This window comes from Pinus tabuliformis, chromosome 9 (assembly GCF_031772625.1).
Source record: "Pinus tabuliformis cultivar Carrire ecotype Pingquan chromosome 9, CPIR1, whole genome shotgun sequence".
In the NCBI taxonomy this organism is placed as follows: domain Eukaryota; kingdom Viridiplantae; phylum Streptophyta; class Pinopsida; order Pinales; family Pinaceae; genus Pinus; species Pinus tabuliformis.
Window position 1 is genome coordinate 1746304870 of NC_142307.1, and position 288358 is coordinate 1746593227.

The following is a 288358-nucleotide window of genomic DNA, read 5'->3' on the forward strand; positions in this document are numbered from 1 at the left end:
CTTCGCATGTCAACAGTTTCTTCCAACACTTCAAAAGTAGGCTCTGGCATGTATGATTTCTTAATACATTCAATTAGTGATGGCAAGCTTCCAACTTCTTTCCTCCTCAATGTGACTGAAAAACGACTGAACATCTGATCAATATGGTCATGAGTGTGCCCAACAAGAAGGAAACCAACCTTTACCTTTTGAAAAATTCTCAATCCAACAAGCATGTTCAGATACCCAAAAACAACCTGATTTTTGTTTTCACGGCAAGTGTTGTCCAATTGTAGATACAAAACTTCAGGAAGATTACCAGACCAATGAGAAATCACATCATGAATTATGGTTATGGTCAAATTTGCATCATTATGAATATTTGGAGCTGTGAAGTACACCCTTGGCAACATTTTCCCATTGAAGACCATACAACCGACCAAGTGAAACTGAATAAAATTTTCCTCTTGTAGATTTTTGGGTGTGCGAACAAAATGTGGTAAAAGTGTTTTCTTCTGGTCCATACCATCAATTATCAAACCCAAATATTTATTTGGATTATCATAACACTTCTTTCGATGCTTGTACAACTTCTTCCTTTCACTTGTTTGTTGTTCGCGATGCTCCTGAAGTTCTTTGGCAATTAAATCTACACAACATAAAAGAAATTCATTAAGAAATATGTTTTCATAGTTGATGACTATACAATTTTTAAAGTAAAAGTTATGAACACTTACCTCTTTCTGAGCCTTCACATTTGTCCCTTTTTGATTTAAGAGAAGCACATGTACTGCAAATCCCCATCCTTGTCTTCTTAGGAATACAAACATTATTGAATTCTTTCTTCCATATCTTCACAAAATATTGATATGTAATAAATTGGCCCTGTCCCTCAGCACTTTCTTCATATTCTTTGTATAAGTTGTAGATTTCTCATCTTGAAAAATTATCTGGAATATGTATTGTCTCTCTATTTGGCATACACTCTCCATGCTTTGAAAAGAAATCTTTCATCCATGACATTGCAGTATTTGATAATGGCCCAAACTGTCTTTTATAATGTACTTCTGAATAAAATGTGGGATCCTTTTCCAAATTTTCTTGAATTCTCGAGAGACAAAAATTCCCAATTGAATGAAACATTTTGAAAGCTTTTCTACACAATAATAAATTCCTAATATGATAATCATAACTTGACAATGTAGACTGCATGCAACCAACTAAATATGAGTTTTGCATGCTTTTATTCATTGACAAATATCTCTTCCTGCTTTCTAATGCAAATGTGAAATCCATACGTTTCAAGCAATTTTTTTGGCAACATTCACTTGAAATGAGAGCGCTGATAGAACTTCTTCTCGTCAGATATTCTGCTCTACCCCTTGTATAACTAGAATAGTTTGCATTGATATGAAAAGGTCTGCTCCTACTCCTCGATACAATATTTCTTGGCAACATCTCCATCATTGGATCATCACTGCTGCTCTCATAGTCCTTAGAATCAGGACTAAGAGGACATTGTGATACTCCAATCTTTTGAAAATCATCATCCCGTGCTTCATCACTGCTGCTCTCATAGTCCTTAGAATCAGGACTAAGAGGACATTGTGATACTCCAATCTTTTGAAAATCATCATCCCGTGCTTCATCACTGCTGCTCTCATAGTCCTTAGAATCAGGACTAAGAGGACATTGTGATACTCCAATCTTTTGAAAATCATCATCCCGCGCTTCATCATTACTGCTCTCATAGTCCTTAGAATCAGGACTAAGAGGACATTGTGATACTCCAATCTTTTGAAAATCATCATCCCGCGCTTCATCACCGCTGCTCTCATAGTCCTTAGAATTAGGACTAATTGGACACTTTGACACTCCATTCTTTTGAAATTCATTATCACACTCATCATCACTGCTGCTCTCATAGTCCTTAGAATTAGGACTAAGTGGACACTTTGACACTCCATTTTTTTGAAATTCATTATCACACTTTTCATCACTACTTCTCTCATAGTCCTTAGAATTAGGACTAAGTGGACACCGTGACACTCCATTATTTTGAAATTCGCCATCATGCACGTCAAAACTGCTGCTCTCATAGTCTTCAGAATTAGGACTGAGTGGACACCGTGACCCTCCATTCTTTTGAACTTCACCATCACACTCTTCAAAACTGCTACTCTCATAGTCCTCAGAATTAGGACTAAGTGGACATCGTGACACTCCATTCTTTTGAACTTCACCATCATGCTCTTCATCACTGCTGCTTTCATAGTCCTTAGAATCGGGACTAAGTGGAAGAATTGACTTTTTATTCATAGTGGAAGAATTCCCGCTAGATTCATCAATATGAATAGAGTTGTTACGCGATGAAGATGTTGATGGTGTATAAATCGAAACCTCACCATCAGAATAGTCCATCCCTTTCAAATAGAAGATGTTGAATGATACAAATGGAGTCTCCTAAGAATATTATATAGCTTAAAGAATGAAATATTCCCTCCAAAATTATTCCCTCCAAAAATTTTCGCGAAAATATTTCCCTCCAAAAGTTCGTTAGATTTATTTACCTTTATTATTTTATTCTACAATTCATTGAAAAACATAACCTAAATTTTTTTATGAAATCAATCACTGAAATTCAAATTGTGAACTACAACTTCTATATTAATTATTCTAATAGTTAAAGTATATAATATTTACAAACAACTAATTTTTTTTTTAATTTTTATAATATATTCTAAAATAAATTAATCCCACATTCAATCCATTGTAAAATAACTCTACAATATTCGCTCTATAATAATTTAAAACAAATTATCCCACATTAATCGTACAGAAAAACATCTTCGTATTTTCACTTATATATTAAATTTCGTTATCACTATTACTTACCTCACATCCAAGTTTTTTGAAGTTTGTTGAAAGACGTGAATTTGTGGAGCAGCTATATTGCTATCAACAACATATTCAACAAAGAATTATCGCAATTGAAAGGTAAGTTCAATTTTTTTTTCAAAATTTTCATATTAAATTAATTTAACGTCGAAGAAGATTTTTTTTTTTAAATTAATAATTTTTCCAAGCCAAAATAACAATTATGTCAATCGTGAGCATGGTGGGCCCAATCAAACTCAATCACCCAATAATCGTGGTAGGCCGTCGTCGTGCTCCCTTCCCCCAACCCATTACCGATCTTTCCCATTCACCCATGCCCTCTTCCCACTTCTACCCTACCCATGTGCCAGCCCTTGCCACCCCCAACTCACCCACCCATGCACCCTTTCCCCAACTCTTCCTTCCCTACCCCACAACTCTCCTCCCCATAAACCCACCCCCTAACTCCCATTCCTCTCCAATCTCAACTCCTCCCCCCCTTCCTTAACGCCGGCCCCATGGGCCCCACCCCCTAACTCCTTCCTCATGCCCCCTCTCCCTCCACCCCCTTCTGCCTCTATCCCCACCCCCCACCTACCCCCCAACCCCTACCCTTACCCGCCCCACCCTAACCCCCCTACCCCCTCCTACCCTACCCCCCCGCCCCCTACCCCCCCGCACCCCCGCCCCCTACCCCTACCCCACTCTACCCTACCCCTACCCCCCCCGCCCCCTACCCTACCCCGTCGGCCCTACCCTACCCTAACCCCCCTACCCTACTCCCCCTGCCCCCTACCCTACCCACCCCACCCACCCCTCCCCGGCCGGCCCCTCCCCTACCTCGGCCCCTCCCCCGCCCACCCGGCACACCCGGCCCACCCCGCCGGCACCCGGCCCACCCCGCCCACCCGGCACCCACCCGACCCACCCACCCTACCCGGCCCACCCGGCCCTGCCCCTACCCGGCCCACCCCGCTGCCCCTCCCCCTCCGCCTCCCCCTCCCCCGGCCCACCCCGCCGCCCCTCCCCCTCCGCCTCCCCCTCCCCCGCCCCTCCGCCACCCCTCCCCCTCTGCCTCCCCCTCCCCGCCCCTCCCCCTCCCCCTCCCCTGCCCCTCCCTGGCCCCCTCCGCCTCCCCCTCCGCCCATGCAGGGCCACCCCCGGCCCGCCCCGCCCCGCCCGACCGGCGGCGGGTCGATTCCCAGAATCGACCCGCCGCCGGTCGGGCGGGGCGGGGTGGCTCGAGGGTGGCCCTGCGCAGGCGGAGGGGGAGGCGGAGGGGTGGGCGGAGGGGGCTGGGGAGGGGCGGGGGAGGGGGAGGGGGAGGGGCGAGGGAGGGGGAGGGGCGGCGGGGTGGGCCGGGTAGGGGCGGGGCGAGGTGGGTCGGGTGGCCGGGTGGGTGGGGTGGCCCGGGTGGCCCGGGTGGGCGGGGTGGGCCGGGGGGGCCGGGTCGGGCAGGTGGGTGGGGTGGGCCGGGGGGTCGGGTGGGCCGGGTCGGGCGGGGTGGGGCCGGTGGGCTAGTGGGCCGAGTGGGCCGGGTGGGCGGGGTAGGGCGGGTGGGGCGGGTGGGCTAGGTAGGGCGGGTGTGCGGGGTGGGACGGGTGGGCCGGGTGGGGATGGGGTAGGATAGGGGGCCGCGTGGGGGGGGGGGGAATGGGGTAGGATAGGGGCGGGGGGGGGGGGGGGAGGGGGGCGGGGGAATGGGGTAGGGCAGGAGGGGGTAGGGTAGGGGGCGTGGGGGGGAATGGGGGGGTTAGGGGTAGGGTAGGGGTAGGGTGGGGGGATGGGGGCGGTAGGATAGGGGGCATGGGGGGGGGGAATGGGGGGATAAGGATAGGGGTTTAGGGTGGGGGGAATGGGGGGGGTAGGGTGGGGGGCGGCGGGGGGTAGGGGAAGGGCAGGAGGGGTGGGGTAGGGTAGGGCAGGAGGGGTGGGGGGGAATGGGGTAGGGCGCGGGTAGGGTGTACGGTGGGGGGGGAGGGGGTAAGGGGTAGGGCGCAGAGGTGGAGGGGGGGGGGAGGGGGAGGGCGCGGGGATGGTGGGGGGGGGATGGGGTAGCGGGAGGGGGCGCGTGGTGTGGGGAGTGGTGGGCGCAGTGGGGAGGGGCAGCCGTGGGGAGGTGTTGGGGTGTGTAGGGGGTTTGGGGGCGGGGGATGGGGGGGGAGGGGGTTTTGGGGGTGGGGGTGTGGGGGGATGGTAGGGGGTAGGGTGAGGGAAGGGGAGGGGGGGTAGGGAGGGGGGGAAGCTTAGGGGGTTGTGGGGGGCGCGTGGGTAGGGGCTCGCCCATACTTGCCTAAATGTCTACTTAGCCTCATTATCCCTCACCTGACCTCCCGCTCGCCCATCGACCTACTTGCCCGTTAGAGGTGGCTGGGCAATTCTAATTATACAAATAAAAAATTTATGGTATATTTTTGTTATTAATTTAAGTTAATATGTTTCCTTATTTACTAATTTTTTTTTTTTTTTAGGAAAATGGCATCAAGGAAAATTTTTGTGAATCTTTCTGGACCAAAGAGTCTTAAAGGTGTATCTTCAAAAAACATTGGTGAACAAACTCCACCTGAGCTCATGCCTACAAATATTTCAAGTGCTTCAAGTGATAAGAAGCTAATCTCAGATTGGAAAAGTTCAAAAGAGGTGAAATTTCCATCAAGAGTCTGGTATGTGAAAGAAAGAGAGAGCAGAACTGTGAATATATATCTATACATTGATATACCCCAAAATAATGAAAATTTGGAGGTGATGGGAAGAGTCATAGATATGTGTTCGGTACCAAACACTGAAGTTGTTTACGTACTTACAAAAGCTCCCAAGTCACATGAAAGGATTAAATACCGACTATCATATTCATTATATGACACGAGAGAGGTATCTACAAAGTTGTGTAAACAAATCGTAAATGAGATGACACAAAACATCGTAAGTATTGTTATTTTTATTTTTATTTTGCGTTTTGAAAGTGTCTCGCTATATTTTTTTAACTTTGTTTATATTAACATATGATATTTTGTTTGGCAGAATTTTGTTGAAAGTTGTTCAATTAGGTTGGGAGAGCATGATATCATGAATGTTGTCAGCCATTTTTACTCAGTGTCAGAAGAAGATATGGAAAACATGGAAAATGTAGTAATTGATGATGCTACAAAACTACATCCAAAGGATCAGAAAAAAAGGCCTCTGGTGGATAAATCTAGCAAGGGTAAACAAGTTATTTTTAAGGACGATGAAGTTGAAATTGACAATGAAGCATATGTTGCCATTACTGAAGATGACATTGGAACTGAAGAAGGTCATAAAAGACCAAAAGTAACAATGCCCAAGAATAGATCTCTTGAGAATGTTATGACGAAAAAAAGTAGAGTTGAAGATCTTGAAGTAGTCATTACCAACAGTCAAGAACCTAGTGAAACTTCAAAAGAAAGCGGAGAAATCATTACACCAGGATCTGATTTAGATGATGGCATAATCAAAACAAAACAAAATGCCATTCGACAGAATTTTACAAAGAGAAACTTAATTGATGGTGGTCGTACATTTCAGTTAAATGTCAGACAAACCTATAAGGCAAGTGAAGGACAATGCCAATATCAAATCAGAAAGCCACATCATCTGCATGTTCACAACTTGAAGACATTGATGAGGTACAATCCATATGCTCATGTGGTTAGTTATGTGCTTCTTGTTGATCCACTTCAAGTTCCCAACAAAGAAGCATTTGATAAGTCAAAATGTTTTGAATACAATTATTATGTGCTTGGGGGGAACCATTCTCTTGAAGCTCAAAGACAATTGATGGAGGAATATCCTAATAACCCACGTTTTGAAACAATGAAATGTATCATTTATGCTGGTTTAAATGAAACAGAAGCAAAGTTAGTGGCATTGGATCATAATTCAGATAATGAATATAGGATGTCTATGACTTTGATCCAAAAGGTTAGATTTATTCATAGTGAATTCCTAGAAAAATGTGGTGGGGATAAGATAAATATTACTGCAGATTTCCGAAAGGAATGTTGTATGGAAATAGGCTATCAAATTGAAGAGAAAACCAATTCAAAAGGTGGAAAAGACAGCAGATATAGCGATTTATTCAGAGGTATTGATAACATTTTCCAATTGGCATTTAGAACTGGAGATATTTGGAATTTGATTGATGACAGTTTTAGCATGTGGGAAGACATTGGCATTAAAAAACAGAGGGTCAAAAAGTCTAAGCCATTGATATGTAGCAACAATAAATCAGCTCCTGAACTGAAGCAACTTCCAGACGATATGACCATCACGCCTTGGAGGGTGATGCAAGGAGTGAAAGATGAAAAAATTGTCAAAACAATATTATCTCGTGTGAAGTCAGGGGAATTATTGTTGCAAGAAATGTCTGAAGAATTTCAAAAGTAAGTTTGCTGGAATATTTTTACTTATTTCCAGGATTATAGTTATCTTTTAAATAAAACATGTTGTTATTGGTAGTATTTGTTATACATATCATTATATTAACTTTTTCTTACTTTATCTATGCAGTCACAAAGTTTACATGAAAATTCAGGAACAAATGGTTAAACTGTTGAATGAAGATAGTTGGGATGATGTTGTACGCAACTATCCATATTCAAGTTCTACATCAACATTAAAAGCCTTTTATCTTGCATTTAAAAAGGTAACTTGATTTATACATTCAGTTTTAATCATCTGTGTACTATTTTTAATTTAAAACTTACATATACATTTGTTTGTTTGGTAAAAGATGAAGAAAGAAGATAATGGAGCACCAGACAGTTTCAAGACTTTTATTGAAAAATAAAGATTGAAAGACTGAGAAAGCAACGTATTAAGAATGTTGTACTTGATCCAACTCTTAATCATTTCATTTGGAATGGGCTAGACACTATTCAATATCAAGTAATAGAAGGCGACTATGAAGACATTGCTAAACTCGTACCAAAAAGGGATTATGCCCTGGTTATTGTAGATATTCCCCATGGTTTCAATATTCCAAACATTTACTATGATAGTGACCCTTATACTTATCAGGCTTTTAATAAAGTGGTGGCAGGATTTATGGAAGTGACGTCATCACCATTATGGAGATTTGTGACATTTCATTCAGACACACAATTGGCAATGGTATTGTCAAGCTTCAAGGGGAAAAAAATTCAAGGATGCAGCTTACATGGTAAGATGTTTAAAGGTATATTTGATTAATGTTGAAAAATTCATTTATGTACAAGTTAATTGAACTTTTACTATTTTATGTTACAAGAAAAAGTCAAATCTTCTTAACAATGAAGATCAGCAATTTATAAATGACTGTGAGTTCATTCATATTGATAGTTGGGCAAAAGATGATAGCCATATGTCTATGATTTTTAATTGGGTGGAGAGAAAGAGTCATAGCAAAATACTGACTTATGATGCTGTTGTGAGAAAACTAACATATGAAGGCAAAGAAATGAAAGGAGAGATAGTTAACATTTATCAGAAACCACAATTATTGATTAACTATCTTATAGACATATGTTCAAATGAAGGAGATTGGGTTCTGGATTTATTTTCTAGCTCAGGTAGGTTTTGCCACATGGAATTGAATTTCAATATGTTCTTTTTTTTTAATTAATATGTCATTGTACTAATTTACTTCATTATTTTTTTGTGCTTGATAATTAAGTACAACACTAGCATGCTGCCTTCAAAAAGGAAGAAATTGCATTGCAATTGAGAAAGATCAATTACAATGCAATTTCATTCAGCAAAGAATTAATGCTCTTCAATTTCTTCTAGATGAAATGCAAGAAATTGGGTTGAGGAAAGGGGACTTTAGTGAATCACGTGTGGCAAAAAAGGCAAAGAAACCCCAACCACCATTACATGGAATGTTTGGAAAGACATATATTGGGAGATTTGTAGACATCAAAGACCCATTAGAAGAGGAAATTGCGCAAAAGGAAGCAAAAAATATTGTGGAAGATGACAATGATGAAACTCTAGAGGACGAAGAGTTTGGATTACGTGACATTGTTGATTAAATTTAAGTTATACCTGGAAATCGAACTTTGCAATGTTTTGACTCTAACATTTCATGAAAAGAATAATCAATGAATTAAAGTTGTTATGTGTTCAATATTTGTAATTTGTGATTTTCGCATTGATTTTTAAGTTAATTATTATTTTTTGAAAAAAAAGTTGTTATTATTATTTTTTTGACATGAAATTCATAAAAAAAACTATTATTTGACCATTTTTAGTTAATATTTTTGTATAAAAATTGTGATTTTGACATGTTAATTCTAGCAAAAAATTATCAAAACGTTTAGTTTTTTTGTTATATTTATGTTAAAAATGGTTATTTTTATGTCCATTGTTAAAAAATGTTGTTTTTTAGAAACAATTATTTCATGTGGATTGAAAAATTAATTAAGGATGTATAAATATGTAGATTATCTAAAATTCAAACTATCGACTTTCTAATTTAAAAACGCAAAACAATAAAAACCCCCCTAAAAAAAAAAAAAAAAATTAAGATAGAGAACAAGAAAATATGAATAAAATGACGACTTCAAAAACTATCAAATTTAGAAAATAATTTTTTACATTTCACACACTAGAAAATTAAAAGTTAAAAAATAGGTCTTTTAAAAAAAGGGTGTGATGCAGAATACTCACTTTTTAAAATCAGCATGAAAATCACTACCATTCTAAAACTTGATTTCATCCTTGAACATGAAAAAAAATTAAAGTTCCAAAAACCATGTTCTAAAAAAAACATGTGTATTCTGCATCACCACTTTTGAAAATCGGGTCATTTTTTTGCTATCTCTACGAAACGGGTAACAGTGTCAGTTCCCGTTTCAAAGTTTACATTGTTTAAAATTCATGTGGCAAGTTGCTCCTGAATCAAGCAACCAATCATTTTTCCAAGAAGAAAGTGAAGCATTAAACAAGTCTTCATTTACTCCAATATTATAATGTGCCACAACATAGTGAGTGGATTTAGGTGCTTTACATTTCTCTTTGTCATTGGTTTTACCGTTGGCTTGATTTCTTTCCTGCGCAATTTTGTTCCAAGGAAACTTGCATGTGGATGCTTCATGTGATCCATCTCTATTGCAATGTATGCAATGAAGATCATAATTTTTTCCTTGAAAGTGTATGCCCCCCACCTCTAAAATTTCTTCTTCCTCTTCCTCTTTGACCACCTCTTCCTCTGGAAAAATCTTGAGCATGATTCTTCTCTCTATGTTCAACACACAACTTATTCAGAAGACCGAGGAGCTATATTTGTCCCAAAATATTTCTCTCTCTCAACAAATTTCTTCACAGGGGAGTCAAATGTAATCTCTTTGAGGTTTCTATTTACTTGCAATGACTCAATGTCATTTGAATAAGTGGGATAAAGTGCCTTGACAAAAGCTATCAGAGGAATGTATAGTTCAACATTAGTGACTTTCATATCATGCATAATAGATCTTACCTCTAATGCTAGAGTAAAAGGATCATCATATTGTAATTCAAGGTTGAACAATTTATTCATCAATTGGACATCTTCAAGTTGAGAGTGTGAGTCATAGAGTTCCTTCAACTTTGGTAAGGCTTCAAAAGAATTTGAAAATGGTGAAATATGGCGACTCACCCTTTCATTTACAGATGATGAATCAAGGAATAGGCATCGTTGTTCCTTTTTTCCCAAATGGCAAATTCCATGTCTGAGGTAGGCTTTGTAGGTTCATTATCTCCTTCTCCTACACAAACTCCTTTACATAACTCATTTAAAATGAGAGTGTGTTTGATCTTCCGAAACCATTTAGGATAGTTCTCCTTCTCGGTGAGAACCACTCCCATTATATATATCAATGAATGTATTTTAGAATCAGTATACTTAAAAAAAAAAAACCTCTATTGCCAATAGATTGTAAGAAATTGCACCTCTGTTGGTAATATACTGTGAAACTTTTTCACTTCTATTCTGGTGTTTTCTTTTTTGGACAAAAGTATTATGTGGGGGAGGGTTATATGGGGAAGGGAATATATGAGAAGGTATTATTAGGGAAGAGAGTTTATGCAAGACGGTGTATATGGGGAAGGGTTGTATATGGAGGTATTAATGGCTGTTATTAACGCATTCAATGTATGCTAACTAGGAGCGGATAACATTCAACAACATATGGAGGTAGCATGAATAGAGTGTTTCACTGCACAGCAAGGGTGTCGTAACATTGGATGATAGTATAATAGTGGAGCACGGTGGTATTACAATCGGAGCGCGATGTGTAGTGGAGCCTGGTGGTATTGCAGTGGACTGGAGGTGTTGAAGTGGGTTAAACTCGCAGTGGTATTATCGTGGAGTATTGACTGATGATATGAGGGAGGGGCTCCACAGTAGGCAAGATATTGAGTGGTGATATGAGGAAGGGGCTCCACAGTAGGTGGCGTGTTGACTGGCGATATGAGGGAGGGGCTCCATGGTAGGCGGGGTATTGACTAGCGATATGAGACGAAAAGACGAACTAGAGATGAAAAGGCTGACTGCGTTAATGGGTAGTTTTACAAGTATTACTGAACACAGTAATAAACAGTAAAACTAGATTGTGGTATGTGGACCTGCAATTAAAAAAATCGTATGCATGGTGGCATCGATGCTACGAGCATTGGTGGTGTGTAGCGAAGCGTATGGAGGTTGTGTATGGAAGCCATGTATGGAGGCCGAGGCATGGAGGTATCGCACCGTATGGAGGATTAATGCATATTGAGGTCATAAATGTCATGTCTACATATGGGGAGAGTCGAAAACAATTATGGCACTCACAGTGACTGTGCAAGGGGAGAGGTCGAGGGTGATGTGGCCATTTCACGAGCAGTGCATACACATCGCTGTATATCGTGGCATAAACACCTGCGTTGAACTGGAGTACAGTGTGCACGATGGGCTGATGGAATACCACTGCAACGCTAAACAAAAGATAGAGCGAAACAATCAATGGGTCTACCACAATGCAGGTATAACGTATGGAAAGGCAGGATATGAGAAACCACCAGGGAATTGCAGGTGTACAAGATGCAAAGAAGGTGACAGTTCTGTAAAATAGGGGAAACAAGAGGAACTCACAAACATAGGAAAGATAAAAAGATGGAGTAGGCTCTGATAGCATGTTAGGCCAGGTGGTAACTCCTCAAATGAATTTTGTTTATTCATTAAGATTACTTAGGATTATATATATAGTAGGGAGTGACTCTTCGGCTTCACCTCCCAATAAGTCTTCATCTTCCATTATTTACAAATTTTCACCCAATCCCAATGATTAGGTGTCAAAAGAAATAATGCCACACTGTTTACATTGTATTTATTTAAAGTTCATGTGTTCAATCTATTCACATAATACAAGTCTAGATGCTTGATGGCCCATTAAAAAAAAATTAAGAGATTTTCTGCAATTAACAGTTTATAAGAAAAACATGATGTTACAGATTGGTTTGAAGAAAATATCAGTATTGGGCAATTCCAAACTTGTCATAGGCTAGTCCTAACAACAAAGTGAAGGTAGAAAAATTTAGGTTACAGTTTATCCTTTATCAAATTATTAAATGAGTAAATGCATTTCAAAATTTATATGGACATCCTTATCACATATCTACTAAAAAAAAATGTCACAAAAGACAAATTATCTAAAATGATTATGTCCATTCATGTTGGATCTTTCTTCACACGTGAATCTTATGAGAAATGGTTTTGTCCATTTAGGTTGAATCTTTCTTCGCACATGAATTCTATGAGAATCCTATTCAAGACTTCTCCTTTCCTTTGCGACTTATAATCATGCATCAATTCTATAATGTGATGTTTTCAGTGTGGAATTTATTAGTGAACATTTGACAACAACATCGTGTTTTGGGAACTCTATTCAGTTCTAGAAGAAGTATTAGAGAAAAAAAAATAGAGTATCAAGTTGTATATAAGAAAATTGTATCAAGTTGGAGGAACATTTCTTTTCCTTGCACTAGTAGGCATTTCCTGAGAAGCATCCTTGTAATCTAGTTCTGAGTAGCTGGATTATTTGTTTACATAGTTGAACAGAGCCTCCCCGTTGCACATAATTAAGCAAATTATAAATATTTATGAAAGGAGGGGGCATTTATTTCACAATTTTGTTGTCATCAGCAGGTAAAGCACATGTACATCAAAGAAAATAGGATGCAAAACATAGGTTAGGTTATGTTGTTTTATTCACATTTGTCACCCTTATGAACGCCAACATGCTTCCATCCACATATATAGTTGTCATGGATAATTAGTACAAGACAGAGGAGAAATTAGATGAACATTGCTTTTCCCCATGCATATATATAGTTGTCAGGGAGACTTAGTACAATACATAGTGGAGAAATTGGACGAACGTTGCTTTTTCTTGCACTAGCAGGCATTTCCTGAGTATCATCCTTGTAATCTAATTTCTGAAAAGCAGGATTCTCAATTTACATAGTTGAGCAGAGAATCCCCAACAAGAGTACCTAATTTCCATGTCGTCAATAAATACATGGATCTGATAATAAAGACATTTTCTGTCCAGATTCATTTTGAGTCCTAATTGTCACCGTCTTTAAGACAAAATGAAACTACTTCAAGTGCATGTTTCCCACTGCTTCAAAATTGCACATATTGTCTGGGTAAGGACTTCTATCATGAAATTTAGATGCCTTCACTTTATGTACAGATACAAAATTTAGTTATGTATAGACGACTATAGCACTGATAATGCTTTAACAAGAGTTGTGGGTCAACTACTTTCCCACTCAAAACACGGACTTAGTGCCCCACACAACCCCTTATTTGTATTTATTTCCCTCCACCACAATCTTATTACCAGTATTCTTTATACCCACAAAATATACAATATTTCATCGCCCAGCACACGAATCTAATGAAACGAGAACTGAACAGATATAAAGCATTCGATACCGAGTAGATACCTGGAGTTCTGAAAGTAAAAACAAACCACGACGCATTGTACATTTGGCCTAGGGCTCTCAGCGCAAAAAAACAAATAAAGCAAATTATAAGGCATTGTAGATTTGGCCTAGAGCTCCCAGCGCAAAGAAGCAAGGCAAATAATAATACCGAAACAATGGTTGCCGTTTATTCATTTAGCACATTATTTAAATTCATTCCCCTTTCGGCCGGGACTTTCGCCAGTGGCACTGGTTTAATTAAGTTGGATGCTACTTAAAAAAATTATTACTATCTTTAGTTGTGAAGTTCATCATACGTGTTTATGTTTTTTTTAAAAGGGCAAGTAGGGTTTGTCTTGTAAGACATAATTGATAGGTACGTGGGTTTAGTATTATGTAATTCGAACCTAAATTTTATAATTTGCGTGTACTTGGTTTAGATTTAGAGTGTACTATTTTTAATGATTATGAAAATTAATAAATACTATTATTAGATTTGGACTTTGTTATAAAATATTTATTCTAAAAAATTCATAATGAAAAGCCTTAAAATTTTTAAATCCTAATTTTTATACTATAAAGAAAAATGAAAGTTTGGAGTATTTTTATATAATGTCAAATTTCTAAGGTCAAATTCAAAATTGTAGGAAATAATGTAATGTAGTAAATAATGTAATGATTAAATATAAATTTTTAAGATGAATTATTGAATTAAGTAATGTAATAAAGATTAGATAGGAATTTTAGTAGCCATATTTGCTAAAATCATAGTCAAAGGCCAACTTAATATATATGTAACTAATAAAAACAAATCATTTAACACTTTTGGTTATGGTAGATTATGAAATACCAATAAGCTTCTAGAAAACAACTTGGACTCGATGAACCCTTATATGCATTTTATATAAACCCAACTTTTACATAGTGAACTCGATTTTTAACGACAACATGCACTTTTGACTTTCTAGATTATATATAAATGTTTAAAACGAAAGAATAAAGGATACTATATGTCATCAAGTGTATATGATTCCATAAAATATATTTCATGTTGATCATAGGGCTTGATGAATGCTCTTGCATGTATTTTATTGAGACAAATCATTTAGATTTTTACCAAGCTTTTAAAATTTAAAATTATGATGAACTTGGTTTTTAAATGGTAACATGCATTTGATATTTTTTTAGGTTACACATAAATGTTTAGAATGAATGAATAAAGGGTATTATATGTCATCAAGTTTAGGTTACACATAAATGTTTAGAATGAATGAATAAAGGGTATTATATGTCATCAAGTTTATAAGATTCCATAAATTAATATCTTGTAGAAATTATGTATTGTTTCATGTACTTAAATGGCATAAGGAAAATTCTTTTTAATTAGTATTAGTGAGGATTTTATAAAATTTATTGTTAATTTAATTAATTTACAATTTTTTACTATCATAATGTTTTGGGTTATTTTTTCATCTTATGCATATACATATTTGAGTGATAGTTGATGAGTAAGGCTAGTTATTGAGAGAGATTAAATTCTAGATGATCTAGAGGATTATAAGGTCGTCACTTTTAGCATAGTAAAAAATTAGGGAATCCTTAAGTGATATTTCCATGCTTCATATTTCTTTTAGTAGGCATAAAGTTGTGTAAAAGTGTGGAAAAAAAGAGTAAATTAACATCTTTGCAAACCCAATTTAATCAGTGTGTAGGCTTAATACTATACAATTATGTCTAAGAAATTGTCTTTGAGTACAATTGGTTTGGCCTTGGGGTGAATTTTCGTCTTGATTATGAAAAGTTTAAAATCATATCAATTGTTATTTGGTAGACTTAGGTTTCACTACAGAAGATTGACTTTCGTTAGATAAGTAAGGAAGGTTGTATTGAAGGTTGGTAGGTTAGCTTGGAATATACTTTGGTTGTTGTTAACTAGAGGTTGTTGCATGCATTTGGTTAAGGTGCTCCAACTTGAATTTTACACTATAAGAAAAATATAAAATTTGATTATTTTGTACATATAATAATGTTTTAGGTGGGAAATAAAAAATAAAGAATTGAAGGAAGGAATATAGTGGCTAAAAAAATACTTTCCAAATTAAGTCACTCACTTTGGCATTGTAATATGTTTAAACAAGAACTTGCAAGATTATTGTTGCAAACAAGAAAAATGGTTCAATATTTTTGGTTATGTTATCTTATCATATATCAATAAGGCTCAAGTAACATTTCATTTTGATCATACAACCTCATAGACTTTTGTGATGTGCCTTTTATTTGGGGAAATTTCTTTCTTCTTATGCTTTTTTTTTAACAAATAATCATTTTTTTAAGTGAAACACACATTTCATATGGGTGAACCTTATTTAAATGTTTAGAATGAGGGAAAAATGGATTCAGAATGTCATCATGTGTGTTCATTTGCATAGTATTCCATTTTAGTGAATTTTTGTGTTGTTTCATTTAGTTAAACTCCATAAAACAATTTCTACATTAGAGTGACATTCTAACATTCTAAACAATGGATGTGTTACATAATCGTGAATGTGAATTATTAATGGTAGGTTTTATAATCTATTCATCAAAACCATTCTAACATGCTTTTACAATATAGGCATGCATTTTCTTAATTCATTTTTTATAAACAAAGTTATGAAAATTTAAGTACAATTTTTTATTAACAAACTTTAATATACCTTAAATACCAATTTCAATTATCTTACTACTTTGCAAGTAACTCATCATTTGATCATTTGAACAATTTATCTAAATAAAATATTCTTTGAAATAGAGGTTGACATAATCCGAATGATTAGACCTTTTCTAATGATATATCACAATTGCGGATTAGAGTCAATATGAAGGATTTATGAACAAAATAGTATGAAGAAAAAAATGGAGTAAATTGGAACTTTAAAAGGGCACAACTCAACAACCATGACTCAGATTGGGGCATGTAAGTAGTCGATAGAAAGCTATGGGACTATAAAACTCTGTCATGGAGTCAAATTTAAAATTTTAATGCTTGACTGATGAGAGAATTGACAATAGTGTGTTGTGGTAGAATGGGAAAGTTGGAGTAAATAAACCAAAACTTCCCGAAGCCATAAATTTCAGACCAAATATTAGAATTTAAAAAATAGGCAGTCAATATAAATCTATTGGAAAATATAACACGTTGGTGGACCCATAATTCTAAAATTGGGTGAGAACTAGGATAAAGTTCCTCTATAAACTTACATGCCTAAAACGAAGAAAAATCAAAATGAGAACTAGAGGTGCAGAAGACGTTGAAGGACCTTATAGTGAGGAAGAAGAGGTCATGTTTGTGAATGTCATCTTCGGAAATGTTAAGACAAAGACAAATAGGAATGCAATGGATAGGCCAGGGAAAATATATTTAGAAGAGACCATGAGAAGTCTCAAAACAGAGTTACTTAGCTTCAAGGATGACAATGAGAGGCTAGTGAAGAAGAAAAAACAATGAAGAACCCAATTTTGTAGAGTTTGAACAAAATTTAGAAAGAATTAGACTAGTAGAATGAGTCTAGCAAAGCACATGGGTATGATGCTAGAATTAGGGAACGAGATGCTAGAAGCTCAAGGAATTCTAAGAGTGCTTCCGAGCAATATTATCACTCAACAATAAGGTCAAGAAAGAGGGATTACACTACCTCAAAATTAGGTAGCATCCCAAGTGTATCACTAGTGGAAAAGTTAAAGAGAAGATCATACAAGGATAATTTATAGGGGTGTTACAAAAATTAAACCTCCCAGATTGAATGGGGAGCATAAGAAAGGAGAATAAGATGAGGCCTAGCTATTGGAGATGAGGAATTACATATAGATTCACAATTATTCGTCAAATTCGGACGCCAAAATTTTGATTTACCACTTGAAGGGAAAGGACAATTTATGGTGGGAATAGTGCAAGCACGTGAGGCACTTGGATTAAAGGAAGGTTACATTGAGAAAATTTAAGGAATATTTCCAAAGGGAATATTTATCAGAGTGCTATTATGATAAAAAGATGCAAGAATTTTTTGAGCTTAAGCTAGGAAACATGACCACGGAGGAGTATGGTCCAAATTTTACTGAGTTATTGAGGTATGTGAATTCCACCAAATATGGAAAATGCAATATATAGAGATAAGCTAGTGAGTTTCCATCTCTTTATGGTGACATACACAAATTTGATGAGCTCAAAACTCTAGATGCAGTGATGAGAAAGGAGAGAAGTTGTATGAATAGAGCAAGAACAAACTAGCCCTTCAACAGGGTTTGGACAACAAGAAGAGGAATTTGATGGAATAGAGTAAGAAAAGGTTTAAGCCCTCACATTTGAAGAATAGTTCATAGGTAAGTCATCGGACATCACCAACCATTAATGAGTTATGAGGGGGTGATTTTTCAAACAAAAAAGCTAATTTCCAATCCATTAAATGTTAAGGTTGTGAAGGAGACCATAGATATAGGGATTATCCTCACAAAATTGAGAAGATGAAGTTAGTATGAAATATACAGGAAGAAGATATAGTGGAAGATGTGGGAAGGAGCATGCCCCAAATTTAGACAGTGATGGATAACAAACAGGCTAAGCACTAGGTGCACAAGATTGAAATTGAAGGTGGAGCCTAAGGGAGACTTCCAAGTTGATCTAGTGTGGATTTTGGGCAGGAATATCAAAGTGCGTTGAAATTGAGCCATTGGTATGGTAAAGGTGCAGTGCATCATGCTTGGTCCTGGGGATGCTAACTCGGAGCTAGAAGACGTAATGAGGGAGGAATACACACATATTTTTATTGAACATAATGGATATAAGTGTATATATATGATACACTGAGGAAATTCCATAAATAAAGGGGGCATGAATGTAATAACCCTTCCTGACCCAGTTAATGTAACTATATGTACGAATGATATTTAGGATGGTGAGATGGATACACATTGTTATACCCCTACCTAGCCTATCTAATGTATATATATGTGCAAATTCTATTTAGGCTGGTGAGCTAGATACATTGAATCTAACACCCCTACTTGATTTAGTTAATGGAAATATATGTATAAATGATATTTATGTTGGTGAGCCAAATACATAGAATGTAATACATCCTCCTAACCCGGTTAATGTAAATACATGTAAAAATGATGTTTAGGCTAGTGAGTCAGATACATATTATTAACAGGTTGGTGAGTCGATGTTTCCTTTTGGGGCATGTGTGCGCATGTATATATGTTTATATATTTTTTCAGACCAATGTGCCTGAGGATATGTGCCTTTAATGGTTATAAAGTCGAAGAGTTTGGAATGGTAATCATGATGTCATTATTATACATATCTTGATAAAATAAATGGTTGGCTTCAATCCAACTCCACAGAAAAGAGTATGGCACAAGGATACTCCATGGAAAATGACAATGAGGTTGGTGTGATGTTTTTAATGCAAATGAACTAAGGTCGACATTGCTTTGGAGAGTGCCACATGGAAAGATAGAGTCATGCACATATAAAGTGAGAGTTTTTCCTATGAAGCCATTCTTTGTGTGAGTGAATTATTCATTGATAAGTTATGAATGTTTATTCTGGTGAAAGCCTTAATGTCTCTATTTGATGGCTCTGGAAACCATGGAGTTCTATTGAACTTGGGTTTGGTGATCAGTAAGTGAGGCATGTGCTTGAGCTTTATAACTGACTAGGAGTTATTTTGGTTTGGCTTGGAAGGGTACCTAAAATCATCGAAGAGCGATAAGGGCTCATGGAAGCCACTGGGCTAAGATAATCCCTAGCTAACTATAAGGAATCGTGGAAGGTGGGTGGTTGTTGAGGGACTATTGGGCACAAAGAAGACCTGCTCCACATGGGTGCATCTCGGAGGGAGCATGAGCCTATGGTTAGAAACTAAGTTTGCTAGGGTTGGTACCTTAGCAAGAGTATACCTAATGCACAAACTATTTCCCATGGAGTTAAAGCCCTAACATGAGGGTGACCCGTGGTTGACAGTTTATGAATCACACAACCTATTGTTTTATTACTGTTATTTATGACATTGCGAGTCATCTCTTTCCTCACTAGTGTTTCTTTCACTGGAATTAATATATAGCTTCATCATTAAGTCTATCAAATTATTTATTCAAAGAATATCACAATAGACTGTCCATAATCATAGTATCATACATCATTACAATGATGTAATTCCAGTATGATCATTGCAGTGGATGTGTCAAATATGATTAGATAGGAGTGTCATATTGGCAACCGGTGTGCAGTGTGTGATAGCATGCATTAATATTCAAGCCTTACCATCATACCATGAGTTACGAGGCATGGATCTATAAGATGTTCAAAATTACAACCAATAACATTACAAATAAATGGTAATGAAAAAATTGCATTAAATAAATAAAATCAATTATAAAGTTTTACTTTATGAAATTGAAAATTATTTAATAGGTTTGACCAAAGTAATACATGGTCAACCATAAACCAATGTGTAATACCTGCGGCAGAGGTATAATAAAAAATAAAACACATAAATATATTTAAAAAATAAACATCTATATTAAAGTGTATATATGTTAATATAAACTAATAATATTTCTTAACTTTTGGTAATAGCATTCAACAAAAGAACATTTTATTAGTTGTTTTATTTTGTGATTAAATCATTATTTTTATTATTTTTTAGTTTAATTAAGTTATATTTAAGCTAAGAGGAAGATACTAGCTACTATGTAGCCTTTGTTTAGTTATAGGTATGGTGTTAAAAGATGAGAAATAATTGATAAAATCAATTTTCAGTTGAAAAAAATATCACTTTAAACTAGGAGAGGAAAGGGAGTGATGGAAACTAGCAGTTTTTCTCCATGCATTTCCTGCTTAGCGATTGCCATAATCCTCGAGCTGGTTTTTCACTATGAGGTTTCACCATGGTGCATTAATGTAACTTCATACTTTCTCTTAGGATTCAACTATTGGATGCAAAGTTTCTTGTATGAGGCGAAGGGGTTGATCCACTGATGTTGCCAATTTATGATCTCCTTGAGTAATAAGAACCATAATTTAACAAGTATTTTTCATGTTTATCTATGTTTTCTATTTAAAAACCAGAGTCTGGCATTTAACCCATTCACTTTCTGTTGGGTTTGGTGTATTTTATGCATGAGGTAATTGCATCGAGTGTTCTAAACAGGGGTTCTTTTCAAATGCCCTTCCCCCCCTTTTCGTGCATCTCGTGTTTGCCATGTCTCATGGATTTTGGGCTCAGTGGAATTTATTTTTGCAGAGAACATATGATTTCCTTCTCCTTGGAGAGTGCATCTCTATTCTTTTGGATCTAAGTTGAATGTTCCTTAGGTTGAGAGTGAACACAACAAATTTTATATTTTGATCAAACATATAAATGAGAAGACTTCTATCCTTTGGTAAAGGAGTTTAGACTCTGTTAACTCTCTAAAACAAAGAATAGATTTCACTTGGGGGATTTATGCAAAATTACAATGTTTACTATATCAGGGCCAGGACACTTCACAAATCAAAGACTATAACATCCAAAGAAAGTCATTCGTAGTCTCGAACCTAAGGCTGCATGCAGGAGCTCCAGAACCTACGATACCTAATAAAACATCTACCTCTTTCAAAGATGCAGTGAAAGGGTGGTCTTTTACCCTAGTAGATCATATTCAAGGAAATATAGGACCTTACATCGTAGATCAAATGGAGCAACCACCAACCATGGAATTTAATCTTCTAGAGGTAAATTCTCTCTTCATGGCCCTTCAATTCAAGGTCGTTATTTGTAGGTTTAATGTTTTCTGGCCTAAATCAAAAGCATTACACTAGTGCCTTTTTTCCTCTTGGACACCGAACTATGACATTTATTTATGTTGTAAAGGTTTCTTTGTTGTTCAATTTGATACAAAGAAAGATTTGAAGTATGTTCTAAATAAAGGGCCACAATTTTGGGGTAGAGATGGGCTCTTTATTTCTCCATGGCTTCCAGATTTTGATTCAAAAAATATGGTAAAATCAGTAATATCATTATGGGTGAGACTTCCAAACCTCCCTCTTCCTTTTTGGCACCATCAGGTCCTAGACTAATCAAGTGGCTCTAGATAACATCAAAATCCAGTCCCCAAATCATTAAAAACCTAAGACCAGATTAAAGAGCTCATCACAAGATTTCCAACGGCGTGAACGTTCCCTCAATCTGACTCTGTATGGTGAATTTATCACGAGTAAATTTTTTGGTAAAACCTAACTAAAGGACAAGATTTAGTAAGAAGCTAGTTAAATTTGAAGCTTTGACAACTTTGGATGTCTAGACAAATTTGGTGGACTTCGGCTAAAATTAGTGGGACCTCCAGATAAAAGTAGCATCATTGTTAAAGTTAGCAATGTCACCAACTATAGAAACACCTTCCTAAAGATGGTCGCAAGGCAAGTCGTTAATAAGGTGGGGCCATGTGGGCCAACCAAATGGCACCACATGACACCCTTATGATGGCCAATGAGGTCTGGTCAACTGAAAGATCAGAGGCAAGTTGGTGGCTAAGCTTAAAATATATTAGTAGTTTACTATTTTGTGTAAACGTGGTAATCGTCAAGTTGTCCAACACATATGGCGGTGATGTTTAAAAGAAATATGTAGTAGATTCTTTAAACATGGAAATAGTTATATATTCATTGGTAGGTAATTGTTAACGTTGGGGGACCACCAAGTTGGCGACCACACCAACCCACCACTAATCAAATGCATTGATATATTTGAATTAAAGATGTAATAGCTTGGTAGTTGGTGGAACCAAGGTGATTTAAATATGGTATCAGTTCCAAACAACACAACAATGGTATAACCATTTATGCTTCCAATGGTCTTGATTAGCGAACAATTAAGAAAAAATAGTTTTGGTGTCAAACCAATGTAAACCAACAACACATATTATATGTTATAGTAACCATTTCAATTGTAGCGGATGATCAGATGTGTGTTACGGTAACCACTTATCTTCCCTTTCTTTCCTTTATTTTTCTAGACCAAATCTAGGGAATGACAGCAGGTCTAGAACAATAAAGGAAAGAAAGGGAAGCTAAATGATTTCTACACTTCTTGATATTACCCATTGTATTGTATTTTTATTTTATTTTTGGTTTTTGTGTCTCTTAAAATCCATTTAGCTGGCCCTTTTTGAATGGTTATAAGCATATGGAAAATGAAATTTTCTTTCCTTTTCGAAATAAAGTTACAATTTTTTTCCTTGGAAAAAAATATTATTTAGTTATAGGTTCAAAATTTCAAGGAGTGGTTCCCCGATGGGGGTGAGTACCGAGATAAACATGGCTGTTGGGCATCATGAGGAGTGAGAAATGGGCCACTAGGGAGGGTCATACCTCCTGGTCACCTCTCCATATACGGCAGGGGGGGATTGCGTGTAGGGACTTTAGATCTTGGGGGTGTGAGTATTCATGGTGCCTTGGTAATGGGAAGTGTTAATGAGTTGATAGGAAGGATGAAGGAGGAGCCTAGAATTCATTTTAGTGTTCAAGTATGGTGGTGGAGCTACACCTGGTTTCCTACTCGATAATGAAAGAGGCGTCGGAGGCATGACATAATTGGTGATTTCTGGATTTTCTTTGAGGAATTGTGGTTTGCTGAGAACAATGGAGTCCAACTCCTTTTTTTTCTCGGGCCTTGCAGGGTGGGACTGGGTTATAAATCGATAAGGGCATGCAAATGTTATTTTTGGTTTATTTGTGCCAAAAAGAATCCCTACAAGAATTAGTAATGTCATGGTGAGGGTAGTAATTAGAAAGCACTAATATTCTTGAGAACTGTTGTCCTCCTAGTAGTCGGCTATGTATAGTGGAGTGACTGGTGTGGTGGGGATAGTGAATCTAGTACTATCGATGATGGTAGAGCTAACTCCCTAGGCTTCAAGTGCACGACCCTATCTCACAAGTGCACTGACTAGTGGAGTGAAGATGCTTCTGTCACACCTCAAAGTAGGTGAAGCACTGGGAGGCTGGTCTCGTGGACAAGAGGGTAGCAACTCAAGTCCGATGACATACCACTCTCGGTCATTGTGGGAGTAGTTGGACGGTGGAATATGCACCCCATTCCTCGATGTGGGCAGGTTATCCTCCAGATGAAGCCAAGGATAGGGAGGAAGGAGGCCCTTACATTGGCAACCATGGAGGATGGAAGTAGGAGTAACCCAGTGGGAAGGGCTCGAGGTGCAGGTTTTGGAGCATGTCAAGGGTGAGGTAGTGGAATTCGTGGAGGCCAGTGTCTGACCACTCAAAGAGGAGGTAGGGGTCAGGGGCAAGGGAATCAACACGGCAGTCATGGAGACACGAAGACATCTTGCACTGCCAACAACTCTCAAAGGCTTGGTTCTGAGAACGGTGGTGGATGTAGGAGAGTTACATCTTCTCAAAGCGGAGACCATGATGACCCCCCTAACCCAAAACGATTACAAAATTTCTACTTGGAAAATTGTTGTGGCCTAATTTAATCCTTGATGGACCAGGTAGATGTCGCAGAGTGAATTAATCAGAAAACGTATGAGGAGCTAATGGCAAAAATGTATCACATGCATTACTTCCAGTGATAGGTCAGGGACAGAGTGGTGTTAGTCGGGTGGAAACAACACCATCTAGCAACGAAAGTGGAAAAAATGGAGACCTAGATGGCACACCTCAAAGGGCACGTTCAGTGCAACTTCCACCCCCTACCTCCTCGATGAAATGCTCCAAACAAACCATCTTTTGTCACCTTAGACAACTAGTATGTCCTCGATTTTTCTTTGTGTTTTATTTGTTTATTGGAGCCTTTGGACCTCTTGTTTGTGGACACTAATATTAGATATCATTTTTGGGATTCAACTGCGTTAAGTAAGTCATTCAAACGTATGACCATTTCCATGAGAGGTAGTCGTAACTGACTAATTTCTCATGATTTTTGAATAGTTCACTTAGCACTCATTGCATCGGGTGATGCTCACAGGGGTGAAGAAGTGGGATTGAAACTAGTGAAATGTGGAGAACGAATCACATAGCATCAATCATCACTTCCGGGGCTTGCACCCGGTAACCAGGACTTCCCAGGAGGTCACCCATCCCAGAACTCCTCTGGCTCAAGCGCGCTTAACTGTGGAGTTTTCCCCACAATCAAGCCCACTTAGCTTGCTACCCCATTTGCAAAACCTTAGCAAGTATTGTGCCTCATGAACCATTCAAGTAGAGATCCCTTGACTCTTTTTGAATTTAAGTATGGGGGATTTATGCAGTGCATTATATTAGATATCATTTTTGGGATTCAACTGCGTTAAGTAAGTCATTCAAACGTATGACCATTTCCATGAGAGGTAGTCGTAACTGACTAATTTCTCATGATTTTTGAATAGTTCACTTAGCACTCATTGCATCGGGTGATGCTCACAGGGGTGAAGAAGTGGGATTGAAACTAGTGAAATGTGGAGAACGAATCACATAGCATCAATCATCACTTCCGGGGCTTGCACCCGGTAACCAGGACTTCCCAGGAGGTCACCCATCCCAGAACTCCTCTGGCTCAAGCGCGCTTAACTGTGGAGTTTTCCCCACAATCAAGCCCACTTAGCTTGCTACCCCATTTGCAAAACCTTAGCAAGTATTGTGCCTCATGAACCATTCAAGTAGAGATCCCTTGACTCTTTTTGAATTTAAGTATGGGGGATTTACGCAGTATATTATATTTTTTTTGTATTTTTACCATATTTTGCCGATTTTGGTGAACATACCTGGTCAACGTGAGACCACATGTTTTTTGAAGTATCAGATGTATATCTTTTTCTTTGAATTGATAGAATGTTGTCTTACAAAAAAAAATTAAGGGAGGGGTTAAGAATGGGTTCCACTTATGAGGAACAAATTGTCTCAAGAGACATGGAGGTTCAATTATCACAATTCTAGTAATAACATCCCACCATTGGATTTAACATCTCCTAGTTAAAAGTTTATGTAATAAAGTTAAAGGAAAAAATTAGACCAAGGTCATGGGATACTTATTCCAAGCTAAATTTTGGGAAAAACATCCTAGTGGGTGTTCATTTCATTTATTATGGCTAAGGAAATTTGCAAAGGAAATGGCAAAGGCATTGAAAAAGCAAAGAAGAATTAATTTGCATTTTATTTATGAAAATAAAGGAAAATGGGAGAAAAGGAAAGTGAAAGGTCACAGTTTGCATGTGAGGAGGAAATTGAAGGAAAAATAATGGAAATTTAAAGAAAATAGAGGCCCCGACGATAAAAAAGTATTATGATGATTAGTTCATAGATCTTTTCATTTCCGCCTTTTGCCAGTTTAGTTTTGGAGCTCTCTCTATTCTCTCTCTCTCATATACTCTTGCACACTTAGAGCATTCTTGGATCACTTTAGAATTGCATAAAGGAAGGCAAAGGAAGGAAAGGAAACCAAAGGGAAACAAAATATCAATCAAGGAAGAGTTGGATCAAGTGGCTACAATAGGATTACTTGCAGGTATCGAGTTGCATGTATGATTTCCTTGCTATTTTGGGAATGCATGGTATATGCATATGTGTGTTTGGTTCTCTTGTTGTCATTGGCATGGGATTTGCTAGGTGTGACAATGGCTTGAGATTCTCCTTTCCATTTCTGGATAGCCATAGTGTGATGGGATTCTTTCATTTGGTTGAGCGGGATTTCCAGATTACTTTGGAACCAGGTGAGTTGGTCTCAAGAAAATTCCCAAGGACTTTGGAATCCCTTTATCGGTGATTATAGGATACACGGTAAAGCCTAAGGGTGGAGACGATAAAATTCCTCAAGGTATTGGTGAACAAATATGAAGGCATCCAAGCTTGTTTAGGGTCTAATGATCCCTTGACCAGTTTGGGCAGGATTACAGTAAATCGTGGTACTGTATGTTTCTTTCTCTAGGCCTAGGAATCCCTTGACCGGTAATGGCGGGATTGCAATAAATCCTGGTTGTGTAGGTTAGGGTTTTGGGCCTAGAAATCCCTAGACTAGTAATGGCACCATATGTGGTAAATCCTGAGGAAGCCCTGGTTGTTTTGTTGTGAGTCCCACATTCATGCTTGGAATATGGTACGAGGGTGATTGGCTGATTTTTTTTTTGGTTCAACCCAATCTATGGTTGGGTGGTACATCAAAGTCCCTGACTTGGTTGGATTTTTCATATGTTAATAAGATCATCATAATTTATACTTGTTATTATGTGGCTTTGATGGTTGTTCTATTACTGTTATTATTTTTGTTATATGGTGGTTATAAGCATGGTTTTATGACATATTTTAGCTATGTTTCTCATCATGTTTTGATTAGTAAATGAATATATTATGAGTTCATGACTTAATAAATGTTATTGCAACTATTGTGAGAAGGAATCAGACCTTCTTGATGATTTTAAAATAAGAATGATATCCCTATGTTCAAATATGCATTTATAGCCTGTAGATCACATGTTCACAATGTGTTTGAGGAAATGTTTGTCATGGTTAGGCCTTGTTAGGTCAAGTTCTTGTCTAATTTTTTGCATTAATGTCTTTTTGCTTGTGTCATTCACCATTTAGGAAAGTTCTACTAGGTTCTGGGTAGACGTCTAGACCTTAGCCCTAAAAAAGTGGTTCATATCTCGGGGTCACATGCACATAACTGAGTAAATTAGACTGTAGTCACTAAGATACAGGGTTATACATGTGACTCAAGGCTTACAATCACTTGCTTGCCTTATTATGCATGCAACTAGCAACCTAGGTCAATGGAAACGAACGTTAACTCAGGGTTATTGCACGTGGACTGATTGTTTAGCTCTTGGGGGTTTTGTAGCTCCTCAAGAAGTTTAGTAAATTTTTTATTGGATGATTCCACTTCCTTAATTGTACCTAGGAGGTTGAGTCATATCACAATAACTCTTCGTCGCATATTTACTCTGGTGGACCGGTGAACTTGGGTAAGCGTGGGAGGAGGGTGTTATAAGGGACAATTCATCCCTCCATTCAATCTAAAACTAAATCCCTCCATTAAAATTAATCCTTCCATATTTAAAGGCAATGTCTAATTATTATAAGTTTTTTTTTTTGGTAAAACAAATGAAACATTTTTTCATCAAATCTTGATATTTTGTTGTTTAAAACACATTTTTGACTTCATACATGGATTTCACACCCTAAGAAACCTATGGGGCACTTGAATTATGGATAGTTCACAACTGAAACTTGTCATTCCAAGAAATTCATGTTGAATTTTGGACAAATATGACCACCTGAAAAACCCCAAAACATGTCACAAGTAGACCAAAATTATTAAAATTAAAACATAACACTTGATGACCATGATGATGAGAACATTTTCAAATCACTTCAAATTTCCAAATACAACAAATCAAATTAAAGAAAATCTTGATAATAATAATAACAACAATAATAAAATTTTCAAAAACCTCGGATGTGGGTGGTTGAAGACAAGTTAAGGCGGATGCAACGCCGGTCTGGTAGGTATCCAGGCCACATGGTCTTCTGCACTGTCACTTGTGGGAATTTAAGGCAGGCCTCTGTCTCTCAGCCGACACCATTAATCCACTGCATGGATCGAGACCTCCCCTGTAAGCTTAATATCATGCTCCAAGCCCTCAACGGACCTCTATTCTACCTCTGAACTACTCTTCCCACCGTGCTACAGTAGAGCCAAGCTCACGCACCGCAACAGGGCAGCGTTGCAGGCTTCTCAGTTGTGTCGACCTGGGAAATGGTATTCACTTCTCCCACTCTATTTACTACACCTTGCATTTTGATGCCTCGGCCCCTGACTCTGTCCCTGATTTGAATCCCCCTGTCATTTACATTGTTGACTCTGCTGCCCTTGTCTCTAGTCTGTAACTTGACCATTTCGACTCACTACCTGCTGCAGAACCCCACTCAGAGCAATATGACACGACGTCATCACTGCATGCGAAGCAGGCACAGAGGTAGCCGCAGAAGAGCCATCCACCCCACTTCGTCACTTCCCTCTACATCGACTTCCCCTTCGCCCTCCCTACCCCGAGGCCATCCACTTCCCATTTCCATGGCAGTCATCCAGTAACCCATAGAGGATGAGGACGAGCTCATCCCATTGTGACTCGTTGGGCTGATGGGGCCACCTAGATGCCCAATCTAAGTGCTGCCACCCAGTCCACTCAATTTCGTTTCCTTTGCTCCATGGACAGACCTGTTGTTATAGCCACCATTTCGATGGATTTTAGGGAGGAAGCGGGTACACACAATGATCCAGAACACAGCCTCGCGAAGAACATGGTTCATCCACCCCTCGACCATGTACAGAAGATGTCGATCATCGGCAATCAATAGGAGGCCAAGGATCATCTGACCACCAACAAACCGAAAGCTTCAAGTGGCAAGGCCACCAACGCAGCCAAAGGAGGTTAGATGAAGCCAAAGAGACTGACGACAATATGGGTGGCAAGTAGGCAGAGGATACTGATTCAGGCGAGTATGGGTGTCCAATTGTGGAGGAGAAGCCACCGTCATAAGACACCTAACACTTGCATGTAGATAGGTCACGTGTCTAGCTCGGTCTTTTTAGTAGTTTGTCTTTTACTGCTGTTAATTTTGACAGTTAATTTTGAAATTCACCATGACAATTAATTTTGAGTTTTGGAGATGTAGCCCCTGCGCGGGCAAATGAATTTTTCTTTCTCTCGTCTTCGGACTGGTTTCCCCTCCCGGGGCAGTCTCGTTTTAGTTTTGATGTTTAAACTGGTCATATGGCTATTCTAGACCCACAGCCTCACTGTAAATTATGTTTCCATTAATAGATTTAGTCTTACTTAGAAAAAAAAAACATTTTCAAAAAGCATTACTTTTTAAAATATTATTACCCTCTAGAATGACATATTACTTCACTTTACTTTTCTAAATATGTTTTCCCACACAAATATGCTACAACAATAAAACTACAGTCTTGTTTATTTTAGAACAGGGCTAGAAAAATTTTAATTTTAATTACCCTTATAGGAATGGTTTATTTCAAAATAGGGCTTTTGTAATTTCCATTTTTTAAAAAATAAAATTGTATGGATGGTTTAGATTTAATAATCTAAGAATAATTTTTTGTAATATACAAAATCTAATATATGAAATGAGGGATTTCCAAATTCTTTTTTCCATTTCAAAATTGATGTTATTTGTTTGGTAAATTTACTTTCTCTCTTAGTGTTACAAATGTGTTACATAAATTAAATTATTGATAAATTAAGTAACACATAAGTATTTTGATGGTTGTGGTAGTTTATGAGCCATTTAATTTATATAGATATGCTAGTTTAATTATCAATATTTATTAAGTGGATAGTAGGGCTTTAATATCCATAGAATAGCCATGAAATTTTTTAGTAGTAGTTAAGGATAGAAGATTGAGATTTATGTCAAAAGTAATTTTCAATTTAATGAAAAAAATGGTATGTGGAATAGTGTAATACTATTAAACTCTTATTCTTTATTGTTGTTTTAATATGTTTTTCTTCTTATGTATATATGTTTACCTACATAGTGACATAGCCATATAAATTAAATAAATGATAAACATTTGTATGTATCAAAATAGTTATCTTATAATACATCTGACATTTGCAGCATTAAAAAAACCATAAAAGATAAATAAATTATAACTTTATTTTTAATTATTATCTTTACTAATATTAATTACAAAATAATAACTATGCCAATAGAATTTAGTAATTATAATAATAATAATAATAATTCAAAATAAAGTGTTGATTTAGTTAATTATTATGATTTTTAATGAGATAAGCATCTTTATGTTCATTATAAATTGATACTTATTGACATTAACATGAATTAATGTCTATTAACATTAATTAGACATTTAATTATTATAACTTTACTAATTAAATTATTAAAACCTTAAATATTATTAATAATAATAGAAAGAGAAAATATTAACTATTTAATTATATTTATTAATTAAAAAATACTTTTAAATTTTTATTTTTTATTTTTAATACAGATTTTAATTTTAATTTCTTTTTAATTATGTTTTATTCTCCATTATATTATAGATTTTCCTCAAATTTAAATTTATAAGTTCTTATAAAAAAAACAATTATGATTTATTCTTGTCTCAACATTTCGGTCACCTTTGTTGTAATTTGAAGTTATTAGTCCCTGCGCAAGTAGGGACTAAACACTAAATTACTTTAACAAACCATGTATTCACTATTTTAACCAATGTTTGAATAGAAATAATTCGATCAAACAACTTTTTATGCAAAGTTTTAGTTTTAGCCTCTTATTGCAGAGAAACTCTATGATTTTGTTTGTTAAAACTTACGATAATTTCAAATTTCACTCACTTCAATCCTAGTTTAATGCTACGTTGTAGTTAACATTATTTGCGAAACATTTAATGTTTTACATTCTCCACTGCAATACATATCCAATGTAATGCATATCCAAAGCCACTTACATATGCAATGTAGTCACAACTTCGTGGCAAAATGTAGTCCACAACTTCGTGGCAAGTGGAAAGTTGCATTCTCTTTCTTCGTGAGTGGAAATCTGCATGCTCCTTCTTCATTTGAAGGAGGTAAGTGAATTTTCTTCCGAACAAATTCGGGCCTGCTCTCTGATTTGGATTTGGTTATATAGCTCCCGAGAAATGAAACTGCTTCCGAAGATGTTTAGGCCTGCACTCTGATTTGGTTATATATTTCACAGTAAATTCTTATTTCTATTGAGCATCATCTGTTTCAGCATGGTGATTGCTATAGCCGTTGTTTGGTCAGTGTGAATAACTTCTTCATATCAATTATTTTTTCATTCTAACCAATGTTGAATGAATTAGACTTGATTGACATATTCTCTATAATAACCAAGATGGTGATTTTTGAGTTTTTAGGTTGCATCTGCATCAAATGAAGTTTTCATAGCTTTCATCTGCCAATTCGTATTTCTGTCTACATAATGTTACTACCCAAATAAACTTAAGTTTTCATATCTTTCATTTTCCAATTCGTACTTCTGTCTAAATAATGTTACTGCCCAAACTAAATTAATCGTGTTTAGTTGGCAACTTACAATAGGGTTGTCTATAGTTCTACACCTGAGCTTGTCAATTGGATTTAAATTTCTTCCTACTTCTTTTGCTGGTCTTAGAAGTTGGTCTTGAACATTGTTCTAAGAATTCTAGATAGATGAAATAAAAGAACTGCAGAGAAACAGAAGCTTGAGAAAAAAAATTCCAGTTACAGTCAATGCTCCCCATTTACCAACTAGAATTCTTTAATTGAAAAAACGGGAGGAATACAATGCATATGTGTATCCATCAAATTCCAGAGAAAGCGGTCATTTGGATTTTGAATACAAGACATCATACAGGTTAATGAGTTATATTGACAAATTTTGAAATCGTAGAAGCATAGGTTTGTTCATGGAGCCTTCACGCTTTATAATTACACACATACTTTTATAGCTTCTACAATTAGGAAAGTTGTAGAAACAACAAATTAGTGATTACCAGCCTTAAACATAAAGTTTTAATGAATGTCCCTTTTACAATGAATATGCAATTTTTCATAAGAATCCCTGCTTTTTATGCTTTGTACTGCCCATAGTCGCTTTAAAGTTTTCTTAAAATGAAGGAAAGACTTAGAATCTATGCAAATTACCATTGTCACTTAAAAATTCGAAGGCATACAAAAAGGAATAAGAAAACTTACTCGTCAAGGTAGAGGACATAGTCAAAGATAAGAGTGGAACAATTGTGATCTGTGAAGCAGGCATGGCATTTACAGAAGAGCCACTTAAAACTGGCTAAAATATTACCAACATAGTAACCATGTCCGGAGCATGTGGCCTAACCTCCTCCAGTAGAAACTATAATATTATGCCTTAGATCATGCCGTAGAAACTATAATATTATGCCTTGGATCATCCACTGCACATACTGTGTTTTCTATTCTAGTGGATTCATACACGAGTTATTAACCAATAATTTTTCTTTCCTCCACAAGCTTCTGGGTATTGTACTGGTATGGTAGTTTATAGTGAGGAAAGATATTCATTTCCATGGAAATCAAGTATTTGAGATTCATAATGCCTCGCATTGGCATTAAAGAGAAGGGAAAGTAACCCTTTTTTTTTCCTGATATGGCCACTGCTATTGGTTTCTTTGTTTCGATAAATGATTGATGTCGAGCTTCTATCTACTGATGAGTTTTGTGGGTTTCAGGCTTCCTGAATACGAGAGCCGAGCTATTGTCTCATAACCTAAAAATACCTACCAATAAGTTAGTCCAGGGTGACAATAGTGAAAGAAACACAATACCCAAATAAAAATTAACAAGAAAAAGAGGCTTCGACTTTTGTGTATCCCTTAAAATTTTGGTGTAGGTCTCATTAGCAACCAACAGAAACCATAGAAAGACACTAATTGTATGAAGTTAACGCTTCTAGCCACAGAATGAAGATCTGAGAGAAAAAAACTTATTCAGAGTCAGAAACGTTGCCATGCTTAAACCAGAGGAAGTAGAGAGTGTTCTTTGGAAGGTAAAACTCACTCTCCAAGTTAACAAGAATGCACAATAGGATCTGCAATTTCAGGCTCGCTTGCTAGCATTTCAAGATTACAGAATGATTAACTTATTACTCTCCTCCACACTGAAAGTTGAGACACTTGCTGTAATGATGAGGGATTTTAGCAGATCTATTTTCAATGATTTACTATAAAATTGGCTAGTTTATTGATTTCATATTATTGTTAAATAAGTTTAGATAATATAATTCTATGATTTTAATGTTTTTAAATAAGTTTAGATAATATAATTCTATGATTTTAATTTTTTAAAATAAGTTTAGATAATATAATTATATGATTTTAATTTTTTTAAATAAGTTTAATAGTATCTAGATTTATATGGATTTATTTAATGTTTAAGAGATAAATTTTCAAGTACTTAGAAAATATTTGAAACTTATTTTTGATATGAAAATTTTATTTTTATATTAAATAATAGTTTTCAAATTTTATCACTAACATTATTATATTTTATTTTCCTATTTTTATCTATTATGTGATATTAATAAATTTGATATATTTTGTTGCTCATTATTTTTAGATAATTTATACTATTTTAGAGATGAGAGATGATATATATTTTTTTCAATAATTTTTAAATTTTCAAAATAATAAGGTTAAATAAATGTAAGATGTATACTACTGAAATTTTTTACTGTATCTAATTTTAAAGAGTATTTTTTCTTTATCTAATTTTAAAGAGTATTTTTTCTATATCGAATCCAATTAGAACTTATTAGAACTTGGTAACTATGGTGGTAGGTTTTTTCAGTTACTAATATGTATCCGGGCGAAACACTAAAGAATCCAGCATTGACTAACCGATCGTAGGTGGGAGAGGAATCGGTCATAGCATGGGAAGGGAATATGATTTTGTTGGCATGGGAAGGGAATATGATTTTGTTGGATGGTGTGATTTGCAGGGTGCGGTTATCGTAAGTCGATTTCTTGATGTCTCCGACCACTCTCCAACCGCCTTTCAATCGCAGATTAGTGATCGGCTGATTGTCAAGGCACTCCACAGATAAAACGCCACAGCTTCTAAAGGGAAATTGGATGATGGAATTGACACAACGGGAATGGTTGCAGTCTTTGTAAGAAGGATTGAACCACATGTCTGCGATAATGAGGAAGTACACGATTGCAGCAATATAAGCAACGAGAAGCTAAGTAGTAATAACAGGGGTGATGATGGAGGATGCCATTCTCCCTGCACCCAACGCATCAAACAGTGAGGCATACGAAGGTAACCGTGCAAGGAGTTTTCCCCACACACCAAATACAAATCGCAGAGAAAAAGTGTGACCGACGCAAATACACATAGATGAGCCCGTCCATTCTTATTTTAATTCAACGAAATGTTATTAAAAGCATCATTATTACATTTTATATGCTTAAAATAAATTAAATTGTATGAAATGTTATTAAAAGCATCATGATTACCATTTATAAGCTTAAAATAAATTAAATTGCATGTCATTCTAGATGTTGCAGTTCATACATTTATACTGAATATCTTATTCCATGTAGTGCAGTTCATGCACGGACAGCGTGGTAGGTTCACAAACATTCAAAATCTTTCCCTTTTTTATTTAATTTGTTTAACTGACGACCTAATAAATTAATAGTCAATGGGTAGTTACACTGAGTGGGTTCATTTTTTTTTATGGGCTGTCTATTATTAATTTTAGCAAGAAAAAGACTGTTTCAATGTTTGTATAGTTTTGTCCCAAAGAAAAGGCATATCAAAAAATCATAAAATAAGCCTTTTAAATATTATAAGAGAGTTATAATAAACCAAAAAAACCTAAAAAGAACATCAATGCATAAAACCTATTAAATGATGAAAGGTCGAAAGTAAACAAAACATAACTTCATAAAACCTGTTAAATGATGAAAATTCAAAACAAAACCAAAAATAATATATATATATATATATATATATATATATATATAATATATATATATATAGAGGGTAAAATGAATAATAAAATAAGAGCAAAGGATATGATCATATATAAAAACACATAAATTCGGTAAAAGAGTTATAAGAAACAAAAACTCAAAAGGAAAATTAATAAAACAATATCAATATTTAATTAAATAAATATTTATTAGTATAAATATTGTTAATTAAATAAATAAATAATTAATTATTAATAATTAATTAATTCACAATTCATTAATGAATAATAATAATAATTAACTAGTTATTATTATTATTAATTAAGATTATTTTATTAATATAAATATTGTTTTTATTTATTTATTAATATAAATATTTTTTTTATGAATTAAATTCGAAGATTTATTGCAGAGAGAGGGAGGTAAGAAGAAAGAAATAGAGAGAAAAGTGGAGAGAGGGAGAGAGTGAAACACTAGGGAAGAGGGAGAGAAGTGAGGGAGAGGGAGAGAAGGGGAAGAGAGAGAGGTGGGAGAGGAGGGGGGAGAGATAGATAGATAGATTAGAGAAAGAGAGTGTATGTTTTAGGGGTGATATAGAGAGACAAAGAGAGATAGAGATATAGGTGGAAAGTGAAGAGATAGAAGAAGAGAGAGATGGAGAGAGGGAGGGAGGGAGTGACAGAGAGATTGATAGATATGAAGTGAGAGATCATGTGTGTTTGGAGGGACGAGATAAAGACACAAATAATGAGAGATGGAGGGAGATGTAGATGTGGGGGTTGAGAGGGAAGAAGATCTCTTTCAATGCATGCATTGATTTCATTGTACATCATGGTTTCTAATATTATTTGATTGCTTGCATTAGATGAATTAATTTTAGTGCAGATGTTGATTTTTAAGGATATTTGATTGTTTGCACTAGATGCATTGATTTCAACGTAGATGATTTCTAATCTTATTTGATTTCTTGAACTAAATGCATTGATGGAGTTGGAGGGGAAGAGAGGGAGGGAAGAAGAAAGACATAGAGAGTGAAAAGTGGCAAAAGAGAGGGAGTAACAAGGGAGAGTTGGAGAGAGACAATGTATGTTTAGGGGTAAGATAAAGAGACAAAGAAGGAGAGATAGAGAGAACGCCGGAGAGAAGGAGGGATATAGTAACATACATGGAGAGAGAGAGGGGAAGATAGGGAAGATAGAGGATTGGAGGGAAAAGAGAGAAAGAAAGAAAATTGGAGGGCAAAGAGAGAGAGAGAGAATGATGGGAGAAGAGAGAAGGAGGTAGGAGAGAAAGAGAGAGAGTGTAAAAATGAGACTTGAGAGAAAGGAAGAAAGTAATGGGGAAGAGAGATAATTGACGGGAAAAGAGAAAAAAAACAAAAAAGAAAAGAAAGGAGGTTAAAATGTTATCTAATAATATTATAACTGTTATAAAAAGACTTAGTACATTTAATGTAATAATATATAATTGTCGACATAACTACCAAATTCGGCCCAATCAGTCAAAAAAAAATTAAAAAAATCAGTTTTTTCAGTTCAACACGTTCTTTAATACGATAATTTTTTATACGGTGTGGCACGGCAATATTAGGTTAACCAAAGCTTCCTTAAAAACAATGGCTAAAACGTAAAACTCATTTACTATTCATCGGATTTTTTTGGGAGCAAACTTACGCCAACGTCAAAAAAAAATTGTATGATGGGTAAAGAGAAATCCAAATTCCAACCCTGCTCCAATATCACTTATATATCATGGAGATTAAGAGATTGAATCATCCTGGCCGTTAAGGTCTGTGTGAAATTCGCCACCGCCATCGCAGTTATTTTCACCTACAAAGAACCTATCAGAAAATACCTCCGGACCAAACAGATCCTGTCATAGGCTTGACAAAAGTGCAGATCAACAGAGACGAAAACGGGCTGGAGCGTGACGGTGGCAGCCAAAATCCTCCATACGAAAACCCTATCCATCGCCAAACCAAACAGAAAATACCTCCGGACCAAACAGAAGATCAAATTATTTTGAAGCTTGCTCACCGCCGCGGTGACTTGTATTATATGCCGTCATCGACCACAACTCTACTTTGCACAGAAGCTGTTTGTTATCTCCAAAGATCGCGGAGATAATAACTCTAATATCACTTCTATATCTCGTGATTACCAGATTGAGTTTCGATTCGATTCCATAATGTGGTCTGTCGAGAGACCTCGAGGTTTCTCTGAATCATCGCACAACTACCACGAGTATCATAACCTGCTCAAGTTGTCTTCTGCAGTGGAGCCCAATTGACGGAAACAGAATTGAAACAACCAAAGGGTTTAGGGTTTAAGATGCGATCATACGAAGAATTACAAAACCTGGGTTATTCAGAATTGCTGTTCAAAAACTAGTTTTATAAAAATTCTGTGTTGGGTCTGCGCTATGATTTTTTCAAATACTTTTCCAATTTTTGCGATGATTTTTCCAAATACTTTTCCAATTTTTGGGGTTAAACTTTTCATCTTTCTAGATCCAATATGGTCTTTGGATTGCGGTTCATTTGTGCACATGCAATCGGTCTAATTTGTTGATATCATGTGCACACATTTCTTCTCTTTTTCTAATACATATCTGCCCATATATTTTCAAGTATGAATAATTCACCGCAGCTACCAAATATTATCAAAGGTAGACCTAGAATAGTGACTCTACATGTGTGATTGGTCTGATTTGTTGATATCAAGTGCACACATTCCTTATATTTTTCTAATACATATCTACTCATATATTTTCAAGTATGAATAATTTACCACAACTACCAAAGATTACCAAAAGTAGACCTAGCACAGTTACTCTACAGAGCCTTTATGAGTATATAGAATCTTTAGAGAAAAGTAGAGAAGAAAGAGAAGTCAAGTTACAAACAGAGTTAGAATCCATGCTAGAAAATAAATTCACATCTCTTGAAGACAAGATCCAAAAACAAATAAAAAATAAAATAGAACTATTGGAGAATAAAATGCAGGCAATGTAAACTAGGTTGCAGGTTATAAAAAAACAAAAACATTATACAAACCAAACATCCCTGCAAGGAGATGATCATACATTAAAAAGTCTTAAAATGAAGGACATGATTAAAGAATTAGAAGAAAAAGTTAATAGTCGTCTCACCCTAAATAGTGAGGCAGGTAAATTAGATATCAAACCAATTAAAGATGAAGTGAAAAAATTGATAGAATTAGACCATGAGCATAACAAAAGGGCCTCAAACCTTATAATCTTCGGTTTTAAAGAGGAGGTAGACAACGATACTTTAGCCATAGCCCAGATAGAATTACATAATAGATTACATAATAGCCAACAAGGTTGGGAAAATTAACTGAGAATAAAGGAAGATTGATCCGAATAAAGAGGAGCTCTACTGACCGTAAGTATGATAGACTTAGTAAAACCTCAAGTCTTAAAGGAAAGAGAATATTTATAAATGAAAATCTCATTCCAAAAGATCAAGCAGAATTAAGAAAGGAGGTACAAAAGGTAAAAGAAGCTTGGAAGAAAGGAAAATGGGAAATAATAAAAAATAGAAAGCCGTTATTTGAGATATAAACCAAAAAGATAGTAATAAATAGCAATTCAAGATGCTCTAGATTCTTTTTTGGAATTTTCGGGGCTTTCCATGGAACAAAGGCCCTAAGCTAATTTGGATCTTGGATGATGTCGATATTATATTGCTTGTTCAAACACGGGAGCACGAAGAACCTAATGTCCCTAACATAAATGGCTTTGCACTATGGTCTACCTAGAACAAGCGATCCTCCCATAGACGCATTGGGGGTATAACTTGTTACATTAAGAAGAACATCTCCCCCCATGGTAGGATTTATAAAAGTGACCCTTACAATCAATATAGTTGGATAGAGATTACTCACATTAATGATAAAAAGACCTACATAACAATATTTTATTTACCCCCCATCAATTCTAACTTCTATAAGAAAAAGAATCTAGATAAAAATACTCCTTACAATGGTTTGGAGGACGATATTTCTAGCCCAAGGAATGAAGGTAATATCCTTTTAATGGGCGACTTTAATGCTCGAACTTCAAGCAAGAAAGTTATTCTTCTAAGAAATCATTCCAACCCTAATCCTCTTTGGTTAGACGAAGACCTTACTCTCGCTAGCTGGTAGAAAAGGAGCTCTGAAGACCTTGGGGAGAATTTGTTTGGGTCGTAGTTAGTCAAGCTCTGTAGTGCTCAGGATCTCATAATTTGCAACGGTCTAAAGAAGTGGCCCAATTCTACCAAATGACCTGCATCCATGGGCTTGGTAGTAGTGTGGTAGACTATGTTATTTCCGATCTCCCTTTATACAATGAAATAATAAATTTTGACATCTTAAATGACCACGAGCCTGACTCTGATCATAGGCCTTTACTTATAACTCTCAATTTTGTCATGCATAGAGATCCCATAGAAGATAATCCTTATAGCCAAAAGAACTTAATATTTGATAGAAATAAAAATGATATCTTTCTAAATGAATTAAAAACTAATTTGCTTCCTTTATCTAGTATAGACAACATAGAAGACCTCTATCATAGTTTTACTACAACCCTCTCATATTCTATTAACAAGTTCTGAATTGAAGTTTCAAGTAATAAAAGAAATAGAAAACCAACCCATGGTATGACAAAGATTGTAAAAGTGTGAAGAGAGAAATTAAGGAAGTTGTTGATGAATATCTTAAAATTGGCAAGATAAAAATATACAAAGCCCTAACTAAAAAGAAAAAAAGGTAGTATATTCGTAAAAGGTAAAAGAATCTCTTACACCTCTCTAAGGTAGCTCCTAAGAAATTTTGGAGGCAGATTCTAACTGGGAAAAATAAATATAATAATAAAATTGTTTTACACAACTGAAATTCCTATCTTAAAAAGCTTTATGAATCTCCAAATGTCATGGATAATTTTGAAACCTTGCTCACAACGAAAGAAGTTTTCTCATTAGAAGACATTTATGTTGGGGTTTAAACGCTTGGCAAATGGGAAAGCTAAGGATATTGAAGGTTACTAGGCGGAAATCTTAAAAATTGGAGGTCGTGTCCTCATCCCGCACATTCAAAAACTTTTCAATCAAGTAGTCAAGCAAGGGTTCCCTGAACCATGGACTCAGAACCTCATTTTCACTATTTTTAGAAGTGGGGATACAAATTACCCCTCTAATTATCGAATAATTATGATTAGCTCTGTCTTAACCATGTTATATGGTATTATTTTGGAAAATAAGTTGAGTATATGTCTTGAAAGTCAAGGTAAGCGGGCTAAAGGCCAAGTGGGTTTAGAAGGCAGCACTCAACAACGGACCACCTCATTACGCTTAGGATCATTGTGGAGAAATGTTGCAATGATAAATCCAATCTCTTTTATTTCTTTGTGGTTTTTAGAAAGGCGTCTGATACCGTTATGAGAAACAACTTATGGAATAGATTAGAAGAGCTAAAGGTTCATTTCGAGTTGAGAACTGTCGCTATAAGGTCATACGAGAATGTAATTGCCAAGATAAAGAACAATGAGGGGTGGCCGGAAGATATTAACTATAATATCAGAGTTAAACAAGGTTTCCCCCTCTCCCCTACCATATATGGTATTGACATCGACAAGCTAGAAGGTTGTTTAGAGGAAGCAGGTTCTGTTGGCATGATCTTATCTGGGATAGTCATCATCCTTCTTTTCTATGCTGATGATATTTTCCTGCTCGCAAGGTGCCCATCTGATATTGATAAGAAACGTAGACTTCTTAAAGATTTATGCTCTACCATGGGTATGACTGTTAACATTGACAAATCAAAAGTTATGATTATCAAATCCAAGAAAGACACTTACAGTAATTTTATGTATGACAATAGTAACTTTGAGGAAGTGTCTTCTTCCAAGTACATAGGAATTGATATTCATCACAAGCTCAACTCGAACTATGCCATTGAGAAAATGATTAATGGGGGGTGGAAAGCTTATTTTGGTCATGAAAATAGTTGTAAAATGACAAACGTCATAATGTGGGATAGAAAGATGTTTCTCTTTGAAACCTTAGTCACTCCTGTTATCTTATATGGATGTGAGGTTTGGGGTTGTAGCATCTCTAGAGAATACTGGAGAAAGATTGAGCAAACCGAGAAGCGTTTTATAACGTATAACCTCAAAATTAAAAGCATTATACCATATCCTATTCTCCTTATAGAAGTGGGTCTTTTCCCTATCGAGAGCCTAGCTATGACTAGGCTTCTGTTGTACAAGCACAAGCTCAATAACATATGATACCATAGACTTCCTAAGCTAGCTTTAAATTCCAACCAAAACCTCCTGAGGCTCAAACGGGGTTGGTATAAAGACACCAGGGCCTGGTTAAACCATTGGGAGATCGACGAGAATGTTGCATTGCAAAACATTAATAACATTAAAAATATTGTTACTTCTAAGTTCAAAGAAAAAATGTGGTGTGAAAAAGATTTAGCAGCTAAAAGAAAACTAAAATATTATAAGGAAGTCTTCAACCCCACCCTAGAAGATCAAAAGTATCTTTCTGTTTTAACTAGCTCAAAGAAAAAAATTAATATAGCCAAGATTAGAACGAACTCGCATGAGCTCCATAGTGAAACAGGTCATTGGGCAGTTCCTCAAACTCCATGGATGGAAAGGATCTGTCATCTCTATGAGAATATGAACATCGAGGATGAAAATCACTTCCTCTTAGAGCGCCCCGCGTACAACCACATTAGATCTCATTTTAATAATCTTTGTTGCAATACTAACCTTCCTAGCCTTTTACGTTGTCAAAATTATAGTGGGAGGCTTCTCTCAAAGCTTTTTGAGCATAGGAATAAAATCTTAAATCAAACTAAATAATTCGTTTCTTTAGGTCCGATAGACCAAAGTTTGGTCTGAGTAAACGTTAACTATCATCATTATCATCATTTTATTTTCTCATTTTTATCTATTATGTAATATTAATAATTTTGATATATTTTGTTTCTCATTATTTCTAAATCATTTTAAATTTTCAAAAATAATAAAGTTAAACACATATAAGATGTATACTACTGAAATATTCCTATCAAATTTTAAAGGATTTTTTTTCTTTATTTAATAGAATTTGGTAACTTTGGTGGTAGGTTTTTTCACTTGCTAATATGTATCCCGGCTAAACACTAAAGAATCCAGCATTGAGTAACCGATCGTAGTAGGTGGGAGAGGAATCGGTCATAGCATAGGAAGGGAACATGATTTTGTTGGACGGTGTGATTTGCAGGGTGTGGTTATCGTAAGTCGATTTCTTGATGTCTCCAACCGGCATACTTGTAAACGCCTTTCAATCGCAGATTACTGATCGTCTGATTGTCAAGGAACTCCACAGATAAAACGCGACAGCTTCCAAAGGGAAATTGGATAATGGAATTCCCACAACGGGAAGGATTGTAGTCTTTGTAAGAAGGATTGAACCACGTGTGTGGTAATGATGAAGTAGACGACTGTAGCAATATAAGCAACGAGAAGCAAAGTAGTAATAACAGGGGCGATGATGGAGGATGGCATTCTCCCGACACCCAACCCAACAGACACTGAGGCATACGACGATAAACGTGCAAGGAGTTTTCCAGAGACACCAAATACAAATCGCAGAGAAAAGGAGCCAAAAACGCAAATACACATAGATGAGCCCCTTCCTTCATATTTTAGGGCAACGAAATGTTATTAAAAGCATAATTATTAATACACATAGATGAGCCCCTTCATTCATATTTTAATGCAACGAAATGTTATTAAAAGCATAATTATTACCCTTTGAAATGTTATTAAAAGCATCATTACTAAATTGCATGTCATTCTCGATGGTGCAGTTGACAGCGTGAGAGGTTCACAAACATTCAAAATCTTTCCTCTTTTTTTTTTAATTTGTTTAACTGACGACATAATAAATTAATAATCAATGGGTAGTTATAATGAGTGCGTTCATAATTCTTTTTTATGGGCGGCCTATTATTAATTTTAGCAAGAAAAAGATCTTTTCAATGTTTGTATAGGTTTCTCACATAGAAAATGCATATCCAAAAATTATAAAATAAGCCTTTTAAATATTATAAGAGAGTTATAACAAAGCAACAAACCTATAAAGAACATGAATCCATAAAACCTATTGAATCATGAAAAGTCAAAACAAAACAAAGCATAACCGCATAAAACCTATTAAATGATGAAAACCAAATATAATATATATATATATATATATATATATATATATATGAGAGAGGTAAACGGAATAATGAAAAAAAACAAAGGATATGATCATATATAAAAAACAAAAAAAACAAAAATTCGTTAGGAAAGATATAAGAAACAAAAATGTAAAACGAAAATTAATATTTTTTTATTGATATTCTTTTATTAATATAACTTATTAGTATAAATATTGTTAATTAAAAAAATATATTGTTAAAGTTATTAAATAAATATTATTAAAAGTTTTGTATATTAATATAAATATTCTTAATTAAGTAAATAATTTATTAAATAAATAATTAATTAATTCATAATTGATATATAAATAATAATAATAATTAACTAAATATTATTAGTATTTATTAATATTATTTTATTAATATAAGTATTTATTAATATTACTTTATTAATATAAACATAGTTTTTATTTATTTATTAATATAAATTTTGGACTTTTTATTAACCATTATTATTAATTAAACTCAAGGATTTATTATGCGATATAGCGCAATATGGGGTACATCTCACATAAAAACGTAAATGTAAATATAAATGTAAATGTAAATGTAAATGTAAACATGTAATGTTTAATATTGGACATTTAACTTTTTTAATTTAATCTATCAATCTAATTATTATTATGTATAAACACAATATAAATTTAAAATATAAAGATCCTTATGAACACTCAAAAAATAGCTATGGTACATAAATAAACCCTCTTTTTATATTTACTCCATAAACTTTTTTATATTTAAGAAAACTCAAAAATAGATTTTATTTAGGTGAACCCGGATGGGCCAAATACCATGGGCCAAATAATTATTAATAACATGGCCCAAATACCATATTTATAAAAGAGCTATGGTACATAAATAAATAAATAAGAGCTATAAAGAGGTATGGTAAATAAATAACAATATATCCAATAGGATTAAAAATCAATATATAATTATATACCAAGCTTATGGGCCAATACCATGGCAAATAAAAGAGATATAATAAACAAAAATATAAATAAACTAGAGGTATGGTAAATAAATAAGACCTCCTTTTTTATATTTAATCCATAAACAAGTTTATACTTACTAACACTCCAAAAAAAAGGTTTTATTTAGGTGAAGCCTGTGGGTAAAATACCATGGGACGGATTGTTATTAATACCATGCAAAAAAATATTATTAACCGTAATATTAAAACTAATAGATTATTATTATTCTTCTTATTAAATCTAATATTCATATTAATATTATTAAATTTAATAACTTTTCATTAATACAATATTAAATTCGTTATATTAAAATATATATTAACATATCATGATATATATTAACTCTAGATATATGTGGGAGGGAAGAACAAAGACATAGACTCAGAGAGGTGGAGAGATAAGGGAAGTGATAAGGGAGAGACGAGATAAATTTAAGGAGAGGGGAGAGGAGGAATGAAGAGAGGGAGAGGGAGAGGGAGACAGAAAGATATATGGGGAGAGAGATAAGGAGAGAGGGAGGGAGATAGTGAGATGATTGGAAGGCTGAGAGAGAGAGATAGAGAGAGATGGGGGAAGAGAGAGGGAGGTAGGAGAGAAAGGGAGAGAAAGGAAGGATGAGAGAGTGGACTTGAGATAGAGGAGGAGAGATGGAGTTGGAGGTAAAGAAATGGAGGGAAGAAGAAAGACATAAAGAGTGAGAAGTGGAGAGAGAGAGGGAGTTGCAAGGGAGAGATGGATAGAGACAATGACTGTGTATGTTTAGGGGTGAGATAAAGAGACACATAAGGAGATATAGAGAGAAGGAGAGGGAAGGAGAGAGGGAGGGATATAGTAACATACTTGGAGAGAGAGAGAGATGGGGGAAGAGAGAAGGTTGGAGGGAGGAACAAGAGACACGACTTGAGAGAGAGGAGGGGAGTGATGGGGGAAGGTAGAGGATTAGAGCGAAACGAGAGAGAGAGAGAGAGAGAGAGAGAGAGAGAGAGAGAGAGAGAGAGAGAGAGATAAGGGAAGAGAGAGGGAGGAAGGAGAGAAAGGGAGAGAGAGGAATTAAAAGAGAGAAAACTTAAGAGAGAGGAGAGGGGGAGGGAAAGGGAGATGGAGTTAGAGTGGGAGAGAGGGGAAAAGAAGAAATTCTTAGAGAGTGAGAAGTAGAGAAAGAGAGGGAGTGAAGGGAGAGATGAAGATAGAGTGTGTATGTTTGGGGGTGAGATAAAGAGACAAATAAAGAGAGATGGATAGAATGGGATAGAGAAGGAGAGAGGAGAGAGGGACAGATAAAATAATATAGTTGGAGAGAGAGAGCGAGCGAGAGAGAGGTGGGAGGGAAAGGGAGAGAGAGAGGAAGGAAAAGAGAGAGGCTGTGAGAGAGTGGAGAGAGGGAAGGAAAGAGAGATGGGGTTGGAGTGGGAGAGAGAGGGCAGTAAGAAGAAAGAAATACAGAGAGAAAGGCTGAGAGAGAGAGGGATTGATAAGGAAGATGGAGAGAGAGGGAGAGAGAATAGCAGGAGGGAAGAGAGATATGAGCAGGGTAGAGAGAGAGAGAGAGAGAGAGTATGCTTTGAGGGTGATATAGAGAGACAAAGGGAGATAGAGATATAGGTGGAAACTGAAGAGAGGTAAGAATAGAGAGATGGAGAGAGGTAGGGAGGGACAAAGGGATTGATAGATATGGAGTGAGAGATTGTGTGTGTTTGGGGGGGTGAGATAGAGAGACAAATAAGGAGAAATGGAGGGGGATATAGATATATATGGAGGGGGGAAAGAGGGAAGAATATTTCTTGCACTAGATGTTGGGTTTGGAACCTGGTTATCTTCTTTATTCATAGCTATCACTGCATCAGACCACATTTCGTAATGTGATGGCAATGTCGCCCATCTTTACATGATGTTAGGGGGGTGATGACGATTCTTTAGAGCCCCCCTAGTGGGGAATTAGGGGCAACGCACTTGAAGCTAAAAATAGATGTAAAATTGCCTTGTAAAATGTTGTAATTTCATAGTCAATGTGGGTCATTCATTAGGCGAAAATATGACGGAATAAGTTATGTCTAATTTAGGGTTTTTTGCCCTAGAAGGTAACCCCTCACTATATATGAGGGAATTGTATTGCAGCTATGGGGATCTGTATTCTAAGCGAGAAAGAGAGAGGCTATTATGTGAGAGCGAAGAGCGAATTACAATGGATATGTTTTAGGTTGTAGCTCTTCATTTTGCTGGATAATATAAAAATAAGGACTCATTGTTTCTCCGTGGATGTAGCCCAAATTGGGTGAACCACATATAGTTATGTCTCTTTTTTATGTTTTTTTTGTGTTTATATTTCTGCAATATTTTATGTGTTCCATTACACTGTAATATATAATTTTCTAACAACTGGTATCAGGGACGAAGGTATATTTGGCTCATAAACTCGCATGAGAGAAGGGTTCTTGGTTCAAGTGGGAGAAATGGCAGAAGATGGTAGGTTTAGGGTCAAAAAAATTAGCAACCAAAATTACTAGCTGTGGAAGATGTAGATGGAAGATTACTTGTATCAGAAAGATTTGTACCTAGCATTGAGCGGAAAGTCAAAGAAGTCGACGAGTATGAAAGACAAAGAATGGGATATTCTCGACAGAAAGGCACTTGGAACAATAGGTTGTGCCTAGCAGCATCCATAGCCTTTAATATTTCAAAGGAAACGAAAACAGACGGTTTAATGTCGACATTAGAAAAACTATATGAAAAGCCCTCAGCCTCAAATAAGGTATTTATTATGAAGGATTTATTTAATATGAAGATGTTAGAATGTGGATATGTTGTTGATCATTTAAATGAATTTAATACAGCTACCAGTTAGTTAAGTTCTATAGGGGTAACTTTTAATGATGAAGTTAGGGCTCTGTTATTTCTGTGCTCATTTCTAGAAAGTTGGAATGGTTTAGCTATGGCCATTAGTAACTCTATCTCTAGATCTAGTAATTTAATGTTTGATGATGTTTTCGGTGCAATCCTTAGTGAGGAAATGCGATGGAAAAGCTTCGGTGAGACATCAGGTAATGCTTTCACTCCAGAAACTAGGGGAAGAAAAATGGAAAGAGGGAAGATCCCATGAAATTGCAGTAAGTCAAGGAAAGGCAGATCCACGTCCAGATCGAGGATAGTGTGCTGGAAATGTAGGAAGAAAGGACAACTAAAGAAAGACTGCAAGTCTCGGAAGGGAAAAGAAGCAGACGCGCAGTAAGAAAACAATCATGAAGCGAATGTGACATGTGATATGTTGCAATATTGTTTGATTCTTTCATTAGAAAATATTATTGATGCCTAGGTGGTAGATTCATGGGACTCATTCCATGCCACACCTAATAGGAAACATTTTCATGATTATGTTTAAGGATATTTTTGAGAGGTTCGATTGGGTGATGATAAACCATGTAAAATCATTGGAATGGGTACAGTTTTCATAAAACAACAGAATGGAAATCAATGGTTGTTAAAGGACGTAAGCATGTCCCAGATCTGCAGAAAATTCTAATTTCAATAGAGCAGTTGGGAGGGGAATTTTGTGTAACTAATTTTACACATAAAATCCAGAAGTCATTAAAGGAGCCTTGGAAATAGAAAATGGAGAAAAGGTTGGTACATTGTATGTATGAAATGGTATTCCTAATTCTCTTAGTGTTTTAACCACTACATGAGAAGATACCACCTTATGGCATTATAGGCTTAGGCACATGAGTGAGAAGGGGATGCAGATTCTTCACTCAAGAAATTTATTGCCAGGTTTGAAGCATGTAGATTTGGAATTCTATGAGAATTGTGATTATGGAAAATAGAAGAGAGTCAGATTCCTCAGAGTTGGGAAAAAAAAGAAGAGCAAAAAATTAGAGCTTGTGCAGACAGATGTATGGGGAACTTCTCAGGTATCATCTCTCGGCATCTCTCGTTATTATGTTACTTTTATTGATGATGCAACCAGAAAAAACTAGATTTATTGTATTCGAAATAAATCTGATGTATTTGATACTTTCAATAAATGGAAAGCTTTGGTTGAAAATGAGACCAGAAAAAGGTTGAAGTATCTCAGATCAGAAAATGGAGGTGAATATTACAAAAAAGAGTTGGATAGGTATTGTTAAGAGAATGGAATTCATAGAGGGAAGATAGGCCCAGAACACCACAAGAAAATGGTGTGTCAGAAAGGATGAACATGACAATCATGGAGCGTGCAAGGTGCATAAGATTGCATATAGGATTGCCTTCACAATTTTTGGTAGATGTTGTAGATACTGTTGTTTATCTAATAAACATAAGGGCTTCAAGTTCCTTTTATGGTAATATTCCAGAGAAGGCATGGGCAGGTAAAAATAAAACTACTCATTTTTAAAGACTTTTGGTTATGAAGCCTTTGTCCACATTAATAAAGAAAATAGAACAAGGCTTGAGGAGAAATCAAAGAAATGTACCTTTATTGGATATGGTGTTAATTATTTTGGTTATTGCTTTTATGATTATGAAAACACAAAATCATTAGAAGCATAGATTTCATATTCAATGAAAAGGTTTTTCACAAGGATCAGATGCAGGAAAAGAAACAGGAAAAAGAAAATAGAGAATACACAGTGCTTGATGAGATCAAAGAAAAAGTGAAGGTTCCTGAAAATCATAATGATGAACAACTAGAACAACGACAAAAACCACAATAGAAATGTGCACCTGAAACACCTGCAAGTAGTGTTAGAATATCTACAAGGATAATTAGACACCTTGAACGATACTCTCCTTCATTATATTATGTATTATTGACACATTCTAGTGAAACAGAATGTTATGAAGAAGCAGTGTAGGTAGAAACTAAGAAGAAGTGTGAGCAAGCCAAGAAAGAAAAGATGGACTCCTTAGTACATAATAAGACTTGGAATTTAGTTAGGTTTCCTACAGGTAAAACAACACTGCAGAATAAATGGGTTTACAGGTTGAAGGAAGAAGATGGGGATAGAAGAAGGTATAAATCTAGACTTGTGGTGAAGGGTTTTGCACAAAAGAAGGGTATAGAATTTGATGATATATTTCCTCATGTTGTTAAAATGACTTCAATTAGAACTATTTTAAGTCTAGTAGTAGCTGAAGGTTTCCATCTTGAGAAGTTAGATGTAAAGAAAACCTTTTTCCATTGGGATTTGGAGGAAGCGATATATATGCAGCGACCACAAGGATATGATGTCAAAGGCAAGGGGAAACTAGTGTGTAGGTTGAAGAAGAACATGTCTGGATTAAAAAAGGCTCCAAGGAAGTGGTATCTAAAATTTGACAGGTTTATGTCTCAACAAGGTTATACTAGATGTCACTCTGATCATTGTGTTTATCTCAAAGGGAAAAAATATGGAAGCTATATTATATTGTCATTGTATGTAGATGACATGCTTGTTGAAGGTTCTAACATGCAGGAAATAAATGTGCTCAAAAGAAAATTGGTAAACTCATTTGCAATGAAGGATTTCGATGCTGCAAAACAAATCCTTAGTATGAGAATAACTAGAGACAGGAAGAATCACAAATTAACATTGTCTCAGAGTGAGTACATACAAAAGGTGTTAAAAATATTTAATATGTAGAATGCAAAACCAGTTAGTATACCTTTGGCTAGCCATTTCAAACTAAGTAAGGAGGTGTGTCCTAAGACTCAGGAAGAAATGGTGTATATGTATAAATTTCCATATGCATCAGTAGTTGGAAGCTTAATGTATGCAATGGTCTGCACAAGGCCTAATATTGCACATGCAGTGGGAGTTGTAAGCAGGTACATGAAAAATCCTAGAAAACGACATTGGATGGGGGTGAAGTGGATTCTCAAGTATTTGAGAGGTACCACAAATCAAGCATTATGCTTTGGTGGTTGAAACATTTCTCTATAGGGATATGTTGATGTAGATATGGTGGGTGATAGAGATAACAGGAGGAGCAGCACAGGGTATGTGTTTAATGTGGTTGAACAACTGCCATTTGGGTTTCAAAACTAGAAGGTTTTGTTGCACTGTCAACGACGGAAGTAGAGTATGTTGTTGCTACAGAGGCTAGTAAAGAAACGATTTGGTTACAAAAAGTTTCTAGATGAATTGGGTAATAAGAAAGAGTTGGGCAGGTTATATAGTGACATACATATTGTAAAGAACTCTACATCTCATTCCAAGACCAAACATATACAACTCAAGTACCATTTCATACAGTCAATGTTGGAAGATGGAGAATTGAAGATCGAAAAGATACACACTAGCTAGAATCCTACAAATATGTTAACAAAGTTGTAACCAGGGAGAAACTGATATTTTGTTTGGTTTGAATTAGACTTCAAGTATGATGATGAAGATGAGAAACAACCACGTCCAAAGTGGAGTCATTTTCCAATAAATGAAGCAGCGGTGGAGTTTGTATAATCAGTCTCCAAGTGGGAGATTGTTGAGTGTAGAGTGTGATCATCTTCTTTATTTAGACGTATCGCCGCATTGGACCCCATTTTGTAATGTGGAGGCAACACTACCCATCTTTGCATGCCACTAGGGAGGCGACGACGATTCTTTAGAGCCCCCCTTGTGGTGAAGTAAAATTATGAGTGCGGACACAAATAATTCCTCTAACCTGATAATGGGTCTAGCCATAACCAATACATTCTATGGAATATTTCCTTAGGTTAGAACCAATTAAGAGGGCCTACCTCTTAGTACGCTTATCTCGTTTGGTGATGACCTTGCTTGTTCACTCTAGCTATTTCCCGTTTCCTTCTTCGAACACTTGAAACATGTAAAAAACAGCAAATAACAACCGTGATAATAGAAAAATTGTAATTCAACCTACTTAACAAGTCAAGAAACATTAAGCCATAAAGATGTGATATGATACATTATCTAGGAAATCAATCAATATGTGCATATATAATGAATCAAGAGATTACAACCATTGTCTTGTCGGCATTGTTCTCCTCTGACAAAACCAGGTTCCCACACACTTTTGTTAGCATTCCATGATGGCCTCAACAATGATAGTTTTAAGGCTCTTCCCTTTAGGCTTCACACTAAAACAAATTCACACTTGTCCCTCATAGAAACTAGAGAGCTACAACTATCAATAGCTTGTTGTCTACTCCAAACTTAATTAGCACTAGCACACCAACATTAACACTAGCTTGTGCCTGGGAAAAATGGAGGTTTGTATAGCATGAACGGATGGGAGATTGTTCCTCTTCTTATGGGAGAAGGTCTTATCTCTTGAGGTAATTCCATCCTTATAGGGGAAAGGAGCCCAAAATGACATCCTCGACTCCATCCGACTCAACCATCTATTGGACTTCTGTTATGAAGCTTCTAGAAGTGGAAGCTTTTGCTCCTTATTTAAAAAACTTTCCAAAAGAGAATCAGCAAGACTGAAACAAAACTTAGCCACTCCATTTAGTGCTAGGGATAGTGTTAATCCCTTCATATCGGTGCAAGGAGGATAAGGATCATTAGTGTCGGTCTTGTAAACTCGGAAAAACAGAAGATTTTCGGGAAATGGTGCAAAAGGGAATTGTTCTAGTCATGAAGAGGGATACAATGGGAGTTTCTTCATGAAGGGAAAGCATGTAGGGTTCACTATAGAGGTCCTCCAAGATCAAGGAATAGTGAGTAGAGGGACAGTGAAGATATGTTGTGTAACAGATGCCCCCTAAAGCCTGAAGGCCAAACTTAGAGTGAGGAATGAAATGGTTTATGAATCAGTGCGCAGAACCAGAGTCTATGGTCAGAAAAACTACAAGAAACTAAAGATACATATACATGACCGAAAACTCTATTAAATGATACATGAATCGTGGTATGGATGCAGTGATCAAGAGAGTCATCATGTAAATGGATCTAGGCATGGGCGCAACCATCCGATAAAGAGGGTCATATCAAAACCAAGGTATGGTTGTAGCCATCCAAGAATGAGAAGGATCACATATGATAACTCATGGTATGGTCGCAGCCATCCATCTGAGAGAGACATGCATATCAACATAATCATGTCATATTGCCTTGCAACCTGGACTTTTGTGATCTAAGCTGAGGGTCGTGTGCTTTAGCACGACCCAATCAAATTACAGATTCTAACATGTGAATAGATGCATTGATGTCAAACATGCTACAAAATCGCTTGGTTACCAGCCAACGATGTGAACCATTAACAAGCATGAGAGAAACCACCAATAATGACAATGGTCTTGAAGGTACTAGCAGCACAATCCATGGAATGTGAATAGAGGAACTAAAGTCAAATGCATGTGAAATCACTAGATCAAAAGCCAATGATGTGAACTTTTTGTCGAGTGTGAACAACTTGCCGTTAGGCCATGCAAGCTCTAAGGTACCGGAAGGGAATCTTTTGGTCAACTTCCGAGATAATGAGATGAAGTCGACAGGAAGCGACCCTATCGTAGGAGGGCCATAATGTATCCTACATCATCGACACGAGACAAAGGGATGAAAAATGATTTTGGATGATACAGAGAATCAGGGGTAAGTGTAACTATAGAAGGACAACTCTTGAACATATCGGCGACACGACTACAAGTTTGGCAGCTTTGGGATCTATAGGATCGGTGGTCATGATGACGTGTTAGAGATCAAATGGAAGGACAATGATAAAGAGGAGTGTTGGGTCCCTATAATACTAGTGATTACCCCATTACTATTGTATTTATACCCTTTATTTATATTGTTGTGCCCCTATTACCCCCATATTGTTATTTCTGTGCCCCATAGAATCCCTGTATTGTTATTTTTGTGGCTTTATATTATTATTGTTAGGTCGGCTCGATTATATTGTGACTCCTTAGACTCCTATATATAGAAAGGAGGTTTTGTCATTTGAATCATCCAAGAATTGTTCATTTATGTAATGTAAAGGAGGTTTCCCCCTCGAAGAGGTTGAATTCTAAGGCGTTGATCTATCTTTTCTATCTTTTCTTGAGCTCGTTTCTTAACATTTGGTATCAAAGCTTTGGATTCTAGGGTTTCGCTGCTCCAAATAGGTCATCGTGGCATTTTCGCTATAACTTTTTTTCTGTGACATTTCAGAAGTCACAAAAAAAACCCATTTGAGAAGAAATCACGCTGAACCTTGGGTCCGTATTTCAGAGCTTTTCACGCGATATTTTTGGAGATATGATCTGAGGAAGTTGGCCTTTTTGCAGACTCCTGAATTACATTCAAAACAGGTAACCTGGGGAAAATCGTCATAACTTTCTCTCTGAGGATCGGATTGAAATTTTGTAAGAAGGTACAGAAAGAGGACAGGCTGTAGTTTCGTGTATGCATTCTTCAGATCCATAGGGCGAAACAATGACTCGTGACACGTCGTACAAGTTTGCTATACTGAACTAGTCTATAAGCAAGTCACTATGGGAGATTTCGCATAACTCTTCCTTGGAGAAACCAATTTGGGTCAAACATTTGGCATTGGAAAGAGGAATCAGAAGGCTACTACAGGTAAAAATTTCAGAACTGAATGATCTGAAATTACAGAGATACATCAGATTCAATATCAGGCTTCTACAAATTGAAAAAGGGTGTGTAGTTTTTTTTTTAAATTTTTGCATAAGCATGGTTTGAAGGAATTAAAAGGGCATAGTAAAGCATTATTATCAGTAACTGATGCCCCGAGGAAAGAAAATGCAAGCACCTAGTAAGGAACCTGAAAGCTCTAGCATGACTCATGAAGAAGAGGAAGAAATGCTACATGATATATCAAAATTACAAGAACAAGTGCAAGAAATGTCACGCTCACAAAAGCTAACAGAAGCTAAGAAAAATGGCGTGGAATCTAAGATAAAGGGCATGGAAGATAAGATGTATGATTCGAACACAGATTTGAAGAGAGACATGGCAGATTTGGAAACAGATTTGAAGACAGACATGGACGAATTGAAGATAAATATGAATAACTTGCTACAAGAAATGGGCACTAAGGATGAAAGGGTACTAAAGGAAACTCATGATGAGAATAAAAGAAATGTTAATCATGATTCCATAGATGCTAATGTTGGATCGAAGACTCACCATATTCCAAAAATCGATATGAGGAAGTTTGATGGCAAGGATCCTGCCACATGGATATTACAGATGGAGCAATTCTTCGATCTCAATAATGTGCAAAACACACAAAAGGTACGTATGTCAACTGTATATTTGGAACCAAATCAGTTTGTATGGTATCAATGGCTTTGCTCTCGTAAAAAATTTATCACTTGGGCAATTTTTACGGAAGAATTGATAGCACATTACGAGGATACTAAAAGCAACACATTTTTTAGCCAATTGATAAGTCTCAAACAAAAGGGTTCAGTAATGGAGCACATTGAGGAGTTCCAAAAATTGAACATAAGGGTAAAAGATATTCCATAGGAGCATAGGGTTGATGTGTTCATAGGGTCTTTAAAGGATAATATCCAACATGATGTTCGCTTTTGGGAACCTGATTCATTAGAGAAGGCATTCAGGTTAGCAAGAAAAATGGAAAGCAAAATTATGGCAACCAGGAAGCATATCACTTGTTAGCGCTTGAAATTTCACCTCAGGCTGAAAAAGGTAAACTCCAAGGCAACATCAAACCACTTAGCCTCGTAGCTAGCCCTACGGGGCAGGAGAGGGCTCTCTCCGGTATATCTCGGTAAAGATCTTCAATGGGTGAGACAACCAAAAAGGGAACACTAATTGTAGGCTAGTAAACTGATAAAAGGTTTGAATTGGGAAATTTTAGGATTTTGGTGGAAAATCGGGGAAAGGCAATTTTGGGTGCGGGGATTGGACACAGTTTTTGCAGGGGGTTCGTTGGGGCAAGGTAGGAGACTGTATTGATGCCTTTGAGTTAAGTGAATGGATAGGAATGACTGGTGAGGAGCTAAAGAGAGCAAGAAACCTTCAAGAGTTCTCTTTAGACAGATGAAAACATAGATATTAAGCAAACTTAAAAGCAGAGCATGATAATCATGAATTCTACTTTAACACTTCATTCGCCTAATTTGCAGAAGGAAAAGTAAGATGATGAATCACATAACAAACTTACAAGTACAAAGAGAAACATACCATCAATACATGTAACCACAGGAATCCCAAAAAGGACTGCAAAACCCTGGTCTTTCTTCCTTTGCCAAAACTGCAGAGATATAATGAGTAATACAATAGAGCTTCTCCCTCAAGAGTCCAACCCTCCAGCCCCTGAAAATGATTAAGAAAGTAGATAATATAGGCAATCTAACATCTTTCCTTGCCTCTAGGGGTCGAGCTCATCCTTCTAGGAGCTGTTTCAACCAATTCTAAACTGAGCACTAAAATCTAGGTAGTCAAAACAACTTGCCTCTATAAGCTAGGAAACCAATTCATTCATTAAATGTTTGCTATTTCATGAATGAATCTTCTAGAATAGGTAGATAAGTGTCATGTCATCATGAAAATACATTAATTACATCAAAGAGGGTGAAAAAATCCCATCACAAGTCAAAACTGGTCAAATCTGGGCGAATTCCTGAGCTGTAGATGAATTCCTGTGAAAACTACCCAACAGGTCGCGCCCTCTTCCTGAACGGGTTGTGCTACGTTGGAACTGATTTTGAGGTACTTCCAGGTGTCCAAATGAGGCAAAAGTGGGCTTGTTGGAAAGGTCTAGATGTCTACTTGCCAACCCAAGTAGAATTTCGGAATTTGGTGGTCATTTGCCCCTCCAAACTTGCAATCTCCCAAGACTGCTTCTTATGTGTCAAAAAGGTGGCAGAAAGTCATTTTGTTCTTGTTTTTTGACTTTCTGGAGGCCCAAAACTTGGTGAAATTTCTTGGCAATGGCTGAGAAAGTGTGTCTTTGCATGAAAATCCAAAAATGCTGAGTTTTCCCAAAAAGGAGTTGCCCAATGAAAGGGTCGCGCGCGGCGCGCGACCCATTGGTGGAGAAAACCTATTTTTTGCACAAAAAATCACAAATGACCCAAAATGCTCAATTTTTTTTGAAATTTGTGCTGGAGTTGAGTTATTTAGCATCATGCTCCTTCAAGGAAGCCTCAGCCAAGATATGGAGGGGATCGGACCTTTTCCTTCGTTTTTGTGCTTTGGCCAGCCGTCTTTGGAGCACCTTCATTTTTTCCTTGCATACGTGCATTCATGCCCAATAGTGATTTTTCATGTTCCTGAGAAAGTCCTTATCTTGGTTGGCCTTGGCCAGCAACCTCTCCAAATGAGCATTGACCTGTAGAAGCATAGCCTCATGCTCAACGGGTACCAAGTCACCGGGTCTCTTTCGAGCCAAGTTGCGGTCCTCATGGATCCTCCGCAACTCATCAAGAGTGTGCTCCTCCTCAAGTTGCTTGTTGCGCTGCTCTAAGTAGGTGATTGTCCAATTTTCCCTTTCCAATCTTTGCTGCAATGAATCATTTTCAGCTCTTAGGTGCTGAATGATCTCCTTTGACTCTAGGCTAGGAGAACTGATGTCAAGATCAACAATCTCTATGCCTGGAACACTTGATGGCCCCTCATCAAATCTTGGGCTGTTTGCCTCTCTCTGGTATCTCTGCTGCTGAAGAAGGCGAGGCCCCTTCCACCTGATGTGGAGATAACACTCACCTAACTACTGCAAATAAGGCCCTGTGGCCTCTCTGATATGTGACCAATGGAGGAGAGCTGACATGTCTGGTCTCAGGAATATCATGCTGCTGTGAAGGCCCTCCCTCCTCATGAACAACCTTAGGGGGTGATGATGCTGATGCTGTGAAAAAATCCCGAGAGATAAAATCCTCCCATGGGATACCTTGCTGAGCCAACTGATGTATGACCACAAGCTGGATCAAACCATAATGATAAATGCTCCTGTGCTGCTGTGCTGGACTCCTTCTCTGCACCAAGGCCACCATCCTCTCAATATTCTGGCACAGGAAAATAGGGATGTTCATCATCCGTACCCGTGTGAAATGCATCAACAAACGAATATGGTATGAATACACACGTGAAAATCTGCCCTCACAGGTGAAATAGCGCATGATAAGACTCATCAAGGGAACATACTCATCCCTCAAAAATCTAAAAGGAACTACACCAGTCATGTGTCTCATAAAGGCAGGTTTAATGTAGGACTCATACTGAAATCTATCCAACAGTTTCCGCTTGTTCCACACTTCTCCAACATTAGGTATCCCCGTTGCTTGGGCAATCATCTTAGGCGTCAATGTAAAATCCACCCCTGCCAGGTTCACATGCCCATCATGCAAATGCAAAACAAACAAGTTGGCCAATTCCCTGTGATGCTGGATTTGAGATATCCTTTCACAAAATTCATAACATGACAGATAGCGGAAACATGTGACTGCAATTGGACAAGCCTGCAAATCGGTCAAAGAGGTGGGCTCCTCTCTCTTATGGTGACCACTCTTACCACCCCTGTGAGGCCTCCTTTGTACCTCAACATCCAGAGTTGACTCACGGTCATCACTTTGCTCATAGTCGGTCTCGGTTTCTGACATGGTTCTGAGAGCAAAGTGGCTGGAATGTACTGCTGCTTTTGCTCAAAAATATGCTAGCTTAATTGTTGAAATGCTATTTCAAGGGGACAAATAGCACAAGGGAAATGTTAGGGAAGGGAAACTTTTAAGGGAAATTGGGAAAATTATATGAAATAGGGAGTTTAAGGGAAGGAATCATGATACACCCCATCACACAATTATCATTTGCAAAGTTTTTATGAGAAACAGGGTTTAGGATTAGATTCTTGATTTTTAGGAATAGGGGTAGGGTTTTAGGGCTTTTGGTATTTTTGGTAGAGAGATTGAGTAAAAATGATGAGGGAGATGGAAATGGGATGTAGGGAAAAAGTGGGGGTGAAGAGGATGACCTTGAAAACAGCAAGACAAACCCTAGCCTTACTAACACTTTGAGTTTCTTAAGAAAATATACATTGGACTCATTATTTCAAAATGATGACTTTAAAATACATCGTCATGCTTTTCAAGCTTTTGCAAACAATGTATTTTAATGATGGGAGGCCTACCTGCAACCTTGAAGCAATCCGGGGTTATTTAGCAGCTTACTGGCGAAATTTGGCAGAGGAATTCCCAACAGGTCGCGCGCACTGCCGAACGGGTCGCGCGCCCTCAACGGGTCGCGTGCCCTCGACGGGTCGTGCCTGTGTAATTTTTGAGCTGGAATGAGCAGCCGGATGGGTCGCACTCGCCCAACGGGTCGCGCGCCAGTCGCAATGGGTCGCGCGCAGGCAGACTAGACAAACTCGCCCAAATTTTCTTCAAAACGATTCTCTCTATTGCTTTGAGGCACAATGAAGACTAAATGGAGGGAGAAAGGGGCTTTATAGTCTTGTTTTAAATTAATTTCATTTCAAACCCTCTTTCTAATGTTTATCATGACACTTTTTCAAACTTTGAATGCTGCTGACTTTATGGTTTCCTTTTGTCCTGAAATTGGTTGAATTGATGTTTTTCTTGAAAATTTTTGCAGGGATAGCTTCTGAGGAATCTTGGCAAAGGGGACCAGGGCTGCATGCTGACTTTCAAAGAATTTTGAATTTTTACAACTTTTTACAAAACTTTGAGAAAATTACCTTGGGCTTTAAAAACAAGGTTTTTAAATCGAAGGTAAAAATTAGCTGTACAAGATGAAATCTTTTGAAGAAACACTTCGATAGTCATCCCTCTGGCCTGCTGGGAATTTATTGACTTTTAAAGACCTGACCTTAAAGACAAATTGGACCCAAACCCTAGACCTAGGACTTTTGACCTCAAGACAAGACAAGCAACCTTAAAAGAGTTTATTGGCTGAAACAACTTGATCCAGCAGTGCCAAGAGGGGAATAAAGACACCAGCTCCTCCATCAGGGTTATGGCATGCCTAATGGAATGCAATGAGATGACACTGATGAGACACCTACTTATGCAAATGCAAAGAGCTTTGATCGTTGATGGAGGGCTATTAGACCGACTCTAACATTGGCTCCAATAGGGATGGTAGCTCTTTGGAGGTACCAAGAACCTTAGACCTCTGGGAGAGCAGACCAGTGCTTTATAATCATTGGGCAATGGAGTCATTATTTACACATGCGACCCAAATTGGGAGAGCTTTATTGACTTTGACAACTGACTGAAAATTGGACTAACTCTGACCCAAACTAACTCAACTTTTGGACAGAAAATAGACTGATAAAAAAAATATAAAAACCCACATCAACTAATCTCCATCTTCAGAATTATAGCCTTCACCGCGGGCCCCAGACTAAGGATGAAAGATCAGTTCACACTTGCAGTGAAACAAAAGTAAAATGGTAATTACAATGATAATGGCTAGAGCAGAAAATGCTCAGACATGATACCTTTTGAGCAGTCGGCCATTAACCGACCCTCCAAGACAATCATCACCCTTCATTTCTTTGAGAAGAAAGACATTTGGACCACGGTATGCTGCAATTTTGTAAGGACCTTTCCATAAATTATCAAACTTTCCATGTTTCCCTTTGTCTTCATTTCGGGCATCCCACCTCAAAACAACATCATCTATTTGGAAATCATCCGGCTTTGCTTTTCTGTCATAGATTTTCTTTATGCGCTCTTGCAACTTAAGAGTATTTTGAAGAACCTCCTCTCGAGTCTGCTGTAAATGAATCATTTGACTGATCCGCCTTTGCATGGAATCCTCGTCACCACCAGTTTCTTGAAGAAACTTTGCTACCAGAATACTAAGTGAAGTAGGAAACACTGCATCTGTCCCATAAACTAGTTCAAAGGGTGACATACCAATTGACTTTTTCTGACATACGCGATCAGCCCATAATGCATTTACTAAATTTTTGTGCCAGCTCTTCTTATTGTTTTCCAGCAACTTCTTTATGATGTTTACCAATGATTTATTCGAAGATTCAGCCAGCCCATTTCCTTGCGGATGATAGGCGATTGAATGCCCCAAGCTGATGTTATATTTGTAGCAAAAGTCAACCATCTTCTTTGATTTAAACGCTGCTGCCTTATCTATGATCAACTTATGTGGACAGCTAAAACGTGACAATATGTTATTTTCAAGGAAGGAAATAATTACCAAGTCCGTGGCCTGCCGGGTGGGAATGGCTTCAATCCATTTCGTGAAGTAATTGGTGGCTGTCAATATCCATCGATGCTGCTCGAAAGATGCTGGATGAATTTCACCGATGAAATCTAAGCCCCACTACTGAATCGGTGCACTGACTTCAATGGGCTTGAGGGGCAAGGGCTGTAATTTCTGTTTTCCTTGGAAAATTTGACATTCATGGCAACTCTTGACTGCTTTATATACATCTGAAAACAATGAAGGCCAATAGAAACCAGCCCTTAAGATCTTGTTTTCCGTGGTCTTCCAAAACAAGTGACCCCCGTAGTCACCTCTGTGAAAATCCTCTACAGCTCTCTTAGCTTCCTCCTCGACCAAACAATTCAGCAATATGCCACCGAGGTCTTTCCAATATAGTGCAGATTTGAGGATGCAAAATTTGGCAGCCTTTAATTTCAATGTCCTAGCTTTATTTCGAGGCATCCCGGGAGGTGAAGACAAATTTTGAAGCACATATACAATATCAGCATACCAAGGAGAAGAAATAAAGATATCAGATACCTGTAGTGCTGAATTTTCTTCATCTTCGTCAGACAATGCAGCAATCAAATTAATGTCTAGGACATGGAGATTTGTTTCAGCCATCAATTTAGCGAGACCTTGGCCCTTGATCAGCTTGGTAGGCTTGATTTCCACATCATACTCCAACAGTGCAGCAATCCACTTACCCCGCTTTCCTTCCGGTTCTGCTTGTACCAAAACATCTTTAACAGCCACATTAGGAACATATGCCAAAATGTGAGAATTCAGTATGTACACACGGAAATCTTTCAAAGCTTTTACCAATGCCAATGCTTGTTTTTCAATGATATTATACTTCAGTGCTCCGTCCCTTATAATACGACTGAGAAAAGCGATGGGCTTCTCAACTCCATCTCTCTTTTGCATCAGCACAGCTGCCAATGTATGCTCAGAAGCAAATGAAAATAAAATAAAATCTTGTGTATAATCCGAGCTGATTAGAGTTGGGGCTGAAGATAAAATTAACTTTACCAAATTGAAAGACTTTACCGCCTCTTCGGTCCACTTGAGCTGGCTGTCCTTTTTAAGCATGTTAGTGATTTCTCTAAGGTGCTCGGCAAGATTCGGAATAAAGCGGCGCAGAAAATTCAACTTGCCATTGAAAGACTGAATCTCTTTCTTGTTTCGGGGCTGCTCTAATTGCTGAATAGCTTCCACACGTGCAGGATCTATACGAATGCCATCTTTGGAAATGATGTGGCCCAACAACTTGCCTTCACTCATGGCGAAAAGACTCTTCTTTGGATTCAATGAGATACCATATTTTCTGCACTTTTGAAACACCATTGTCAAATGATACAAATGTTCTTCATTAGATTTAGAAAACATAGTTAAATCATCAAGATAAACGACCAAAAAGACATCCTTCTCATTAGCAAAGGCCATGTCCATCGCCCGCTGAAAGGTGGCACCTGCATTTTTCAATCCAAATGGCATCTTGGCATAATGAAATGTTCCCCATGGAGTAGTGAATGCAGTCTTGTCGCGGTCATCCTCATGCACCAAAATCTGATTGTAGCCGGAATAACCATCAAGTAGTGACATCCTTGATGCCCCAACTACCCGCTGCAATATATGGTCCATCTTGGGCAGCGGATAATTGTCCTTTAACGACACCTTGTTCAGATTTCTGAAGTCTATACACAAGCGGATCTCACCGGTCTTCTTTCTCACGGGCACCAAGTTGGAAATCCAATCAGAAAATCTGATTGGCACTATAATTCCTGACTTGTACAACCTGTTAACTTCCTTCTCGATCAATGGCAGCAACTTAGGATTAATTCTTCTCAACTTTTGTCGGAAAGGCTTTTGATTTGGCTTTATGGGGATGGTATGCTGAATGATACTTGTGTCATAAGTTTTCAAATCTGAATAATCCCGTGCAAAAACATTAGAAAATGAAGACAACAATCTGATATACTCTTTCTTTACCTTTGGCGACAATGCTTTCGATAGTTTCACCATATTTGGATTTTCAGCTATTCCAAGATTCACTTCTTCGACACCTTCTTCTGTTGGCCTCAAGGTTGGTTTGCGAGCCACATCATCTTGATCGAATAGCTCTTCCAAAGGAATTAATCCTTTAGGAATTAAATTATCTTTAAGCTGCAATACATCCATTTGATTTACTCCCTCAAGTTCGGTATCTATGGAAATATCTTCGAACTTACCTTCAACTTGCAGAAAATCCTTGATTTCTTCATCATCTTGGAAAACTTGCCAACATCTTTGATTGTCTGGGACTGTAGGACGGTGCTTCACATAAATCTCAAACTTATTGCTGGAATTCATGGGAATTTTTAGATTACTTGCTGCCTTAGCCAATGGATCCGCAACATCATTTTGGATACGGGGCACACATGTCAAAGTATGTTCAGAAAACAGCTTTAAGATATCTAAGACAACATTTCGATATGCTCGCATACGAGGATGCTTGGCCTGAAATTCACCTTTCACTTGCTTTATAACCAACTCGGAGTCGCCATATACTGCTATCTTCTTTGCCTTCAACTTCCGGAGGATTTTCAGACCAACAATGAGAGCCTCATATTCCGCCTCATTATTTGAACAATCAAATGCCAATTTGTTTGAGCATACTCGTACCTTTCTTGGGACTTTGTTTCGGATAGAAAACGGGCTTCGAATCCACACACCTATACCAGCACCATCACTGCCCACAGCGCCATCAAAATCCATGGTCCAAAGACCATCCTCATCATCTTCTAAATGCTGAAATTGTGATGTCTCTGCACTTTCTGGCTGCTGCCTGTTCATTTCAGCTGTTGGCTCCATGACAGCGGTTCTTTCTTCACTTTCTTTTCTCAAAATTTCTCTAAAATTTTCTGTAATATCTGGTATATCTTCTGCTTGAACCAACTGGCTATCTATCTCATTAAAATTATCAGCAAACAAAACAAACGATTCCAAATCTGTATGTACATAATTTACAGGATGATTCACTGGCTTGTCCTTACTAGTGATCATGTATTTCATATTTTTCTCCCTATATAACTTCCTCATCTGACCAAAGACCGGGATTGTAGCATAAGAAAAATCAAGCTGAAGTGTACCTTTGAGCTTGGCTCCCCAAGATCTCGAAAGCAACATGCCAAACCGCGGAGGAATATCCGCCACCACCACATCCATCAAAACATTCTTTGCTGGGATTTGATCTAGGCTCACCACCAAGTCCTTGATCAAACCAATACATTTTACCCGGCTGGAATCAAATGAATACAAATCATGATACTTCCTTGTGATGTCTAGCCCCAGCTTTTCCATAATTGCTTTCGGCATCAAATTATGCGAAGCTCCCGAGTCAAACATAGCATTATGTAAAACATACTCATGCAATCGAAACCTGATATAGAATGGAGGAACATCACTTTCGGGAGACTCACCATTTAAAGCAGGCCCAAAAATCAATTCCGGCTGATCGTCTTCTACATTCACCGTGTCTAGCATTGGATCAAAATTCAACATCTTGGAGATTTGGCCTCGGTAAGTGTTGTTCTTCATGATTTCCGTCAAAGGAATGGACACTTTCAACTTTGAAATTTCATTCTCCAAACTGAAAGCTGAAACCTTCTCACCTTCTTTAACCGGAACTTCTCTTCTTTCAACTTTATCTCTCGATGTGCTTGATGGCTGATCCATCCTGTTTGCTGATGATGATTGACTTGCTGAAGGATCAATTATGTCTTTTCCTTTTGTCTGTGGGGAAGCTGAATCATTCTTTGCTGAAGTATCTTTCTTTTTCTGAATGGGATTTATGGGAACAGCTCGGTTTCTTAATTGCCTCTGCTGAGCGGACAAAGCATTGAGATATCCCCTTTGGTATTCCTCCGATTCTTCCTCAAGTACTGCCTCATTTGATAAGATATAATGCTCATCTTGATGTATAACTGAATTTCTCACAAATTCTTCTTCTTCTGTAATATAGGTAGGCAGATCATCAGGAGTGAAAAAGTGATTTTCCTCTCCCACTGTATCACCTTCATCCTCTGATTCTTGACTAACAAAATTCTGCTGAAAAGGAGGTTTAATTTGCTGCTGAACTGCTGCCTCTTGTGCTCTTGTTTCATGTTGTTTGATCCTATATTACGGCTGCTGCGGACCTCGGAAATTAGGATTACGGATCTCCAGTTCTGGCTTGCTGAGATGAGTATGTTCAAGTGCCCTTTCAATCTTTTCAACCTTACGGAGGAGTTGATCTGATGTAGAAGCTTCTTCTTTGATTGTGACTCACTTTTCCGCCTTCATCCTCGCTCTTTTATCATTCAGATTCGCTTCAACACTAACAGCAATTTTCTGCATATCCTCCAACATAGGCGGATCTCTATCTTGCAATGAATAAGCCATCTCCGGATCAAAGCCATCCGGGAATTTAAGAAGTGTTGATTTTCGCGACGGTCTCAAATCATCGGGAATAGCATTGTACACTGTATTAAATCTGATTATGTAATCTTGAACGGACTCACCATGATTACGCTTGAGGTTGTTGTATTCGACATTAATCTGAAGCGGATCCTTTCTGATTTCCCATCGATCTAAAAACTGCCTTTGAAGTGCTTCTAAAGTAGCGATGCTCCAGGCTGTCAAACCTCTAAACCACTTTCTTACTTCGCCATCAAATGTTTGTACAAACAAACGCATAGTTACATCCTCTTCATCTATCTCATATAGATCAAAGAAAGTCATCATTTTATCTATATGTTTCTGAGCAGAAATACTCTGTGGAGTGCCATCAAACATGGGAATTTTACTTTGATAATCGGCTGGCATATCATGCAGATTTTGGGGAAGAGCAAGAGGAGCAAATCGGGTAGCCATTGCTTTAGGTGGATTGGGTCTAGGAGTAGCAGGTGGAGTAAGTGTAACTGTAGTATGAGGAGTGTGAGGAGGAGAAGTGGTATGGGATGTAGAGGGCGAACCAACTATAGATTCCGGATAACTGATTATAGGAGAAACATAAATAAAAGGAGGATTAGACTGCTCATGCACCGTGATAGTGGATCCGATATGAACAGATATAGTTTCAACGAACTCAGCAAGATTTGTAGCATGAATATCTGACTGAAGAGATCTTAGGATGAAATTGTCAACCAATCTATTGTGTCTCTCAATTTCAAGGGCGGCTGCAAAATCAGGATTGGGAACTAGGGAATCAAGTGCACTTTCAGATTTAGTTTTGAACAAGGACAACTCGAAACTCTCGTCAAAATCAATGTCTTCAAGATACTCAAAAACAGCTGGACATGAATGAGACTTGAAAATGTGACCAGAATCTGAAGCCAGTTTGGATATCAAGGAACAAATAGCCAATCAGCCTGTGAAAACTCTTAACCAATCATCCAAAAGTTTAGAGTTTACAAATATACTGGGGTGAAATACAATCGAGGTGGCTGTATTCACAAGCTCACGGAGATTGACTGAAACAACGTTTATCTACTTCCGCTAATGCAAAGAAAAAGCGTTTCGAAGGCTACCCGGCATAACTTCAGGCTCCGTCTAAGACTTATGAAACAAACACATCAATCCACAAACAAGTTTGTTCGTTCCTCAGTATGGTCGCCAATATGTTAGCGCTTGAAATTTCACCTCAGGCTGAAAAAGGTAAACTCCAAGGCAACATCAAACCACTTAGCCTCGTAGCTAGCCCTACGGGGCAGGAGAGGGCTCTCTCCGGTATATCTCGGTAAAGATCTTCAATGGGCGAGACAACCAAAAAGGGAACACTGATTTTAGGCTAGTAAACTGATAAAAGGTTTGAATTGGGAAATTTTAGGATTTTGGTGGAAAATCGGGGAAAGGCAATTTTGGGTGCGGGGATTGGACACAGTTTTTGCAGGGGGTTCTTTGGGGCAAGGTAGGAGACTGTATTGATGCCTTTGAATTAAGTGAATGGATAGGAATGACTGGTGAGGAGCTAAAGAGAGCAAGAAACCTTCAAGAGTTCTCTTTAGACAGATGAAAACATAGATATTAAGCAAACTTAAAAGCAGAGCATGACAATCATGAATTCTACTTTAACACTTCATTTGCCTAATTTGCAGAAGGAAAAGTAAGATGATGAATCACATAAAAAACTTACAAGTACAAAGAGAAACACACCATCAATACATGTAACCAAAGGAATCCCAAAAAGGACTGCAAAACCCTGGTCTTTCTTCCTTTACCAAAACTGCAGAGATACAATGAGTAATACAATAGAGGTTCTCCCTCAAGAGTCCAACCCTCCAACCCCTGAAAATGATTAAGAAAGTACATAATATAGGAAATCTAATATCTTTCCTTGCCTCTAGGGGTCGAGCTCATCCTTCTAGGAGCTGTTTCAACCAATTCTAAACTGAGCACCAAAATCTAGGCAGTCAAAACAACTTGCCTCTATAAGCTAGGAAACCAATTCATTCATTAAATTAGAGAAAGATTTCGGCGAAAATCACATGGAATCTCATTTGTCGACGCGTTTCGAACCAACTAGTGTGGTTCATCGTCAGGACAAGATGAAGAAACAGATCTAGCTCCTCATGTTAAATAGTCTGAGCAGAGCCTCCAATAGCTAGCAAATCTAACGGCTAGTTTGACTTAAGGACAATGGTCAAACTAGCCGTTAGATTTGCTAGCTGTTGGAGGCTCTGCTCAGACTATTTAGCATGAGGAGCTAGATCTGTTTCTTCATCTTGTCCTGACGATGAACCACACTAGTTGGTTTGAAACACGTCGACAAATTAGATTCCATGTGATTTTCGCCGAAATCTTTCTCTAACTTAATATGGATCACAGAAGCCTAAACTCGATCATTCATTAAATGTTTGCTATTTCATGAATGAATCTTCTAGAATAGGTAAATAAGTGTCATGTCATCATGAAAATACATTAATTACATCAAAGAGGGTGAAAAAATCCCATCACAAGTCAAAACTGGTCAAATCTGGGGGAATTCCTGAGCTGTAGATGAATTCCTATGAAAACTGCCCAACGGGTCGCGCCCTCTTCCTGAACGGGTCGCGCTACTTTGGAGCTGATTTTGAGGTACTTCCAGGTGTCCAAATGAGACAAAAGTGGGCTTGTTGGAACGGTCTGTATGTCTGCTTTCCAACCCAAGTCGAATTTCTGAATTTGGTGGTTATTTGCCCCTCCAAAATTGCAATCTCCCAAGACTGCTTCATGTATGTCAAAAAGGTGGCAGAAAGTCATTTTTTGCTTGTTTTTTGACTTTCTGGAGGCCCAAAACTTGGTGAAATTTATTGGCAATGGCTGAGCAAGTGTATCTTTGCATGAAAAATCCAAAAATGTTGAGTTTTCCCAAAAAGGAGTTGCCCAATGAAAGGGTCGCACGCGACGCACGACCCATTGGTGGAGAAAACCTGTTTTTTGCCCAAAAAATCACAAATGACCCAAAATGCTCAAAATTTTTTGAAATTTGTGCTGGAGTTGAGTTATTTAGCATCATGCTCCTTCAAGGAAGCCTCAACCAAGATATGGAGGGGATCGGACCTTTTCCTTCGTTTTTGTGCTTTGGCCAACCGTCTTTGGAGCACCTTCATTTTTGCCTTGCATACGTGCATTCGTGCCCAATAGTGATTTTTCATGTTCCTGAGCAAGTCCTTATCTTGGTTGGCCTTGGCCAGCAACCTCTCCAAATGAGCATTGACCTGTAGAAGCATAGCCTCACGCTCAACGGGTACCAAGTCACTGGGTCTCTTTTGAGCCAAGTTGCGGTCCTCATGGATCCTCCGCAACTCATCAAGAGTGTGCTCCTCCTCAAGTTGCTTGTTGCGCTGCTCTAAGTAGGTGATTGTCCAATTTTCCCTTTCCAATCTTTGCTGCAATGAATCATTTTCAGCTCTTAGGTGCTGAATGATCTCCTTTGACTCTAGGCTAGGAGAACTGATGTCAAGATCAACAACCTCTATGCCTGGAACACCTGATGGCCCCTCATCAATCTTGGGTTGTTTGCCTCTCTCTGGTATCTCTGCTGCTAAAGAAGGCGAGGCCCCTTCCACCTGATGCGGAGATAACACTCGCCTAGCTGCTGCAAATAAGTCCCTATGGCCTCTCTAATATGTGACCAATGGAGGAGAGCTGACATGTCTGGTCTCAGGAATATCATGCTGCTGTGAAGGCCCTCCCTCCTCATGAACACCCTCAGGGGGTGATGATGCTGATGCTGTGAAAAAATCCCGAGAGATAAAATCCTCCCATGGGATACCCTGCTGAGCCAACTGATGTATGACCACAAGCTGGATCAAACCATAATGATAGATGCTCCTGTGCTGCTGTGTTGGACTCCTTCTCTGCACCAAGGGCACCATCCTCTAAATATTCTGGCACAGGAAAACAGGGATGTTCATCATCCGTACCCATGTGAAATGCATCAAAAAACGAATATGGTATGAATACACACGTGAAAATCTGCCCTCACAGGTGAAATAACGCATGATAAGCCTCATCAAGGGAACATACGCATCCCTCAAAAATCTAAAAGGAACTACACCAGTCATGTGTCTCATAAAGGCAGGTTTAATGTAGGACTCATACTGAAATCTATCCAACAGTTTGCGCTTGTTCCACACTTCTCCAACATTAGGTATCCCCGTTGCTTGGGCAATCATCTCAGGTGTCAATGTAAAATCCACCCCTGCCAGGTTCACATGCCCATCATGCAAATGCAAAACAAACAAGTGGGCCAATTCCCTGTGATGCTGGATTTGAGAGATCCTTTCACAAAATTCATAACATGACAGATAGCGGAAACATGTGACTGCAATTGGACAAGCCTGCAAATCGGTCAAAGAGGTGGGCTCCTCTCTCTTATGGTGACCACTCTTACCACCCCTGTGAGGCCTTCTTTGTACCTCAACATCAGGAGTTGACTCACGGTCATCACTTTGCTCATAGTCGGTCTCGGTTTCTGACATGGTTCTGAGAGCAAAGTGGCTGGAATGTACTGCTGCTTCTGCTCAAAAATCTGCTAGCTTAATTGTTGAAATGTTGTTTCAAGGGGACAAATAGCACAAGGGAAATGTTAGGGAAGGGAAACTTTTAAGGGAAATTGGGAAAAATATATGAAATAGGGAGTTTAAGGGAAGGAATCATGATACACCCCATCACACAATTATCATTTGCAAAGTTTTTATGAGAAACAAGGTTTAGGATTAGATTCTTGACTTTTAGGAATAGGGGTAGGGTTTTAGGGCTTTTGGTATTTTTGGTAGAGAGATTGAGTAAAAATGATGAGGGAGGTGGAAATGGGATGTAGGGAAAAAGTGGGGGTGAAGAGGATGACCTTGAAAACAGCAAGACAAACCCTAGCCTTACTAACACTTTGAGTTTCTTAAGCAAATATACATTGGACTCATTATTTCAAAATGATGACTTTAAAATACATCCTCATGCTTTTCAAGCTTTGGCAAACAATGTATTTTAATGATGGGAGGCCTACCTGCAACCTTGAAGCAATCCGGGGTTATTTAGCAGCTTACTGGCGAAATTTGGCAGAGGAATTCCCAACAGGTCGCGCGCACTGCCCAACGGGTCGCGCGCCCTCAACGGGTCACGCCTGTGTAATTTCTGAACTAGAATGGGCAGCCGGACGCGTCGCGCTCGCCCAACTGGTCGCGCACCAGTCTCAATGGGTCACGCATAGGCAGACTAGACAAACTCGCCCAAATTTTCTTCAAAACGATTCTCTCTATTTCTTTGAGGCACAATGACGACTAAATGGAGGGAGAAAGGGGCTTTATAGTCTTGTTTTAAATTAATTTCATTTCAAACCCTCTTTCTAATGTTTATCATGACACTTTTTCAAACTTTGAATGCTGCTGACTTTATGGTTTCCTTTTGTCCTGAAATTGGTTGAATTGATGTTTTTCTTGAAAATTTTTGCAGGGATAGCTTCTGAGGAATCTTGGCAAAGGGGACCAGGGCTGCATGCTGACTTTCAAAGAATTTTGAATTTTTACAACTTTTTACAAAACTTTGAGAAAATGACCTTGGGCTTTAAAAACAGGGTTTTTAAATCCAAGGTAAAAATTAGCTGTACAAGATGAAATCTTTTGAAGAAACACTTCGATAGTCATCCCTCTGGCCTGTTGGGCATTTATTGACTTTTAAAGACCTGACCTTAAAGACAAATTGGACCCAAACCCTAGACCTAGGACTTTTGACCTCAAGACAAGACAAGCAACCTTAAAAGAGTTTATTGACTGAAACAATTTGATCCAGCAGTGCCAAGAGGGGAATAAAGACACCAGCTCCTCCATCAGGGTTATGGCATGCCTAATGGAATGCAATGAGATGACACTGATGAGACACCTACTTATGCAAATGCAAAGAGCTTTGATCGGTGATGGAGGGCTACTAGACCGACTCTAACACCACTCACAACTATAAAGATGGAAGTGTTGTTGCCCCTAGTCTTCCACAACCTATAAGGCTGACACCACAACAATTGGAAGAAAAAAGAGCAAAAGGGCTTTGTTACAGTTGTGATAGCAAATACACTAAGGGTCATAAGTGTGCCGAGAAGAAATTATTCTACATAGATTGTGAAGAGGAAGAAGAAAAGGAGCAAGAAAGGTCAAAAGAAGAGGATATACTCCAGGAACAAAGCCTAGATGAAGAACAATTAAATCCGACCATATCTTGTAATGCATTGGCGGGAATTACCACTCCTCAAACCATAAAGATAGAAGGACAAATCAAGAAGAAAAAGGTAATAGTGTTGATTGATTCAGGAAGCACCCACAATTTTATTCATTGTAGGGTAGCAAAAGAATTGAATTGCTTCCTATATCCAGCACCAGAGTGTCAAGTGATGATTGCAAATGGAGGAACAATAAATTGCTCTGGAAGGTGCCATAATATCAAGCTATCCATGGGAGAATATGTATTGACTAGCCCAATGCTTTCCATTCCAATTGGAGGTGCTGATGTTGTACTAGGAGTCCAATGGCTACAATCCTTGGATACAATAGCTTTTAATTTTCAAGAAATTTACATCAAATTTTCTACGGAAGGAAAGGAAGTTGAATTAAGGGGTATTGCATGGAAACCAGGAAAGATAATCAGCTCTAATGGTATGAAAAAGCTTCTAAAAAGGAGCAAAGAGGTGTAATTGCACAATTATGTTCACTAGATGTTTCCACATCGGAATCATCTATTTCTCCAGATCTCCAAAAAGTCCTCGACAATCATTCCAGGGTATTTGAGACTCCCAAAGGTCTCCCACCTATGCGTGATCATGATCATGCTATTCATCTGATTCCAGGAAGTGTTCCTCCAAACATTAGGCCGTACAGATATCCCTATGTCCAAAAAAGTGAAATTGAACGTATGGTTGCAGAAATGTTAGAGGCTGGTATAATTCAATTGAGTCAAAGTTCTTTCTCTGCTCCAGTAGTATTGGTGCACAAGAAGGATGGATCATGGCGCATGTGTTCAGATTATAGGGAGCTCAACAAGCTCACTATTAAAGATAAGTTCCCCATTCCTGTCATTGATGAATTACTGGATGAATTGCATGGATCAATTTACTTCACCAAGTTGGATCTTCGTTCGGGATATCATCAAATCAGAATGAAGATTGAAGACATTTCGAAAACAACATTTAGAACTCATGAGGGTCATTATGAATTTTTGGTCATGCCTTTTGGCCTTACCAATGCACCTTCAACATTTCAAGGTTTGATGAATTCAATTTTCAAACCATTCCTTAGAAAATTTGTGTTAGTATTTTTTGATGATATACTAATCTACAGCAAGTCTTGGAAGGATCATGTTGAACATGTTGACAGGGTGCTACAACTATTGGAGGAGAAACAATTATATGCAAAAAGATCCAAATGTTTCTTTGGAGTCCAGGAGGTGGAATATTTGGGTCATATTGTATCTCATGAAGGAGTTAAGGTAGACCCTAGCAAAATTAAAGCCATTAAGGAATGGAAAATCCCCACATCCATAAAGCATCTGCGAGGATTTCTTGGGTTGACAGGGTATTATCGCAAGTTTGTTAAGAATTATGGGAGAATAGCAGCACCTCTAACAACATTATTGAAGAAAGATGCATTTTCATGGACTCCGGAAGCAACAAAGGCATTTGAACATCTTAAAGAGGCAATGTGCCAAGCACCGGTCTTAGCTACACCGGACTTCACAAAAACCTTTATTGTGGAATGTGATGCTTCAGGAAATGGAATTGGTGTTGTTCTAATGCAAGATGAAAGACCCATTGCTTTTGAAAGTCGTCCAATCAAGGGAAAGTTTTTAAGCAAAGCTATTTATGAGAAGGAAATGTTGGCAATACTCCATGCACTTAAGAAATGACAACCCTACCTAATGGGAAGACACTTCAAGGTAAAAACGGATCATGATAGCCTTAAATACTTTTTAGAACAAAGATTATCCTCTGAAGAGCAACAAAAGTGGGTCACAAAGATGTTGGGTTATGACTTTGAAATCATCTACAAAAAAGGGAAGCAAAATGTGGTGGCAGATGCACTCTCAAGAAAGGATGAGGAGGTGGAAGCATTGTTGTGCGCCATTTCTATTATCCAACCAGATTGGATAAATGAAGCAAGGGAGGAATGGAAGAATGATGAAGAAGTGTGGGCACTTATTCGAAAGCTACAACAAGATTCCAGTACATCTGATACATTTAGCTGGCAAAATGATTCGTTATGGTACAAAGATCGCTTATACCTCTGTAAGAATTCCCAGCTAAAACAAAAGATTCTTATGGAATTGCACACTTCTCCCTTAGGAGGGCACTCAGGATTTTTAAAAACTTACCACAGGGTTAAGAAGGAATTTTTTTGGGATGGCCTTAAATCATATATTCAAAAGTTTGTGGCAGAATGTTTGGTTTGCCAACAAAATAAAGTTGAAACAATTAAGACACCGGGTCTATTACAACCTTTATCCATTCCAAGCCAACGTTGGGAGGAGGTTTCAATGGATTTTATCACAGGTTTACCCAAGTCTGAGGGAAAAAGTGTCATCATGGTGGTAGTTGATAGACTTACCAAGTATGCACACTTTTGTGCATTATCACATCCATTTAAATCCAGTACAGTTTCTACTGCATTTATGGAAACAATTCAAAAGCTACATGGAAACCCAAAGATTATTGTAAGTGACAGAGATCCCATTTTCACTGGAAATTTTTGGACAGAATTATTTTCTTGTCTTGGTACTCAGTTAGCTCATAGCTTGCCTTATCATCCTCAATCTGATGGGCAAACTAAGATAGTAAACAAATGTTTGGAAGGATATCTTCATTGCTTTGTATCTGATAAACAGACACAATGGGTCAAATGGTTGCCTCTGGCTGAATGGTGGTATAACACTTCCTTCCATACAGCAACAAAAATGACCCCATTTATGGCACTTTATGGGTATCAACCACCATCCATCACATCATATTTAAGAGAAAATTCTAAGGTTTAGGCAGTGGAACATCACATCGAACATCAACAACAAGTCCTCCAACTCTTAAAGGATAACCTCATGTTGGCACAAAATAGAATGAAACAACAGGCAGATCAACATCGCAGTGAAAGAAGTTTTGATGTAGGTGATTGGGTATTCCTACGGCTACAACTATATAAGCAAATGTCCCTAAAGCAAGCTAAGAATGATAATAAATTATCACCAAAGTATTATGGTCCATACAAGGTGTTGCAAAAGATTGGTACTATGGCATACAAATTGGAGCTTCCTACAGCTTCTCGATTGCACCCAGTTTTCCATGTTTCATGTTTAAAGAAGGTTATAGGTGACAAGCTCCCAGTTCAAACAATATTTCCAGATCTTGACGAGGGAGGAAAAATTATATTGGAACCGGAAGCAGTCACTGAAACAAGAACTCGACAGCTACGAAATCGATCAATTTCAGAGTATCTTATCAAGTGGAAGAACTTATCCGCTGAAGATTCCACATAGGAGGATGAGAATTTTATGCAGAAGTATCCAGAACTACTCAAGCGTTGAGGACAACACTTTTTTGAAGGAGAGGGGCATGTTGGGTCCCTATAATACTAGTGATTACCCCATTAATATTGTAGTTATACCCCTTATTTATATTGTTGTGCCCCTATTACCCCCATATTGTTATTTCTGTGCCCCATAGAATCCCTCTATTGTTATTTTTGTGGCTTTATATTATTATTGTTAGGTCGGCTGGATTATATTGTGACTCCTTAGACTCCTATATATAGAAAGAAGGTTTTGTCATTTGAATCATCCAAGAATTGTTCATTTATGTAATGTAAAGGAGGTTGCCCCCTCGAAGAGGCTGAATTCTAAGGCGTTGATCTATCTTTTCTATCTTTTCTTGAGCTGGTTTCATAACAAGGAGGATGTCCCAACCCGACATGAAGAAGAAAGTGTCATGTTCAAGAGTGAGTTGCCAACACAACTAATTAGATTTCAAAATTTCCCCCAGCGTTTCTGGCAGGTACCCCAATTATTTTTTAATCAAAAGGTTGAAAGGGATAACATATGCTTGCACTGTAATTTCATCCTTCGGATGAATCCGACCTAGTAAGTTTAACGAGACCTAGGAAGGAGAAGCTCATCTTCATCATGGTGATGAATACAATTTCGTTTAATATTTTAACGACTACGAAAAAGGTGCAACTCAGTATCCTTTTCATGTTTAGAGAGTTTGAAAAAGACATCGAAAATAAAACTCCACATGATCCTTTTTCGTACATTTGTGTCTCTCGAAGCTAAAAAGGTAGAAAACAATACTTGACTGAACTGCTTGTCCATTTCAGTCAGGGAGTACCTTTTTCGTAAACAGTGCATCCCAACCATAAAAATGGGTGAACATATACTGGGCGTATGATGCTTCACATCTATTAACAAGTTAGAAATGACAAGGGCTCGGCTATCTTTTTGTGTTTAAAGGGTCAGAAAAGAGCTTGAAAGTGGGCCCCCATTTTATTCTCTTTTACGAGTCAAAAGGGAAAAATACTCGGCAAACTTTTCATTTGAGTTTTACGAGTCGAGAAGAGAGTTGAAACATGACTAGGCATCATCGTCGAACATCCATCACCTGTTGCTGCACAAAAAAGGGTAAAGTGCATTATCCAATTCTTGAGGCAAAATAGGTCAAAATACTTACAAAACCTAATATTTCATGAAAAACTGAATAAAAAGGAGGAAAAGTAAATATTTTTTACCATTTACCATTTTACCTTGCTGTGAAAAACTTTTCACCCACTTTTTCCCTAATTGTTCTGGAGTAGATTGCGGGAGATCTGGGAGGTCATTCACCGAGCTGCCAATTACAGGTAAGAGCCAATGCCCTAAGCTCCATTTCCATACCATTTATTCATGTTTTCATCCATTTTTTGGATTTTTGAGGGAGTTTTTGTATAAAAAAAATCGCCCTCGGTTGGTGTGATTTTTGGGCACAGAATTGCATCGGTCGAGGCTGATTGAGAAGGTCAATCTCGCCGTCGACGAAACTATTTTTAAAACAGGTGCGCTGGCACTGTGAACAAGGAAAAATCATTTTCCTCTCAAAAACATTGTTTGAATCCAAATTTTATTTGCCAAAAATGATCATTGACTTAAATACATGGTTTTTGCAGGAAAGAACCATCAAAAATGGTAGACTGGAAAGAATGTGAGCACGAAGATGTGGACACTCAAGCACTGAATGATCCAAATTTCCTAAACACTTTGAGGAACTGTGGGCTCCTCAAGTTATTTCTCACACCAGGGAACCATGCTCAACCTGGGCTACTTTGATACCTGATTAGTCTCTAGGACATTAATCGGGAAATATTCATCATTGGTGACTAGGAGCTGGAGTTAGAAACTTCAGACATATATTTCATCATAGGACTATCTCGGAGAGGGGAGCTAGTCAACCTATATGGGTCATGACCTACTGGGGCAAGAATATCCACGCTACTTTTCGAACATTGCCCTGAAACCCTCAAATCCAAGAGCGGCAAGATTGAGATTACCACAGTGCGAGATCTGACACCAAGAGTGCTACTGTTGACTATTAGCATAGTGGAGAGGTCCCAAGTAGTGCACGAGACGAACAAGTCAAAATTTCTATATGCCATCGACTGTACAACACTGATGATATTCAATTGGGAAAAGCCATGAATATCAACATAAAGCGCCAACAAACAAAAGCTAAGGCGGGGAATCTGAAGCAATTTTGCTTTGGATCCGTACTAGTGACATTTTTCTTGGAATAGGTCCTCTTGTTCCAATACCAACTAACTGAGGTAGATCCTCTAATGCCACGAGACGCATGGATGGCTCGTTGGAGTCATTTAATGCCTATGATCACTAGGGGATATCATATGTCTTACAGGCCCACCCTCTTTTCATGGCTACGATGATATATGATCCTCGTGGAAGATTGGCCATATAGTGGTACATTTGATTTTGTCAATGCAGATGTTGGACCAGAGTGTCCTGTCGAGATGTCCCCGATAGCCAGGTGTGTCGCCCGCCAGTTTGATGTCACTCCTTATCAAGAGGGGAGTGATAATGAGGAGGAGATCACAAGGAAACTTGAGAGGTTGACTCATGGTATCCTTAAGTATGCTCGGGTGGGAGACATCCTTTGCTAGTACCAAAGACACACGGTGGGAGTATCAGACCGGATCCATCAATTGCTGACTCATTTTGTATGAGCAATTTCATGCTACCATGATCACCATGTTGATTATTTCCTAGGTCCAGCATTTTACATTTTTGAGGCCTGCGTGCCACGGATATATGAGGCATGCGAGCCGCCGATGTTATTTGAACACACATATTATTTTTTGGGGCTTTGATGTAGCCAACATTATCACAATATATATATATATATATATATATATATATATATATATATATATATATATATATATATATGTTGTATTTTCTTGCTTACTATGGTACACATGATTTATTTTGGCTTTTCACATGTTTCGTAAATGTCTATCCAACACATAATTAACTAATGCATATGTCAATGTATTCATGCGTCTAGGAATATGATGATATGTAATGTAATCAAAATTCCTTTCCAATAGATAAATATAGAGATACATTCTCAATATATGAGGGTTTCTGATGGAATATTCCTGTTGAGTTGAAGGACAACAAGTTGTGAATCCAGGTTGACAACCAACTCTCGAATGTCAAGAACAATGGCTTCTGACAACAGTTCGATGACTACACTATATTCAGCAATGTTATTAGTTGTACGACCTAAACAAATACCTTGAAGATCAATCAACTCACCATGAGGGTCATAAATAGCCCATGCCACAGAGGATAGATTCCAGGTGCTACGGCAAGCACCATCAGTGAAACCAATGTGAGGAGTCACAGACATCTGCAAAATAGGGAAAACATAGTAAAAAGGAAAGTTGTTTGAAAACTAACACACCAAACCACAGTGCACAAAAAATGAATGAGACACTAATGTACACAAGTAACCATGCAAGATGACCTAAGCATAGTACTTCTTAAGATAAAGCTCATTTCAGGGCTTGTCTAAAGGATTTTCGTCATAATCAATAAGATCATAGGCCCCATTTTGCAAAACATGTTTCACAATGTAGGGCCAATGCCACGTGGGCTCAAACTTGCCTGCCCCCAGCTTATCATTAGCTTGATCGTATAGTAAAACCAAATCACCCTCAGAGAATGCGTGTGGGGAGACCTACTGATCGAAATGGGACTTGACTTGCTTCTTTTGTGCTTCGATGACCAAAGCAACGAGACAATGAGTCTCATCCAGCCATTTTAGATATAAGAGGCACCCTTCCTAAGGTGATGTTTTGGGGAGAAGTTCAACAGCTAGCTTGAGTGAAGGAATTCTGAATTCAATCGATAACGTTGCTTCCAGACCATAGACAAGCTGGAATGGTGTAAAACCAGTTGAATCCTTGGTTGAGGTTTGGTAAGCCCATAGAGCTGAGAAGATCATGAGATGCCAATTTGACTTATGCATCCCAATAGTACGTTGAAGGATTGTAACCAAAACCTTGTTCACAACTTCAACTTGACCGTTGGCCTGAGGGTAATATGTGGTTGAGCCATCATGGCGCAAACCTAGCATAGAGGTCAGCTCAACCATCATGTAATATTGGAAATGGGAGCCATGGTCTATGACAATGTCTTGAGGTACGCTGAACCTGGAAATAATGTGATTGAAAAGAAATTGAGTTGTCGTTTTACGATCTACAAAGTATGTAGCCATCGCTTCGACCTAGCTGGTGAAATAATCCACAGCAACGATAATATAACCATGCCCCCCAGCTGAAAGAGGGTTACATGTCACATAGTTAATGCCCCATTTGGAAAAAGGACCAATAGTAATGACGAGGTGTAGGTGAGTCGTTGGGGCGCGCATCTTGCGCTGGTAAATTTGGCATTCATGGTGCTTGCGAATGGCAAGGATGCAGTCTTTGAAAATGGATGGCCAGAAATGACCAGCATGAAGGATTTTTTGAGTGGTAGCATAGCCAGACATATGACTACCACATGCCCCGGAATGACAGTCATTGAGAAATCTATCAGCCTCCTCGAGAGTAAGGCATGACAAAGAATTGAATTGACACTAACACGGTATAAAGTATCGCCAATAATATGATAGGGTTGGGAGTGATGACGAATTCGTCATCGATCATCCTTAGTCAACGCGGACTAGTATGTGGACATCTAGAGATACACAATGATATCATCGTACCACGGGTCAAGAGTGCTGATCAGGAAAAGAGTCTCGTCCTGGAGCTGTTCATCTACACCAATGGGGAGAGACATAGAAGGAAGGGAACAAATCAACTCGGTGAAAACTAGTGACTTCTTAGATTTGGCAGTGGTAAACACCAAATCAAATTCTTGCAGGATGACAATCCATTTAGAATACTTTCCCCCCAATAACTGATGAGTTAGGATGTAGGTCATGGGGTTGCATTTAGAAATCACAGTAGTAGTACGTAAGAGAATGTAGTGTCGAAAGTGCTGAATAGCCTGTACGGTAGCCAAAGCTAGCTTCTTGACATGGGCATAACACCCTTCGGTGTCTATGAGATTACAACTAAGGTAGTAGATAACATGTTCATTTCCTTCATCATCATCTTGTACCAATACAATAGCATTGGTGCTAAGGGCTGCAGCTAGGTAAAGGAAGTAATCGCGATGTTAATCCAGGGGATGAAGCAAAGGAGCATTTATGAGGACAACCTTGAGGTCATCAAAAGACTTTTGGGCAACCTCATCCCAGACAAAAAGAACTCCTTGTTTGAGCAACAGGGTAAATCCTGAAGCTAGCCCAGTGTAATTGGGTATGAAACGACGAAGGAAATTTGCCTTTCCTTGCAGGCACTGGAGTTGGTGCAATGAAGATGGAGGGGTAAATTTACAATGGCCTCAATTTTAAGCGGATCAAGGAGAATACCAACCTTGGAAACGATAAAGCTGAGGAGTCATCCAGATGCCACGCAGAAAACAAATTTATGCGGGTTTAAATGAATGTTGTAGTGTCTACAGTGAAGAAAAATATGTCAAAGATGGTTCAGGTGATCTTGGCGCTTACGAGAATGTGCGGGAAGGTCATCTAAGTAACGGTGAACAATGTTGCGAATATCGTGAAACGCATAGCACATCGCCCATTGAAATGTAGCCCCAACATTTTTTATGCCAAAAGGGAGATTTTTGTACACGAAAGTACCAGTCTTTTCTTGATCGGCCAGCGTAATGTGAATCTGGTTGTAACTAGAAAAACCATCCATAAAGGAAAAAATTTCACTCTGATGATCCGATCAATGAAGGGAGTAGGGTATTTATCCTTAGTATAGGCATGAATGAGAGCATGGTATTCAACGTAGACGTGGATCGTGCCTTTTCTCTTTGTCACCGGGACAATATTTTACACCCAATTTGTAAGAGGGATTGGATACATGAATCCAACTTTGGGATTTTTTTCAACTTCGCCCTTGATAGCAGCTGCTTTCCTAGGGTGCACTGGGTGGAGCCGTTGGCAAATGGGCTTCATGTGAGGATAAGTTGGGATTTCGTGCACTACAATTCTAGGATCAATGCTAGGAATTTCTTCGTATGACAACGTCAACACATCACAAAATTCTTGAAACAGACAAGTATAGGTCTTCATCTCATCTAGAGAATAGGTTACCCCAATATGAACATGTTCAACAATACCAGGCTTGAAATAAATATTAGTTGGCATCATTTGGGTAATATTACCCAAATTTCCTTCCGACCATACTTCATGAGTCAGGATCAGTGCTGAAAGTGGGAGGGAAGGAAACTAAGAAGAGAACTCCTCGAGACTAGTAGACATGACCGTTGGGCAAGGCAGGAACGAGGAACAATGATGAGTATCATTCCAAGGTGGTTCCTTAAGAGACATTACTTCCATGATACTTTCATTAGCAAGAAAAGTCTTGGCTAAGGGATCAGGAGATTCTGAAGCACCAAGCCATGGGGATTGAGAATATGTATCGAGAGAAGTCTTCGAAACAGGAAAATCAGAGGATACAGAACTTGAGGCCAAAATAATCTCCACGTAATTGAATTTGGCAGGACTAAGTGGCATAACCTCGCCCCAGGTATCAACAAGATCTAGCGACGGTAGACCCCAAGATCATATTTGACTGAGATCATGTTGACAGAGGAAACATGAGGTGGGAGTGGAAAAATTCCCATAAAGGTAGAATCTTTAAAAATACCTGCCCCCACACTCTCATAAGGAGCACTATTGTGCTTGACATATGAAACATTTCCATCTGAGGAGGAAGAGGCAAAGAAGGGCAGCTCGTCGACAGTGACGATTTTACCTTGATGGGGAAAACGAATCACGCGGAATAGGAAGGAGGCTACAACATGCATAGCATGGGTCTAGCTCTATCTGAGTAGAAGATTATAATTAAGATTAGCATCAACAATCTCTACCTCGACTTGTACTTTTTTTCCCTCCAAAGTAATGGCAAGGTTAGGTAAGACATTGAAGGGTCTCGAATCATGCTCATCGAAAGCTTCCAAAGTGTTCGGGGATTGGTTCAAAGCAGGGGAACCAATTTCCTTCCAGTAAGAGATTGACATGATGCAGGTGGAAGAACCTTCATCGATGACAGTCCTTTCGATGGTTTTCTCATTGATGATTACCTGAATGAGAAAGGCAATCTGATGAGGCAGGCGTGGAACATGGTTATCTAGATCAAAACATATCAAATTGGAATTTGTAGGATCAATACCCCCAATAGCTGACAACAAGGATTTCTATTGAGGCAAATAGCTTTGGAGTACCTCGAGAGCTAACATATCTGATGGTGCTTGAGACAAATCCTCAACAATATTATAGTGTTGAGCGGCTCGAACATTGGGATTATATGAGGATTTCCTTAGCACGCCTCAGTAGGGTGGCCGAATAATGGAATCTAGGTTAGGGCACTCAATATGAAGAGGGTTAGAACTCGGGGTGGAAGAAGAAGGGGTAGCCTCTTTTTCTTTCTAGGCTATTGGAGCCAGAGTTTGGTAATCTTTTGATCTAGTAGCCACATTAATAGCCATACTCATCATGAACACTTGAGATCATGAGGAAGTGGATGATTGAGGTTGGTCTACCATTTGAGTGTGTTGAGATGGAAATGGCTCTTTAAGGATAGCTGGGGTCCCTTTGAGCAAATGACTAACTTCGGACCATCAAGGAAAATCCTTGGTATAGTGATCCTCCTCACAAATGAGGCACAAATACGTAGGATTCTGTTGAGAAGAACCACCAATAGATGACTTAGGAGCACCTTGTTTTGGGGCATCGGCTTTACCCTTTCCTTTTCCTTTCTTCTTACCTTTCAAGGATTTCTCTGCTACATTAGACTGGATAGCATGGACCTCTGAGGTCTTACCAGGGCTAGGTGGGTTCTGGGAGGAATTGTTGGAAGCATTGTTTGAGACCGACTTCTGTTTGGAAGAAGATTTAGAAAGGGTCTGGGACACTGAACCAATTACTCCATCAACAGTAGGTGTAGCTTGTGACTTTAATGTCGTGGGACCAGATGATGGCAACAGAACAATGGGTAATAAATCATACAAAGTGTCAGACTAAGAATAAAAAAGATCTAAGTATTGGGCATGAGAAATGGCTTGTTCTTCGGTAACGCATCCACCCATAGCCATATCGCGAGAAATTGGAGCGATGAATGATTTGGTAAACCATTTGGTGAGCAACAGATCAAAAATCTCAAATTTGATCAGGCAATGTCTACGTCTCCATTCATGGATGTGATCGGAGATGTGTTTCGCAATATATTTCTTAAGCGATGTGAGAAAATAGGTGCCAGTTTCATAGCAAGCTAACAACTCGAAATGCGTGAGGAAAGCTATGGCTAAAGAATTGAAGTGATGGTAAGTACTACGAGGAAGCTCAATGTACCACTTGGTTGTAGTGCCTGTGAGGATTCGTTAGAAAAGACGAAGACGAGTAGGATCTTCAACATAACAATTTGAAGAGCAGTAGAGGTGATATGTCATCACATGGGTTTGAGGATATTCTTTTCCTTTCCCATCAATTTGGAACAATCACTCGGGATCTTGGATGGAACCAGAGGCCAATATGGCAAATGAAGAATTAGATCATTCGTAAGGCGAGACACATCTCGCAACTCTATTGTGGCCAACAACGGTAATTGAGAATAGAAAGGCATTGGAGGTTGATAATCGGGTCCAACCAGAGGATCCCATCCCTGCTGATAAGTATTTTGGCTCCATAGTGGGGGATTTTGGCCATATGGCATTTGATTATGTCCCCATTGTAGGCTACCTTGGCCATAGGGAGGATTTTTACCTTGAACACCTTGAAATTGTCCAGTCATAGGTTGTTGATAAGCAACATAAGGATTAAGAGGCTGTTGAGCCCGCTGAACTTGGACATATGGATATTGCACCTATTTTCCTCAAACATAAGAGTTTTGAACCTCTTGTCCTTAAACAAGAGGATTTTTTACTTGTTGTGCTTGGACATAAGGATTATACACTTGCTACCCTCGAACATATGGATTATGGACCTGTTGCCCTTGGACAAGATGATTTTGTACCTGTTGGCCTAGGACATTAGGATTTTGGGCCTGCAGCTACAGGACTTGACATTGGCCTTGTCCTTGCAAGGGTTGACTCTGTTGATATGTATATAAGGGTTGCTGTTGCCCAGGTTGGATCTGCTGCAGCAAGGGTTGAACATGCGACTGCAAAGGCTATGCTTGGGGCTACAGAGGTTCATCATCTAAAGACATAGGTTGGTAGGTTTGTGGAGCATACTGCATCTACTGCTGCATGGGTTGCTGCAATGGTTGGGAGTGTTGCCCCTGCTGTTGTTGCAGTTGACCTTGCTACAGTATCATCTGCCCTTGTTGTTTCGTGGATAGCACTTGATGCAATAAAGGTTGCCCTTGTTGTTGTAGAGGCTGGCCTTGCTGTTGCAAGGGCACTTGAACAGTTCCTGGAAAATTTCTGAACTGTATCTGGCCATAGCCACCTTAAAAAGTGGATCAGTCAGGTTGAATGTACTACCCAGAGTGAATGACGTAAGGTGGATTGACCATTCCTTGAGAACCATATGGAACATAAGGAGTTTTGTACTAAACTTGAGCCTCATAAGGCTACTGATATTGGAAATTTCTTGGCGCAGACAGACCAATAGGATTTTGAACCTATTGGTACTTGACATTGCTTGATCGAGTAGGACCCATAGGGTTTTGGATAGCGCCAGAAGAAGGTTGCTTCATGCCACTCAAATTGGTGGTGCCTGACACCATAGAAACACTCAAGTTCTACCCCCTAGGTGATGGCACAACTTGGCCACTTACTAGAGGGATCCAAGAACTGATAGCAACATTGTTCGAGACTATCAGTTGAACTAGACGGGTGACTGGGATGGACAATAAAAGAGGGTTCAGAATGGTGGGTTGCCCCGGGACTGATGTAACAGTCTGTTGGGAGCTCGAGTTCGCAATGAAAAAACCTGTAGTAGGCATGGTGCCATATGCCCAAACAGGGTTATGGTAAAGTGATGAGGCACTAGGTGTACCTGAGACCAATTATGCCAAAGTCACATAATTAGGTGGTAAATCTCAATACACACTGATGGGAATTCTCTTTGTATAGGGAAAACCTTCAGGAGGAAATTGATGTTCTTCCTCCTCAACAGTGTGTGGAGTCGAAAGTTTCGATTCATTCGAAGAGGTAACTGGAGAATCGCCTTCAGGTTCCATAGCTAGGAACAAACGATGATGAACGACTGAGGAGGTATGAGGGGATAATTCAAAAGGAACACCTAGATGATCGTACGGACTATATGGATCCTGCGCTGATATCACAACAGGGTCGAACAAAGGATTCAGAGGATATATAACTAGTCCAAGATGACCGTTAGTGGTTGGCGAACTCTCAAGAGGTTGTATGGGATTGTCCAGAGATTTCAGGCCAATATCAGTAGGTGACCCAATATCGAAACTAGGCAGAGGATGAGATGACAAAGGTTGAATGCTCAGAAAAATTCCAAGTTCAACACCTTGGTCCTCGAGTGACTGGTAATTCAGGAAAAGGCTCCCTGGAAAATCTTACAGACAGAGGAGAGGAAGAGGAACTAGGTGAGCCAAATGGTTCAACCACGATGACCTTATCTTAGTTAACAGGAAAAGAGGGATAAACTTCAACACTTTAAAATGTTCTTTAGGGAAAACTCATGATTTGGTCTAGAAAATACTAACAGGATGTTATAAGATAGTGGGAAATCAACTTTTTTTTAAGACACATAAATAAACTAGTGAACTTTCACATTTTAAGAGTCTAGAAAGAAGAAAAGATGACTCTATCGCTTTCAATTGGAAACGAGGTTGAAAGGACAACTTCTCAAATGATCTTTTAAGTTTAATGAGTCAAAGAGATAAAATGAATACTTTGGATGATCTAGGTAAAAAGGATTACCAGACAACCATGAACTGCAGAATACCTCCTGGTGAACCGAGAAGTACGGGCAGGCAATCTCCCCAAATGTTGTGTTTGGTGTAGCACGTTTTCAAGGTGGCCGACTCGGCTTCCTATCGATAAAGGATTGCATCCTAGAGTGGTCTCCTGTTATATACTCAATGGTATGGGGAGCACAAATCTGTACTAGCGATGTCTAGTGTCAAAGCTAATGACAACTGCTAGGTTTAAAGATGTTGGAACACGTCTCTAGCATAGACCTTCTAGATGTGACCGTTAGGTTTCAAATGTGCCTTAGGTTAATTGAGTTCACATTAAAGTTTATATTGAGTTGTGTCTCAGTTTTCATGCCTTAGTGACGTGACTCAAAAAAGCCTAAATGCAGCTAAATGAGACAAGACCCTTTCAATTCGATGAATTGTCTACACTAGAGAGGGTACAAAACACAATCAAATGCAAACAACTAAGCAACTAAAAGAAAAATGATTTTTTACTACTTCACTTTTCGAGAAAGTAAACTAATGAAAATTACATTCAAATTCCTAATTTCCTAACAAGTACACCCTAATAGTCTTTTCAAAAGCAAAGAGAATTCTTTTTCTTTTCAAATGCCAATGCAATCCTAGCCTGAAATGATGCTAACTACCGTAACATATTGATGGAGCAAACTAGAATTTTTTACTTTTCATGAAATGACAAAATGAATTTCTCATAAAACACTTCAATGAAAAAAGTTTCCGAGACAATTGATTCTCAAGCAAATGAAAAACATGAAAGGAGAATCTCTTTCAAACTAATGACAAAACGACTTTGCCAAAAACAAGACAAGAAATGTAATCTATGTTGTAAAAGAGAAGTTTAACAAGAAAATGAAAACTTTCTAAACTTGTGCAATGGAGGTCAAAGCCGTAGAAGTACAATAAACGAAATCCAAGGAGTAAATGCACCAACAACTTGACTCACTGAGTTCACAATCATCTAAATGGATGAAAATCTAGATGCCCTAGTGCCACTAACCATCCAATGACCCATGAAATCAAGCAAAAAGATGACAAGTAAATGAGCAAACAAACCAAATGAAAAGTAACTTTCTAGCCAGGGAGAAGATGGTCTAAAAAGCTTACAGGGTCGAAATCATGAGAGCAAAACACACTGTCCAAGATTTGGGGCAAACACTAATCTTCACTTACAAGCATCAACGCGACTGCCTAACTGAAAACAAGTGCTACAAAGGGGTCAGTGCGACTGTTTCCCAGCATATCGCTTTGATCGATGTGATTGTCAACGAATTAAGCACATTGAGCAAGGATGCTAAGAAAAAAGTACAAAATTTCAAAAGTTGGGACCAGACATGCTACTATGAATTTCAAACCCATAGCAGTAACCAAAGGAAAACAAGCAGAACTAAAGGGAAATGGCGAAACAAGAAAAGTTCACACAAAACCATGAAATTCCAAGAAAACAAAGAGAAGGATTGGTTTCCCGCGGAGCTGCCAATTTGTGGTGACGTAAAATTATGAGGGCAGACACAAACAATTCCTCTAGCCCAATAATAGGTCTATCCAAAACTGATACATTCTATGGAAGATTTCGTTAGGTTAAACCAATTAAGAGGGCCTACCTCTTAGTATGGTTATCCCATTTGGTGATGACCTTGCTTGCTTGCTCCAAATATTTCTTGTTTCCTTCTTCGAACACCTGAAACAAGTAAACAACAGCAAGCAACGACCGTGATAATAGAAAAATTGTAATTCAACCTACTTAACAAGTCTAGAAACATTAAGCCATAAACATGTGAGATGACACATTATGTAGGAAATCAATCGATAGTTTCATATATATTGAATCAAGAAGATATTACAACCATTGTCTTGACATTTGATGTTCTCCTTTGATGAAACCAGGTTCCCACACACTTCCGTTAGCATTCCATGATGGCCTCAACAATGATAGTTTTAATGCTCTTCCCTTTAGGCTTCACACTAAACCAAATTCATACTTCTCCCTCACACACAACTAGAGAGCTACAACAATGAATAGCTCTTTGTTTACTCCAAACATAATTAGCACTAGCACGACAACATTAACACTACATTGTGCTCAGGAAAAATGGAGCATTATATAGCATGAATGGATGGCAGATGGTTCCTATTCTCATGGGAGAAGGTCTTATCTCTTGAGGTAGTTCCATCCTTATAGGTGATTTCTAATCCTATTTGATTTCTTGCACCAAATGAATTGGTGGAGTTGGAGAGGAAGATAGGGAGGGAAGAAGAAAGACATAGAGAGTGAGAAGTGGAGAGAGAGAGGGAGTGACAAGGGAGAGATGGAGAGAGACAATATATATTTAGGGGTGAGATCAAGAGAAAAAGAAGGAGAGAGGGAGGGATACGTTAACATACATAGAGAGAGAGGGAAAGAGAGATGGGGGAAGAGAGAGGATTGAAGGGGGGAGAGAGAGAGATGTGGAAGAGAGAGGATTGGAAGGAAAAGAGAGAGAGAGAGAGAGAGAGAGAGAGAGAGAGAGAGAGAGAGAGAGAGAGAGAGAGAGAGAGAGAATCGACTTGAGAGGGAGGAGGAGAGTGATGGGGGAAGAGAGAGGATTTGACGGCAAAGAGAGGGAGAGAGAGAGGGGGAGAGATGGGGGAAGAGAGAGAGAGGAAGGAGACAAAGGGAGAAAGGAAGTACGGGAGACTGGACTTGAGAGAGAGGAGGAGAGAGGGAGGGAGAGAGGAGGAGAGAGGGAAGGATAGGGAGATGGAGTTGGAGGGGGGGGTGAGGGGAAGAAGAAAGACATAGAGATTTAGAAGTGGAGAGAGAGAGGGAGTGACAAGGGAGAGATGGAGAGAGAGTGTGTATGTTTTTGGGGTGAGATAAAGAGACTAAGAAGGAGAGATGGTGAGAATGGGGGAGAGAAGGGGAGAGGAGAGAGGGAGGGATATAGCAACAGATTTGGAGGGTGAAGAGAGAGATAGAGAGAGAGGTGGAAGATAAAGTGAGAGAGAGGAAGGAAGACAAAGAGGATGTGAGAGAATGGAGAGAGGGAGGGAAAAAGAGATGGATTTGGAGGGTGAGAGACATGTAGGTAATAAGAAAGAAACATAGAGAGAAAGGTGGAGAGATATAGGGAGTGATAAGGAAGATTAAGAGAGAGTGAGAGAGGAAAATAGGAGGTTAGAGAGAGAGAGAGAGAGAGAGAGAGAGAGAGAGAGAGAGAGAGAGAGAGGTAGAGGCAAAGGGAGGGATATATAGATAGATTGGAGAAAGAGAGTGTATGTTTTGGGGATGATATAGAGAGACAAAGGGAGATAGAGATATAGATGGAACATGAAGAGATCTAAGAAGAGAGAGACGGAGAGACAGAGGGAGGGACAAAGAGATTGATAGATATGGAGTGAGAGAGTGTGTGTGTTTGGTAGGGTGAGATAGAGACACAAAGAGGAGAGATGGAGAGGGAGATAGATATAGATGGAGGGGAGAGAGAGGGAAGAATATTTCATGCACTAGATGCATTGATTTCAGTGTAGATGGTGATTTCTAATCCTATTTGACTACTTGGACTACATGCATTATTTTTTGTATAAATGTTGATTTCTAATGAAATTTGATTGCTTTCACTAGATGCACTGATTTCAATGTAGATGATTTCTAATCCTATTTGATTTCTTGCACTAAATGCAGTGATTTTAGTGTAGATGGTGATTGCTAATCCTATTCGTTTTCTTTCACTAGATGAATTGATTTGAATGTAGATGTTCATTTCTAATAATATTTGATTGCTTGAACTAGATGCATTGATCAGAATCTCGATTAGGGGCAAAAATTTGTTGAAGAATAAAAGCATTTAGAATTGCTCAAAACCTAGACTACCACGTATGTCTTCATGATACGATCCCAATGCAACTCATTTAACTCAAAACCGAGTTCGTATGAGAAATTTAGAGCCTGATGTTCGTTTTTCGAACAGGAAAATTTTGGCTACATGCTAACTAGGATGCTGACTAGGCATTCATTTACCCCAGTCAGCAAAAAGAATATTCCTAGAATATTCCCACAGGTGGCTCAATTAAGATGTGACAAGTGTCGGCATCAGATTGGTCAAAGGAATTTAGGTGGACCAATGAGAGGTTGACACGTGGCAAGCCTGGAGGCCACCACGTGCCTCTCAAAGGTTGGGTAAAATTATTTTGGCAAGCCAGGGAATCGAACTAGCGACCTTGCCCACACAAGCATAATACCTTTATGCTATACCATAACAATATTTCTTATCATGTGGGGGGAGCAATGTGTATTTAATGTTTAAGCACGTGGACATTGGGGGAAGAGAGGGTCAACCCCCTCCCCATGTGGCCTTATAATGTAACTGGATTATAGCGCTATGAACTCATCAGGATTAACATTAATTAATCCATACTTATATGTTAATTAATTGCAGTTTAACTTGGCAGAAGTTTGGTAGGCCCGCTAAATCCGGAATTACACCAATTTTGGAAGGGTTAATTGGAGTTTCTCAAGTTTTGGTGGATATTTCTTAGGGAAAATCGAAGAGACCATAACTTTTTCAATATTCAACCAATTTTGGCTCAAAAAGAGTTATTGCTAGATAATTGGGATGTCCTAAACACAATGGAACATGTTATATAGGCAGAAATGCACTTTTATATGTGATTTTTCTACGTTGAAGTTTAAGGAAGCCTAGGGCCACCAAGAGAGGAGGTCAAGCCTAGATCAGCGGAAGTCCAATTATAGAGCTTGGAGAGTCATTTTTGGGATTTTTAGGTCTTCCAAATCTAATGGAGCAAGTTTCAAAGCCATTGGAGCATTGTAGGTGCATGCAATCAGAGAATTGACCATTAATCCAAAGAGAGCCTAGCCATTGAAGCAGGTCCAAGGAGATGTAGCCCAGGAGCGGTGACCTATTTTATCAACTTTGTGTTATAAGTTTGATGTGTTTTACTTCTATGAATTCTACTTGTTGTATATGTGTTTTAAATAGCTAATTAACCTCATAAATTTCTCATAAAATACACTCAATACTTGACACATAAAACCTCACATTTTAGTTAATTTGAGACGATGCTAAACACATTTGAAATTACTGATGAGGGACCTTTCATAGCATTAACAAGTTTTCGCAAATTTTCACATCAAGTTGGTATCAAAGCACTCTTAACTCATTTTAACCCTGAGAAGGTTTGTCAAGATTAGCTAGAAAATTAGCTATTGGTTTTGTATTTGTACAAGGAGAATTTAACTATGTGTAAGTTTATGTGTGTAAGCTAGAGAAGGGAGATGCTTATTTGTTGAGAAACTTTTTGAAGATTTGTAAATATTTTTGATGCATTACAAGTGTGACAGAAGCTTCAACAAGTGATGTTTCTAATCCATCTTCCTTAGCAAGACTCTTTGATTTCAAGATGTTGCAAGAGCTTATCATCATGAGAGATATGGTGCAAGAGACCCATGAAGATAGGAAGGAGAACAATATACTTCAAGATGAGTTTATGGCCATGAAGGAGGAGAAGAAATACCTTATTTAAAGATGCATGAGATGGAGATTCAACTCCATGATGCCAAGGAAACCCTAGCCAAGTATGTGCATGAAAATGAGGTATGCAATTCAAGTTTATCTTCAATTTCGTCTCAAAATGAATGTTTTGGTGCTTTTGAAAGACACACTACAGGAATAGGGTCCAAATTATTGACAAAGATGGGTTATGAAGGTAAAAGGTTAGGCAAACATGCACAAGTCATAGTTGAGCCAATTGCTGTTGAGGAAAGGCCTAGGTATTTGGGTCTTGGTTATGGACAACATGATGGAGAATTCTCCAAAACCAAGGAGGTACATGAAGGTGTTCCAAGAAGGACTTTCATTACCTGTTCATTACCTCAGGCTTGTGAAGTTTGTGTTCATGAGGAATGTATACCCACTTTAAAAGAAGATGCTCATAAGCATGCAACTAGTGGAAATGAAAAACAAGAGGATGTTGAAAGCTCTAAGGTCATTGAAACCATTGTTGGTATTTTGAGGAGAGCCACTACCTCATCAAATTCACCTCTTCAATAACGCGACAAAGGTGAATGTGAAAGGTATAAATGTGCCTTTAATCAAGTTTCTTTTGATTATGATAAAGATGGTAAATATTCACATACGATTTGGAGAAAATTTACATGTTCCTTTTGTGGTTTGAATAACCATATTGTTTCGAGGTGTTGGAAGACGATAGCCATACACGGGAAACTTTCAAAGCAAAAGAAAAAAAAAGCCAAAGGTCCATTAGATAATGGAAACCATGTTGAAGAGAAGATGCAATTATTTTTCACTCATTTCCATAAGCAGGGTCGTCTTGTAGACAAGTGTTGGACTTTGCATCCAACAAGTCATCCAGAACATTTGAAGAAGGTGGAGATAGATATTGGCAAGAATGGAAAAGAGGATTCCTTAATTGATGCGGGTCAGGATGATACACATGATGAAGTGTAGCTAAAATAAATGCCATTGAAATGGTTTGTAAAGAGATGGTTATATTTCTTAACCAATTAAGGCGTTTTATTTCTTTTGATAATTGATGCAAATTTTTCCTTATTGATGTGTTTCCTTGTTATTTAGATGAATTTCTTTTCTACTGAAAGTATGTTGCATATTACATGAAGAAAGTTGTTGGAAAGGTAGAGTAATGTTGACTCACTTATACGCAGCAAAGATGGAAATTTCCAACTGCAAATTTTTCATGCATGTTCCATTATTGAACTTGCATGTTTATTCTAGGAAGGTGTTTGAAAATGGGATATGTCTACTCACTTTATTGCAGAAAATTTGATCATTTCAGCTCTTTAAGTACTTGTACATACCAATGGGATTCATGTACTTGTGATTGTACTTGTGAGAGAGTTTAGAATTGTTATACATGTATGAGAGTTTGTGTTTGTTAATAGTGGAATTTTTTATAGTTTCATTGTGTTTGAACATGCATGAGTGTCGGCTTGTGTGGTCAATTGATTGTTACATGTATGTTATATCAACTTGTAAGAGTTGATTTTGTCTCCAAAGAAGAGATATGTGATAAATTGTTTCATGAGAATGTGGAATTCTTGTTGTAAATCGTCAAGTTCTTCTACATGCTTTTGCTTGACTTGAAATTCAGTGGTTTGAAGAAGCATGTTTTGTCGACTTGTGTTTAGTCGATGGTTTATACATCAAGATGTAAGATTACATGGTGATTTACGCAAGATTTGACATTTGTTGCTTTGAAGAAGAGAAAGGAAGAGGTTGTCAAGTCATATTCTTGCATGAGTGTTTTTCAAGGTTAATGGTGTTTCTTGTGACAACATGTCAAAAGATTTTGGAAGGTCCATGCTTAAGCAAGAGGCTCATGATTAGCCTTAATTCTAAAATCATGACATAAGCAGCATGTTAATACTGGAGGATGATGGAATCAAGAAGATAAAGAGGAAAAAAATGCTAAAACAAAATTGCAGCCATTGTAGACCACTTGATGTGTCGACGCCAAAAAGTGAAAGAAATGGTGAATGCATTCTTCCAGATGTGGAATTTGGAACCGTGAAGGTAAAATAATGGTCATTTATTTTCTTGTTATTAATGATATTAGAACTCATTCTGTAGTTCACTTAGATGGGCTTAACTTGGAAAAGTGGTTTCTAAGGAGAAGCTTACATCAAATGCATGTGTCGCAAAGGAGTAACATGATTCTTAGTGGGAATTACATCAGTCAGTTTTCCAAGCACCGAGGGATTGCTTTGGTACAATAGGGTGTTTAATTAGCAAGCGTCCAACAAGTGTTGGATTAGGTCAGCAGCAAAAGGAGAACATTGGTTGAAGTGCCAAACCATTAGTATGGCAAGGCACGTCAGTGAACCCAAGCGGTTTTCATGGAGATTTTTCCAAGTAGAATCAATCGGAATAACTTGGGAAGGAGAAGAGTATTCATATCTCATCAGATAACCAACTTTTGTGGGTCCAAAATCTTGTTAGTGGGAAGGAGTGATCGAAATCTAGATTAGGGGCAAAAATTTGCTTAAACATCAAAGTGCTTAGAATTACTCTAAACTTGAACAGTTGTGTCCGTCTGGGTGATAAGATCCCAACACAACTCGTTTCACTGAAAACGGAGTTCATATGAGAATGTTAGAGCCTATTGTTTATTTTTTCAAACATGCAAGTTTTGGGTACACACTGACTAGGACACTAACTAGGCATCCGTACAATCCAGTCAACAAAAATGATATTTTAGGGAATGTTCCTTGGAATATTACCAGAATATTCCCACAGGTGGCTCGATTTGGATGTGAAAGGTGTCAGCATCAGATTGGTCAAAGGAATTTAGGTGGAGCAATGAGAGGCTGACACATGGAAAGCACAGAGGCCGCCACGTGCCCTATCAAAGGTCGAGTATAACTGTTTTCGTAGAGCGGGGAATCGAACTAGCAATCTCTCCCACACAAGTGCAAACCTTACCACCATACCATAACCATATGTCCTAATATATGGTGGGTGGAATGTGTATTTAAAGTTTAAGCACATGGAGTTTCGAGGAGGAGAGGGCCAGCTCCGCAGGCTAACCCCCTTACCATGTGACCTTACAATGTAATCAAAGGCCAGTGCTACGCGCTAGTCAGGATTACCATTAATTAATCCGTACTTATTCATCAATTAATTGTGATTTATCCTTGTGGAATTTTGGTAGGCCGGCTAAATCTGGAATTGCACCAATTTTAGCGGGGTTAACTGGAGTTTCTCTAGTTTTGTTGGAGTTTTCCTAGGGAAAACTGAAGACACCATAACTTCTTCAATTTACTACCAATTTTGGCTCAAACATAGTCATTTATAGATGATTTGGATGCTATGAACATAATGGAATAGGTTTCAGAGGAAGAAACTCACTTTTGTACAAGATTTTTCTATGTAGAAGTTTAAGGAAGCCTAGAGCCACCAAGAGAGGAGGTCAAGCCTAGATCAGTTGAAGTTTAATTACAAAGATTGGAGAGTCATTTTTGGGATTTTTGGGTCTTTTGAATCCAATAGAGTAGAATTCAAAGCCATTGGAGCATTCCAAGTTGATGTAATCATAGAATTTCCCATTAATCCAAAGAGGTCCTAGCCATTTAAGCAAGTCCAAGGAGATATATCCCAGGAGGGGTGAACTCCTTTATCAGCTTTGTGTTATGAGTTTTCTTTCTTTTACTTATCTAAATTTTATCTTTTGTATATGTGTTTTAAGCAACTAATTAACCTTCATAAATTTCTCATAAAATACACTCAATACTTGACACATAAATCCTCACATTTTGGTTAATTTGAGATGATCCTAAACACATTTTAAATTACCAATGAGGGAACTTGGATAGAATTAACAAGTTTTCCCAACATTCCAGATCATGCATTGATTTCAATGTAGATGATTTCTAATCTTGTTTTATTGTTTGCACTAGATGCATTGGTTTCAGCGTAGATGGTAATTTCTAATCCTATCTAATTTCTTGCACTAGCTGCATTAGTTGCAGTGTAGATTTTGGTTTATAATCATATATTCTTAATTGCACTCGATGCATTGATTTGAGTGTAAATGTTGATTTCTAATCCTATATGATTTCTTGCATTAGATGCATTGATTTTAGTGTAAATATTGTTTTCTAATCTTATTTGATTGCTTGCATTAGATGCATTGGTTTCGGTGTAGATGTTGATTTCTGATTTGATGTAATTAGATGTATTATGGTACATTAATTTTAATGTGATTGGATTAACATTGTGCATTGATTTTAGTGTAAGCATAAAAAAATATTGACAATGTACATTGGCTTTTGCGTTATAGTAATTCAACCTATAAATATTGGAGAGAAAGAGAGACATGGTATGATGTTTAGTACAATAGCTCGAGCTAAATATTTAAATGATTTACGATTTAAACTGTCCTTTTCATATAATCGATATGAAAATATGGCAAAAGTAACAAGGGTAAAAATAAGAATAGTAGAAGAAAATAGTTTGAGATTAATCACAATGAAGGCTACTTGTAATTGCCTATATTCTTATTATTCACATTTTCTATCATTCAACACCATTAGATTGTCACTTTACATTCAAAAATTTTATTTCATCATTTTTACTGATTAACGTATTAACAATATTTATCATCTCAACAAACTCGGGTAACTAAGAAAATTTAAAATTAAAATGACCAGATTAATCTTGGACATATTTAGCATATTTAAAATGATTATATTAATATTAGATGAATTAACATATTATTGATAAAATTACTCATATGTTCGTTAGATTTTCTTTGGCCTCATAAGACTGAAGCTAGCCTAGATCCATCTTAACTCTAGATCTATCAAAAAGAGATTTGCACTTCGAGATATTTTATCCCTCTTGGTGCTTGATAGATCCAGAGTTAAAAACCCTATGCATAACATTATACCTTATGAATATGAACCCTTATATTAATAAACCCAAGGGATTGATATTATAAATCCATGGAAATAATAAACCCAATGGATTTATACTAAAAACCCAAGGGATTATCCCGGATGCTGGTGGTTATAATGCATAACGGGTCAGTGGCTCGTCATAAGGGCATGTGTCAGCCCGGACGAGCCACGTATACGAGGACAATTCACATATGGTCTAGCCGCGTGATGCATTTAAGAACGGAGGCGATGGTTTATTGCAGTGGAGTCCTCTCGGCATTTACTGCCCTTCTTGGTAACCGGAAAATGGCGTTACAAAGCCATGGTATCTCTGTCATTCTCCCGCAGTTTGTGTTGGCTCACGTTCTGGTTCTTAGGGAGGTTGTGGTGGCTCACTCTCTGGTTCTGAGGGAGGTTGCGAGGGGGTATTCTTGCTCTCTGAACAATTCGGGGATGTATGACATCTCTGTCATTCTCCCGCAGTCTGGCATAAGGTTTGGGTGCTCGGAGGTTGTGTTGGCTCATGCTCTGGTTCTGAGGGAGGCTGCGAGGGGGTATACCTGCTATTTGAACAATTCAGGGATGCAGCGTGAGCGCCAAAGGATGATAAGTCGGCGCGGCAGTTCCAGAGGTCGGGCTTCGTCTCAGAGGCAAGCCCCCTCCCCCTCCTCCTTAATCGAGGTTTCTTCCGACCGCAGACGCTCCAGGGGACGGGTAGTTGGCCGAGGTAGAGCAGCGGAACACCGAGAAATTATGGACTGTGGGCACTCTGCGCATCCCATGGTGAGATATCGTATTCCATGTACTTTGTCAAATTCTACTTTCTTTGTTACGGTTTCGGTGGAGCATTGCAGCAATCCTGGAGGTCAAGACGATGCTCTTCAAGCCAGCCCTCCGCGGATTCATGGGTCGGCTCCCACAATAGATATGCAAGTTCCCGCCATTGATATGCTGCGCCCTGTCCAAGAAGGCTTCTCCCCAGATCCTGGGGCAGGCCCAAGTGAACCTGCGCAACGAAACACTCTCACCGAACTGGACATCCACAAGCTTCCCAGATGCAAAACGGAGGAAGATCCGCACACCACTGATGACGACTAGCTCGCTCTGTAGTTCGCCTCAGGTCTCTGAGAAAGGAATTTTTTCACTGTCTGCTTTCACCGCTATCTTATATGTGTCAGGTCTTTGTCCTTATGTAATTCTGTCCTTATCTGTTACAGTGATGGATATCTATAGTTGTTCCAGTCTCTATGTGTTTCAGTTTCGGCTAATCATGTATGTTCAGTGTCGGTCTCATGACTGTCGACTTGGTTCAGTGTCGGTCTTATGTAATTTTGGAGATGATTATTCCTGAGCTTACTGTCAGTCCTTCGACAGGAATCATAGGGCTACGGCTCTGTTGTAACACTGATGTTGTAAATTTTGCCTTTTTTGTAATATAATAGCTTAGTTTGATTCAGAAAAAAAAAAAAAAAAAACCCAAGGGATTATAAACCAATTGAAATAATGTTAAACCCAAGGGATCAATATTATAAACTCATGGTATGTAAACCCTAAGATAGATATTATAAACCCTAGAACTATCATGGTTGACCATGGTTGATTTTCATATTCAGATAGTCTTTGTCACAATGCGACATTGGACCACGATTAATTTTCATATGGAGATAGTTGATTTTCATATTGAGAAAATATTTATCACAACGTGATGTTGAACCATGGTTGACAATGATTATAAAACCAATGGATTTATATTAAACCCAAAGATTAATATTTCAAAAAGATAAATATTATACCTTATGAATAATATTATAAACCCTGTGAATAATATTATTCCCTAAGAATATGAACCCTTATATTAATAAACTGAAGGGATTTATATTATAAAGGCAAGGGATTAATACTAAAAACCTAGGGAATAGTGTTAAACCCAAGGGATAAATATTATAATATAAATCCCTTAGGTTTATAGTAATGGTCAAACATGCACAACCATGGTCCAATGTCACATTGTGACAAAGATTATCTCAATATGAAAGTCAACCATTGTCAAATGTCATATTGTGACAAGGATTGTCTCAATATGAAAATCAACCATAGTCAACCATGTTACAATGTCACATTGTGGCAAATATTTTCTCGATATGAAAATTAACCATGGTCAATCATGGTCAACCATGGTTAACCATGGTCACATTGTGACAAAAATTGTCTTTTGGTCCAACATCATATTGTGCAAACATGGTGATCCATGTTCTACCATGGTCCAACATCGCATTGTGACAAGTATGGTCTCAATATGAAAATCAACCATGGTCAACCATTGTCAACGTCCAATTGTGAAAAAGGTTATCTAAATATGAAAATGGATCATGGTTAGCCATAGTCCAATGTCACATTGTGAGAAAGATTGTGTCAATATCAAAATAAACCACAGTCGACCATGGTCAACCATGTTTATTTTAGGGTTTTATAATATTTATATTAAGGTTTATGTACCTTGGGTTTATAATATTTATCCCTTGGGTTTAATATTATTCACTTGGGTTTATACTCCCTTAGGTTTATTATTCCCTTAGATCAACCATGCTCCACCGTCACATTATGGAAAATATCATCTTAGTATAAAAATAAACCATGGTTAACCATGGTTAATCATGTTCGACCATGGTCAATAAACATAGTCACATTGTGACAAAGATTGTCTCTTGGTCCAATGGCACATTGTGACAACCATGGTGATCCATGGTCTACTATGGTCCAATGTCTCATTGTGACAAATATTGTCTCAATATAAAAATCAACCATGGTCAACCATTGTACAACATCACATTATGACAAAGGTTATCTCAATATGAAAATGAATCATTGTCAACCACAGTCCAATGTCGCATTGTGACAAAGCTTCTGTCAATATGAAAATCAATCGTGGTCGACTATGGTCAACCATGTTGATTTTAGTGTTTATAATATATATCCCGTGGGTTTAATATTATTCCCTTGGGTTTATAATATTTATCTTTGTGTTATATACCTTGGGTTTACAATATTTATCTGTGTTTATATACCTTGGGTTCATATTTCTAGGGTATAATATTATTTATAGCGTTCATAATATTAATATTTCAGTTTAATATAAATCCAATGGGTTTATAATCATGGTAAACTATGATCCAATGTAACCTTGTAACAAAGATTATCTCAATATGAAAACCAACCAATGTTGCATTGTGACAAGGATTGTCTCAATATGAAAATAAACCATGGTCAACAATATTCCAACATTGCATTGTGTCAAAGATTGTATTAATATGTAAATCAACCATGGTCAACCATGCTCAATCATGGTCATCCATGGTCAATAACCATTTTCACATTTTGACAAAGATTCTCTCTTTGTCCAGCGTCACATTGTGACAACCATGGTCCAACGTCTCATTGTGACAAAGATTGTCTCAATATGAAAATCAATCATAGTCAAGCATGGCCAATCATTGTCCAACATCGTATTGTGACAGAGGTTGTCTCAATATGAAAATCGTTCATGGTCATCTATAGTCCAACATCACATTGTGACAAGTATTGTGTCAATATGAAACAACCACATTTACTAATGTGGTTATGTTAATTATTAAGTAAACCAAATTGATCTTGTAATATACAACTTAAAAGGAATTTAATAAAAAACGTTAAAATATTTTGCATAATAAGATTACTGGTTTGGGTAAATAAAACATTTAAAAAATTAAATTAGTTTGTACAAATTAAATGATTGGTAAACATAACACTTACCTCATGATATATCATATATATAATATTTAAAATATTGTCAAAATTAAAATAACATAAAAATAAAGTAGATTATAATTTTATTTTAAATTATTATTATTAATTGTAAAACTAATTAATATATGAGTCAAACTTATATATATATATATATATATGTGTGTGTGTGTGTGTGTGTATATGTATATGTATATGTATATATATATGTATATCTATATATATATATATATATATATATATCTGTATATACATATATATATACATATGCATATACATATACATATACATATACATATACAGATACAGATATATATATATATATATATATATATATATATATATATATATATATATATATATATAGATATATATATATATATATATATATATATATATATATATATATAAAGACATGTACCAATATTTTTAACCATAAGGATTTCAACATCATTTTATCATGGAAATTTTTTAATTTGAAAATAAAATGTGTGAAAGTATTATGAACCAATATCATTACCTACTAACACTACATGCCTAAAAATTCATAATTCAATATTTTATGTATTAAAAATATTTTTAAATATTATATACAAATTAATTCCCTCATATCTCTAATTTAATTACAATTCTAAAAACTCTGTTTCAAAATAGATTAGAACTCTAAATTTTAAAATTTTAAAATAATAACAGTAGTATAAACCACATTTTCAGGTAGCTTCAACTTACAAATAGGGTTGTAATCCATGACCACATATATTTTACTTTTACAAATATATTTGTCATACATGAACACACATATATGATAGAACCATACATTGATTCATAATATATAGTATGTCCACATTCAAGGTCATTTGGCAACTACAATCTCAAGCTGTAATAGTGGACAAGGAATGTGCTCATAGCTATTTAGTAAAGTATGACCTTGAACAAATTGGTAGTGATTCTACTCTAATCTAGTGTCCGAGGTGGTATTAACCATCAATCAAAGGTTGTTACTAAATCATATGGAAGAAAATCTTGAGATAACTATGAAAATCAGACCAAAATTAATATTCATCGAAATTACTCTCAATATTTCTTTTTTTTTTGGTCTGGTGTCACCTTACACTTTAAAACATAATATTTTAAGGCATTTTACAATATTTATAATAGAAATTAAATTATCTTTTGTTAATGATTGAAAAATTTGAGCAAATTATTCTTCTCAATATTCTCAACAGCTAAATAGGTTACATAGGAGACAACATTAATTAATAAATGAATTGGAACTCAACTATAACTCAACTGAACTGAACTAAATTCAAATTGACTATGACGCCTGTATTGACTATTATGACACCTAGTAGGCATTACTAAGTCGTTGGAATTATTTTCTCCAACACTCCCCCTTAATTGCAACGACAAAAAATTAAACTAAGATCCCTGTTGGCCTGAGTCTCAACTAGGCTTATCATTTTAAAAAACATTGACAACTGTTGGATTTCATTTTCTTTTTCTTTTCTTCTAGATCCTATAGCCTTTGAATTTCTTCATTTTTTTTTGGAGGGTTCAAATTTCAGTTCGTAGTGTGGCTCTTCCATTGTTCCAGGTTGTCCATGTAGGATCCTTACTTGTTGAAAAGTAGACTTGTATGTGGACTATCGTGAGATGTCATTTTCTATAGTGCGCTCTTCATCATCAATTTTCTGCAACATAAGTTCATGGTAAAATTTTATCTCTTTAGGACTCCAATACATGAAAACTTCATTAACATTTTCATTTTGTATAGCGCCCATGTTGTCTTCAACATTCATTGTTGCAAATTCTATGCAAACTTCATTAAAACATGGTGTTGCAAGCCATGCTTCAAGGAACCTTAAATATTATTCAAATTTTGTTGTTTCGTCTTGGTTGCTACTAACATTTGACATTCAAAATAAAGGTTAAAGTTAAAAACATTTGCAGAACTATATCAATTATGTGTTTTCTACTCTATAATGAGAGCTTTCTCCTCTTACGCTTCCTTCTTTGCCTCTGCCGCTTCCACCTCTTTACTAACTCATGTTGCTCCAAACATGTTCTCTTCCACTTGATTTTCAAACCCAAGTGGTCTTCTCTCACCAAATAAAATCATATCTATGATATTTTTCTATTGCATCATGTGAAACCACTTATCTCTAGCTAACTCTTGTTCATCAAAGCTAACATCATCATTTTGAATTATTGGATTCACCATACTAATAACTACTTTAGTCACAACTCCACTCTCATCAACAAGCTTTGTTCTTGGATTCACTAAATTTTCATCCACTTGTGGTTGTGCATAGTGGGATTCACAAGCATCTTTTTGTTATTTCTCTATTATTGGTAACACACCATCATCACCTCCATCCCATTTGAAGTGGGATTCAGAAAATTCTTCATCTTGTTCTAGATATACTTCCATAGATCTGCCTTCATCTTCAACTTAAATACTCCCCTTACCACCAAAACTCCTCTCAAAGGTGTCCCAGGCCTCCTTGATTGTTTTTGCATCTGCAATGAGGGGAATAATGTTATCATCTCTGCATTATTTTATGCATTTTAATGCAAAGGAATTATTTTTCCTTTTGTCTTCCAAATATTTCAAAGAGACCTCAAACTATTCTTATTACTTCTTTGACTTTTTCAGCATTAGGTTTTCCCATTTGTTGAGCACTAGTAGAATTCAGAATAACAAGAAAATCAACTTGCAAACATAACAACTTCTTTACAATGAAAACTTTTGGCTTGAAATTATGCCTTTTCAAGCTCTTAAAATAGTTAATTTAATAGGGTATAACTTCGATGTTGGCCTTTTCTCAATATTACGGTGGAATTGCAAGCCACTCATAACTGCTAGCAACTATACCCAAACAACATGCTCTTTTTTTTATAATGCTCAAATAAACCTTTGAAATAAAAGATTTATTTAAATAAAACTTTTTTTTCTAATCTTCAATAATAAAAATGGTTTATTTAAATAAAAGAATTATGAAAAAAAATTCAAAAAAAAAATTCACCATACACCATATGTTTTTCAACAAATATCTTCACTTTAAAGAAATATTTTTAGAAAAATCATCATGAATACCATGAAGAAAGATCTTTACTTTTCGTGCTTTATGCACCCAATCGACTTTGCTCTCCCCAAATTTGTTTTTTGAATAATATTTTGAAAGTGATGGTGAGGTGTTTACCCATGCTTCAGACCTTTGAGAATTTTGTGCACCCTTTTATTTATTTATGGTAAGGCACTTTATGCCACTATGAGGTTGCGTTAGGTGAAAATTGTTGTAAGGGATGGTAGGTAATGCATCATGTTCAAGCTCCTCTATGCATTATAAAGCAGCTCCCAATTCTTTTGGGTCCGTTATTGTGAGCCTCCTCATGACCTTAAAAAAAAAATGATCTTCTCTCTAAGTTCAATGCACAAATTTTTGTTTCACCCTGGATTTGACTGATGAATTTGTATTCTAAACTTCTTTGATTTTCCTCCTTGACAACAACAACTTCTTCACATAGTAGAGGCTTTTCATAACTTCCTAATGTTCACCCACATTCTTTTCTTCTCTTCAAGGAGTCGTATGCAGGATCATACACTTCTCTTTGCTACTCTCAAGGAGTCTTATGCGGTCTACGGTCTGACACCATGTTAAAGATTGAAAAATGTGGAGTGAAATGCTCTTCTAAATACTCTCAATAGTTGTAACCACCACTCCCATATCTACCTAGTTTCACTGACCTATCAAGTTAAACATGAGAGGATGAGATACTCTGACATGAACTGACCCCCTAGGTCCCATTAAGGATGTGGGTTCGATTGTGAAAGATAAAATGACATCTCATAATACCCTACAGGGACTACAGGTCACTCAGAGGCTGAGTAACCACCACAGGTGGAAAAAGCTTAAGTTGAACACCCTTTTCTTTGACTTGCGTCCCCAACCACACCCACAACAAGCCCTCCATCATGTTGGAACCCTACAACTACATGCAGAAGCCTGCATCCACACAGTTACAACCAAAATTTTCTAGTTCAAGGGTTCCGGCCCTAGATTCTGAGCCACCATTTTAGGCTGGTCTCCAGACCACTACCTATAACTCTTTGAGGCTTTTTATAATGATAAATAAAATAAAATAAAATATGTTCATACAAAACTTGATAAAGTACTTGACCTATCTAGGCTTAACCTTGACAATCATTTTGTCAAAAATATGGCGAACATGTAATCTACAGGTCATAAATGCATATCTAATCATAAAAGTATGAGATTCATCTGAGAATCACTTAGAAGGCCATATTCCCTCTCCACATAGTTTCAACACCATTGGTTATTCCATAAATTCATCACCAATCAATAGCTAAATAATTCATGACAAGAGACATAGAATATACAAATCATATAAATAACATATAACCAGAAGAGAACCAGCATAAAAACCATGGAAGCTTAGCCATAATATCACCAACACATTGCCAACAAATATACATGAAACAGAATAGAATAATATCTCTTATTAACATAGGAAAATACCAACCAAGTTAGGGACTTCCACATACCACCCAGCCATAGATTAGGCTGAACCAAATCTCTCCTTCAGCCAATCACCCTCACACCATATTCAAAGTGTGAATGTGGGATCTCATGGAATAAACCAAACAAAACAAAACAAGAGCTTTCATACGCCAAAACACCTCAACCATAAACTAGTGATTCCACCTCATGGTCGGAACTCACTAACACCAACCAAATCACTCTCTACCCAAACTGTCTAAGGCTCTAGAGCATTTGCCCCAACTGCAACTCTGGGAAATAATAACTCAACCAAAACCTTCAAGGAATATAGATCATTTTTCTAACTTGGCTCCACGACTTGTAACTCAACCCACCAAGGGCTATAGAGTATTTGTTCCAACCAATGGCTCCAGGAACTAGTAATTCAACCCACAACCATAACGAACCTAAGCACCAATCAGAAACAATAAGTGGAAAAACTCACAACATCATGGCTATCTAGGAAATGTCAAGGCAAGTGTAAAACCACTGTCAATCCAAGAAATCCTCCATACCAATGACAAAAAATAACCAAATAACCACATGTATATACCATACATGCCAAAAATAGCAACGAAATTATGAATGCAACTCGATACATGTAAGGAAATTCCACTATAGTTGTTGATCATGTTGTTCCCTTGTGCTCTCCCACTTTCCTTTTACCTTCTTTCTCCAAATATAATGTATGCCATTGTGCTACAATCATACTCTAAATTTGCAAGAATATGAGAGAGTGAGAGAATAGAAGAGAGCTCCATGCTAAAACTAACAAAAGGTTGTGAACTGATCTTGAGAAGCCTTTTTATCATTGAGGCATCTATTTTCTTCATTTTCCTTCATTTTTCCTTTAATTTACTCCTCAGGCAATTTCTCTCTTTTCACCTTCCTTTCCTCCTATTTTCCTTTATTTCATAAATAAAATGCTAATGAATGCCTATTCTCCTTTGTGAATTCCTTTCCCAATTTCCTTAGCCATAATAAACCAAAATCAAACCCACTAGGATTTTTTCCCACCATTTAGCTTGGAATACATGTCACATGACCTTATTGTTATATTTTTTTACACGAAAATAAGCTAGGGTTGTTACAAACCCCTCCCCCTTGGGGGAACACCACCCTCGGTGTTCTATGACACCTATGACCAAAAAAATGTTGAAAATAAAATATCCTTCCAATGGATATATATAACATATCTCGTTGCAGTATTTACAATGACCATTGTTGAACACATGACAATCATACTATTTATTGGAGCTTTATAACACAACTCATTATGGTATTTACATAAAAACTACATACATACTTATACATATTTTATTCAACCAAAAAATAATCATACTATATATGGAGATTTATAAAAACATATTGATACAATACTTACCATGATATACACATATACATATGCACATTTTCTCTAACCAGAAAATAAAAGGACACAGTACCTATATCAATCAGGAAAGGAATACATATGCTCACACCTCCACACTCAAAGTAATACCAAGATTCACCTCCTTCCTTGAAAGTCCAAAATCCACTACCAAAGTCAAACACGCGTCAATTATCCAGAGCTACGATCATGCGCCACTTGTCATCTCATTGCAAAAATATTGGCTTGTTATTTTAGAGCACACCCCCAATGTACATCTCATTCCATCTGGAAATTCTAATGACCAAAAGCTAATTCATTCCATAGCCTTCCCTTCTCTACTGCACAGTCCCTCAGGAAATATGGTCACCCCCTTCCATGCAGTCACACACCTTCCAAGTTTCAATGGCATGCCCTTGTCTCCTACACATCCCTTGGGTGATCCATCCCTTCGCAAGGTTTCCTCACATCGGAAGGTCCAAAAACCAAGACAAATCCATGCCTCAAAACCATCATACCATTCTTAGCATGCTCATGGAAATCAATGGACACTATTGGGTACTAGTGTCCCACAATGGCCCTACTCCTAAAGTGATTTACGAACATATTGTTTCTTGTTCCAACTCCTTTCATGGTTGTTGCTACATTCTTGTAATCAGTTTCAATCACCAAAACTGAGCATTTCAATACTTTCCTTTGCCAAACACATAGTTGTTATTAAATTCAAAATGAATTCAAATAAATTCAAATCCTACACCATTGTTAGCTCATCAATAAGTTACACCTGTAATTATGTATACTTATTTTCACTACAAGTCAAACTATATTTTCAATCAATTCATCATGTATAAACATATCATGTCGGGTTAGCTCAAAACTCAACAATCATAAATAAAAATCATATATTACATGAAAACATTATAATTCAGAATCGTAGATCACATGCATAATAAAAACTGAAATAAAATATTGATACTTAAGAATCCTTCAATCGGTTCCATACTTTCACCTTTGTTCCTGTCCATTCCATACACATGTTGAATCGTTTGCCAACCCCAGAAATCACACGGTGCCTTTTCTTCTCTTCAATAACATAAACATGCACAGTCTACATCAGAAGACATATATCCACACATGAAATACAACACCACACAATACATGCACTTGACATACAACACAACACATAGACCTACACCTGGTGTACAACACAACACATAGATCTACACACAGTGTACAACACAACACATACACCTATACCCAATGTAGAACAAAAAACATACACCTACACCTAGTGTGCAATACAATACATATACCTACACCCAGCATGAAACACCAAGAAGACACCTACAACTGGTGTACAACAAAACACATATATGTACATAGAGTAAAACACAACAAATACACATGTCATGATACCATGATTACACAATGCACATAACACAATACCACATGTACACAACACAACATGTACAGCATGTACACAGTACCACAACATATACACAATACCACGTGTACAACATGTACACAACACTTCATGTACATAGCACTACACGTACAACATGTACACAACCCCACCTACACACCATGTAAATAGAACCACGTGTACACAACACCACCTGTGCAATGTGTAAACAACATCACATGTACACATCACCATGTGTTCATAGTATTGTATATACAACATGTACATAGCACCATGCATACACAACACTTGATATATAACATGTACACAAATCCATAGGTACAACATGTACAACATAGTAGTACTACACATCCAGGGACCACACTACCTCTATCGAGAAACCTTTCCTCTAGTTTCTTTCCACTATCCATGCTTGTCCTAGTTTGCCATAGATCACACTACTTTCATTCAGTTGATGTATCTCTCCGCATTATCTACCATAAAATAAACATAGACATAGTATAATCACATAATATCAATTCATGTCCACACATCATAGATATTGTTGTGTCCTAGATATGTTATTGTTTAGTTTATCCAAACCTTTCATTTACAAGCCATATTCATACCCTTACAACATATTTTGTAACTATTATATTACCAATTTTCACTAAATGCATTCATTTTACCTTGTGGTTAATTATTATTATTTTCTTGTATTTTTAATGATTAAATGAGTTTTAATATGGCTTTATCAAAGAAACTTTACTAATGTGGTTATGTCACCAAGAAGCATGTTCACACTATGAAAATTTCTATCTTTGTATCAATTCAACAGTTTGGTACTTAATGCTGCACTTGCACGAATGGAGGGAAAAAATTCAGAATTATAAAATATGTTTTTATTTTCTCTAGCATGGTAAATTAGGTGCCACATGGGCCTAATATGTTGATACAAGCCTTGGAATATACCCAATTCACACATGTGGGATCCTAGCACATGATTTAAGCTACAACAAAAAATATGTAACAATTTTGAAATTGCCATGTTCTACCTCGATTTATTTGCATATGATGGGGAATATCAAGAATATGAAAACTAGGGTTTTACAAAAAATAACAATTTAATTGGATCTCAAAATGTTTCCAAAATTTTGATACAGCTTGAAAGTTACAGTTGGTTCTTTGAAGCAATTTTGTACAAAATTTCTGCAAAAGCCAAATTGGCAGAAGTATCTAAACAATCAACTTCATGCATGATTTACGAGGCTATGGAACTGAATATGGAAATTGCAAGAGACTTTTTTGTTAAAAATATAACAATTTAGTCTCTATAGAAACATATCCCCAAAATACATCATGGTCGAGAAGATATGGTTGGTTATTTAACACCAATTTGTATAAAATGACACAAAAATCAGCTTTGAGATTTTTCTATAAAGTTCTAAATTCATTTTATGAGTTTAGGGGATTCTACCTTATCCTTCCTCAATGGATTTTATGTATAAATAAAACCTCAAAGGGCAGAGGAAATGAGTTTGTTCATTATTGTAATAGAAGATATCAATGATTAGTTTTTGGAGAGATTTAGAGAGTTGATTTGTAATAGAGTTTTTGATGTGAATAAAGAATTGATGGTTGTTGAATTGTGGTACATCTTCTTAGCTTGATCTGATATTTTCTTAGCAGAACTAACCTCCTGGGAAGGGCCCCTTAGTGTGGGTAAGTGTTGTTATACCTCATGTGTTTTGTAGATTAGTCTTACATATAGAAATTTAGTTTTATTTTTCAATGAATTTATGTTAGATAAAACTCAAATCTATTCACTTCCAAGATTTCAATTTAGTTTGTAGTACGTCTCTTCAGGTTTATGAAATGAATTTCATTCCATTGATTCTTCTTTGTGTGGGATTAAGATATTATTTTCAACATTTGATTGCATATTTTATTTGATGTTTCTTTTGAATTTTTCATTACATTTATTACTCTATTTTCAGATTTTCTAAGTAGAATGAATTAATATTAAATTCAAAAATTTATTTTTCTCAGGCTTAAGAGTCAAACAAATTTATATTGGTTTCTTAACACGTTTTAATATTCAGAATTTCATTTTACAAAATTTTCGTACTTAATTTGGTACTTATTCAAAATTTCAAATTCCAACCTTTATGTACTTAATTTGGTACTAGGTTCTGCACTAGAACAAGGTAATTAAAAAATATATAATTTGGAGTTTAGGACTTTTTTAATTGATTGGATATTTGCAGCTACTTGATAAAAGATTCATACACCGAATAAGAAGATATAATATATCTCTAAGCCTACTTAGCATTTATTTTTGATAGTTTGTTAATGCATTTCTTGTAGTTTATTATCTTGTTTTCTTTACTTGCCTTGCACGCTTTTGCTTATAGTTACTGACATTTCCTTTTCTGAAATTTAGATTTCTACAGTATGTTTAATGCGTTTTCATCACTATAGGATTAAAATCACTGAAGTCTAAAGACCTAATAAGCTACATATATAAAACCACATGAACATTTTTAATGAAATATTATGATTCAAAACCTAATAAGCATTAGAATCCCACAGTCCAGTGACAAGTGAAAATTCTTAGTGATTAGTTCTTTCTAGTGTTAATTTTTAGCATATGCTAGAATAGGCTCTAGTACTGCATTTCTTGTGCTTGCATCTCTAAGTCTTATGATCCAGGATTCGATAATTAAATGTTGGAATTAGAATACATATAATTCCACCAACATTTTTTGTGTTGTTGTCAGGGAGGTGCTAAAGGGATTAGAACATATTTTCATTCACAAATTTTCTTTCTGATCTTAGTTGCACGAAAACTAAAGGGTGGAGAAATATGGTAAGATGTGATTGAATAGCCACACGTCCACTTTGGTTTGGGGTCGCTCCAAAGTCTGGTTGTCTCTAATTGATTTTCTAGTTTCTTTTCCATATGCCTAGAATTAAAGATAGGATCGAAAGCCTCATTTTTCCTTATTTTTATTTGCAAGTGTGTTTTTCTTTATATTAATTCATGAAAAGAAGAGAAGCCTAATGTTTGTGAAGAAATAACTTGGTGACAACAAGATCCTAGTAGCATGGTTGTGCTTCGAGTACATGATTGTTTTGCTTGCATTTATTTTAATTGTGTTTTCTTCTTATTTATTTAGGATGTTTAATAAGAAATTCATACTCTAATCCATGTGCATGATAGGTATTAGAAACCATCAAAGTGGTATTCAAGGATGATCAAGATTTTGGGATAACTTTCTCAAATACTAGCAAGCAGTTGGGACCTATTCTTCTCAAGCAGAACAAAACTTGGCAACATTCAAGATCTTATTTGCCTCTCTAGAAGTTATAGAAGAACAACAAATACATGAATCACATCCACAGGAAGACCTTCACTCTTTTAATTTTGTCGAAGAAACTAAATAATCATCAACCATGTCCAATGGAGAGAAACCATTAGAACCTGATATTGAAGAATTTTTGACATGCCTATCTTTGGATCCTCTAAGCACACAAGAGGATAACCATCTAATGATAGAAGATTTGCATGGCACGATAAAGCAGGATATGCTAAGTGAGCCAAATAATGAGGTAAACCAAGAACATTCATTTTTATTTGATTGAAAATTGGTTTCAAGCAACTATAAGGCCATAGCACTCCTTCAACCTTCCTTACTTCTTGAAATCATCATTAAAACAGTTGGTTCTTCATACTCAGGTATATATAGAAGATTATATTCTAAACTTGAGTATGAATGTATTTTTATACATGTTACGCACATGGTTACACTCGAAATACTCCTATAACATATTTCTATTGAGGTTTCTTCCAATTGCATATTGTTTTACCACCTAATCTTGTTTCAAACAACAACATGGGTCAACTATTACATTGCTTTCCCACTTATTATTTCTTTATGATAGTTAGAATTATTTCTAGTTTTTCTTTTCAATAAAGTAATCTATGATCATTATGTTTGGAATATTATATGAAGTTGAAAATTATTGCATTGCAACATTGTCTCGTATTGCATATTAATTGTCTGGTACCTTGTTTTAGCTAACTAGTACCCAAAATTTTGGTAACATTTTGTTATTTTTGCAAGACAAAACAGGTTTCAAGGATATTGTTCATTTGGGATTCTTAAAAACTGGAAGAATATTTTCAAATGTGGAAAAAAAATATTTTTCAAAGGAATGGAACACTTATGGGATTATTTGATGAAATATTTCATTTTTCCTTAAGTTGTTAAAAATGATGCATTCATGCTTAATCATCAAGACCACTATTTCACAATGATGATCATGTCATTTTTTTGTATTTTTGAGGTTGAGGGATTAAATACATTAGACCACATCAAAATCACTTTGGAAGCTAGGATCTAGCCCTGCCAGGTTTAGAGAGGGACCTCTCTATTTAATTTAGCTTTGTTTTAGTGTAATTTTTAGGCTAGCTATGATTGTACTTGTTTGTTTTGTTTGGAAGGTTTGGTTGATTTGAGTGTTATAATTCCATTGGGATATGGAGTCTATAAAATAAAACTACAGTTTGGCATCAATTTTTAGAGGATTTCTCACAGGGAAAGCTAGGTTGTGGTAAATGGATCTTTTTAGAAATCAAATGAATTGTGGAATAGAAGAAGTGTAAGGTTCAGTAGAAATAGGAGCAATTAAGAATTCCTAGATTTGACTTCAGTGGAAAACATTAAAATTAACAACAAACAAAATAGGGCGCTTAAGATAATGAATCATATTTATCACAGTTTATGTTGATTAATTTAGATATTAAGAAAAACATAAGAAAGAAATAAGAATGTTTCAAACAAATAGACAGAAGAAACACATCACCATTTAACACACCACATGAATCCTATGAAAGGTCCCTATATTATTGATGCTCGAGAACTTCAAAATTACAATTTTTAGAAGGATATTACATTTGTAAATCAACAACTAATACTTCAAACAGTGAAGTATTTATAATAAAAATTACAATAATGCCTTAAAAAATCACTATCAAACCGACAATGTATTATTATCATAATTACAAACAAATATCATATAATATGGCAGAAGAATAGGCCACGTAGGCTGTTGAGGAGAACGATGGCCCTATTTGGATGGTTTCAGTTGCTGAGTCATCCCAAAATAGAATGCGATGTTGAAGTGATTGTCGTTTTGGCTATTGCACTGGCAAAATTGTTTTACTGCTCCTGAGTTATTCCTTAATCCAGTAAATCAACTAACTCCTCCCATCTCTTTTCATCTAGCACTGTCAACTTTGTTACCCTACAGTAGATTTCACCTACCTCTGTATACTTAGAAAAAGTTGGTTTCATGGTAAAAATATGTTTTACCTCATTCTGCACATGGAAGTCGTTTGAGATGGTCTCCAAGAATGTCTTTCATATCATACTTCCTTTAATTCCACTAAATTTAATGTTACTTTTGGCTACCTCTTTCATCTTCACGGTGTAGTCCTCCTGAGTAATCAATTTGTCATTTATGAAATAGATACCGGGCAATCCCTTCTGCATTAAGACTTCAATCCTGTTTGTAAATTCGTTCACCTTCAGCTCCAAGGGTTCACGCCTTTCCTGCAACTAGTCAATGAGATTTCTCTTTGTCAAGACTTTCTTAACTTCGAGAATGGTGGCAGTTCTCTCACTGACTCCTACTTCCTCCTCCTCATATCTAGACTTTGAGTTTAAGAACTTGATAATATTGGCAGCTTCTGTTGGGATTTCTCCCAACTCTGCCCTTCCTTGTACACTAGTTTTAGTGGCCTTCTCTATTAACTTTTCTGATCAAATATGATTTGGATAGAAGGCCAAATCTCATTCATTGAGTCTAATATGTTCATCCAAATTGTTTCCATGTCTTGGGCCAAGGTCTGGCCAATAGAAATGTCTCTCTCTACCTAGCACAACTTTCTTAAAAGTCTCTGAGATTTGTCCAATTCAATAGTTCAAGCAACTTCAGCTTTGGCCTTTTGGACTTCCAAAGCTTTAATTTGGCCCTGCAAAGTCACAATTTCCTTTGACTGCAATGACATGTTTTTCAATGTCTGTGTGACTTGTTTAGCATTGGGAGTTTGAGTTGAAGTAGTAGGTGAAGTGGTTTCTCATGTTGATGGCAGTTGAGAAATAGGTACAATATCCAAGCGAAGAATAGCCATCTTCAAAGTATCTTCCTTCTCCTTTATCAGTTTTTCCAATTCTACTTCCATTTGTCTCACCTATATATTTTGGTTTATAATTAGTTTCATCATATCTACTTTCTAAGCTTCACCTTCTTCGATGTCCTTGGTCATTGGATCTTCTTTACCTGGTAGCTTGAGCTGTTTCCTAAATGTTGCAATGTCCAAGTTCTTCTTCCTAATAATCTCTTGAGCAGAAATAACATCATTAGAGTAATACCATATCTTGATCACCAAGTCTTCCAAAGACTTGATACTATTATCTTTGGCCAAGGAGGAGGCCTTCTCCATTTTCAATTGTGACTGTAGATTTGCAAAATAACCTTGCAATTTGGATAAGGACATGGCAGTGTTAGTCAGAGTGGAGGATATCATCTCACCAGTTTGTTTATGCATCTCCATTTGATCATTGGGATGTATGCCCTTTGTGTTGAATTCGAAGGTGGTGCTCTTGTAGTCTGCTACTAATTTGGGTTATTGAATCCGAGCCCCAGGAAAGGCCATCTGCTTTTTCTAGGTTTTGTATCAAACACTGACATAATTCTACTTTGTGAGTTGGAAGTATGCTTCCAGAATTGGTTGTAAGTGTTGTTCTTCAAGATTTCATTCCTAAGATTTATCTCTCTATACCTGTAAAACATTGTCTTCTCCTTTTCTTTTTGGAAAGTGTGTGTTTCTAGTTCGGTATCCTTATGACCCTATGAAGATGAAGGTTCAAAAAGAGACGTAGTGAACTTGATGGTTTCAGGTGGCGAATCTGCGATGGTGATAGTTGCTTGTTCCTCAGTCTTCTTGTCTACTTCTGGTTTGTGAGTTACCTTGGGTCTCTTTCTATAACTGATTCTAAAATTCTTTAGATTCACCCCCGATTGTAGATGATGACTCTTCCTGGCTCTACCCTTTGCTGGATTTTTCTTGAGGAACAAGAGTCTGTAAACTGGAAGTGGAAACAAGATGCTCTTTAGCTTCTTGCACGATATTTTCTGCCCACTCCAACTGATTGGCATGTTGTTCTATGTCTAGCCTAGAAGTATGGACATAGGAAGTGTTTTTTTGTCCACTCTGAGGTTCGAAATGATGCCACAGGGGTCATAAGACAATGTAAAGCTCAAGCTAAACTTCATTTCCTTCAATATCTTATCTTCCTCCTCACCTACTATCCTTGTGTTTCACACAAATGGGTCCACCTATGTTTTAATTATGAATTATGCCTTCTTCTTGGCCACTACAAAGTGGATGTCATATGAGTTCAACATCTACCTGATATAATCCAGTGAAAATATACTCATTGGGAGGTACTTGGGGTGTTTATAGGGGGCCAATTCACATCCATAGACTCTAATCTCTGTGTAGTTTTTATACCCGTACCAATCTCCAGTCTTTGCTTGGTCTAGTAGATGCATAATTATTTTGATCTCCTCACTGATTCTGGGCTGCACTGTACGATTGAGAATGTTCATAGCTAGATGAAAAAAGTCTTCTATAAATTTATTGTAGTTGAATTCATGTTGTTCTTTCATCACCAATGAGGTTCAAAAGATCACTCATTGTTGGTCCCCCATGTCATCCAATTTCTGCAATGCAAAAATAAAATTTTCTGCTTGATAGTAGATGAACATGTAAATCAAAACATAGGTGTAATTGAACACCTGCTCTGTAGGAAACTTAGTGAATTTCTCATGGCTATTGTCAGCCAAGAATTAACTGAAATTGAAAATCATAGAGGGCTTGTCTTCTATGGAAAATGTGGAGAGGAATCCTAGAATGGGCTCATCTACCCACTGCTCAGAATGATAGCCTAAGATTTAAGAAATGATTAAAATAATTGATTTGGCCTAATCAAGGAAAATGGAAGAAGGATATGGAGGATTCTTCTTGGGCAATTGGGCATTCTCTGGCAAGAAAATCTCAAAACTTCTAGCTCTGGTGGCCAAGTCTAGCTTTTGCTAAAATTGGGTGAGGGCTTCTAGGGAGAAAGGGGTAGCATTTTCAATAGTAGGGTCCATCATTATTTGATCAATGGATTTCGATGTTATGGTGAAAAGAATGTCACCTGTAGGGTTAATTATGTCTCTATAGGCGGGAACATAGAATGCTTGACATCTTCTAGTGAATTTTGGGGCTTAGACTATTAAGGGAAAAATATAATGGGGGACATTTTACTCCCAGGGTCCTATCTCATCAGTCTTATCTATGTGTTTATCCTCTAACTGGTAATACAACTCCAGGAAATCACAGTCACATAGAGTTTCACTTATCCTGTAATCCATGTCTCCTAATGGTATATTATCGATGTCTATAGAAGGTGGAATTAGAGGGTTAATGACCTTATTTTGGGTCTTAGTTTTAGGAGGCATGACTGTAGAAGTTATTTTAACAATATGAATATGCAGAGGAGGCTTACCGGGCTCAGAAACGATAACAGTCTATCAGGTGAACATGAAAAAGGCAGGTCAGTGAATGTCGAAGTCCTGGTGGCAAAAAAGATCTGATGGACAATGTTGTAGGAAATTATGAATAGAAAAAAGTAGGGAAATTTTGAGAATGACAGGCTTCAGATTTATTTAAACACTTAAGAAAAGTCTCGTTGGAAATGGCACGGGACCATTACTGAACGGTTACCCGGGAAAACGAAATAGATTTTGAATGGGTATTCAGTCGGGAAAGCATTTAATTGGCCCAATAGTCTAGACAAGTGGTGCGTAGAGAGTGGTGGAGGAAGAGTGGTGGGGGAGCGGAAGGAACAGATAAGGAAAGCAGTTTCCGGAGGGGGTATAAGGCAGTAACTGGTATCAGTGGGGGAAGTGTGAAATCACTGCGACCCGCCACATACGGGGTAGGGCCCGGTGGGAAAAACTACCTTTCGGACCCCCACCCTCCCCAACGGTAAAGGTAGAATGCAAAGGCGGGGCCAAAAAAACAAGGGCCGTGGATGGAGTGGGGGATCGTATCCTGAGGCACACAAACCCGCTAAGCTTTAATCATAAGCAACAAACAAAAATTTTCCACTTGCACTTTTTAATTTTAGCTATCCGTAATTAGGATAAGCATGGGTGATAAAGAGTATGAGAAAGTTTACCCATAGTGCACACTTTGAGGTTTCAAACTTAGGATAAGGTAAATATAATGAAACATTTTGAATACATTATCCATAGCATTCATATTTTGCTCTTTTGCTATATTCTCAGACTTAGGATAAAATACTCATAGGAAAATTATTTACTCAATCACCTAATCTACCTACCCTTATATAGACTAACATTTTTATTTCTGTCTCCAAGGTGCACTTAGACTAGTAAACCCATTTTTATTTTCTTTTGTGCAGAATGGAAAACTATCTAACCTATCCCTTATTTCTCCCACTGACCTAGATTAAGCAGTTGGATCAATGTCATTTTCTACCTAACTAATGATTTACCGAGATTAAACTGTTGGATTAACCCTTATTCTCTATCTAATTCTCAGAAATTTAAAGATGTTTAATCTTGACTAAATAGTATGATTAAACTCAAACTGGTAATTGTGGCATTTTGAACAAGCTCCATAGAACTTTATTTTACATAAATGAATCAATCACCATGTATGAGTAGTGGCATTTAGACTTGCAACACTTTCAATATTATTCTCTTTTTTTTTTTTTTTTTTCTTTCTCTTGGTGGGGTTCAATATTTCTTCTTTTTCAATATTTTTGTTCTTCTCTCTATTTTTCCTCTTTATACCATCTTTTCATTTTTTATTCTATTTTTTCTTTCTTTTTTTGAACTAATTGGCAGATTGACAAGTATTTACAAAATAGGATTCCTGAGATACATCACTCAATTACCTTGAGATCCTATAAATTATAAGACCCTAATAGTGGATCTAGCTGCGGATGGAACTCTCCCTATGAGGTGCCAAGAATGTATGATCAGTAGCCTTGAGTTGTTATTTCAGGAACCTCCACCTATGATCTATTTATTGCCGTATTTATGGTAACTCATCAATAGAAGCTCATTTCCTTCTCTACGGGATTGAACTTATGTTAATCGGTCACCCAATCCACACAATAAATGAAGTGATATATACAATGCTAAATGGTAAGAAAATCTCTAGTGCTCAGAAAAAATAATATTTGAGCATCCTGTCATTCACAAGTCCACCTCGTAATTCTGTCCCATCCAAATTTATGATAAAAAATGCATTATTCCCTCTAAAAGAAAAATGACATAAGGACCCATCCATAGGTTGTCAAATTTTCCATGTTTCTCTTTATCCTCTCTTCTTGAATCCCACTTTAAGACTTTATCACTAATGGTGAAATCATCTTCTTTTGTCCTTTTGTCAAAAAAATTCTTAATATTTTCATATTGACTTGAGCCTTGTTATAAACTTTCTCCCTAGATTGCTGCAACTGGATTGTTTGATCAATCCTCCTTTGAATGTCATTTGGCTCGGTCTGTAATTCTTGAATTAATTTCATGACTGGAACTCTCAAAGAGGATGGAAAGACAACATCCATTCCATAAACCAATTAGTATGGTGACATGCCAATTGATTTCTTTGTGGTAAGCCTATCAGCCCAAAGTGCATTTATGAGCTTGTTGTGCAATGACTTCTTGTTGTCTGCCAACAGCTTCTTGATAATATTCACCAAACTTTTTTTTTGAAGGTTCAGCTAGCCCATTACTTGGTGGGTAATAAGAAGTTGAATGACCCAAAGTAATGTTATTTATTCCATAAATATATCATTTTATTAGACCTAAAGGTTGCATCATTGTCGATAATAAGTTTGTTTGCGCAACCAAATCTAGACAAGATGTTGGTTTCTAAGAATTTAATAATCAGACCATCTGTGGCTTGTCTAGAAGGAATGAACTCAATCCATTTGGTAAAGTAGTCAGTAGCAGTAAAGATCCATTTATGTTGAGTAGAGGACGGAGGATTAATTTCTCCATTGAAATCCAATACCCTTGTTGGAAAGGGATTTCAACAGATATGGGCTTCAAAGATAAAGGAAAAAGTTTTCTTTTGCCCTCAAATATTTGACACTTGTGACAAGAGGTTACCTTTTTATGGACATATAGAAAAAGTGTAGGCTGGTAAAAACGAGCTCTAAGGATCTTATTGGTAGTGGTTTTCCAATAGAGATGACCACTACAATCACCTTCATGGAATTCTTGCATAGTTATTTTTGCATCATCACTCAATAGACACTTTTTTAGAAGACCACCAACATCTTTCCAATACAAAATATTTCCTATGATGAAAAATTTAACTACTTTTAGTTTAAGAAATCTAGCCTTTGTTTTTATTATACCAGGAGTATTATTTAAGTTAAATAAAACATAAATAAGGTCTGCATACCAGAGTGAGGTCATGAAAGGCTCATCTAGTTGTGGAGTCGCATGTTCTTCTTGATCATCCAATTCAACTACAAAGTAAATATCTAAAGAATTAAAATTAGATTTAGCCATCAATATGGCTAATCCCTCTCCTTTAATGAGCTTGGTTGGCTTGATTTCCATATCATATTCTAGAACAATGGCAATCCATTTGCCTCTCATTCCATCTGGTCCATTCTGTGTCAAAATATCTTTAACTACTGCATTAGGTGCATAAGAAATTATATGAGAATTAAATATATATATATATATATATATATATATATATATATATATATATATACTCTGAAATATTTAATTTCTCTTATCAGTACAAAAACTTGCTTTTCCATTATGTTGTACTTGTGTGGAGCATCCCTTAAAGCCTGGCTAAAGAAAGCGATGGGTTGTTCATATCCATCAAAAGTTTTCTGCAAATGGACAGCTACAACAGTATGTTTAGAAGCAAGGGAAAAAAATATAAAATCTTTACTAAAATCAGGATGAATAAGGGCTAGTTCCTTTTTTAATGCATGTTTAACATGGTCAAACGATTGCTTAGCTTCGATGTTCCACCTGATTTCGTAATCTCGTTTTAGCATGTTTGTGATATTTCTAAGAAGCTCTACAAGGTTAGCGATAAATCTTCTCAGGAAGTTTATTCTCCCAATAAATGATTGAAGTTCTTTAATATTTCTTGGATGATTTATTTTAAGAATAGCTTCAATCCTTTTATGATCAATTCTAATACCTTCCTTAGATATGATGTGGCTAAGAAGTTTCCCTTCTTCTAGGCCAAACATTGTTTTCTTAGGACTCAAAGAGATCCCAAACCTTATACACTTTTCAAAAACTCTTCTCATGTGTCTCAAATGTTCTTCATTAGTTTTAGAATATATAGTTATGTCATCTAGATATATTACAATAAATCTACCAATCTCATCAGCAAAAGCAATATCCATTTCTCTCTAAAATGTGGCTCCAGCATTCATTAATCCCAAAGGCATCTTCACATAAATGAAGGTACCCCATGGACTGGTGAATGTTGTTTTGTGCTAGTCATCTAGATGAATTAAGACCTGATTATAACCTGAAAATCTGTCTAACAAGGAATTCCTAGAAGATCCAACCACCTTTTGGAGAATATGATCCATTTTGGGTAAGGGATAATTGTCTTTTAGGGAAACTTTGTTTAGGTTTCTGAAATCTATGCACAATCTAATTTCACCTCTTTTCTTCCTAGTTGGCACAATTTTGGAAACCCATTTAGAGTACCTAAGGGGAACTATGTTTTTAGCATCATACATTCATTTGATTTCCTTCTCAATTAAAGGCATCAGAACCGAATTTATTCTACGAAGCTTCTATTTAAAGGGTGTTAGATCTTCCTTAATGGGAATTTGTTGTATGATTCATGTATCATATGTCTTAAGATCTTCATAGCTCCACGAAAAGGCATCACTAAATTCCTTGAATAAAGATATATATTTTTGTTTTTCAGCTGTTGGGATTGATTTAGACAGTTTTATGATTTTTGGGTCTTTTTCAGTACCTAAATTACAATCTTCAACTGTTGTTCCTGAGGGCTCAATATGAGGCTTTTTAGTCACATCATTGAAATAAAATAGTTCTTCTAATGGAGCTAGGCCTCTAGGAAAAACATTATCTTTAAGCTGGTGTGTTTCAAACTCTTATTTTTGTAGCTCTATTTCAAGCAATTCTAGTTTATTCACAACTTTATATAAAGTTCTATTGGCATCTAAAATATCTAATTTCATTTCTAGATCAGAATGTTCAACAATCTTACTATCTACTTCAGATTCCAAATCAATACGGTCATCTTGAAATTCATCTTTGGATTGCAGGAAACTTTCAATCTGTTTATCATTTCCAAATACTTGTCAATATCTCATGTTATCAGGTACACTTGCTCGACATTTTACCTCCACTACATATTCTTGATTAGAATAAGGCATTTTTCAAGAGCTAGCTGAAAAAGCCAGATTGTTTGGAATGATGTTTTGTTTTCTAGAGATTGCAGAAAGATCATATTCAAGAAAACTCTCTAGGAAGTCAAGTACAACATTTATGTATTCTCTCATCCTATGATTTTTGATTGAATATTCTCCTTTAATTTGTTTAATAAGCATCCCCTTGAATGGATATTATTTTTGCACCTAACTTTTTTGACAACTGCAATCCTAAAATAAGGGCTTCATACTCTACTATGTTATTAGTACATTGAAAATTAAGCCTGTATGAGTGACCCTCAGCATGTTTATTTCCTGTGTTCACTACCCAAATTCCTGCTCCAGAGCCATCTTTGATACATGAGCCATCAAAACTCATGTTCCAAACGAGTTTAGGAGGAGTATTTAGTTCTATTATTTGTGTTTTAGTTGGGTCCGTTTTAGAAATTTATGTTTCATCATTGATTACTTGATTATTGATATCCCCATCATTATAAAGAATAAAATAATCTAAATCCGAATGAACAAAATAGAGTGGATAGTTGTGGGGCCTGTCTTGACCATTCACCATGAATTTTAGTAAGGTTTCCTTATACAGTCTCCTTTTCTACCCAAAAATTGGTATGGTAGCAAAAGCCATGTCCATTTGTAGGCTACCTTGTAATTTTTCTCCCCATGACTATGACAACAACATCCCATACTTAGGGGGCATGTCAACAACCACTATGTCCATCACTAGACTTTTAGCAGGGATTTGGGCTAAAGTAACACATAGGTCTTTGATAAGACCTAAGAATCTGATTTTGTTGGAATCATAGGAATACAAATCTTTGTAAGGCCTAGTAATTTCAAGTCCTAATTTCTCCATAACAACTTTAGGCATTAAATTATGGGATGCACCTTAATCCAGCATAGCATTATGGAGAATTTTGTTATGAATATCACGCTGACATAGGAGGGAGGGACTCTTCCCTCCTTTGGTTTGCCTTCAACTTCTAGTCCAAATAAGAGTTTAAGTTGGTCATCATTCAGATTTACAAAATCAATGTTTTGCCCAATGTTTAAAGCCTTCCTTACTTCGGGTATATACATGTTTTTGTTCATTAATTCCATGAGAGGAATGGGGATTTTCAATTTTTCCAGTTCATTCTTAATATTGAACATTGTTTGAATCTTAATTAAATTAGGGTGTTTAGGTTGATTTGTAATTTGTTTTTTCATAGGATCTTTTTGTTGACTGGTGGTTGGGACATCTGTTTGAGTAGTTTTGGAAACATTGTCAAAATTTATCCTCTTGACAGGGATTTCTACCTTTTTCTTATCAAAATTATCCATAATTTTCTTAGGAAGACTATCTGTGGTTTTCCTAAGTTTAATTTCAAATGGATTTTTGGCAGGGTTATCTATGCTCTTGGGGTTGAGAGAGTCTAGATTCTTTTTTTTCCTAAGGATGTACTACCTATGGACTTCCATTATTGCATTTTCAAACCCTTTTCTATATTCACCTCGCTCTTGAGAATCTAATAACAATGTAAACTTTGAAACGGGAACTCTGGCCAAAAAACCTAGAAAAAACATCAAAAACAGTGCTAAAAATGAAAAGTGACTATACTGGAACGATGATTTTATTTGTTAGGGGTCAATTTTGAACATGTTTTAAAAATGGCAGTGACTACGAAATTTACTACGAAATTTTTGTACAAAATATAGCTTAAAAACGAAAGTGATGATACTGGAACAATGACTTTTTTTTTTAGGGTCAACTATCAATTTTTTTTAAGAATGCTAGTAAAACCAAATTTTTATGTGCCAAACAAAGTTGTTTATGAGGAAAAAAACACATTAATGTTTTTGGTAGGATATCATTTTCTTTCCTAAATATAAATTCAACATGTTTTCAACCATAACATGCTAGATACAAAAGAAAAATGATTCCAGCAATTATCCAGCCACCAGCCGGGTGGGCGAGCGGGCCGCTGGGGTGGTGCCATCCCAGCTGCGCCTCCCCGACGGCCAGCCTGCCCACCCGGTTGGTGGCTGGGCAATTCTGGGAATCGACCAACCACTAGTTGGGTGGGCGGGCAGGCCGCCGGTATAACGCCCTGGCGTTTTGGGCAGGAGCGCGCCTTCACTCGACGGGCGACCCGAGTGGGCAACCCGTGGGCGACCCGTGCACGACGGGCGGGCGATCCGTGCACAATGGGTGGGCGCCCCGGGCGCGCGACCCGTGCACGGCAAAACGAAAGGCATGTTCGGGCAAGCAGGACAACCGGTGAACGGGGACGAGCTGCGGGCAGACAAGGGCGAGCCGCGGGCGGACTGTACACGGGTGCAGCTACCCGAACCAGCAGAACAGAATGCGGTTAAGGCTCGGGCGAGCCGAAACGGCGAGTCGACCCGAGGGCGACCCGCACCAAACGGGCGGGCGACCCAAGGGCGACCCACACCCGATGAACGAACCGGCGAACAAAGGCATGGACGCGAGCTGGGCATGGACGCGAGCTGGACATGGACGCGAGCTGGACATGGACGCGAGCTGGTTTGAACAGTAGTGTGGGCAGTTGGGTGTGTAACCGTGAACGAAGGGAGGACGACCCGGGCGGGCATCCATCCATGCGACGGGCGGACAGGACACGACAGCTGAACAGAATGCGACAGCGGGTTGGCAATGCGGCGTAGGGCGGGCGCAGCGAACAGCACACAAGTGATGGACGGGTGCGACGATCTCACGAGCTGATTGCGACGAACTTGGGAGCATTCACGAATTACATATGGTATAATGCGAAGAAGTGCGAAAGTTTATAAGGGCAGAGGTCGACCTTGCCTTTAGGCAAGGGCCGACCTACCCATAAAATAAAAAGGGGCTTCAACGCATTCGTTTTGGGGTCGGCTTGTAAAGTTGACACCCCATGATGGATGAGCTAGGATGGCTATAAGTAAATGGCGCAGAAAGCTCATTCGATCAACCAATGCACTTCGCCCTCTCTTGGTGTTCGATCTAGAAACAAGAAAGACGCAGAGTGCGCATTCCTCATGCGCCTTGGTGAATAAGTGCGCAGTTCAGAACCGGGGATAGTTTGGAGGTCGAACAGTTCACGGTGACGGCAATTTGGTGCAGAAATTGATTCGGCAGAGTTCTAAGAGGCTCGGGTGAGCTCGCTCTAAACCGAAGGAAATTTGGTATCGGGTTGTAACGGCATTATTGCCTTTGTTGTAATTATTCTAAGTGTTGGCCGTGGGCTGCCGGCACACTTGTTGTATTATTGAAAAAGAAAGGTTCATAATATAATCGGGCGAACTCGTTCGGGAGTTGCCCCTCCCATTATAATTGTGTGTCAATGTTATGTGCTCGGTCTACATTGCATATTAATTATATCGACTGTGCTTATATATGAAGTTTTATGCGGTTTACTTGGTTAAAGAAGATTAATTAAGTGTATAAAGGTGTAAGGCGTAGTCTACATGTATGAGTATTACGAAAAAGAAAATACATGGTAGTGCCGCACCCCGCCAGATAACGGTTGAAAGATCACCGTAGACTCAGGGGCGTGACAGCCGGGGTGGCACGGCTCGTGAATGGGTGATTCCCGAAATCCCCCAGCCAACAGCCGGGCAGGCTGGCGGGTAGCCGGTGTGGCGCCAGCCCAGGCCGTGCCACCCGGGCGGCCCGCCTGCCCAGTGGCTGGGTGATTCCCAGAATCACCCATCCACCAGCCGGGCGAGCGGCTGGTGGCCGGGAAATTCCCGGAATCGCCAAGCAACCAGCCGGGTGGGCAGGCGGGCCGTCGGCGTGGCACCAGCCCAAGCTGTGCCACCCCGGCAGCCTGCCCGCCCGCTCAGCTGGTGGTTGGGTGATTCCCGGAATCACCCAGCCACTACCCGGGCAGGCGGGTGGGCCACCGGGGTGGCCCCAGCCCAGGCCGGGCCACCCCAGCGGCCCGCCCGCCCGCCCGGCTGGTGGCTGGGTGATTCGCGCCACCCCGCCTGCCTGGCTGGTTGGTGGCTGGGTGATTTCGGGAATCGCCCAGGCACCAGCCACCCGCGCCCGCCCGACTCGTGGCTGGGTGATTCCGGGAATCACCCAGCCACCAGCAGCCCACCCGGCTGGTGGTTGGGCGATTCCCGGAATCACCCAGCCACCAGCTGGGTGGGCGGGCGGGCCACCAAGGTGGCATCAGCCGCGGCCGCGCCACCTCGGCGACCCGCCCGCCCGCCTGGCTGGTGGCTGGGTGATTCCCTCTGCCCGGCTGGTGGCTGGGTGATTCCCAAAATCACCCAGCCACCAGCCGGGTGGGCGGGCGGGCCGCCGGGGTGGTGCAGCCTAGGGTGGCACCACCCCGGTGGCCCGCCCGCCCGCTCGGCTGGTGGCTGGGAGATTCCGGGCCGCCCCACCCCGGCAGCCCGCCTGGCTCGTGGCAGGGTGATTCCCGGAATCACCCAGCGGGAATCTCCCAGCCACCAGCTAGGCGGGCGGCTGGTGGCTGGTTGATTCCCGGAATCACTCAGCCACTAGCCGGGCAGGCGACTAGTGGCTGGTTCATTCCGGGAGTCACCCAGCCACCAGCCGGGCGGGCGGCTGTGCGGCTGGTGGCTGGTTGATTCCCGGAATCACCCAGCCACCAGCCGCCCGTAATCAACCAGCCACCAACTGCCTGCCCGGCTGGTGGCTAGGTGATTCCGGGAATCAACCAGCGACCAGCCGCCCGCAAGGTTGGTGGCTCCGCCCCGCTGGTGGCTAGGTGATTCCGAGAATCAACCAGCCACCAGCCGGGCGACCAGCTTGTGGCTAGTTGATTCCGAGAATCAACCAGCCACCAGTCGAGCGGCCGGCTGGTGGCTGGTTGATTCCGGGAATCAACCAGCCACTAGCCGGGCGGGCGGCTAGTGGCTGGTTGATTCCCGGAATCAAACAGCCATCAGCCGCCCGCCGGGCTAGTGGCTGGTTGATTCCGGAAAACAACCAGCCACCAGCCGCGCGGAATCACCCAGCCACCAACCGGGCGGGCGGCTGGTTGATTCCCGGAATCAACCAAACACTAGCTAAGCGGCCAGCTGGTGGCTGGTTGATTCCCGAAATCAACCAGCCACCAGCCGCCAGCCCGGCTAGTGGCTCCGCCCAGCTAGTGGCTGGTTGATTCCCGGAATCAACCTGCCACTAGCCAGGCGGCCAACTGGTGGTTGGTTGATTCCCGGAATCAACCAGCCACCAACCGAGGGACTGGTTGGTGGCTGGTTGATTCCAGGAATTATCCAGCCACCAGCCGGGCAGAGCCACCAACCGGGCGGGCAGCTGGTGGCTGGTTGATTCCGGGAATCATCCCGGAATCAACCAGCCACCAGCTGGCCGCCCGGTTGGTGGCTGGTTGATTCCGAGGCGGCCAGCTAGTGGCTGGTTGATTCCAGGAATCAACCAGCCACCAGCCGGGCGCCCAGTTGGTGGCTGGTTAATTCCAGGAATCATCCAGCCACCAGCCGGGCAGGGGAATCATCCAGCCACCAACCGGGCGGTCGGGTTTTGGCTGGTTGATTCCGGGAATCAACCAGCCACCAGCCGGCCACCCGGCTGGTGGCTGGTTGATTCTAGGAATCACCCAGACACGAGTCGGGCGGGCGGCTGGTGGTTAATCAACCAGCCACCATCCGCTTGCTTGGCTGGTGGCTGGGTGATTCCCAGAATCAACCAGCCACCGAGCGGGCAGGCGGTTGGTGGTAGGTTGATTCCCGAAATCAACCAGCCACCAGCCGGGCAGCCCGTTGGTGGCTCGTTGATTCCCGGAATCAACCAGCCACCAGTCGCCCACCCGGCTGGTGGCTCTGCCCGGCTGGTGGCTGGTTGATTCCCGGAATCAACCAGCCACCAACCGGGCGACTGGTGGGTGGCTCGTTGATTCCGAGAATCAACCAGCCACCAGTAGGTCGCTCGGCTAGTAGCAGGTTGATTCCGGGAATCAACCTGCCACGAGCCGGGCGGGGCCACCAGCTGGCCTCCCGGCTGGTGGCTGGTTGATTCCGGGAATAAACCAGCCACCAGCTGCCCGCCCGGCTGGTGGCTGGGTGATTCCGAGAATCAACTAGCCACCAGCCGCTTGGAATCTCCCAGCCACTAGCCGGGCGGTCGGCTGGTGGCTGGTTGATTCCCGGAATCACCTAGCCACCAGCCGGGCAGGCGGCTGGTGGCTGGTTGATTCCCTGAATCATCTAGCCACCAGCTGGTGGCTGGTTGATTCCCGGAATCAACCAGCCACTAGCCGTCCACCCGGTTGGTGACTGGTTGATTCCCGAAATCAACCTGCCACTAGCCGGGCAGCCAGCTGGTGGCTGGTTGATTCCCAGAATCAGCCAGCCACCAACTAGGCGACCGGTTGGTGGCTGGTTGATTCTGGGAATCAACTAGCCATCAACAGGGTGGCCGGTTGGTGGCTGGTTGATTTCGGGAATCAACCAGCCACCAGCACGGTAGAGCCACCAGCCGGGCGGGCGGCTGGTGGCTGGTTGATTCCGGGAATCAACCAGCCACCAGTCGGGCTGGTTGATTCCCCACCAGTCAGGCGGGCGACGAGTGGCTGGTTGGTTCCCGGAATCAACCAGCAACCAGCAGGGCGGAAGGCTGGTGGCTGGTTGATTCTCGGAATCACCCAGCCACCAGCCGGGCAGGCAGCTGTTGGCTTGTTGATTCCCGGAATCAACCAGCCACCAGCGGGGCGGCCAGCTGGTGGCTGGTTGATTCCCGGAATCAACCGGCCACTAGCCGCCCGCCCGGCTAGTGGCTTCGCTCGGCTGGTGGCTGGTTGATTCCTAGAATGAACCTGCAACTAGCCGGGCGACCGGTTGGTGTCTGGTTGATTTCGGGAATCAACCAGCCACTAGCCGGTGGTTGATTCCCGAAATCAACCAGCCACCAGCCGGGCGGGAGGCTGGTGGCTGGGTTATTCCGGGAATCAACCAGCCACCAGTTGGCCGCCCGGCTGGTTGATTCCCGGAATCAACCAGCCACCAGCCCCCCCGACCAGCCGGTGGCTGGTTGATTCCCGGAATCATCCAGCCACCAGTCGGGCGGGGGAATCACCCAGCCACCAATCGGGCGGCCAGTTGGCGGCTGGTTGATTTCGAGAGTCAACCAGCCACCAGCTAGCCGCCCGGCTGCTGGCTGGTTGATTCCGGAAATCAACCCGCCACCAGCCGGTGGCTGGTGGCTGGTTGATTCCCGGAATCAACCAGCCACCATCCGGGTGCCCGGTTGGTGGCTGGGTGATTCCCCCGCCCGGCTGGTGGCTCGATGATTCCGGGAATCAACCAGCCACCGTCCGGGCAGGCGGCTGGTGGCTGGTTGATTCCCGGAATCAACCAACGACCAGCTGGTGGCTCTGCCCGGCTGGTGGCTGGTTGATTCCCGCAATCAACCATCCACCATCCGCCCAACCGGCAGGTGGCTGGGTGATTCCCGGAATGAACCAGCCACCGGCCGGGCGGGCCTCTTGTGGCTGGTTGATTCCCAGAATCAACCAGCCACCAGCCGGGCAGCCAGCTCATGGCTCGTTGATTCTCGGAATCAACCAGCCACCAGCTGCCCTCCGGGCTGGTGGCTCTGCCCGGCTTGTGGCTGGTTGATTCCCGGAATCAACCAGCGACCAACCGGCCACCCGGTTGATGGCTGGTTGATTCTCGGAATCAACCAGCCACCAACCGATCGCCCGGTTGGTGGCTGGTTGATTCCGGGAATCAACCAGCCACCAGCTAGCCGCCCGGGTAGTGGCTGGTTGATTCTGGGAATCAACCAGCCACCAGCCGGGCGGAGCCACCAGCCGGGCCTCCCGCATGGTGGCTGGTTGGTTCTGGGAATCAACCAGCCACCAGCAGCCCACCCGGCTGGTGGTTGGTTGATTCCTGGAATCACTCAGCCACCAGCCGGGTGGGCGGCTGGTGGCTAGTTGATTCCCCGAATCATCCAGCCACCAGCTGGCCGCCCAGCTGGTGGCTGGTTGATTCCGGGAATCAACCAGCCACCAGCCAGGCGGGCGGCTGGTGGCTGGTTGATTCCCGGAATCAACCAGCCACCAACTGGGCAGCCATCTGGTGGCTGGTTGATTCCCGGAATCAATCAGCCACCAGCCGCCGGCCCGACTAGTGGCTCCTCTTAGCTGGGGGCTGGTTGATTCTCGGAATCGACATGCCACTATCCGGGCGGCTAGCTGGTGGTTGGTTGATTCCCGGAATCAACAGGCCACCAACCGGGTGGCCGGTTGGTGGCTGGTTGATTCTAAGAATCATCCAGCCATCAATCGGGTGGCCGGTTGGTGTCTGGTTGATTCCGGGAATCAACCAGCCACTAGCCGGGCGGGCGGCTGGTGGCTGGTTGATTTTGGGAATCTATCTGCCACCAGCCACCTACCCTGCCGGTGTCTGGTTGATTCCCAGAATCATCCAGCCACCAGCCGGTCAGGGGAATCACCCAACCACTAATCGGGTGGCCGGTTGGTGGCTAGTTGATTCTGGGAATCAACCAGCCACCAGCTAGCCGCCGGCTAGTGCCTAGTTGATTCCGGGAATCAACCAGCCACTAGCCGGGCGGGTGGCTGGTTGCTGGTTGATTCCCGGAATCAACCAACCACAAACCGGCCGCCCAGTTGGTGGCTGGGGGATTCTTCTGCCCTGCTGGTGGCTGGATGATTCTGGGAATCAACCAGCCACCGGTCGGGCGGGCGGCTGGTTGCTGGTTGATTCCCAAAATCAACAAGCCACCAGCTGGCCGCCCGGCTAGTGGCAGGTTGATGCCGGGAATCAACCAGCCACCAGCTGGGCGGGCGGCTGGTGGCTAGTTGATTCCCAGAATCAACCAGCCACCAGCCGGGCGGGCGGCTAGTGGCTGGTTGATTCCCGGAATCACCCAGCCACCAGCCGGGCGGCCAGTTGGTGGCTGGTTGATTCCCAGAATCAACCAGCCACCAGTCGGGCAGGCGGCTGGTGGCTGGTTGATTCCCAGAATCAACCTGCCACTAGCCGGGTGGCCAGCTGGTGGCTGGTTGATTCCCGGAATCAACTAGCCACCAACCGGGCGACCGGTTGGTGGCTGGTTATCCCGGAATCAACCAGCCATCAACCAGGTGGCCGGTTGGTGGCTGGTTGATTCCGGGAATCACCCAGCCACCATCCAGGCGGGCGGCTGGTGGCTGGTTGATTCCGGGAATCAACCAGCCATCAGCTGGCCGCCCGGCCGGTGGCTGGTTGATTCCGGGAATCACCCAGCCACCAGCTGGGCGGAGCCACCATCCGGGCGGGCGGCTGGTGGCTGGTTGATTCCGGGAATCAACCAGCCATCAGCTGGCCACCTGGCTTGTAACTGGTTGATTCCGGGAATCAACCAGCCACCGGCCGGGCGAGCGACCGGTGGCTCGTTGATTCCCGGAATCAACCAGCCACTAGTCGGGCGCCCAGCTGGTGGCTGGTTGATTACTGGAATCAACCAGCCACCAGCTGCGGAGGAATCAACCAACCACCAGCTGGCTGCCCGACTGGTGGCTGGTTGATTCCCGGAATCACCCAGCCACTAGCCGGGCAGGCGGCTAGTGGCTCGTTGATTCCGGGAATCAACCAGCCATGAGCTGCCCTCCCGGCTGGTGGCTGGGTGATTCCGGGAATCAATCAGCCACCAGCTGCCCACCCGGCTGGTGTCTGGGTGATTCCGGGAATCAACCTGCCACCAGCCGGGCGGGCGGCTGGTGGGTGGTTGATTCCCAGTTGGCTGGTGGCTAGTTGATTCCCTGATTCACCCAGCCACTAGCCGCCCACCCTGCTGTTGGTTAGGTGATTCCGGGAATGAACCAGCCACCAGCCACGCGCTCAGCTGGTGGGAATCACCCAGCCACCGGCCGCCCACCCGGCTGGTGGCTGGTTGATTCCCGGAATCAAAAGAAAAATGAGAGATAGTTAACATTTATCAAAAACCACAATTATTGATTAACTATCTTATAGACATTTGTCGGATGAAGGAGATTGGGTTCTGAATTTATTTTCTGGCTCAGGTAAGTTTTATTATATGGAATTGAATTTCAATATGTTATTTTTTAATTAATATGTCATTGTACTAATTTAGTTCATTATTTCTTTTGTGCTTGATAATTAGGTACAACGCTAGCATGTTGCCTTCAAAAAGGAAGAAATTGCATTTGCAATTGAAAAGGATCCAGTACAGTGCAATTTCATTCAGCAAAGAATTAATGTTCTTCAATTTCTTCCAGATGCAATGCAAGAAATTGGGTTGAATAAAGGGGACTTTAGTAAATCACGTGTGGCAAAAAAGGCAAAGGAACCCCAACCACCATTGCATGGAATGTTTGGAAAGACATACATTGCGAGATTCGCAAACATCAAAGTCACATTACAAAAGGAAAGTGAGCAAAATGAAACATAAAATATTGTGGAAGAAGACAATGATGAAACTCTAGAGGATGAAGACTTTGAATTACGTGACATTGTTGATTAAATTTAAGTTATGCTTGTAAATCAAGCTTTGCAATGTTTTGACTTTGACATTTTATGAGAAGAATAAACACTCAATTAGGGTTGTTATACGTTCAATATTTGTAATATATGATTTTCGCATTGATTTTTAAGTTAATCATTATTTTTTGAAAAAAAAGTGTTTATTATTATTTTTTGGACATGAAATTCATAAAAATTGTGATTTTGACATGTCAATTCTAGCAAAAAATTATCAAAACATGTAGTTTTTTAGTTATATTTATGTTAAAAATGGTTATTTTTATGTCCATTGTTAAAAAATATTGTTTTTTAGAAACAATTATTTCATGTGGATTCAAAAATTAATTAAGGATGTATAAATATGTAGAATATCGAAAATTCTAAATATCGACCTCCTAATTTAAAAATGCAAAACAATAAAAACCTCACTAAAAAAAAGTTAAAATTAAAATAAAAAGAAAGATAATGTGAAGAAAATGGCCACTTCAAAAATGATCAAATTTACAAAATAATTATTTACATTTTATACATTAGAAAATTTAAAGCCAAAACACAGGTCTTTTAAAAAAAGGGGGTGATGCAGAATACTCGCTTTTTTAAATCAGCATGAAAATCACTACCATTCCAAAACGATTCTAAAATGTAATGTACACAAAAAAATTAAAGTGCTAAAAAGTATGCTCTAAAAAAAACATGTTCGTTCTGCATCACCCCTTTTCAAAATCAGGTCACTTTTTTGCTATCTCTGCGAAACGGGTAACAGTATCAGTTCCCGTTTCAAAGTTTACATTGTTTAATTCATTTTGGGCTAGAAGAAAAAGTTCTTGCTCTTCTTGTGTGAGAAAAACTATTTCATCATCATTTATCCCCATGACATTAATTTTATTATCATCCAGATCTTCTACAATATTCCCCTCATAATTTGTATAATTTTCCTGAAAAGGGGGTCGAACCTACTTGTTTGGGCCCTTTTTTCCTCTTTGTTTGATTTGGGGGACATTTGTTCTAAAGTTTTGGTTTCTATTTTGAGTAGCATTTTGGTTTTCTCTCACCTGACTTTCATCATTCAGGTTTACCTTCTGCATCATTTGACTCACTAGGTTGTTAATCTTATGATCCACAATAGAAGTAGAAGGTTATTCTTTTATAGTAACCCTACGTTTAGACTTTAATTTGGCCTTCTTTGCTAGAATATTATCCTCAAATTTGATAGAATTTTCTTGTATCTCTTCCAAAGTTGTCGAGTCTCTTTCTCTGAGTTGATATTCCATGTCTACATCACAACCATTTGGAAAATAAATCAGAGCTAGGCCAGGGGAGGGCTTGATGTCATGTGGAATGGTGTTGTAAACAATATTAAACCATTCAAAATATTCATCCACAATTTCATTTTGTTTTATTTTCAATCTTTTATATTCATTTAGGAATTGAAGTGGGTTCTTCTTAATCTCTCATCATGACAAAAAGGTTTGATGTAAAGCATCAAGGTTGGCTATACTTCCTGCACGTAAACCCCTAAACCATTTCTTGACATCACCTCCTAAACTCTAGGCAAACAATCTCATTTTAACATTGGCTTCATCTACTTCTTGATGGTCAAACACATCATTCATCCTATCCACATGCTGTTGAGCAATGTGAGAGCCAGTATTATCAAAGGTCAGAATTTTGGACTAGTAATTTTTTGGCATAGCATTTAGTTGGACTGGTAACATAAAGGATATATACCTTCGTACCATAGATGGTCTGTTAGATTGACTAGAAAATGGACCTATGATAGGTGTAGTTGATATAACTACAGGGACAGTACGAATAATAGTCTGAGAAAATATAGGTGAAGAAGTAGAAACTATGGACTGAGTAGGGTTGGGAGGTTGTAGATGAACTGACTAGGAAGACTGAATAGAAAAAGAGGCTACGACAACTGTTAATGTAGAAAATTCAACAGATTGTTGAATAAAGGATTCTTCAATAGCTTGGTACAAGACTAAAACTAGACCTTGTAATTTGTCAAATTTCTATAAAGATTCAAGATAAGGATCTATTTCAAGGAATTAGGTTTGGGTTATGTGTGGTTGTATTAGGAATTTATCAAAGATAGTTTGGTATACAAAAGCCTCAAACATTGATCTAAACAAACTTTGCTGGAAAGGCAAATCAAACTCTGTATTTCGAATAGTTTCAAATTTATCTGGAAGAGAATTAGACCTTGATAAAGGAATATTCTCAGGGAGAGAAATGAATCTAGACAGAGGAATATTACTACCTTGACTCTCTGTAAATATTTTCTTTCTCACCAATTTCTCAGGGTTATCTACAATTTCAGCAGGGCTGGGATCAAGGTGAGATCTAATGAAAATTCTTTTGGGAGCCAAGGCTATGAAAAATAATCACACAAATAAAAATTAGAATCAATGACACAATAAATATCTACAAAATAATAACCTCGGATCATGTATTTCATAATGATATAACAATTGTTTATTGAAATATTGATTTAAAACCAGGGAATAATAATGTTTTGGATTAAAAAATATTCTTCCATAGTATGGTCGCCTCTATGTTGTCATTATGTATATTTTAGGTTGATGGAGTAAACACATTAGACAACATCAAAACCACTTTGGAAGCTAGGATCTAGCCTTGCCAACTTCAGAGAGGGATCTCTCTATTTAATTTAGCTTTGTTTTAGTGTAAGTTTTAGGCTAGATATGATTGTACTTTCTTGTTTTGTTTCAAAGGTTTCGTTGATTTGAGTATTATTATTCCATTGGGCTATGGGGTATATAAACTAAAACTGGAGTTTGGCATCAATTTTTACAGGAGTTCTCACAGGGCAAGCTAGGTTGCAGTAAATGGATCTTTTCAGAAATTAAATGAATTGTGGAATAACAAAAGTGTAAGGTTCAGTAGAAATCTAGGAGCAATTAAGAATTCTTATATTTCACTTTAGTGGAAAACCTTAAAATTATTAACAACCAAAATAGGGCACTCTAGATAAAGAATCCTATTTATCATAGTTTTTGTTCATTAATTTAGATATTAAGAAAAACAGAGGAAAGAAATAACAACGTTTCAAATAAATAGACAGAAGAAACACATCACCATTTAACACACCACATGAATCTTGTGAAAGGTCCCTGTATTATTGATGCTCCAGTACTTCAAAATTACAATTTGCAGAAGGAGATTACATTCATAAATCAATAACTAATACTTCAAATAGTGAAGTATTTATAATAAAAATTACAATAATTCTTTACAAAATCATTGTCAAACTGGCAATGTATTATTATCCTAATTACAAACTAATATCATCTAATCTAGCAGAAGAATAGGCCACATAGGCTGTTGAGGAGAATGGTGGTCCTATTTGGATGGCATTGGTTGCTAAGTCATCCCAAAACAGAATGTGATGTTGAAATGACTGTCATGCTGTCTACTGCACTGGCAAAATATTTTTACTGCTCCGGAGTTATTCCTTGATCCAATAAATCAACTAACTCCTCCCATCTCTTTTCATCTCGCACTGTCAACTTTGTTACCCTGAGGTAAATTTCATCTACCTCTGTTTACTTAGAAAAAGTTGGTTTCATGGTAAAAACATGTTTTACCTCATTCTACACATGGAAGTCGTTTGACATGGTCTCCAAGAATGCCTTTGTTGTCATACTTCCTTTAATTCCACTGAATTTGATGCTACTTTTGGCTACCTCTTTCATCTCCAGGATGTAGTCCTCTTGAGTAATAAACTTGTCATTTATGACATAAATACTCGGCAATCCCTTCTACATTAAGGCTTCAATCCTGTTTGTGAATCTGTTCACCTACAACTCCAAGGTTTCAGACCTTTCCTCAAACTGGTCTATGAGATTTCTCTTTGTCAAGACTTTTTGACTTCCAGAATGGTGGCAGTTCTATCACTGAATTCTACTTGCTCCAACTCATATCTAGACTTTGAGTTTAAGAACATGATAATATTGGCAGCTTCTGTTGGCATTTCTCCTAGCTTTTCCCTTCCTTGCACAATAGTTTCAGTGGTTTTATCTATTAACTCTTTCTGCTCAAGTATCATTTGGATAGAAAGCAAAATCTCATTCATTTAGTCTAATATGTTCATCCAAATTGTTTCCTTGGCTTAGGCTAAGGTCTGGCCAATAAAAGTGTATATCTCTACCTGGTGCAGCTTTTCCAAAATTCTCTTAGATTTGTCCAATTCAGTAGTTTGAGCAGCTTCAACTTTGGCCTTTTGGACTTCCAAAGCTTTAAGTTTCCCATGCAAAGTCTCAATTTCCATTGACTACAATGACATGTTTTGCAATGTCTGTGTGACCTATTCAACAATGGGAGTTTGAGTTGAAGTAGTAGGTGCAGTGGTTGCTGATGTTGATGGAAGTTGAGAAAGAGGTACAACATCCAAGGGAACAATAGCCATCTTCAAAGTATATTCCTTCTCCTTTATCAGTTTTTCCAACTCCGCTTCCATCTACCTGATCTGTATATTTTGGTCTATAATTAGTTTCATCATATCTTCTTTCTGAGCTTCACCTTCTTCAATGTCCTTGGCCATTGGATATTCTGTAGTTGGTAGCTTGAGTTGCTTCCTCAATGCTGCAATTTCAAGGTTTTTCTTCCTAATAATCTCTTCAGCAACAATAACATCTTTAGGGTCATAACCTATCTTCATCACCAATTCTTCCAAAGACTTGATCATGTTATCATTGGCCAAGGAGGAGACATTCTCCATCTTCAACTGCGACTGTACATTTTCAAAAGAAGCCTGTAAGTTGGATAAGGACATGACTATGTTAATCAGAGTGGAGGATATCATCTCACCAGTTTGTTTGTGCATCTCCATTTGATCAATGGGATGTATGTCCTTTGTGCTGAATTAGAAGGTGGTGCTCTTGTAGTCTGTTGCTGATTTGGGTTGTGGAATATGGGCCTCAAGAAAGGCCGTCTGCATTTTTCCATGCTTTGTATCAAACACTAACATAAATCTACTTTGTGAGCTGGAAGTCTGCTTCTAGAATTGGTTGTAAGTGTTGTTCTTCAATATTTCATTCCTGAGTTTTATCTCTCTGTACCTATCAAAGATTGTCTTCTACTTTTCTGTTTGGAAAGTTTGAATTTCTAGCTCAATATCCTTATCACCCTATGAAGATGAAGGTTCAAAAGGAGACGTAGTGAACTTGGTGGTTGTAGGTGGTGCATATGTGATGACGATAACTGCCTGTTCTTCAGTCTCCTTGTCTACTTCTGGTTTGTGAGTTACCTTGGGTCTCTTTCTATAACTGATTCTAAATTATTTAGCTTCACTCCTGGTTGTAGATGATGACCCTTTCTCCATCTCACTTTTGATGGAATTTTCCTAAGGAACAATAGTCTGCAAACTGAAAGTGGAAACAAGCTTCTCTTCAGCTACCTATAAGGTATTTTCTACCCACTCCAACTGATTGGCATATTCTTCTATGTCTGGCCTAGAAGTATGGATGTAGGGAGTGTTTTCATTGTCCACTCTGAGTTTTGAAATGATGCCACAGGGGTTATAAGACCATGTGAAGCTCATTCTAAACTTCATCTCCTTCAGCATCTTGTCTGTCTCCTCACCTGTTGTCCTTGTGTTGCACACAAATGGGCCCACCTATGTTTTAATTCTGAATTGTGCCTTCTTATTACCCACTAGTAAGTGGATGTCATCTAAGTTCAACATCTACCTGATATACTCTAGTGCAAAGATCCTCATTGGGAGGTACTTGGGGAGCTTATAGGGGGAAATTCACATCCATAGACTCTAATCACTGTGTAGTTTTGATACAGGTACCAATCTCCAAACATTGCTTGGTCTAATAGATGTAGAATTCTTTTATACAGAAGCATCAAGAACTACTCAAGTGTTGAGGACAACGCTTTTTGGAGGAGAGGGGCATGTTAGGCCCCTATACTACTAGTGTAACCCCTTATTGTTATTAGTACAACCCACTTATTATATTGATGTACCCATCTAGTGCCCATATTGTTACTAATGTGCCCCATAGAAGCCCACTATTGTTATTATTGTGCCCTTACATTATTATTGTTATGTCGGCTCTGGTCATAACATAACCAGAGCTGACATAACAATAATAATGTAAGGGCACAATAATAACAATAGTGGGCTTCTATGGGGCACATTAGTAACAATATGGGCACTACATGGGTACATCAATATAATAAGTGGGTTGTACTAATAACAATAAGGGGTTACACTAGTAGTATAGGGGCCTAACATGCCCCTCTCCTTCAAAAAGCGTTGTCCTCAACACTTGAGTAGTTCTTGATTCTTCTGTATAAAATTCTTGTCCTCCCATGTGGAATATTCAGCGGGTAAGTTCTTCCACTTGATGAGATACTCTGAAATTAATCGATTTCGTAGCTGTCAGGTTCTTGTTTCTGTGACTGCTCCAGGTTCCAATATGATTTTTCCTTCCTTTTCAATATCTGGCAATATTGTTTGAATTGGGATCTTTTGCAAGTTTTGAATAAGTGGCCATACTTCTTTTTGCTTCTTCCATTCATCTCTTGCTTCGTTTATCCAATCTGGTTGGATAATAGAAATAGCACAAAACAATGCTTCCACATCCTCATCCTTGAAGAGTCTTCCCATTCGGTAAGCTCGCCATTTTTTAAGTGCATGTAGTATTGCCAACATTTCCTTCTCATAAATAGCTTGCTTTAGATGTAGCAGTAAAAATACACAATCGCCTACATCAAAACATTTTTCACTATGATGTTGATCTACCTGTTGTTTCATTTGATTTTGCACCGAAGTGGCGCTATCCTTTAAAAGTTGGAGAACTTGTTGTTGATGCTCGATGTGATCTTTCACTGCTTGAACCTTTTTCTTCTTGATATGTCCTTCTATCTTTAGATTTTGAGGAGTGGTAATTTCTTCCAATCCTTTACAAGATATGGTCGGATTCATTTCTTGACGCTCGATGTGATCTTTCACTACTTGAACATTTTTCTTCTTGATATGTCCTTCTGTCTCGCTAGTTTGAGGAGTGGTCATTCTTGCCAATAGTTTACAAGATATGTTCTGATTCATTTCTTCTTTCTCTGGGGTCGGGTCTTGGCATATATCCTCTTCTTTTGATGTTTCTTGATCCTTTTCTTCCTCCTCTTCATACTCTATGTAAAATAATTTCTTCTCAGCACACTTATGACCTTTAGTGCATTTGTTATCACAATTGTAACAAAGCCCTTTTTTTCTTTTTTCTTCCAATTGTTGTGGTGTAACCCTCGTAGGTTGTGGAAGGCTACGAGGAACAACACGTCCATCTTTATAGTTGTGAGGGGTAGACTTCCTTGTTGCCATAATTTTACTTTCAAATATGTCACAAAGCCCTTTTACTCTTTCCAATTGTTGTGGTGTTGCTCTAAAGAAGGTGTTGCTCTTTGTATCCTCATAATGTGCTATCATTTCCTTCGTGAGAATTGACCACATAACACGTTTTTTACGAGAACAAAGCCCTTTATACCATAAAAATTGATCCGGTTCTAAATATGAAGATGCAATACATACCTTTTGTAACAGTGGTACACCATGTAGATCAAAATATTGCTCCATCTGAAGTATCCAATTTACCGGATCCTTGCCATCAAACTTCCTCATCCTGCTTTTTCTTGATTTTAGGACCTCGAACTTGAAATGATTGTAACTCTGTACTTGCAGATATTTAAGTTTTGAAATTCCTAACTGTAGTAGCCCTCTGTGTCCTCTTTCCAATGCCACCAGTCTGTTCCAAATTGGATTCCCCAAAAACGAGTTATGCAAAATATCCCAAGATGACCTGATTATAGACCTTTCTAGAAGAGCAAACTTGTATGAAGTGCCACGTCTCAATTTTTCGACCTATGGATCTAAAAAATGCACACAAGAAACTACAGTCTGTCCTCTTTCTGTACCTTCTTACGAAATTTCAATCCGATCCTCCGAGAGAAAGTTATGATGCTTTTCCCCAGGTCACCTGTTTTGAATGTAATTCAAGAGTCTGCAAAAAGACCAAATTCCTCAGATCATATCTCTGAAAATATCCCGTGAAAAGCTCTGAAATGTGGACCCAAGGTTCAGCATGATTTCTTTGCAAATGGGTTTTTTTTGCGACTTCTGAAACGTCACAGAAAAAAGGTTATAGTGAAAATGTCACGATGACCAGTTTGGAGCAGCGAAACCCTAGAATCCAAAGCTCTGATACCAAATGTTATGAAACCAGTTCAAGAAAAGATAGAAAAGATAGATCAACGCCTTAGAATTCAGCCTCTTCGAGGGGGCAACCTCCTTTACATTACATAAATGTACAATTCTTGGATGATACAAATGAAAAGACCTCATTTCTATATATAGGAGTCTAAGGGGTCAGAACATAACCAGAGCCGACATAACAATAATAATGTAAGGGCACAATAATAACAATAGTGGGCTTCTATGGGGCACATTAGTAACAATATGGGCACTACATGGGTACATCAATATAATAAGTGGGTTGTACTAATAACAATAAGGGGTTACACTAGTAGTATAGGGGCCTAACAGCCCACCTGTGTTTTAATTCTGGATTGTGCCTTCTTCTTACCCACTACTAAGTGGATGTCATCTAAGTTCAACATCTACCTGATATACCCTAGTGCAAAGATCCTCATTGGGAGGTACTTGGGGAGTTTATAGGGGGCAATTCACATCCATAGACTCTAATCACTGTGTAGTTTTGATACAGGTACGAATCTCCAAACATTGCTTGGTCTAATAGATGTAGAATTCTTTTAATCTCCTCACTAATTCTGGGCTGCACTACATTATTGAGAATGTTCATGGATGGATGAACAAAGTCTTTTAGAAATTTCTTGTAGGTGAATTCATGCTGTCCTTTCATGACCAATGAGGTCTAAAATATCACTGGTTGTTGGTCCCCTACATCATCCAATTTCTGCAATGCAAAACTGCACTTTTCTTCATGATAGTATATGAACATGTAAATCGAAACAGAGGTGTAACTAAACACCTGCTCTGTAGGAAACTTAACGAATTTCTCATGGATATTGTCAGCCAAGAATTGATTGATATTGAAAATCATAGAGGGTTTTCTACCTGTGGAAAATGTGGAGAGGATTCCTAAAATGGGCTCATCTACCCACTGATCAGAATGATAGCCTAAGATGTAAGAATTGAAGGAAATAATCTATTTGGCCTGATCAAGGAAAATGGAAGAAGGATATGGAGGATTATTCTTCATCAATTACGCATTCTCTGGCAAGAAAATCTCAAACATTCTAGCTCTGGTAGCAATCCCATCTTTTGATGAAGATGGCTGATTGCTTCCAGGGAGAAATGGGCAACTTTTTCCACAATACGGGCCAAGATTATTTGATCAATGGATTTAGTTGAAATGGTGAAAAGAATGACATTTAGGGGAAATTATGGCTCTCTTGATAGGGACATAGCATGCTTAACATTGTCTAGTGAATTCTGGGACTTGGACTATCAAGGGAAAAATATAATGGACGAGTTTTGACTCCCAAAGTTCTATCGTGAGGCACTCAAAGCCGTTGACCTTTAACCATAAATGACAAACATAATTTGTCCACTTACACTTTTTAATTTTAGCTATCTAGACTTAGGATAAGGATGGGTGACGAAGAGTATGAGAAAGTTTACCCATAGTGTGCATTTTGAGCTTTCAAACTTAGAATAAGGTAAATATAATGAAACATTTTGAAATTCATTATCCATGGCATGCACATTTGCCTATTTTTCTATATTATCAGACTTAGGATAAAATTTTCACAATTATTCACTTAATCACCTAATTTACCTACCCTTAGCTAGACTAACATTTCTATTTCTGTCTCTAGGGTGCACTTAGACTAGCAAACCCATTTTTATTTTCTTTTATGAAGAATGGAAAACTATCTAAGCTATCCCTTATTTCTCCCATTGACCCAGATTATGCAATTGGATCAATGTCACTTTCTACCTAACTAATGATTTGCCCAAATTAAACTGTTGGATAAACCGTTATTCTCTATCTAATTCACATAAATTTAAAGAAGTCTGATCATGATTAAATAGTATAATTTAACTAAAACTAGTGATTGTGGAATTTTGAACAAGATGCACACAACTTTAATTTACAAAAATGAAGCAAACACTATGTATGAGTAGTGGCATTTAAACTTGCAACAATTTCAGTATTACGCTCTTTTTTTCTTTTTTCTTTCTCTTGGTGGGGTTTGATATTTATTATTTTTCAATATTTTCGTTTTCCTCTTTATACTCTCTTTTCATTTTTTATTCTATTTTTTTTTTATTTGGAAATCATTGGTAGATTGAAAAGTATTTACAAAATAGGATTCCTAAGATACATCAGTCAATTACCTTGAGATCTTATAACTTATAGGACCCTAACATATCAAATAAACAACTTTTTCCATACAAGTTTAATCAAATGATAATTCCAAACTATTCATAGCTTATATAACTTTTTTTTTTTTGGAATTTCATTTCTCTTATTCATGTATATTTCTAATTATCAATACAAAACAATTCCTCAAAATATCGTTGCCAAAGCATACTAAGCAGATTAAAACTAAGCTAAGAGGTCCATACAATGATACCAATGAAAAAAATTAACTTGAATATTATAACCATAAAACAAAAGCATGATATCTGAGCATATTTATTAATATTTGCAGAAGAGTTACTAAAGTCTCTACCCATGGTGGAACACTACTTTAAAAGTGAAAGAATACATGGAAACTAGAGTGGGAATTTAGGTTTATTTTGGTTATTCTTTAGCAATCTCATCCATCTCACATTAAAAATGGCTCATTCATGCAATGTTATTTGAGTACCTATAAGTACCTTATGATTCCGAGATATTATGTAGGTAATCTAAGTCACATTGAAAGGTTCCATCCTATGCCTTTAAGGGGCTTTCTGAAGCTACTCCCCCATCTACCAATTACAAAAGAAATATCATAATATAAAACTACAATGGTAGGAAACATGGGACTAGAGACTTTAGTGTCAAATAGGTTTAAGACGTTAACCCATCAAGGCTATGGATGCCTGCTAGAAGCAGGTAATGACATGTGATATCACTAGGCAAATCCATTGAGTCTATGGCGGGCAATGGGACATTGTTCCTAAAGAAGCGTCAATGAAACTAAGGCTTTTTTCTACACGTATGATGGTTACTTTATAGTATTACAATAAAATGGAAGCATGTGTGGATGAAGTCAAAGGAAAAAACCAAACTCCATAGATTTCCTGCTACAGAATGGCCTTAAGGTAACCTTGAGTCCTCTATCATTGGTTTTTCATACTATATCTAAGATTTAATTGTCTTAAAAGTGGAACCTATGATCAGAGAGAATTAATAAAAATCAACGACAAAGCTTATCGGTAATTCTTGGATAACTATAAGACTTTGGGATTTGATTAGTAATAACTAATTTTTCATTGGTTCGTCATTTTTTGTGATCATAAAAAGCTTCCTACCTACAAAGAAGGAGATCCCATTAAATTTATAAAAGGCTTCTTTTTCTTAAGCATAAAACTACTAAGGATTGATGAAATCATATGTAATGAGTGATTTTAAATTTGTTTTATGCTTAGTGTTAGTTTAGCATCATTTTAATGTGGTTATGTCGCCACGAAGAATGTTCCACTACGAAATTTCTATCTTTGTATTAGTTCAGCAATTTGCAACTTAATTATGCACTTGCACGAATTGAGGGAACAAAATAAAAATTATAAAATATGTTTTTTTTCTCTAGCATGATAAACTAGGTGCCACATGGGCCTAATATTCTGGTACATGCCTTGGAATATACCCAACTCACAGTGTGGGATCCTAGCACATGATTTTAGCTACAACAAAAAATATGTAACAGTTACAAAATTGCCATGTTCTACCTCGATTTTTGTGCATATGGTGGCAAATACTGAAAACCTGCAAAATGAGATTTTTTAAAACAAAATAAATTACTTGGATCTCAAACTGTTTTCAAAAAATAGATACAGTTTGAAAGTTACAACTAGTTCTTTGAAGCAATTTTGTAAAAAAATTCTGCAAAACCCAGATTGGCAAAAGTATCTAAACAACCAACTTCATGCACGATTTATCAGGCTATGGAATTGAATCGAGAAATTTAAAGAGAGGTATTTTTTTAAAATATAACAATTTAGGCTCTATAGAAACGAATCCCCAAAATACATTATGGTCGAGAAGATATGGTTGGTTCTTTAACACCAATTTGTATAAAATGACACAAAAATCAAAGTTCTGAGATTTTCCTCTAAAGTTGTAAATTTATTTTATGAGTTTATGGGATTGGATCTTATCCTTTCTTAGTGGGTTTTATGTATAAATAAAGCCTCAAACGAAATAGGAAAGGAGGTTTTTCACTATTGTAATTGAAGAGGGCAATGATTAGTTTTTGGAGAGATTTAGATAGTTGATTTGTAATAATGTTTTTAATCTGAATAAAGAATTGATGGTTGCTGAATTGTGGTGCATCTTCTTAGCTTGATCTGATATTTTATTAGAATCACTCATATCCTAGGCAAGTCCCCTCACTGTGGGTAAGTGTTGCTATACCTCATTTTTTTTGTAGATTAGTCTTACATCTAGCAATTTAGTTTTATTTTGAAATGAGTTTACATTAGATAAAACTCATATCTATTCACTTTGATGCTTTCAATTTAGTTTGTAGTACTTCTATTTAGGTTTAAGAATTTTATTCCATTCCATTATTCTTCTTTGTGCAGGATTAAGATCTTATTTTCAATGTTTGATTGCATATTTTATTTCATGTTTCTTTTGAATTTTTCATTAGATTTGTATTTCCCATAGTATTAGATTTATTTATCTATTTTCATATCTATTAAGTAGAAAGCGTTATGATCAAATTCAAATTGATTTTTCTCAGTCTTAAGAGTTAAACAAATTAAATTGGTTTTTAACACATTTTAATATTTATAATTTCAATTTTAGAATTTTCATACTTAATTCCCTGATTATTCAAAATCTCGAATTCCAATTTTTTTGTACTTAACTTGGTACTAGGTTCTGTACTATAATAAAGTATTAAAAGATGTGTAATTTGCAATTTAGGAGTTTTTTAATTGATTGAATATTTGGATCTGCTTGATAAAATATTCTTACAATGAATAAGAACGTCCAACATATCTCTAAGCCTGATTAGCATTTATTTTTGATAGTTTGTTAATGCATTTCTTTTACTTTATTACCTTGTTTTATTTACTTGCCTTGCACTCTTTTTCTTATAGTTGCCGAAATTTACTTTTATTTTGTATGTTTAATGGGTTTTCATCACTATAGGATTGAAACCACTGAAGCCTCAATACTTAATAAGCTACATATAGAAAACCACATGGACGTTGTTAATGAAATATCGTGGTTCAAAACTTGATAAAGATTAAAGTCCCACAGTTCAATGATAGGTGATAATCCTTAATGATTAGTTCTTTTTAGTGTTAATTGTTAGCATAGACTAGAATAGGCTATAGTCCTGCATTTCCTATGCTTGCATCTCTATTTCTTACAATCCTGGATTCGATAATTAAATGTTGGAATTATAATACATATAATTCCACCAACATACCTGTTGGGACTACTCTGCCCACTTGATTCCCCATAAAGCTGGAACCTCTTCATGCACTTTCTAAGGTCCCACCTTACCAACCATCAATAATATAGAGAAGTAGAGGTCGCATTAACAACTAATACTCAATTTTTTTTGTAACATTACTAACTTAGTTGTCATGTAAACATGTTCCTTCATCTAGTTCAATATAAGAATTAACATAAAAAGTCAAGGATAACTTTCCCTTAAAAACAATTCCAAAACACATTTCCTCTCAAGTTTAAAAGATGATAGCATGTGCCCTCTTCATACTTATACATGATCTCTAAGTACGATTTTTCCTAGATTATGCTAAATAAGCTTCACTTATTGACTCTTGATATCATAACCATGAAAGTATCATGTTTTTTTTACAAAAATCACATATAAGTGTATGAGTGTTAGCCTACTTATAGAAACGTAACTGAGAGAAGAATATGCCTCTCTTCATAAGTAAATATAATAAATATGATATGTTTATGACATGGAATCAAAAAATATATTAACCCAACAACATTTCCAAATTCATCAAATAAAAATTCTCAATCCCAATTATTAAGGCAATTCTTAAATCATGAGAATTGTATAATGAATGCTACAGAAAGAGAAACTATTATTACCAATTCAGAAGCATATTATTCTTCAAAAAGTGCCAAGTAAAACAATGGAGCTACATAAATTGGGAAAAAATAGTTTTTTTCTACAATCTTTGAAGCACAAGAATGAACTCATGAATACATGTAGCTCAGATGAAACTTATTATGCTCACTTGCACAAAGTCCTACTGAATTAGTCACTGTAAAATTATTTCCAACAACAATTCCCTTGTTTTAATGAAAGCTTTAGATAATAAAGTAACAATTGTCATATTCTCTATCCACACTTCAACAAATTATTAAATTCCTTTTCACATACATACCAAAAACTTGTAGACATAGGAAGCCACATCCATTAAATAGTCTATTCATAAATTTCTAGTACATAAAAACTATGTTAAGTAAGACTTTTACTCTAACAATTTATATGCACAAAAGCTACAACCATTCAGACCTTTTGATAAACACTTTGCAGACATAAAATCTACAACCATTTAGGCCTTGTGACAAACACATTGCATGCATGTGATCAAAATTAATTGAGGAATTTTATCAAACATTTTGCAATCATGCAATCTACAACCATTGAGGCATTTTTTCAAACACTTGGCAGCAATGAATTTTAGATTCTCCTTCAACCTATTTATCTCATAAAATTCATAAATTGAAACTCCAAATGCTGACATATTAAAATAGGGAGTAAATAATCTTAGTCTTTCACCAAAAAATCGACAACAGACAAACATAGATGGTATCAACAATCTAAAAAATCACCCAAACTTATGATTTAACTTTTGAAACATGTTTTTGTTAATAAAATCAGGGGTTATAGATCCAAATGGTATGGATACCCCTTGATGTTGTTGTGAATCATTACGAAACCATGCATAGATGATTTATTTTTTTTAAACTAACAAATATGTTGACTTCAATAATTTTATCTACAAATTTTGTCAAACAGATGGCATGCAAGCTTGAATCTACATCTATGGAGAAAAAGTAACAAAATAGAATTAAATTATGATTACTTATGTAATTTCTAAATGATTTTCGAAATCATTTCATCCACTATAAGTGAATTGAAGGGATTTGAGATTCATCAAGCATTGTTTTCATTAAATCATTCATACAAACACATGCCAAGCATCCTGAACTATTGAAATACATAATGATTGAAAATTACATAAATGATTCTCTTTGAAACTCTTGGTTTCCATCATTGCTTTTTGCATTTTTATTTTAACAACCTATCTAATGAATCCTCTAGGTATATTTAGAGTATGCATCCACTTCATACTCTGATAGGTTGCAAATTAACACTTATTCATGCATAATGATTAAAAAAATAGCATCTCCAATTTAGGGATTTTGTCAGTCTTTGCAAGTTATCCTGAAACTCTTTCAAAAACATTCCTGTAGTTACCTGAAACAAAACCATAACTCATGAAACTATTACCCAAGTCCTTTGGAACTCTTCATTCCAATTACCTTCAACAATATTTGGCTTTCCTTTCTCAAATTCTACAATACCAAGGTTAGTACAATAAATTACACCAATAATAATTCCATAACATCTTGAGATCTAAACATCCATCCATATAGACTACTCTTAGTCTTCATTTTCAACTAGCCAATAAGATTCCAAATAACATAAGCTTAAACCAAAATAAGATTCTTACAACAATTTAATTTCTACTTTTTATTTTATGCTAAAGTTATAGTACAATTTTAGGACAGTGAAAATTATTCCTGAAGAGACATTCAACTCCAATAGCTGAGAATATGATCCATATTTTCTCCCTTTACCAACTCATTTGAACAATCTGGTTTTCCACCCAACGATATCCAGGGAGAACTTCCCCCCCTGGAACCACCCGTTGATAAATCTAGGGCATAATAATTAGGTGATTTCTCTTGAAATGATAATTTCTTGTGAGTGCTTTTCAGTCATTAAGATTAGGATATTCACTTTAGTTAGATTATTATAGTGTTCTGCTTCATCAAAAAAATACCAAAACATAAAAAACAAAGCGACAAGAGACACGGGATGTAGGTGATCGACCTAGGAAAAAACCACTCCAACTTGAGAGGAAAACCCAAACGAATTCTTCTTCTTATAGAAACTTCAATTGAAAAATTCCAAGACCAAGACCAATACTTTTAACAGAAAAAACAATCCAATACCAAGTCAGAAGATCCTTATTCACTTCTTATCCTTCTTTCCCAAGTAAACACAATTCAAACTAACTTCATACACTGTTAATCTCAACTACTTTGAAGTTTTGGCATTCCTCCATAGATCTACAATTCTAGCCACCTGAACTCTCTACAAAGACACATGTGTGGGATGAATTATGGAACTTCTTAATGTGCTTCTCATTCGCTTTGGTTGAGGGCTACTCCTTGTTATTTTGGCTAGAAATAGTGATGGTGTGGAGACCCTTTACTTGAATTTTGCAATGGCTGATGTAATCTTATTGCAGAAACCCTAGTTTTTGCCACACGGGCAAAGAGACTAGCACAAAAACAGTGCCAAATAACTTCCGATTCGATTACTCATTTCTTTGCTTAATGATGATTCCTTTCTGTAGTGATTCTCACACTTCCTTTTCTGATTTATTTTCTTGACCGCATTTATCTCTTAGGTGAGGGCGAGCTACCCTATATATAATATTTTTCCCATCAAACTAAGTTGACTTGAATTGGTGCCTAGGCTAACATGTATTATTAGAATCTTCCTTAGGCCAACTTCAAGGATAGATTTTATTAAGGTCTTGGAAGGTTAACAAATTCTATTTTACAATGAGCTACATGCCCAAATGCATATTCGATCATTGATATTGACTTTACAAGACATTATGACTTGATGACCGATCCTAATAGCTCACAATGGGAGCTTGAACTAAAAATAGAATTCCTTGATCATGAAACCCATTATTCAAGCGTTACAAAAAAAATAATTTTCTTCTTTACATCAATTACACATGTCGTTATGAATACCAAACCTAGTTACACTTTTCAACACTCCCTCTTAACTAGGCAAGTATTGATAATCTACACATTGAGATACTTCGACATTCTCAATCTGAGGAATTCTCATAATAAGATTCAAAATGGTAACCCATCTATATAGCATCATACAACCAAAATTTTCACATAGAAAGGCCTTTACTAACAGCTATATCTCTCCATAATATCGAAGCATAATGTTGGCAAGATCAATGATGTATAGACACTCTTATTATTGTATCTCTCGGAACATACCCTATGCGGGTTCTCAGAGTATGTTCCACCAAGACTATTCTTATCTTATATTCCCTATCCTCAAATAATATCGGTCCTCGATGACTACTCTTATATTGGATGCCCTAGCTCATCCTCGAAGAGTAATAGATGTTAGATGTTTACCCAACCATCCATCCTGTTTTCCCTAGTGAATATAAGAATGACGTGACTATCTCTCCTTCTCAATCTAGGGTGCAAATACCCACTCTACTAAAGGAATGTACCCATTCCTATAAAAAGTATTGTACCCAAGCTCCATATTAACTAGGGACTTGACCAAGCTCCCTCTTGACCAAGGACTTTCTTCCAGCATCTCTTTAGGTGGATATCATGGGAAAACCAACTGCTTGTAGAACTCCTTCCATTGATGTCGTGAATTTTCTTCTTTTTCAAGGAGTCTACATTTTTAGAGACTTATTCGTAGGGAATAGATCATTCATCATTTTCATACATGAGTCATTCATGTCATCATTCCTTTCATTGGAAAGTTATCCATTAGTCCATATATGGTCCTCTTTCATGCTTTGCTACCTTCTTCATGTGATGTTTCCTTAAGGATATTTCATCCAACTACATGGTCCTCAGTGGTGGAAGACATTCACAATCTTCACTTGGCATCCCTGCATAAGCCCATCCAAATATTATTCAAAAATTAGAAATGCACATTAAATCAAAATTACCTTTGTGATGGTCTTTCATCATGTCATCTTCTAGTTTGCATCAACATCCTACGTATACATTGACACATCTCTAAAAGATTTATATTGTCAAGGGTCTCTTTATTTCTCAAACTTCATAAGTGTCTTCATATCTTTCATGGAGATATCCTTGTAAAATATTTTAGTCCTTGGATGTTGATTTCCTTCTTCATAGTTTCATATTTTATCATCTCTTACCTTATTTCTTCACACATTTTTCTTCCCAGGAACATTCAACCAGAGTTCCTTCGATTTTTTTTCAACCATCTCATATTTCATATGAGTACATATTATGTTGATTTCATCTATAAAATGTATTAATTATGCCTTCCTTGATCCTATTAAAGGAGGAGATCCTTTATTTTGATCATGCTCTTGACATAGAGAATGTATCCATGTTACCTGCAACCATGTGACATGACTCTAGTTTATCAAATGCAATCATACATACCTAGTTCTTTTTATGTTATATTAGACTCTCTTAAATAGCTTCCTTCATTGAAATATCTTCAACTCCTTGATATTATTTACTTCTTTTGAAATCATACCATTATCCCATGAATTCCCACAAGTTGTAATTCTTGATGAAACCCTTGCTTCCTTTTAAATGGTGAATCTTTTGATGGAGATTCCAATAGAGGATCTTGAGTATCCTCATCCAGCAAATGTTTCCTTTTGACTGATGTAGGATGATATTTGTACTTGATGGAAATTTCTTTTTCCCATAAGTACCACTTATGTTGCTAATGAGTTTACCAAGATCTATATCCTTTGTTATGAAACTAGCTCACAAAAGATAGAAAAGATAGATGAAAACCTTAGAAGTAACCCTCTTCGAGGGGGAAACCTCCTTTACATTATACCAATGAACAATTCTTGGATGATACAAATGACAAGACCTCCTTTCTATATATAGGAGTCTAAGCGGTCATAATATAATCAGAGCCGACATAACAATAATAATGTAAGGGCACAATAATAAAAATAGTGGGCTTCTATGGGGCACAATAATAATAATATGGGGACTGCATGGGAACAAAAATATAATAATGGGGTTGTACTAATAACAATAGGGGTTAGACTTGTAGTATAGGGACCTAACATCCTTCCATAACTGATTGCCATGGAATTCAAATATCTTTCATGCTTCTTTATGATGATGTCATGAGGTAATTCTTTTAATGATTCTATGATGCCATGATTCATCCTATGATAACTATACCTTACAACATAAAAACTTAAAGATAAAAACTTGAAAATAACTAGGTGAGGAAGATTATCTCAATCATAGCAGAGATATTTTACTTCCTCTATCTTGGATTTATTCTTTTCATCTTCCTCCACTTCTTCAAAGGTATGGGATTATTATCTTCCTCGTTTGTTATTGTACTTGTTGAGCTTAGGAAAATGTCTCTTGTAATTCCTATATTCTTTAAAACCATAGCATTAAATCTTAGCCATGTTCTTCCTTTTTTGAGGAAAATTTTTTTCCCAAGCTTTCCTTTTCTCTTCGCACAAGTAGTATATGCTTGATTTTGCTCACTTGATCCTACATCATATTTTTCCTTCATCCTGGTTTCTTCAATATTGAATAGCGACAATAGATCCTCAAATGTAGTAGCTTATTTATTCCCATAAATACTTGAAGTAACATTACCCCATTCCTTTGGTAGTGCATTTAGTACTACATTGGTCATCTCCTTGTTAGACATCATTCTACCTAGATCTTCAACTTCATCCCTTATTTTAGATATCCTCATGAAGTATGAAGTTATCCCTTATTCTTTTGATATCTTTAGCTTATAGAGTTATTTCCTTAGAGAGATAACTTCTCCCGCAATGCTTACAAAAAAAACTCTACCAATTTTTCACATATTTCTTTTAAACTGTCGAGTTTAGATACATATGGAATGATGGGATCCTTGATGGATTCCATGAGAATCCTTTGAGCCCTTACTTTTGTTGAGTTACGAAATGGGTATGTCTTTACTCTTAATTCCATCACCTTTTTCCTCTTTTCTTATCTCTTTCATATCTTAATATGCTAACATATTGATGGATTATGATAAGAAATGTATGAACTATTCTCAGTTAAGATTCAACCATCGTAACTAACTTTTACTCCTCTTTATGCAGAAAAATAGCAAAAGGAACAGTTGTTGTTCCCTAGTGATGGAACAACGTACACCAACAAAGGAAGAATGGAACGCATCGGTTGCGGTCAGGTCGAAGGACGAATCAGGAGGATTAGCGCTAAATATGAAGTGTGTCTGAAGATAGCATTCAGTTGCGAATCCCTTAGGATCGAGAGATCCTAAGGGATCACATTTATCTTTTACCTCTTTCTTACTATAAAAGAAAAAGATTGTCAGAGGAAAGGGGAACGATCTCTGTTACTTCAAATTGTAATTTTAATTTACAGACTCACGTTGTTGGAGAACATGACCCTATTGTAATGCTACTTAAGTTTAATGATTAATATATAATTGACGTTGCTCTTCATTCGTATTCTATGAAGTAGCTCCGCAGTGTTTGCTGGTGGCTAAGGGCATGGCCTCTGGTGGATTAAACTGCTCCCTTGTGTTATATATTTTTGATCGCATGTTTGATTGGTTGATAATTTTCCCATTTTCTGTGAGTTTATCTTATTCGCTATTTACCACTTTCCTGTATTGAAGTAGTACATTTTATTTACATGTTTTACAGAACTGTCATTTGATTTGATTTATGCTTATTGCAGATTAAATTATTTAGACAACGAATCGTATTGATTTAATCAGCTGTAAGAGTTTGGTTATCGCTATTGAACTCTCAGATTGACATCATTTCCATTTGGATTGCTTCGTAGAGATTGAGTGTGATTTAGATTGAATCAGCTAAGAAGAGATGGGTTATTACTACTATGCTCTTGGCTGAAGCTATTGTTAATTGAATTGCTTGTATGAGATTTGATTACGATTTCAGTAGAGGGTTGTGTCTTGAAGCTTAGATGTCATATTTCCTTTAATAATTTCAATTTGAGTTTTATAAATGCATCTATTTAATCTTGTATGAAAGGTTTATACTTCATTTTAAGAAACATTACTCTCTGGATTCATAGCATGCACATATTGTGTACACTCTTGGAATAAAAGGACTTGCCCGGGTTGATGATTAATGTGGGGTAGTTAGGAGTTTTAAAAGACACCTTTTATCATTCAACAACTTCCACTTTCATAAAATTTTCGAGTGCTTGAGCATATTCTTTCTATGGTTTGGTGATTGAGCCTTTAACATGTTCCATGACCTAATTTTCAATGAGATTCAGATATGTCCTCTTCTTCCATGCAAGATACTTTGAAGCCCCAACCATTTGTTGTTTTCCTTGCAAAAGTACATTTTGACATATTCATATGTAGACATAAATATATTTACTTTTGAAGATTCTTCTTCCACTTTCTGCCTCCTTGAATGTGATAATTTTGTATATAATATAAAAACTTCTTCTGAATTAAGATATTTGTCTTCAAGAATGATGCTTGACTCCACAAAGAGGGAGATAAATTTAAATCCTTTGACGATGATGTCCTTGTTGATGATGATCAATGATGACTTCTTGATGATGTCCTTCAATATTAAGAAGTTTGGTTCAACAAGAGGGAGATTGCCTTAGATCCTTTTAAAGATGATGACAACTTCCCTAATCTTTCTTCTCTAGGATGGATGGTCTTCAAGAAACTTTGATTTGTAGGTCCCTTCAACTTGAGCAGGGCCTTTGTAGTATTTTGAGGATCTGAAGACTTCTTCTATTGTAGACTTCTTCTTAGATCTAGGGTTTTGATACTTCGTTGTAGATATTGAATTTTATTTGATATCCTTTGAGATTTTCTTCTTGAGTGCTTATGTCTCCCTTAATGAGATGCACTTTCCTTGATTTTTCACTTTAACTCTAATAGCATGTTGAAAAATCTAGGGCATAGTAATTAGGTGATTTCTCTTGAAAGGATAACCTCTTATGAGTTCTTTTTACTTCCTAAGATTAGGATCTTCTCTTTAGTTATATTATTATAGTTTTCTTCTTCATCAAACAACTATCAAATCATAAACAACAAAGAGACAAGATACACAGTATGTAGGGTATCAACTAGGGCGAAAACTGCTCCAACCTGAGAGGAAAACCCAAATGATTTTTTCTTCTTATAGAAACTTCAATTAGAAAATTCTAAGACCAAGACCAATATATTTGACTCAACAAACTATCCAAGACCAAGTCACAATATCCCTCTTCAATTCTTAACCTTATTACCCAAGTAAATACAAGTCAAACTGACTTCATACATTTCCAATCTTGGCTAGTATGAAGTTTTGGACTTCCTTCATAGATCTACAATTCTAGCTACCTAAAATATCTGCAAATACACGTTTGGAATGAATTATGGAACTCCTTGATGTACTTCTCCTTCACTTTTCTTGAGGGCAACTACTTGTTATTTTGGCTAGAAATAATGATGGTGTGGAGACCCTTTACTATGATTTTTCAATGGTTGATGTAACCCTCCTACAAAAACCCTAGTTTATGCCACACGTGTGAAATGACTAGCCCAAAAATAGTGTCAAACAACATTAGATTTGGTTCCTCCTTTCTTCACTCAATGATGATTCCTTCCCTCAGATATTCTCACACTCCCCTTTCTGATTTCTTTTCTTGACCAAGTTTATCTCCTAGGTAAGGTCAAGCTCATGCCCTATATATAATGTTTTTCCCATCAAAATAAGTTGACTTGAACTATTGCCTAGGCTAACTTGTCCTACTAGAATCCTCCTTCGACCAACTTCAAGCAGAGCTTGTGACAAGGTCCGGGAGGGTTAACAAAATTTATTTTACAATGAGTTACATGCCCAAATCAGTATTCAATCCTTAACATTGAGTTTACCAAAATTTATTACTTGATGACCAAACCTAATATCTCACAATGGGAGATTCAACTAAAAATAAAATTCCTTTATCATGAAAACCATGATTCAATCATTAGAAAATTAAATTTTTTCTTCTTATTTGCATCAATTACATAAAATCATAATTGCACATGTCATTATGAAGACCAAACCTAGTTACATTTTTCAACACCCCCGAGCTATAAGAGCTCATAAGCAGTACCAAAATATAGCAATAGAGATATATAAAAGGCAAGGTGAGGAAGATAATTTTTACTTCCTCTCAATACCACTCATGTTCAACTCCATTGGGTATAGCTTCTCACCAATTTACATTATCATTTTTCTACTCTCCAAATCTCTCCCTCTCACAATCTTCTTCAAACCTCTCAAACTCTTCGTATCACCCTGCTTCTCCACTTAAGTGAGAATACATGAGACACATATATAGGAGGAACAAAAAAATATTGTCATAAAGTAGGAGTAATATGCATGCCTTGTATTCCATTTAGAGGTGTGTACCCCATGCCATTAAGGAGAGGTATGCATGCCTTAGTTAAGGAGAGTGTAACATATGCATTAAAGAGAGCATAAGAGGAATCTTTTATGATATGTCTTTAACGAGTGTAAGAGGAATAAGCCATTCTTTGATGAGTCCATAAAAGAGAGTGTAATGTATTATTAAATGAGAGAGATAGTTACATAGAGCCATGAAAATCATCGAGGAGAGAGGTCTGAAGTGATTGAGAAGATGAAAGTGACCTGTAATTCCTTTTTAATAATAATATAATATCCTCATAAAAGATAATAATAATATTAATAATATTGAGGATTAAGTCAATATTGAACTACTAGGATTGACTAATGATAACTTAAGTGATTTTCCTTCAAATATACTTAATTACCCATTGATTGAAGGTGATTGCTATTTTTGGAAAGTCATACTTGAGATGTTAGACATGACTTTCTATTTTTAGAAAGTCACTCCAAAATTGTCAGAAATGAGATTTTATTAAGGAAATTGATCCTTGAGCTTCCCATGAGTGATATTTTTATTCCAGAGAATATGTATTCCACATCCCTATTGCATGCATCTCTGTGCCTCAGTAGATTGAGGACTCTGTGCCCTGCTCTACTCCAAGGATTCAAGATTCCACACCTTGATTTTTAAAATATTTAGAACTCTGCATCCTAATATTTTTATTATAGATCCAACATTCCATGTATTTGTCTTTCATGGATTTAGGACTTTGAACCCTAATCATTTTATTATAGATCCAAGGCTCCATGTATTTAACTTTCTTAGATTTAGGAATCCATGCCATAATCCTTTTATTATAGATCCAAGACTCCACACATTTATCTTTCATGGATTTAGGACTCCCTGCCCTAATCCTTTTATTATCGATCTAAGACTCCATGTCTTTATCTTTCATGGATTTAGGACTTTCCACCCTAATTTCCATGGCTTATCATCTAATATACTTTAAAACTTCATGCTTCACCTTAACGTATTGATTGTGAGCGTGTACCCAACTAATGGTTTGTTGGTAAGGTATTTTTCCACAACCTGCACACATCACAATCTCATATATCAAAGGAATCAAATGAATTTCATAATTAACTTATTCACATTTTACCAAGGATTATGCATGACTTCCACTGTCATTTTGGTTTTGGGGAAATGAATTTTGTAGTAATTTATAATTTGAGAATCGTTATTGGAAAATGACCAAGTCCCCTTCCACATCCTGCTTAGTGAAATATTAAGAATATATAATCATATAAATCAATTATCATCCATAAATCATGTTTGACCATATGTTCCACATAAGCAATGTCTTTCATGGATGTATGTGTCTCAATCCTGGATCACCATCCCTGTCATATACCTAGGATACCAAAAGAGAAAACATTGATAATATGAACTTCACCAAAATCATTCTTATAAACGCAATCATAGATATTATCATAAGCACACAAAAACTAGGTGACCCAAACCAAGTCTATAACATATAAGCATATACATAAGTCTGACATGCATAATCTTATATCACTTCATCAAAATAACCCTCTCCAAGTGTCACAAAATTAACCTTGCCAAGGTGGGACACTACACCATTTAGATGCATAAGCAATCGTTCCTCCACAAACATAATCCCTGACGACCTCATGAGACAATGACATGCATACATACATGTATACATAAAAACCTTAGTATAAAAAATCACAATCACTCATGACCTTATTAGAAAACGACATACATGCATACATGTATACATATATAGACAATAACATAATCATGATCACAACATAATTACCATATACCATAAGGTAAAAGTTAAGAGAATTTCGTTTATCCATGCACAAGATTGATAACAAGACATCCCAACATAGCCAAGGCATCTGATGCCTCAAATCCATTCACTTTACCTCTCATATTACCTTTGTCATGATCATCCTTCCATCGTCCATTTACAAATAGTGGGACTGACCAATCCAACTGGTTATCATATTCTTTACTTCAACTGCGCTTTACTCATGCATCGTGCTTCATCTGGGTCTTGCATTACATGTTGGGTTTCATTTAGCTCCCCTCGAGCTCCATTACCTTTCCTCTTTCCCCAATCAATTCCCAAGAACCTAATAAATTAGAGGCAAGAACAAGCACTAAACAAGATGAAAAGCATGAAAAACCAATAGCAATATGACACCACAAACAAAGTGGAATGACCATGCACCATAAATAAACAAAACTGCAAGTCACACACAAACAAATCACAAACAACTAAAAGTAGAAAACTAGAAAAAAACACCATGACTCAACCCTATGGTTCTCGATGCCTCCAAGGGGAAGAACAAACCCAAACCCTCTTCAAGATTCCATGGCTGTCTCCTTTTCCATGCAATTCCCTGCATCATACTTCCATAAACACATAACTGTCAGTGCATAAATAAGCATAACAGTATAGTGATTACCTTACCTTGTTGTGCCAAGTATGTTTCCTTGTGATTGAACACGTACATATATTATCTCTTAAGGGATTCCAATTCCTTGATGAATCCAGCGCTAACTCAAAACTAGTTGTGGTACCTATAAAATACATATTCATGGATATTGCAGATATGCACATAATGTTAGACAAAATCAAGGTTAAGAAGAATTCTTGTATTCATGCAAAACATTCATTCATTTGGAATTTTAGTTTCCAAACATAGCCAAAGGAATTCTTACCCAATTCCATTCTTTTACCTTGTTCCTTGTTGAAATTGAGTTTTATTACATGTTATCACATCACCCAACTATTAGTTATAGATAAACAATTCAAGTATTACCTTGTCATGCTAGTACCAAGCATGTTGTCCTGCAGCATTTGACACATGTCGGTCATATCTTATGAAGATCAAGACATCGACCTTTACCAAGACTAATAACCACGTCATATTTCTCAATTAACTCACAATAATTATTAATAATACTACAACTAGCACCCACTTGCACTCAAGTGCATATCAGTTGTCCCATCAAATATTGTGTTAGTACAACCATCTTAAAACAAGATCATTCCTTCATGCAATTTTATAGACGCATACTCATATCATGAAATTTAATCAAACATTCAAACAACCTGTAAACATACCATGATATCTAAACCAAGTAGATGATATAATCAAACTCATACCTGAATGTGTCTCAAGTGAGGCTATCACATATGCACAAATTAGTGAAGGTTAGTATGATACATTATCACTATCATATTGACTCATCCTGAATATCATAACCATAACCATCTGTATAGACCAATCCATATTAACACGATACATATAATATCAATAGCTTAGTTGTAATTACCATAATCATCATGTATATGACCACAATGCATATAACACATTAACTACCAAGCATGACTAACTGATGCATGTACATTTGACCACACTGAACAACTAGCATCTACCATGCATGTAAACATAACAATAATATAATAAAAGGCATGTATATAACCATAATTCATATTTAACCAACATACATACATGCCCAACATACAAACCTATATGACGATCTTCTCTTACCCCAAGGTCTAGTGCTGCAACCTTTCTTTGATAATTTGCATTTCTCGCTCCATCTCAGGCAACATATCAGCATCATAACATAGCAACAAAATCATGATGACACAAGCTACATAATGACCACCATGATGCATGTCTGACCTACCATACATGCAAAAGCATAACATATGCAGGTGCATAGATGGAGTACAAAGCCTAATTAAGACTGGACCGAGGCTTGCCAATGTGATAGGGTGGTAACATGATGATGTTGGTTAAAATTTTAAATATTTTGTAGATATTTACATTTAGAAATGAGTTTTGTTATTTAGAGGAAATATTTCCTAATGTAAATGTAGCTTCACTTTCCCATATTTTGTGAGAAGGAGAAACGAACCATCACTTGTGACTCTTGGTTACCCATGTTAGCTTTCTTTGTAAATAAATGATTTTTTTAGAAGAGTGCGTGTGCAATAGAGGAATAAATGTAGCAAAGGTAGAGAAGAGAAGCTCCATTGCTAGGAGGAGGAAGAGGTTGACGGTATGGGTTGCACATGCCCACCTTGTATATTCTAGTCAGTTTAATGCATTTTATTTTTATTAATGAACAATTCATTTATATGCCTCTATGTTCATTTACTTTTCTTTTGTATGTTATTAATGAAGTGTTGATATTTGGAGAAAATACATTACTCTCTATACACTTGTTGAGTCAATATATAGTAAGAATCTAAAATTTGTTGGAATGTGCCATGGTTGTAAGCTTGTATGTCAAATTTATATGTCTTCGTGTAAATGTAGTATGGGGATGAGCTTACATGTATTTACATGTGCATATAGGTCAGATATTGTGTGATGAAGTTTTGTTTCCTTCATTGTTTGTTTATGGATTGTGTGCAATTGTGGGCTGATTCCTGTGTATGGCTTAACCTTGACTGTGTGTTTTATCCCCTCAATTTATATTAAGAACCTGCATATTGAAGCCATAGATCATTATAATTTCTTAGAATGCTTCAAAACTCATGTTGGAGTTCTTGTTGTGTTTTGGGAGGAGAATGCGTTGGTTATTTTGGCATTGTTAGAGTAGATAGAGCACCACCATATGGAACTAGACCCTACATTGTAGTTGTTGAAGAATGTCAACTCTGTGAAGACAATAATTCATGCTGGATGTGGGTGGTTTATATTAGTTTGTGCAATGTATGGGTGGTTGCATGATGTGCATATGTAGGATGGTCGATACCGCTGTGTGCATTAACCTTTAAATTTATTAAAGTTGCATGTTGTGGAATGTGAAGGATCGTCATGTTCGTTGAACTAGAGCACCTTGTTTCGGGTGTCTCACAACCTTTTAATTATGGATGAATGCACTTTTTAATGGAGTGTGAAGGTGTAGTCTTTACAGTGAATAAATGTTGTTATAGCAAACCCGAGTACCCTTCTTTGTTGCGTTAAAAACCCTTTGGATTTGTTTCCATCCATTACATTTGAGTTAGTATGCAAATCCCATGAAGAAACGTGTGGTTACTCATGCGGAAAGTTAAGAGACAATTTAACACCAGGTAGAAGTGACTAGGACCAAACTAAGTTGATTCAGCTCCATGGAATATGAAAAGATAGATTATGGGTGCATTGAAAAAATATTTTCCAGCACCTACAGGATCTTGACTGCGCTACGAAATTATTTTCTAGCGCCTACAAGAGAACTATGAAAATATTTTCCAACACCTATAACAAGGGGGTTTTAGAACAACATATGAGGTTTTGAGAGCCTATTTTGTCTTGTTGGTTGTGCCGTTGATAAGATGAAGCCCTTGTGAGTTAGTTGTGTTAAGAAAATGGTTATAAGGTGTGAGGAATCCCTCTCTTGGAATTTGTGAAGGAAATCTCCATATTATGATTTTGACTACACATTTTAAACAAAAATTTCGAATTTCCAAAATGAAGGAAAATAGAGTTGTGTTTGTGGGTTGAAGTATCGTAGATGATTGGGAGGTAGCTAGGCCAACCATACATGTCCCCATAAAGTCGTATCAGAGCTAGAAAAAGGTATTTAGCTTGACAGCCCATAGTGGAGGATTCTTTGATCTATTTTGAGGTAAGATTATGCAAAAGGAAATTAGGAAGTGATGGATATAAGGATAGACAGATTTATAATTTTGTAATGAAAAAAGGAGTGTGCATGCATAGTTGATGTAGGATATCAAGAAGTTAAGGATGTGCAAGGAGAAAGAAGCTCGCTTGAAGAGGCTTCAGTGGAGGAAGCATAAGGGACCTTGGAGGAAGTAATGCATAATTACAAGACAACTTGACAGTGAAAAAAAAAATCAAGTAAAAAAGAACCTTATAGTATCAAGTGAGTTGATTGTAGAGGAATGAAGATTCAATATGGCCTCCAGAAAGAACAATTGTCTTGGTTGAAGAGGAATTGTTTTAACAAGTAGTGGAAGATGAGATCGTTTTATAGATATTATAAAATTGAATGTGATGTTTATGCTAACTTGGTCATTAAAAGAATTTTGTTTGCAGTGATGAAGTGGTAGCAGTTTTCATAGCAACTAAGATTGTCAAAGGAGAAGAGTCAAGAAAATCACTTGGATGAAAAAAATGGTGACAGAACCCAATAGAAAAATTAAGAAAAGTGAGCGGTTGAAGGTGCATCAATGCTCAAGAAGAGGTTCTTTTGTAGAGAACCAAGAGAAGAATAGATATCCGAAGGATGAATTTGTATGGGTGACAAGTGACAGACTTGTTACAGAGAAAAGAAGGGCTTGTTGCAACTCGCTAGAAGACAAGGAGATTTCACAAGAGGAAGAGATGAAGATGGTAGCAGGGGTTTAGAGGAGAAGTCACAAGAAGAAGAAGAAAAGTTCCAAAGAAGTTGGACTCAAAGCAGTGAGTGATGAAGGATTTGAGAAGGAGATGGTTAAGTTGGGGAAAACTCAATCGTCTTGAACAATTGCTACAAGAAATTCAAGATGACCAAATTTATAAGGAAGAATGGTTTTGAATAGGAAGGTCTACAACAACAAACAAATGACAATAATAAGGAGAATTTTGCGGAAACTTATGTGCGAAGATTTAATAAGAGGTAAAGGCCTTTGTTTACAATTAAATATGGATTGAATTTTTATTGCAAGTAGCAATGATGAATCTTGAAATTGAGGATGATGGTAAGGAACCTTGAGTAGAAAGTGAGGAACAAAAATAAGTTCTCAGAGGAAGAAGATGATTCAATTATATGCAGAAGCTAGAAGAGCATAGAGTTCTCAAATGGAGATTCTAGAGGAAGGACTCAACAGAAATATTGGAAGAAGACTAGGCTTGGAAAAGCTTAGTATGGTATTTGAAAACAGGTTGGTGAAGTCACCTTGTTGTAGTTGTAACAACCCAAAAATGAAACATGCAACAAATTAGATCAATAATACGATTTACAATCAACACACCTCTCTTCAACTAATTAGCATTGAATTTTTAAGAAATAGGAGCAAAAGAAAGTTACCTGTAGCGACGATATTCCTTGTAATTTCAATGTTGAACGTTATTTAAATCCTGCTAACTGCAACAAAGTTTTGGGGACGACATTCCACCCAATTGTAGGCTCAGTTTCACAAAATATTTCTACAATTAGCCACTCCTAAGTCTTCAATCAACGTACTACTGCCAGGGAATCATTTTCTCATAACACTTTTCTCCCAAGAGAATGGATAATGGAATGCCCTCTCATCTTCCTCACTGCCTATTAAATAGACCAAACATTGGAAGGAGAACCGCATGCACACATTCCATGTGTCAACATGCAACTTTTATTTTTTATTTTTTATTTTAAGTTTTACTTAAGCTAAATTTTCTCCTAATTTATTTCTTTCTTATTTTATTCATTTTACTTTTTGATAAATCTACTTATTTTTACTATTTTTATAGTTCTTTTAGTTAACTCTTTCTTATTTTATTTTTACTTTTTGTTAATTGTACTTACTATTTTATATTTTACTTTTATATATACTTATTTATAACTTTACTATTTTATTTATTTGTTATTATTATATTTCTTCATTATTTATTATCTATTTACTATTATTATATTTTCTTTATTGTTTATTATTTATTTTCTTATATTCCAATATTATATTATATTATTATTATTATGGGACATTACATACTCCCCCTCTTTAAGGAACTTTGTCTTGAAGTTAAATTGAATCATTTAACATTTTATTTATTTAATTATTTGTTACTTCATGTTTGCCCTACACCCTCTGCGGAACTAGTATAACCAGTAGGCATCGAAAGTTTTCACAACACCTAGGAAATCTCAAGGAATCTCTGTCCTTTTTCCCACTTTCGAAACTAGGCATAAGCCTCATCGGTCAGTATCCTAGTCCAAGGCTGGCCCCAGGGCTCATGCCTGACTCATACCTCATCCACCCCAAGGCAGGCATTCAGTATGGTACTCAATGACTCTAGGCATCTCGCAAGGCTGGCCCACTCCCTCCACAACTACTAGGGCACACAGCCCAAGGCATCGAAGTCCTTACACCCCCACTAGACTTCATCATCCCAATCCAATAGTAGGCACCTAGCCTACAATATCAAGCACTTGGCCTCCTCCAGATGGTCCCATAGCCCCTCACAAGCTATCCATCAAGAGCTATACAAGACAAAGGAGCCATTGTCATATGTAGTGTTGATTGAGTATGTCCCCAACCCATATGGTGTTACATATTCTCCCTCCAAGGTATGGGCTCCTACAAGATCATGAAATAAACTGGCCCTATCAGCCCATTTGTGTATTTCCTGTCCATCACCACATCTCAACGTACATCCATTGCATTAGCAATAACCACAATGTCATTTAAAATAATCCACATGCCAACTCTTGCATTTCATCATGATAACAAAATATCATTGTTAATCATCACACTTTGAATAGTAATGTACTGCATACGCTTGCATATCATAACATCAACATGCAATTACCACATAAATTACCCTCTTAAATTATAACATCAACATATCAACATCAAAGACATATCATGACAGATCACATAATAGATGAAGCACATGAAAATATAACCTCATACCATAACGTCATAATCCCTATACCACAATATTCATATCATATCCATCATGAGCATACAACATCATTATCATAACAAAATTAAATAAATAATAACGATATGTGCATCATTGTCCTCATACCATCATATCATGAACCTCATCCAACATTATACTCAACGAACCTATTTGACATAATAGTGAACAAAACCATAATTCAAGTCATTGTGTACGATTTATATATATCAATAAAAATATGAACAACAAGACATGATCTAGATGCTCCATAAATGTATCTACCTTAGCTAAGTTATGCACTCCTATCTAGTTCATCACACAATTTAATCAAATAGATAAGGAAGGTCATTAAAAAAACATATCCATCTTCCTAGGTTGCTAACCCTAGGCTATATTGATACCACTAGCCTTAAATTGCTAAAACTCATGATTCCTAAGTAACCGAACCCGATGGTCCAGTATATAGCATGGTTCGACCAAAAGGACTCCCTCCTTACGAATTCACATACTCCAAAAAGGTGGCTTGGTGCTCATCCCAACGATGGTTTACAATGGCATGAATTCGATGTTGGGTTTGCTGTTTTTCTCCTTTTCCTTGATGTCCTTGTTGTCTCGACCCAATTTGATACTTTGTACAATCCCTTTTATAATGTGGACCCCCACATTCCCAACATTCTAATTGAAATTGATCCCTTATCTGTCCTTGTCCTTGGCCACCAAATCCTCTACCCCCACTATTAGTTCTTCTGAAGTAGGGCTGACCCCTACGTCCTCCTGGAGGCAGCCCAAAAGTTGCACTAGCAATCCGGGCAACATTGTTTTGTCTTTCCTGGATTCCATATGGGTGCCTCCCTGACCTATTTACCCTTGATGTGGGGTGTTACCTCTCTGTATTCCCATCAGCCACCATTCGCTTTTTCATATTTATCATCCTTAGGACTTGTTTGGTTAAACTAGTGGTTGCTGCCATAGTGGTGGGTTTCCACATGGCAACTTCTGCTCGGACCAAAGGATCGATTCCATGCAAGAGTATTTCAGCTTGACATTTATCATCTGCCATATAGTCCGCATGATGTACCAATGCATAGTATTCAACTTCATAGTCCTCTATAGATCTACCATTCTGTCGCACTGCATGAAAAGCCCCTACTTGTTATTGTTGTACTCCTCTGATAGGTACGTAGTTCTAAAGGCTTCTTGAAACATTTCCCAAGTAACTTGCAATGGGGTGACTTGAATCTTTGTTTCTTCATTTACCCACCATAAAAGAGCTTCTCCTTTTAGTAGACTCATTGTTATTTGGGCCTTTTCCCTTGAAGTGTATGTCTTAAATCTAAGTGCTCTTTTGACACAAATTGCCCATACCTCTACTTTTGAACCCCCCTCTTGACCTGTGAAATTTGGTAGTTTGGATTTTTGGGCTTCTTCGTAATATCAAGGCTTGTTTTTCCATCTTCGGCATTGAACTGAGAATTTATCTCTTTTATCTGTTTTCATCCCAACTCTCCTCCTTTACCTTGATCATTTATTTGACCTTGTCCTTGGCTTGTGACCCAATCCTTAAATATATTTGTCATTTCCCCAAGGGAACATAATATAGCTTGTTCAGCTCGGGTTCCAATTTCTGTAGTGGCGGGAGGTGGGTTTCCACCTCAGGGGTGACTTGGGTTTGTCTTCGACGTTTAGGAGCCATGATCTCCCCTATATCGAATCAAGTTTGAATTCTACATCACTTCCAATGTTACATTTATCGAAAAGTTCACACTTACACAAAATAGCGCACCTTGCCCATATAATAAGACAATCAATAATCATCATATTTAAAATGGTATTTAAAATTTAATTGCAGTTGCAACTATATACACTTCAATTTGTTTCTATAATTATCTACTTTGCTTTTCCATAAAGCAAATGAAATAGTCTTCTTTTATTTTTAGTATACATTGAAAATTCTTAATAAATTCTATGAATAACTACATACATTCCAAATATTATTACTAACTATACTCAAAATGTCACTCAATTATTATAAATCAGTCATGAAATTCATTAAAATTCACAAGTTTTCAATTTCTCCACTATCAATAATCAATATATATAAAATATTCCAAAAATAATTTATGAAATTTCTCTCTACAATCATATATTTAATTAACTCACTTATAATAATATCACATAAATAATTGAATTTGAATTTTATATCAACAATTTTATTAATCCCTTAATATATATGTAACTATATATAATAATTTCCTATTCCTACATGCCTATTTCAAAATGAATGATAGTTAAATAAATTAAATTTAACAATTTTAGATATATTATAAAACTAACACTTTCTATATTAAAAATATAAAAACCTTAAAAATAACTCGTAATCTAAAGCAAAATTAATCAATCATATAAACATGTATTTATTTTGTATAACAATTTTATAACTCTAAATGAATTCCTTTAAAATTATTAAATACTATATTTGCTGCACTAAAGCTGATAATATTGTGGATTTATTGAGTGGCATGTCAGTTTCTGAATTACCTTGCAGATTTTATTTTTTTACGGCCATAATCCAGTGATGGTTGTATCATACACTTATATATATATAAATATATCACTGTTGGTTTCAGTAAAAGAATTTTCTCTAAAGGGAAAATTTCAAAATGTGCTACGCTACTTAATTAGCAAAATTAGCAAGCTGAACCTGAATCTTGTTACTGACTTAAAGGCCAAGATTTCTTTTTTTTTGCCCAAAAATTTTATATATGCAGAATATGTTGTATGCACATTGCGACTGCCATATTTTCCCTCACCCCTCTATGAACCCGACGAGGAGGAACATTTGTGGCCACCGTTGAACAGGGTACCGGGATGTTTTTGAGATTTTCAGGGTCGGTGAGGGCTGCATGTTAATTTTTTAAAATTTTTTTAATAAGATTATTGTACGCCACTAATTTTTATTTGGCATTATTAATAGATTTTAATTTAATTATATGTTATTAATAAATTTTAATTAAATAAATAATAATATATATGGCACTCTTTCTTTCGGAAACACTTAGCCTTAACATCCATAATTACGAGGCCATTTTTTTTAATACACTAATTAAAACAGAGTTTAAATATATATTTATTTTTATTATTTTGAAATTAAATTAGAAAAATATATTTGGATATATATGATATTTAATATACATAATTATTTATTAAACAATTTTTTTTTAGTATATATCAAAAGTGAGATTAATTAAAAATTTAATCAATCATGAGAAGATAATCGAAAGCTCCAAGAGAGTTTAAAACCTTGTTCTGATACTATATGTGACAACCCCGAAATTAAAACATTCAACTAATTAGATCAATTATGTGATTTATAATCGACACACCTCTCTTCAACTAATTACCATAGAATTTTTAAGAAATAGGAGCAAAAGCAACTTAACTGTAGTGATGATATTCCTTACTTAAAATTTTGGAGATGAATGTTATTTGAAACCTGCTAACCGCAACAAAGTTTTGGGGACAAATCTCCACCCAACCGTAGGTTTACTTACACAAAAATGATTCTACAACTGGCCACCCTGTGCCCTCAATCAACGTACTACTTCCAAGGAATCATTTTCTCACAACACTTTTCTCCCAAGAAAATGGATGATGAAATGCCCTCTCATCTTCCTCACCGTCTATTAAATAGACCAAACATTGGAAGGGGAACCACATGCACACATTCCATGTGTTAACATGCAACTTTTATTTTTTTATTTTATGTTTTACTTAAGTTAAATTTTCTCTTAATTTATTTCTTTTTTTTACTTTTTGATAACTCTACTTATTTTTATTATTTTTATAGTTCTTTTAGTTAACTTTTTCTTATTTTATTCTACCTTTTGTTAACTTTACTTATTATTTTATATTTTACATTTATATATACTTATTTATAACTTTACTATTTTATTTATTTGTTATTATTATATTTCTTCATTATTTATTATCTATTTACAATTATTATCTTTTCTTTAATGTTCATTATCTATTTTCTTATATTTTAATATTATTTATTTATTTATTTATTATTATTATTATTATTATTATTATTGTTAGGGGACATTACAACAGTGGCTTGTGTGAAACTCACAATGAGCATAGAGAAGCCACATTGGATCAATTCAGGACAAACTTGATTAAGAAGTAGCTGAAATCAAATTAGAGCTAGAGATGATGAGTGGAATACTACGGAAAGATGAGGAAGACTAGGGTTACAAATGGACCCTTCGAAAGAAAGTAAAATGGAATTTTTGCAAGTAAATTTGAGATAGAGATTAAATTCTCAGTGGAGAAAAAGCTCAAGGGAATTCGGTTGTAGCCATGAAAGGACAGCCTAAGGGTGATGGAAACATATGATGAAGGAGATGAAGATTTTATGACAAGCCTAGAGATAGTAAATTTCATCCAAGGACTAAGTTAGAGGATGAAATTGAAAAAAGGAAAGCAGAAAGGTAGAGCTAGTTGGATGAAGATAAAATGTATGAGGTATTAGTAAGTTTGGACAATTTGTGTGCAAGTAAAGTTCAGAGTTTGCAATGGAAGTGGTAGAATAAGATACAAGTTAAGTAAATATTTGGTAAGAGATTTGTTTGATTGTGCAATTTACAACTGAGGAAGGTGAGGAGATTTGCAACAGCCTAGATTAAGGATTGCTTGTAGGGTTCTAGACAAGATAACTAGGAAGAGACAAAAGCCAAAACTCAGGAGAAATGTTTGTGAGGTATTATGTAGAAAAATGGAGACTTGTTAGTATAGAGACATGTTGCAACTCACGAGTTGAATTTTTCATGAGAATACCAGATGCATACGACCAGGAGATCATATATTTTTGTACTTTGGTAGTCTAATGTAGTTGCATATAGGGAGCACAAAGTCTGATGAAGATTGGACCAAGGCTTTCCAATGTGATTGGGTGGTTACATGATGATGTTGGTTGAAATTTTAAATGTTTTGTAGATATTTTCATCTGGAAATGAGTTTTGTTATTTAGAGGAAATATTTCCTATTGCAAATGTCACTTCAATTTCCCATATTTTGTGAGAAGGGGAAACAAACCATCACTTGTGACCCTTGGTTACCCATGTTAGCTTTCTTTATAAATAAATGAGTATTTGGTAAGATTGTGTGTGCAACAAAAGAAGAAGTGCATCAGAGGTCAAGAGGAGAAGTTTCAATGCTAGGAGGAGAGGCAGAGGTTGAGGACCTGGGCTGCACATCTCCACCTTGTATATTCTATCCAATTTAATGTATGTTAATTTTGATTAATGAACAATTCATTTAGATGCCTCTATGTTCATTTAATTCTCTATTTGTATGTGGTTAATGAAGTGTTGGTTTTTGGAAAAAATACATTATTGTATGTACACTTGTTGAGTCAATTTATAGTAAGAATTTGAAATGTGTTGGAATGTATCAAAATTGCAAGCCTGCATGTCAAATCAAAATGCCTTGGTGTAAATGTAGTTTGGAGATGAGCTTACATGTATTTACATGGGGTGTATAGGTCAGAGATCATGTGATGAAGTGTCGCTGCCTTCATTGTTTGTTTATGGACTATGTGTAATTGTGGGTTGATTCATGTGTATGGCTTATCCTTGATTGTCTATTTTATCATTTTAAGCTATAATAAGAACCTGTATATTGAAACCAAAGATCATTATGACTTGTGGGAATGTTTCAAAACTCATGTTGGAGTTTATGTTGTATTTTGGGAGGAGAACGTGTTGGTGATTTGAGCACTATTAGAGTAGACAGAGCACCACTGCCTAGAACTAGAGCCTGCATTCTAGTTATTGAAGAATGTTAATTCTATAAAGATTGTAATTCATGTTGTGCATGAGTGTTTGCTATTAGTTTGTGCAGCGTATGGGTGGTTGTGTAGTGTGCATATGTAGCATGGTAGATACCCCTTTGTGGGTTAGCCCGTATATTAATTAAAGTTTCATGTTGTCGAATGCGAAGTATCCTCATGTACATTTTACCAAAGCACCTTGTTTCGAGTGTGTCACAACCTTTTAATTATGGATGAATTTTGTTTATGTCTGAGTGTGAAGGTGTATTCTTTAAAGTGAATAAAACTTGTTATAGAAAACCCAATTAACCTACTTTGTTGTTGTCAAAACCCTTTGGATTTGTTTTCATCCTGTAAATTTGAGTTAGTACGCAAATCTCCATGAAGAAATGTTTGGTTAGTCGTGTGGAAATTTAAGAGATAAGTTAAGACCATGTAGAAGTGATTAGGAACCAAACTAAAACATTCAACTCCATGGAATATGTAAAGACAATTTTTGGTCCAGCACCTATAGGATATTGACTGTGCTGTAAAATTATTTTCCAGCACCTACATGAGCAGTACAAAAATATTTTTCAACACCTACATCAAGGAGTTTTTCGGGCTGCATATGGGGTTTTGAGATCCCATTTTGGCCTACTGGTTGTGTCATTGATAAGAAGAATCCCATGTGAGTTAGTTGAGATGAGAAAATGGTTAAAAGGTGTGAGGAAGCCCTCTCTTGGAATCTTTGAAGGAAATCCTCATATTCTGGTTTTGACTGCACATTTTAAATAAAATTTTTTAATTTCCAGAATTAAGGAAAGCAAAGGTGTCTGTTTGGGTTGGAGTATCATGGGGTATTGGGAGGTAGCTCGAAAACTTTGAATGTCCCCATCAAGTGGTATTATAGCTGGAAAAATATATTTATTTTGACAGCTTGTATTTGAGGATACTTTGATGTCTTTTAAGGTACGATTATGCTACAAGAAATTACAAAATGATGGATATAGGGATAGGTATATTTATAATTTTTTCATGAAAGAAAAGAGTGTGCAGGCATAGTGATGAATAATATCAAGAAGCTAAGTATGTTCTAGGAGAAAGAAGCTCACTTGAAGAGGCTTAAGTGGCAGAATCAGAAGGGGCCTTGGAGGAAGCAATGCAGAATTACAAGCTAGCTTGAAAGTGAAAAAAAAAAGGCTGAAGAGAAAAAGATCCTTATAGTGGTAAGGGAGTTGATTGTAGGGGAATGAAGAGCTGATATGCCCTAGAGAGAGAAAAAATGTCTTGTTTGAATACAAATTGGTTCAACATGTAGTGGAAGATAATATTTTGATATAGATCTTATAAAATTGAATGTGATGTTTATGCTAACTTGGTCATTAAAAGAATTGTGTTTGTACATAGGAATTGGTAGCAATTGTCATAGAAAGTAAGCTATGCCAAAGGAGACGAGGCAGGAAAAGGACTTTGATGAAAAAAGTGATGACATGACCCAATAGAAAAACTAAGAAGAGTGAGCGGTTGGAGGTGCATCAGTGCTCAAGAAAATATTCTTTTCAAGAGAACCTATAGAAGAGAAGATACCAAGAGGATGACTTGGTATGGGTGACAAGTTGCAAACTTGTTACAGAGAAAAGAAGGGATTGTTGCAACTCACTAGCAGACAAGGAGATTTTACAAGGGGAAGAGATGAAGATGGTAGCAAGGGTTTAAAGAAGTCAAAAACAGAAGAAGAAAAGTTCCAAAGTAGTTGAACTCAAAGCAGTGAGTGATGAAGGATTTGAGAAGGAGATGGTTGAGTTGGGGAAAAACTAAATCATGTGGAACAATTGCTACAAGAAATTCAAGATGACCAAAGTGATAAGAAGGAATAATAGCTCTTATTAACATAGGAAAGTACCAACCAAGTTATGGACTTCCACATACCACCCGACCATAGATTGGGCTAAACCAAATCTCTCTTTTAGCCAATCATCCCCACATCATATTCCAAGCGTGAATATAGGATCTCATGGAATAAACCAAACAAAACCGAACTAGGGATTCCAGATGTCAAACCACCTCAACCGTCAACCAGTGACTCCACCTCACGGTTGGACATCATTGACACCAACCAAATCAGTCGCTACCCAAGTTTTCCATGGCTCTAGACCATTTGTCGCAACTAAAGCTCGAGGAACTAATAGCTCAATCCAAAGCCTTTCAGGGTTCCAAAGTGTTTGTCCAACCCCCAACTATAGGACTAGTAATGCAACTCACCAAAAGCTCCGGAGTGTTTGTCAAATTTAGGCTCTAGGACTAGTAACTCATCACAAACTGTTCTAGGGCTCTAGAGTGTTTGTTCCAGACAATGACTCTAGCAACTAGTAGCTCAACCCATAGCCATAAGGAACCTGAGAACCAATCAGAAATAATAAGTGGAAAAACCCAAAACACCATGGTTATCTAGGAAATGGCAAGGGAAGGCTAAAACCAATGTCAATCCAATAAAGCCTCCATGCCAATGACAACACATAACCAAATAACCACATGCATATACCATGCATGCCAAAACTAGCAAGGAAATCATACATGCAACTTGATACCTGCAAGGAAATTCTCATGTAGTTGTTCATATTTTTTTTCACTTGTGCTCTCTCGCTTTCCCTTTTCCTTCTTTCTCCAAATTGAATATATGTCGAAGTGCTCCATGAATACTCTAAGTGTGTGAGAGATGAGAGAGTGAGAGAATAGAAGAGAGATCCACGCTAAAACTAACAAAAGGTTGTAAATTGGTCCTCAAAAGCTTTTTTTTATCATTGAGGGCTTTAATTTCTTCATTTTCCTTCCTTTTTGCTTCAATTTCCACCTCATGCAATTTGTATGTCTTCACCTTCCTTTTCTCCTATTTTCCTTTATTTCATAAATAGAATGTCAATTAATGCGTCTTTTATTTTGCCAATTTCCTTAGCCATAATAAACCAAAATCACACCCACTAGGATGTTTTTCCAATGATTCATCTTGGAATATGTGTCCCATGACCTTGGTCTGATATTTTTTTAAATGGAAAATCAATCAGGGGCTTCTACAAAAGCTAAATAGATTACGTAGGAGACAACAATAATTAATAAATTAATTGAAACTCAATTATAACTCAATTTAACTGAGGTGAATTCAAACTGACTATGACACCTGGATTGAAAGCTATAACACCTAAGAGACAAGAATAGGTGGTTGAAATTATTTTCTCCAGCGTTTTCTAACAAACTATTTGGTTGTTAATCTCAAGCTTAAAAATGGCACAATTTTGTGGGTGAGATACCTCATCTATATTACATGATGAATCAGATTGGATGGATCATATTGATTGCAGGTACACTTTTTTGAATTCAGATCCAACAAGCCTCTGCACTTAAACAAATGAATTGACATAATGAGAATATTGAATTGAAGCATTGGAACAATCATTCCTAAGTGATGATTTACCTAATCCAACAAGCAAGATTACAAGGTTTAGCTAAAGAGATCCTGGTTTGAAATTCAAATCCAACAAATTGTAACACGGGAAGTAATTAAGTAGAAATATCACGAATAAAGAGAGTGAATCTATCCACGTTATCTATATCTACATTTCCCCATTCACATGTGCCTTTCTTGAGCTTCATGCTTCATTTTCTTGAGGAGACGACTAACTTCAACATTGAGGTTGGAATAGGGAATCATTTGAGGGAAGAAAATATTGAGCACTATCCAATAAGGAAATGATTAACTCATTTACTTTACATTTTAAGCACCATGTAGTAAGAAAATAATTGATTCATTTACTTTACATCTTGTTCATTGAATTAATAAAAATCCAATAATCAATAATTAACTTATTGCATGATATTTAGTATTTTACTAATCTAAATATTCGTTATACTTTTAAGTAAAAAAAATTATTTAATAATCAACAAATAAATTAATCAATAAAGTAAAAATACAAATCATCCATCATTACATGTACATTGATATATAATTTTCTAGAGTAAACCAATATTCTAATATGGCATTTAAAGAGAAATTGAGTCATTTGAAATTCAATACACATACATCTCTTTGATGAAAATTTATGACTTACACCACTTTAGTTTTTGAAATTCAACATTTAAATCATGTTTAATAGATAATAGATTCCATTTCATAACAAGAAAACATTTATACGGTCCTTTAGAATTCTCTACAGATCAAAAGTATGTTACAACCATGTTAGCTTTTGAGTGGTGACAAATATGGTTTAGCGATCATCACTTTGAGTGGTGATAAATATGTTCTAGCCATACTAACTTTATATGTGGTAAAGGTATAATGATAATTTAATCAAATTTTAATTAAAAAATAAAACAGCATAAGTTCAAAGTCTATAAAGTATATTTTTAATAATTAAATATTGATTAATTAATTAACACACCATCTTTTTTAGACTATATAAACTAGCCTAGATCCATCTTAACACCAGATCTATCAAGCGTTGAGAGGGATCAAATCTCTCGAGGTGCAAACCTATTTTTTGAGTGCAAAACTTGAGGAAAGGTTTGCACCTCGAGAGATTTGATCCCTTTCGGTGCTTGATAGATCCAGTTTTAAGATGGATCTAGGTTGGTTTAATTCATGCGCGGTCATACAAAATTTTTTGAACATATAATTATTTTGATCATTTTAAATATGCTAAATATGTTTAAGATTAATTTGGTCAATTTAATTTAAAATTTTCTTAGTTACCTAATTTTGTTGAGATGAGAGAGACTGTTAGTAACTTGGATGATGAAAAATGATGAAATACAAATTTTGAGTGCAAAGTTTCAATGTAACAATTTGGAAAGATAGAAATTGTGAATACTAAGAATATAGTCAATTACAAACAATCTTCATTGCAATCAATCTGAAACTGTTTTCTTCTATTGTTCCTATTGTCACACATCAATCTGAAACTATTTTCTTCTACTATTCCTATTGTCACACCTATTATTTTTTCCATTTTCTCATATCGATCATATGAAGAGTAGTTGGAATCATAGACAATTAAAATATTTAACTTGATCTATTGTAGTAAACAACATACCTTGTCTCTATTGCTCTCCAATATTAATAGTACCTTTCTCCAACGTCAATCATATTGACTTATGGAATGTTAAACCCCAAATAATTTTCAACGGTAGTTATTTTCTGTTAGTGCATTTGAATGCAAACTCATTAGCAATGTTGAACGATGGAAAATGGGAATAATAAGAATGTACCCAATTCTAAATAGTTTATAGTTTCAAGAAGCAAACATTTAGGGTAAGCAAACATTTTATTTAGGATGAAAATTAAAGTATTGTATTTATGGTTGAATAATTTATATGTGCTTACATTGAGAGAGTGTGTATGTGTTTTGGGGGCGAGAAGGAAAGACAAGGGGAGATAGAGATATAGATGGGTGTGGGGAGAGGGAAGAAGAGAGAGGCAAAGACAAGGGAGGGAGGAAGAGATATATATATGAAGAGAGAAATGTTAAAGAGAGAGAGAAGGTGAAGAGAGAGAGAGGGAGGGAGGGAGAGAGAGATAGATAGATATAGAGGTAGAGTGTGTATGTTTAGGGGTTGAGATAAAGAGATAGAGAAGGAGAGACAATGGGAGATAAAGATATAGACGGAGGAGGTAGAGATGTGGTTACATTGAAATCAATGCACACTATTAATCTAATTACTTTGAAATTAATGTACATCACATAACTTGTCGCATCAAATCAGAAATCAACATCTACACTAAAATCAATGCATCTAGTGCAAACAATCAAATAGGATTAGAAATCAAGATATATACTGAAACCAATGCATCTAGTGCAAGAAATCAAATAGGATTAGAAATCAATATCTACATTGAAACCAATGCATCTAATGCAAGAAATCAAATATGAGTAGAAATCAACATCTATGTCGAAATCAATGCATCTAGTGTAAGGTATTAAATATGATTAGAAATCGACATCTACAATGAAATCAATGCATCTAGTGTAAGCAATTAAATAGGATTAGAAATCAATATCTACACTAAAACCAATGCCTCATGTGCAAGCAATCAAATAAGAGTAAAAATCAATATCTACATTGAAACCAATGCATCTAATGCAAGCAATCAAATATGAGTAGAAATCAACATCTACACTGAAATCAATCCATCTAGTGTAAGTTTCACACGGAATAAGTCGATCTTGCGGACAAGATAGACCTTCCTTGAATCTAAAGAAGACCTAATGACAAGCAAACCAATCACACACTATCTTTCTCTAAATATTCTTTTATAAACAAAGGCAAACAAGTGTTTTTAGGGCCTACCCTAGGTCCAACGCAAGTTTGTGGAAGACTTTGCTCCTTCAATTCCAAATGAGCTCCTTTGTCGCGAATCTGCAAACGCAAACAAGCAAACAAATTAAATAGCACCTAAAAAGCCAATATCATAAAACATATTTAACATGAAAGTCAAGGAGTTCATGCAACAAATAACATGAGATACTTGTTGAGAAAAATGAGTTTGATTGTATTAATTCAAAATAAGAAGAACTTTACAACCTGTGCCTTGACGCTGTACAAGCTCCTCCCAGGGTCCAGCAAGAAGTCTCCTCTACTTTGATAAGTTCCACTCACTTCCCAATGAAGCCAAAAAATTATGTGATCTCTCCTCTTAAGCTCAACTAGGAAGTTTTAATTTCACCAGCATTTACCCTCAAAAATGTTCAGCTTCTAACCTCCCCAGCAACCATCCCAATGCCTGAATTTATAGTGCAATGGAGGGAAGTTACTAGGTCCTCCTTCAAAGGTATAAAGCCCTCCTTCAAAGGGATAGCTCCTCTCATCAAGGGATTAGCTCCTTCTCTTTTGGGATGCATGAACCACCTAAGAGCGGCCAATCCACGTCAAAATTCCTTCTAAAATCATCTATAACTAACCCAAAGTGAGTTTTTTAGAATAAACTTGCACCTTTTTGACTTTCACAGGGGTCCGCACCCACTCCTTTAGGGACAGAGCAGGCAGGTCCGCAGCTTTTGTAAACAGGAGGTGCGGGACCGCAGGCAATACTGAGAGAAAGTGCAGAACCAAAGCTTTGTTGATTTTCAATGTCTTTCTCTCGTTTTCAAAGATTGACTTGAAGAGCTGAGGTCTAAGACTTGCTTAGGAGGACAGTACAAGTGATGATAGACCCATACTGACTGCAAATAATCATGGTGACAATATTTTTGTGTAACAGATTGCCCCCTAAAGTGCGAAGTCTGTAGTAGATGAGGATTTCATTTATCATTTAGGAAGAGTGAAGTACTTTATCATTTTGAGGATCATCTTGTGGAGAGCCCAGTCGGAACCTGTAAAAACATTCAATGCAAGATATATATATGAGATCATATCATCGCTGATGTAGGCATTCCCATACTCAGATCAAAACTGACTTAGAAAACTAACTACTGCTCTGATACAGGAATGATCTTGTAAGACATCACAAGTATAGACTCATGTGGACACAGTATGGACGCAGCCATCTATTTATGAATAGTCCATTATTCAATGAATACAAAATTCCTCGCAGCCTGGATTGTGGAAACTAGATCCAGGGTCTTCATTTCTACTTCCCGAAACAGTACGATTCTATCCATGCGAATGAATGTGTCGAAGTCGAACATGGTAGAATCCACTTGATTACCTGTCAATGATGTAAACTGTTAACAAGTGTGAGAGAAACCACCAGTGATGTCAATGGATCTCAAAGTACCCAGTACAATCCATGAGATGTGAATAAGTGTGTTGATGTCGAACATGTCACGGAATCCTTTGATCGAAGGTCAATGATGCAACCTGTCGTCAAAGGCGAGAAACCTGCCATTGAGGCATGCAGATCCCAAGGTACTGACGATTTCTAGATCATCTTTCTAGATAATGAGCTGAAGTCAATAGAAAGAGATCTGTCGCAGGCAAACCCACAACACGAAATCATAGGTCAAGTTGAAGAAATTTAGTTGCAAGGACTGACTCAGGGATGGTCAAGATGGATGACAGATATTTTGCAGATGAATGGCTTATTAGCAGTGACCTCTTGAACACATAACGACACGACAGATGGCTTGGTGACAATTGACCCAAAGTTAATACCCAGAAATCGACTGAAGACTTTCAATGTGGTTTGATCAACTGTTAGGCAAAGGATTTCCCAACCTAGGTGAATAGAAGTGTCGTGTTCAAGAGTGGTTACAAAGTATGACAAACAGGCTCATTTTTCTCTCTTTTCCCCCGCCATTTCTAGCAAGTACCTCTTTATTTTTGACAAGATTGAGGAGGATAACATTTGCTTGATTATAAGCTCATCCTTCGGATGAGTCCAACTTAGTTTAAATTCGAACCCTAAGAAGGAGTGGTTCATTCCTGTTTGTAATTGAACAGGTCCTTTACTGTGAAATTTTAACGAGTCCAGTATAGGAGAAACTCGGCGGTTTTCAATTTTTAGGGAGTCTGAAAAAACTTAAGAAAACTCCAGGGTTGACCTTTTTCATAAATTTGTGTCTCCCAAGCCTGAAAAAGTATAAAATAATACTTGAGAGAACTGCTTGATCTTTACGACCAAGGAGTACTTTGCGTAATTAGTGTCCCTGATCCGAAAAAAGTAAAAAAGCGATCAACGACACGTCGTTTTATAACCAATATCGAATTTGAAACGACAAAAATCCGGCAATCTTTTCATGTTTTTACGGTCAGAAAAGAGCTGTAAGTGGACCGTCTTTTAATTCTGTTTTAACGAGTTTAAAAGAAAAACTCGGCGATCTTTTCATGTTTTAGGAGTCAGAAAAAAGCTTAAAGGTGACTCTAAGGTTTCACTTTTTCGTAAGTTTTAACGAGTTCGAAAAAATGATAAAAATGTACTCATGGCCGACTTTCAATTTAATTTACGAGCAGGAAAAGACAGAAAGAACTCGGCATTTTCATTTGTTTTACGAGAATGAAAGATAGCAAAATAATCTCGGGATTTTCATGAGTTTAACGAGCCTTGAAAATAACCGAAATTGACTCGAGATAGGTTTCATTTTTACAAAATCTTGAAACAGAGAAAAACTATGCTTCAGAGTAGTTTCATTTTTACACAAGCTTGAAATAGAGAAAAACTATGCTTGATGCCCCCTAAGCGTAACTGCTAGAGCGCATGCCCCCCCAGCTTCATTTCATTCAACTAAGTACACTGCTGGTAAATGATAGCTGGATGGAATGAAGGTTCAGTTACGAGATCATTTGAAAGACTCGACCTAAAACTGTAAGAAAATTATGCAAAAACTAAAATAACTAACCTAAATATACAACTTAACATTTATGAGATCTATTCAAACTCTCGACTCAATTAGAGGAGGATTTGTTTCATTTTTTAATGAGCTTGACACAGGAAAAGAACTATGCTCAGATTCGGTTTCATGTTTGCAGAAGCTTGAAACGAAAAACTATGCTTGTTATAAGTTTGCATGCCCCCAGCATAATGACGCAAATCGATGTACATGCCCCCCAAGCTTCATTGCATTCAACCAGGTGGATGAAATGAAGGTTTACTTTCGAAATCTTGGAAAGACTCGTGGGAGTTGTTTCATTTTTTAGTGAGGCTGACAGAGGAAAAGAACTATCCTCAAAACCCTTGCTTTCATTTTTAAACAAGCTTGACACAAGATAAGGAACTATGCTCATAACTACTCTCTACAATCTACCTAACAAGGAACTATACTCTAAAAACCTTGATTCATTTTTTAACGAGCTTGACACAAGACAAGGAGCTATGCTCTAAAATCCTTGATTTATTTTTTAACGAGCTTGACACAAGACAAGGAACTATGCTCATAAAATCCTTGATTCATTTTTTAACGAGCTTGACACAAGACAAGGAACTATACAATCTACCTATATAACCTATCCTTGTTTCATTTTTTAACGAGCTTGAAACAAGACAAGGAACTATGCTCAAGACTCCTTGTTTCATTTTTTAACGAGCTTGAGACAAGATAAGGAACTATGCTCAAGAAGTTTGCATGCCCCCAGCATAACGATGCAAAGTGAGGTACATGCCCCCCAAGCTTCATTGCATCCAACTAGGTGGATGGAATGAAGGTTTACTTTCAAGCTCAACTCGAAAAGGGAGTTGTTTCATTTTTTAATGAGGTTGACACAAGAAAAGAACTATCCTCATGACAGCATGTTTCATTTTTTTAACAAGGTTGATACAGGAAAAAATTATCCTCGCCAACTGATTCATTTTTTATCGAGGTTGACACGGGAAAAGAACTGTCCTCATACCTGATTCATTTTTTAATGAGGTTGACTCAGTAACAGGAACTATCCTCTGATCAACTGATTCATTTTTTAATGAGGTTGACACAGGAAAAGAACTGTCCTCATGGCAGCCTGTTTCATTTTTTAACGAGGTTGATACAGGAAAAAACTATCCTCGCACTCACTGATCATGGCTTCCAACTAGAGGAAAGACATGTCAATGGACACACCTTGATCATGGCTTCCAAAAGGTCTTCATCAGAAGGAAGAATAGTTCTTTGGAAGGAACACATGTCAAGGGACTCAAAAGGGATAAGAACATCATGTTCAAATAATCCCATAGAGTTTTCCATGTCAATTACCGGATCTAAATTAAAGGAAGATGAGAAAACAGTGAGAGGCTCACTTACATCAGTAACTGAAAACATGGGACCAATTGCCACATAATTAACCCATGGCGGGGTAGATACCACTTGAGAATCAGGAACATTTAGGGCCGTCATATTATTGGTAGTTGAAACAAGACTAGGGAATGAAAGCTGGTCTACAGTCACAATATTTCCATTGTGAGGGAAAGACATCACGCGAAAGAGTGTCGATACGACAGCTTTCATTGCATAAACATAGTCTTGTCCAAGGAGTAAACTGAAATCCAAGGGACCTCGAACTACCATAAGATCAATATAAACAGTTTTACCTTCCAAGGTAATAGAAAACTTAGGAAGGACCCCTAAAGGTTCACTAATGGTTCTATTAAAAGCTTTTAGATTCTGCGTAATAGGTGCAAGCTGAGGGGAACCCAAAGCTTTCCAAGCAGTTGAGGATAAAATACTAACAGAAGCACCTTCATCTACTTGTGTGCGGTGCATGTCCCTACCACCAACCTTGACAATGATTTGGAAAGGGATGGAGGAAGGAAGACGAGGTTCTGTCAGTCTATTCCAATCAAAGGAAAAGACCTCAGTACTTGGAGGGGGTTCTGTAGAAACAGGTGAAATGCCCCCCAGCATAGAAGAATCTGATGTAACAAAAAGAACCTGAGCGGTATGAAGTTCACTCTCTAAAGGGAAAGTGGGATCGATTGAATGTGAAATTGAATCGACCACTTGATCAACTAATGGATCATCAACCTGAGTGACATGAGTTTCACTCTCCAAAGGGAAAGTGGGATCGACCGAATGTGAAATTGAATTGACCACTTGATCAACTAATGGATCATCAACCTGAGTGACATGAGTTTCACTCTCCAATGGAAGAGTGTGATCGACTGTACTTGAAATTAGATCAATCACTCCGTCAGTTGATGGTAGGTTGGGAGAAAGTTTATGGTAACCAGTTGGAAATTATTGCTGTGGAATAGTAAGGTTTTCCAACAATTTTGAGGCTTCATCCATGTGAGGGCAAATGTGAGTTTGATGACTCCCTTCGCATAACTTACAAGGAAACCTAACTTTACCCTTTTTCCCAGGAACCTGACTATCACTGGTTGATGGATCAATGGAAAGTTGATGAGATTTTTCTGACCATACTTCCAAGACCTTTGGAATACCAGGACAATTGATAAGGAAGTGGTCGCCCTTACAAAGCCGGCAAGGGTATTTGGGTTTACGATGTATGTCGGAGTTTTCCTCAACACAACTAACACTTACAACCATGGTTGGTTGGTTGACCTCTTTCTTATCTTGTATCTTCTTCTTCTTCTTCTTCTTCTTCCCTTTCTTCTTCTTCTTAGACACCTAGTTACTAGCGTCAAGGCTTTTACCAAGCGAAGAGGAAGAAATGGAGGAAGAAAAATTAGGCGAAGAAGGTAAATGGTCAATAGAGGATTGGTGATGTTGAGATGGTGAACTCTGTTGAGGTGGAACATTCGGTTGAGATGGAACAATTGGAGTATTTTGGGCCAACGAAGTTGAAAATAACCATATCGGTAAACCTATTGTAAATCCCGGTAATGACAAAGTAGCCATGTAAGGAGGACCAACATTTCCAAAATAAGGAAAGGTACTAGGATTCTCGTTAAGAGGGGTTCCTTGGTCGGTAAATTCTGGAACACTTTCCATTATATTCAACTTCAGTGAATTTAAAACTAAAATTAGCAATTCAAAATTCACACCTAACAATTAAAATTCACAATTCACACCTATGGTCTCTAAAAGTAAACACAAACAAATTAACACGGGCTATCAAATCTAGGAGTCAAACCACACACAAACAGTGACTTTCCGTACTGAAAACACTAGTTGGTGATGAAATCCAACGTCGCAGAATTCAATACAGAAATGGCGGTTGGAATAGTTACCCTGACAACCTGCTTAATGAATAGACTGGCACAAGTTTCTCCACTAAACCGTCTCGAGTGAAGAGAACGCCCAAGAAAATCCAAGTGAGTCTAGTCGACGTCTACTCCAGGTACAGTGGGATCTTCCCTCCACCATCACCTTAGGAAAGAATCCTATGAAATATGTTCTCTAAGATTACCAACGGAAACAAATATACCTGGGGGAACAGTCTACGATCCGATACGCATGCAAGGGCAGAGTAACAAGCTCAATCCCCTTGAAGGTTCCTTGACATAATCCAAGGTTTACCAACAGGTGACCCCAGGCTCCTCGACAATGGTCAATCCGAGGTTTACCATTTTTAATACGTGAATATCTTCTATCGTTCCCAATGAGGAAGGATTGATTACCTCACTGGTTCAGATATGATCTCGTGCTTCTCCTTTAAGAGGAGCTTTCCCAGAGCATAGATGTAACAATTGGAATTTCTCCCTACCACAAGATCGACTACTTGTTTGTTTTACTGTCTTGGAGAGTTAACTAAAACCTATTCCAAGACACTAGCCTAAGCTAGATTGGTGGAAAGAGCCCTAAAAATGTAAAAATTACTAGATGAATTTTAATTAAGCACTGTGTTATTTAGGCTGCTATTACTCAAAAGGGTAAACGGATACGAAACCAATGGTGTTATGACCCGACTCAAAACTGAATGCAATCGAATATGATAATGTAATCCTTTCAATTCGATGAATCCTAACTAAAGTAAGGAGAGAGTTTCCATTCACTTCCAACAATTCAAAAAATTGATCACGAAGAGAAAATATAACAAATTCTCTAATGCACTAATTTTATCAATAAAAACTAATGCAAATCAATTCCAAAACAGTTTTTATTTTTATTTTTATTTTTGTGTGTTAAAAACAAGCATAAAAATATGTAAATTCAAATCAAAGAAAACTGATCTAAATCTACGATTGATTTTTTCAGAATGTAAACTATGAAATTGTAATCTATGCACAATTCACTTGAATAGTATGCAAATGTAATCTATGCACATTTTTCATTCATATTCTGAAAATGAGAATTCTAATTATGCAAATGTGATCTATGCAAGAGAATTCTCAAACACAAGATGATTCTAATGGAATCTAAGAACCAATCAAGCGCAAGTCGAGAAAATTGGGTGAGAGTTCCAAAGGTCAAAAAATAAAAACACTCAAAGGCAATTAACACTCATACCAGTTTCTAAACAAGTTTTCCACGGCTCTAGACCATTTGTCGCAACTAAAGCTCCAGGAACTAATAGCTCAATCCAAAGCCTTTCAGGGTTCCAAAGTATTTGTCCAACCCCCAACTACAGGACTAGTAATGCAACCCACCAAAAGCTCCGGAGTGTTTGTCAAATTTAGGCTCTAGGACTAGTAACTCATCCCAAGCTGTTCTAGGGCTCTAGAGTGTTTGTTCCAGACAATGACTCTAGCAACTAGTAGCTCAACCCATAGCCATAAGGAACCTGAGAACCAATCAGAAATAATAAGTGGAAAAACCCAAAACACCATGGTTATCTAGGAAATGGCAAGGGAAGGCTAAAACCAATGTCAATCCAATAAAGCCCCCATGCCAATGACAACACATAACCAAATAACTACATGCATATACCATGCATGCCAAAACTAGCAAGGAAATCATACATGCAACTTGATACCTGCAAGGAAATTCTCATGTAGTTGTTCATATTTTTTTTCTTTTGTTCTCTCTCGCTTTCCCTTTTCCTTCTTTCTCCAAATTGAATATATGTCGAAGTGCTCCATGAATACTCTAAGTGTGTGAGAGATGAGAGAGTGAGAGAATAGAAGAGAGATCCACGCTAAAACTGACAAAAGGTTGTAAATTGGTCCTCATAAGCTTTTTTTTATCATTGAGGGCTTTAATTTCTTCATTTCCCTTCCTTTTTGCTTCAATTTCCGCCTCGTGCAATTTGTGTGTCTTCACCTTCCTTTTCTCCTATTTTCCTTTATTTCATAAATAGAATGTCAATTAATGCGTCTTTTATTTTGCCAATTTCCTTAGCCATAATAAACCAAAATCACACCCACTAAGATGTTTTTCCGATGATTCATCTTGGAATATGTGTCCCATGACATTGGTCTGATATTTTTTTAAATGGAAAATCAATCAAGGGCTTCTATAAAAGCTAAATAGATTACATAGGAGACAACAATAATTAATAAATTAATTGAAACTCAATTTAACTGAGGTGAATTCAAACTGACTATGACACATGGATTGAAAGCTATAACACCTAAGAGACAAGAATAGGTGGTGGAAATTATTTTCTCCAGCGTTTTCTAACAAACTATTTAGTTGTTAATCTCAAGCTTAAAAATGGCAAAAATTTTGTGGGTGAGATACCTCATCTATATTGCATGATGAATCAGATTGGATGGATCATATTGATTGCAGGTACACTTTTTTGAATTCATATCCAACAAACCTCTGCACTTAAACAAATGAATTGACATAATGAGAATATTGAATTGAAGCATTGGAACAATCATTCCTGAGTGATGATTTACCTAATCCAGCAAGCAAGATGACAATGTTTAACTAAAGAGATCCTGGATTGAAATTCAAATCCAACAAATTGTAACACAGGAAGTAATTAAGTAGAAATATCACGAATAAAGAGAGTGAATCTATCCACGTTATTTATATCTACATTTCCCCATTCACATGTGCCATTCTTGAGCTTCATGCTTCATTTTCTTGAGGAGAATACTAACTTCAACATTGAGGTTGGAATAGGGAATCATTTGAGGGAAGAAAATATTGAGCACTATCCAATAAGGAAATGATTAACTCATTTACTTTACATTTTAAGCACCATGTAGTAAGAAAATAATTGATTCATTTACTTTACCTCTTGTTCATTGAATTAATAAAAATCCAATAATCAATAATTAACTTATTGCATGATATTTAATATTTTACTAATCTAAATATTCGTTATACTTTTAAGTAAAAAAAATTATTTAATAATCAACAAATAAATAAATCAATAAAGTAAAACTACAAATCATCCATCATTACATGTACATTGATATATAATTTTCTAGAGTAAACCAATATTCTAATATGGCATTTAAAGAGAAATTGAGTCATTTGAAATTGAATACACATACATCTCTTTGATGAAAATTTATGACTTACACCACTTTAGTTTTTGAAATTCAACATTTAAATCATGTTTAATAGATAATAGATTCCATTTCATAACAAGAAAATATTTATACGGTCCTTTAGAATTCTCTACAGATCAAAAATATGTTACAGCCATGTTAGCTTTTGAGTGGTGACAAATATGGTATAGCGATCATCACTTTGAGTGGTGATAAATATGTTCTAGCCATACTAACTTTATATGTGGTAAGGGTATAATGATAATTTAATCAAATTTTATTTAAAAAAAAAACAACATAAGTTCAAAGTCTATAAAGTATATTTTTAATAATTAAATATTGATTAATTAGTTAATGCACCATCTTTTTTAGACTGTATAAACTAGCCTAGATCCATCTTAACACCAGATCTATCAAGTGTTGAGAGGGATCAAATCTCTCGAGGTGCAAACCTATTTTTTGAGTGCAAAACTTGAGGAAAGGTTTGTACCTCGAGAGATTTGATCCCATTCGGCGCTTGATAGATCCAGTGTTAAGATGGATCTAGGTTGGTTTAAGTCATGCGCGGTCATACAAAATTTTTTGAACATATAATTATTTTGATCATTTTAAATATGCTAAATATGTTTAAGATTAATTTGGTCAATTTAATTTAAAATTTTCTTAGTTACCTAAGTTTGTTGAGATTAGAGAGACTGTTAGTAACTTGGATGATGAAAAATGATGAAATACAAATTTTGAGTGCAAAGTTTCAATGTAACAATTTTGAAAGGTAGAAAATGTGAATACTAAGAATATAGTCAATTACAAACAATCTTCATTGCAATCAATCTGAAACTATTTTCTTCTATTGTTCCTATTGTCACACATCAATCTGAAACTATTTTCTTCTACTATTCCTATTGTCACACCTATTATTTTTTCCATTTTCTCATATCGATCGTATGAAGAGTAGTTGGAATCATAGACAATTAAAATATTTAACTTGATCTACTGCAGTAAACAACATACCTTGTCTCTATTGCTCTCCAATATTAATAGTACTTTTCTCCAAAGTCAATCATATTGACTTATGGAATGTTAAACCCCAAATAATTTTCAATGGTAGTTATTTTCTATTAGTGCATTTGAATGCAAAATCATTAGCAATGTTGAACGATGGAAAATGGGAATAATAAGAATGTACCCAATTCTAAATAGTTTATAGTTTCAAGAAGCAAACATTTGGGGTAAGCAAACATTTTATTTAGGATGAAAATTAAAGTATTGTATTTATGGTTGAATAATTTATATTTGCTTACATTGAGAGAGTGTGTATGTGTTTTGGGGGCGAGAAGGAAAGACAAGGGGAGATAGAGATATAGATGGGGTGGGGAGAGTGAAGAAGAGAGAGGCAAAGACAAGGGAGGGAGGAAGAGATATACATATGAAGAGAGAAATGTTAAAGAGAGAGAGAAGGTGAAGAGAGAGAGGGAGGGAGGGAGAGAGAGATAGATAGATATAGAGGGAGAGTGTGTATGTTTAGGGGTTGAGATAAAGAGATAGAGAAGGAGAGACAATGGGAGATAAAGATATAGACGGAGGAGGTAGAGATGTGGTTACACTTAAATCAATGCACACTATTAATCTAATTACTTTGAAATAATGTACATCACATATCTTGTTGCATCAAATCAGAAATCAACATCTACACTAAAATCAATGCATCTAGTGCAAACAATCAAATATGATTAGAAATCAAGATATATACTGAAATCAATGCATCTAGTGCAAGAAATCAAATAGGATTAGAAATCAATATCTACATTGAAACCAATGCATCTAATGCAAGAAATCAAATATGAGTAGAAATCAACATCTATGTCGAAATCAATGCATCTAGTGTAAGGTATTAAATATGATTAGAAATCGACATCTACAATGAAATCAATGCATCTAGTGTAAGCAATTAAATAGGATTAGAAATCAATATCTACACTAAAACCAATGCCTCATGTGCAAGCAATCAAATAAGAGTAAAAATCAATATCTACATTGAAACCAATGCATCTAATGCAAGCAATCAAATATGAGTAGAAATCAACATCTACACTGAAATCAATCCATCTAGTCTAAGTGTCACACGGGACAAGTCGATCTTGCGGACAAGATAGACCTTCCTAGAATCTAAAGAAGACCTAATGACAAGCAAACCAATCACACACTATCTTTCTCTAAATATGCTTTTATAAACAAAGGCAAACAAGTGTTTTTAGGGCCTACCTTAGGTCCAACGCAAGTTTGTGGAAGCCTTCGCTCCTTCGATTCCAAATGAGTTCCTTTGTCGTGAATCTGCAAACACAAACACGCAAACAAATTAAATAGCACCTGAAAAGCCAATATCATAAAACATATTTAACATGAAAGTCAAGGAGTTCATGAAAGAAATAACATGAGATACTTGTTGAGAAAAATGAGTTTGATTGTATTAATTCAAAATAAGAAGAACTTTACAACCTGTGCCTTGACGTTGTACAAGCTCCTCCCAGGGTCCAGCAAGAAGTCTCCTCTACTTTGACAAGTTTCACTCACTTCCCAATGAAGCCAAAAAATTATGTGATCTCTCCTCTTAAGCTCAACTAGGAAGTCTTAATTTCACTAGCATTTACCCTAAAAAATGTTCAGCTTCTAACCTCCCCAGCAACCAGCCCAATGCCTGAATTTATAGTGCAATGGAGGGAAGTTATTAAGTCCTCCTTCAAAGGGATAAAGCCCTCCTTCAAAGGGATAGCTCCTCTCATCAAGGGATTAGATCCTTCTCTTTTGGGATGCATGAACCACCTAGGAGCGGCCAATCCATGTCAAAATTCCTTCTAGAATCATCTAGAATTAACCCAAAGTGAGTTTTTTAGAATAAACTTGCGCCTTTTTTACCTTCACAGGGGTTCGCACCCACTCCTTTAGGGACAGAGCGGGCAGGTCCGTAGCTTTTGTAAACAGGAGGTGCGGGACCGCAGGCAATAGTGAGAGAAAATGCGGAACCAGAGCTTTGTTGATTTTCAATGTCTTTCTCTCATTTTCAAAGCTTGACTTAAAGAGCTGAGGTCTGAGACTTTCTTAGGAGGATAGTACAAGTGATGATAGACCCATACTGACTGCAAATAATCATGGTGATGATATTTTTGTGTAACAGTAAGGTATTAAATATGATTAGAAATCAACCTCTACACTGAAATCAATGCATCTAGTGCAAGAAATCAAATAGGATTAGAAATAAACATATACACTGAAACCAATGCATCATATGCAAGCGATCAAATAGGAGTAGAAATCAACATCGACATTGAAATCAATGCATCTATTGTAAGGTATTAAATTGAATTATAAATCAACATCTACGTTGAAATCAATGCATATAGAGCATGTGATCAAATAGGATTAGAAATAAACAACTACATTGAAATCAATACATATAGTGCAAGAAATCAAATAGGATTAGAAATCAATATCTATATTGAAAATCTATAGGATTAGAAATCGACATCTACACAGAAATCAATGCGTCTAGTGCAAGCAATCAAATAGGATTAGAAATCAACATAGACATTGAAATCAATGCATCTAGTGTAAGGTATTAAATAAAATTATAAATTGACATCTACGTTGAAATCAATGCATATATTTCATGTGATCAAATAGGATTAGAAATCAAAAACTACATTGAAATCAATACATATAGTGCAAGAAATCAAATAGGATTAGAAATCAATATCTATATTGAAATCCTATAGGATTAGGAATCAAAATCTACACTGAAATCAATGCATCTAGTGCAAGCAATTAAATAGGATTAGAAACCAATATCTACATTGAAACCAATGCATCCTGTGCAAGCAATAAAATAGGAGTAGAAATCAATATCTACACTAAAACAAATGCATATAGTATAAGGTATGAAGTAGAACTATAAATCGATATCTACAATGAAATCAATGCATATAGTGCATGTGATCAAATAGGATTAGGAATCAACAACTACATTGAAATCAATAGACCCATTTTAGTGAAACTCTAAAATTTTCATGACTTTCTAGATCTAACTTCTATCACTGTATTCGTCTCTGTGAGAATATTTATTATTCCCTCTCTCTCCACCTTCCATTCCATGTCTATCTCCCTCCCCCTCTCCTTATCTCTCTTCCCCTCCCTGTTTCCCCCATCTCACTCTAACTACTTCTCCCTAACATTCTCTATCATTCTCTTGTTTCCTCTCTCCCCCTACCATCTATATTTATACCTCCATCCATCTCTCCTTCTTTGTCTCTTTATCTCGACCCCCTAAACATATGTCATCCTCTCTCTCTCACTGAAACCAATGCATCTAATGCAAGAAACCAAATATGAATAGAAATCAACATCTACGTTGAAATCAATGCATCTAGTGTAAGGTATTAAATATGATTAGAAATCTACATCTACACTAAAATCAATGCATCTAGTGCAAGAAATAAAATAGGATTAGAAATCAATGTCTACACTAAAACCAATGCGTCATGTGAAAACGATCAAATAGGAATAGAAATCAACATCGACATTGAAATCAATGCATCTAGTGTAAGGTAATAAATTGACATCTACCTTGAAATCAATGCATATAGGGCATGTGATTAAATGGGATTAGAAATCAACAACTACGTTGAAATCAAAACATATAGTGCAAGAAATCAAATACGATTAGAAATCGATATCTATACTAAAATCCTATAGGATTAGAAATCTACATCTACATTGAAATCAACGCATCTAGTGCAAGCAATAAAATAGGATTAGAAATCAACATCGACATTGAAATCAATGCATCTAGTGTAAGGTATTAAATAGAATTATAAATTGACATCTATGTTGAAATCAATGCATATAGTGCATGTGATCAAATAGGATTAGAAATCAACAACTACATTGAAATCAATATATGTAGTGCATGAAATCAGATAGGATTAGAAATCGATATCTATACTGAAATCCTATAGGATTAGAAATCAAAATCTACACTGAAATCAATGCATCTAGTGCAAGCGATTAAATAGGATTAGAAATCAATATCTACACTCAAACCAATGCATCCTGTGCAAGAAATCAAATAGGAGTAGAAACCAATATCTGCACTAATACCAATGGATCTATTGTAAAGTATGAAAAAAAATTATAAATCGATATCTACACTTAAATCAATGCATCTAGTGCATGTGATTAAATAGGATTAGAAATCAATAACTACATTGAAATCAATACATAGAATGCAAGAAATCAAATAGGATTAGAAATAAATATCTATACTTAAATACTATAGGATTAGAAATCAACATCTACACTGAAATCAATGCGTCTAGTGCAAGAAATAAAGTAGGATTAGACATTGAAATCAATGCATCTAGTGTAAGGTATTAAATAAAATTATAAATCGACATAGACGTTGAAATAAATGCATATAATGCATGTGATCAAATAGGATTAGAAATAAACAACTACATTGAAATTAATACATATAGTGCAAGAAATCAAATAGGACTAGAAATCAATATCTATACTGAAATCCTATAGCATTAGAAATCAACATCTACGCTGAAATCAATGCATCTAGTGCAAGCGATTAAATAGGATTAGAAAGCAATATATACACTGAAACCAATGCAACGTATGCAAACAATCAAATAGGAGTAGAAATCAATATCTAAACTAAAACTAGTGCATCAAGTGTAAGGTATGAAATATAATTATAAATCGACGTCTACATTGAAATCAATGCATATAGTGCATGTGATCAAATAGGATTATATATTAACAAATACATTGAAATCAATACATCTATTTTAGTGAAAATCTAAAATATTCATGACTTTCTATATCTAACTTCTATCACTATATTCGTCTCTGTGAGACTCTTTCTTCTTTCCTCTCTCTCCACCTTCATTCTATGTCTATCTCCCTCCCCCTCTCCTTCTCTCTCTTCCCCTCCCTCTCTCCCCCATATCACTCTAACTACCTCTCCCTAACTTTCTCTATCATTCTCTTCTTTCCTCTCCCCCCCTACCATCTACATTTATACCTCCCTCCATCTCTCCTTATTTGCCTCTCTATCTCAACCCCCTAAACATATGTCATGATCTCTCTCTCTCTCCCCATATCTATCTATCTATATTCTCTCTCTTTATCTCTCTCTCTCTCTACCCACTCCATCTATATTTCTATCTCCCATCTATCGCTCTTCCTCCCTCCCTCCCTTTGCCTCTCTCTTCTACCGCTTCCCCTGCCCCATATATATATATATATATCCCCTAATCTCTCCTTCTCATGCCCAAAACATACACACTCTCTCTCCATATCTATCTATCTATCTCTCCCTCCTTCTTCCTCTCCCTCTCTCTCATCAAATTCTCTTTCTCTCTCTCTCTCTCTCTCTCTCTCTCTCTCTCTCTCTCTCTCTCTCTCTCACACACACACACACACTGACTCTCCATCTCACCCTTGCCACTCCCTCTCCACCTTTCTTTCTTCTCGTTCCAACTCCATCTCTCTCTCCCCTCTCTCTCTCCTCTCTCTCAAGTCCTATCTCTTTTCCCTTCCTCTCTCCCCTTCTCTCCCACAACCCTATGCCTCTCCTGACATCATACACACACTCTCTCTCCACCCTCCAACTCTGTCACTATCTCCATTCCTATCTCCTTCTCTCTCCTCCTCTCCCTTGTCCATATCGATGTCTCGCTGTCTCTCTCTTCCCCTTATTTCCATATATTTATCCTCTCCTTTAATCTCTCTTCCCTCATCTCCTCTCTACCTCATTCCATCTTCATCACCACCTTGTCACTCCCTCTCTTCCCCCCTCCAAATCTATCTCTCTCCCTCCCTCTCCCCTCCTCTCTATCTTCATTTCTCTCTCTCACCTCTATATCTCTCTCCGAGACTCTATTGTCCCTTCCATCTCACTCCCTTTCTTAAATATGATGCCATTGTATTGTATTTAAGAAAGTATCTAAATTAATAAAAAACATAATTGGTTGTAAAATATTAAACATATATTTTGGATCAATCATGTTAAAGAAAATACAATTAAAATCCCATGTTATTGGCCCATGGCATTGTAAGAATTAAAAGCCTATATCCATAACATAATAATCAAAAGTTTAGATGGCCCATGTTATTGATAAACCATGGTAGTAGCCCATGGTATTATATTTTTCTTCCCTCCTCTCCCTCTCTATCTTTCTCTTGTGTGTATTGCCCCATGATATTGTTAAAAAACCTACTTAGAAGTTAATAATATCCATGGTAAACATTCATGATTAAAAATCTTGTATATAACATAATAAACTCTTTATGAAATATACTTAACTCTTAACTATTTATTATATTATATATTATCATAATATATAATATAATAAACTTTTTATGAAATATACTTAACTCTTAAATCTATTTTCAACCTCTTAACTCTTAAATTAAAGTAATTGGATTTTATAAATTTTTCTCTCTTAAATTCTTTTCATTAATGGGTTGGAATAATTTATAATTTGTTCACTTATAACAAAAAAAAACTAAAGAAAGCAAAGAAAACTATGCTTTTTAAATAATATTTATAATTGCATAACTCACATAGTAAAAACTAAATAATTTTAAAATTAAAGAGAAATAAAAAAACCGAAAATATAAATTTACCTGATTATTATTATTACAGAAATCACAACCTAAAACCCAAATGCCACAAAATTTACCTCATTATTATTACGGGATATCCCCAATTGAATCCTCTGCTTCCTTTACCTAATTTTCTTTGTTATTGAATAAGCTAATAGATCTCTTTCTAAATTGTATACTTATCGTTTTCAAAATAAAGTTTGTTAATATCAGCTGACACATTTTTTTTTTATTAAATTTTTTTATTTTAAAGTAACGTTACACATATAAATATATATTATTTGTGATCTAAAAATCACTCTTGAGTGACCTCAGTTAATTAATTATTGAATGAAATTATTATCGACTCATGTGCTAGTGTGTGTCCATGTTATTTTAGGCAACATATCGATCAGATTGCAAAATACACACACACTGGAAAATGGAAAACAGTAAGAGAAACACAGTAAGCAAATACAAGAACACAACAAATTAATAAGGAGTTCACCCTATCCTCCAGGGCTACGTCTCCAGTCCAGCTCTTAGTGGTGGCCTTCTTTTATTATGTCTTTAAAGCAGAGAATTACAATGAGGAGCTCAATCTGAGTCTCCTGAAATAGAATTGCTTGGCAGGGTGATTCTTGGGTTCCCCAAGCCACTAGAGTGCACAGACTCTTTGCCTTACCAGCTCTTGACCTCTCTGTTCTTTAATGGGAGGAGCCCAATGTGGTGCTCAATTTCCGACAGGTCCTCTCAAGGATTGCTCAATGCTGCCTTATGCTGCAGGTCAGCTCAGCACTCTATCTTTTCTGCTCTTTGCTTTATTGTCTCTTTTTTTCTCTCCTTTTTGTCTCTGTCTTCTGTTCTGTCTGTTCATGGATTTAATGCCAAATGATCTCATGACTGCTCGCTTCCTCTTTCGCCCCCATCAGATCGCCTGCTGCAACTTGCTTAGAGTTCCCTGTACCTACGTCTTCATCAACGACTCACAGGGAGTGGCCACTTGTCCTCTTGTGAACTGTGCCAGCTCTTCCTCGTCGGTTTGATTTTCTAGTTACACTATGGAATGAGTCATCCACCATCTCAGTGGTCAAATCGTACCTCAAATCCTTATGCATCGTGGCTTAATCCCTTGTCAAATCCAGTTCTTTCATCGGGCGCATTCTCATCCATTAGATCTGGAACCCCCAGATCTGACGCCATTCGCTCATTTCACGTGGTTGACTTGCTCGACCGTTAGTGCACGATGAGCACTGATTTTCTCTGTCCTCCGCCTGCCACGCGTCCAGCACTGACTGGAATCGCTCACTTTTCTTCAAATCCACTTACCTCCCAAGGGTGCCCCCGATAAATACTATCGATTTTGGAGCATGGGTCCTGCCTTTAGCCTTTAGCACTTTCCCCACGATTTTCCTGGCTTCCTTGTGACCGAGTGCTTCGGGGCTCTCCTTCCCGAGGGGTTTTTCCCATCAATGCGTAATTAGTGCTAAGTGCTAATCACACATCAAAAACTGCCTCCTTTTCCCGATCTGGGCTTCCCAGGTGCTAGTTTCACCTCCTGTGCAGCTCCATGGGCCTTGGTCAGCGCACTTTGACCGAAGTCCTCATCGTTCCTCGCTAGCTGCCAACTTCCACTGTTCAGAGGTCTTCCTGATCACTCTGTGCTCTTGAATTTGAAGTTTTATCCTGATTTGATACAGTCATGGTGCTTTGATTATTCTTCATGGATCCAATTCGAATCACGTCCCTCCCACTGAAAAAGCTTTTGGACCACGAAACATTGGTTTTCAAGCATTGACTAAGTGAGGGTACAACTGCCTCACTTGTCCAATCTCTATCCACTTTACACTGCTCGGATTTGAACCTTTGAGCCCAATTATGAGGTACTCAACATCTCCTCTATGCGTTGTCCTCGCCTTCCTATCCAGAACTATGTCTTCTTGCAATTCATTAAGATATTCAGGTAGCCGGTCATCAATAGAAGGCAACTGACTCTGCTCGTCGAGATCATCAATTAGTGAAGGTTCAAACAACCTCTAGCAATCTGCATTTACGACTGAGTAGATGTGCATGTACGCTGGTAGATCAAGGTGAAAAGCATTTTCACCAATCTTCTCAAGTATCTGGAAGGGTCCATACCTGATAGGCTTTAGCTTCTTACCTTCACCTTGCATCCTGTCCTTACTGATGTACAGCTAGACTTGGTCACCAACTTGAAAACTATGTTCCATCCGATGCTTGTCATGCCTTGCCTTGTATTTGGCTTGGTTCTTTTCCAGCTATTCCTGTACTGCCTAGTGGATCTCCTGGATTTGTTCAATGAACCTAGTTTCCCAGTCCACATCATTGTGTCCCTCAACTGTGGTATCTTTACCAAAGACACAATTCAAAGGAGACCTTGGTGTGAAACCAAAACAGGTCTCAAAAGGAGATCTTTGTGTAGAAGAATTTTTTTCTTTGTTGTAAGCATGTTGCACATAATGCAAATGTTCATCCCAAAGCTTAGGATGTTTGTTGCAATATCCTCTGAGTAACTGGATCACTGTCCTGTCAACTACTTCTTTCTGGCCATTAGTTTGTGGATGAAAAGTTGTGCTTTTCTTCAGTTTGGTGTCCATCAGTTCCCATAGACTTGACCAAAACTTCCCCACAAATCAGGTGTCTCGATCAGATACAATGAAAGTGGGTAATCCAAAATGAAGCCATACATGTTCAAAGAACAGTTTTGCAGTTTGTTCAACTGTAATCTGTTTACTACAAGGTATCAAAATACACATTTTGCTGAACCTATCCACAACAACATATAGATAATCATGACCTTTCCTAGATTTAGGCAGTCCTCCAACAAAATCCATGGAAACACTTTCCCAAGGGTGAGAAGGAACTGGTAATGGAGTGTACAACCCTAGTTTTCTATTGCTAAGCTTGCTTTTAGCACACATAGTACACCCTCTTACATATTTAGAAACTTTCTCATTCATTTTTGGCCAATAACAAAATCTTTTCAGTTGTGCAACTGTTTTACTTACCCCAAAGTGACTTGATATCAGAGAAGTGTGTGCTTCTCTAATTATCTTTACTCTTTCAATTTGTGGAATGCATAACTTCCCATAGTGGTATAAGAGTCAGTCCTTTACATGATAGTATAATTCTTATACTCTTTTTCCTTGACTTAAAGTTGCATATACATCTTTAAAGTCTATGTCTTGAGCATATTATTCAATGTAACTTTCATGTAACACAAAATTATGCTTAAGTATAGTAGATGCATTTATAATGGGTCTAGATAACATGTCTGCAACTTTATTATGTATGCCCTTTTTATATCTGATGACTAAATGAAACTGTTGTAGAAAACCCATCCATCTGTAGTGTCTTGATTGCTGCAACTTAGTTTGCGAGTGTAGATATTGAAGTGGTTGATGATCAGTATGTATTACTGTCTCTTTGCCCATTAAGCAATGTTTCCATTTTTTCACACTCTGAAGTAAAGCATGCAATTCTTTATCATGTGTAGGATAGTTAACTATTGCAAAATTAAATGTCTCAGAATGATAACACATGGGTTTACTGTGCTATGTCAACACTGCTCCCATGGCATAGTCACTGGCATCTATTTGGATCTCAAATGGTCTTTGAAGATCAGGCAATGCTAGTATAGGTGTTGTACTAATCTTTTCTTTCAAGGTGTCGAAGGCTTTCTTCTATCTGCCTCCCCACTAAAACACCTTGTTCAATCCTGTCAAAGCATGTAAGGGAGCTGCAATTGAGGAAAAGTTAGAAATGAACTTCCTCCAATATTGTACTACTCCTAAGAAGCTTCTCACTTCTGTAGAAGACTTGGGTTTAGGCCAGTTCACAATGACTGCCACTTTAGAGGGATATATCTTCAATTCACCACCTCCTACTATATGACCCAAATAATTTAGAGATGTTTTGCCAAATTCACATTTTGAGAGTTTAACATGAAGTTTTTCTTTTTTCCAAACATCTAATGTCTGCTTAACATGCTTTAAGTGTTCTTCCCACGTTTTATTAAAAACCATAGTATCATCTAGATACACAATAGCAAAATCATCAAGAAAAGGTCTAAGTACATCTTTCATTAATCTCATGAAAGTAGCAGGATCATTCGTTAAGCCAAAAGGCATAACTAGCCACTCATACAATCCCTGCTTTGTCTTGAAAGCAGTTTTCCATGCATCTTGTTCTGCAACTCTGACCTGATGGTATCCACTGTGAAACTCTAGCTTGGAAAAATAAACAGCTTCTTTCAATTGATCCAAAAGATCATCTATGTGAGGAAGGGATAACGATTTTTTATTGTTATCTTATTCAGTGCTCAGTAATCAATGCAAATTCTCCACGAGCCATCTTTCTTTCTCACCAAAATGATTGGTGACCCGCATGGTAATGTGCTAGGTCTAATGAACCCTTTCTCGCGCAACTCATACACCTGCTTCTTGATTTCAACATTCTCTAAAGTAGACAACCTGTACATTCTAACGTTAGGCAATGGAGCATCTTGCTGCAAAATAATATCATGTACTATTTCCTTTTTGGGTGGTAGACTTTTAGGTTCTTGAAACAAGATATCATACTCTGAAACAACCTTTTCTAAATCATCTTGTTGTTCAACATTACAACACTTGAATACATTGGTTTTATTAGGTTTCTTTTCCTTTACAACCATCAGTAAGAATTGTTTACATGAATTTATCATTCATTTCATCTGCCCTCAGTTTATGAGAGTATAATTATTCTTGATCTTATGAGCTCTTACAAAGTATTCGATTCCATCTTTAACAAGTAGATACGTGTTCTTAGCTCTATAGAATATAGTTTTTCTGTCATACAAGTAAGGACTTCCTAAAACAATTCCACATATATCCAAAGGAATTATGTCTAACTCAACCTCATCTACAAATGCTGACCCAAAAGAAAACTTGAGTTTGCACTATCTAGTCACCTGTAGTTGTGCTTTATCATTCAATCATCCTAATGGGTATGGTTTCTTGTGAGGTGTAGTTACTAATCCCAACTTCTTTACAATTACTTTAGAAATTAAATTTACTTGTGAGCCACTATCAAACAAAGTATTAATCATTTGATGTTTGGAAACAACTCGAATATGGAAAAGCTCATGTATTTTTCTCTCATTTTCTTCATCAATAATATATTGAGCAGAATTACTAGTAGATGCTTCAGAATTCTTACCTTTTATACCTGTGACTGCAATAGTTGTTTCATCTCTTGAGTCTGACCCCAAATCCTTCTGAATAGCTGCATCAGGCTTCCTCTTCTTGCCCTCGAACTTCTTAGGTCTCAACTCTCGATGCAGAATCCAATAATGCTCATCATCATGCCCATCCTTTTTACAGTGAGTGCATGAAGCCTTACTCTTTTGTGCAATATTAGCCTTCCTTGCTTTCCACTTCTTCTTTCTTTTCTCCTTATTCTTGCTTGTAGTGGGTTAAGATGGTCCCCCAACTTCTGGACTTCCATTCTTTCCTCTAGCTTCTAGATGAGTAGCTTGTACAGATACCTCATCTATACTAGTGGGATTAAACATGAGGATGGTGTGCCTCATGTAGCTGTGTAGACCACCGATGTACTTCAAAAGAGTTTCAGGTGAGTCTAATGAGATTCCTAGAATCAATGCTCTCTTCCTAAATTCTTGAGTGTACACTTGCACACTTCTCCCTCTCAGCTGTCGAAGAGTTTTCCAACTCATCATGGCTTGTTACATGTAGGCCAATGGATAGAACTGCTTTTTGATTGCAGAAACAAATTCACTCCAGACAGAGATGGTCTTACCATGTCTCTTCAGGTCAGCTTGGGTCATGCCTTCCCACCAAACCAAGGCAGTGCCTCCAAGGCATAGGCTTGCCAGCTGAATCTTGCTCTTGTCTAAATCAATACTCAGCACTCTGCAATAAACATCAATTTGTCTAATCCAATTGTCCAACTTTTCTACATTCAACCCTCCATCATATATAGGAAAATCAAATTTAACATCTAGCTTAATCAAAGATGCCTTCTTGTTATGTACAAGGCTATTAGGAGTTGTGAGAAAGCTTTATTCTTTCCCTTTGCCTTTTGAGTGGTCATGGAAATGAGATTCATCTTCTCCTTTATCTTGTTTAGAGCCTGATGCATCTTCATCCTTCTGTTTTCTAAAGTCCTTGTACATTTCTTCTACCATGGAAATTATGGCTAGGAAACTGTTTATGAATTGAGGGTCTGGCCCTACAAAACCTTCCTCTGACATTGTCTTCCGAGAATAGACTCTCCCAATTTCAGGATTAGTTTCGACCAACTCCCCTTCTCCTAATTTAAGCTTTGATCTAGTTAGCATTCAACAGCTAAACCAACACAAGCTTGTCTAACCTTTACAACCTAGGGCTCTGATACCACTTGATCTGAAAATCACTCTTGAGTGACCTCAGTTAATTAATTATTGAATGAAGGTATTGCAGACTCATGTGCTGGTGTGTGTCCATGTTATTTTAGGCAACGAATCGATCATATTGCAAAATACACAGACACTAGAAAATGGAAAACAGAAAGAGAAACATAGTAAGCAAATACAAGAACACAACAAATTAATAAGGAGTTCACCCTATCCTCCAGGCCTACATCTCCAGTCCAACTCTCAGTGGTGGCCTTCTTTTATTGTGTCTTTAAAGCAGAGAATTACAATGAGGTGCTCAATTTGAGGCTCCTGAAACAGAATTGCTTGGCAGGGTGGTTCTTGGATTCCCCAAGCCATTAGAGTCAACAGAATCTTTGCCTTACCAGATCTTGACCTCTGTGGTCATTAATGGGAGGAGACCAATGTGGTGCTAAATTCTTGACATATCCTCTCAGGGATTGCTCGATGCTGCCTTATGCTGTAGGTCAACTTGGCTCTCTGTCTTTTCTGCTCTTTGCTTCACTGTATCTTCTTTTCTCTCCTTTCTGTCTCTGTCTTCTATTCTGTCTGTTCATGGCTTTAACGCCAAATGATCTCATGACTGCTCACTTCCTCTTCCGCCCCCATTGGATCGCCTGCTGCAGCTCGCTTGGAGTTCCCTGTCTCTACATCTTCATCAATGGCTCACAGGGGGTGGACACTTGTCCTCTCGCAAACTATGCCAGCTCTTCCTCGTTGGTTTGGTTTTCCAGTTACACTGTCGAATGAGTCATCCACCATCTCAGTGGTCAAATTGAACCTCAAATCCTTATACATCGTGACTTAATCCCCTGTAAAATCAAGTTCTTTCATCAGGCGCATTCTCAGCCGTTAGATCTGGAGCCCCCAAATCCGACACCATTTGCTCATTTCGCACAGTTGACTTGCTCAACTGTTAGTGTGCGATGAGCGGCAGTTTTCTCTCTCCTACGCTTTCCACGTGTCCGGCACTGAGTGGAATCACTCACTTTTCTTCAAATCTGCTTACCGCCCAAGGGTGCCCCTGATAAATACCGCCGGTTTTGGAGTGCGGATCCCACCTTTAGCCTTTAGCACCTTCCCCATGGTTTTCCCAGCTTCCCTGCAACCGAGCGCTTTGGGGATTTCCTTCTTGAGGGGATTTGCCCAGCGATGTGTGATTAGCACTAATCGCGCATCAGAAACTACCTCCTTTCCCCGATCCGGGCTTCCCAGGTGCTAGTTTCGCCTCTAACACGATCTCCATGGGCCTCCGTCAGCACGCTTTTACCGAGGTCCTCGTTGTTCCTCGCTAGCTACCAACTGCCACTGTTCAAAGCTCTTCTTGATTGCTCTGTGCTCTTGAATTCGAAGTTTTGTCCTGATTTGATACAATGATGGTTCTTTGATTATTCTTCATGGATCCAATTCGGATCAATCTGACACATATATAGTAATGTTACACATATCTTCAGCATATACGATATATGTTAGCCAACACATATATTTTTTCTAATACATGTTTTTAATGTAACGTTACGTTACGTGACAACACCTCCCTCATATTTTTTTAATATTTTTTAATTTAACGTTACATTATGTGACAACATCTCCCTCATATACTAGTCTTTAATAATAAAAAAATAATGTAACGTTACGTTAAGTGACAACATCTCCCTCATAATTTTTTAATATTTTTTAATGTAATGTTACGTAACATGACAACATCTCCCTCATATACTGGGTTGTAAAGCACCTCCTGGTGCAATAAGATAAGTAGGAGTTACATGCTTCTAATACTTTTTCTTAATGTTTACTTTTTTTTTTTCGGTTAGATGAGATCTTCACATTATTCAGTATGAACTAAAAAATATCATGATTAGAAAAGTATATCTTTTGACTTGGCATTTAAAAAAATTAACAAACTCTCAAAGTCTATATAAAGAAACAACCATCCACTAGAATACATAGGTCAGTAGATGTTGCAACCATCGACCTACTAGGATATCCCTTCATGTACATTTTTCATTCAACCATCATATATTCATACTTGTACCTATACCATTAACTCTGCTACATCACCATCATCATCATTCTAGGTTTTCTCAACTTACCTGTAACCATGATCTAGGTTTCATCGGCTTACACTTATTCATGATCCCGATGCTCCTATGTTAGACTCATGAGGGAAAAAACATCCACAGGAATTCCTATCAATGTGTTCCTTTTCTCTCATAAACTTCCATTTCTTCATCACATCCTCCTATTGTTTCTTCTTACCATGAACAACACACCAAGTGGTTTTGGATGACTACAAACCATCACACCAAGTATTTTCTAGTTGACCACAAACTTTCCTCTGTCATGTGGTTAATGCTTAATCATGAACATTATTATATAAAAGAGAAAAATTAATAACCACGAAATTTAAACATGCCAAATTTCAAGGGTATACATGCCTCATTAGGATTGTCTCCTCAATTTTAGTGAAAATTTTCCATGATAATAAACACCTAAATAAACTCATTTTCCATCATTTAAAAAAAAAGAATCTTCTATTTTGACAAATAAAACCATTGAAAAGGTATTTTTATCATTTTCTTTAAAAAATTTAAGTTTAGCAAATTTTATGCATTGCAATTCATTTTTACTAGATGTTAAAAGAAATTAGGCATTATGGTAATTTCTCTTTCATTGAGGCATATGTAGGTGATCTCGTTGGAAATGGGAACATGGATTGTGTCCCTTGCACAAGTCCAATCAATGTGCAGTGAATTTTGTTAGTCAACAGGAAAATACATGATCTTGGCAAGAAAATTTTCCCAGATTAGAGTGCTTTTGATTTTTCCATTATTTTTTCCATTGTAGAGATTGTATATCATCCAAATGAATTTCTAGAATATAAATTTATTTTCTAGGATAAGGATTATTAACAATTAGTTTTTTTTGTTCTGTTTAAATATGCAACCTTGAGGGACATGATTAGATTTTAAGTTTTTAATTTTGTTGTGATCCATATACTCAACAAACTTTAGAATTGAAGCTTTATTTCAAGCCTCATTTTTCTTAATATATGCAATCTCCTTGAGTTCCTTTTGTTCGTTGTGACCCCTCTTATTTTTCCAATTTTGTGAGGTAACTAAGAGCTTGTAATGCTAGGGTGCCAACATTCATTCTATGAGTTAAAACTTTATAATGTGAAGTAATCCTAATTTTTATTAAAAAAAGAAGAAAACACTAATGATGAAGGAAGGGAGATAACCAACATATTATGATGCCTTGAGAGGAAAATTTTCCTTTATTTAATTCTCCCTTTTCATGAGATGGTTAATATTCCCAAAAATCTCTTAGCAAGAGGTTGGAAATATGAAGGTCTAATGTGCGATTTCAATAATAAGTAGGATCAATAAAGATGTTTTTATTCCTTTAGCTTTATGTGTGATTATCTGGCCACCTATGATGCCCAAGAAAGTGTGTGGCATTTGAGTAAGGATGCAAATGTAACAATATGGATGAGTTTGTTTTTAATCATAGATAAAACAAAGCAACACAAGGTTTAATTTTAATCATGTGAATTAATTTTTTCATGTGTGACTTTTGTATATGCACACTTCCATATCTATATGCATATACAAAATCCATCTTCTATCTATGCACAACCTCCCCAGATGCACATAGATATTGAAACATGTATATAAGGAAGATGACTTTCACATATGTGTCACTTTCGTATATGTATGCTTACATATTTATTTGATATTAACAATTTCACATATACAAAATCCATATTTCTTTTTTTTTTGGCTGTGGTTCATGAACACCCTGGTCAATGGGTGGCATTGCGTTTACAGAAAAAACTGGGCTGATTGACCCCAAAGGGAATCTAGCCCCGCAGCCCACTAGCTAGGCCTGACCCCAAGGGCTTCAGGGAGAATGGACCCTGTGACCTCTCAATGGCGAGGCACTGATTTTGACCAACTGAGCTAATCCTTGGGGCTTTAAAATCCATATTTCATATATGCAAAACTTCTATATATAAATAGATATGGATGCATGCATATACAAAAGACAATCATATGTAGAAATACAAAAATGCATATTAAAAATCAACTTCTATATATGTTCTTGCATATCTATGTGCATATACAGAACCAAAGCATATATGGAAGGTGGATTTTGTATATCTATAGCTTCTATATATGAAAATAAATATGGAATCATGCATATACGGAAGTCGCACATATGCAAAAATGTAAGTGAATTTATGAAATTTGACATCTATATTTGTGCTTGTATATCTAAGTGCATATACAAAAGTTATGAATATGTGAAATATGGATTTTGTATATGAACAAATTATATATATGGACATAAATATGGAATCATGCATATATGGAAGTCACACATATGTAACAGTTTAAATCAATATGTGGAAGATGAGTTTTTCATATATGTGACTATGTTATCTCCTATCCTGCCCAAGTGAGTCTGTATTTTACGCTTGTCGATGGCAGTTTTTCTTGTGCATGTGGTTTGTAAATAGGCACTACTCATTCCAATGAATATCATTGTGATAGTGAACTTCCCTCCTCAAGGTTATTCTAACAATTGTGTGTGACACTAAGACATATCGGGTACACTCAGGATGGTCTTGGCAATGAGGATGTAGTTGTTCGTGCAGTTGCTGGTTGTAGTGATTGTTGGCTGGAATTCATGTCAACCTAGACATGTATTGTTGATGATTGTATTGCATATGATTGTATTTGGATGCATATGTTGACTTGGTACATGTACTTTCTTTCTTGTATTATTGTTGCAGATGTTAGTGCAGGCAGTAGATGGTGGTTAGTGTATTTGGATCTCTATGTAGATGTTATACATGTGTTTCAATTAGCTTATGTTGGTTTGGCTTATGAAAATGTTATATATGGTTGATGAGTTTATGCATATAGTTGATGACACTTATGAAGATGGTTGGAGTAAACATTAACATGATACATGTATTCTTGGCATTGACATTACCTTGGTATTGTTGGTGTGGGTGTGTTCTAGGTCGACACTTAGTATTCACATTGCAAGTATCGATATTACATGGTATCTACCTATGGTACTGGCTTGGAGATTACCATGGTACAAGGATCTCTGGTATTGGCATAAACATGGTATTTACCCATGGTATTGACCTAGAGATTACCATTGTATAGGTATCCATGGTATTGACCTAGATATTACCATGGTACAATGGTCCATGGTATTAACATAACCATAATATTGAACCATGGTATTGACCTAGAGGTTACCATGGTTCAGGGATCCATGGTATTGACCCATGGTATTTATTTGGAGTTTACTATGGTACAACTGTCCATGGTATTGGGATAACCTTGGTATTTTACCAAGGTATTGTTTGGAGATTATTGAGCATATTTTGATACATATTTTTGTGAGAATATTTAGTTATTGTGTGTGTGTATGTATTGATTGTGAGCGTGGGAGTGTGAGTGGGTGCTACAGTGATCTATATAGCCTATTTCATATTTGTAGCGATGTGAAGTTGTATGCTTTATCAAATATTATTTTCAGATTAGTTTTGTTACTAGGTTGCCCATGTTGAGTAGGTTTGAGATCCTAGTGTGAAATATTTTGAAAATTGGTTCACATGGAGAAGTTGAAGGCGTTGAGGCTTATGGTAGACAATGTGTATAGAAGGTACTGGCCTTTTAGCCAGAAAATCAAAATGAGTAGCAGATTTCTCCAGTGTCCAGTGGTATTGGGCAAGGCTCATTGGTCATGGTGGCTTCTAGCAAACAGGTGTTTGTGGAGTGGTGAGAGAAGAGTCTCTCTATCTGTTATTGCTAGCAAAATTTTCTGAATAGTCAAGTCTTCCAGCTAGTGGGTGCTACCTCCTCTATGTATAAAATTTGTTCAACACAATGGAATATTTGAGCAGCACGGCCATGGTTGTTTTTTACCCTTCCACCATAAATCTTGATGTTTATATGTGTGCTTGTTATATATGGTGTTATTCTTGGTTATCCATATTGATACTTTTATGGTTGATGTTTAGTTTTAGTATGTTGATTGTTATTCACAATACGTATATATCTGTTTATGTGACGTGTTTCTTATAAGTGAAAGAATGAGGGTTTGAGGAGGAAACATAAAAAAATAATAATAATATAAGCCACAATACTAATTCATCCCTCCCTACCCTCCCCACCCCTCAGTATTGTTTCACATCCCAACAGATGGTACTAATTTCAGGGGAAGAAGAATGTAATGCCTTAATTTTGATCCTTGGATTATCAACATATAGCTATGCATATGATTCGTGTTCAAACACCAAATGATGTGAATGTAAATATTACACATTAATAATAAAAATACACTAATAGTTGTAGAAAAAGAAGGATGGGGACATGGGGATATGGTTTCATGAGAGAGGAATGAAAGGGAGCTTAGAGAGTAAGCATGGGGATAGGGTAAATAATAATATATTATTATTATCCAAAACAATTTATATCATCTTATTCTATGTCCTTATCTTATGTTTTCTTAAGTTTTATGGCCTTGGGATAAATTTCAAAATGGCTAGTTCACAACATGTAAATATAATATTTGATCTTCACTAGTGTTGGGGATATTTTTCAAGCCACTACTTAGGTAAGATTCTACCAAGCTTAATTAAAAAGATATGACCTACAATGCTAGAATGATTATGACTACTATGAATTCTATGTGGTAATTATGTTGATGTGCATATTGAATTATTGTCATTGAGACATCTTCATTATAGATAAGAATAATTGGAGTTCCCAATGGAGGGATTTCTTTCTTAACTTGTGTTCGAGACCTAAAGGGAAGGGGGATAGCTTGAGGAATTACATGGTGGATAAGGAGATCCAATTCCTTGTGTGGTGGCACATATATTGATCCCCTGCCAGTGTTAATATGATCGTATATGCTTTCAAATTTTCCCACTGTAGTTTAACTAGGCATGAAATTAAGTTATTTGATTTATTACAAATGGTATATACTGGGATGAAGCTGTTATTTGATTTATTACAAGTAGTATATACTGGGATGAAGCTGTTATTTGATTTATTACGAGTAGTATATATTGCGATTGAGTTTAAAGAATTTTAATTTAACTTTGCTTTCAATTTTTCCCACTATAGTTTAACTAGCATGAAATTAAGTTATTATATATTGGGATGAAGCTGTTATTTGATTTATTACAAGTAGTATATATTGGGATTGGATTTAAAGAATTTTAATTTTTTATAAATGAAAAATTGGTTGCAAAGTCTATATTTGATAATCATGGAATATTCTTAGTTTAAGTCAAGTCATAATAGGATGGATTAAATCAAGGGCTTGAGAAATGAAAGGTCGCGGTTTTCAATTTTAAATGCAAAAATACAAAATTAAATTAATTTATTATCTCTTTTGCGTCGCAAAAAATTCCCTATTGCAATGGAGATGCAACACTATGTTATTTCATTATTTTAAGTTCAATTTTAGGCCTACATGTTGTTATTTGTATTGATATTTATGCAGAAAGTATTGGAATCTGTTCTATGGGGAAGAAAGTTGTAACACTCCGTATTAATAATCATATTAATAGTAATAATAATAATAAATGAAACAGTAATATATAAATAAACTAGCATTTGCACCTTATGTTGCAAAGGAAACGCCGCAAGGCATAGAGTGGGAAGAATAGCATAAAGTGGAGAAGAATAGAGACATGTATAGAGTGGGGAAGAATAGCATAGAGTGGGGAAGAATAGGGACATGTGAATGGACATTGTTGAAAGCAAGGGTGGATGATAATGAGTTACAATTGCAATAGTTAGTTATGTGTATTCTAAAAATGAATATTTTGTAAATAATAATAGTTTGTGGAAGAATTTATAAAAAGTATGCCATCAACTACATAATTGATATCTACAGAAATAGAAGGCTAGAAAACAAGAATTTTAATTTATAAGATCCAATTTACATGGTTGGTCAACATGTAGAAACCCCTTGTGTCATCTCTCTGTCCAAGTGGGGAATAATAATATGACAATGGAATCAATATTGTGAATACGCAGAGACATAATACTATGGCATGCTTATAGATCGTTGTTGGCTGAATGACCTGCAATTGGCTTTCAAGCTACTGGTTCACCATAAGTTGGATCTACAAAATATTAGTTGGATCTGAAGAACAAATAAAGCTAGGATAAAAGGTCCAAATTTCTGAAATTATTAGTTTCTTCCTTCCCCACCTTTCCATTGTTGTTATTATTATTATAATACTAATAAAATATTATTATTATTACCAGATAGCTCCCTGGATGTTGACAAACAATTAATATTTATTTTATTAGAACAAATCAAGGTACGGATAGAACGCTAGAATTTCTGAAATTATTAGTTTCTTCTTTCCCCTCTTTTTCACTGTTAGCATTATGACACTTCCTTTCACATCCTACAGTGGATTGAACTTGCAGGAAAATTCGAGGTGAACCTTATACCTCTGCCTCTTCTGTTCATTTTTGTACAAAAGGAGGTATATACATCTTCAGTGCATATTTCTAGCCATTATCAACACCTAATACATGCTTTTGTATACAGGGAATTAAATTTTCATCATGTTTGAACTCAACTATTTGCCTTCCAAGGCTGGCTAAAATGGTTGTTGGGCTGAGGGCCTGCACTGCAAATATTTTTATTGACAATGGCCCTTACCAAAAGTTTATTTTCAAGCATTTTCAAGTGGCTTCTGTGGATGAAGAAAGTGCAGCAGTAGTTCTAATAAGTTGATCAGTATATAAAAGAAATTCCCATCTGAAGCCCTGAGTAGGCTATGAGTGAGACTTTTTGCCTCTTCATAAGAGTTAATTAGATAATGTGTTCTACAAACCCCTCTCACATACTCAACTGCATGACTGCCCTATTCAAGAAGCCAGTTATTCCAATAAGCATGTGAATGAAAATCACCTATACAATTTACCAATTACAACAACAACCAACCAACAAAAAAAAAAAAATACTCAGCAGACTAAGGCAAAAAACTGGTCAAGTAATAATCCTCAAAAGGGCCAATATACTGGGACTCTCCATTCAGCTAGGTATTACCACCTATATTTTATCTTGATTTAAGTATATTTCCAGTAACAATTCACCAAACTGTAGTCAGCCTATGTGATGAAACAATATCACCAAAAGTTCAAACTACGCATGTTACCAATAAAATTGTTGGCTAAACCTATAAACAATCTTAATCATCCACTTCTACCTGCCTTCTTAGTATTAGGCTTTTACCAACATGTGTGTGATTAAGTTGTTTCTCATCTTTTATCAGCTACTAGGTTTGACAGAAAAGAAGTGCAAATTTCCTGCCTCCACTATTTAACAAATCTGCTAATTTCTGAATCATTCAAAACTTGAACAGGGCCAATATATTGAAATAACACCATGAGAGCCTCAGAATTTATGCCTCCATTTATAAGCTATCTTAACTAAGCCATTTCTTTTGGTAATCCAAATAACAAAAAAACCATTCCATTTCTTGCCTTTAAAACAGGTATTTTCATCCAACAATTTCTAGTGGCATGCAGAGGAAGATTCATTGAATTTTACCATTCACGCCAGTCTTGGTATGTAGAGGCAGATTCATTGAAATCAGATATTTCTTTTAGCAAAATATAGCAGTGTGATGAATATGTTGGCAACGATTAAATGACCTTTGGTCCACCGCAACGAGGAGAACATGATTCAATAACTATTCGAAGGCTCTGCATGTACAAATGTAGTACACTGTTTTCCTCTGCCCAAGCTACATTTATGGTTGTGATCATCACAGTCTTGTTAGGCATTGAAGTTTTTTCTTGACCACTCCCTAAATCAAAGGCAGTTACAGATGAATTCAACTCTGAACTCTACAAGAGATTGGCTCTTAATTGAACCGTAATAGCCATGGAAATTTATTTATAAAAAGTATGCCATCAACCAGACAGTGAACCTGACCTATTCATAACTCTTTGTTCTCTGAGTTATTGAAGAGAAAAAGTTTTGTTAATGTCGATTGTTTTATCTAAGAAGATGCCTACTTATTCCTTGTGCTTGTAATAAGGCCAATAAGCCTATGTCACATAAAGCACTGCTATATACTATCATGCTCTGTGAATTTGGCCGACCAGTATAGGTCATTGGGGCTGTGATTTCTTGATCTTCGGGCTATAAAAGAAGAAAGGTGGTGGACTTCTCATTCCACATATTTGTAAGGAAGCGAAGAATCTTTTAAAGGACAGTTCTAAGGCCCTTCATAATTTAAGGAAGTCGAGATTGTGTTTTCATATATTTGCAAGCCTTGAAAAGACAATCAGTGGGCATCCTATGTCATCTATATTAGTAAAATCAAGGAACCCTATTTTTGTATTGAAGAAGAGGCCAAGTCCTTATCACTGTTACAAGCGCATATATATAGATATATATAAAAGTGTTAAAAGCCTGTTCCATTCAAGCCAACTTGCAAATAAATAAGGAATATATATTCATGTCTTTGAAACCTTCATAAGAGGTGCCCTGAAGCCAATAAAAATAGAGGATGCAGTTATGAGAAGGGATGGTCCCTTTAGACATTAGTCTGAAAATGATTTTTGAAGAATAGTAAAAGCCCTCCATAATGTCATGATCTAGGAGTTGATGTGATTTTGTTGAGAAGGTTTAGTGGCAGCCCTCCATGTGATCATATTTTTGTCTAGCAGCTGAAGCAAAGGAAGTTCATCGAAGAAAAGTATGCAGCTCCTTTGTGTTGGCACCATTGGATAAGGGTGACAGTACCCTTGGAAGTCTGGAAGATAGAAGAAGTGCGAGGCACTTTGGAGTAGACCCCTGTAGCAGCGTGTATGAACATAAAATCAGAGGTATGGTATCTCTCAAGGTGCCTCATGAAGAACACATTGGAAGAAGGATGTGCATGGCTGATCCTATGTCTTGGCGAGCACAATGAGCAGAGGGCACTATGAGGACACTGATTTTGGCATCTTGATTAGGTCATTGGGCACTTTGATGCGTTAAGCCAGGATCTTATGAAAGACGATCTTATGAATATGGATGCCTGGATGCGAAGGACCCCTCTTCATCATGGATTGGGTAATTTAATGCATATAACCCATTTATTGCAGTGATTTATTTTTTTTTAGGGACTTTTGATATGCTAGTTGCGGAGGTAATATTTCAATGTTCTTACAATAGGAAAGTCCTCCTTCAGCAGCTAAACCACGTGTCATGATAAGAAGTCAATGAAGAGTTTTGTTTTAAGAATTTGTTGATCTGAGTCCAATCTTCTCAGTGGATAAAGCAGTCAATAGTATGTTTGAAGATCTGATCCCTTTGGCACCTCTGCATCAGAATTCTGAAGCTAGCAGTCCTTCCATCCAGTCACCTTGTGCTCACTTAAATTCAAGTCTTGTAAACAAAGATGTCCAACAAGAAAATTTGTTGAGGATCAAATAAGTGACTCTAGGGATACATATATTTATTTGGATTTGATCAATGAATTAAAGAGAGTCCTATGGAGCAATGAAGAACCAAGTTGTTGGCCTGGTTCTCTGAACCACATTAAGAAGGAGCCAAGTGTTCCTATTGTTCTGAGCACAAGAAACAATAAAGGTATGTTATGCAATGGAGCTATCTCTTTTTTACATTCTGGGCATAAGTATGCTTTTGGATAAGTCTTTTGAAAATAAATTTATCCTCCTAGGAGGCCAAGAAAAGTGCAAGAACACAAGAATATGCCAAAGGTCATTTCATGAAGCCAACCTTGGAGAAAGGATTACTCTGTTCTCGATCTTGTGGTATGGAGGCAGAAATGTTATGGTGGACTGCTTAATATTAAAAAGCGGACACACCTACACTTCTCAAAATCCAACATGCATGATCGCTGGCCTCATCCCTTTAAGGGTTACTGCCATTAGGGTAGGGCACACTACAGTAAGAATGGCCAGATGAATAATGCCCTTAAGAACTTAATTAAACAAATAACTTGCTGAATTTAATTAACCAGAAATTAAATTTCAGGCCATATCATCAATCACACAATAACTGGAAATTAAATAGTGGAAGCATAAAAAAGTTTCACACATACAGAGGTAATTTCTCCTTCAAAATCAGATTTTCATTCTTTCAAAAACACTTACGAAGAAACCTTCACAGTGTGCTAAAATCCAACAGCTCTATGGTCAACAAATCACCCTAAACTGAGCAGTACAGTTGGCCCGAGAAGATATGGAATGCTGTATGTCTGGATTGTGTTGCTTTATGGATTGCACGACCCTATCTACATGAACATATGGAACTACTTTGTAAACTACATGGAACTGCCTAGATCCATATGAATGTAGATATCTGCTTTGCATGGTCTCTCCCTGCTGTCGTATATTCTCTCTTGCTCTTCAATTCAGACAGTGAATCCGACCTATTCATGCCTCTTTGTTCTCTGAGTTATTGAAGAGAGAAAGTTTTGTTAATGTCGATTGTTTTATCTAAGAAGATGCCTACTTATTCCTTGTGCTTGTAATAAGGCCAAGAAGCCTATGTCACATAAAGCACTGCTATATACTGTCATGCTCTGTGAATTTGGCCGACCAGTATAGGTCATTGGAGCTGTGATTTCTTGATCTCCGGGCTATAAAAGAAGAAAGGTGGTGGACTTGTCATTCCACATATTTGTAAGGAAGCGGAGAATCTTTTAAAGGACAGTTCTAAGGCCGTTCATAATTTAAGGAAGTCGAGATTTTGTATGCATATATTTCCAAGCCTTGAAAAGACAATCAGTGGGCATCATATGTCATCTATATTAGTAAAATCAAGGAACCCTATTTTGTGTATTGAAGAAGAGGCCAAGTCCTTATCACTGTTACTAAGAGTTTGGACACAGTACACAAATTCTACATTTCACAGCCATAAAAATAACGCGATTTTACTGTATACCATATCTGCTTGTTATTCCATTCGTAATTAAAGATTTATTTTGTCATTTAGACTCTAGAGTAACCACTTAATCTTCATTTTCTCTTCTAATCAAGTAATAGATCTACGAATCTAACTCTTGAAGTTGGTTGTTTCTAACAGATCTTCCACACAGAGGCGGGTGTTGCAGTCCTCTGAATCTCTTGCTGAACAATTTGTGGTGTTAGAAGATCCCTCAGTGTCTCACAGAAATACATTAGAAGAAGCAATATCATGTGATCAAGAACTTGGGAAAGCAGCTTGCTCTTCCTCTTCATATTCTCTTCTAGCGTTTGGTATATATCAAGGAAACAGTTGTATGATTCCAGCATGATAAATAGTTGACTACATTTAACCAGAGTTTCATAAAAAGAGGAGAGAGCCACGATTCCAACATGATAAATAGTTGACTACATTTAAGCAGAGTTTCATAAAAAAGAGGAGAGAGCCGCGAAGAAACAAATTTGTTTTTGCATTTGATCGCCAGTTTGAAATAAAAGTATTGTCTAAAAGTGATTTGCCACCTTTTGATAAAAGACCACAATCAAGATAAAGCACTCGTGGGTTCCAAATTGGCTAAAATAACACCTGTGTTGAATGGCCATTTAAGGCTTGGTCTGGTAGTGTTTCATTTGTACCATACTTCATTACCTGCACAACAATACAAATATTATTCTAAATATGCTTTAAGCAATGCTTTCACCAAGTGATCTGTTAGAACTATTAGATGGTTTGTCAAACTATTTCTCAGAATTCTTTTTAAAATGCATCAAATATTTCATTAGTGAACAATAAAAAGCACATCATGCAATCCACATCATCAGGCCAAAGCTTGAATGTGAAAGCTTCTGCACGAGACAACAAATCCTCTTCGGCACCAGCTCAAGTGAATATAACTATTTTTTTATTTAATGAACCTCTGTATCTAATTTCGCATGGTACTTTTGCCCAAATAACCTTTAATCTGGAAGTAAGAGATCGCTTTATGGCCATCTTAGTCGCTATTTCTGTCACAAATTTGTATAGGATAGATCCGGAGCAAATATTTCATTTGAAAGCTTTACATCCCTTCAAAATCCATTTCATAGATCATACAAAAGTAAAACAAAGTTATACAACCGTAGGTACGATCAGCTATTTGATTAATCACAACCAACAACAACTCCATAAGCCATTGGAAAGTCAACTACAATCAAAGAGAAGATTGTATTTATATGTGGAGCAGAGCTTATCCATGCACAAAAATCTTTAATTTTATCATAGGAAGGAATCTATTTTGAACCAATAGCGTGTATACTTTTTTGGGGCTTCATAATATTTGGTGTTCCAATCCTAAAAACTTCATAATTGAAAGTGGCATTATATTATTTGTAGACAACTATGGACCATGCAATTATGTAAGATAAAAATCATGATTTTTGAGAGAGATAAAAAGGAGTATCTTTCTTCTTACTCTAGGTGGAGGTACTTGGATCTTTGTTAACTACTGATAAAAGTTGTTTCTATTCTTGAGCTTGATGGATTTGTATTCTCCTAGGCTTTCAACAAGTTCTCCTTTTGTTGAGGTATTTTAATCACTTTAACAAAAGAATGAGTAATTTGTAGCTCTATCAATTCATTCATTATGTTATAAGTCATCTTCATCATTGCATTAGCTTGTTCCTTGTATGCTATTCATTAGCTTGATGAAGGGTTGAATGAGGAGTATTATTGAATGCTTTTCCTTTACCTACTTGATTTCTAGGCTTGAACCTACTTAGTTGAGCTCTTGTTTGAATGAAATTTTCTTGATCTTTTTCATAATTTTCATGTTCAGCATAGTTTTACGGAGTAAAAGTTTGTATGCTCTCTTCACATTGCATGCATTCTAGGACATTTGATTCTTGAATTCTTTCATTGGTTGAAGGATCTGAGTACTCATGAAGTTCTTCAAAAGTGCCATTTTCTTTCAAAATGACTACATTTGGATTTGGCACACAAAATGCTCTTGGTCCATGTCCTTTGGGCTTCTAATTTTAATCAATTGTTCTCTAGAATTCAACATCACTGTTTTTCCTATTTCTCATGAGATAAGCTTATCATTTCTCTTGATAAACTTATCTCGATGAATTCCAGTTAATTTGCAGTTTCTCCATTGCAGTCAAAACCTACTAAACATGGCCATTGAATTTATGCCCTTGACCATTACAGACGAACCATCCTCATCTTTTCAAAAATCAATGAAAACCATGGCACGGTAGAAAATCCAGAAATTCATATTGCAGATGTGTTTAATATATTAATATGAATATGAAAATCTTGGAGCCCTAAATCAAACCCAGATACATGAACCATACACTGAAAGTGGAAAATATCTTAAAAACAGGCAAGGGCATCAGATATATTCCCATAATTGAAAATTAAAATACATTACAGAGAGAAATGTTTATTTGTTTTAAGTTAAGGGGCCTTAAGCCCATGAAACATAAAACTGCATCTACAAGCGCACTGCCTCTTAAGTGGCTTCTCCAAGACAGCAGAGATATACATTTCTTTGAGCTCGGGCCCTCTATCCAACTTATGGGCAACAGACCATTTCAGCTTCTTATACCCTAGCTGCTCAATCATGGGCACATAGATCTTGACCTGATCCTTTGTGCACAAAAAATGATCTAGCCAGAACAGGCCTCTAGGCCTCAGAATCCTATAGATATCATAGAGTACAAATTCCAGCAGCTGTGAGGGAATCCAATTGCTCAAGATATGCATAGAATGAACAATGTCCAAAGTATTTTCAAAGAATGACAGCCTCTGTGTTATAGTGATATACATGGGAATAACCTCTCTCGAGGCAATGAAACTGTTGAAGGGCCCGTTCAAGTTCATGGAAGTCATACCTGTATGATACACAAGAAAAGATACTGGGAAATATCAAAAGCACCTGTACTTCAACTCCGCCTCAAGTAGGACATAAAAAATAAGCAAAACCTGATGCTTACTTCAATCTCTAGGGTACCAGGTTCATTGTTGGGACAAATAGTCTTCAAAGAGGTTATATCTGACCAATGAATCTCCATCTTGCTCTTCAGACCACCCTCCAAGACTTCCCAAACAAGTCTAAGCTTTGCATCATAGCATTTTACCACCAAGTCTCCTTCATATCTTGAAATACGCTGGCATCATCAGCATCTTTATGTCAATGCAATCTTGCTAAATGTGCATTACTTACTACCATATCATGAGTTTCCATCAGTGGCTATCAAAAGGCTTGTTCAGGTGAACAAAAATATTTAATATGTTCTGACAAGATTGAAGAATTTAATATGCAAACTTAGCTGTATTAATTTCTTATGCATATTACCTCCCAAGAACCAATTCTCAAAACCAAGGCTCAGAAGTTTGAGGCCTTGTACTTGTCAGCAATAGCCGGTCCTGGTGTACACTTTGATTCATTCTTTCTCCCCACCTCCAGGCTGGAATTATTTATAGCTAAGGGAGCTGCTGAGTCCCCTTCAGAAAGATTCATTTGAATAAGTTCTATAAATGAAGGAATTTTCTTCAGCGTTAAACCCAATGGACTAGCCTCCTCGAATGGATGCAACAAAAATCCTGGAGAGAATGTTGTGCTTGTTACAGGGCTCCACTGCTAATCCACCAAAACATGAAATAGAAGCATCATTGCCAAAGAGAATAGAAGGTAGATACAAAAACAAACGAATGAAATCCACACCATGCAATGCCTCAGCGAAGTTTTGTAGAAGCACACAACTTTCTTAAATTCCTCAACAATGTCAAAACACATATTTTCAATTCTTGATACCCTACAAAAAAAAATCAAGATTCTCAAGACATTCAAAATTTATTAATGACCAACCAGGTAAAAACAAAAATCTATTTGAGGTTGTAAACAAATTCAGAGTGCCACTAATACGGAAAACACCGTATTATTGACGATTTAAACAAATTTTGGGCAAAAACGTATTTTGAGCAAATGATGTTTTATTTAATTTTGCCCAACAGAATTTCAGGGCTCAAACATAGCTTCATACTTGTAAGTCACCAACATTGTTGAAGTACTCTCGGAGGTTTCAACCAATTGCTTATCCATTTACACTTTCATTCATAACAGTCTTGGTGACCCATGGTACTCTTCAAATCACTTTTCTCAAAACATTTCAACATAGCCGTTGGAAAAAGGGAGGTGAATTGAATAGTTAAAAACTTAAAGACTCTTTTACTCCACCTCTACAGGTCCTAAGGAGAGATGTTTATTTGTTTTTGCACTAGCAAAGCTCAAGGTTCAATCTTAACTTTATGCTTATGTTCCACTCACGTTATAGATGAGGCTTAGCAGTTCTGCGTAAATTTTCAAACATCATAGCCGTTGGAAAAAGGGAGGTAAATTGAATGGTTAAAAACTTAAAAATATTTAACTCCATCTCTGCATGTCCTAAGGAGAGATATTTATTTGGTTTTGCTTTCTAGATGTGGCTTAGCAGCTTTGCACCAGCTTTTTAGAATTTTTCAAACATTTCATTTCACTCGTTGCAATCATGGTGAACCAGGTCCCTCTCCAAATCACTCTCCCAAACTCCATCTGTATTCTCACAGGCTGATGATATGGATAGCTTTAGGCTCCTTTCGGCCTAGAAACCAACCCTGATCCATTTATTTCAAAAATAAAGACTCACCCAAAGCAAACTACACTCCATAAAAATGAAAAGAACAATGAATATGTCCTGTAACAACCATAGCATTAAAGTCTATTTGTTGGTTTTATAACCCATACTATAACATATAATCAAACTCAACATAATCAATGATGGGTATGTTCATGCAGGCCAGATTCGTAATAAAAAAAAAGCTAAAACTCAAATAAAGGACTTGAAAAATAAAAATATAAACAATGAGCATTACTCACTGGGAAAATTACCAGACGATACTTGGTGCGCTTGTGTCTCAGATGGAGTTCTTCACCAGCAGTTTCATCCGCATCTATTTTTGTAGTGCCATCGTGATATTTAGTCATAAGATCTCTAGCCATGATTGCTAAAATCTCTCTCCTAAAACCGACGATACTTGGTGCGCTTGTGTCTCAGATGGAGTTCTTCACCAGCAGTTTCATCCGCATCTATTTTTGTAGTGCCATCGTGATATTTAGTCATAAGATCTCTAGCCATGATTGCTAAAATCTCTCTCCTAAAACCCGGCTCCATTTCCACCACGGTTAAATCCAGGCCCAAAAACAAGGTTCAGTTCTTATTATTGTTATCATAAAAGCTGCCCTAAATTGCTCCCTGCACTTTCCCAAAGGGTGGTAGTATGAAGAAGAGAAATTGTGTGATTCAACTATTCTAAAATTGAATCCACCCCAAACCATCAAAGGAAGAAGTGTAGAAACAAAATATAAGGGCATTCAATGCAAGAGACTCACTATTTCTAAAGAGAATTGGTTTCAGATTGAAACGAAAATTTGATAAATCATATCTCCAACAATGTACTATCATAAAGAGAAAAGTGAAGCAATTTTGAAAATAGCTAAGCTGGAAGAGTGTTTCTGAATAAACCACCCTATCGTTGAGAGGAGCCTAAAAATAAATATACCAAGTCGCAAACGGAACTTAAATGACAGAAAGTGAGGTTGAGAATGAGTTTTCTCACAATGTTAAGATTGATACCATCCACAGGGAACGATGGTAGGTCGTGTAACAGGTAACATATGTTAGGGATATTAAGCAGAGAATTTAGGTTAGGGATGTCAGGCACAGACAATTGCTCGATACAGATGGCTCGATTCCTTCACCAACCACCAAATATAAAATGCAAGAATATAGAGAAAGAAATAAACAATGCATAATAATAACGTTACAACGTTGAAGTCCAGTGGTGGTTGCAAAAATATGAAGCGTAAATGAAAATTATACAATGGACCAATGTTATCTATGCCAGCAGAAATACGTTATATTGTAACAAAATATTCCAAGCATAATGTAGTGGCAGGTGTAGTAACGGTGGTTCGATGCTTCCATGGGTAACGAGAGGAATATTATTTTTTTAAACGTTACATATTATACATCCTTATCATATTATATTACAGTGGTCGATATTACGGTGGCATCCTTAATATTATAGTCATATCAAATAATGCCATATACCAACCAAAGCAGTTACAAGGCAGATAACCTACGGTTTTCTTGTCGCTATTACAGACATATACGTTCATGTTTCGCATGCTCAGCGCACATATGTCAAATGGAAAGTGGAACGTTTTTAAATATTTTTTAATGTTTTAAAACAGTTTTTATTAAATCAGACTTATTAAATTAGACTGCTGATTTTTGTTCAATCGTTTAACAAAAGATCTAACGGCTACAATTATGACAGAAAGACATTTGGGGGAGTTCATTTTAGAGGGAAACGCCTTACGGCGTAATAACAAATAATGAAGAAAATATTATAATAAATAAAATAAAAATTAACAAAAAAAATATATGAATAAATAAATAAAATAACAACTAATGAACAAATATAATAATCAGGAAATAAAATAAAAATCGGCATGTACACATGGAGGGTGCAGATGTAGATCCCTTTCCAATCCCTCTACAGCTTTTAGAATGGGTTGTTCTATTTAATCATAGAGAAGGGGGAAGAAGAGGCATGCATTCATTCAATCATTCTTGAAGAAGGAAATGTTGGAGGGAGACAATCACTGGAAGTAGAAATTTGGTTGAGGGCTCATGGATGAGAATTGTAAGAAATATTAGTTAAACTCGTCTAATGTTGGGTGGAGAGTCATCCCCAACACATTGTTGTGTGTAGTGGTCCAAGATCAGTGGAATTCGAGAAACGTCGTAACACCATAAACATCACTAAGAAATATTCACTCCTCAGGTGTAATGGTCCAAGATCAGTGGAATTCGAGCAACGCTGTAACACCATAAACATCACTAAGAAATCTTCACTCCTCAGGTATGTGACATTGTTTAAAATTTTATTGGATATTTTAATAGCTTAGTTATTGTATTTTGTTGTATTCTTAATTTCTACGATGTTACACATGGCATCATAGCAAAATATATATATCTGTGTGTGTGTGTCCGAGGAAAATCTGGGTAGATCCACTAAAAAAAATATTGAGTTGAAGTTAACTAGGTTGAATGAATTTTATGAACTATTCTACATGTTAGTAGTTTTTAAGGTAGGAAATTGTACTAAAAAATTGATCCATGAGCATCCAAAAGCCTACGAACTCTATCTCTAATGGTAGCTATCAATTTTAATCCCCTTCTGCTAGGGTTTTATTCTCGAGAGACATGTTAGAGTGTGTGGCACAAATTTGAACATGTTGTAAATGTGTTGCAAAATTTTGAACATGTTGTAAATATGATATTAAAAAAAAGAAAAAGTTTTTCCATAGTCTATTTGTATTGTTAAATTTTACAAACCAAGGGTTGATGTTCAAATGGTTGTACAAGTTATTGAATATATTTGAAATAATTTTATGATGAAAAAATAAGTATTAAAGGCCAAGCATTCTAAGAAATGAAAGAAAATTCTATGTTTATTCGCCAATGTTAGTTATGAAATTGAAATTTATTTAATTATGATTACTTATTATGGACCTCATAACCGTAACCAACCTAGAAACATGAGATGAATAAAAAAGTGCTAGAAGTGAGTAAGTGGAATATTTACAAATGATTGGAAGAGAAAAACAAGAAGTAATAATTATTCAAGTACTTTGGGAATAGTGAGGTATCTTTTGAATGAATAACCATATGGAAAATGATGAAGGACTCGTAGTTGAATTTTTCCATATAAGAACAAGAATAAGAATTCATGAAGTTAGACAAGGTGATAAGATTGAGTAATAACACTATGGAGTTGTTAGAATTGATGGTAGCTAAATTAATGTTCACAGAAGTATCTTATGTATGCTTGATGGTTAACATGGAAATGTTATGGAAAATTTAGAATTTAGTAATGCGTAAAGAATTTTATATACAAATGTTTAAGGGCTTTCTTTATCAAATGACAAACTCTCTTAAGGATATACACTAAGATAGTTGGACAACATGATTGATGAGTAGGGATGGCTAGTGAGAGTCATAATGTTGATGCATATAATTCTAAGAAGTCAAGATACAAAATTGTGCACTAAAAATACCCACAACTCACTATAGTAAGCTAGAAAAACTATTTAAATCATCAAGCACAACAACTATCTACCTCTGGAAAAGATAATAGACTTTGTAAACTAGCAACTAGCCTGAAGTGTAATAATGGATGTTATTGGGAACTTATAATGAAACCTTGAGAAGAACTATGCAAATCAGAAATTGACAAGAAAAGTAAGACTTAACTAATAAAAAGTTTATGCACTCATCATTTCATGAGTGGTTAAATTTCATTACGAAAGGAAGAATACATTACTGTAAATTAGATCTCAAGATAATGAGACTTATTTAAAGTTTAATGATATACTTAAATGGAAATACCTATTAAATTGTCAATTGCTAGCTGAAGGAAAATGAAATGATTATTGACAAGTCATTAGAATCTAGATGAAAACATGACACTAACATTATTGATGAGATAGCCGAGATTTTGAATAATCTTATTTCATTGTTTGTATTCATTGTTTATATAAGAAGATGAAATTAATTTTTCTGATGAATCATGATAAGAAGGCTATATCATATTATTTCTCTATATTTGATATGTAAGATTCTCATATTTATTATGTTATGAGATGAGGATATATTGACATGTGCTTCCATTTATTATATAATATCCTCATATATATTTGATGCATATACTTATGGTGGTATTCTAAGACGTGAAGCATCTGGTAATTGCATGCAATTTTACTAGTTAGAATCTTGTGATAACAATGATGCTATGTTCTCACGATGGTATGCAAGAGTTTGCATGGGGATTATTTTCTATTATATTATGATGGTGTAACTAATGCTGAGATGTGTTGATTAATAGGAAATCCACCAACGGCCAAGAGGGCCAGATTATTTGATGATCTCGTGGGAGCCCATACCTAAGCAGGAGAATGTGTACAAAAAAAAATGGGTTATGGATATACTCAATCACTACTACATATGCCAGCGTTTCATTTTTCTTGTGTAACTTGTTATAGCCTAAATCTACCTCAGGCCAAAGAAAGGCAGGTCTAGGGTAACATCAAACCACACTTAACCTGGTAGATAGCCCTACTAGGTCAGGAGAGGGCTCTCTCCTTGTCAATCTCAGGAAAATATGGCAAATAATGCTAGAAATGACTGATGTAAATACTAATTTTAGGCTAGGTATATGCTCAGAGGAGTTTGATTGATTTTAATGGTTGTTTGCTAGATCAAATGAGGAAGGCAGTTTTCGGTCCAGGAAATCAACTTAGATTTGCAAAGGTTTCTGTGGGGAGAGGTAGGCAAGTGTTTTAGCACTTTGAATTGGGTGTAATGGTGAGTCTAAAGACTGGTGAGGAGTTGGAGAGGGCATGTAAGTGTCATGAGTCCTCCTCAAATAGCATAAAACATTTAAAACTAAATAAACCCCAAGGCAGAGCATTGAAACATCAACGAATTCCACCTTTTACACTTGATTCATTTATTTATGCAGAAAAAGAGAGATATGATGGCACATATAAACATATGATAAACTGAATAACAGAGGAGAAAACAATACTAATTCACATTACCACAAGAATCCCACAAAATGCCACAAAACCCTGGTTTATTTCCTTGCCAAACTGCAGAAGTGATGTACAAAGTAGCTCAATGCATCCACAAGAGTCCAGTGTTGACAAATGACTAAGAAAGTACAAGATATAGGCATCAAACCACCTATGCTAGCCATCAGGGGTCGAATCCATGAGTCAAGGAGCTGTTTCAACAAGATCTAAACTAGGAACTGAAAAATAGGTAGTGGAATAGCTTGCCTCTAAAACTATGGAAACTGATTCATTCAGCTCAAAACCACCTAAAACTGATGTATCTACCTCCTTAAGTCAATTTTCATCATTTTTACATCATAGTACATCAATTTACATCATATTACATCATGAATTTATCAAAGAGAGAAGAAAAAGTTAAACTGGTAGAAAACTAGGTGAAATTTTGAGCAAACAAGCAAAACTGGCAAATTTTTCTCCTATGCGTAGTGGCACTGATTCTATGTGTGGTGCTTTTTCTAGGCCAATTTTGGAAGGCTTCTCGAAGTCCAAATCAGGTGTAGAATAGCTCACTGGAAATCTTGGTGAGTCTACTTTCTAGGACAACTTGAATTTTTTTATTTGGAGTCCATTTTTCCCTGCAAAAATACAATCCCCCAAGACTGCTTTCTATGTGGCAAAAAAGTGGCAGAGAGGGCACTTTTTGGGTGTTTTTGCCCTTTTTGGAGGTCCAGAACTTGTCAAAACTTCTCAGCCATTTCTGAGCATGCATAACGTTTCATGGTGATTCCAATAATGTAATTTTTTTTACAAATGGAGGCCCCCATCAAAAGCATAGTGCCAGTGGGGCTACGCACCTGCTGAAGAAACCAGTTTTTTGCTTCAAAAAATTCAAAAACGATAAAAACTTCACCAAATTTCCGTAAATTTGGCATGAGTGATCCTTGTTATGTGCTATGTTGGGCCAATGATGCATCAACCAAGATCTTGAGCTTATCTTGATCTTTTTTTCTCCTCAAAGATCTCTTTAGTTTAGCCTTTAACCTCTTCACCCTTGTTTTGCAAATTTTATTCCGGGTTAAGTAGTGATAGGCCATATGGCACAACATTTTCTTCTCCTTATTAGATTTCTCAAGAAATTTCTCCAAGTGAATGTTTGCCCTCTCTAACCATGATTCCCGGTCAGCCTCAATTTCTTGCTCAAGGGGTGTCATTTTGATTTTCCTTCTTTTTGCTACTTGCCTATTTTCTCTAATTGTTTGTAGCTCCATGATAGTATTTTTATCCTCCAGTCGCTTGTTCTCTTGCTCAAGGAAGTTAATGATCCATTTAGCCCTCTCAAGGTCAAGTGACAAGGCTTGGATTTCAGCCTCTTTTTCTTTGATGATCATATCTTTGAGTTTTGAGCTTTGAGGGCCCAAATCAATGTCATCTTCCTGAACCAAAACAAAATCTCTATCTTGACCTTCAGTAGGCCCTTCATCATGCAATTTTTTCTTTCCTTTGTCCTGTACCTATACTGCTGAAGAAGAAGGCAAAGCCCCTTTCACCCCAGGTGAAGATAGCATTTGCCTATGATCTGGTGAAGGAAACGAGACCCCTTCCACCCCTGGTGGAGATAATACTCGTTTGGCAGCTGCAAATAGTCTCCTTGTGCCTTTCTCATAAGTGAAAAACATTGGCACACCTGTAGTTTCAGTCTCATGAACATCTAGCTGGTTTGAAGGCCCTCCTTCCTCTTGAAGCATCGATGGAGTCACCTTAGGGCTTTTGAAAACCTCATGTGCAATGAAGGTATCCCATGAAATATTCAACAAGCTTAGCTGATGCAAAACAACAATTTTAATCAATGAAAAATGGTAAATGCTATTGAACTGCTGAGAAAGAGATTTCCTTTGCACATATAGAGCCATCTTCTCAATATTCCTATATATAAAATATGGGAGGTTCATCATCCTCACTCTTGTGAAATGCATCAACAATCTAACAAGGTAGGTATATAGACGAGAAAACCTCCCTTCACAGGTGAAATACTTGATGATGAGTTTCATGAGTGGAGCATAAGTATCTTGCAAGTATTTGAAAGGAAAGACCCTACTGATTTGCCTCTGATAACTAGCCATGATGTAAGACTCATAATGATGTCTGCCCACATGCTGCCCCTTATTCCACTATTCACCCACATTAGGGATGCCTGTTGCTGCTGCAATGGTTTCAAGTGTCAAGGTGAAAGAGACACTAGCTAGGTTCACCTGGCCATTGTGAAGATGAAGAACAAATAACCTAGCAAGCTCATGGTCATATTTCACCCTCTCCACCATTTCACAAAACTGGTAACAAGACTGATGTTTAAAACAGGTTACTGCAAGAGGGAAAGCAAGTAACTCTGTGAGAGTGGTAGGCTCCTCCCAATTATGTTTTCCTCCTTTATGTGGTTTTCTTGGTGCATGAGCCTCTTGGTAAGAATCAATGACAGTTTCATCACGCCTCTCATATGTTGAGTCTATCTCCATACTTGCAAATTTGGAGAGAAAAATGATGAGTATGAAGAGATTTTTAAAGTATGAGGGTGAGTAGGGTGGACTGCTGTTTTTCTTTTGGGAAATGAGGGATTGACTAATAGTATGACTGTAAATGAGGGTTTTGATGGTGGAAGTAATGTAATGAGGGAATAGGAAATGGGAATTAGGGTTTTGGGAATGTATAAGGTTAATGTTTAGGAATAATGTATAGGGCTTAGGGTTTGGTAATAGGGAGTGAGTGCCAATGATTTTGGGAGAGGGAAAGAGGAAGGGATTTAGGGAAATTTAGTGCAAGGGAATGGAGTGTAGGAAGATAATCAAAGGGGAATTAAAATAGCAAAAAACAAAACCCTATGCAAATTTGGCAAGACAATTTTAGAGACAGCTAGGGTTTAGTTTTTAGACACACAAATCACCACCATAGATGAAAAAAATCCCTTGCTAGACCAGATGTGAGGCTTTACTTACTTGTTGAGAGGTTACTTGTGAATTTGGAGGGAGAGGAAGGTGATGAAATTTGATTTGGAGCTCAACAGGCAGGTGTGTAGCGCTGCCTCCCAGGTGCGTAGCGCACTTTGTATGCGTAGCGCACAATCAAAATTCAATGCAAAACCTCCGCCAGGTGCATAGCGCCAGTGAAGATTCATGTTTTTTGCTCAATTTCGCTTCTTTCTCCCGCAAACCTGATTTTCTCCTTTTAACTCACTCTCTTTCACAAAATGAATACTTTCAAACACAAAGAAGAACTTTATATCCCCTTGGTTTTAATTTTTCATTTACAAACCTTCTTTTCTAAAGTCTTATTCACTTTGCTTTAAAAACTTTGTTTTTCATTTTGCAATTTGACTCTTCTTGATCACTTGATGAACTGATGCATTGATGTTTTTGCTTCTTGCAATGGATGGAGTTGGAAAGGTGACCAAGGGCAGTAGTTGGAACTTATTACATATAAAAACATTGAAATTACATAAAATTTGTACATGAAATGGAAAAAACACTGTTTTCACCTGAAAACAGAGTTTTGAGGTAAAAAACCTTTATGAAGCATATAATCAGTGAATTTGTAATTTTATGAACTTATTAGACCTCCTCATGTGCCTACTGACCTCTTATTGAGTTTTTTATGACCATGGTGGCAAACCCTAGACCTAGTGAGACCTAAAACCCTAAAACTGATTTTGGTAAATGGAATGAAATAAAATGACAGTAAATGACCTGAACATGTGACAATAGGTCAGCAGGTAAATGGCATGAGGGAAATTGACAATGAACCACTACCATCTGTTGATCCATGACCTAATGGAATGCAACTGATCGTATGAGACACCTAATATGCATGCAAAAAGAGAGATTTGATCACTGATGGAGGGATGAAGATACCGACACTAACATAAATCTTGATGGATAGATCTTGAGGAGCTATGGGCCGTCTTGAGGAGGCCAAAAGATTGATATTGAATTAATATGTCGAATTCCAGAGAAGGCATGAGGACTTTGATGCTTGGGGCTATGCACCTTAGTGAGTCGTGGAGGGAGTTATGTGTTATAGTATCATTCAACACTCCTATAGACCTCATTCTATTCTTTGGCCTTGGGTAGTTCCTTTAGCCTTGCAGACTTGACTTTATCTAAAAAACATATATGTGAAATTCCACACACAACTCTACCCACACAAAAATGCATACATACGCAGGTCCCAAAACACTATACCCACATATACATTTTTAAATATGAAAAAATAAAATAAATTGCTATTTTTTGGGTAAGGTTTATGGGTTTTATTGAGATCCCACCTACAGGAGCGTGTGGCCTAACTGAAATAGAAAATTTCAGGGTCTATATATACACCCCTTGGGTAGGCCTAATTCATAGAAGAAGAGATATATTGACATTATATTTGATTTCCACCAGATCTAGTCCTCTTTTCCCATAGCTCCTACACTCCTAGTCTCTAGGAAACCCTGGTTTACTTTGCAGAGGTGCTCAGTCTCCTTATCTAGAATCTCCTTGCATCTATTAGGGAGGTTGTCTTTGTGGCTGGGACTAGACAGGTCTGAAGGAAGGACTGATCACTACCAATGGCCTCGATTAGGTTGTATCTATCCTGTACTTACTGTTATTCATCATTAAAGAAGCTCATGTCTTGTTACCGATATATGTTGTCATCTTATGAATGATAGTCAAAATTGTTATTTATGATGATCTAACATATTCTTATGCATGTACTTTAAATTATATATCCTATCTATGCTTCTATGATTGATTTGTAGGTCTGTATATCTTAGAGGAAGGAGAGGTTTTGGACCCTACAGGAACATCTTGAAACGTGGGAACCTCGGGTACATTCTTGGGGACTCTACTGGGGAATGTCATTAGGTATTTCCTAGAAGGGTTGTTTTCTTTGATTTTGTTTTTTAGTTTGTTGTTTCCTATTCTTTTCAACCTTCTTAAGTCTTGGGTAATTTTGTATTTCAGCCTGATCTTTCATTTCCGAGCTTTCTGTTTTATTTTTCCTTAGTCTTCCTTTTATACACACTTTTCGTTATAGGAAGTCACGTACATATGAATATTATTTCAAAGGAACTCGTGCATATGTTGGTTTCTTCACACACAGTTGTGAATACATAGAACTTTGTCTAAACAATCACGTATCTATCTGGAAAAATGAAAATTTTTCATTTCTTGAATTTGTTGAGGCTTTCACCTATTTTTCTTATTCTTTCTTGATCTTTCTGAGGTTTGGAATCATCTTGATGATTACTTTTGTTGATTTCTTTCCTCTTGTTTGAGAAATGGTTATTTCAACCTAGGGTTTTCATTTTATGAACCATTTTTTACTTGAAGTTGGGTTCTAGATCTTCCTTTTGAGGTATCTAGTTGTTTTATGGCTCTAGAACAGATCATTATTGTTTATGAAGTTGTTGATAACCTATTCCTTGATTTTCTTCCCATGTGACCTATAAGTTAGCTCTTTAGATTTCTCCTTCTTGTTTTTTGAAAAGTGATTGGGATTCTTGGGCGAATGAGAGGTTTCAATTCTCTTAAGTCTTTCTGATTTTCAGAGTCTTTTGCATCATTTTGGCCAAGGTTCTTGAAGTGCTAAGACTCCAATTTGCACTAGTCTTTTAGTATTTGTGATCATATTTGTGACTAAGTGGACTTGGGTGTTCGTCATGATTTTGGATTTGAGATCTTTGGTTTGCTTCCCTTTTTGAATTTTCAATTTTTCAATATCCTTAAAAGAAAAAGAAAAACATTTTCTTGTTTCTTTCTTTTCTTTCGTTTCTTGGTTTTATAATCTTTTTTGTTTTAGAAAATATGAAAATTGTGGTGATAAGGTCAATTGTCTTTTTTTCTTTGGGAAGTGTTCTTTGCTTTGGAATTTTCTCCTCTTTATTGTTTGCATTTTCCCTTATCTTTTTTATCACATTTTCTCACCTTCAAAGCTCTCTTTGAATCTTTCATTTTCATACTAGTGTGCATTAGGTTAGATTCATTTTAGGCATCATTTAGTTCTTTTGTTATATTTTTAATTTGTGAGTACCAAATTGGAAAAGAAAAATAAAAAGTATTTTTCTTTATTATGTTTCTCACAGAACCCTTGCAGAAATCTCTTTCATTGAATAAAAAGATGTGTTGGAATCTCATGTAGCCTAGGTTTTCTATTGATTTATTTTGCGTCATAGCATCATCAATTGCACTTTTATTTCACTTTGTCCTAAACAACAACCAACTAAAATGAGCACTTAAATTAAAATGAACCAGACTTTTCCTTTTTTTCATAGTAACATCAAGTAGTCTACGGAATTTTAGGGCCTTGGAATAGGTGGGTGGAGAGTAAAATATCCGAGGCCACTTAAGCTGAAAAATATAGAAGTTTATTGATGAGTGGAAATAGAGTGGTTTTAGGCCATCTTGGAAATCTCCTCTATCAAATTAGCCAAGCACAACGACATGTGAATATAGGGAAAGAGAGATACCCCCTCTCCTATTTGTTGGGTCCCACACCCATGACTGCTTCGCTTGACTTTTGTTTATGATATGGTGTCCTTAGTTACCTTTCCTATGGACCACACAGGTGACTACAGGGGGGAATGCCCATGGTACCTATCCCAGATGTTGCATCACTTCCATAGTATTTCTATAGGGTTCCCTTGCGAATCCTGGGTACATGGACCTGCAAAGGCGGTTGCATGGAGGCTAGCGTAACTTCTTCTACTACCTTCACTAATAGGCTTGGGCCCTCATCATTTAAAAATACCTTCCAGAGATCGTTTTCTTCACTTTATTTTATTTTGGTGTCCGGTCTTATCCACTCCTAAAAAAAATACTTGGAATTCGTTTTCTTGTTTTTATATTTAGGACTTTTTATTTAAGAGAGTGCTTTGTTCTCCTTGCATGCCTTAGGTGGCTTGAGTATTTAATTTTTCTTTATATATAAAGGTGGCTGATTGACTAATTTGTCGATCTAGAAGGCTTCATGGGCTTTCACCTGCAATTGTCGAGCCTTCAAAAAGAAGGCGTAGGAGTAATTTTGTTGGATATTTTGAACCAATAAAAGTTAACACAATGGATACAAATCCTTCCCCCAGGACTCCTATTTCACACAAAGAACCTAGTCTAATCCATAATTTGGGCCGAAACACTCTAGTTCTGGCTATAGTACTCTTCCAGTCAGAGGATGAAATAGAAATTTATGGTGTTTCAGAGTCTCCTAGGATTCTTACAGAACATATTCCTTCTCACCTTCCTTACTTTGTATCATACGTGGGTACTACCACTCATAGACCAGCTAGCCCTATTCTTTCTCCTTTTTTCTCAATGGCCAATGTTGGTAGCACAAGTGTGGCTTCTGATATGGATGGTGTGTATACTCCTTCTTCTGCTATAGGAGGAGATACTATTCCTAACTCTACTATTTCACCTAGCATAGTAGTTGTTGGCTCTACCTCCATTCCAGGTTCGAGCAGTGGCACCCAACCTTCTCCTCCTTTCACTAGTGCTTATCCCTTTGGAATGCCATCACATGGGATTTCCTTAGTTTCATCAACTTTACCCTCCATTGTTTTGATATATATTACTTATATGGCTAGTGGTTCTGCATCTTTAGAAGGATTTTCATTTGGAATCATACATGTTCCTCCTTCCAATTCATCATTGAATGTGGGATCAATGCCTTTCTCTCGCTATGCTAAAATTTAATATTATTGTTTTTTGGTCTGAGAATCTCTCTCATTTATTTGGTCAATAGGGGAATATGCCCTTCCCTACTATTAGTACCTCATCAGTTTTTCCTCATTTGGCTAGTGCTTGGAGCCCTTACCAAGACCTTTCCCCTTCATATAATGTTCCTCCTAGAGGAAATTTTCCTATGGATAGTAATGATATAGTAAGGGGAGGAAACCCTCCATACACCCCTAGAATACAAGGTTTTCCTTATAGTTCATGTACTTCTACAAGTAATCCTTGATAGCCATGTCTTTCTCAATATCCAGGATACTCGTTCAAATGTTGGGAATTCCACTCTTGGAGCTTAGGATTCAGCAGTCTCTTTGCAGTTACCATTCCTGGAAACTCTCAATTTTCCAGATATTTCAAAATTGACTAATGATTTAATCTGTTACAACCCATCTTGGCCCCCAGTACCTACCAAACTTCCATCATACATACAAAAAGTTGAAGGAAAGTCTGGTGAGGGTCCAACTGAGCATGTAATCAATTTCCACTTATGGTCCTCATCGAACTCATTGATTGATGATTCAATTAGGTTGAGATTGTTTCAATGCACCTTAACTAGAAATGTGGTGAAACAGTATATTGAATTAAAGGGTGGGTCATTTTCTATGTTCGGTGAGTTGGCTATAATGTTTCTTAACCAATTTCAATTGATTTTCTGTTATAATATCAGAACTGAACTTTTGGCCAATTCTGAGAAGGACAATGCCACCCATATTTCTAATCGCATTCAAGTGGCACAAAGAAAGAGATTTATAAAGGCTTATATCCTTGATAAATCTCTTCTAAAGTGGTTTTTGAAATATTTACAACCTAAAATATCTAAGGATGTGTGAGTTTCACAAGTGTTCATAGAAGAACGGGCTATCTATAGAGCCCAGTAGTTAGAGCTAATTGATTCCCAGTATCGAGTCCTCTATAAGATAATGCCTGATGCTCCTAGATCTAAAATTGATCTCACTAAACCAAAACAAGGCCCTCTTTTCAATGGCACTATAGGATCGATTGATACTAATATGGCTAGTTTCTTAGTGAATCAATTACAACATATTCCATTACAAAGTACTCTTGCGATGCAAACTACTATGTATGTGTCTCCTCCTTCTCAACCTTCAATGATTAATGTTGTTCAGTCCTTAAATTCCAAAGGAAATTGAAAATCTAATGGTAGGGAGAGAGGATGTGGGAAAAATAAATATAAGGGATGGAAGCGGAATTTGAATAAACCTAGTGAGGACACCGGTGAGGGCAAGAAAGAGTTAAAAAGGAAAGTTAAATTCTCGTGCAAGTTATGTGGAATATCTTACTCATATTTTCCCAAAGATTCAATATGGTCAATGCTTGTTAGCCCAGCAAGGTTCTTCTAGTTCCCAAGATGTTCTTATAAACCCTTTTCCCCAAGGGAAACAATTAATTTTTGGTGCAAATGCTAATATTGGAGCCCCTACAAGGGGAAACTAGGAAAGGGAATTTGCATCGAATTTGTATATGGTTAAGACTCATGTTGATGTTTCAACTAGAGTTCAAGATTATGGTGAACTAGAATCTTCTAAGGCTAAAAGTACTTTTGATACTCAAGAACCTCTTCATATAGGGAGGCCCGCAGTTGAACCTATATCTCATATGCTAACAAGTCTCCCCAAAAATATTTACTTATAATCCAAATGCTAGGGTTCCTCAGAACTATTCTATTTTTGAAGATTTAGTTCAGAGCCCCTATGTTATTTTTGCACTACATGTACTCTAGTCATGTCATACATAAAGGAGTGATTTTCTCACAGTGACGAAGTAGTTAACCTGAAAAAATATATGTTGTTACATTTTATATCTCAAATGTTAAAAAGATACTCCCTCATCTCATGGATTTTCAAATTAAACCTACGTATCATAAGAAGGCCATATTTCATACTATATTTGATGAAGGGGCTTCCATATATTACATCTCTATTTCATCCTGGAAATCTATCGGGTTTCCTGAAGTTGTTCCCTCTCCTACTCTTTTAACCACATTCGATCGTCATTCTCATATGCCTCATGGGATTCTTCCTACCATCCCTATTTGTGTATGGGGAAAGGTTGTTAATGTGGAAGTAGAGATAGTCAATGCCAATCTTGACTATAATGTTTTATTGGGTTGGAACTGGGTATATGTAATGGATGCCTAGATTAGTTAGCCTATTCTCCCAATGACCTGAACACAATTGTTGAATCCATTATCCCCTTAGTAAATAATACTAAGAAACCTACTGAGAATTTAGAAGTTTGAATGTATTCCTCATTGATGGGTACTTTTGATCTTCCACCTCTTGTTGCTTACATCAATTCCATCTCATCCTCCAGTATGGTCCCTCAACAATTTTCTTCTAGAACTCATTATTTTTCAGATCCTTGTACCTTTACCCCTCCTACTACCACATTAGAATATGGGAAATTTGGTGCAATGGCTTATCCTATATCTGCAACAAAATTTTCATATCAAGCCATTGTTAATACAAAAAATTATGAACCTATCCTTGTTTCATCAGAGGATGTCAATGGTGATGTGGTTCCCTTCTGGAAAATTGGTTCCACTTTGGCTATGGATTTCCTTGATATCATTTTACCATCTGGTGAGGCAATTCTAGAATAAATTACTAGTGTAGATAGGCCATGGGATGACTTGCGTCATCATTTCTATTTTCTCCTTGAGTTGCATAAAGTTGAATCAAATTTTCCTATTCCTCCTTCTCATGGAAGTGTACACAAAATTTTAAACCATTTGGTTTAAACACATATATTTTCCAAAGGTAATATGCCTAACGTTTAGAAACTATTCTAGTGAACATTTTCAAGAATCCCAGCATCATTGAAAATATCTTCATTGAAGCCGATTGTTTACCTAAAGAGATTAAAATTTATACCAACCTCTTAGAATAGTTTAGAGATGTATTTTCTTGGTATTATGAGGAAATTCTTGGGATTTATAGTTCAGCATGAGATCAAGACTTACAAAAATGCAAAGCATGTGCTTTAAAAGCTTTGACTAGTTAACCCTAGGAATGTTTCCACTATCAAGGCTGAAGTGGAGAAACTTCTTAAATAATGTTTGATCTGCCTAATTCGTCTTACTAAGTGTGTTTTGAATCCAGTCCATATGGACAGGAAACAAGAAACAATTCATGTATGCATTGATTTCATGGATTTAAATAAATCTTGTCTAAAGGACAATTTCCTACTCCATTTATAGATCATATTATCGATGAGTGCACATGAAATCAATTTTTTTCCTTCGTGGACAAATTATCTGGGTACAATCAAATAGAAATTTGTCTTGAAGTACAACATAAGATGGAATTTATCTATTCATGTGTTACATTTTCATATAAGAAATGCATTTTTGCCTTAAAAATGTTGGAGCTACCTTCCAGCGGGCTATGGCATATTATTTCCACAAAATTAAGCAAATTTTTGAGGCTTATTTGGATGATTTAGCTTCTCTCCCTCTCATAAGAGAATGGAACATCCAAAGCATATTCATTTGGTTCTTGAAAGATGTCATCATTATAAAATCTGGTTGAACCCTAAAAAGTGTGTTTTCACGGTTACATCTAGTCGTTTGTTGGGATTCATCATTTATAATTAAGGGATTTGGGTTGATCCCTTCAAGGTTGAGGCAATACCTCATTCTTCTACCTTGTCTAATATTCACCAACTTCAAAGTCTCCAAGTAAAAGCCAATATTTTAAGAAGGTTTATCATGAACTTATTTGAGATTACAAAAGGTTGTACGCGTTTACTTAAGAAAGGAGTTCTCGTGGCAGAATTACAACACGTATATGTAGTATATACCTACATGTCATAATCCTATACCTCGTATATACCTACGTGACAGAGAAACACTGTCGTAGGATACTCTGTCACAGGATTATGACACATATGTCAGTATATATATCTATATATAGATATATATCTATATATATATATATATATATATATATATATATATATATATATATATATATATATATATATATATATATATATATATATCAACACATCCCTTGGAAAAATAGATCAACACATATACCTAGCAATATGTCAATATATACTAACACATATAACTAGTATATATACCAACACACACACACACATAAATAAGTATATATACTAACATACTATGCTTATTTATTCTAGCAAATATATTGATATATGTACCTTATTATATATACCAACACACATATACTGAAGAGATATTTATGTATGTATACTATCAGTTGTCCTCATTGGGAAAGTTTTGAAAATGAGGATATATGGCCTTTAAGTCATATATGATTGCTCCTATAATTCCTTGGATTGTATAAATGGGTCTCAAGGCCTTTTTAATTAGCATGGGAGGAAAATAAGACCCCTAGGCTCTAGATGAAGAGTCTAGAAGCCAAGGTACATGAACAAGGCCTCACACCATAAAAAATACCTTGTATAGGATATCATCATTCTTAACGTGGGATATGGACATTGATATGGAGATTTGTGCACTTGGGATAATCAGAATTTTTGTGAAAAAGGATGAGGTTGATAACATGGTTGAGGAAGAAATTGAGGGACACCATCTTAAGTTTCTTGAGCTAAATGGCCCTGACCAAGGCCATGATCATAACATGGATTCCTTAAAATGTATCTTTGTCACACAAGATGGATATGAGCATGATTAGGATTTTTTTTCATAATTGGCACATGTGTATTGGACCCTTAAGAAGATATGGGTTTTATCCCATAAATGGATCTCTAAGGCTCATTGTTCATGACAATGACCTCAAACCATAATACAAACACATTAGAGGTGATCTTGGCGTCAAAGTGGAATATGTGTACCATTATGAAGTCTTGTGTAATAGGATGGGTGTATTAAGGCATTGGTCAAGGTCAAGGGAGGAAAATAAGTCCCTTGGGTCCTTGATGAAGCCTTAAAGGATAAGGGCCTTGAGGCATTAACTATGGTTAGGGGATAGATATAACAAATTAGACACTACACAAATATTATTATTGAGTGGTATACTTTCATATTTTATAATTGCCTCCTATTAAGATGATCATTAAATTTGAAAGGGGTTCGTAAATTTTCAAAGTCTTATGCACATAAAATCTGAGCGACCTTAAATTTGATTTGAGGAGGTTGTTTGAAATTAATTGTATACAACCTCCATTATTTTGAGAAGGTTATTTAAAATAGATTTTGTGCCACCTCTTATTCTTAAATTTGGAGAGGGTTCCTAGATTTTCAAGAGTTTATCCACATCAAATTTGAGGAATCTTAAATTATAGTAACCTCTTTTAATTTGAGAAGGTTGGTCAAAATTGCTTATATACAACCCCCTTTATTTTGAGAAGGTTGTTGATAGGAAATTTAATTTCTTAAATTATGTTATATTAAATTATCAAAATGTGGTGTCTGCATGGGGTAGCTCAAGTGGCAATGGGCGTGGAAATGAAGTCTCACCGAACCGGAGATCTTGGGTTCGATTCTTGTGCTACCCTCCCTGGAAATGGGGTGAATAACGGACATGTAAAAACTCGAAAATGAGAAGGTCCCACCTAAGCTTACAAAAAAAAAAAAAAATTATCAAAATGTGGTAATAAAACTATCAACACTGAAATTCTATTCCTAGAATTAGTACATAAATGATTCTCAAGCTATGAAAGAAATTTTTCGATCTAATACTCTTTTATGAGGAAAATATGGGAAAATCCACTCGAAGAGATCACATCATGTTAGCCAAAATAGTCAGAGCATAACCCTGAGAGAATCAAGGATAATTTACCTCGTTACGTATGTTTGTTGGATTACTAAAATTATGTTTTGAAAATCACTTTGTGGACTCCAATCATAGCCTTTTGTTTGACGTGAGAGACATTAAATGGTTCTATCAATCCTGATGAATTAGTTTCATTCTTCAACCTTTAGTGCCTAAGTTTTGTAGCGAGAATCCACACTTTACACTTAATGATAACTCAATCAAGAAGAAAGTAAAATGGTACAGGTTTTTTGGATCACTAGGATTATGTTTACAAGAGAATTTTACGAGCTCCAGCCAAAGTGATTTGTTTTGCATTGAAGGCATCAAGCAATTTTGTAATTCCTTAAAAATGACTTTAGTTCTTCAACCTTCAGTGCCTAACCTCCATAAGAAAAGTCTGACATTTGGGAAATGAAGGAAATATGAAAGTTCAAGAACTAAAATGACAATGAGTTAAATTATTAATCTACATAATAGAAATACAAATACAAATCTACCTAATTAGGTAATCTAGTTAAGAAATAAATGCATTTCCAATGCAAACTAGCTAAGGGGGCCTACCTACTAACTTGCGGTACAAAGGAAAACTATAGTATAAGTACTTTGTTATGAAATAAAACTCGGAAAATCATCATGTATATTAAAAGAGGAATGCACAAGTTCACATTACAATTGTAAATATAATCTCAATATACTTAGCATGGATCCACACATGTTTTGTCATCAAACTACAATATAGACCAACATATGGCCTTAAGATTGGACAATCTGAAGAACTTTGCAATACACAGATTGATTGATTTCTTGATCAATCTATTAATCTTAAAAAGATCAACCCTATACCTTTACTCTTTTTAGATTTTATATCATATAAGGGAGGGTTTATTGAACCATCAATATCTCCTAAGGAAACAAATACTTGTTAACTAGTTAGATCCCAAAAATAGAGCAGTCTGTAATGCCATTAACAAATACTAATCTCGCTAACATGAGTAGCTATTCATATGCTAACATGGGATATTTTCATGACATGGCATGCATGAAAATATCCATACCACTTGAAAAATCCTATAAATGGATTAACTATTAAATGATTATTGTTTCATATGTATTTCCACCTTGGATTTGGTTGGAGAATTGACTATGAGTTGGTGTCTTCCTTTTCCAACCTAGGAGCAACCAAACCAACATTTATCCATCTTGAGCAACCTAGAAATGAAATCTGTGTGGTATATTTCACTATGGGAGTGAATATATATGACAACAAATTATTTTGGTTACTAGATCTTTACTAGAGTTACGGGATCCACTAATCAAATTAGAAAATGAAAGTTCAATATTAAATAGCTCATTAAAAATAAGGGAAATCATTGAAATGAACAACATCACCCCCAATCAACATGTTATGAAAATGATGCAAGTTATTGTGATGAAATGGAAATTATAACAAGGAGTGCAAAGGGAAAAACATACACTTTTGTTAGTATTAAAAGCCCCAAAATGAAGGCCCAAAGTCCCCTCCACACCTGAGACTTTCCAATCCTCATGCAATATTGGGTCAATAACCAAAGGTAGATACAAGATTTTCTTCAAAATGGATTAAAATTATGTTTCCAGCACGTGCCCTTATTATCATAATACAAGAGTTTAATTTACATATCTCCTCCCACTGATCTCTTTAATCTAGTTTATTACATTTATAATATTTGTAAACATAATTTACATTTCATATCTATGGGTTATGGAAGAATACACATAAAAAGTGGAAAAACTAAACAAATCATAATATAAAAAACCATATTATAGTAGGAACCTAAGGACGATAAAACCCTCTCAAAACAATGATAATTAGTAGATCAACAAAGTTACAACTTCTAGACTAAATGGTCACTACTAAAATTCCCATGGGTAAAACTTATAAGAACATTACAAACTAATCATAAGTTGTTTGATTCACCAATCAATTATCTACAACATTATCCCATATCGTTACAACTCCCAACCCTATTTCTCTTATCTCGTTGGTGTCCTACCAAATATTTAACTCTTCATGTTTTCCTCCAATTTCACTTTCGGACATGCTCCTTATACATGCAAATGCAAGAATCACATGGAACTTCTGCTAAATGAAACCCAACCATGGGATTATAGGCAATTTTAATTAGTATATCTTTTATTATGGGATAATTAACAAAAAACATATTTGATACTCACATCAGCCTTCCCATCCTATACAGATGTGAAGTTTAGGGGTGATGTCTAGAGAATATTGAACAAGGATAGATCAAATTGATATATATATATATATATATATATATATATATATATATATATATATATATATATATATATATATATATATATATATATATAGATAGATAGATAGATAGATAGATAGATAGATAGATAGATAGATAGATAATCTTAATATTAAAAGTGTACACCTTATTTTATCCTCCTCATAGAAGCATGTCTCTCCCCTATCGAGTGCATGGCCTAATATTCTTGTCCTTATTATTTGATGTTGATGGCATATTGGCTTTTTGAAGATTTAATGTCAAATTTCTAACACAACTTCCAATGAGCCAATCCTTTCATTCTATTGAATCAACAAATTAATAATGTTAGCATGCTACATGATACAATGGTTCTCCAATTCATTGAACTTAAATTAGGCTTGTTGAAGAGTCTTCTTATTATAATGAATTGCCTCTTTACAACTTCTCAAAATTATTTTTGATTCATTGGTATCACTTTTTTCAATGTTGGGATGATTTTATATATGATAGAGATGACCCCAATCCCTAATGAGGAAACCCTTTGTATTCTGGATTCTGTGTAGAAACCATTTATGGGATCTATAGAGTACGAAAATAGTTTGAATAGTGTTAATGACTACAAACTTATATACTTCCCTGAAATTTCACTAACATTTTTAGTAGTTCATAAAGCTAATGACAAATTTCAAATAGAACCAAACTAAGAATATATATAACTCCTTGAATACGATAAACAGTAAGAGTTAGAATAAAATAGAGAAGCCTCAAGATGGATATGTGTCTCGTTTTGTACTTTTTTTCACTATCTTACTGAAGAAGATACACATTAAAGTAAGGAAAATCTAGAAGAGATGAAAATTAAAGAGATACCACAAATCAAAATAAGTGTCTGGAAGAAGGGAAGGAGCCACTCTAATATATTCGAGCTCCTTCACTTGAACTTTATCAAACCAATCAATTGTTGTGCCTACCCGAAAAGGAAATATTTTCTAGATTTCAGAAAGGGAATGGAGAGTGAAGAATAATCGAATGGAGACATGCATTATGTTATGAAACCAGCTCAAGAAAAGATAGAAAAGATAGATCAACGCCTTAGAATTCAGCCTCTTCGAGGGGGCAACCTCCTTTACATTACATAAATGAACAATTCTTGGATGATACAAATGACAAAACCTCCTTTCTATATATAGGAGTCTAAGGAGTCACAATATAATCCAGCCGACCTAACAATAATAATATAAAGCCACAAAAATAACAATAGAGGGATTCTATGGGGCACAAAAATAACAATATGGGGGTAATAGGGGCACAACAATATAAATAAGGGGTATAACTACAATAGTAATGGGGTAATCACTAGTATTATAGGGACCCAACATGCCCCTCTCCTTCAAAAAAGTGTTGTCCTCAACGCTTGAGTAGTTCTGGATACTTCTGCATAAAATTCTCATCCTCCCATGTGGAATCTTCAGCGGATAAGTTCTTCCACTTGATAAGATACTCTGAAATTGATCGATTTCGTAGCTGTCGAGTTCTTGTTTCTGTGACTGCTTCCGGTTCCAATATAATTTTTCCTTCCTCGTCAAGTTCTGGCAATATTGTTTGAACTGGGAGCTTGTCGCCTATAACCTTCTTTAAACATGAAACATGGAAAACTGGGTGCAATCGAGAAGCTGCAGGAAGCTCCAATTTGTATGCCATAGTACCAATCTTTTGCAACACCTTGTACGGACCATAATACTTTGGTGATAATTTATTATCCTTCTTAGCTTGCTTTAGGGACATTTGCTTATATGGTTGTAGCCGTAGGAATACCCAATCACCTACATCAAAACTTCTTTCACTGCGATGTTGATCTGCCTGTTGTTTCATTCTATTTTGTGCCAACACGAGGTTATCCTTTAAGAGTTGGAGGACTTGTTGTTGATGTTCGATGTGATGTTCCACTGCCTGAACCTTAGAATTTTCTCTTAAATATGATGTGATGGATGGTGGTTGATACCCATAAAGTGCCATAAATGGGGTCATTTTTGTTGCTGTATGGAAGGAAGTGTTATACCACCATTCAGCCAGAGGCAACCATTTGACCCATTGTGTCTGTTTATCAGATACAAAGCAACGAAGATATCCTTCCAAACATTTGTTTACTATCTCAGTTTGCCCATCAGATTGAGGATGATAAGATGAGCTATGAGCTAACTGAGTACCAAGACAAGAAAATAATTCTGTCCAAAAATTTCCAGTGAAAATGGGATCTCTGTCACTTACAATAATCTTTGGGTTTCCATGTAGCTTTTGAACTGTTTCCATAAATGCAGTAGAAACTGTACTGGCTTTAAATGGATGTGATAATGCACAAAAGTGTGCATACTTGGTAAGTCTGTCAACTACCACCATGATGACACTCTTTCCCTCAGACTTGGGTAAACCTGTGATAAAATCCATTGAAACCTCCTCCCAACGTTGGCTTGGAATGGATAAAGGTTGTAATAGACCCGGTGTCTTAATTGTTTCAACTTTATTTTGTTGGCAAACCAAACATTCCGCCACAAACTTTTGAATATCTGATTTAAGGCCATCCCAAAAAAATTCCTTCTTAACCCTGTGGTAAGTTTTTAAAAATCCTGAGTGCCCTCCTAAGGGAGAAGTGTGCAATTCCATAAGAATCTTTTGTTTTAGCTGGGAATTCTTACAGAGGTATAAGCGATCTTTGTACCATAACGAATCATTTTGCCAGCTAAATGTATCAGAAGTACTGGAATCTTGTTGTAGCTTTCGAATAAGTGCCCACACTTCTTCGTCATTCTTCCATTCCTCCTTTGCTTCGTTTATCCAATCTGGTTGGATAATAGAAATGGCACACAACAATGCTTCCACATCCTCATCCTTTCTTGAGAGTGCATCTGCCACCACATTTTGCTTCCCTTTTTTGTAGATGATTTCAAAGTCATAACCCAACATCTTTGTGACCCACTTTTGTTGCTCTTCAGAGGATAATCTTTGTTCTAAAAAGTATTTAAGGCTATCATGATCCGTTTTTACCTTGAAGTGTCTTCCCATTAGGTAGGGTCGCCATTTCTTAAGTGCATGGAGTATTGCCAACATTTCCTTCTCATAAATAGCTTTGCTTAAAAACTTTCCCTTGATTGGACGACTTTCAAAAGCAATGGGTCTTTCATCTTGCATTAGAACAACACCAATTCCATTTCCTGAAGCATCACATTCCACAATAAAGGTTTTTGTGAAGTCCGGTGTAGCTAAGACCGGTGCTTGGCACATTGCCTCTTTAAGATGTTCAAAGGCCTTTGTTGCTTCCGGAGTCCATGAAAATGAATCTTTCTTCAATAATGTTGTTAGAGGTGCTGCTATTCTCCCATAATTCTTAACAAACTTGCGATAATACCCTGTCAACCCAAGAAATCCTCGCAGATGCTTTATGGATGTGGGGATTTTCCATTCCTTAATGGCTTTAATTTTGCTAGGGTCTACCTTAACTCCTTCATGAGATACAATATGACCCAAATATTCCACCTCCTGGACTCCAAAGAAACATTTGGATCTTTTTGCATATAATTGTTTCTCCTCCAATAGTTGTAGCACCTTGTCAACATGTTCAACATGATCCTTCCAAGACTTGTTGTAGATTAGTATATCATCAAAAAATACTAACACAAATTTTCTAAGGAATGGTTTGAAAATTGAATTCATCAAACCTTGAAATGTTGAAGGTGCATTGGTAAGGCCAAAAGGCATGACCAAAAATTCATAATGACCCTCATGAGTTCTAAATGTCGTTTTCGGAATGTCTTCAATCTTCATTCTGATTTGATGATATCCCGAACGAAGATCCAACTTGGTGAAGTAAATTGATCCATGCAATTCATCCAGTAATTCATCAATGACAGGAATGGGGAACTTATCTTTAATAGTGAGCTTGTTGAGCTCCCTATAATCTGGACACATGCGCCATGATCCATCCTTCTTGTGCACCAATACTACTGGAGCTGAGAAAGAACTTTGACTCGGTTGAATTATACCAGCCTCTAGCATTTCTGCAACCATACGTTCAATTTCACTTTTTTGGACATAGGGATATCTGTACGGCCTGATGTTTGGAGGAACACTTCCTGGAATCAGATGAATAGCATGATCATGATCACGCATAGGTGGGAGACCTTTGGGAGTCTCAAATACCTTGGAATGATTGTCCAGGACTTTTTGGAGATCTGGAGAAATAGATGATTCCAATGTGGAAACATCTAGCGAACATAATTGTGCAATTACACCTCTTTGCTCCTTTTTTAGAAGCTTTGTCATGCCATTAGAGCTGATTATCTTTCCTGGTTTCCCTGCAATACCCCTTAATTCAACTTCCTTTCCTTCCATAGAAAATTTCATGAAAAGTTCTTGAAAATTAAAAGCTATTGTACCCAAGGATTGTAGCCATTGGACTCCTAGTACAACATCAGCACCTCCCATTGGAATGGAAAGCATTGGGCTAGTCAATACATATTCTCCCATGGATAGCTTGATATTATGGCACTTTCCAGAACAATTTATTGTTCCTCCATTTGCAATCATCACTTGACACTCTGGTGCTGGATATAGGAAGCAATTCAATTCTTTTGCTACCCTACAATGAATAAAATTGTGGGTGCTTCCTGAATCAATCAACACTATTACCTTTTTCTTCTTGATTTGTCCTTCTATCTTGATGGTTTGAGGAGTGGTAATTCCCGCCAATGCATTACAAGATATGGTCGGATTTATTTGTTCTTCATCTAGGCTTTGTTCCTGGAATATATCCTCTTCTTTTGACCTTTCTTGCTCCTTTTCTTCTTCCTCTTCACAATCTATGTAGAATAATTTCTTCTCAGCACACTTATGACCTTTTGTGTATTTGCTATCACAATTGTAACAAAGCCCTTTTGCTCTTTTTTCTTCCAATTGTTGTGGTGTCAACCTTGTAGGTTGTGGAAGACTATGGGCAACAACACTTCCGTCTTTATAGTTGTGAATGGTATGCTTCCTAGTTGCCATAATTTTGCTTTCCATTTTTCTTGCTAACCTGAATGCCTTCTCTAATGAATCAGGTTCCCAAAGGCGCACATCATGTTGGATATTATCCTTTAAAGACCCTATGAACACATCAATCCTATGCTCCTCTGGAATATCTTTTACCCTTATGTTCAATTTTTGGAACTCCTCAATGTGCTCCATTATTGAACCCTTTTGTTTGAGACTTATCAATTGGCTAAAAAAAGTGTTGCTTTTTGTATCCTCATAATGTGCTATCAATTCTTCCGTAAAAATTGCCCAAGTGATAAATTGTTTACGAGAACAAAGCCATTGATACCATACAAACTGATTTGGTTCCAAATATAAAGTTGCCATACGTACCTTTTGTGTGTTTTGCACATTATTGAGATCGAAGAATTGCTCCATCTGTAATATCCATGTGGCGGGATCCTTGCCATCAAACTTCCTCATATCGATTTTTGGAATATGGTGATTCTTCGATCCAACATTAGCGTCTATGGAATCATGATTAACATTTCTTTTGTTCTCATCATGAGTTTCCTTTACTACCTTTTCACCATTAGTAAGTATTTCTTGTAGAAAATTAGTCAAATCTGTCTTCAAATCTGCCATGCCTGTCTTCAAATTTGTGTTCAAATCTATCTTCAAATTGTCCATCTTAGCTTCCATGCCATTCATCTTAGCTTCCACGCCATTTATCTTAGCATCTGTTAACTTTTGTGAGCGTGACATTTGTTGCACTTGTTCTTGTAATTTTGATATATCATGTAGCATTTCTTCCTCTTCTTCATGAGTCATGCTAGAGCTTTCAGGTTCCTTACTAGGTGTTTGCATTTTCTTTCCTCGGGGCATCAGTTACCGATAATAATGCTCTACTATGCCCTTTGAATTCCTTCAAAATAAATTTTCAAACCAAGCTTAAGCAAAAATTTAAAAAAATCTACACACCTTTTTTCACTTTGTAGGAGCTCGATATTGCCTCTGATGTATCTCTGTACTTTCCAATCATCTTGTTCTGAACTTGTAACCTGTAGTAGCTCTCTGTGTCCTCTTTCCAATGCCACAAGTCTGACCCAAATTGGATTCTCCAAGGAAGAGTTATGCGAAATCTCCCACAGTGACTTGATTATAGACTAGTTCAGTAGAGCTAACTTGTACGACGTGCCGCGAGTCACTGTTTCGCCCTTTGGATCTAAAAAACACCCACAAGAAACTACAGTCCGTCCTCTTTCTGCAACGTTTTACAAAATTTCAATCCGATCCTCAGAGAGAAAGTTATGATGATTTTCCCCAGGTCACCTGTTTTGAATGTAATTCAGGAGTCTGCAAAAAGACCAACTTCCTCAGATCATATCTCCGAAAATATCGCGCGAAAAGCTCTGAAATTCGGATCCAAGGTTCAGCGCCAATTCTTCTCAAATGGGGTTTTTTTGCGACTTCTGAAACGTCACAGAAAAAACGTTATAGCGAAAATTCCACGATGACCTGTTTGGAGCAGTGAAACCCTAGAATCCAAAGCTCTGATACCAAATGTTATGAAACCAGCTCAAGAAAAGATAGATCAACGCCTTAGAATTCAGCCTCTTTGAGGGGGCAACCTCCTTTACATTACATAAATGAACAATTCTTGGATGATACAAATGACAAAACCTCCTTTCTATATATAGGAGTCTAAGGAGTCACAATATAATCCAGCCGACCTAACAATAATAATATAAAGCCACAAAAATAACAATAGAGGGATTCTATGGGGCACAAAAATAATAATATGGGGGTAATAGGGGCACAACAATATAAATAAGGGGTATAACTACAATAGTAATGGGGTAATCACTAGTATTATAGGGACCCAACACATTATATAAGTTGGTGCTTCTTCGACAAAATCTTGAAAGCTCCCCTTAGACAAAATCTTTACAGATGTAGTTTAGTTGTAAGATCACATAGACAATGTTGATGGGATGTCCGAGACAATTAACAATGTTACTAATGTTATTATCCCGTCCAAAACTAGGACATGCTATTTCCAAATTCTAACACATATACACTCCATTATCATTTTTATGAAACATATAATATAATGGGATCCTTCAATAGTCACAACTAAAATTTATGAACACGTGGTTAAGGTACTATAAACAATCCTTCAATCTCTCAAATTGATGCAAATGGAATGATAAACTATTTACTCACTCATGAGGGAATAAAATTGATGTGAAACCATCAATCTAAACTTAGAGTTATGGGATATAACATTTAGTACTAACCCATTTTTCAATATTATTTCAACCTCATGGCCTAAATCTATGTTAGCCCACTTGTCTATGACATAGCTGACGTTTCTTTTGACATGGAAATAGGAGAAATGTGATAGGTAATTTGAATGATTTTTAATCCAAATGATAATTTTTCTCAATTCCATGCCCTTCAGCATCACAAATAATTCACAACATTGATGATGACCATGAAATTCCAATAATTTTAAACAAGTTGATAATTTCGTCCTTTGCAATCAATATCCCTTCCATGTTTAGTAATATTTTTCTTAATTATAGTAACATTTCCTAGTCTGTATGCAAAAATGGATACTATTTTTATCCCAAGATCAACAATTACTCACATCACTCTTGTCACCCTTACATCTTTAAAGAAAATTTAAAATGCATATCGTTAATATTATAAAAGTAGTACTACATATTTTCTTATTTTATGTAAATGAAAATTGTATATATATATATATATATATATATATATATATATATATATATATGCCAGTTTTTGTAATGAAATTTGTAAAAATTATGGCCTTTCAAAAATATAGGAAAGCAAGTACAAGATGTTAGGGATGTATTGGAATATAGTATACAATTGGAAATGGAAGTATGTGCATTTATATGTGAAAGAGAGGACAGGGTAGGAGGATACGAGCCATTTTAGTTTCATCCCAACACATCATGGCTCTCCATCACATGATTCCCAAGCTATTATTATTACAAGAAGTTAAAAAACACCCGTTAAATTAGGAAATTATAGAAGTAAAAAGGTTCAAAGTTTTCTTTCTTATATATCAATAATGTAGAATGGAGCTTCGAAGTTTTAATAGCAATGTGGTAAGCGTTGGGTATATAGTAGTTACATACAACTATGAAGGTATGCCAAGGAGGGGAGGGTTTCATCTACCTTTGTACTTTGTAGGTGGAAAAATTGGAGGAATTAGCTTTCAAAGGCCATTTTAAGGGTGGGTCCTAGTTTGATAATTTATGATTAAAAACTTTTGAGGTTGATTTTAGGCATATAATGACACCTTTTGTAATAAAAAATTCCAACAATAGATCTCAACTCCTCAAAGTTGTTCTACATACTAAAAGAATTCCAACACTAAGGAAATCACCTCAATCAAAGTTCACATGTAGAAGTTATGCCTTGTACAAGTTGACCTATCCAATTAACAATCATGGCCCTACGTAGATGCCACATCATTCCCTATTACTAGCACATAGAGTTAGTGGTGTGTTAGACTTCCAAGAATATTCTAGAGAATCCAAAACCATAATATTGATTAAGAATTGAGGCATGAAAAAAGCCTAACCCTAACTATAGATGGATATGAGGCTATGTTAAATAATGGGCCACTTATTGATAGTACATTGCATAGATATTGAGATAGACCTTATGATGCACAAACCCACATACTACTCTTTCATTTAGTGTCAAGGCTACAAGAAATGTCTATGTGTGGGTGTGTGTGTGTGTGTGTGTTGATATATACACTAGTCATATGTGTCAATGCATATGCCAACATAATGACATAGACACTTTAAAGTGGATCTTTGTCATGCATGATGGATATGGACATGAATAAAAGATTTTTCAAAATGGGGATGTGGGTATTGAGGCCTTAACTAGAGTTAAGTGAAGAAAACAAGAGATTTATACCATAAATTAATCTCTATGGCTCATTTACAATGATTATGACCTAAAATCATAATATAGACCCTTTATAGGTGATCTTGGCCTCAAAATTGAGTATGTGTAACATTATGAAGTCTTGTGTGCTAGGATGGTTGTCTCAAGGAATTGGTCAAGGTCAAGCAATGAAAATAGGGCACTTGGGTCCTTGATGAAGCCTTAAATTATCAATGGCCATTAACAATGTCATAAACCACATAACATGTACTCTAGGGTTGGGGGGCACTTGGAGGGGATGTAAAGAGTGTATCAAAGGAATCAAAAGTATTAAATGGAGGTATTTCCTAATCATATGGTTAGGGATTTGACAATGAAATCATGTATTAAACAATTTGATATAGTAGATGGCTTGGTGTTAAGCTTAATTTCATGAAAACTACCCCTCCCACCTTATGTCAACTAAGTTGAGGCCCTCCATGCCAATTAAGAAGTAATTTTTTTCAACACCAACAATAAGTTTGAAATGGTGGCTAGTTATTGTGCCATGACACTTAATCCTAAATAATAATTTTTTTCTTGTATCATCCTCAACCATCATTATTTTCACTCCCTCCATCTCTAGAGCCACCTATAATAAAAGGCGATGATTTACTAAAAGGGAGAATTTATTCATAGTGATAGAAGGAAGACTACAACATGGGTGATTCATTATTGTATCTTGTTTTCATATTATGACATTGACATTGAAGAAATGCATTATTATAGATGTAAAGCCATGAAAACTAATTTAAGGTTGTTTCCACATGAGAGCAGCCTTAGGTTATCCCATCGAGAATTGTGTGTAAGATGATATATGCATAATGAAGCATGAAGAAAGTCACGTTAATAAGAGGAAGGAAACATTACCATGAAAATAAAGAAAGTGTGGACATCATAACATTGTTATTATATCCAATAAAACAAAAATAAATTAAAAAACCGTAAACTATATATATATATATATATATATATATATATATATATATATATATATATATATACCTAAAAAAAGAGGCCATCATCCAAGAATACGCTTAAACAAGAAAGTAACAAAGCAAATGCATAAAAAAAATCTAAGGCAAACGTCTGAAGACTTTTTTATATAACCCCATTCAAAGAATGATTTAAGAACACAAATGGAAAATTAAAAAAGTAGCAAATAAAATGTACGACTAAAAGAGAGAAACATTATAAACCTCTTATATCTATAACCACAATTGAAAACACAACCAATCGTGTGGATAAGAGAAAGTAAGAACATGGAAAATAAGAATGTGTGACCATGATAACCTAGTTATTGTAACCATTGAAACAAAATTACAAAATAAACTACTAATTAAATATATATATATATATATATATATATATAAATTAATGGTTATAAAAAAGAAAGTCTAACTAAAAAAGTAAAGGCCCTCATCCAAAAATATACTAACAAAAAAATAAATAACAAAAAAATAACATAAAAAATGCAAAAAAAATATACTAACAAATAACTGGTTGGCTTGAAACACGTCAACAAATGACGACAAATGAATTCCAATATGATTATTGTCGCAAATCAATACAATAAAAAATTCTTAAAACTCTTATACTTTTAAATTAAAAATAAATAAATAAATAAAAATTACCCAAATAAAAAAAATAAATGTACCAAAAAAATCTAAGATAAAAACTATAAACCTATTATATATAGGTGGATCATTTTAAAACATAAACAATTTCATGTAAATAATCGAAAACATCAACATGGAAAAGAAAAAATATGTCCAAAATAACATTGTTATTATAAAAATTATAATAAAATATAAGATTAATCCCATAAAAAAAATAATCCAAAAACCTTATATATATAATTCAAAAAAATTATTCCCTAAAATATTAAATTATAATTTTACACATATCTATATTACATGGAAGAAAATATAAAAAATGTGAGAGTAGGTTAAATCGAATAAATTGGCTAGAGAGTCGTCACCCATATAAAATAAAATATGAGAGTGGATTAAATCGAATAAATTGGCTAGAGTATTCAATCTACATTAGGGGTTTGTAACTTAAAACATAATAAGCTAAGAAATCCAAAGTAATTTGGAATAGAAATAAAATAAATAAAAAATCTGAAATTCTACAGCAGAGGGATGTGAAATGAGAACAGACACATTAGAAGTCATTTATGTTAATTAATTTTATATAATTATGAGGCTTAATCATAAAGTTAACGGTGAGAATTTTGATCATAATATGAATTTATAAAAATAACATAAATTAATTAATTTTATATAATTGTGAGGTTTAATATTAAAGCTAACTGTGAGAATTTTGATCTTCATATAAATTTATAAAAACAATTTAAATATATGATATGATTAATGTAAATTGAAAATTATTGTTTAGATGTAAAATGAGGGCAGATATATTATAAATAAATTATATTAATTATAATTTTATATGATTGCAAGGTTTAGTAATGCAAATTATTATTTAGATGGAAATGAGAACAGATATAGTATAAATAAATTGTGTTAATTGTTGTTTTATATGATGGCCAGGTTTAGTAATAAAGTTAACAGTGAAAATTGAATTTATAAAAATAATTTAAATGTATAATATAGTAAGATATATGATATAGTTAAATTTATAATTAATTTTTAATATGACATGAAATTTAAATATGTAAATTGAGAATCATTATTTTTTTTTATTTTATTTTAGGGTTTTATATTTTTAATTCATGTTAATAATAAAATTATTTCTAGTAAACTAATTGCTTTGAGATATAGTAGAAAGATTTGATTAATTGTTAAGTATAAGTGTGTCCATAGAAACAAAAATACATATAAAAATGATTTAAAACATTTGAAAAAAAATATTGCATAAATGAGTAGTCAAATGTGCAATTGACAATCATCATAATTAACAATATGCAAATTGAATATTAAGTGAAGAGTATTTTCAAGAGAATTCAATTTTAAGCAATGCTTAAATGGTATAATTAGTACAAATGAAATATCTGGTTTTACTAGCATAATTAATAAAAATGAAATATTTGGTTTAACCCTTAATAAATTTTCTCTTTCTTCATTTCCCTTAATCAAATTATACCTTATCTAAATATTGTTTTCCTTATTTGATTTTAATTGAATATTATAATATATATATATATAAAAACGCTATCCTCATTTTATAATGAATTAAGAAAACCAAACTTTTTCATTGAAATGTACAAATATGACCAATTTTTCTACTTCTAATCCTTATTTTTATATAAAAAAAAAAAGTAAGCACTTCTAAATTATGAAAAATGATGCTACTATATTAGTCATTATACTTCAAATAAATTACAAAAATGCTATAATAGAAGCAAATATGTGAAATGTAAGTAATTTGCAGCGGTAATAGAATCACAACAAACTAGCATCCAATAATTAGATTGTTCAACTAGATATTATAACAATTTAATAATTTAATTTAAGCTTGCATTCTAAATAAGTCTAGTTGTCAGCAAGACGTTGGGAAATATGTTAGTTTGACAACGAATTAGTAACTTTGGGTAAAATGTAACTAGACAATTTTATACAGTTTTATACCGAAACATTAGTTATGTAACGACGGTCGATATAAAACTAACAAATGCCCATGAAATGTAATGAGCGGAGAATCATTGTTGAATAACAAATTCCAATCCAATTCAGTTTCTTATTCAGTTTCTTGTCTTGGTTATTCTGTTGAGTCTCTTTGTTTTTTCTTCATTATTTCACTTATTCGTACAACAAGTGGTATCAGAGCTCTGAGGGCCGAGCGATTGGGCGTGAAGGCGTCAAGACCCTGCGTGCGTGAAGAATTGATGTTGTCTGCGTGAATGGGCATGAAGGCGTGAAGACCCTACCTGCGTGAAGAATTGATGCGTGACCTACACTGAGAAGACCTGCGTGACCTATGCTGAGAAGTACTACGTTGAGAAGCCCTGTGTGACCTGTGCTGAGAAGACCTGCGTGAGGTTTTTTTTGGATTTGCTGCGTGAAGCTGTTTCTCCTGCGTATAAAGACCAGAACGTGTGTTGTGCCTGCGTGAAGCTGTTTCTCCTGCGTATAAAGACCAGAACGTGAGTCTCTCCTGCGTATAAAGACCAGATCGTGTGTTGTCTGGTATAAAGACCAGAATGTGTGTTGTCTACGTGCAGAGTCTGCAGAGGAAGTTCTGTGTATAAAGACCAGAGCGGTGTGCTGTCTGCGTGCTGGAGCAGAGATAGCCGGAACTATGGTGTTGTTGCGTACCAGAGATCGAGGAAGTCTGACCGCTGCCTAGAAGAAAACGCTGGTGAATCTGCCTGATTGCTGAGACGCTGTGTGCTGCGTATTGAAGAAGCCAGAGCCAACTCGAAGAGCAGGTGCTGGTCAAAGCTGCGTGAAAGACCGGGTATTATTTTTTTTCCAGCAATGCTAAGTAAATTCTGGGCTTGTTAAAGGTTTTTCCTTTGAATCGAAAAAAACAAAAGGAAAAAAATATTCAGAAATTGTTTCAGAAATTTTTAAGTAAAGGAGTGAATGTGTGAAATTGGAGGAAAAGAAAGGGTTCAGGAAGGGTTTCTTTGTTTGTTTGAATAACCAGAGGCTGAGATTTTTTTTTTTTTTCTTGAAACACAAAAACCCTAGAAAGAATGAAACCCTAGGAAGGAAGAAAAATGGCCAAGATTTCGAATGTGAAATTCGAGGTGGAGAAATTCACTGGAAAGAGCAATTTTGCTCCTTGGAAACTGAAGGTTAGGGATTTGCTTGTGAAACAAGGGTTGCACAAGGCATTGGATGGGGCAACTAAGAAACCTACTACCATGACTACTTCAGACTGGGAGGAATTGGATGCCTGAGCTCTCAGTACCATCTGGTTATGCCTAGCGGATGAAGTTCTCTTCAACATTGTTGAAGAGACTACAACGTCAGGATTGTGGGAGAAACTTGAAAATATCTATATGACAAAATCATTAACCAACATAATTTATTTGAAAAGATAGTTATACAGTCTTCGAATGAAAGAAGGTTCAAACATTGCAGAACATTTGAATGTTTTTAATACACTAATATGTCAATTAACAGATATGGAAGTCAAAATACAGGTAGAAGATAAAGCCATAACCTTGCTGTGTTCTCTGCTTGAATCGTGGGATCACTTCGTAACTTTAATCAGCTTCAGCTCTGCTGATTCTTTGAAGTTTGAATCAGTCGTGGGAGCTCTCCTGTTTGAAGAAGTACGAAGGAAATACAGCAGTGAAACAGCTGCGTCAGAAGCCATGGTCGCTAGAGGACGCTCCAAGGAAAGAGGAGAAAAACCGAGGGGGTCTTCCAAATAAAAATCGAAGGGAAAGAAGTGTAAGGCAAAATGTTGGAACTGGGGTAAAGTTGGACACTTGAAGAAGGACTGTTGGAAACGAAAGGAATCTGAAAACCCGACAAACGAAGCGAATCAGGTTGATTCAGGTATGATAGACGAAGTTTTATCTGCTGAAGAATTATGTATGATAGATGAAACTTCACCTGAATGTAATGTCTCTCAGGGTTTTGATAGTTGGCTGTTAGACTCTGGTGCTTCGCATCACATGTGCCCACATAGAAATTGGTTTACCTCGTATGAAAATGTAAACAGTAGTTCTGTGTTTATGGGTAACAATGTGTCATGTCACTCTGTTGGGATGGGAGATATCAGGATTAAGATGTATGATAACACAGTTAGGACATTAACTAGTGTTAGACATGTACCTGATTTGAAGAAAAATTTGATTTCTTTGGGAGTGTTGGATTCAGATGGTTATAAGTTTACAGGTCAGGATGGCATCTTGAAAGTCTTTAAAGGTGCCCTTGTGGTTATGAAGGCAGAAAAGGTCGAAAATCTTTACAGGTTAAAAGGAAGTACTCAGGTTAGTGAAGCAGCGATTGCGTCAGAGAAGAAAGAAGCAGGTACTCGTCTGTGGCATTAGCGATTGGGTCATATGAGCGAGAATGGTCTTCAGATACTGATGAAACGTAAATCTCTTCCCGATCTGAAATCTTTGAATTTAGATTTCTGTAAACATTGTGTGTATGGAAAACAGTGTAAACGGAGATTTAAAGTTGGAAATCATAATAGTAAAGATGTTTTAGACTACATTCATTCTGATCTGTGGGGGCCTTCCCCTGTTGTGTCATATGGAGGTGCATTGTATTTTTTAACATTTATTGATGATTACTCTCGTAAAGTTTGGGTCTATATGCTAAAAAGGAAAGCTGATGTGTTAAATGTCTTTAAACAATTTAAAGTAATGGTAGAGAAAAGAACAGGCAAATCTATTAAATGTCTAAGAACTAACAATGGTGGTGAGTTCACTTCAGTAGAATTTGAACAATACTGTAAGGATGAGGGAATTGTTAGACACAAAACGACTGTTTATACTCCTCAGCAAAATGGTGTTGCTGAGCATATGAATCGGGCTCTTATGGAAAGAGCCAGAAGCATGATCAGCAATGCTAACTTGCAAAAGGAGTTGTGGGCAGAAGCAGTATCTACTGCTTGTTATTTAGTTAACAGATCACCTTCAGTAGCAACTGATTGTAAAATTCCTGAAGATGTTTGGACAGGTCAGTCCTGTGACTATTCACATTTGAGGATATTTTGCTATGATGCTTATTCTCTTATTCTGAAAAATCAGCGTTCCAAATTAGATCCAAAGTTGAAATGTTATGTCTTTGTTAGGTATGACTATGCAGTGAAAGGATATAGGTTGTGGGATCCTACATTGCGGAAGATAGTCATTAGTAGAGATGTAACATTTGATGAATCCTCTCTGTTAAAATCAAATGTTGAAAGAATTGAATAGGAACAGGTATCGCCGAATCAACAAGTTCAGTTGGAGGCTATACCTTTCGGTGACAGTCGAAAGGAAGGAGAGACTTCTGGAGAAAAAGGTGTTGAAGACACAAAGGAAGCTGTTGAAGCTTCTGAACCAGTGCAAGTTTCTGAACCAGTTCAGATACCAGTCGCTCTAAGAAGGTCTACAAGGGAAAGGAAAACTCCCAAAAGGTATGAAGATTCTGCTTCATCTTTTGCTTTGAATACTGAAGATGGGGAACCTTCTTGTTATCAGGAAGCAGTAGATGATACAGATAGCAAGGAATGGAAAATGACTATGGAAGAAGAAATGGACTCCTTAGCCAAGAACAATACCTAGGATCTTGTAGAGCTTCCTGAAGGGAGAAGTGTTGTTGGATGCAAATGGGTCTTCAAGCTGAAACGGAAAGTTGATGGAAGTATCGAAAGATATAAGGCGCGACTGGTAGCAAAAGGGTATTCTCAGGTTGAAGGTATAGACTTTCATGAGATTTTTTCTCCATTTGTAAAACTTGTTTCTATACGTACTGTGTTGGCACTAACTGCATTGCTTAATCTTGAGTTAGAACAGCTAGATGTTAAAACAACCTTTCTACATGGTGCTTTGAACGAAGAGATATATATGGAACAACCAAAAGGTTTTGTACGAGGTCGCAGCAGAAGATTAGTTTGCAAGCTCTTGAAATCATTGTATGGTCTGAGGTAGTCTCCCAGACAATGGTACAAGAAGTTTGATTCCTTCATGGTGAGCCAAAACTTTATAAGAAGTGAGTATGATCATTGTGTGCACTTCAAAAGTTTCAATGGCATATTCATTATCTTAGCTTTGTATGTTGACTATATGCTTATTGCAAGCAAAAGCATGGAAGATATCAGCAGGTTAAAGGCTCAACTCTCTAGGACGTTTGATATGAAGGATCTTGGAGTAGCAAAACATATCTTGGGCATGGAGCTACACAGAGATAGGAAAAATGGTAAGCTTTGGTTATCACAACAAAAGTATGTGTAGAAGGTACTTGAAAAGTTCTCTATGAATAACGTGAAACCTGCTAATGTTCCTCTAGCTTCCTATTTTAAGCTTTCTTCAGTTTTGAGTCCTAGAGCTGATGAAGAAAAGCAGTATATGTCTCATGTACCATATGCAGACGCTGTAGGCAACTTAATGTATTGGATGGTATCTACAAGACCTAACATTTCACATGCAGTTCGAGTTTTCAGCAGATTCATGGCAAATCCAGGTAAAGAACATTGGCAAGCAGTGAAATGGGTGCTTCGATATCTAAGAGGCACAAGTGACCATTGCATCATCTTTAATGGTAGTGAAGGAGAAGTTTGCGGATATGTAGATGCTGACTATGTAGGTGATTTGGACAAAAGAAGATCTACTACAGGTTATGTCTTTACTCTTGCAGGTGGAGCAATTAGTTGGATGTCAAAGCTTCAAGAAACAGTTGCGTTGTCCACTACCGAAGCTGAATATATAGCTGCTTCAGATTCCAGTAAAGAAGCAATCTGGTTAAAGGGTTTTCTCGATGAGATTGGAAGGACGCAAGAGAAAGTGAATGTACTTTGTGACAGTCAAAGCACTATTCACTTGGCTACAAATCCTGCTTATCATAGCAGAACCAAGCACATTGATTTAAGGTATCATTTTCTGAGACATGTGATCGATGGCGGAAAAGTAGCTCCTAAAAATGTCCATACTCGAGAGAATTGTGCAGACATGTTCACAAAGCCAGTTACAATAGAGAAGCTGCGGTGGTGTTTAGCTTCTCTTGGCTTGCAGAAAAGATGATGAATGGGCATGGGCAAGAGATTAGGAAAATTGTTGTCAAGGTGGAGTTTGTTAGTTTGACAACGAATTATTAACTTTGGGTAAAATGTAACTAGACAGTTTTATACCGAAATATTAGTTATGTAACGACGGTCGATATAAAACTAACAAATTCCCATGAAATGTAATGAGTGGAGAATCATTGTTGAATAACAAATTCCAATCCAATTCAGTTTCTTATTCAGTTTCTTGTCTTGGTTATTCTGTTGAGTCTCTTTGTTTTTTCTTCATTATTTCACTTATTCGTACAACAAAATATGGCATTTGAAATTGATGTGGAAGAATAGAAGCACTAAGAAATATCGTATAAAAAGTTGCAAGTGGTATATACACATATATTATGGTTTTCTAGCTCCTCTAGAATCCTTTACACAAAACTTCATGGAAACCTTAATATCTATGTTTTATTTTCCTATTTTTCCAAATTGGATTGCTAGTAATGGTCTCTTTTATTTTCAGTTGATGTATATTTTCATAAAACCTTTTAATGTAACTGATGGTTTTCTCAAATAATTTGTATTCATCAAGTTAGATCAATATCAAGAGATAGAGAATAATTCAAGCAAGTCTGCACTATTTTTTTTGTAATTACAATATAAATCCTTCAAAGAAAGTGTCAGATGTGGAAGTTATCTAATTTTAATACCGTGGCAATAGTAGTGGCAATGAGATTCCTTTTGTGTACACAAAGACTCTATTTGTTTCATGCCCAATTGTTCAACATTTTTTCATTTTCTTTGATAAAAACTTTCATCATTATAGTTCTGTAAATTCGCTGAATTTACATCATATGAATTTTTTCTAGGGTAAGTGAGTAGTCGACTTGATCCCTGTGTAGAACATTTAAAAACATTGCAGACAAATAAAATGTGAAAATATGAAATTAGATTCCATAATTATTTATTCAAGGTTGAAGTTGTTTGATAACAAGATATTGGTAACTAAAAAGTATCCAAAGATTGGTCCAAACAACCAATGAAACTCACTCTCTTAAATACCCCATTTAAAATTTATGGTAAAGAAAATCGCATATAGAAAATGTAGAGCCCGCCAAATGTTCAAGAGATTATTTCAAGATGGCTTCTAAGAAAAAAAATTTGAAAAAGTCATATACTAAAATGCAATGTCCATTAGGAGTCCTCTTTCCATTTTCCTAGGCTCCCATATACATTATGTGATTACCTTGCATCAATTCGTACTAAATAGACTATTTTTGAGATAAGATCCTGGAAAAATGACAGGACGTATACTGCAGGGTTTATATTTTGATTTTGAATTTGAAACTCAAATAGATTATATTTTGAATTTGAATTTGAATTTACAACTCAAATAGATTGTCTCATAGCATTTAATATTTAGACTACTTTTCAAACTCATTGTTTCGCTTACTCAACCATTTGCAAAATGTGGGCGGTGCTGCTAACAGAAATGACTTCAGGATGAGGGGTTGAAAAAAATATGGATGGTATGATGGGAGGAAGAGGAGGTCATAAAAGAGCCAAAAATATAAATACGACACATATATACATATGGCTAATGTGCAGCAAGGTGGATAGTGCTCAGAGTGGTAGAACATAATAGTAGGAGACATAGTCTTTCAAATTGCGTCTTGAGCCTCTCTCAATGTGGTACATAAGCACAATGAAAAAAGACACAACAATAAGGGTTTTCAATTGTATTTTTTTTTTTTTGATTTTTCCAACTTCGGAAGGGGGATGGGTTTCTTTGTTTATGTAAATGAACAACAATGAAGACAGGCCCAAGGCCCAACTACGCATGACGACAAACCCAAAGAATCCGCAATCGAGATATTTTTGACAATATGAAATCACTACCTATAAATTTCTCTTGAAGGGTTATTTATTTACTTAAATGTGTATTGAATTTCTTGAAGGTTTCCTCCATGGAAGGTTCTTTAAAAAATTCGTATTAAAATTTGTGTTCACTATTAACAAAGAATGTAAACTTGCTTGAAAGTAAAGTTTTTTGTGTTCATATCATTCATCTTGAGTGAGAGCTTGCATGAGATTCATGAATACTCGAATCTCATCCTTTAACAATTAGGGAGAAGTAGGGAACACTTAATATGTGTTTCAGTCAATGTGGTGGAAAACAATTCGAAGGAAATTAATGGAAAATAATTGTTGGGTATGTTGTTATAAAACATTGAACAGAATCGAAATTGATTAAAAAACTAGAGAATGAAAAATTTTAGAGGAAAGAGAAATTAGCCTTTCTTTTCTATTGATCTTCATCTTCTATAATTAGGTCAACTAAACTTATTTGTAAGTAGTTAACTCTAGGTTGCAAATCATTTGCATTTTCCTATCTAAAAACTGTAATCACGTTCAACCACCATCCAAAATTAACTCACAAGTATGCCTAAGCTTCTCTATTATATTACCTAGTCATACATCCTAAGTCTCCCTCTATATATACTCTTTCCCATCCAACTTTCCAGTAGTGATGGTCCTAAGAAACATCATTTCCACGCACAACGAATAACGGCCCAAAGTTATTTCCATAAAACTCAAATCTATAGTAGGTAGAATTAATCAAACATATGGAACTTGATCCCCACTAAAGGATCAATTAATTAATATTTGTAACAGTGGTAAAGACACCTAGATAGCCACACAAATGATCTACTATTTTATAAACTAGAATAATTAATTCAAAAATGCTAGCATAAAAATGATATTGTTTAGCCTCAAAAAATATCTTTTTATTAAGTTGTAAATGTTTCGTAGTAGCTTAAACTTTAAATTTTTGAGGCTCCACATTCTTCATCTTTCAGAGTTGATGCTTCTCCAATTACTACACTGACCATTGGAAAAATATTATACAAAGAGATTTCTTGCTCATTTATCTATGATGTATCATTTCTTCTAAGAAATGCTTGTATGATGCCCCCAACAATAGCCACAACACCTTGTGTAGCTTCTTCCCAAAACTGCATCTCTTAATGAGCATTGCATAAATCAAGAAGTCACATGATATGTAGATCTAACATATGTGCATAAGCCTAAAAAAATCTATGAAATATCTTTTCAAGGGCACTCATGAAGTATGATAAGGAGTTTATAGTTTGAGCATACAAAATATCATTAAATTTTCATATTATTGGCATCTTTAGCATAGAAAATTTTAGGGGCGAATGTTCACCCTTTGGCGAAATTAAGGGGTTTTAAATTTTTAGCGGGCAAATATTTTGTATCATAGTAAATTTTTACAAATGACCTCAAATAGCCCACCTTATTTTAAGGGAGAGGGTAAAAAAGGTAAATTTAGCCCTTGAAATTAGGAGTTACAACCTTCCATTCGCCCATTTTCAAGAATAGGTTTTATTTAAGTGAATCCATTCGTCCATTTTCAAGAATAGGTTTTATTTAAGTGAATGCTATGGGCCAAAGGCCCAAATACCATATTTATAAAAGAGGTATGGTAAATTAATAAAAATATAAATAAATGAGAGGTATGGTAAATAAATAAAACAGTTTTTATATTTACTCCATAAGTCACCTTATATACATGCAAGGGTGTGAACAAATAAAAATATAAGTAAAGTGGAGGTATGTTAAATAAATAAACGTGTTTTTATACTTACTCAAAAGGTATGGTAAATAAATAAAAATATAAATAAACTAGATGCATGGTAAATAAATAAAACCTCTTTTTATATTTAGTCCATAACCCTCATTCTATTTATGAAGTCTCAAGAAAGAGGTTTTATTTAAGTGAATCCTATGGGCCAAATACCATATTTGTAAAAGAGGTATGGTAAATTAATAAAAATATAAATAAACGAGAGGTATGGTAAACAAATAAAACATTTTTTTATATTTACTCCATAAGTCATCTTATATTTACAAACACTCAAAAAATGCGTTATATTTAGGTGAAACCTATGGGAGAAATACTATGGGACAAATACCATGGATACCATGCAAAAAAACATTATTAACCCTAATATTAGTATTAATAAAAATAAAAATGGCACATGGTATTGACCCATGGTATTCACCAAAATGGCACATGGTATTGACCCATGGTATTCACCTGGAATGTAGCCTATTTAAATGGGGGAATTAAACCAGCATAGATCCATCTTTACGCTGGATCTACTAGCCCCCGAGAGATATCAAATATCGTGATATGCAAACTAGCATAGAGTGAAAAAATATTTGATTCGATCAAGAGTAAAAATGGATGTTGTAATTTAATGTATGTTAAACATTTTAGCTTGGTTAAAATAAAAATCAACTATTAATTTTATTAATTTTTATAAATTACTAATTGTAATTTTTAAGCTCCAGGTTTATGATAACCCATGGTATTGACCTATGGTAATACCATGGTATTCATGTGAGCATAGACTATTTAAAGGGGAAATTCTATCATCATAGATCCATCTTAATTCTGGGTCTACCAAGTGCTCAGAGGGATAAATAGATTGCATCCCCCTAAGAGTGGTAGATGTGGAGTTAAGATGGATATAGGTTGGTTTTTATGATAATGAAGATATTAAATAGACTTAGGAAATTATATTGTAAAAACAGCGTAAGGTGAATGGTTAAAACATAGACATTGAACAAGTATATTTGTATACTTTGTTTTAAACTGAAACAAATCGAGGGCTAAAAGGAATGGATTGATTACACTAGTCATCCTTCTATAACTTTCCAATATATGGTGGAGTAAACAGATTGTAATTTGGGTAATTTTTCTAATTTAAAACAGGAACATACTTGTGTATTGGCAGGGTGGTTACAAGGTCCCTAGAAGTGATGAATTTGAATTTTTCTTGGTTTTATATATAGTATTAGGTTCTTTCTCATGCTTTTTGTGAATGGCACGGGTGAATTTTATCCTACACCCACTACGTTATCGATATGTAATTTTGGTAATTTTGATTTCAAAAGATATTTTAAAGAAATGCAATGATTTCATTTGTGTATTCAATAAACACAAGATTTTATAATTGAGTAAAATATTTGCCATGCCTAGTGAGAGATTCGCCAAAAAATTATATATACATATCATATTATTGATAATATTGCCTTCCATTTTTCGTATATACCATGGAGATTCGCCCATTTATTATACATGTAAATTTCTGGGGGGTTCTTAAAATTTTCCCTGATATTTAGGTCAATAGCATTTGCTTCACATTGAATTGAAGCTGAGTTCTGCTCCAGAATGATCTAGGTGGGTATTGGTGGCCACCTTCCTATTCCACTTAGATCCCAACACTGTGTCCTTTCAGTTTCATATTTTCCAGCACACTTTCTATTTTTAGTAGTTTTTTCGGTCGTTTTGAGGCCCTAAAAAATGTTTTTTTGGAAAACGAGCAAACTCAAATGTTGTGATAGGGGTTTGAAGTCAAAATTTGTTTTCCTTGGATAGATTCTTCTAACGAGGTATGGTGCATGCCATACAGAGATCATCTGCCAAAGTTACAACCCTAGGATGTTGACATTCCAACTAACACCAATGCGATCCATGAACTTTGGGCACTTCATCTTCTAGGGTTAGGCTTTTGGATGTTTAGGGTTTCCCATTGTTTCTTGATGATAAAAATACTTGTGAGCCTCATTGTAACATAATTCATAAGGCATGTAGTTGGCACATCTCTTCTTAGAGTTAAGCTACCATTGCTTAAGCTAGTTTGTTTATGTTTCTGCATGTAAACAATTTTCATTAGTTGTTATTAGTTGAATTTTTGTTTGATTGTATCTTTTATTTTTTTCAAACTTTTATTTTATTTTTTTCCTTCATAAATATGGATCAATGGTATTAGAACGGTCTTCTCTTTCTCTATTTCTCTATGCATATCCCCAACAAGATCGAGGTATAAGGAGTTGGGACTTGAACTAGTTGAACCCTTGCAAGACCAGCCTCACCGACACCGATGACACCCCATGGAGGAAGAAAATAAATTTCAGGGAGAAAGGTACACTTTCAAAATATTTCTAGAAGAATCCCTTGAGCGATAAATGAATGAGATGATGGAAAACATTTCCCAGATTCTTCAGCAGGTATCAGTAGTCAAAGCATTTCATCGAATAGTCACATCATAGGCATTGCCCCTTTAACGTATAATTTAACTTTGACATTCCTGTATTTGAAGGCTAGATAGACACAGATGCCCTAGATAGCTGGTCAAATATACTAGAAGGATATTTTTCGGTTCAAAGCTTTTCGATAGGGAAAATATTACTTTTTCACTCCTTAAAGCCACCCCCCATGTCAAGGAATGGTGGGAAACGTACTCTGAGTAGAGGGACGAGGAGAAACCTACACTATTTTCAAACGCACCCTCTTGGAATTATTTCAAAGATGTCATGAAAGAACAACATTACACCATCAAAATTATGAAGACAAGTACATAAAGTGGACCACACTATGGAAGGAAAAGGACCAAGACATGCCATAGTTCATGAACATTTTCCATTCCTTACGCATGAAGTTTCGTATCAAGGATTCTGGGCAACATCTAATACTAAAGTACTATGGTTTATTGCACAAATACATCTAGGAATAAATGGATTTCCTAAACATATCCTCATTTGATGCAACATACTGATATGTTGTGAGGATCAAGAAAAAATTTAAACAGAAGAAGTCATACTTTCGATCTATGAATGAAAAGCAGGGGAAAGGCACCTCGATACTATCGAACAAGGGACAGGGCCAAGGTGGAGTGACCCAGGACAAACCATTGAAGCCACAAGAAAATACTAACACCACGAAGATGAAGGACACTAGAAAGTGGTGTGAGTTACACAAGAGCCCCAACCACAATATGAATTAGTGTTGTTCCAAGCAGTCATTGGTGGTCGAGCTAAAATCTTCAAATTCAGATGTATGTTCCAGGTCTGAGCCAAAACCAAATGAGGGGAATGACAAGGGGGAACATATTATTGATGTGAAACCTAATGCCGCCATTTCCACCAGCAAGGTCCAAAATATTGAGCCCCAAGATTTGGAGGAGGGGGAGCATCTCTTCCACTCACATATGTGGATGAAGTGTTCTCCATTGTAGTTCGTTCTCCATTGTAGTTCATTGTCAAAAATAGGAGTGAAAGAAACCTCATCTCAGCACAGTTTGTTAAGTGGTTGTGCCTACCTACCACACCACACTCGCATCCATACACCATTAGGTGGCTCCACCAAGGACAAGATCTTTGCATCAACAAAAGTTATTATCTTACCTACAACATCAAGCCCTCCACTGATGATGTATTGTGTGATGTTGCTCCTCTTGAGTTTTTTGATTTATTATTAGGCCACCCATACTTGTTGAAGTGTCATGTTGTGTAAGAGTCCAAACCTTGCACGATTATTATTTCTTTGGGAAGAAAACTATAAAGTATACCATAGGTAGCCCAACCTACCACCATATCTTTGATCATTGTTAATAAATGTAGTAAGAACATCTCCTAGACTAGGAAATTTGTTTTCCTTTTGATTCAATCTCAAAGTAAGGGGAAGATCATGGCCACATCCATGACTTCCAAAACGGGTTCCTCCATCCAACATAAGTAAGTGGATAAGGTTGTGGAAGAGTACAAATACATCTTCTCCTCACCCATAGGGGTACCTTTGCACTCTCAGGTCAAGCATTTGATCGATCTGACTTCCAAAGCACCTCTACCTAATGGGCCAATATATCGTCGCTCTCTTCTGGAAAACACAAGAAAATTAAGCGAAAGATCTAGAAGTTTCTCCAAAAAGGGCACATCTAACCAAGTTCATCACATTGTGGGAGCCTAATTGTACCTGTAAGGAAGAAGGATGGTACCTGAGACTCTATATTGATTATCAAGCACCGAATAAAATCACTATCAGGAACAGGTATCCAATCCCATGGATTTATGACCTTCATAACCATCTTATGGGGGTCAAATACTTCAACAAGATTGATTTGAATTCTGGAAATCACCAAGTTCCAATGGAACATAGGTCTATACACTCCTCTACTTACTCCTAGCCAGCCTTGGGAATCCATATCCATGGATTTTATGCCTAGTCTTCCTTCTACCGATCATGGTAATGACTTTGTATTTGTGGTTGTTGATAGATTTACTAAGATGGCTATATTAGTTGCTTGCAAGAAGAGTATCAGCACATGAGACACTACCAAACTCTTTTTCAAACAAGTATGGGTACATTTTTGGATCCCACACACCATTATATCATATCAAACAACAGGTTCCTGGGCACATTCTATTCGAGCATCTGGTCATTGTTGTACACCAAGTTCACCAAGTTGGTTGCATTCCATCCCCACACTGATGGATAGACAAAGGTCTTCAACAAAATGATAGTGCACATTCTATGCATGTACAACTCCAAGCATCCACGAACATGGCATGATATTCTTTTGTATGTGTAGCACAACTACAATAGATCTATCCATAGCTCGAATGGCCATTTCAAGTGGGCCTTGGATTTCAACCATTTTTCTTGATTAAAGTTTTCATTCCTCTTACGACTACAAAGGAAAAATCTCCACATGTACAAAATATGGTTGATAAAGCCACCAGGTTTATTAAATGCATCCATCACATACACTAGTAGGTTCATGATTTCTGGGAGAAAGCCAATGTCAAGTACAAACAACACCATGATCAGTGTGGGGTGCCACATAAGCTTCAAGTGGATTACAAATTTTGGCTACATTTAGAGAAGGTATGCCTTACCAAAGTCCATTGAATTATTCATCCATTTGGTATGGGCCTTACACCATCACCAAGGATATGGGTGATAATTCTTTTGAGCAAAGTATTCCCCCATTCCTTCGCCTGCACCCAGTATTCAATGTGGACCACCTTCGACCTTACTTTCCACCATTGTTGGACACATGAGACATTGTTGAGCACCTAACACCAAAAAGACTGAAGCCAAATTGCATTAAGTAGGGCATGACTGATTAAATCAATGTTAAGAAACCACCTCACAAAACTATAGAAAATATAGATCAACAACTTCACAATCAACCTCTTCGAGGGGGAAACCTCCTTTACATTACACAAATGAATAATTCTTCGATGATACAAATGACAAAACCTCCTTTATATATATAGGAGACTAAGGGGTCACAATATAATCAAAGCCGACATAACAATGATAATATAAGGGCACAACAACAACAATATAGGGCTTCTATGGGGCACAATAATAAAAATATGGGGACAATAGGGACACAACAATAATAATAAGGGCTACAATGAAAATAGTAATGGGGTAATCACTAGTATTATAGGTGCCTAACATGCCCCTCTTCTTCAAAAAATGTTTTCGCCAACCCTTGAGTAGTTCTGGATGCTTCTGTATAAAATTCTCATCCTCCCATGTCAAATCTTCAATGGGTAAGTTCTTCCACTTGACGAGATACTCTAAAATTGATCGATTTTGTAGCTGTCGAGTTCTTCTTTCTGTGACTGCTTCAGGTTCGAATATGATTTTTCCTTCCTCGTCATGTTCTGGCAATATTGTTTGAACTGGGAGCTTGTCACCAATAACCTTCTTTAAGCATAAAACATGGAAAACTGGGTGCACTCGGGAAGCTGCAGGAAGCTTCAATTTGTATGCCATAGTACCCATATTTTGTAACACCTTGTATGGACCATAATAATTTGGTGATACTTTATTATCCTTCTTAGCTTGCTTGAGGGACATTTTTTTATATGTTTGTAGTCGTAGAAATACCCAATCACCTACATGAAAACTTCTTTTGCTACGATATTGATCTACCTATTATTTCATTCTATTATGTGCCAAAGTTAGGTTATCCTTTAAGAGTTGGAGAACTTGTTGTTGATGCTCGATGTGATATTCCACTCCTTGAAACTTCAAATTTTCTCTTAAATATGATGTGATGGATGGTTGGTGATATCCATAAAGTGCCATAAATGGGATCATTTATGCTGTAGTATGGAAGGAAGTTTCATACCACCATTCAGCTAGAGGAAACCATTTGACCCATTGTGTCTGTTTATCAAATACAAAGAAACAAAGATATCCTTCCAAACTTTTTTTTACTATCTCAGTTTTCCCATCAGATTGAGGATGATAAGATGAACTATGAGCTAACTGAGTACTAAGACTAGAAAATAATTTTGTCCAAAAATTTCTAGTGAAAATGGGATCTTTGTCACTTACAATAATCTTTGGGTTTCCATGTAGCTTTTGAATTGTTTCCATAAATGCAGTAGATAATGTAATGGCTTTAAATGGATGAGATAATTCACACAAGTGTCCATACTTGGTAAGTATGTCAACTACCACCATGATGACACTCTTTCCTTTAGACTTCGGTAAACCTGTGATAAAATCCATTGAAACCTCCTTCGAACATTGACTTGGAAAGGTTAAAGGTTGTAATAGACCCGGAGTCTTAATGTTTTCAACTTTATTTTGTTAAAAACCAAACTTTCTGCCACAAACTTTTGAATATCATATTTAAGGCCCCCCCCCAAAGAAATCCTTCTTAACCCTGTTGTAAGTTTTTAAAAATCCTGAGTCCCCTTCTGAGGGAGAGGCATGCAATTCCATAAGAATATTTTTTTGCATGGGGAATTCTGACATAGGTATAAGTGATCTTTGTACCATAATGAATCATTTTTTTAGCTAAATGTATCATATGTATTGGGATCTTGTTGTAACTTTTCAATGACTTCCCATGCTTCTTTGTCATTCTTCCATTCATCCGTTGTTTCGGTTATCCAATCTGGTTGGACAATAGAAACGGCACAAACCAATGCTTCCACATCCTCATCCTTTCTTGAGAGTGCATCTACCACAGTATTTTTCTTCCCTTTTTTGTAGATGATTGCAAAGTCATAACCCAACATCTATGTGACCCATTTTTTCTTCTCTTTTGAAGATAATCTTTGTTCTAAAAAGTATTTAAGACTATCATGATCCGTTTCTACGTTGAAGTGTCTTCCCATTAGTTAGGGTCATCATTTCTTAAGTGAATGTAGTATTTCCAACATTTCCTTCTCATAAATAGATTTGTGTAGATACTTTCCTTTGATTGGATGACTTTTGAAAGCAATGGGTATTTGTTCTTACATTAAAACAACACCAATTCAATTTCCTGAGGCATCACATTCCACAATAAAGGTTTTTGTGAATTCTAGTGTAGCTAAGACCGGTGCTTGGCACATTGCCTCTTTAAGGTGTTCAAACTCCTTCATTGCTTCTGGAGTCCATAAGAATTCATATTTCTTCAATAATGTTGTTAGAGGTGTTGATATTCTCCCATAATTCTTAACAAACTTGTGATAATACCTTGTCAAACTGAGAAATCCTCGCATATGTTTTATGGATGTGGGGATTTTCTTTTCCTTAATGGATTTTCTTTTGCTAGGGTCTACATCAACACCTCCATGAGATACAATATGACCCAGATATTGCACCTCTTGTACTCCAAAGAAACATTTGGAGATTTTTGCGTATAATTGTTTCTCCTCCAATAGTTTGAGCACACTGTCAACATGTTGAACATGATCCTTCCAAGACTTACTATAGATTAGTATATCATCAAAAAATACTAACACAAACTTTCTAAGGAAGGGTTTGAAAATGGAATTCATCAAACCTTGAAATGTAGAAGGTGCATTGGTAAGGCCAAAAGGCATGACCAAAAATTCATAATGACCCACATGACTTCTAAATGTTGTTTTTGAAATGTCTTCAGTATCCATTCGTATTTGATCATATCTTGAACAAATGTACAACTTGGTGAAGTAAATTGATCCATGCAATTCATCGAATAGTTAATCAATGATAGGAATGGGAAATTTATATTTAATAGTGAGCTTGTTTAGCTCCCTATAATCCAGACACATGCGCCATGATCCATCCTTCTTCTGCACCAACACTACTGGAGTAGAGAAATAACTTTGACTAGGTTGAATTATACTAGCCTCTAGCATTTCTTGGAACCATGCGTTCAATTTCACTCTTTTGGGCATAGGGATATCTGTAAGGCCTGATGTTTGGAGGAACACTTCATGGAATCAAATGAATAGCAGGATCATGATCACGAATAGGTGGGAGACCTTTTGGAGTCTCAATTACCTTGGAATAATTGTCCAATACTTTTTGGAGATCTGGAGAAATAGATTACTTCAATGTGGGAACCTCTGGTGAACATAATTGTGCAATTACGCCTCATTGGTCTTTCTTTAGAAGATTTTTCATTCCATTAGATATTATTATCTTTCCTAGTTTCCCTACAATACCTCTTAATTAAACTTCCTTTCCTTACGAAGAAAATTTCATGAAAAGTTCTTGAAAATTAAAAGCTATTGTACCCAAGGGTTGTAGCCATTGGACTCCTAGTACAACATCAGCACCACGCATTGGAATGGAAAGAATTGGGATATTCAATACATATTCTCCCATGCATAGCTTGATATTATGGCACTTTCCAAGCAATTTATGGTTCCTCCACTTGCAACCATCACTTGACACTCTGGTGCTAGATATAAGAAGAAATTTAATTCCTTGGATATCTTACAATGAATACAATTATGGGTACTGCCCGAATCAATCAACACTATTACCTTTTTCTTCTTGGCATGTCCTTCTATCTTGATAGTTTGAGGAGTGGTAATTCCGGCCAATGCATTGCAAGATATGGTTGGATTTATTTCTTCTTTGTCTAGGGTTTATTCCTAGTGTATATCCTCTTGTTTTGATGTTTATTGTTCTTTTTCTTCCTCCTCTTCATGATCCATGTAAAATAATTGCTTCTCACTACACTTATGACCTTTAGTGTATTTGCTATCACAACTGTAACAACGCCCTTTTACTCTTTTTTCTTCCAATTTTTGGGGTGCCAACCTTGTAGGTTGTGGAAGGCTAGGGGAAACAACACTTCCATCCTTATATTTGTGAGTGGTAGGCTTCCCTGTTGCCATAATGTTTCTTTCCATTTTTCTTGCCAACCTGAATGCCTTTTCTGATGAGTCATGTTCCCAAAGGCGAACCTCATGTTGGATGTATCTTTCAAATTCCCTATGAACACATCAATCCTATGATCTTATGGAATATATTTTACCCTTATATTCAATTTTTGGAAGTCCTCAATGTGCTCCATCATTGAAACCTTTTGTTTGAGGTTTATCAATTAGCTAAAAGAAGTGTTGCCTTATGTATCCTCATAATGTGTTATCATTTCTTCCATTAAAATTGCCCAAGTGACAATTTGTATACAAGAGAAAAGCCATTGGTACGATACAAACTGATTTTTCTCCAAATATAAAGTTGCAATGTGTACCTTTTGTGTGTTTTGCACATTATGGAGATCGAAATATTGCTCCATCTGTAGTATCCATGGTTTTCAATCCTTGCCATCAAGCTTCCTCATATCGATATTTGGAACATGGTGGGTATTCAATCCAATGTTAGAGTCTATGAAATCATGATTAACATTTTTTTTTTCTCATCATGAGTTTCCTTTACTACCCTTTCACCATTAGTAAGCATTTCTTGTACCAACTTAGTCAATTCTGTCTTCAAATATTCCTTGTCACCTTTCAATTGTTCTTATATACCATCCATCTTAGCTTTTATGCCATTCATCTTAACTTCCATGCCATTCATACTAGCTTCCACTCCATTCATATTAGCTTCCACACCTTTATTTAAACCATCAATCTTAGCTTCTGTTAGCTTTTTTGAAACTGAAATTTGTTGCACTTGCTCTCGTAATTTTGATATATCATGTTGCATTTCTTCCTCTTCTTCATGAGTCATGCTATAGATTTCTGGTTTCTTACTATGTGTTTCCATTTTATTTCTTCGGCCCTGCATCAATTAATGATAATTATGCTTCACTATGCCCTTTTAACTTCCAACTATTTTTTCGACCCAAACTTATGCAAAATTTTAAAAAGACTACACACCTTTCTCCTCTTTGTAGAATCTCAATATTGAATTTTTTTTATCTTTGTAATTGAATATCTTCGAGGTCTGAAATTGCTTCATGTGGTAACGCTCTGAGTCATCTTTCCAATTCCATCTATCTGATCAAAAATGGATTCTCCAAGAAAGTGTTATGCCCAGTCTCCGAAGATGACCTAATTATATAAGTTTTCAAGAGACCAGAATTGTACAATGTGCCACGTGTCACTGTTTTGACCTTCGGATCTGAAAGAGATACACAGAAAACTACGATCCATACTCTTTCTGTAAATTCTTATGAAAGTTCAATCTAATACTCATAGAGAATGTTATGACAATTTTCCCAAGGTCACCTGTTTGGAATGTAATTCGAGAGTCTGCAAACAACCTAACTTCCTCAGATCATATCTCTGACAATATAGCGAAACAAGATATGAAATTTGGACCCTATATTCAGAATGATTTTGGCTCAAATGGGTTTTTGTTTTAGCTTATTAAACTTCGTATAAAAAGCGTTATAGAATTTATTCCACGATGACTTGTTTGGAGTAGAAAAACCCTAGAATCCAAAGCTCTGATAGAAAATGTTAAGAAACCAGCTCACAAAAAGATAGAAAAGATAGATCAACAACTTCAAAATCAACACCTTCAAGGGGAAAAACTCCTTTACATTACACAAATGAATAATTGTTCGATGATACAAATGAAAAAGAACTCCTTTCTATATATAGGAGTCTAAGGGGACACAATATAATCAATTTTGACATAAAAAATAATAATATAAGGGCACAACAATAACAATAATGGGCTTATATGGGGCACAATAATAACAACATGGGGATAATAGGGGCACAACGATAATAATAAGGGCTAGAATGAAAATATTAATGGGATAATCACTAGTATTATATGGACCTAACAATCATGGACACACAAATTAATAACAATCTCCATCAAAGTATCCATCTGTATTGGGTTGTCAAATTCGACCAACTCCTACACCAATGAAAGTGGCTCACCAGGCACCAAGTTGAGCAAAAGTTTTCCCATATCATAGAGGCACTCAATGCTATGGGGACAACTTCTTTCTTGGGTGGAGGACTTATCTAGGTGGATATTAGTGGCCACACACCTATTCCACTTGGTGTTGGCATTATGATGCATGTGTTGTACTTGATGGCAACCCACTTGTAGCAGAACAACTGACTTGTATATGGTAACTAGATGAATCTAAAGGAGAGATTTCAGATGTGACATAATGCATGGCATTTGTGTTTACAAATGTGACAAAATGAAGGGCAGTTCAAAGGAATCATTTAAGAAGTAATATGGTAAATCGCATTATAATAGGTGTATTCAGAGGGAACAAAGTAATGGTACAAGAGTATAGGATGAAGGAACAAAGGACTACATATCAGAATCAGGAAATTGAAGAAAAAGAATGGTTTAAGAAGTATATGCTGGTTCACCTTATCCAAGTAGTGTATACACGGGGGTTCACAGAACAAAAAGAGTGTATACGTATGCACACACTTTCACAAGAGGAAAAGAATTTATAGGTTGGAAAATCAAGAAATTTCAACAGTAGAGAATACCCAGGGTCGATACCATGGTATTAGCCCATAATATTGAGCAGAGTAACACCTATTTAATCCCGTCCAATAATACCACAGATCTTAAGTGTGGTTTTGGTTCGAGGTATTGGTCCGAGGTATTGGTTCAAGGTTTTGGTCTGAGGTTTTTGGTCCAAGGTATTTGTCCAAGGATTTTGGTCCGAGGTATTGGTTTGAGGTTTTGGTTCACACTTCTTACTCTGAGGTATTGGTCCAAGGTTTTTCTTTGAGGCATTCACAAAGGCTCTAAGTATATAAGGAGGAGGAGATCAAAGGGCTAAGAGCACAAGTAATGAATATCCTATGAAGTGTTAGATCAAAAGAAAATATGCATGTTATGGGTTTCTGATGCTATTCTTGATCTAGACTAAGTATGCACCTGAGTGTTTGATGATGGATAAGATCTAATGATGGATTAGGATCATAATGACTTATAATTATGTCATCTGATAATGGAGAGGCTAGATCTGATGGCTAACAAACGTTTTATCCTTTATATGTGATGATCTGGGTATTTCTGAAGTTTGGAATTGCAGTGAAGTTATAAGTAAGTATTTGCATATCTATATGCTAGGTCGCTTTGGTGAAGGTGCGTATACACATTGGTTCAACTCTTCCAAGTAGTGTATGCGAAAGAAAATCTTGATGTTCAGGGATGAATGATCTATGATATCAGTGTTTCTCTTTTACTGTTCTTTGTTAATGATGTCTTCATTAGATCTAAACATAAAATTGATTGTATAAGGAGACTAATTCTGGTTGATTGATTGATTGAGAAAGAAGGGTGATCCTTGTCGCTATATGTTTAGAAATCTGTAACATGATAGTAGATCTTCAGAATGTCACTGATTGGTATAGTTTGTGGTTCAAAGGTTTTATGATTCAGTATCTTTAGAGGTATAGATTGGTTGGGAAAAAGGAAGTAGCGTATACATGGAAGTTTGCTTCATTGAAGGAGTGTATACATTCTGACATGTGCCTTTTGAGGTTATAGTTAGTTCTGGTTGTTGATGGAGTGTTCTGGGTTCAGATCTGTGTACTGGTTAGAGTGATCTTTCTGTTCCAGTTGATTGGTTGAAGTTGATTAAGTTTGAATGAATGGTTGATTCAGTTGTGTGAGCGCTTCAGAGGTTTCAATGATTGATTGTTTCAGTTATATCAGAGATTGATGATTGGGTTTCCGTTATCTCAAAGATTGATGATTGGGTTTCAGTGATTTGTTGATGCAGATGTATTTGATGGTTATATTGCATTGGTGATTTATTTTGAGCTTCAATGTTAATAATGGTTTGAGTATGAAAATTTGATGAAACGAGGCCTTCATGTGTAGTGTTGTGTACCAGGAGTATCCAGTCTGAAAATTCATGAAATGTGGTCGTAGGAGGATACTGAGGGTTGGAGCCGTCAGTGAGGAAGTCATACCTTCCTGCTAGTAGTGGCTGGTGATTTGTCCAAAGGGGGTTGAAGCTCCCTTCCAGTAGTAGCTAGATAATGGGTGAAGGTTGTAGCCATTTGTAGGTTGGCACCTACATACTAGTAAACATATTGGCTAGTACAACAACTAGGGGGTTGTAGCTCCCTTCGAGTAGAAGCTGGAGAATGAGATAAGGTTGTAGCCTTCTGCAGGTGGGTGCCTGCATACTGGTATGAGTCTGCACCAGTACAAGATTGTAAATATATTATTATTTATATTAAAAGAAGATAGAGACAACAACAGCATGTGGCTTTTCTCCCGCATTGGGTTTCCACTTTAAATCTTAGTGTTCATGTGTGTCACTTATGTGTGATGGTTTATTCTATTATTACTGCACATGGTTACTATTTATTGTTTAATAAAGTATTGATGCACTGATTTAAGATCAACATATGACGAATTAACTTAATCATAAGTTCATTGGATATATGTTGGTTGCCATAAGAAAATTTGCATGCACATGAGAGTTCCCTTCACTGAAGTAGCTTATATAATCTGATTATGGAAATGGAAAAGTTATAGATTTGTAAATACTGATTCACCACCCCCCCCCCCCCCGCCTCTTAGTATTATTTCCAACAATTGATATCAGAGTAGGTCCTTTAGTAGAATCTTGATCGCTTGAAGGAGATCCATAGAAACAATGGGAAAGAAGCTAAAGAAGAAATCATCTCAAAAGAATAAGAAATATCAAAGGAACTGTGATAGTAGGAGAGACGATTGGCCATTATGTGGAAGCAACTCTTTAGATTCAGAATCACCTCAGAATGAATATGAACAAGCAAAATAATTATCAGGTATGAATTTGTTGTCCTCTCGTGATACATTTCTCTATTCATTTGAAGATAATGAATGTGACAGAAAAACAACTGAATTTTCTCTTATGGGTGAAAGAGAAAGAAATCAAGTAGAGGCGGAACTTAAAAACCTCACAGACACAATTAGAGATCAAAAAGATCTAATTGATAAAATGGAATGTGCCTACAAAGAAGAAGCTACCAGATTAAAATCTCAGCTGGAGGGAAACAAAGTAATGAAGTAGTACAAGGAAAAGGAATATCAATGTCAAAGGCTGCAAGATGAAGTGACATCATTGAGAAATCAAGTGAATGAAAAGGACACAAAATCCAAGGAACTTATAGAAAGAACCAGCTACTATGAAGGTCTTGAAGCTGTGGTCGTTTCTCTAAAAGAAGATCTCAAAATTTCAAATAAGAAGAATGAAGAACTACTCCAAGCATTTGAGGAACAAGAAAATGAAGTTTTCGAATTAACGTAACAAGTGGAAGCAGGAACAAAAGCTAAAGAAATCATATGGAAGAAGTATCATGAAAAGGAAGAGCAATATCAGGTTGAGGTAAATATCCTAAAAGGTAAATTAGAAGAAAAGGATAAACGTTTATGATCTCAAGATAGTACTAAGATTCTAGATGATATTCTTAGAATTCAAATGTCTCCTGCCACCAAATCTGGTCTTGGTTTTCATGAAACTGTTAAAGGTGAATCTAGCTCACAAACTGAAGCAAGGAACTCTAGTGCAAATTCTAAAATGCTCAACAAGGAGATAAGAGGTCAACCCCATCAACCACCAAGGAAAGAAAGTCTTCAAACAAAATCATTTACTCCTAAATATGGAATGTTAATCAATTCTTTGCTATTATGAATAATGTTGAATGTTTTATGTCATAATTTTGGACATGTTGCAGCCAGATGCAGAAGTAGAATGGTTCAAGCTAATGACTGTTACACAGAAAGATCATCAGCTTCCAGGTACTTCAAGTGATATTATTTTTCTTGCAATATGATTGGTCACAAAGAAATTAACTTCTATAGAGGGAATATGAAACATATAAGATGTTATGCTTGTAACAAGTTTGGGCATATAGCAAAAGAATCCAGGAGGAAATTTTGGCCAACATACCAAAAGGAGAAAACATCATCACACTTCAAGGTATGGAAGAAAAAGGAAGTACAACTAGAAATATGTGGCATAGCTTAGTACACAGATAGAACAAACTTAGGAGAAACTGAAAGTATGAAATTTCACTGTTCTAATTCTCATACGTAATTATCATGAACATGAGTCGTGTATATATGCTAGTTCAAACTGCACAGTCACGTATATGTTAGTTTGATGAAGAAGCAGTGGGTGGGACAGACTCAGAAAAATGATCTAATATGGTTCAGACAATTATCAATTTTCTTTTCTGTCTTGATGATTAATGACTTGATGTATATCTGATCGATGATGATGCCTTGATATTTCTTACTGATATCTGCAATGATCTGATCTAACAGTGAACAGGTGGCACAGGTTCAAGGGGAGAATATGCTATGCATCTAATAATGCATTGTTGACATTATGTTTAGAAGTCTTTGGTACCTAATGATTCTTATCAATGGTGATGATGCTTATGTGGATAAATTTTTTAAAAGATACATCATGCTATGTTGCAGTTATGAGTTTCCTATGATGAAGTCTCAGATGATACTTGTATTGCTCGGGATTACATAGTTGTTATTCAAATCACATTTACGGATGATTGTGGATGAATTTTTGATGATTCATATAGTACATATATGTTGCTTATGTGGTGAACTTCATAAGGATAAGGAGAAGTACAAAGCTTGAGTACACAACTTCATTATTTGATGATGAGCCACTCATTTCTTTTATGTTGTTGTCATCATGCCTTCAAAGATGCATAAATTTCATATAGTACAGTTATGATGCAGGATTCCTATGGTTCTTGGCTCTCACATGGTTAAGGATTGTTGTTGTTGATGGTATCAAGAAAGCTTGACAAATGACTATGAGCTCATGGTTTGCTAGATATATATTTCTATCTGTTAGATGGATATATATTATACAGGATACATGGATGATTACTTTAGTTGCATATTGATAAATATTGTTGGTTGGCCAAGAGAATGGTGTTATTGCAGGTCTCATGAAGACATGGATATTCGAAGACATGGATTACTTAGTCACGTAATTATGATTCCTTTTTACATTATAATGATAGTTTTGATACTAAAATATGTTGATTAATGCTTATCAAATGTAGGATGTTTCCTAGTGATGATACATGGTTGATATATTGAGGGTTCTTGTGGAAAGATCATGCAATTCTTGATGATGATGCTATGATCATAGATGATGACTATGGTGTTTTCACATACATATGATATGATTTTGTGTTACTCCTTGGAGATATGACATATGCTTAGTTGATTCATGGAAGGTTATGATAAGGCTCTTTCTAATAGGGAAATGGAGCAAGTTGATCTTAATGAGATCAAGAGGATGAGTTGATATCTATATGTTGCATACTTTGTCATAGGTTGATAATATTTACATTTTCATATCTTGGGAACTGATGATGGACATATAAAGGTTACTGGTCTGGATGTTGCTGACAAATACTTATGGAGCAGTTCATATATGGTGTATCATAGTTGCTGATGATTATCATGGTCTTGTTTAGATCTTTGGTCTTTGTTATAAATGTCATGTATATCATTTGATGTAAAGGTCATATAAAGGCCCATAATATGTCTCTATCTATCCTAGTATTTTAATGAGTCCTTTTTTGGTCATATGATGTAATTTTTACCCCCACTATGCATGGGAAGGATGATGTAATTGGTATATCCCCACTTGGTTTGGTAGATGAGTCAAATTTGGTATATCCCCACTTGGTTGGGAGATTGATGTGTGTATGATTCATTGGTGATAGGAAGGTCATACTCACATAGTTGAGTTATAGAGTCATGTTATTCTTTTGGAAAATATTTTTTGCAGACTCTGCATGTGCTCAGGGGGAGCATGGACAGTATACTACATCTTAGCATGTACAAAGGGGTAGTTCAATCAAAGAATTTAGCATGTGCCTAGGGGGAGCATGATTAATGTTCATATTCAACTGTTTAGATACGAAAGTTTTCATTTTGGTCAGCCCTTTGCCTTTGATATCAAAGGGGGAGAATATCTTGTTCCGCCCCTTGCCCTTGATGTCAAAGGGGGAGAGTATTTTTGTGTTTCTTGTTATCTCTAATAGTTTCTATAGCTTGCAGTAATCAACACCAACATGGTTTCCATCAAGTACAAAGGGGGAGATTGTTGGCATTATGATGCATGTGTTGTACTTGATGGCAACCCACTTGTAGCAAAACAACTGACTTGTATATGGTAACTAGATGAATCTACAGGAGAGATATCAAATGTGATAGAATGCATGGTAGTTGTGTTTACGAATGTAACAAAATGCAAGGCAATTCAAAGGAATCATTTCATAAGTAATATGGAAAATCGCATTATAACAGGTCTATTCAGAGGGAACAAAGTAATGGTACAAAATAATAAGATGAAGGAACAAAGGACTACAGATCAAAATCAAGAAATCGAATAAAGATAATGGTTGAAGAAGTATACACCGGTTCACCTTGTCCAAGTAGCATATACACCCAGGTTCATAAACAAAAAGAGCATATACGTATGCATGCACTTTCACAAGAGGAAAAGTACATATAGGTTGGAAAATCAAGGAATTTCAAGAGTAGAGAATACCAAGGGTCGATACCATGGTATTAGCCCATAATATTGATCGACGTAATTACTATTTGATCCCATCCAAGAATACCACAAATCCTAAGTGTGGTTTTGGTTCGAGGTATTGGTCCGAGGTTCTGGTCAGAGGCTTTTGGTCTAAGGTATTGGTCCGAGGTATTGGTCTGAGGTTTCGGTCCAAAGTTTTTAGTCTGAGGTATTTTGGTATGAGATATTGACAAAGGATCTAATTATATAAGGAGGAGAAGATCAAAGGGATAAGAACATAAGTAATGAATATCTTATGAAGTGTTAGATCAAAAAAAAATATTCATGTTATGGGTTTCTGATGCTTTGCTTGATCTATACTAAGTATGCACCTGAGTGTTTGATGATGGATAAGATCTAATAATGGATCGGGGTCATAATGACTTATCATTATGTGATCTGACAATGAATAGGCTAGATCTGATGGCTAACACATGTTTTATCCTTTATATGTGATGATCTGGGTATTTCTAAAGATTGGAATTGCAGCGAAGTTATAAGTAAGTATTTGTAGATCTATACTCTGGTTCACTTTGGTGAAGGTATGTATACATGTTGGTTTGGCTCTTCCAAGTAGCGTATGCAAATGAAAATCTTGATGTTCACGGATGAATGATATATGAGATCAACGCTCCTATTTGTCAATGATGTCTTCATTAAACCTAAACATAAAATTGATTGTATAAGGAGACTGAGTCTGGTCGATTGATTGATTGAGAAAGAAGGGTGACCCTTGTTGCTATCCGTTTAGAACTCTGTAATATGACAGTAGATCTTCAGAATGTCACTGATTGGTACAGTTTGTGGTTCATAGGTTTTATGATTTAGTATCTTTAGAGGTATACACAGGTTAGGCAAAAGGAAGTATCGTATACACGGAAGTTTGCTTCATTGAAGGAGCGTATACATTCTAGCACATGCCTTTTGAGGTTACAATTAGTTCTAGCTATTTATGCATTGTTTTGGGTTCAGATCTGTGTACAAGTTACAATGGTTTGTTTGTTCCAGTTAGTTGGTTGAATTTGATTAAGTTTGAATGAATGGTTGATTCAGTTGTGTCAGAGGTTTAGTGAGTGTTTGATTCAATTGTGTCAGAGTTTTGGAGGTTTCAGTGATTGATTGTTTCAATTATATTAGAGATTGATGATTGGGTCTTAGTTATATCATAGATTGATGATTGGGTTTCAGTGATTGGTTGATGCAGATGTATTTGATGGTTGTATTCCAGTGGTGATCAGTTTTGTGCCTTAATGTTACTAATGGGTCCAGCATGAAAATTTGATGAAATGAGGCCTTCATGTGTAGTGTTGTGTACTAGGAGTATCTAGTCTAAAATTTCATGAAACATGGTCCCTAGCGGATGCTCAGGGTTGGAGCCTTTAGTGAGGAAGTCGAACCTTCCTGCCATTAGTGGCTAGTGATTTTTCCAGAGGCAGTTGGAGCTCCCTTCCAGTAGCAACTAGAGAGTGAGTGAAGGTTGTAGCCTTTTGTAGGTCGGAGCCTATGTACTAGTAAACATATTGGCTAGCACAAGAGCTAGGGGGTCGTCGCTCCCTTCCAATAGAAGCTGGAAAATGAGAGAAGGTTGTAGCCTTCTACAGGTGGGTGCCTGCGTACTGGTATGAGCTTGCACCAGTACAAGATTGTAAACATATTATTATTTATATTAAATGAAGACAGAGACAACAACATCAGGTGGTTTTTCTCTCGCATTGGGTTTCCACCTTAAATCTTGGTGTTCATGTGTGTTTCTTATGTGCGAGCGTTTATTATATTATTACTGCACATGGTTACTGTTTAATGTTTAATAAAGTACTGATGCACTGATTTAAGATCAACATATGATGAATTAACTAAATCATAAGTTCAATGGATATACACTGGTTGCCTTAATAAAAGTTTCATGCACACACGAGTTCCCTTCACTAAAGTAGCTTATAGAAATTTGATTATGGAAATGGAAAAGTTATTGATTTGTAAATACTGGTTCACCGCCCCCCCCCCCCCCCCCCCCCCCCCCCCTCTCAGGATTATTTCCAGCACTTGAACCCCCTGCAGTGTGTCCTTTCAGTTTCCTATTTTCCAATACACTTTCTATTTTTATCAGTTTTTCAGGTCCTCAACTTCGAGAGTCGTTTGAGGCCCTAAACAACTTTTTTTTAGAAAATGGGTAAACACATAAATTTTGGGAGGGGTCTATGGTTAAAAAATTTTGTCCTCAAATTGATGTTTCTAATGAGGTATCATACGTGAAAAACATAGATAATATTTCAAAGTTATGACCTTGGGAAATTGACGTTCCAACTAACCTATTGTAGTGGGTACAACCACCCTACAAAATTTTTCCTATGCCTTAGTTTTGATGACTATGTGTGGGAATCTGAACAAGAATCTACGGTGAAGGATGACATCCCTCTGTCCACACCTCATCCGCTTTATCTTGACATATTCCATGATTCTTCCATTTCTATTCCATCTTGTGAAAATTCATTTTCAGATGTTTCTATCTTCGATCATTCGCAAAACACGTGGAATTCCATTTTCTCATTTTATTGTCGAGAGGACAAATCTATATTCCCTAATCTAGCCAATCTCTCATCTTACCTTTTGGGAAACATAGATGGTGAAATTCTCTTTTTCATCATCCCCTCTATAAAATTCATCAGATCATGAGGATGTTATTGTCCATCATCTTGTACTTTCTGATCGTGGTTGTGGTGATCTTTTCATTCCTTCTTCTGATCACAGTACTAATTTTCCTACTGTTGATTTTTCTAAGCCATTAGTCTTTGATGATCCTTCTTATGATGAATTGGAAACTCCTCAAGGTGTCAAGGCACTTCATCCCGAGTTGATGGCTACGTCATGTTCTCGTAGCATTGAGGTTAGTTCCACTTCTGATCAGAAATTTGTTGAATCTCTCTAGGCTCTTCATCACTCGGTTGTTCATATTGAAAATCAATCTATTCATAGTTTTCGCATACTCCACCAGAATCACATGATCATATTGGTCAAGCATCAGAGGAGTCATACATAAAAAAAGAATTTTTGTGAAAATAAATTTTTCTTCTTTCTTTTTGTTTACTCATTCTCAAGTTAGAAGATGTGTACATGCTTGTCTTCCACGAAAAATGTGATAGGACACCATGATAGGGCCGCAGGGTGCCTTTGATGTGCTTTTTTTCTTTACTTTTCTGTGGAGGCATTCAAACTTTGAACATATTGGTTTACATTGTTTTATCCTTCTTGTCTGCTGGTTTTCTTGTATATCTTTCTTTTCGATCATGCTCTCGCCTACATGGGCCACCCAATGTGTCGATTGTTGCATTTGAAGTATCACTTTACGTGAGTTGGCCTATCCTCTACTTAGGTTGGGAGTAGGAGTAGTGTTTTTTTTTCTTGTTTGTGATGCAGGAACACGACGACTCCTTAGTCAAAATGGAATTTTGACTACTTCTAGAAGACAAAACAAGTTTCTAGAAGGCGCAACTGTCAAAAGATGAGGCGATTTGTTAGTTTGTTGGCTCTAAATGTTATTTAGAGGGTGTAAGTTGAGAGAATTGTGGATCTGAAATGAACCACGATTCTGTAGTTATTTCTTATAAATTGTAATCGTGTGTTTGTAAAGGGGCGGCCATTTGAATGGAGATCAGGTCGTCATGGCGCCACTGCAATGTAAACCTCACGAAATGATTAAGTGGGGCTTCGATTGTGAAATATAAATTATGTTCCCTGTGTAACTGTGTGGAGTTAATACATATTTGTTTTGTATGTAATTGGTGATTGAATTAATTTTTGTGTTCTTTGGGGATGATTAGAATAGCGAGCATGAAGCCTCAATAAAATGATCCATCGTTGATCACAAGATGGATCAATGATGACCAAAATGCATATTGTATGTGTAAAGTCTTCCAGATCATGATTGGTTTTTCAGAGAAGTGCAGAAAATAAGGATCAGATTTTAAAATCAGAGTCACACAGTGGAAGTAGGTGGGGCATAACCCACAGGTCTGCGCGTATTGATTTTAGGATGCAGATTTTCTGCATCAGTTTGTTTCCTTATTTTCTTACTTTCTTTTTCTTTGTCTTCTTCTTTCCTTTGGTTGTTCACTTTTGTACCTGTAGGTTAGTTTCCACATGAACCGTGTTTGCCTTGTTAGAAAAACAATGTGAAATCTAAGAGGAACTTGTACAACTATCAACACTTGGTTATATTTATATTCCCTCTCTTTATGTGAATCTTGCATTTCTTCTAGTCGATGATGCCTTGATGGAATATACATTCCTTTCAGAGAGAGTCATGGTGAAATCATGATGCTTGTTCTCTTAACTAGTACGACCTACTCTAATTAGTTTTCTATTTTCAATCAAACCTTGTTGACTTAGTTAAGTAGAGTAAGGAGAAGGGGAAAACCTTAGCATGTATGTCAGAGGTATATATAAATATCCTTCTCTAAAGGGACAACCTATTCTACTCTCAATAATTTAGGATTCCTCTTTTGTCTCATGAAATAAATAAGTGCCTATGCATAGTTCTTTGAAGAATGAAAAAAATAAAAAAAATAAATTAAATAAAGGGTGAAATAAGAGAAAGGTTTCCTGCGTGGAGAGGTGAAGCAAGTAATTCCATGGGGTATTGTCTAGCTTCACTAACAACAGAACAATGCTTATATTCCTGAAGTGACTCTGTCGGCATACTATCCAGGCCTGCCAACAGTGGAGAAACACCAGAGATGAAAATAAAACTCTGGTAGACTATTTTACTTATGCATCTATATACCCCTCATCCCCAATCGAAACAACTCAATTTGACTTGGCTTCGTATGTGTTCTATCGATAAAGAGAATGGTAGGGACTACTTCTTTAACTTAGGCTAGGTGAAGAATCTATTATGATCGAAGATATCAACAATACTTCCAGAAGAGTTAGACTCACTTTGCATGAGACAAGGTCCATACAGAAAGTTGGAGTTATACTAGTGTGTCACCAATGTTGTAGTGGCTACAATCACCCTCCAAAGTTTTTCCTATGATTCTTTTTAGAGCCTCCCTTCTAAACTACAACACCTCATCTTGCACCAATATAGGTACTTGTGCTTTGGCTGAGATTTACTATTTTCATCATAGTTTGTGTTTGTTCACTTAGTTCATTTTAGAACCCACAACCCGATCTCTCAACTTGGTATTTCGATTACGGGCTTTTCTAGGTGAACTCTACCATTCTTAAGGGAAACTGGCCTTGATCTTGAGAATTGTGCATTCCTGACTATCATCAAGCCTTAATTTGGGAATTTTCACAAACATGAGAAACATCCTAGAGCCACTCAACCTAGAAATTGTGAAAAACTCACTATGCTCAGAAACTGTGGAAAGCATGAGCCAGAGAATTGCTAGTTCTTCTGAGAACTATGCAATCTTTCTGGGAAATGCATGGTAGATTTTCCTGAAAAATCAAAAAAGAAAATCCCTTAAAAATAAGGATCTGATTTTAGCAACCCGAAGGAGGCACATGAGTAATCCTAGAAAGTACTGCCAAGTGTCACTTTTTCCTTGATTTTAGGCATGTGCATCAGAAACCCTAACCTGGCCAAATTTATTTAATCAATGCCGCCAGAGCTCATTTTCACATTTGATCTTGGAGCTCTGGTGTTCTCGAGGAGATAAAGGAACCTCGATGTGATCGTCGTCGTTTTTCAGGGTGAGTTTTGCTTTTCTAGCCTTTTGCCACTTTTTCTATCGCTTTTTGTTGTTTCACTTGTTTCTTTGAACTACTGTGGGTATTTTAACTTGTTTTAGCTTGTAGAAGTGTTGTTTCAAGTTTTAGATTTCCTTTTCCAAGTGTCAAATGTGTTTTCCCATTTTTACACCAACGATCGTCACTGAGGTGACTCTCTTCACATGCTTCGATTTCCTTTAGTTTAATTGATTCATGCACTTGTTTCACATGAATGCGTCGACACCTAGTTAGCTCTGCACTCAACATCACAGCATCCTTCATATCTGCTTGATTTCATGCTCCCTATGGGCAGATCTGGGTCCCCTTACCCATATCTCACACTTCATTGTTTGCACTGCGCAATCTGGGAGCTTAAGGTCTCTGCATTGGCTTCTAGAATTACGTAGATCCTGTCCTAGCCTGGCTCCAACTACGCACTTTGTAGTTCGAGGATCCAACCTCCTAGCTTGGCCATTGAGACTGTCCAATGCGCAGTCTCTCCCAGCCTTGACCCAAGACTGAAATATGTATTACGTAGTTCTAGTCATTGAGATTCCTGTTTGACTAGTGGGATTGCGCAATGCGTACTTTGCACAGTCAGCCAGTCACCTCTATAAATTATAATTGCGCAATATTTCACATCATGAGCCTAACTTATTATTTGATCTTGTGTTGAAGTTTCTTTAGTTTTTAAGTTGGAATTTGCTTGCCATGAGTGTCATGTCTGTCCCACAGGTAAAACAGTTATTGTGCATCTCTTTAGCAGTTACAATTAACATGGCATCCAAGAGATATGCATCAAAGGAAACCGTTGAGAGTAGTATTGGGGCAGCAGTTGAGCAGATATCAGTTGGTCTTCCAGTTTATAGATACTCATATGTTGATTGAGAAGGGTTCAACACTGACATGGAAAAAAAACAAAGATACTTTCGTATAAAAATTTAAGGATCTTGACTTAGAGGACTGATAGGTTTATCTTAGTATCCAATAGTCAGTCTTATACAAGGTTGCATGCAGGTACCCTACCTTCCCATGTGCAAAAATTATCCGTTGGATTGTGTCACACACAGGCGAATAGACTATGATATTGAACAGTACCAATGTGATAGAGCTTTCCACCTTCAGGTAAGAGAACTTTTAGCGGATGTATCATTTACCCTAGCCAGTGAAGCATATTGACTCATTTTTCTACGCCACCACTAGTTTTGTGAACACTAGAGATATCGTCAAGCATTGGCTGAAAGATTCATCAAAGTTTAGATAGACACCCAATCATGTTTACAAGACAAATTCCCTCAGGAAGGCTTATCAATTCTTGATCATATTTTCCTGTATAATATATGGCCAAGAGGACACAAAAACCTATCTTGAAGGGTGGGTAGTCATATTGGACTAGTTGGTGAGTGATGGGAAGCCATTCAACTGGTCATATTTTTTATCTCATCAGTTGAAGATCCATGTGACTAATTCTTAGAATCCGCCCAAGAATGAACAAGAAAGGTCTTACATGTCCACATACTTACTGGATGCAATATGTTCCCTATAATAGTTCCTTGCCACGAGCTGGACATGGACACTAAAAGATTTTGACGTCAACATCTATTGCAAGTTTCTTTCCTATTGCAGCTATCGAGGAGTGATGGCAAGGCTAACTGACCATTTTATCATCCCATTCTACAATCTTATCTTTGAGCAGGATCCACCTTGCATGTCCCAAGATGCACTAGAGGCAATAATAAATATTGAAAATTGGTATGCCTCACCAGGTGGCACCTTCATCAGAGTGTTTGATAGAGAGATGCCTCAACATGTTCTACCAAAGTATTCCATTGCCAATTTGATCATACAAGAAGTGTCATATCACCTCTCTACAGGGTTGTCAGCTGGACTACATAGGAAAAAGAAAGTTCCATGGCCATTTCTTCCTTTTTGGATTGGATTATACGAGATTAAGAGCTTCAAGGATGTAGATGTGGAGGCTAAGGAGATAGTGAAATTCGAGTTTGTCACCAAATAATTTAATGTGTATGATCCCCATGGTATCTGAAAGGACCATTGTGCGAGGGTGAATTTCCCATGGATGCACAGGGCATGTCATTGGCCAGAGGAGGACCCTTGGAGGTACTATTACAATGCCTCCAAAATCCATGAGCTATTCAATATAGCAACAGCTTGGAAGGCCTCTCTGCAAACAATAGAATCTGTGGAAAGAACAACAAAAACAATAATAAGCAGCAATATATTACACGACAAAAGAAAGAGGAAGATTTTCAAGAACCTAGAGGCAGAGAAAAGGCGCAAGATGAAGGAAAATCCTATCATGGAGAAGGCAACTTTAGGAGTGGAAGAAAAAATGCAGCATCAGATAAAGAGAGCATAACGAAGGAACATACAAAAGTAAAGGCTGCAGGAAGTAGAACTGAAGTTGTAGGAGACATGGAAGAAGTTGAAGGAAGAACAGGAGTTGAGGAGGAGATAAAGAGAAGAGAAGCAAAAAAAAAATTTAATAACAAAGTCAATGTGTCATGAGAGAGAAAAAAACACCCATACATGTTTATGAGTCAGAACAGCTAGCAATTGAGGAAGACGGTTAACAGATGTAGGATCGAGAGCTTTCTCAGTAGATTGAGAAACTTATTGAAGTAACAAACATGGGGATGGAACAAGAGCCACACAATGAGGATAATGACTCTATTATGAGAGCACCAGATGTCATCTATTATTCTCTTCCACCTCCAATGTCAGAACCAATCCCAAGTGAGCAAGGATATATGGTTCTCCATGATGATGATCTGGTCATGGATGAGTATAATCTATCATTTGATGAGTTACAGAAGAATATTATATAGATGTGGAGGAATCACTTACTAGATGATCAAACATCAGCTGCATTCACCAAGAAAAGGGTATTTGTGGAAAACACCAGGAAACATCTGGCTGCCCTTGCCGAAGCTAGCTTGGCCTATGTAGGAACAACAAACTCAAATGGTAAGTACCCGAAGCCCAAGAATGAACAACTGGCAAAGAACTTGCAAGCTAACAGGAAAGAGTCATAGCAACTTCGAGCATCAACGCATGATGTAGTTTCCATAATGGGAGAAATGAGGAAAGAGATACTCGTTGCAGCATCAACACTTGAGGGTACCATGTGGAAGCTCTACGACAGATTTTTCATCATTCATAAGGTAGTTTTCCATACGCATGGCCTAAAACAATGGAGGAATTTTTTTTTTCAAACTCTCAATAACATGCATGTTGTCAACGCCCATGTACAAGAGTGGACAACGTTGTAAAAAGGGGCCCCACTTGACTTAGTTAAGAGGATGAAGCCATAGGTAGTGCTTGAGAAAGCAAAGGTCTAGATGTTCATCCAAAACTATGAGTAGCTCGTGCCATTCATCAGCAACATACAAGCCTCAAATGTGCAGTTGTACAATAGTTTTCATGTCATGGTGAGAAATCATAGTATCCCATCAATTGGTTCCTCCACTGATGCTATACCCAGGAACCAAGTTCGGCTAGAGATTGATGAGTACATGGAGAATCTAAGACGAGAGGCCACCAGGGAAGACTTGGAGCTAAAGGCACACAACAAGAAGAAGTACATCAATGGTCCTATCAAGGTCAACACCATGTTGCACATGCTTCAGAATGAGTTGGATATAGGTTCCAAGACTATATACCCATATACAATGGAGGTAAGAGTTCAATTTCGGAAAGACGCCATCAAACAGTTTAGGAACACCATCATGCAGTACCAAGCTTGGAATTAGTATGTGACCGAGAAGCACCAAGTGGAGGTTTCCGAGTTGGTCTTTCCCAAGCTTTAGAATCATAGCGTTTTTTCTTGTTAGCTTGTCTTACAGGTGGAAAATGTAATATTATTCATAAATATGTTGTAAGTGAAATTCCAAGTGTCATTAGTGGAATGTGAAAGTTCATTGTGTTATTTAATGAATTACTTGTAAAGAAGTTGAAGAGCCATGAGGGTAGTCAAATAGTCACAAAGGTGAATGTCAAGCGTCAACACACCCTTTTCTATAAATAGAACCTCATAACTCATAGAAAGGGATTTTAGGAGCCAAGATCTTGGCTAGGCTTAGACTTAGAAAAGGCTTGGGAGTATTTTGAAGAGCCTTGGCTTCTCCATAGCATAGAGCAAGTATACTTCTTTGGAGGAGTAGGTGTTCTTAATTGTAATGTTCCACTATTAGGGCTGGTGGTTGTCAATTGTGTATGTATGGATGGAACTCATTTATAGTAATAACATCAGACGTAGCACACTTTCATGCATATGTTGTTAATGTAGTTGGACTATTCTAGTTGCTTTAACAATGTATGTCATTTAACTTATGCATTTGCTCATGAACTACTTTCTATGGAATTGTATGAGTCCTGTTGAATGCGAGTTTTTGGATTAACTTATCACTTTAATTTGTGGAATATTATGCATTTTAGCTTCTGATGTCATTCTGCTTGTTTGTTCCTTTCAAGTTGCATACTATTACAGGCTTCTAAGGGGCACACTTCCTTTTCCCTTCCCTGTGTTATAACCTTCATTCATCACACTTGACTCTCTGTGGGGTCACACACTTTCTCTCACCCAAAGTTACGATACCTATCTCTACGCGCTACCACAATCAAGGCAGTACACTACCACCCACTACTGGGACTCCTACTCCAAATACTTCGAGGTCTAGTTGGGAATTTATATCAAGGAGATCCGTTGAATATTGACGGGTTCAAAACTATCAACATAACCCCAAGGGAGTCCACAAATGTTTGGCGCTTCATCTCCTAGGATTATTTTTTTGGATGTTTATGTTTTCCCATTGTTTCTTGATAATAAAAATGTCTGCGAGCCTCATTGTAATAGATTTTAAAAGACATGTAGTCACCACATCTCTTCTTAGAGATAAGCTACCATCGTCTGAGCTACTTTGTTTCTTTTCTACATGTAAACAACTTTCAACAGTTGCTATTTATTAATTGAAATTATGTTCTGTTGTATCTCTGCATTTTGTTCAAATCTATATTTATTTTTGTTCCTTCATAAATCTGGATCACAAAAGTAATTATAACCTACAAACAATGTGCTTTTTTGAGTTCACCTTACATTCTTGAAAACTACATGAATTGTAATTTAAACAAATTCATTTTCATTTGAAGCTAGCACCCTTTAGTTTTTAACCTTGAATTTCTTGGAAAATGGCTGAAATTGATGAGTTATTAGAGTTATTCAATACTCTAATACTCTCTAATGTTGAATGATCTGATTAGGATAATTATTTTTTTGTACTTAATTCCATTTCAGAATATGTTAAATGTTCTTAAGGATTCATGAGCTTAATTGCAAGTTTAAACATGAGTTTTTTAATTTTTTAATGTAAATTTTATGTGCAAATTAACATAAACAATTGACTGAATAACAACATATAACAAACATAAACATCACCATAAATAATATAAAAATAGCACATGATGAAGGAGTTAACCCCTCTTGGGCTACGTCTCCTTGGTCCAGCTTCTAATGGCTTCGCCCTCTCTATTATGCTCAAAAGTGTGAATACATCAGTTTGCAATGCTCAAAAAGCTCTGAAACCTATTCCATTGGCTCAAGAATGCCAAAAAAATGCCTTTGTAGGGTCTTTATGCTTCTGATTTGGTAGAATTTATGGCTTTCCCAAGTATTCTA